Genomic DNA, 237,633 nt, shown 5'->3' with positions numbered 1-237,633 from the left:
AAATAGTACGATGATTTACGTGTTTATTAAGCCTGGCCACATTCCTACGAAGTCTTCTGATCTGCAAGACTATAAAAAATAATTTTCCATCCATAGCCCATGCTCATAATACAGAACTTATATGGTACAAAAGGTGTATCACAAGGAAAAGTTGGGCTCCTTCCTGCACCCAAGCTCCACCCCCAAACCCCCTCTTTTGCCAGAGGCACTCGACTGTTAGCACTTTTTAGTATGGCCTTTCCCAGATAGTCTGTGCACAGCCACCTATCTTTGTCTTATGAGAGACTTTTTCTAGAGGATTTTATTTTATTTTTAATTTTTTCCCCCTTTAAGTAGGCTCCATGCCCAGCATGGAGCCCAACAGGGGCTTGAACTCACAACCCTGAAATCAAGACCTGAGATCAAGAGTTGGATGCTTAACCAACTGAGTCACCCACATGCCCTTAAATACTTGATTTCATCCTTTTTACGAATTATTTCTTTCAGAGAGAAGGAGAGAGAGAATCTCGAGCAGACTCCCCGCTGAGTGTAGAGCCCAACATGGGGCTCGATCCCATGCCCCTGAGATCACGACCCTAGCTGAAATCAAGAGCTGGGCGCCTAACCAACTGTGCTACCCGATTGGGTCCCTAAAGATTTTATTTCTTATTTTTAATTTTTTTAATTTAAAATTTTTTTTTATTTGTTTTTATTTGACAGAGAGAGAGATCACAAGTAGGCAGAGAGGCAGGCAGAGAGAGAGGCAGAAGCAGGCTCCCTGCTGAGCAGAGAGCCCGATGTGGGGCTCGATCCCAGGACCCTGAGATCATGACCTGAGCCGAAGGCAGTGGCTTAACCCACTGAGCCACCCAGGCGCCCCTAAAGCTTTTATTTGTAAGTAATCTGTACACCTCATGTGGGGCTCAAACTCATAACCCACAGATCAGGAGTCACACACACTACTGACTGAGCCGGCCAAACGCTCCTGTCTTGTGAGAAATGTCATCGCATTGTCATCCCCACAAGTCCTCGGCATTTTTTTCTTGCCCTCTCTGTGTTGTGGTTTCTCTCTGATCAGTAACCTAATGTGAAAGGGAGTCCTTTCTTTGAGCTGGTTCCCACCCCAGTCCACCCCCGGACTCCCCAAAAATCTTAGTCCGGTCCTCACTGTGATCAGTGTAGGAGATGAACCGCCCTACATCTCTGGAGCCTTGCTGTCGCTGATACCAAACGTTCAGGCCCACAGAGCCCCAAGTGAAATGGAAAGGACAAAACTGAGTTTGATCTGGGGCCCTTCTGCTGCTCCGCTCCCAAATTAGAGACCCTTCAGTGAGCCCATGTGAGAGCCGTGACTCACAGGCAGAGACGCCAAGAAAAGGCCTCCCCTGATGCTCCCTGCTCCCGCCTTTCACCTCGCAGGCCCCGGAGAGAATCCTGGAGATGGCATTTCTTTCTCCATTGTTCACTTGGGTTTATGAGAATCAGGCTCTGAACCTGACACCCTCCTAAACCAGAACATTGCACTGGGCTCCACCTCCCAGAGCGAACCCTCATCGCTGCAATCTGCGACTTCAGATGGCTTGCTTTCTTTAACAAATTAGGGGGTATTTATAAAAAGAAACATTATTTTTTTTTCCTCCCCTCGTCATGTTCCAGATGGATAGGGAGAGAGTTTGTCTTGCTTCAGCCCTGAACAGTATGTTAGGTGAGAGGGGTTTCGTTTGAACCAGAGGGTCTCCTGCATGAGTCACTCTAGTGAGCTACAGGCCTCCCAGGCCAGCCGGAAGACAGAGGGAAAGCAGGACTGTCTTTGGAGTATTGCTTGTGGAGAGGGCTTCCTAACGGAGGGCTCCGCCTCCTGTACCAGGCCTCTGCGCCCAGAGCTTTGTCAATGTCACGATTTCATAAACAATGCAGGAAACAAAGCAAACTGGAAACATAGATCGTGGGGTCTCTGCTTCGTTCCCACTGCTTTTCCAGGCTTTTCTGCAGGCTCTCCTGGTGGGCTAATTGTTCGTTGAGAGAAGGACCACAGCCAGACCACATCAGCTGTTTGAAGACTCTTCTTTTTAGGGGGTCTTTTTAGTCTGTGTCACGAACCCCTTTGGCATCTGGTGAAGCCTGTGGATCCCTCTCAGAATGCTGTTTTTTAAAACCCATTAAATGGGGTGCCTGGGTGGTTCAGTCAGTTAGGCGTCTGCCTTCGGCTCAGGTCATGATCCCAGGGTCCTGGGATCGAGTACCGCATCGGGCTTCTTGCGCAGTGGGGAGTTTGCTTCTCCCGTTCCCCCTGCTTATGCGCGCTCTCTCTCTACTAAATAAATAAATTAATTAAATGTTTTTTAAAATCTCATTAAATAAAATACGTAGGGGGCACCTGGGTGGCTCAGTTGGTCAAGTGTCTGACTCTTAATCTCAGCTAAGGTCATGATCTCAGGGTGGTGAAATTGAGCCCCCTCCCCCCCAGTCCTGGGCATGCAAACTGCTTAAGATTCTCTCTCTCTCCTCTGCCCCTCCCCTTCCCCACGGCTCATGTGTTCGTGATCTCGCTCTCTAAATAAATAAGTAAAATACACAGGATTACAAAAGACACGAATTATATTGACTTGAGATAATTATCAAAATATTTTTTAAATTTGTAATTTAATAATATATGCTTTTTTTTCTTTTTTAACCCACTAAAGAAATAAATAGTGGCAGGTCTATAAGTGTCTTGATGTCCCAGGTGTCTTAGGTGTCTACAGTACCTCAAGACCTTGGCGCAGCAGGGACACGGCACAGGCATAGCTGTGGTTTCTGTCGCTGACGAAGTCCTGTTGCTGCTAATAGGCCTCTGGTCTTTTGCAGGCGTGAAACGCAAGGTGCTGCATTGTAGTCAGAGGCTGGTGAATATGCAGATGTGATTTTGTTTCTGTACAAGTTTCCTGGAACTGGGGCTCATGGAGGAGATTCAGAACTTTGCTTGAGAGTGACTGTCCCAGCCTGACTACATGGCAGGTGTCCTTTACCAAGCCCTGAGGACGGGAATAAGAAATATACTGGCTGGGGGCACCTGGGTGGCTCAATCGTTGGGTGTCTGTCTTTAGCTCAGGTGATGATCCTGGGGTCCTGGGATCGAGTCCCACATTGGGCTCCCTGCTCAGCGCGAAGCCTGCTTCTCCCTCTCCCACTCTCCTGCTTGTGTTCCCTCTCTCGCTGTGTCTCTCCCTGTCAAATAAATAAATAAATATACTGGCTAATGTTGGCCTGGTCCTTACTAAGTACCAAGTACCTAGTGACACTGGACGCTAAGACTCAACAATGAAGGGGCCAGGTCCTGCCCACCAGAAGCTTACAGTCTAGGGAGGGAAGGCTGGCACAAAGTTAATCATTTTGGAGGGCAGCAGGTGCTAGAAGTCAGAAGCACAGGGCAGTGTCATAGAATGACCTGGAAGGGGAGAACAAAAAGGGTCTTATTTTCCAGGGAAGGCCTGAGACCCATGATGAGCAGGGAGCCATGCAAAGATCCAGAGGAAGGGTGTTCCCAGCACAGGATCTGCAAAGTGTGCAGAGGAGGGAACCAGCTGAAAGCATTCCATGGCCTGGCAGGAAGCCCGCGAGGCTGGGACAGAGCACAGGGCGGGGGTGTGCTGGAGTGCCGGGCATGGAGGCTGAGAAGCAGGCAGGCCTAGCAGGCGGGTGTTGTAGGCCAGACTAAGTGGTTTGGGTTTCCTTCTAAGTGTTATTTATGGGCAGCCTTTGGCAGGTTTCAGCTGGGGAGTGATATGATGTGATTTAACTCTTAGGAAGATTCTTTTCGCAACACGTGGAGAAGAGTGTAGGCAGCCAGGTCAGCAGTGAGGAAGGCACGCGGGGGTCTGGGGGAGAGACTATGGTGGTCTGACCAAGGGTGGGCCTGTGAGGTGGAGAGAAGTGGGCACATATGGGGTGTAATTTGGAGAGACTCTGTGACCCAGGGCTGTGGGGGGTGAGAAAGAGGGGTATAGCGAATGACCCCCATGTTCCCCCTCCTTAGGCCCTGCCCCCCAACCTGAGAAAGGGAAGCCCTGACCTTGCCCCCCCCTGCTTCTTCAGCCCCCTGCAGGCCTGGGGCCCCTGGCATGCGGGCTTCCCAGCTGGCCCCAATTGTTATTACTCCCCAGGGAGTCATGGGAACACACTCCCCCTGCCCCCTCCAGCCCCCTCTTCCCAGACAGGGCCAGGCCCTAACAATGCCCCCTCAGCCAGCCAGTGGCTTGGACACAATGCCCCTGATTCGGTTCATTGCCAGCTCCAGGAGGCCTGCTGGGTTTCCTGGCCTGTTTGGCATACACAGAACTCTGGCTTCCAGCAGGGATTTTTTTTTTAACAAAAAAAATCCCTGGCTCCTCCTCTCTGAATATCTTAATATATTATGAAAAGCCTTTCTCTTCCTATCCTGAGCCCTCCCTACGGCCCTCCCTAACCGCATTTGCCATGTGCCTGTCAACCCCGGGACCAAATGCAGGTCAGCAGGTGTCAGCGAGAAAACGAGAAAAAGGAAGAAAAGCCGCTTGTTCCGCTGTGGCCAGCCTCGAATGTGCTGGTGATGCTGAAGACAGCGAGAGTAATCTGAGAGCTTGTGCCCAGCGCGTTTTGTACATTAGATCTCATTACCCCGAAGGCGCCATGGAAGAAGAGCTCCGACATTGTTGGGACCCCCTGAGAAAGAAAAGAGCTACCAACTACAATTCAGGACATGCTATTGATTGTACCTCGATTTCAGAGATATTAAAATAGGGGATCGCCTCATCTATACACTCCATCGCCCTTTGACTGTATTTTTCTCCTTATCTTTGTGCCCACCTGTGCCTCCTGGGGAGGGGGAGGGGGAGGGTATGCCTAGATTGCTTCACGAAAATTCTCCGATTCTGCATCCTCTCTAGAACAGTTTTCTTTGCCTCCTTGCCACCTCGAGAGGAGATGTAAGCAAGCAGCTTTTGTGATTCCTCTTGGATTCCTAACAGCAGCTGACATTTGCTGAGCACGCTCCGTGCGCCAGCTACTGTCCTAAGCACTTCAATGTCCCAACAACCCTATCCAGTAAACACGCTCTTTTTATCATTCTCCTTTTACAGAGCCCCTCTGTTCTAAGGCTCCCTTGCTGGCTCTGCCGCCGTGCTCTGGGTGAGCACGGTTACTATCTCTGGTGCTCCTCCTCTCCTTGGAAAAGCAGAATCCCTCCTCAGAGGTTGGGTGATGCAGAGAATGGAAGTGGCACTGGGTGAGCCTTGGAGAAAAGAGAGGCCCCCAGAGCACGAGTTCAGTGGGTAATGGGGTTTGGGGGAAGGGAGGATGGCTTGTGGATCCGAGACCTGTCACTGAGGCCATACCCTGCACCCTCCGGCCCATACCTTACTAACCACGTGGACTGATTGATGGCCAAGGACTTAGCCAAGGCCACACAGCTAGGCAGTTGTTAGCTGGCACCAAGCCCCATGTCTCCTGTTTCACCACGAAAGCCCCACTTTTTCTACTCTTCCTTGCTCACGTCCTCTCTTTAGTTGCCTGCAAAACAGAGGAGCTGCACAGGTGCTGGTTGGTTCCTCAGCAGTAAGAATATCACTAGTAATAGTTAACATTTAAAGGGTGCTTACTCTGTGCCAGGCGCAGCATCAGGGATCACAAACTTGAATCCCCGGAGTAGCAGGACAAGGAAGGCCACTGGGGGCCAAGGCTCTGGCTCAGTGGGGGACAGCAACCACTCAGCACCACGATGGTCTGGCTAGTGCTGTTTTTTTTTTTTTTTTTTTTTTTTAAAGATTTTATTTATTTATTTGACAGAGGGAGATCACAAGTAGGCAGAGAGGCAGGCAGAGAGAGAGAGGAGGAAGCAGGCTCCCCACTGAGCAGAGAGCCCGACGCGGGACTCGATCCCAGGACCCTGAGATCATGACCTGAGCCGAAGGCAGCAGCTTAACCCACTGAGCCACCCAGGCGCCCGGCTAGTGCTGTTTTAAAGGAAAGCCGAATATTCAAATTTTTATATAATGTTTCCCAATTTAAGAAAAAAAAATTTTTTTAAAGATTTTATTTATTTATTTGACAGAGAGAGATCACAAGTAGGCAGAGAGGCAGGCAGAGAGAGAGGAGGAAGCAGGCTCCCTGCTGAGCAGAGAGCCCAATGCTGGACTCTATCCCAGGACCCCGAGATCATGACCTTGACCTGAGCCGAAGGCAGTGGCTTAACCCACTGAGCCACCCAGGTGCCCCCAATTTAAGAAAATTTTAAGCTAATTCACAATTCAGGAAGAAAAAAAAACCTTCATGGGCAAATGAAATCATATCTGTGGGACAGTTTGCAAATCTTCTTGTTTTCTCATTTTAGCCTGACACACATCCTATAAAGGAGACTTTGACCTTTGTACAGATGGGGTAAGCCAAGCCCTTCAAGAGTGTGAATCACCTACTCAAGGTCATCTAGCCAAGGCACAGAGTTGGGGTCAGCCCAATTCCCAAGCTTGCTCCTATGTTTGATGGCCTCTCAGATGGGTAAGAGACCAATGTGCAGACATAGCCAGAACTGGCACAGTGACAGGACATCTCCAAGGGCAGCAAAGTGTCAGTCAGAGAATTCAGTGAGGCAATGCGGACCATTTGAGACCAATGTCATGTTGCAGAGATAAAGCTCCCCGCCTCCCCCGGCCAGAATGCAACGGTGGGTGTTGCTGTGCCCCTTAATAAAATTAAGTCGCCACAGAATCATTTCTTCCAATGATGCAGTCTTTATAATGATGGGATGTTCATGTTTGGAGATTTTTTTTTAATTTTTTTTTTTTTTTTAGATGTAAGAATGTATCCTTCATCGAGGTGGTGTATGTGGAAAAAATAAGCTTGAATTATTTGTGTCGTCTGTCAAACTTTTTTAAAGGGGGATTGTCAAACTTTTTTTTTAAGATTTTATTTATTTGACAGAAAGAGACACGATGAGAGAGGAAACACAAGCAAGGGGAGTGGGAGAGGGAGAAGCAGGCTTCCCACTGAGCAGGGAGCCTGATGTGAGGCTCAATCCCAGGACCCCAGGATCATGACCTGAACTGAAAGCAGATGCTCCCAGGACCCTGGGATTATGACCTGAGTCAAAGGCAGATGCTTAATGGCTGAGCCACCCAGGCGCCCCTTGGTCAAAATTCTTAATGAGCCTATTGTGCAGGTTCATGTAAATAATTCTGACTCTCCCGCTGGACTGTGAGCTCCAGGTATGAGAGAGGGGGTCTGTTTTCCATCCAGCTGTCTCCCCAGCACCCAGCACAATGTCTGACATAATTAATAAATATCTGTGGATTGAATGAGATTCAAGAAATGAATTGACTTGTCCAAGGTCACACAGACCAAAGTTCCCATTTAGAGCCACCTAATTCAGAAGTTCTTCTTCCTATCAGTTCCACACAATCCTGCTTCTGGGAAAAATTCAAGGGAAAGATACCTCCACACTGAGGATGGTCGTGGCCCCAGGAGCTTCCACCCCTTCAGACTCCTCTAGCGTTAGATGTTGGTGGAGGTGGTGATGGGGTGAACACCTACCAATTAAGCCGCTATCCATCATATTAGCTTTCGGGAACCACACATTATAATCTTGACAGCCCTGAGCCTGGCTCTTGGGGTATTTACAGGGAGTGATGAGGTATGAAGGGCAGACACTAGGGCTTGGCAGTGGAACCGGCTAAGTTCCCATCTCCTTTCCGCCCTCTGACCTTAAGCTGCAAGTGCCCCCCCTTCTTCCTGCACCATGTGGATAAACAATCTTCACCTAGGGGATTATTGGTTGAAAAGAGATCATCCCTGGAAGTGGCTGCCCAGGAACTGTGGAGTTTTTGGAAACCTACCAGCCTGAAGAGCACTGTTGATGTTGAGAACAGCCTTATCAGTATCTCCCAGGCTTGAGGCCAAGGGGCCCCATCTTTCAGGCCTTTGCTGCTTTCAAGTGGGTATTAATAGATACAGAAGGCTCTTATCTCTTTCTTGATTTCACACTGGGAATTCTGGTCTTCACTCCTTTCTGCTGCAGCAGGACAGGAGGGATTGTGGGAAGAAAGGCACCTGCTTCTACCTGGGAGGTTGGATACCTGAATATTTTGAAGGGAGGCCAGGGCTTTGGTAAACCCCTAGCTCTGACTTCCAGCAAGCATGAATAACAGTCTTTTCATCTGCTAGGTAAGCTCATGCCCTTGGGGCCTCAGCTTTCTCATCAATGGGGCAATAACAGCCATATCTGTCTTCCTTCTCCAGCAACCAGTACCGTGCTTGGCAGAAGACAGGTGCTCAATAACTTGTTTGTTGAATGACTGTGGGGTCTGAGAGTACTTTACGAAGCAAATGTTAGCATTATTGAGACCCTTTGGGAAGATACAGAGAAAGGAAGCTCCACCTGGAATGGGAATGTTGCTGACTTCTCTATTCTCCTTCAGAGTCTGGCTTGATTATTTCAAATGAGACCTACCATTCTAATAATGGTGGCTTCTCTATCTGGGGAGAAGAGGGACAGGCTAGCCCCATGCCTGGGTATCCAGTGTAGGCCAAATTCCATCACTGGTTAACCTCACAGGTCCCTATTTTTGAATGGGCCTCAATTTTCCCATCTCTACAGCAAGAGGCTTACAGTCTCTCTGGTCCCTTCTAGTGCTCACAACCTAGGATTTACAACGAGAAATTTCTTTCTTTCTTTTCTTGAGAGCGATAGCAGGATGGGGAGGGGCAGAGGGAGAGGGAGAGAGAGAATCCCAAGCAGGCTCCACGCCCAGTGCAGAGCCCGACACAGGGCTAGATCTCACGTAGGACCCTGAGATCATGACCTAAAGTGAAATCAAGAGTCAGATGTCTAACCAACTGAGCCACCCAGGTGCCCCCTATCATGAGTAATTTCAAAAACTGCTTTGGAAACTCCTGCTGCTGTCCTAAATCACCTCATAGTTTAGGGAACACTTACAGTAGATCCCCTATTTTTTTTTTTAATCCTGATGGCAACCCAGGAATAGCTAGGGCAATGTGCCCATTTTACAGATGAGGAAACTGGCGCTGAGAATTGTCCTCAAGGGGCTATAATTCAAGGCTACACTACACATTTTGGTTATACTGGTATACTGTTTGTTCTCAAATGTGAACCTGCATAAAAATCATCTAGCATTGCGGGGTGGGGTGGGTAGGGGACTGATGGTGAAAACAGAGATTCCTGAGCACTTAGAAATTCTAAATTGGCAAGGATGGGTGGACCCAAAGTTAATGAGTGCCCAGGTGATTCTGAAGCTGGTTGCTGAGGCCTCCTTTTAAAGACCTAGGGCCTCCATGCTGTACTCTGGGTAGCCTCAGCCACTAGTCTGTTCCTTTCCTAACCTTTCTCAGCACCTGTTCTGGGTGAGACCAGTGTTGGGAGGAGGCCCTGTTGGAGTTCCCAGTCTGGTAGGAGAGGCAGATGGAGCAATTGAATGTGTGGTCAGTGTTGGAACAGAGGCAGCCTTGAGCAATGGAGGAAGTGAGTAATTACGACCCCCTGGAGGGCTTTCTGGAGGAAGTCATGTTTATTCTTGCCCTAGGGATATGATCCTTGTTTGTGTATTAGCTTCTTTTTCCTTATTTATTTTTTTATTTTTTTCCCTGTGGATCATCCCCACCAGATGGCAGGCAAGTTCATAGAAATGATCAAGTCTCACATCTCTGCCCTCAGAGCTGGCACAAGGTCTGGCACAGAGAGGACAATATTGGTCAAATCAGCTGACCTGAGCAATGAGAAATGGCTGACGGAGAGGTCCCAGGGCCTCGGGATTAAATGCATTTTCATGCTCAGCACCCTCACCTCCTCCCTTTGTGAGTTCTAACATGGAGTTAATGGTGGAAATTCCAAACATTTGTTATCTCTGTTCCTCTTTTCACTAAACCGAGCTCTTCAAAGTCTGAACTAAGAATGGGGCACAGAGCAGGCTCTCAAAACGTTTGCTGAATAAATGGGTGAATGAATGAGTTCAAGCAGATGCTGTGCATTGACTATTGAAGAGATTCCAGCTAAAAGGAGGCTTACAGGAAAGCCCCACGCTGTATTGGGCCAGATGTCCCTCCCCACTTCCTAGCAGTCCCCTTCTGCTCAGGCTCGGGGGCAGAGGGACAAGGCAGGTGCAGGATTTGAAAGTAAACGGTATAGGTGGGGCAAGTTGAGGATGGGAGCGGCAGCTGGGGCTTTGGAGGTGGGGCTGAACTTAGAAAAGAGGAAGGGCAGTTTCTAACGATCCGAACTGAGGTTGTTGGGGCTACAGGTGGCGGAGTCTAGGGGTGAGGTCTGCGTATGGTGTGAAGTGCAGAACGGACCCTCTGCCCTAAAGGTCTCCACATATCAGCAGGATGCGGTGCGTCGGGGTGGGAGCGGGGCCACCACGCCTCGGGTAGGGACAGTCCCGGCTGGGGGCGGGGAGTGCGAAATCGCTTGGCACCGCCCCGACAAAGCCTGCGCGCGCCCGGTGCAGCGATTGGCCGCGCCTCCTCGCGCCGACGCCCCGACCCGCCCACTGCCGCCGGTTCGGCGCGCTGCAGCCAATGGGCCCCGTCGCCGTCGCCTACGTCACAGCCCGGACAGCCAATGGTGAGAGCGTTCGGCGGCTCGTGGCTCTTTCGCGGCAAAAAGGATTTGGCGCGTAAAAGTGGCCGGGACTTTGCAGGCAGCGGCGGCCGGGGGCGGAGCGGGATCGAGCCCTCGCCGCGGCCTGCCGCCATGGGCCCGCGCCGCCGCCGCCGCCTGCCACCCGGGCCGCGCGGGCCGTGAGCGCCATGGCCGTGGCCGGGGCCCCCGCAGGCGGCCCATGCGCGCCGGCGCTGGAGGCCCTGCTCGGGGCCGGCGCGCTGCGGCTGCTCGACTCCTCGCAGATCGTCATCATCTCCACCGCGCAGGACGCCAGCGCCCCGCCGGCCCCCGCCGCGCCAGCTGCCGGCCCCCGCGACCCCGACCTGCTGCTCTTCGCCACGCCGCAGGCGCCCCGGCCCACACCCAGCGCGCCGCGCCCTGCGCTCGGCCGCCCGCCGGTACGGACAGCAGGGACCTCGGGCCGAGTGCGCGTCGGGACCCCTTTGCAGACCCAGGCGGGGCGCGGTTTTGGGCCCGGAGACAACGGGGGCGCGGGAGGGGGGGTTGGCCGAAGCTCCCGGGCTGGGCGGGACCGAGCCTGGGTGGGGCCTCCAGGCCCCGCCCCGGGGTGCGGGGTGACCTCGGGCCAGTCCCTGTTTGCTCCTCTGCGGCGGGCCTCAGCTTCCCAGAGCCGCTTGAGGGTCAGAATCAGTGGTAATAATGGCCCACGTGTATTCAGTTGGCGTTGCATGCATGCCAGGTCTCTGGCAGACTTGGAGCCAGCTAAAACTCACAACCATGCTGTGAGCTCAGTGTTGTCACTGTGCCCATCTGAACTGAGGCCCAGAGGGGAAGTGACTTGCCCCCGGTCATACGGCTGCAAGTGGTGGGGCTGGGATTTGAACTGAGGCCTGCTAGCTCCAGACCAGAACTCGTGGCAGGGTAGTGGGGATGGCTCCTTGGGGAGGTGAAGAGGGGGTGTCCTGGTGCCAGACTGTTGAAGAGTCATTGAGGAGACCCTCGTTCCTCCCTAGAGCCTCCACTGCCAGGTGCAGGCCTGGGCCTCTGGGCCTCTGGGGACAGGCCTCCTGGCTGGGAGGCCTTCTCTGCAGGGGCGGGGTGGCTGGGCCAGCTGCTGATCCCCTCCCTCTGCCTGTCCTTCCATCTGCCACCCTCCACCCTCACAGGCCCTGGTTGCCATGGAGCCTCATTAATCAGGCAGGCAGACCCCTAGGCCCCCAGGGAAGTACTGGGTGGGCTGGGCCTCTGGGAGCTGGAGTGGAGGCCCCCAGTGCCAGGAGAGTAAACATCCCAGGGAGATGGCTTGATAAAGTGTTCCCTGAGCAGCAAGAGGCTCAAGAGCAATTGGGACTGGGGAGCGGGGGAGCCCAAAAAGAGGTTGCTGAATTACAGGGGAGAAGGGTGCAGAGGCCTGAAGCTTGGACCCGTGGGCTGCAGGACTGGGTGTGGAGACCAGTTTGACTGGCAGAGCCTGTGGGTGAAGGTGGGGCATGGAAGGCTGGCAGGGGGCAGGGGGCCAGGCCAGCCAGGCAGGATGGGGTCTCAGCAGGGGGCTTGGAGCGAGTGGGAGGGGTGAGGCAGAGCCAGGGCAAGGAGGTGGAAGCTGTCCAACTGCTTATGGGGGCCTGGGTGGCAGCTGGTCCCTGAGGCATCCCGGCAAGTCTCTCCTAACTCCCTTGGCCCCTCGCCCAGTGCTGCCTTCCTTCCGGAATCACCAAGATGTTAATAACAATAGGAGCCACCATTGTTTTGAGCCTGTTTTGTGTGTCAGGCTGTGTGCCAAGCACTTCATCCAGTTAACTCTCAACATCCATCCCCTTTTACAGAGAGGGAAGCTGAGACCCAGGGATGGTAGGTCGTTCAGCTAGTGAAATGGAGGGACCAATCCAGACTTCCTGAGTGGTTAACCAATTAGCCATGGGGATGCTTTGCCCCCTGGAGATGCTAATAGAGGTTGAAGGAAGTTCAGGGACCCTTCTGATGGGTGAAGGGAAGAGGATTGTACCAAGGGGCAGGTCACCTATATTCCGGTGGCCTTTCTGTGCAGGTGCCAGCCTGGGGCCTGGACCTGCAAACTGAGTACTTAGCAGACCCCCAGGGCTGTAGAGGCTGAGCTCCAGGCTCTGAGGGACTGCCAGAGACTGGGCTGAGGACACGTGCTCCACCCCACCCTCAGCGGATTTAGGGGCTGCCCTGTAGGCCCGAGCATTCCATTCATTCAATTGTTGAGTTAGTGAACGCCCAAGAGGTACTAGACAGGCACTTAAGGAGCCTGTGCCCTCACAGCACTGAAGCACTAGTAGCCATTTTCTCCCAAGGTGGGGGGATGTGTGGGGAGGGTGGTGAGGGTGGCACCATGCTGGAGCTGAAGTCGCAGAAACATGGGCCTAGCACTGGCGCCCTCCACCACTGTCCCCTCTTGTACCTCTGGGTAGCCACTGGCCAATGCAGCTGTGACCTCTGACCTTCTGCACTGGCATTGGTTTGGGGCAGTCTTTGAAGCCAGCCACGGGTTCAGCTTCAGCATCAGTGAGCATTCATTGAGCACCTCTTGCATACACAAGTTTCTGAACAATTCAGCTGTTTCTTCTGGCCCTTCCCATCCACTTCTTTCCTGTTGTCATGGCTGTTAAAAAACAAGTTAAATAGGGGCGCCTGGGTGGCTCAGTGGGTTAAAGCCTCTGCCTTCTGCTCAGGTCAGGATCCCAGGGTGCTGGGATTGAGCCCTGCATCGGGCTCTCTGCTCAGCAGGGAGCCTCCTTCCCTTCTTCTCTCTCTGGCTGCCTCTCTGCCTACTTGTGATCTGTCTGTCAAATAAATAAAAAATCTTAAAAGAAAAATAAGTTAAATATAATAGACATTTACTATACAAAAAGAGTTAAGAGACTAAGTTAGATGCCAACCCATCCATTTTTCCTTCTGCTTTCTTTTCCTAAGCCTGTTTTTTTTTTAAGGTGGTTGTGACCATTTTCTTTTTCTTAAGTTTTAGAAATTGTAGTTTTCCCTTTATTTCTATGTTTAAACAGTGGGTCATCCACCCTTGATAAGATACCATAACAGTCCCCATGGTGGTCCCCACCCACACACCCTCCGGAGTTTACTCCTAGAATGGATTCTAAAATACGGAAAACTAAACCAGAGAAGATGTTTCATGAGATTTTTTTAATCCCAAAAAGGGATCCAATCAATGCATGGCCCTCTAACAATGTTTTTCTTGTCATTGTCTTTGAGTGGATTCTGTGTCACTCTCCCTCGAGCCTTGACAGCTACATGGTATTCCAGGGGCCAGACAAGCCACACTTTTTTGGGGCTCCCCTTCCACAGATGGTTGGTGGAGTGGTCCAGATTTTTTCGCCAGCATTCTGTGTGTCTTCAGCTTTGCCTTTCTTTCTTTCTTTTTTTCTTTTTCTTTCTTTTTTTTTTTTTTTAAAGATTTTATTTATTTGACAGACAGAGATCACGAGAAGGCAGTTCAGCTCTGCCTTTTTAGGCTTCTGTGCCAAGCTGTCTGGAGAGCAGTGGCAGAAATGGACATCTGCTTGAGCCCTTGCTTCAGGGTGTGGCACTGACCTGGCTTCAGGGTGGGCAGGGGTCTGAGGAACGGGGAGAAGAGGAGGGGTGCTGTTGGCAGGTGCACATTAGGTTCTGGCCCAAGGGACAAGGCTGGCGTCGGGGGCTGGCTTCTGGACTAGGCAGCAGGAAGGCAGGGCACGTGGCAGATAGGAACATGGGCTCTGTGCCAGCCTGTTAGGGCTCACCTCCTGGCCCTTGCTCTCACCAAACGATCTTTCTGAGGTGCAGGCCCCTGGGGAAGGGAAGGTCATCACGGCATCTGTTGCAAGGTCTGGACAGAGGGTTTGATGACTGAATGCGGGGAACGCTCAGTGCACAAAAGGCACTCGGCCTGTGTGAGTGCTTCTACCCCCCGGGATGCCTGAGGGCACCCATGAGCCTGCAAACATGCTAGTTAGCGCCTGGCCCCACAGCGGACGGTGAGGATTCAGGCCCGGCGCCTGCCTCTGAGGGGTCACTGTCTTCTGGGTGAGACAGACGCGTCTCCGGAAATTTGTAGGAAGAGATAATGTGGGCAAAGCTTGGTTTTGATGCACTTTGGCAGGAGAAGAGGCCCGGTCATTGCGGCATCAGAAGGACCAAAGTAATGGCTGAGGTGCCTGCCCACAGAGGTGGGTAGAATCCGTGTGAAGAGGAGGGAGGGGGGTGAGGGTTCTTCTGGGAGGGAAGCCCCGTGGGCTGAAGCTTGGAGGCAGAGGTTTGTGGGAAAACCCCTCTCAGCAGAAGTTGACGCGGAGAAGTGGCAGGAGGGTCCTAGGCTGGAGAGGGACAGATGGAGGTGGGGAGGAGACTGACTGGTGATGGGATTTCTTGGCAACCAGATGTGATGAGGGCATGGCTGCCTTAAAGAGGTTCGAGCTCAGGAAACCCTGTGGGTGAGGGAGGGGCAGGTTTGGCTGGTGTGAGTCAGGATGGGCCTGAGATCCCTGTGGGACTCTGGGGGCAATCTCTGTCCTCCAGTGTATGTGACTAAATCTGAGAGCGTTCTGGATGGGAATCTTGGTTCAGCCGCTTCCTGGCCATCTGACCTTGGGCCTTTCTGGACTTCAGTTACTTTATTTGTAAAATGGAATCATGATTATTATTATCTTTAAAGATTTTATGTATTTATTTGACAGAGAGCACCAGAGCTCAGAAGCAGGGGGAGCAGCAGAGGGAGAGGGAGAAGCAGACGCCCCCTGAGCAGGGAGCCCTATGCGGGGCTCGATCCCAGGACCTAAGCTGAAGGCAAATGCCCAACCGACTGAGGCACCCAGGCGCCTCGAAACAGAGCCATTATTGTGCTGCTAACCCATAGGACAGAATGAATTAACACGTGCAAATCATTTGGTGAGCACTAACGGCCACCATGTTCACAGAAACCAGAGAGGAGGTGGCTTGCCCAAGGGACCTGGAGCCAGATGACTTAAAACAACAAGCACTTAACTAATACAACACTGTGTGTTAATGATACTACAATTGAAATTAAAAACTTAATTAAAATAACACCCCAGTAACAAACGTTCATTATCGTACAGACTTGGTGGGGCAGGAATTCAGAGGAGGCTTAGCTTAGTCCTTCTGGCTCAGGATCTGAGGTTGGAGGACTTGTTTCTAAGACTCACACTGCTACTGGAGGAGGCCTCAGTGCCTTGCCACTTGGGCCTGTGGGACATGGCCGCGGCTCTCCCCAGGACAAGTGGTCCAGTGTAGGAAGGAAGAAGGAAGCTCCAGCGCGTCTCTGACCCAGTCCAAGAGGCGACTTGTCATCACCCCCATCACACTGCTCCTTGGAAGCAAGTTACCAGATCTGGCCCATACTTAAGGCGAAAAGAATTAGGCCCCATTTTTTTGAAAAGAAGAGTATCAAGAAATTTGTTGACCTCTTTTATTTTATTTTAAAATTGTTATTTATTTGACAGAGAGAGACAGTGAGAGAAAGAACACAACAGAGGGAGAGGGAGAAGCAGGCTTCCCGCTGAGCAGGGAGCTCCATCCCAGGACCGTGGGATCATGACCTAAACCCAAGGCAGACGCTTAACGCCTGAGCCACCCAGGCGCCCCTGCAAACCTCTTTTAAAACTACCGCCGGGGCCAACTGGGCTCAGTTGGCTGGGCAACTGCCTTCAGCTCAGGTCATGGTCCTGGAGTTCCCAGGATCGAGTCCCACATCCAGCTCCCTGCTCAGCGGGGAGTCTGCTTCTCCTTCTGACCCTCCCCTTCTCATGCCCTTTCTCTCTCATTCTCTCTCAAATAAATAAATAAAATCTTAAAAAAAAAAAAAAAATAAAACCACCACAGACACCAGGGAAGTAGTGGCAGAGCTAGAACTCCTGTTGAGTGACCTGTTCCTTGTGGTAGGACTGTGTCCCCTGGGAGCTCCCCGACCCTCACGGAGGCAGCCTACTACACAGAGTGGGGCACGGGTGGCCCAGGAGCACCAAGCTCTGAGCCAGGTCTCCTGAGGCCTCACTCCTAATTCTTGGGCATCTTCCCATTGTTTCTGCCGCAGGTAAAGCGGAGGTTGGACCTGGAAACAGACCATCAGTACCTGGCTGAGAGCAGCGGGCCGGCCCGGGGCAGAGGTCGCCACCCAGGAAAAGGTACCCACAGAGCTTGGGCTGCAGCAGGCCCTCTGACAGGGCCCAAGTTGGGGGTGTGGATGGACAAACACTCTGGCAAAGTAAGCTCCGGTCTGTGAGGCCTGGCCCTGAGCCAGACCTCTGGGGGCCCCCAAGGGGCAGCTGGAGTGGCTGCCTGGCATGGCTTCCGCAGGCCCTGGGGGGTGGGGAGTTCCCCAGCCAGAAGAGGAATGTCGTATGGTTGGCAGGCAGCAGCCCCAGGCCCTCCCTGTTGGCTTCGCCAAGGGGTAGGTGCCATCTGCCCATCCCCCGCATCTTCCTGCCCTGCCTGGAAGGCTTGCCTGGCTGGGTGTGGGGGTGGTGCTGAGGCGCCCTCCGTGCCTGGACCCCCAGGTGTGAAATCCCCAGGGGAGAAGTCACGCTATGAGACCTCGCTGAATCTGACCACGAAGCGCTTCCTGGAGCTGCTGAGCCGCTCAGCTGATGGCGTTGTTGATCTGAACTGGGCAGCCGAGGTGCTGAAGGTGCAGAAACGGCGCATCTATGACATCACCAATGTCCTCGAGGGCATCCAGCTCATTGCCAAGAAGTCCAAGAACCACATCCAGTGGCTGTAGGTACCAGCCACTCGGGAGGGCAGGCGGAGGCTGGGGCCCGGGGCCGGGCCAGCGTGCAGGAGCTGATGGTGATCACCACCGTGGCCGTCCGCATCCTGGCATCCTCCTGTCTAGCTGGGGAAACCACGGCTTGGGGGGGGAGGTGGCTTCCCTGAGGAAAGTCCGCAGATGCTACACCTGCAGCCCCGTGCGCCGTCCTGTATTTCTTCGCCTGGCGAGCCACCGTCCATATCAGGATGAAGAACATGTCCAGCACCACAGAAAGTTCCCTGGGCTCCTTCCCAGTTGCCCACCCCTCCTACCCTAGGTGATGGCCGTTCTGCCTTCTCTTGCCGTCAGTGGGATTGTCTAACACAACTGTTTGGTTCTTGTTAGTTCTTGTTTTGTTTTTCCCCTCTTAACCCCCTTCACTGGCCATGCTAGTCCCCTCTCTGGGACACCTCTTTTTTAGATTTTGGTGGATCATTCCCTTCTGCATCATTTTTCTTTTCTTTTTACTTGATGGCATGTCCTGGAAGTGCATCCGTGTCTGTACATCTGATACGTTCTCGTCCTTTTATATGATCTTACAGTTTTCCGTGGCATGCCTATGCCCTATGCCATCATCTACCTCTCATGCCCCCTGGAAGGGACATGTTGGTATTTACAGCCGTCCAGGCCCAAATTCAGACCCCTGCTAGGCTGACTTGGAGCCCAGCTTCCGCTCTCTGCTGTTTCTCAGCCGGGGCGCCAGACCCAGAGAGGGATGAAGGCTTGCTTGGGCCTCCCAGGATGGGCAGCAGCAGACTGGGTGCGGAGGGTTAGGGCTCCCGGGTTGGGAGCTGCAGACCCTCCCTTTGCTGCCTGCAGAGGCAGCCACGCGGCAGTGGGGATCGGCGGGCGGCTGGAAGGCCTGACCCAGGACCTGCGGCAGCTCCAGGAGAGTGAGCGACAGCTGGACCACCTGATCCATCTCTGCACCACCCAACTGAGGCTGCTCTCTGAGGACGCCGACAGCCAGCGATATCCTTGGACTGTCAGGGGCACTGGCCAGGGATGGGCAGGACCGTTGGGTGCGGCCCCATCCAAGTGGGACTAGGGAGGCGACCCCGGGCCCTGAATTCAGGACGGGGCTCTGGCTTTGGTTGCCAGTTCTGGGCTGAGCGCTTCCTTGGTGTTAGGCTGGACGAGTTACAGAGCCCCTCTGAGCCTCAGCTTCATCTGCAAGAGGGGAAAGTAGTCAGTGCCCAAACTGCACAGATTAAAATGAGAAAAATTAGTACCGGCAGCAGCAAACATTTATTTAGTAGTGATTTTGTCCATGGGGGTAGTAGCTTCAAGGTCAGAGATCTAAGTTCTTACTTATCTTTTTTTTTTTTTTTTTTAAGATTTTATTTATTTATTTGACAGAGAGAGATCACAAGTAGGCAGAGAGGAAGGCAGAGAGAGAGGAGGAAGCAGGCTCCCCGCTGAGCAGAGAGCCCGATGCGGGACTCCATCCCAGGACCCTGAGATCATGACCTGAGCCGAAGGCAGCGGCTTAACCCACTGAGCCACCCAGGCGCCCACTCATCTTTCATTCACAAAAATAGAAGCTTTTTTTAAAAAAAGATTTTATTTATTTACTTGATAGACAGAGATCACAAGTAGGCAGAGAGGAGGAAGCAGGCTCCCTGCTGAGCAGAGAGCCCGATGTGGGGCTCGATCCCAGGACCCTGGGATCATGACCTGAGCCGAAGGCAGAGGCTTTAACCCACTAAGCCACCCAGGTGCCCCCAAAATAGAAGCTTTTTATTTAAGATTTTATTTTTAGGTAATGCTACACCCAACATGAGGCTTGAACTCACAACTCCGGGACCAAGAGACTCATGTTCCACTGACTAAGCCAACCAGGCACCCCCTAGAAACACTATTTTAAAATAAGTGTTCTTCTCTTTGCTTTTATTTTTTTTTAGTAAATAGCCAAATCACGTGGGGGGTTTTTTTGTTTTTTGTTTTTTAAGATTTTATTTCCGAGGAGGGGAGAGAGAGCACGCATGCGCATGAGAGGGTATAAGAGCAGGGGGAGGGAAAAGCAGACTCCCCGCTGAGCAGGGAGTCCCATATGGGGCTCAATCCCAGGACCCAGAGATCATGACCTGAGCCGAAGGCAGATGCTTAACTGACTGAGCCATCTAGGCACTCCGCAAATTCTGTTTATCAGTTTTAAAGACAACCACCAAGTGACACCAAGATCATGGGTCAGAATAAATGCTCAGCAGCAGGCGTGGAGTTGTGTTAAGTAACCTACATCAAATTACTACAGGAAGCCAACATTACCTTGGGATTAGGTGGGTGGAATGATGTCATTGTACAGATGTGGAAACTGAGGCTCAAGGTGTGAGACTCAAGCACCAACTGTGTGCCAGGCCCTGGGGTGGGGTATGAAGAGGACAGGACAGACTAAGTAGGTATGAGGTATGGATTCTTATGAACTCTCTGGGTGGGTGAGCCCAGAGGTCAAAGGTCATATGGTCCTTGACTCCACCAACCCTGGCCTACGTGACCTGCCAGGACCTTCGTAGTATTGCAGACCCTGCAGAGCAGATGGTCATGGTGATCAAGGCCCCTCCCGAGACCCAGCTCCAAGCCGTAGACTCCTCAGAGGTGAGACCTAGGGCTCCAGACCTGCCCAGGACAGGCTGGGTGGGGTTGGCGGTCCGCTGAGCCTCCATTGACCCTGCCCGCTGCCTCCACCCAGACCTTTCAGATCTCCCTTAAGAGCAAACAAGGCCCCATTGACGTTTTCCTGTGCCCTGAGGAGAGTGCAGGCGGGATCAGCCCTGGGAAGACCCCATCCCAGGGGACAGCTTCTGGGGAGGAGGACAGGGCAGTTGACCCTGCCACCACAGTGCCACCGCCATCATCTCCCCCCTCGTCCCCTGCTGCGGATCCCAGCCAGTCCCTGCTCAGCCTGGAGCAAGGTGGGTGAAGGGTGGGTGGGTGCGGTGGGTCAGTGTCCCTCTCCCAGTGGGGTGGGCAGGCACGAGAGCCCCCTCTGCCCTCCCCGCCCTCCCTGCGGGCCGTCCCTGGCCTGTGATGCTCCCCCATCTCCCCAGAGCCTCTGCTTTCCCGGATGGGTGGCCTGCGGGCCCCTGTGGACGAGGACCGCCTGTCCCCGCTGGTGGCGGCCGACTCGCTCCTGGAACATGTACGGGAGGACTTCTCCGGCCTCCTCCCTGAGGAGTTCATCAGCCTGTCCCCCCCCCATGAGGCCCTCGACTACCACTTTGGCCTTGAGGAGGGTGAGGGCATCAGAGACCTCTTCGACTGTGACTTTGGGGACCTTACCCCTCTGGATTTCTGACGGGGCTCGGGGGGACCAGGGCCTCCGGAGATGCCCACCCTGTCTTTGCAGTCCTGGAGCCCCCTGCCCCTGGCCGTCCTCCCAGCCTGATTGGAAACGTTTAATTTATACCCCTCTCCCCTATCTCCAGAAGCTTCTAGCTCTGGAGTCTGGCTACTGCCAGGAGGCTGAGCAAGCCAGGAAGGGAAGGATTCTGTTTGTGGTGTGTATGTGCATGCACCTGGCACCCAACATGTGTGTCCGCGGGGTGAGTGGTGTGTGAGCATGTGTGTGTGCATGTACCGGGGAATGAAGGTGAACACATCTGTGCGTGCACTGAAAACACGCCCCAGTGTGTCCACGTGTGTGTGCATGAGTCCATGTGTGCGCGTGGTGGGGGCTCTAACTGCACTTTTGGTCTCCTTGCTCCAGGGGCCCCACGAGGCCCAGGGTGGCCACCTGCCCCCAGAAACCTGCGTGCTGACCAGGCCAGGTGGCGAGGCCTTGGCTTGCTTGTTTGCAGGACAGCGAGAGCACTTCTGTCGTCTTAAAGGTTTTTCTGATTGAAGCTTTAATGGAGCGTTATTTATTTATCAAGGCCTCTTTGGCAAGCTTGGGGCACCAGCAAAGGGTAGGAGGGATGTGGGACCGATGCCCCAACCCCTTATACCCCTGAGCGGGGCAGGGGTCCCTGAGCTGTTCTTTGCCCTACTCCGAAGGAGCTGAGGCCCGAGCGGTTTATTTATTGGGAAAGTGAGGGAGGGAGACAGACTGACTGACTGACAGCCATGGGTGGATCAAGGGGGTGGTCCCTCCCCAGGGGGGTCACTGCAGGGCCCCAACTTCCCCCCAGGATGGATGTGAGATGGGAAAGGTGAGTGGGGGACCTTCACTGACAGGGTGGGCAGAAGCGGTGGGTGAAGGGTGCCACTAGCCCAGACCACGGGGCCCCTCTGCCCCACTTGTTGCTCTGCCCCCTCCTCCAATCTGCACTTTGATTTGCCTTCCTAACCGCTCTGTTCCCTCCTGCTTTGGTTTTAATAAATATTTTGATGGTGTTTGGGCTGGGTTTTGGGACTATGTGCTGGGAGCAGACCTGGGGGTGGGAGAGGTCTGGGTTGCTGAGGAAATGCCCCTTGTCTACTTCTCTCCCAGCCCCTGCTTGGTGTCATTTAATTTGAGCTTCGTAGCCACAAGAAAGGCTTCCTCACTATTTTTGTCCTAACTTAAAAACTGATTCAGTGAGGTAGTAAGTGAACTCCTCTCCTCTCCCAAAGTGGCCAGAGAGGCCACTCTGAATGCTGTGTTCCTTCCAGATGTTTCTGGGCATTTGTAAACCTGCAACAAACAATTACAACAGGATGATTCTGTGTCAGGTTCTTTTAGGTTCTGAGTACACATGTCCTCTCCTGGGGCTCTCAGCCGAAGGAGACTTATTAGACAAATGAGTAAATCAGAGGGCTTCCTCTAAGGGGTGGTGCTTGAGCTGAGAGCTGTGGGATAGAGTTAATGGAGGAGGAAAATATGAACACACCTAGCAAGACAGTGTGGGCAAAGGCCCTGGGGCAGGAGGGAGCAGGGCACAGAGGACCTGAAAGAAGCCTGTTTGGAGTCCTGGGGCCAGAGTGGAGAGAAGTTTAGACTCACTGGTGAGTCAGAGATAGCAGTGACATATCCTGTTTTTTATTTTGAAAGTTCCCTTTGGGGGCTGTGTGGAAGATGAATTGAAGAAGGGCCAGGATGGCAGAGGGGAGGGGAAAGAGGGCTGAACTGAGTTTGAAAGCGGAGGGGAAGGGTTGGGAGCCAGTCCACACTGACCTGTTCAGCCCCTCGGTGAGCTTTCTCTGAGCCAGTTCCTATTTTAAGCCCTTAACAGTCAGTAGGTGAGTCCCCACAATAATCCCTTATGGCCTCAGGTCTCACCCACAGGGTGTCATTCCATTGTACCGCAGTTTGCTCTGCTGACCCGACAGTGGCTGGGATCTGCCCTTAGTGGGCATATGGTGCGACCCCCATCCTTCTGTTCCCGGCTGTGTAGTCCTCCCAAGCCGCCAGGCGCACCCATGACCAGTCCGAGCTGGGAATAACCCCTTGGGTGGTTCCGGACTCCGCAGTTGCCCACCCTCCTGGAGGCTCTGGTAACAACCGCCGAGGGAAGCGGTGTTGGGAGTTTGGGAGTTACACTACTACCTGCGGCTCTTGCCCTCCTGAAGACGAGTTGGCTTTCCAGTAGGGAAAGCGGGGGCGGGGGTGGGGGGGGGAGGTGTGGAGCTGCGGGGGGCGGGGCCCTCGGCGTCCGCGCCGGCGCCAATGGGCAGGCGGCCCCCCAAGTCCAAGGCGGCGGCGGCGGCGGCGGCGGCGTCCAGAAGCCGGAGCCGCAGTCGAGCCCGAGCCGGAGCCGAGTGGGTGGCGGCGCCATGGCGTGCGCGGGGCTGCTCACCGTGTGCCTGATCCGGCCGCCCGCGCCCGAGCCCCGGCGGCCCCCTGCGCCCACCGCCGCCGCGGGGCCCACCGGACACGCGCTCTTCCAGGATGTGAGTGGGGTCGCGGGCCCTCCGGCCCTGGGCTTGTCATCGTCTCTCCAGCTCTGTCCCCTCTCCCCCCGTGTCTTGCTGGCTCTCGCTGTCGTCCCCCCCACACACACACCGCCGGGCTCTGCGTCTCTGTGTGCGTTTCTCTCCCTCCCTGCTGTTTGGTTCCCTTCTGTCTCTGCTTCTCGCTGTCTCTCTGACCCCGCTGTCTCCGTTCTCGTAGTTTCCATCGTGTCGGTTCTGTTTCTCTCCTCATCTCTCCTTGTCTCCTGGTTCAGTGTCACAGCCCCTGCTGCCCCCCACCACACACACCCAAGTCCACCCTACCCGTGTGTCTGATGCAGTGGGGACGGTCAACACTTGATCACAGGAGCAGTCCCCTCTGTGGCAACCCTGGGCTGGGCTGACCCAGGAAGGGAAGCTTGGTAGAATAAACAGCGTCCCGACTTCTGACCTAGTGCTGATCCGGAGTCCCTCAGATCTGACCCCAGGGGCTGTGGGGTCCCACGGTGGGTCAGGATTTCCCACAGCAGCTTTACATCCCTCCTGTGGGTGGCAGGTGGGTCTGCAGCCCCCTGGGGGCACCAACATGGAGGAGCCCCACCAGCCGGGGTCCCTGCTCTGAGCCCCATATCCCTCTTTCACCCTGGTGCTCAGCCCGGTCCGGGCCCACTCATGCCCTGACTTTCAGAGGTCTCTGCCTGTGGGGAAGACTACTCGTGTCCCTTCCCTGCTGTCCCTAGTGACTCAGCACCATGACCACAGTCTTCCTGGGTGGAAGGGACCTGTCTGTCCCGCTTCCCAGATGGAAAAACTAAGGCCGGAAGAGTTAGGAATATGTCCACGATCACACATGGAGGCAGAGGCATGCTAGGGCGTGGCCCCAGATGTCCTTACTCCCAGTGTCGCACTCCTCCCCACCATCTCCGTCTGCCCCAGTCAGGCCACCCTGTGCTGCTGTGTGACCCTGAGCCAGTGGCAGGCTTTGTGTGAGTCAGGTTTCTGGCCGGGGGGTTAGAGTCATGCCAGTCCTTCACTGACCCAGAGAAAACAGCTGGAGAGGACTGGCATTCAGGACCTGGACTTGGCAGGGGTTCTCCATCCAGACTTTGCCCTGCCCCTTCTTGCCAGGTGTGCTAGTCTATTTGCTGGGCTGCTTTGGGTGACTTGGAGTCTCTGGTCCCTGAACATGTCTTGACTCTGCTCCTGTTTGCGTCTGTTGCCCTTCATCTCTGCTTCTCTGTAAATACAATCTGTCTACCCTTGCTTTCTGCCACTCACTCCCCCCTGCACATGTGCGTACGCACACACGCACGCCTGCACATATACGCATGCCTACCCAAGGCCTTCACACTGAGTCAGACTCCTAGGAAGCCCCAGCCCTGGAAGGGTTAGCCCCAGGCACCCACAAAGAAAGGACTAGCCACTGCCCACATATCAGGGTCTTAAACAGGCACCCAGGGAAACAGCCTTGAGTAGGCAGAGTCTGGGATGGACCGTGGCCATGCTGCAGAGTTGGGGGAGGAGGTTCAGATCAGGGACAAGGGCCCAGGAACTTGGCCCCTTGCAAGCTGGGACCGTGCCAAGGGCTGGTGCATCAGACAATCCAGCATAGACTCTAGGTGTGGGAGGTGGGGGTGCAGGAAACTCGCCTGGAGCACCCGCCATGAGGCCAGCCCCCGAAGGAGAAGTGAGCAAGTGGTGGGTCCTGCTGTGTGATCTTCCTGTGCCCCGCCTGTTGAAAAACCTCCTGCAGGGCTCATCTGGGCAGGAGGAAAGGCAAGGTGGGGGCAGCCTGGCCAGCTGGGGCTCTGATGAGTTGGGTGGGGGCCTCTCGCCTCCCTGGCAGCCCTTATAGTTCCCTTCCCTGCCCCTTTGTCCTCTAGGTTTTCCGCAGAGCAGATAAGAATGGTGAGTGTGGCTTCCCCTGGGGTGGGAGACATCAGGGGGGCTCAGGGAAATGTGGGGCTTGGGGGAACAGTCTGGAATGGAGAACAATCTTGGGGAGACCCAAATTAGGAAAACCACTCAAGGCATCCTTCCCAGAAGGACGGCTGTTTGGAGTTGAGCTTGGCAGTGTGGAGAGTGGAGGGAATGCGGTTTCCTCAGAGGCTGGAGGTGGGGGGCGTACTCTCACACACCGCCCTGGCACAATTATGGGTAACTCTTCCGTTTGACTTCATGTTGTCCTCACAACTGCCAGCTAGCTGGGCGTTGTTCACCCCACTTCACAGACGAAGGAACAGAAGCCCAGAGAGGTGAAGCGGGTTGCCTAAAGTCACACAGCCTTTTAAGTGGTGGGCCTTGAACCCGGGTCTGTGTGATGCTTCATCCCAGGGGCTTGGAAAGGTGGGGTGATGGAGAGGAGGCCCTACATCTTTAGAGGGCTCAGGAACTTTCTGTGTGACCAACTACCTGGACCCAGGGAGGGCTGGCACAGGATGGTGCTGGGTCCAGGGAATCAGGTTCCCCTGCCCTGGGTCTCGGGTTGTCTCAGACCCTTACCTGGGAAAACCTTGAAAGCTAAAACAGGAGCCCTCAAGGGAACCCGCAAGCAAGTCGCTGCCCACAGGTGGCTTGGAGCAGCCCGCTGTGCCCTGACTGGCCAGCTGAGTGTCTGAGCCGAGGCAGCCAGTCAGCCTCAGCCTCACTTCCGTCTGGGGGCATCAGACCCTTTTGTGTTTATGCCTCCTAGAGAGAGGATCGTGTCCCAACTTACTGATCAGGATGCTTGGTCTCATTTGGCTCACAGCAATCCTTCTGGGGATGCTCAGACTGTCCCCCCCACTCTGCTCCCCCAGCCCCATCTGCTTACAGACCTTACAGGCCAGATCCCAGGGTCTCTGGCCATCCCCCTGGTGCACTTAGACTTGACTTGGCCCCTGCAGAGAGGGGTTTCGGCTTCCCTTCTAAGCTGCGGCTGCCACCGGCAGGGGCTCCCACTCTCAGGAAGATCTCATCTGCCTCCCAGTGGCTTCTCTGTGAAGGGCGTGGGTCCAGAGCAGACTCAGCCCCGAAATCCTCCCAGTGATGTCCAGGTCCTGCCCCCATGATCTGGCTGTTCGTTTCTTCATTTGGCAAACACGTATTGAGTCCCTTTGTAATGCCACATGTGTGCTGCCCCGTCCCTTGGGTGCTTGCAGCATGGGCCCTATTGCCTTGAGTGGGCACCTCCGAGGACCTTTTTGTCTCCAACAGCCGGGTCCCCTGGCCAAGCTCAGAATTCCATTCCACCTGGCTGAGTAGTCCTTGGGCAGGGGGGTCTGAATCTGGTGGCAGGGGTCAGGGATACCAGCTCTGCTCCCTGCCACCCTCCCTCCCAGATGATGGTAAGCTCTCATTTGAGGAATTCCAGAATTACTTTGCTGATGGGGTTCTCAGCCCTGGGGAGCTGCGGGAGCTGTTCAACGGCATCGACGGGCACTCCACCAAGTATGTACCCGAGCAGGGGTGGGTGAGCCGTGGGTAGATGTGAGGCTAGGTTATCCCAGCCCCACTGTGTCCCCTGCTGCCTTCATTCCTTATGGAGGATGGGGGGTTGCGTAGGGAGAGAGGTGCCAGGGCCCGATGCCAACTTTGCCCGCCCACTCACCCCCCTCCCTGGCTCCAGTCTTGTCCATCACACTCTTTCCAGCTGGGACCCCAAAATAGCCAGGTCTGAGTCACCACCCGTGGTTCAGCCCACAGGTGTCCCCCCGCACCCCATTCCCTCTTCCTACAGGGATCGGAGGGTGCCTGAGGCTAGCCGGGCCCTGCCAGCTTCCACCCATGGATGCAAGGGCACGAGCCCGCACTTACCTCCCCATCTTCCCCCATCTGCAGGCCTTAGCAGCAGTGGCACGCTGTCCTCCCTGTGCTGCCTCACATGCAAGCACCTGGATGCACAGCTGTCCCTCCCTCTCCCACAACATCTCCTTAGAATAAATTCTAGACTCTGGGTCAGGCTTCAAGGCTGCCACGCCCTTCCCTAGCCTGAAGCCTGAGCTGGGCCTTTTGTCTGCAGTGCTGCTACCTCCCCACCACCAGAAGCTTCAGTCAAATTCCTTGTCCTTCAAGGCCTAACTAAAGTAGCTTCCTCCTGGAAGCCCTCCCTGACCTACCAAGTGATACCCCGTTGTTTTCTCCGGACTTCCTCAGACTTGGCTTCCCCTTCCCAGCTCTGACCCTTCCTCTCTGGCCTGTGTCCACATTTCTCTCCCTGGGCCTGAATGCCCCTTGGAAGCCAAGAGTGGGTCTGAGTTTTTGTCCTGCTGCCCCTCTCGGTGCGCTGAGGCAGTTTCACCTGCGGTAGAGGCAGAAGTCCCTTCCCCATCAGGCTGAGCTGGGCGGGCAGTGGGAGGAACGTTGGCTTCCAAGTCCCAGGTCACAGGCTTACGTCTGCGGGACTGAAGTGTACCTTCTCTTTTTCCCACAGCAATTTGGAAACAGAGAGACTGTGTGGTGAGTAGGCCCATGGGAGCTCCGGTCTCCTGGGACCCCTGGGCAGGTGGGCATGAGGAGAGGCCGCCTCCTCTCCTAATGGAACAGGATGGGCTTGGCTCAGGATACGAGGCCTGGTTGGCTGCGGAGGAATTCCAGGCTGGGTAAATGAGGTCACGGAGCAGGTGGGGGGGTGGTCCGGGAACCCTTGAGCACCTCCTCTGCCCGCAGATTATTTCTCAGAACACCTGGGGGTCTACCGGCCCGTGCTTGCTGCCCTGGAGTCGCTGAACTGTGCGGTCCTCACTGCCATGGACAGCACCAAGCTGGTGAGTGGAGGGCTTGACGCTGGAAGGCTGGGAATGAGGGCAGGCATGTCTGCTGTGCTGGGCCAGTCTCCACTGTCACGGCTCTGCGCTGTGAAGCTAGAGGCTTGGGTTCAAATCGTGCCTCTCTCACTCTCTAGCTGTGTATCTGTATCTCTCTGGGCCCGAGTTCTCTCATCTATAGATTGGGGATCATAAGAGAGCTTACCTCCATGCATTTGGTGGGACAATTAAATGAGAGGGAAGGCAGGGATTTTTGTCTTTCTCATTGTCTACTCTATTGCCAGCACCCAGAACTGTGCCTGGCACACAGCAACCACCTAATACCTAGAGCTGCTGCTGCTGTTTTGGTCATAAGCGAGACCCACCTGCTGTGGGGTATTGAGCCCAGGACCCAGCAGGGATGGGGTGGGAAGTGGGGCATGTGCGCATATGGTCATGGGCCGTGCTGGTGTGGAACCTGGGGAGGGGGGCAGGGCCTGGCCCAAGGACATGGGTAAGACTGGCATGTGTGCACCCAGGTGTGCATGTGTGTCTGTTTGCATGTGTGGCCACATGTGCATATAAGCACTAACAGTGCTCACAGCCGGGGCTCTAGGCTCTTGGGTAGTGACTTTGAAAACACAAGCCACCCCTCCCTTTGTGTGTTTCCTTTAAGAAATGTCTCCACCCCCTTTGTCCTGTGGCTCTTAATTACAAGGCAAGGGGGGAAGAAGGAGAAGATCTAGGATTGTGCCTGACCCCACTTTTTACAGAAGGGGAAACTGAGGCCCTCAGTGAGTCAATGATCAGCTGAAGACAGAGCTTCCTTTTCTGGTTGCTTCCACATGGGATTTTGTCAGTTTTCAAAGGGTCACTCCTTGAGGCTTGGCATAGGATGGGAATCCAAATTATACAGGGTGAGGGGTTGACTTGTAATAATTTCCATATCTGTGGCCTGGACACAGGTGGGAGTGTTGCCTTCCTGTTGCCATGGAAACCGGGCCCCGGGAGTAGGCACTTGGACAGGTATTCTCTGAACTGGCACTGGTTAGGGTAGACTGAAACTGCAGATTGAAGTGAGGGTCCTAGGGGTCCGGACCACCTCCTGCTGGCTCAGTAGGGATTAGGGGCGACCCGTCAGCACATGATGACACTGCCAGCTCCAATCACTTGAGACTTTAATCTGGAACTCAATGCCTCTGATAGCTCAGCCCGCTAAGCCTCTGCCCCTGCTGCCCCTCGTGTGACACCTCCCCTCCAGTGACTCAGTTGAACACTTCGTGCACCAGTCTGGAGCCACACTCCTGGTACATGGCCCGGGTTATCCAGCGACATTGGAAGGAGTGCAAGGAGGCTACCATGGAGCCACCTGTCCATACTGCTGTGCCACGCCCAGGCTTGGCCACCAAGCAAGGCCTCAGGGCCCCATAGCCGTGCCTCCGGCACTGCGCCTCCAGCTCCATTTCCAGGCGCTCAGTGAAGCCAGGGAAAAGTGTGGAGCCACCGGCCAGCACCACGGTATCAGCCAGTCGCTTCCGTAGTGTTATGGGAACCTTCTGCAGTGCCCGGAAGACCAGTGCAGGCAGTCCTGGCCTGGCCTGGCCTAGTAGACTTGGCTGGAAAATGGGTTCTGGGCAGCAGAAGCGCTCGCTGCTGAGACAGACACGGGAACCATTGCCTAAGCAGACACTGACAGGATGCTGGCGGTCCTGGTTATGAAGGTCACCCTCAAAGTCCAGGGACACATAACAGCAGCGTTTCTTGAGCTGCGTGATGGCCTTTCGGGGCAGGGACTGCAGCTGTAGGTGGGGGCATGCTGCCTCCAGCAGGTCCCGCAAGTAGCGAGACAGGGTGCTGCCTGCCACGTCCAGCCGGAACGTGGCCTCGTGCCATGAGTGTCCTGCATAGATGGGTGTGGCGTGGCACACGCCCGCGCCTGCCTCCACGGCCAGCCCGCTGAAGGCGCCGGTGGAGCAGAGCGCCAGCAATGCTGTGCTGGCCATGTGGCACGCGGGCACTGCCAAGGCCTCGAACAGCAGCTCGGCTATCCTCTCGCGGCCCACGGGCGGCGCTGACGGCGAATCACTCACTAGCACGGGCCACTGCTCTGGGCACACCCGCAGGCCGCCCACCAGCAGGCGCTCCCACAGTCCCTCCAGCGCCTCCCAGTCCACTACCAAGCCGTGCTTGATGGGGTGCGCTCGCGTCACACCACCCATCCGCTCGCAGCCCAGCACAGCGGGCAACAAGGGCCGGTCCCAGCTGGAGCTCTTCAACACCAGGCGCGGCTGGTGCTCACCTGCGAAGCCCGCCTTGATGAAGCCCGAGCCCGGGTCTATCACCACCGCCACGCGGCCCAGCGAGGGCGGCCGGCGGACCCGCCTGCTTCCGGACGCCGATGCCACCGACGCCACCGTGGCTTTCCGAGCTCGGCCCCACCCTTGGCCAGAGGCCCCGTCCCTGGAGGCTCAGTCCCGCCCCCTGTCTGAGGCTCCGCCTCTGCCGGCCTCACTGGACGCTGGTCTTTCAGCTCCTCGCTCCGGCCACAGGCCTAAGTTCCCACTGTTCTGGCTGCAGAAACGGCTCTCAGTTCCCGGCTGCAGCTTCTGGTCCTGAGCTTCCACTCTTCCGCCTAGACTGGACGTCCCTTTTCAGCTCTTGGCTCCACCCACAGGCCCAAGGCCCAGCCTCTGGTTCGAATGTCAGTCTCCGCTCTCGCCCGGCTTCGGCCCCCTTCCGACCACCTTTGCCCTCCTGTGGCTCCAGGCTCCAGCTTGCACCAGACCCACCTCTCTGAGGACTCACCTCTGCTACGCGGACAGCTCACTCAGCCCTGGCAGAGGATGATGATGAGAGGGAAACATCGAATCCTAAATAAGAAGCCACGGGGAGCCACAGAACTCTAACAGTGAAGGGGCCTTGTGTCAGTGTTCCCCGGACATATAATCCTGCCTTGGGGACCCAGGAGACCAGCCCAGTCCTTGAGCCCCAGGCCGTCTCCTGGCGCGCCTCTCTCGGCCTTAAGTCTTTCCTGGTTGTGGAGGTGGGAGGGGGTTGTCAGAGGAGGGCGGAAAAGAACTTGGACTCATTGTGACCTCAGTCCTCAGCACCTGCTGTGCTTCCCCAACCCTCCACCCATGACAACTGCCTGGACATGTCCACTCTCCTGGGACAAGGCGAAGAGCAGTGATTTTGGCATTGGGGGATCTGGCCTCAGCTGCCCAGCACAACCAATCTGATGAGAAAGTTCTTAATCACAGATGTACAGTCACTCTGAGGACCTTGGTGTGCTCAGCTCTGGGGGGTCCAGGCAGCCCACAAGGGGACCCTACCTTCAGAGGCTTCCATGTGTGGACTCTTGTGCACCCGAGTTTGTGATTCAGTTCTGATGACTCATTGTGTGCCCCTGAGCAAGTCCTCATCTCCCTCTGGGCTCAATTTATTCCACCAAATGGTAGTTCTAATTCTCCCGCAGGAAAAGGCCACATCTTATCTCTGCAGTGTCTTTTCTCTTTAGGGCCATTTTGATGGCAAGTAGAAGACCTACTCAGGAGAACTTAAGCTAAAATAGGGATTTTATTACAAGGATCCCGTATGTCTTATGGGTACTGCAAAGATGAAATCAGGTTTCAGGAACAGACTGGAAGTAGGGCCTGACTGCAGGATGTGTATCGTCTCTGCATTGTTTTTTTTTTATTCTTAAGACTGGCTTAAGCCCATGCATGTTGATATACGAACATCTCTCACAGTTCCTGAGTTACAGTCCCAGGGAAGAGGCGGATAGGACTAGCCTGAGCCAATCATATATGGCCCAGGGTGTGTGGCCACATTGAGGAACGTGGTTACCGTGATTTAACCACATGGGTGGTAGGAAAGGGTCTGTTTTAACAAGACTTTGGAGAGATGCTATGGTCATGCAACCTCCAGCCTGATGGAGGGGATAAGAAAGGTATGTTGATTGGGTTGACACTAATGAAAGTGCATCTTCAGCAGAAGCTGGGCCTATGTCTTCAATAAGCTGGGACCTGTGTCACCCCTGCTGCCTTTGCCCCCTTTGGGACCTCCTGAGGTGGTCCTGAGTGGAAGACTGTCTACAGGTTTGATAGAGCTGGGGCAGCACTCAGGTCTGGAGCTGGGTTTCGGACCCAGAAGAATGAGAACAAACAGCTGGGTGTTTCTCACAGAAAGCATGCTAGGCCTCTCCGGAGTGAATGGGGAGGTAACCTTGCATTGGAGACCACAGTGGCAATATGGCCAGAGCAGTGGTGAGGATAGGAGTCACTGAGAAGCTCTAGCAGGAGAGACTAAGGCTGTGGAGGTTGGGCCTGCATGTGACATCAGTAAGTTTGGACATTTCCCCGTGGGCCCTGGAGAATCAGTGGGAGTTTATGAGGAGCGTGAACTGTGCTACAGCTAGCTAAGTGGTTTGGAATAAGTCCCTGGCGGCAGGGTGGGCCAAGGGATGGCACAGGATAGGCTGGGAGACAAGTGACTGAGGTGACTTGAGGGTTACTACCAAGTAAAGTGGGGCAGGATTGAGGATTAGAGGCCCACAGACCCCAGCCTCTCCTCCTGAGTGCTCTCACAGGCAGACTGTGAGTCCCAGGCCCCAGCCCTGCTGATCATGGGGCCTTCACTGTGCTTTTCAGGGTGGTGGCTGTTCGCCTGGACCCATCCCCGTGCTTAAGGAGGACTCGTGAAGGTTGGGGATGGAGATGTTAGGCCCTCTGTGGGAAGCAGGTCCTTCCTCCTAGCTTGGCCAAGCCGGGGTTTGCCCACACTCCCCTCCCTTGGGCCTCAGACCTGGAAGGGTCTGACCAGGGCCTGGAGTTGGGGGAAGAGGGAAATAGCTTCCCTCCACTGTGGTTGCAGGCCCCTCCCCAGCTCCGGGTGCGTCTGACGCTTGGGTCACAAGGAGAAGGCAGAGTTTGGCTCCAGGCCGTGGCCTTTGCTCAGCCATCAGTACTTCTGTTTCATCCCTGTCTAACTCTGAGCCTCAGTTTCCCAGCTCTGTGTCGCGCCACCTCGGACAGAGCTAGCTGGCGTCAGGGTTGCTATGCGCTCTTTATTGGGCCGGGGGCCGGGGGCCGGTCCGGACACTCAGGGTCGCGGGCGAGGGCAGCGGTGCCGCTTGCGCGGCTGCTCCTCGGCGGGCTTGGCCTCGCGGTCCACCTCGCTCTCGGTCAGTAGACGCGCATACAGCCGCTGCCAGCCCTGTTCCGCGTTGGCTCCGCCCCCTGCTCCGGCCCCGCCCCCGGGCGCGCCCGCCGCGCAGCGCCCCTCCTCCTGCAGCCGCGCGTCCAGCAGCAGCAGCAGGACCAAGATCTTCTTCATCTCTCTCCCTCGTGCGCCCTCGCGCCGATCAACACCGTCGCCCGCTCCTCGCAGCATGGGAGCCGCCGCCGCCGCGGGGGAGCCCTCCGGGGCGCCCGTCGCATCCTCGCCTGGCCGTCGAGGCCGCGCGCCCGGGCCCGCCGCCACCTCGGCTAGCTGCTGCCGCTTGTCCAAGGGGAAAAGCAGCACAATCTTGGCCTGGGGGGTGGGGTGAGAGCGTGAGGGGAAAGCGCCCACAGCTTCGGCTTGCTCAGGATCCTCACCCACCAGGTCCTGTCTCGCAGGACTCTGTTCCCTTTACGTTTCCAGGACTCCCGTCCCGGGTCTCACCCTTGTCCCATCGCCTACGACCTCCACCTTCCCTCTGGAAACCCTTACCCACCCGAGGGTGACCTCCCGAGACCTTGCATCATCGACGTTTACTCTAACCCACCTCAGAAAAACAGCACGTTTTGAGGCTGGGAGCTGGAAAGAGGGCATAAGAGACACCCTGTGCCCATAGCCTCTGCGGTACCAACTAGGGCTGATGCCCCATGCCGAGCCCTCCACCCATCTGTTGGGGTTGGGAGAATCCCTTCCAGACAACCCTCCCGGACTCCCAAGTCTCCTGGTTTCTTGAATCCTTTACCGTCCCTTCTGGGCTTTTAGGATCCAACCACACCCATGTCTATCCTCAGGAGGGGTTATCCAAGCCCTTGGACTTATGCCCCCAAGGCCTAGACTCCCAACATTCCCACCAGTTCAAGTACCCCTGACTCCCACCTACCCCTGGCACCCTGGCACTCACACTTGGCTTCTTCTGCTTGAGGTGGCTGAAGAGCTGCTGTTTCCGCCCAGCCTTGTCCATGTCGGGCGGCCTCTCTTTACGGGCCTGCTTGGGCACTTTGGTCCTCTTGTGAGAACTGTTGTTTCCCATGGCAGGGCTGGTCACCACTGGGGGCCACAGCCCATGCTGCTTCTGCCCTGCCTTCTGGCTGAGAGGGGGACCCCGCCCCTGCTCTGTTCCATGGAGACCACATTGTGACCTCATGGGTCAACCTCACCAGCTCTGGACTCTAAGCTCCTCCTCCCAGAACCCACATCTTGGCTCTGTTCACTCTGTGATTTGTGGCTTTGGTTTCTCAGCTGTAAAACTGGGCTAATAATCACAAATGAGGCAATGCTTGTGAGGTGCTTGGTGTTGAGTAGAGAGGAATTTTCGTGGCCTGGGTCTCCCACTATCAGTTGTCTGATGTTGGCTAATGTAATCAACTGTTCTAGGCCTTAGTCTTCTCATCTGCAAAATGGGGTCAATTATGGTTCCTGTTAAGTTACTATGAGGATTAAATGAAATTCTGCTTGGAACGGGACCTGGAGAGAGTGGGTACTGTTATGGTAGCCGGGCTTTATGGCTGCAAGTAACAGAGACTATCAATCATCTTAAGTGCTTAAAAGGGAATTTACTGGAAGGACTTAAGGGAGCTCAGAGCATGTCTGAAGTCTACAGACCAGGCTTGGAGAGACAAGATAGAAGCCATTGGCCTAAGAGTGAGAGGCCTCAGCCCCCATTCTGTTCCTGCCTCCTAGCTCATAAGCCTGACCCAGCAGGGCTCATCTGATGGCTGAACTAAAGCTGGTCCTGGATAGAAGCAGCCCCCCATGGATGGTGCCTCTGGAGCCCCTCCTGGATGGGTGGGCATGCCCCTGCCTGGCCAGACCATGTCTCCTCAGGACTCCCATCCTGTGTCTGTGTCCTTTGTAGGAATTAACTCATTGAAGTTTTTCAACAGCTCAGTGAGATGGCTGTTATCATCCCTGTTTTTTTTTAGGTGGGGAAACAGGCACAAGGAGGAGAAGGTAGTTGGAGAGTCTCTGAGCATCCCACATGAGCAGCATAGGGCTTGGCACATGTTGGCCTTATCTTTCTTTTTCTTTCTTTCTTTTTTTTTTTTTTATTAAAGTTTTATTATTTTGACAGACAGAGATCAGAAGCAGGCAGAGAGAGAGGGAGGAAGCAGGCTCCCCACTGAGCAGAGAGCCCGATCCGGGGCTCAATCCCAGGTCCCTGAGATCATGACCCGAGCCGAAGGCAGAGGCTTAACCCACTGAGCCACCCAGGTGTCCCTGGCCTTATCTTTCTGCCCATGTTGGGAGGGGCTGAGTGGAGGCTAGTGATGTAGGAATCAGTGCTGGTGTGTGTGTAAGGACAGTGACCTGGCTGGCGGTCTTGTATCTGCAGCTCCTAGGAAAGGTCAATGTTTGTTGCGGGGATGAGTGAATGGCTACACGCATAGATTATGAGTGTTGGGCCAGCTGCTGAGTATGGGGCCACATCACACCATCATTTCGCCTCATGTGTCAAAACTGGCCTTAGGTTGCCCTGGGACCTGCCATACCCCCGACCCGCCTAGCTGTGCCTGGGGCCACACTGACTGAAGGTGGTGGTTCCAACGGGGAAGGGGCCTATAGCCCAGAAAACGGCAGATGCTTCCCTGTAAGTTGGCCTTTCACCTCGCAGGAAGGCAGGCCAGGCCCAGCCGAGGAGGATCCAGGCCCTGCTCCCGGTCCCAGCACTGTCCTGCTTGGGGTGCTTGCTCTCTGCTCTTCATGCTGCCTCTGTTGCTTTGAAGGACGAGGGGTAGGGGAGGAGGGCAGCGGCTCTCTGTTTAGAAATATATGCTTGAAACCAGGAAATGTTGACATGTCTCCTCTGCCCCCAGGAGTATGAGCGGGCCTCCAAGATGGACCAGTTCGTGACCCGCTTCCTCCTGCGGGAGACAGTGAGCCAGCTGCAAGCCCTGCAGAGCTCTCTAGAAGGGGCATCAGACACCCTGGAGGCCCAGGCCCGGGGCCCACGGTATGTGAGGTGCCCTGCTGTTCATTGTGACCCGTTCCAGAGCCCTTGGCTTCCATCACATTCCATAGCTCTAGGATCCCAGAGCCCACATTCTCGTGCTTGGGCAGGGAGGCCGAGAAGGGGTGAGAAGGGGTGGCGGGCTTTGAGGCTGGGTCTCAATGTCCAGGAAGCCTGTTTTGCCCCAGCCAGGCTTAGCCCTGTTCTGGGGCTCCAGTCCTTCGCCTGTGGGTCTGGGAGCAGCGGGTCGACCTTCCACTTCCCTAGGTCAGACGAACACAGCGTGGAGGTGCAGAGCAGGTCCCATGGCAGCCGGCGGGCAGGACGCAGGGCCCTGCGGAGTGTTGGGCGCTCACCCACCTGGTCTCCCAGCTCCTCCTCCTCGGACACAGGTGGGCCTGCAGCAGGGTGGGAGGCCTGGCCGAGGAGGGTCCAGGGTGGATGCAGTGCCCATTCCTCCACTGCCCCTTGGTTCATCCTGAGAGGTTTCCCCCACATGCGGGGCCCCGTGCCGGACTTCCCCTCCATGGGTACCCCCTATCCTGCCCCAGGGCAGAGCTCAGAAGCCGAGATGCAGTGGCGGCTCCAAGTCAACCGTCTCCAGGAGCTCATAGACCAGCTCGAGTGTAAGGTGAGCGATCACAAGGCCAGTGCCCCAAGGGGGAGGACCTTCCTGGAATCCATCTGAGCCAGGCACATGCCGGGAACCCTGCCCACACTCTGTCCCCCTCACAGGCCCCCAGGCTAGAACCTCTGCATGAAGAAGAGCCTACCCAGGGGCCTGAATCGGTGAGTCCAGGAAAGAGACAGGCAACTGGGTGCTGTGCCAGGAGGAGGTGCTCATTAAGTGAGGGGGTTGTGGGGCCTGCTGCCCGCTTGGCCTCTGTGTTATGCAGACGCCCTTTCCCCAGGTTTGACCCAGCCCTCGTCCCCCAAGCCTGGGAGGCAGATGCTGGCTTTGGGCCCTTGCTGTATGACCCTGTAGAAATCATGGTCCCTCTCTGGGCATTAGTTTCCCTCATCTGCATTCCTGAAAGCTGGGTCTGGGCAGTGTTGATGGGGTTGGATGGGGAAATGGTGGCATATTGCAGGAGAGAGAGAGAGAGAGAGAGAGAGACAGTTGCTGGATCGAGGCAGTGACCTTGGCCATGGGAGGATGGAGTCAGGGATGTCAGCAGCTGGGTTGGGCAGGAGTTAGACTGCACGGCAGGCCGGGGCTGGTGCAGGTCAGGAAGGACAAAGGGTCCTCCTGAAGACCACATCCAGTCTCTCGCCCGTGCACTGCCTTACTCTGGCTAACCAGGTAGCCTCTCTTGCCAGCACATCCTCGTGGCCCAGAGGCAGGTGCAGGTGGCAGAGGAAGCCCTGCAGGATTTCCACCGTGCCCTGTGCTGCTATGTGGACTTCACAGGGGCCCAGAGCCATTGCCTGCAGTGAGTCCCCAGCTGGCTAGTGGGCTGGCCAAGGCCCGGGGTGGGGGGAGGGCGGTGAACAGGGCCCAAGGGGGCTGGGCATCCTGGGCCATGGCTCTCATTAGGCACTGGGGCTGGGTGGGCAGTGGTGGTGGTAGTCTGGGCCTGGCCTGGCCATCTCTTTGGCCCCACAGTGTGTCTGCCCAGAAGATGCTGGACAATGCTTCTTTCACCCTATATGAGTTCTGGCAGGATGAGGCCTCCTGGAGAAGGTATGGTGTCTGAAAGTCGTCATTTATTGAGCATGAGCCTGGGTTCAAATCATCTGCTATTATGCCCTGGCTGTGTGACTTCGGGAGGGTTCCTTATCTCCTCTGAGCCCAAGCAGTGTCCTGTCCAGAATGGGAGTGGTAAGAGGTCCACCCTCCCATGAGCCAAATGAGATGGCGGATGAAGAGCTGAACAGGCCGTCAGAGGCATGGCAGACAGCAGGTGCCCAGGGCACTGCGCCACGCTCTAGGCCAGGCCTTGCTTAACATAACCCTCCCAGTGCCCTACAGTAGGCACTGCTGTCCCCACTTCACTGAGGGAACCGTGGCTCAGAGCCAGTGTGAGGCAGGACTGGGATCTGAATCCAGACAGCAGGACCGGTGGGAGTGGGGAGCTCTCAGCCAGGTGGTCTTGCTCTTTGGGGGGACCAGCTCCAGCCTCCGGTCCCTTCGTGACCCTCCCCAGGCACCAGCATTCTGCCTGTAGTAAGGCCTTCCAGCGCATCCTCATTGACCACCTTCGGGCTCCGGACACTCTCACCACTGTGTTCTTCCCAGGTATGCTATGGCCCCCCAACCCTCCCTACAGCCCTGTGCAGGGGCAGTGGGCCCCTGGTGGCCTCTGACCCTCAACCTCTGACCCCTAGCCTCCTGGTGGATTATGAATAATAACTGAGACTGACCTGCATAAGCCAAGGCCCGGGGCCCCACCTGCCTCATCCTGGAACTTCTGGACTGGTCAACTCAGCACCGAGACCAAGGACGCGGCCTCTCTTAGAGCTGGGGATGGGCCCTCAGAGGCGTACCCCCAGACCCAGCTGGTGGAGAGTCTCTCAGCCCAGGGATCAGGGACTAGGCTGCTTGCTTTCTGTTTATTTAATCAGTGTATTTTATTGTTTGTAGCTTTGGCCTCTGAGGCACTCTGGCCTCTGCCTGGCTCAGGAGGCTTGGATTCTGGTCCCCTCTGTCCCAGCCTTGTGTGACACAGAGCAGGTCGCTTCCCTCTCAGGGTGGGCCTTGGGCTGTCTGGCTGCCTAGTGGGTCCCCTGCTTTCTTCCTGCTGTCTTGGGGCCAGGCTTCTGCTCTTCCTCAACCAGCAGCAGAACCAGGGCTGATGCTCAGGGACACCACCCCCCCCAACCAAACCTCGAGCCCTGAGGCTGGGCTGGATCCGTCTGCATTGTGGGGTAAGGACCTGGGTGTCCCCATCACCCTCCCGGGCTGGTAGGCTCCCAACTCTTCCAGCATCCTCTGCTGAACCAGAGCCCTCTGCAGGATCCTGGGTTGGTTTGCATGTCATCTGCATATCATTTGCATGCTCATGCCCACCCATACTCAGGGCACTATGGGAAGTCCCAAGCTGACCTTGCCAAGTAGCAATAATTTGGGCCCAGTGTCACCTGTTCCCCCACCACCCCAAGATACCTCTGAATCCCAGTCCAGGACCCCAGCCCAGAGGCAATAAAGGAAGTGGTCACCTCTGGCGTTGCGTCCTCTCTCTCCGTCAGCAAGAAGGCCAGGCTCTTAGGTTGGTTTGTATCTCAGTCACTCAGGGCAGGTAATCTTTCTTTCTTCCCATTTTGGGCTCCTGTGCCTACAGATGGTGGGAACTTCCTCACAGCTGACCTGTTTCCTGTACTCAAGGCCACAAACCGTGGTTCTGGGGCCTTGCCTGGGAAAGGAATCGAACTGGGTCAGGTCTCTGCTCTCAGCTCCCTGAAAGCTGGCTGGTTCTTCTAGCTTCATCCTCCTTGCCGACAAGCTGTGACCTGGAGTTGGGGGCCCAGAGCCTACTCAGGGTTCTGGATAGTGTGGCTGGATGCCTCTGATCCTGTCCCCTGACAAACACCCGCCTTCCCCAGTCCCTTGCAGACTGGCTTTGTCACCATTTGTCACCACCAATGGGTGACAGAACAAGGTGCAGAATGGCCAGTGTTGCGCATCCAGGCACTGGGGGGGCCCTACCTTTGAGCCATCTGGAGGGAAGGAACTGGGGGACATGGAGAGAGAGGAATGACCTACGTGGCTCTAACGGGGAGGCACATGGTACCACAAGGGCACAGGATGGCCTCTGTCCTGGTCTGGAAGGTGTCAGGGTTGGGAGTTTTTAAGGCAGGAAAACACACGCTCAGCTTCTGAAGGGGAGGAAAGCTTGCCTTGTGGAACTGAAGGGAGCCTAGCAGTGGGCTGGGGCGAGGCCGGGGAGGCAGCAGGGCCTTGAAGGTGCTTCATCCTGAGGAGGCTATGATGGGTTTTAAGCCAGGAGTGACTAGCCAGTGGGCTAAGTGACAGTTCACCAATGTTCCTGAATGCCCTGCTGGTGCCAAGACGACGACCCAGATGGTACCAGCTCAGGGTGGACGTCCTGGTCTGGGACTCTGGGCAGGGTCCTCTCTGCGGTTTCTCCCTAGTGACCCCCACCAGAGTTCAGACTTGGGGAGGAGGTCACAGAGCTGCTCCCAGTGGCCTGGCCACCGGCCAGGCAATCAGCACAGGGCTCCCTGGTGACTTGCTGGCCAGCACGGTGCTGGGCTGTCTTCCTGCCACCCCTCTCCCCAGGCTGCTGGTAGCTGCCACACAGCTCTGGGCAGCAGCAAGGGGAGTTCAGTGTCCTGGTTAGAGACCAAGCCCCGGCGCCTGGGTGGCTCAGTGGGTTAAGCCGCTGCCTTCGGCTCAGGTCATGATCTCAGGGTTCTGGGATCGAGTCCCGCATCGGGCTCTCTGCTCAGCAGGGAGCCTGCTTCCTCCTCTCTCTCTTTCTCTGCCTGTCTCTCCATCTACTTGTGATTTCTCTCTGTCAAATAAATAAAATCTTAAAAACAAAACAAAACAAGAGACCAAGCCCTTCCAGGAGAAAATAATCCTGCTTTCTGTCCTAGGTTCTGATTGCTTCTGTTTCCTCCATAAAGTGACAGCAAACCCTCAAAACTAAAAAATTTCCCATTGGTATCTTGAGCAAAGATGCCGAAATACCCAAGCTGACACCTCATAAGGGAGAGCCTCTTGAGTATTTGTTCCCTTGCCTGCCTCACTGTACTGCCCACCACCCTATCCCTATCTACCACCCAGCCCTACTGCCCACTGCCCTACCGCCCTAGCACCTGCCGGCTGCCGCACCACCCACTGCCCTACCTACCACCCAGCCTACCATAGAGTTGCAAAGTTAAGGGCTTTTTTTTTTTCCTGGAGTGTAAGGGATTGGAAGTGAGCCAGGAGGCCAGGCTGGAGGGAATTTGCATGATGTGTTCAGGTAATGGGGAGCCATGAAGCTGTCTGGTGAGCGCTGGGGGTGGGGGTGGACTACAGACCTGGTGGCCGGAGCTACAGCTAGGGTTAGGGTTTAAGCGAAGTTTTCAGTGGGGCTGTGAGGCCAAAGAGGAGGCAGCCAGGCCTCTACATTGTCTTCACTCAACTCTACCCTCATCTCCATCTTTTGGTCACCCTAACCCCCATCTTGTGGCCACCATCACTTCTGGCCTCGGAGACTGTGGCAGCCTCTTCATTGGTCTCTAGTCCACACCCCGCCCCCCACATTCCATTCCCCATAAGGGAACAGACAAAGGGCTTTCAAAACACTGCCATGGGGACCACAGGGGTCTGCTAAAACCCTTCACCTGGGTGGCTCAGTGGGTTGAGCCTCTGCCTTCAGCTCAGGTCATGATCTTGGGGTCCTGGGATCGAGCCCCGCATTGGACTGTCTGCTCAGTGGCGAGCCTGCTTCCCCATCTCTCTCTGCCTGCTTTTCTGCCTACTTGTGATCTCTGTCAGGTAAACAAATAAAATCTTAAAAAAAAAAAAAGTAAAACCCTTCAGGGGCACCTGGGTGGCTCAGTGGGTTAAAGCCTCTGCCTTCAGCTCGGATCATGATCCCAGGGTCGTGGGATCGAGCCCCACATCGGGCTCTCTGCTCAGTGGGGAGCCTGCTTCCTCCCCCCCCCTCTACTTGTAATCTCTGTCAAATAAATAAAATCTTTAAAATAGTTAAAAAAAAAATAAAACCCTTCAATGGCACCACACTGCCTTTAAAAGGCATCAAGATCAAGTCTGAGTTCTTGAATTGGCATTCAAGGCCCTTAGCAATCAGCCCCACTTCCAGTATGTGCAGCCGCCTCATCCTAAAACACACACCAGCTGAGCTGGGCTATGGGCAGCCTCAGTTACTCCCTCTTGACCTCCCTCATGCCTCCCACCCCCCACCACCCCAGTCACTGCAGAATGCCTCCTTGGAGACTTTGAAGATTTTTTTTTTTTTTTTTGACAGAGATCACAAGTAGGCAGAGAGGCAGGCAGAGAGAGAGAGGAAGCAGGCTCCCTGCTGAGTAGAGAGCCTGACTCGGGTCTCGATCCCAAGACCCTGAGATCACAACCTGAGCCAAAGGCAGAGGCTTCAACCCACTGAGCCACCCAGGCGCCCCCCTCCTTAGCCTTTAAATAGCAGCTCAAAGCCATCGCGTCTAGGTCACCTTCCCAGGCCTTGCCCTCCATGCCCTACTTTTGGTGGCTCTTCAGCTCATTTCAGGAGCCATTGGGCACCTGCTTGATGGCAGGTGCTGGGGATGGTGAAATGTCCTGAGCTGGTAACAGCACCCAGGTCAAGGGCAGAGTATGGATGCTGAAAGAGCTCATAGGTCCTGCCTATAGGCTGGCAGCTACCAGCCCCCACTCTCTTACCCACTCCCTGCACCTGCCTTTTCACTTCCTTCCCACCTGTGCCAATGACTCACCTGCACACATTTAAACCTGTTCTGGGGACTGGCCCAGTGCCAGGCCAGGTGCACACCATCTAAATGCTGCCATTGCGCTCTAATTCTTGAAGGGCAACACAGACACAAAATCCCTTTTTTTTTTTTTTTTTAAAGATTTTATTTGACAGAGAGAAATCACAAGTAGACGGAGAGGCAGGCAGAGAGAGAGAGAGAGAGAGAGAGAAGCAGGCTCCCCGCTGAGCAGAGAGCCCGATGCGGGACTCGATCCCAGGACCCCGAGATCATGACCTGAGCCGAAGGCAGCGGCCTAACCCACTGAGCCACCCAGGCGCCCCGACACAAAATCCCCTTAACACAGCTTCTGATGGGTCAAAACAAAGGGACAGAATTAGGTGGGCCTTCACCAAGTTATTCTCTCTCTATGTATACACTTTTATTTTTTTTTTTTTAAGATTTTATTTATTTATTTGACAGAGAGAGATCACAAGTAGGTAGAGATGCAGACAGAGAGAGAGAGAGGAGGAAGCAGGCTCCCTGCTGAGCAGAGAGCCCGATGCGGGACTCGATCCCAGGACCCTGAGATCATGACCTGAGCCGAAGGCAGTGGCTTAACCCACTGAGCCACCCAGGCGCCCCTCTATGTATACACTTTAAAAAAAAAATTCTGTGTCACGAGCAGCAGGGAGGGGCAGAGGGAGAGGGAGAAGCAGACTCACTGCCGAGCAGGGAACCCAACGCGGGACTCGATTCCAAGACCTTGAGATCATGACCTGATCCAAAGGCAGACCCTAAACTGAGCCACTCAGGCGCCCCTATATATACTTTCTTAAAGCCCTCCACCCAACATGGGGCTTGATCTCATAACCCCGTGAACAAGAGTCACAGGTCTACCAAGTGAGCCAGCCAGGTGCCCTGGGAACTTAATTCTCAAAACAAATGTAAGACACCATGGTCCAGGCAAGATAGGAGACCAAAGATGAATCTGCAAGGAAATCACATATTGGCAGAGGGAGAAGCAGGTCATTTACAAAGGCTTCCTGAGCACCAGGCCTTGTGTTGGGACAAGTCCCATATGATCAAATTTCACCTCACAACAACCCAATGGTGTAGGCATTATTAGCACCCCCAATTTACAGATGAAGAAACAAGCTCAGCAAGCAAGTACCTTGCTCCAGGTCACAAAGCTGCATCAACTCCCTGGCACCAATAGCTGCTTGCTGTCAAGCATGAACAATGCTGAGGGAAATCTTGGGCGTCCTCTAGCAATGGAAGCCAAACCTTGGGGCTGCGGGATGGTGGCTGGGGCAGCAAGAAAGAGCCATGGTAGAAGGTAGGCGGCGGTGGGGCCGAGTCCTTTTCATTTCTGGAAGTCCCCAGGACGGACCCAGATGTTAGTTGAACTCAGGGGGCAGAAAGGCAGCACTGGAAAAGGTTGGTGCAAAGGGGAAAGGGAAAGTTGCTGGGGTGTGCAGCCTGGATAGGAAACTGGCTTGTGGGCTGGAGGCACCAGAGGGAGCAAGTCTGGCTCCTTCCACAAGAGGGCGCCCGACACAAGGCAATGAAGCTTTCCTGGGGAATTGGGGGAGGGGTGGGTGGGTGGTTGTGGGTTCCCCCAACCTTCTAGGGAGGGACAGCTGAGGAGGGCGTACACCCAACTCAAGACCCTGAAATTTCAACAGTAAGAAACAAGCAGAGACAGTCAAGATTTCAGACCGAGGGCTTTCGAAGCGTTTGCTCATTTTGAGACTATACGGTCATCCCAGGCCAATTATTGTACCTTTATACTGAGAAACAAGTCAGTAGGCTCCTTGTTTCCATACTTGGAAAAATTTGAAAGGGCTCTTCACTTCAACCTACCTTCCAGAAGGAACAACTCTTCCCTATTTTCCACCTCCCTGTCTATGCATACAGTCTACGCATCACTCGTTTTCAGATGCAGTCTGCTATGCTGGTCAGCAGTGCACGGAGCAGAATTCAATTTTCCAATCTGCCTGGTTAGTCTGTGTTTGCTTACCCTTTTCCAGCACCATCTTTAGAGGTTTCACAGTTACACTGTGTACCTGATATTAGCATCAATCAATCTAAATCAATTGTTCCCTCTTTCTGCTGACTCTTGCTCATAGTGGCTCATTTCCTTGGATCTTTAGTTAATTTGGGGGGACACTTTATAATTTATCAATATTTTTGAAGTTTTGATTTTTCTTTATAAGATTTGCATTTTTGTTTCTGTCAGACACCAGGAGATACTGCATGCAAGCCTAGAGTCATCTTAATTCCTCAGCCCCAGGAGAAGGCAGGTGTGAGGAGAGTCTCCAGACTCTTGTTCTTCAGAGGGGCAGGGTTTTCTGCTCAGTCCCCTTTGCGCACAGATTTTACCCTGCTTGCCTTTTCACTGAGGTCAAAGCAAGTGACCTGGTTTCATGGAAAGGTCCCAGATTTGCTTCTCTATTTTGTAGAGGCTTACGCTGCCCCCAAATCACGGTAAATCCCTCACACTCCAACTTCTTGAAATTTTTCCTGGATCCCAGGCAGCACGGTTTCCTCCTTTGTCGTGTTGGTTTACTGTACTCCTAATTTTTTCCTGGCCTTTGGGGATTTCCTATACTTTCTCATCTGTGACTTCAGCAATGCAGTTAAAAGTACATTCATTAGAATTTATCTAGCATTTTTAAAAAATTATTTTATAATACACACACACACACACACACGATTTTATTTACTTCACAGAGACAGCTAGAAAGGGAACACAAGCAGGGGGAGGGAGAGAGTAAGCAGCAGGCCTCCCGCTGAGCAGGGATCCCAGGACTTTGGGATCATGACCTGAGTGGAAGAGACTCTTAGCGACTGAGCCACCCAGGTGCCCCAATTTAATACTGTATTATCGCTTGAGTCCCCAGTATCTTCTTTTCAGAGCTAAGGCAGACTGGATTGCTGACTTGTCTACCAAATGGCTGATGGTCACAGGGCTGAGATCCTGCTATTATTCTAGGTGGTGGATTGCGGCGCTGGGCAGCTGCCAAGAGCCTGGCATTTGGCACCATCTGCATGGAAGATCATACAGCAAAGCCCGACCTTGCCTTCTGGGGCCGTGGCCACATACCAACCCTCCCTCCCTTCCCTGAGATCACCCCCTTGCATTCTGGAAGGCTGTGAAGCTGGTGGTGCCAAGGGTAAGGCTGCTTAGAAGTAGGTCTAGGGCTGGGGCACTGGGTGGCTCAGTTGGTTTTTTTTTTTTAAGATTTTATTTATCTGACAGAGATCACAAGTAGGCAGAGAGGCAGGCAGAGAGAGAGGAGAAAGCAGGCTCCCCGCCAAGCAGAGAGCCCCATGCAAGGCTCGATCTCAGGATCCCGCAGTCACAACCTGAGAAGGCAGAGGCCTTAACCCACTGAGCAACCCAGGCACCCAAAAGCGTCTCTTGATTTTGGCTCAGGTCATGGTCTCAGGGTTGTGGATGGAGCCCTGCATTGGCCTCCATACTCAGTCACCATGGAGTCCTCTTGTCCCTCTCCCTCTGCTCCTCCCCAACTCACTCTATGTAAATAAAATCTTAAAAAAGTAGGTCTAGGGCAGAGGCCAGAGATGGGTGTTCAGGTGACAGGAGTGAGGATGGGGCCAGGGCCTTGGGAAATGAGTCCTCAGGTCACTGACCCAGAAACTGGACTGAAAGACTAGGGCTCCATACATACAGGCGTACCTGGGTGTGCCCACAGGAGTCTGGGTCATCACAGCCGGTTAGGACCACCTCAGAGCCATGTTCGGTACTACACAGGGTCTGCTGGAGTCCCCGCAAGCTGGTGGGTGTTCAGGGAAAGCAGAACACATGCTCCACGGATCCAAGAAATACTCAATTCTAGAACTCCCACCTTGGAAAATTATCCCCAAGATAGATATTCATTTCAGTATGTTGGACAGGGAAAACTTGAAAGCAATCCAACTGCCTGACAGGAGGTGAAGAGTTAAAATTAAAGCCTCAATTAAACCATACAACCACTAAGTAAGTAAACGTGCAGGCCACAGTGAACTCATGTGCCTTAACAGCCATGTAAAAGAACAGGAATGAATAATCCCAAGTCCAGGTATGTTAAAAATTTCTAAGAAAATACGTTAAGGGACGCCTGGGTGGCTCAGTTGGTTGAGACGACTGCTTTCGGCCTAGGTCATGATCCCGGAGTCCCGGGATTGAGTCCCACATTGGGCTCCCAGCTCCATGGAGTCTGCTTCTCCCTCTTTCTCCTCATTCATGCTCTCAAATAAATAAAAATCCTTAAAAAAAAAGAAAAAAGAAAAAAGAAAAAGCAAATACGTTAAGAGCTACAAGAAAAAAAGTATCTACAAGTCCACTACCCTATTTGCACTTTCTGTAGTTTATTTTCTGTATTGGAAGATCACTTAACAGTGAAGAGAAGTAGGAGTGTCTGGAAGCTGCTGCTGCCCTTGACCACAGGCACAGAGGGCTCCCGCTGGCTTCCCAGAGGCCTAGCAGCTGGAACCAGGTCCTCAGCAGCACCTCCAGCTTCCACTCGCCTGGGTGCTCTTTAGGCCGCGGCACAAACTCCTGGAGGTACCACCCCAAAAGGAGGGGCGGGCGCGGAAGCAGGCCGGCACAGTGATACCCCGTGTGCATAACCCCTTCCCTCCCCACCCCGGTGCAGCCCGAGTCAGAAAAGGAATATAGCCTTTTTATTGACTACTTTTAAGTAGAACAAACTAAATACATATTTAACAGTTTTGGTTCATTTATACAGTACATTAAATAAGTTATGCACAGAGTTAAGTAACAAAAATTCCTATCTGAGTAAAATGACAAAGCACAGAGAAACCAGACTACCGCATCCTGTGGGTGCTTTCACATTCATCATCCCCCCTTAAAACCATGCTCGGAGGCATAGTTTTCTATTTATTTACATTACTGGCTTTCTTTTATGGATGGAGCTTTTGTAGCTTCATCAGGAACTTGGAAAGCCGTGAAAGTGGACGGAAGGCTGCTGAGCCAAAGAGCACTTTCAATCATTCACCTAATGCTTATTGCTGCTTCTCTCCGCCAACTCCAATGGAGGGACGGGGCTGCCTCTGCCAGCCGCCAGCCACACACGCCCTATTTGGTATAAGCATCAATGAGTGTACACTGGGCAGCTGTGGGCCGGACCAGATGGGATCTCCAGGGCAAGTGCCATTTCTGGGGCCGTGAGGGCAAGGGGGATGCAGGGTCCACCCTCAGGCCTCCTAACCTCCTCCTGGCTCGCGATGGAAAAGGTCACCTGCACCATCATCTTTGGAAATGAGCATGTCGACGCACATGGGCAGAGGCAGGTCATCAATGTTTTGGTTTCACAAGAACTAGACACTCAGAGCTGGAAGGACCCCATTCAGCAGCTCACCCAGCCCCCCACCCCCACCCTACACAAACCGGCCCTCTGGTCCATGCTGGAACAGTCCAGGTCCCTCTGGCTTTTCTTACATTTGGTTCAAACATGCCACCACCCAGTTCTCTGCAAATAGCTTTAAAAAACCCCCAAAACCAAAAACCGAAAACCAAACCAACCCCCCCCCCCCCAGATCTAAGTTGGCTTGGTCTACTGACCTGGTTCTGACACCAGTTCTGAAGGCGGCTTTGAAGATGTATTCTATTTTCAGTGATTTATTTAATCTGTAATCCCTTCTACAGTTTCCAGGACAAGTAGCTACCTGGTCATTATTTATACTTTCATTCTGAAGAACTCACTAATTTCAATAGTGCTGCTGAACCTTCATTTTCACTTGCTTCGACTACCAGAACAAGGTCGACACCCTCTGCAAGCAGATGGCAGCCCTAGGGATCAATCTGACTTTGGAACAAGGCCACATGGAGTACAGTGTAGATTTTCTGTCTAGAGGCTGAAGCAGCACATGCTGACACCAGGAAGCAAGGAGCTCCTGGTGAACGAACAGGCCCAGACTGGGCAAAGGATGTCCGCACTGCAGCCAGCACGGCACTGACCTGCGCTGGGTAGATGCGTCTGGTTTCCAGACTCAGATCCACTAAGATATGTAGGACTCAGCACTGTCCAAGATTCATGGGCTCTGTGACCTCAGGGTCACAGGACTGTACCTGAGCACAGCTGCTAGATGTCCACCCCCGGAGCTACAAGCACCCTCCAAAGTGCAAGTCCCACGTACACAACTCATAGGATGGGCTGCCTATTCCTGAGCGGGTGTAATTAACCAACTTCTTCCAGAGTCCATTTTCACCACTGAACAGAGTCAGGCGTGATGGCGGTGGTGGGGACCCAAAGGAGGATGGAGGGTATGAGGTTCCAGACCTCAAGTATCCCTCAGAACATTTAAAGATGGCTCCCAGTTTGGCCACCTCAACCTTCTCTGGTTTCTGCAACCATTCCTTGCACACAGAGGACAGTCAAGTCCCATCACTCCTCAGTGTCCCTCAGTGGGCAGTGCTGAGCACTGGCCTCGATCTCCAGATGTGCTCTGATGGGTGGGCAGGCACGTGTCACATTTGCTTTTCATTTTTACAGTAATATAAAAGAGCCTGGGGCTGCCCTGACGAGACCTTCAGTCTTTTATCTTCTTGGTCTTTTGCCCCCCACCCAAATATTACCTATCAAAGTTGGTCCTCTAAGCAGCCTGATTATATCAAGACATTTGAAGTCTAACGACATGGAAGTGCGAAGCCTGAACCTGTACTCCGAACCTGGGAGCTGGGATGAACAGTGTAAACCAAGTGGGAAGCTAGACTCACTGCCACCCCTTCAACCCTCTCCCTGCTCCGCCCCAAGACAATGCCCCTCCTCTTCCCAACCAGAGAACAGGAAAACTTCAGAGAGGAGGATGATGAAGAACGGGATTCCTTACATCTATAGAAATGCCCTAACAACCTACATGGGAAAGTGACCAAAAATTAATAGCAAGAAGTCTGAGAACTGCACTACAGTGTGAGCTACTACTTAGCTATTCAGCTTGGCCTCTGGGCAGCGCATGAGCAAAGGAGTCCAGAACAGCACCACAGGAACCCTGCGACCTAGCGGTCAGCGGTCAGCCTAGTGGCTGCCTAGCTGCAGCCCCCGACAGTCAGCTAGGAGCTGCACACCGAAGTGAAACCCTGGCTAGAGACACTGACACTGAGCCCTCATGAAAAGGCTATTGGTTTTGGCTCTTTATTCCATCCAGGAAAAATGTGAGCTAGCCCAGGTAGTCTTGTGGCCACGGACGATGTAAAGGACCTGCCCAGGTGTGCATCTTGCCATTGAAGACAGAGAACTGGGGGCAGATCCAGCGGGCGCCACGAGATGACCTCCTGCTCTGATTTACAGGCTCCGTCACCTTCTCATGGGACATCCCAGGTCTTAATGGAAAGAAATGCAGACAAGTCCTGCCTGGGGTCCTCATTTCATTCCTGTTGGAAGTCAGGAGGCCCCACCCACTGCTGCAGTTTAAGGAATTCCACAATAAAGTAGCATCATTCATTCTCTGGGTATAGCTTACTTTATGCAATAGAAATCCAGGTATTTTAAAGGTGCCTTGCGTGAGTTTCTCTGTAAGACTCTCTGTAATTTCTCTAGGTAAATTAAATTAGGGACTTAAACGTTCTCACAGTAAGCTACAGGTGTATGTGAGGACAACGCTACTATGCCGATCCCTTTTCCTTGATGAGACGGAGACGTTTGATTTCACTCTGGTCAGCACACAGAAGGGAGCCACCTAAAGCCAAGCTTCATGGGCCAGCCGGAGTAGGGCCAACCAACTCACCCCAACTGATTCCTTGGGGCAAGAGGGTGCTGGAGGCCTGGATGTGAACAGAGAGAGCATCAGGCTCACTGGGCTGCCAATAAAACGCAAATGGCAGGGAAAAATATGTGTGGCGGTTCCTAGTATTTTAGGAGGGGTACAGGTGGTAAACATCTGGGAAACTCCCTGATGATGGGAAGAAAAATTGGTGAGCCTCTCTCAAAATGGCTGTCACCTTTCACAGAACTTTTCTTAGCTCAAAGAGGGAAGTTATTAAATAGATAACTGAGATTGTATGCCTGATAATAAGTTGACGTAATATGCATTATGGATGAGGTTTGAAAAATTCTTTCAGGTCCAGGAAGGCTGCTGAGATGTGACCAGGCCTTGACTGCTGAGGCAAGCCCTAGCCACAACAAATCATATCCTATGGGACAACCATAGCTTCAAAGGGGCCACCCACAGACCAGGAGAAGAAAATCCACACAGTGATCTGGACACGCATGGCCTCAGATAAAGGGACACAGAACAAGACGACTGCGCAAACAGCCAAGCGGTGACAAAGGGTTCTGCATTTCCAACAGATCATCCATTCAATGATTTGACGATACTAGTTTGGCCAACATGCTCAGAGAGAACAGACTATCCACAATTGAGTCTCATTCTCCCGCAGACCAATCCATGCGCTGGAAACTATTTTCTGCATAAGCAAAATCAGGTGAGAGAGGAAACAAACAGGTCCCAAACTAAAGTAGCAAGCCAGGTTGGAAAATCTTGTCCAAAATGATCTGTGATGCTTGAAGGAAGTTTTATTTGTTTTTCATTATTATGGGTGCTTTTAGTGAAATGGTGACTTTTTTTCCTGTGATTTCTGATCATCTTAACAAGTCTGAACAGCAGGGTCGAGGAGAGAGTCCTGAGTGCTGCTTTTGCTGGCCCAAGTCCTAGTGGGGCTCATCAGTGGCATCTGCGGAGGGTGGAGACGGGGCTAAAGGAGCTACCCCGACAGAGGGGATCTCCTCCACTGCCTGCTGTCAGCCTCCAGGCCTCTGCTGCAGGGTGGTGGGCAGGGAGGCAGTGCATGGGGCGAGCTGCCTCCAGCCTGGTGGGGCACATTTGACAGTCTCTGCTGCCTCAAGAGGCAGGCAAGGGAGCTGGTGGTCTACACTGAAAAGGGGCCGGCCATGCCAGTTTCAGCTGGGACAGGAACCAACCCGGAAGCCCAGGAAGGAGGCAGCAGCTCTGGCCAGCTGCCTGTGTGCAGAGAGAACGGCACGTTAGCTTCCCCGAGGACGCAGACAGGAAACTGGGCTAAGTGTCTGGAGAGGCCGTGGAGCAGTGTCTGCTGGGCTTGCACTCTTCCTGCCTCTGCTTCGCTTTTTGCTGATGACCCGACAGCTAATTGCACTGGTTCAAACAGCCAGGCCCCCTGTGCCATGTTCTGCTGTGCCGTGAGGTCATCAGAGGGAGGAAGTCTGGGCTCAGAGTCCGTTGGTGTCGATGGCTGTCACAGAGGCGGGCGTTGAGGAGCGGGAGGTGGTGGCCGAGGTCTTGTCCAGAGCCGGGCTGGGCACGCTGCAGTCGGCGGACCGGGCTGACGAGCCCCTCCCTCCAGGAAGCAGTGACCGGCCCTGGCTGTGGGGACTCTGGCCGTGCAGGTTCTGGCCACAGAGGCGGTGGTGCCGCTCCCAGTCCTTGTGCTGGCAGAAAGAGCCGCAGTAGCGCGCGATGTTGCAGCCGCTGCAGGTCTCACTGGCTTTGCGGCCACAGTTCCAGCAGTTCTGCAAGACACAGGCAAGGGTTAGGTGCTTGGATCCTGTGTGGGGAGAGCGTGGCATTTGGAACTACATACACTTGGGCTTGTCCTACTTCAACTGCTCTTTGCTGACGCGTGGCAGACACACATGCCTCTCTGAATTTCCTTCGTCAGTAAAAAGAGGCGAACCGCCCGCCATGGGTTGGCAGGACGGCGAGACGAAGGGTGCCAGGGAAGGGTGGTGGTAGGTCTCCCCTCCTGCCAAAGGCAACTACTCGTTGTTTTGACTCTTATTTAACCCTCAGTGACCAAATAAACTCTGTCCCAGGGGCCCTGACACAACACATGCACACGTGTGTTTGATCACGTTTTCTCTCTTGATTTCAACAGAGGAATGATCTTGACTGCTTCCACCGACAACACTGAGCCTTTAAAAAGGTCACCCGTCAGGGCACAGGGGTGCAGGCAGTTGTGCAACTTCTGTACCCGTTCTCCTTTCAGTCCCGTCTCATCACAGGTGGACTGGGAGTCAGAGGACCGCCCCAGGCTTGTGTAAGGGAGCCCCCCAGCACTCGGAACTCAGTGCCCTGGAAGTTCTGCTGCTACTCTTTGCACTCGCCAAGGAAGGGGTAGGTACTGCTGGGCTTTAGCAGAAACTTGGGGGGCCAGTGGGTGAGGCAGGGAGAGCATCGGAAGGAAAAGCACTGACTGTGACAGGAGGTGGGCGCCAGTGAGACTGGGGTGAGCAGGGAGGAGCAGTCCTGTGAAAGCAGCAGCAGGCCGGTGGTAAACAGAGAGCCCTGCGCTTCTCCCAGTCAACCAGCATGAAGGAGGCTGCCACTCGGCGCAGCTCCCAGCACCTGCCCCGTTAGTCTCCTTCCATAGGCTCCCGAGGACTCCACGAGAGCCTGCACCTGAGGTCCCCAGGAGCCACTCAGTAGAGAAAAAGCCTCTGGTACTGGCCAAATGACTACCAGGAAGAGACGGGGTTGCCTGAGGTGTCAGGAAGGACCGGAGCACCAGCTGGCCTCTTGTCCCCCCCCACAGCATCTCCAGAATGGCAGAAGCCCATCAGAAGCCTGGCCCGACCACTCCATAATCCCCTCAGGGAAGAAAGACACTGTCCCCGATGAAATCTGGAAACTTGCTCAAGTATAAAACAAGAGACAGGTGCTTGGGGCCATCTAGCCCACCTTTTGCAGATGGGATACTAAGAGCCAGCAGGCAGAGATATAGCTAATGCTGTAAAAGTGACTGCAAGGTTATGCAAAGCCGGGCAGCTGAACCCCCTGACTCTACTCCACTCAAGGTACACATTCAGCTCTGAAGAGTTTACAAAGGATCGCAGACTCCCTTCCAACACAACAGAGTTCACAGGAAATATAGCCTAGGGACTGCCCAAACTTGCCCAGCACCAACACCAGTGGACCAGAATGTAGAGCAGACAACTTTCCCAGGATGCATTTACGGATCCTCAAGCAAACTATACTCCAGAGAATGTCATACCTTTCAGTCTGACAGGCTGAATCCAAATGATGCTTTGGCAGAACATTGTGGGGAAGAAATCAGGTGGTTACTGCCTACATGCGGCCGCCGTGGAAACACAGGCCAATGTGTCACCCTGTGGTCAGCCCCAGCTGAATGGGAGAGCCTCCGCTCCCTCTGACCAAGCCTGCAAGAGCATCTCAAACCAGGACAGAGTAGTAAACCACAAGTGCTCTCACCTTGGCTGCCATTATATATTTATGATTATTATTTTTTCTGTTGTCTTTTTTTCCCGACAGCCATGAGGTTTTTGCCAAGATACAAGGCAAAAGGTTTATTATTGTTGTGGTCATGCTTCAGACCAGCACTTTGCAAGGCTGGAACAACACGTATGGTCGAACAGTCCTCTGTAGCTAGCAGGAGAAGGTTATAAACCTTCTGAGTTTACTGGCTAGGAAAGTCAGGATGGGAATTCTAGAATTTCCTCTGTTAAGCACAGATCATCAGTCCCTGCCATTATTACAGGTTCCCCTGAACCTTCCTTTTTTTTTTTTTTTTTTAAAGATTTTATTTATTCCTTTGACAGAGCCAGATCAGAAGTAGGCAGAGAGGAAGGCAGAGAGAGGAGGAAGCAGGCTCCCTGCCAAGCAGAGAGCCCGATGCGGGACTCGATCCCAGGACCCTGAGATCATGACCTGAGCTGAAGGCAGAGGCTTTAACCCACTGAGCCACCCATGCGCCCCAGAAGTGGAACCTTCCTATGAAACCTTTCATAAGCTGAAACGGTGTGAAGTGGAGAAACAATTAGCATTAATTTATATGGAAAAATTTTGAGCATTCCCAGACCCAAAAAATAACTTCTCTTAGGCTCTTACTTAAGACACATTTTGCTAATGGGTGCATAAAATAAATTGAGATAGAACACAGATGCTCACAGACCCAGTTCAAAGCTCTCACAGCCGGCTGCGGAGAGTGGAGTTCCTGGGGAAGGAGCTTGGCAGGGCCAGTCTTGCTGATCAGGGCATGTGCTGGGCTCTCTGCATAACGAATGCTGAACGCTATTTTTGCTTTTTGTCTTTTCTCATTAAAGTGAAAAGCCTCTTCAGATTTCTTTCAGCAAGTGAGAATAGGTACTAACATAGGCCTCTTGTAAAAGCAAAGGCATAATGTGAACTTTCAAAAAGTGAGGGATGAGGCGCCTGGGTGGCTCAGTCGGTTGAGCAGTTGCCTTCTGGCTCAGGTCATGATGCCGGGATCCTGGGATTGAGTCCCGCATCAGGCTCCCTACTCCCGGGAAGTCTGTTTCTCCCTCTCCCTGCCACTCTGCCTATCTGTCAAATAAATTAATAAAATCTTAAAAAAAAAAAAAAAAAGTGAGGGATACCTGTACTCTGTAAGTGTACCTTGGGGATTACCTATATCAAAATGGCCTGGGACTTGTCAAAACCCCTGGGACCCTTCCCAGGCCCCCTTGACCTTACTGCGAAGCTGGCCCAAAGGAGCAATGACTCTCCATCTTATAATCAACTGTTAGCCCATTAGGCTGGCAAGGAAATCCAGGCTTAGAGCATCAGGTGCCCCGCGGCAGACACGATGGGACCCCGCACTCTATCCCTCTGCCTGAGGCACTACAGGGGAGACTCGTGGAGTCTGGCCTCAGAGGAGGTCACTGTTTGGTAAGAGCAGGAGATGCCCCAGCTTATATACATATGGTTTTACACCGTAGCAAAATCCTTTGTCTACACAGTACAATGCCATTTAAAAACACTTCCACAACCACAATCTCGATCTTATTATATTTTGTAAAAACAGTGAGACCAGGACAGGGGCTGCTACACACTCGCTATATAGTGAAGGAAACAGGAGTCCATAGGGAATGCTGCCAGTGTGGGGGGGAAGCAGGACTAGAACTCAGGGCTCCTAAACTCCCATTCTAGGCTCCGTCCGTTATACCCCACCACTTCTCAGAAGAAACCCCAGAAATGCCTGCTGGACTTCATACAGTATTTTCTGGATGAAAATAAAGCGAATTCGTCCTTTCTGGCCCAATGCAAACTAACCCACAGCTTCTATCCCGCCCCCATTGTGGAAAGAGTTTGCTGGGATGGGTGCCGGTGTGTGCCTCACCGGCAGGTCACTTTGTGCACTGTTTAAAATGATAGGACCTTCACAGAACAATGCTATAAATGGAGAGCTGGGATTTAAACTGCACAGTCTAGATCCAGAACTCATGCTTTTAGCCAAAACGTTCCCCTCCTTTTTTGGAGGCAGATGCAGTTGAAGATAAACAGACGTAAAAACAGGTAAATATGAATGGATACTGATGTAGACGCGGATGGCTACAGACAGACAATTAAATACGAACAGAAACACAGAGGTCACTGCTCAAAAACAAGAGGGTCAATGGAACTATTTCCCCACAATTCAGAGCCTTGTTGGGGCGCTACAATGAGGAACTTTCCCATATCCTCTTCACCGGGCCTGTTCCTCTTCACCTGCCAGGTCTGGCACTACTATACCACAGGGTGTCATTTACACAAAGTGAGACAGCAACATTTCTGCTGTTTAAACAGAACCAACAAAAAACCCCAAGTTCTTTATGTCTTAACTGGTACATGGATCTGCCTCCTTTCAGAAATAGGCTTGTTTCAGGACATAAAGTTTATCTCAAAGCTGAAAAAATAACAGAAAGGAAAATTACAGTAAAACTTTTTTATATTCCAAAGGACGGTTAACGATGTTTTTGTCATCTGCTTTTTTCTTTTCAGTTTTACTTTCGTCCTCACTGGTACAAGTGTCCTGCGTAGAAACAAACTGTGTGCTGGGCCCTGGGTCTTGGAGAGGTGGGCATGTCTGCCTGATCTGTCAGTTCAATCCCTAAAAGACCTATAAACAGACCAAATGCTATAGGGCCCTGCATCTCCTTACCCCTACCCTGGCTTCAGCACTAGGGGATTCCATCAGTGAAATTCCTTAAGCCACAGTTTCCTCTTTGTAAAGTTGGAACCCAACAATACCTACCTCACAGGATCACTGTGAAGATCAAAGAGGCAACATGCACTTAACTCTGTGTCTCCTGCTCATGGAGAGCCCACTAGTCAAAGGTGGTCATCATAATTATGTAAATCCACAAACTCTGTCGTTAGGGTGAGTTTTCAAAATTGAAACTGACACAATGAGCTACTTTATGTAAGGATATTAACAACTAAGAAACAAAATTCTTCTGGTACTTGATAGATAAAATGATTATCTCGTTCAAGAGCTGCCCTTTTTGTCTGCCTGCCCTTAAGGAAACAGTGGGCTCGGTGACTGCAGCTGCCTCAGCCCTGGCCACCACCTCAGCACCCTCTTGCCCAATTCCCCGGCCCCCAGGGGTAACAGAACTCTGACCTCTGTTGACTCTTCTTGCTCATTTATGACGAGGAAGGCATCTTCCGCAGCCTGTCGTTTTACGTCTGCTATGGTTTGCTCCATCCGAGCTCTCTCCGTTGCAATCACTTCAAAGGCTTTTTGCTCTGCCTCAGCAACGGCTTTCTGTACTTCTGACATGGCCTGAATTTTCACCTTATTCACAGCTTCTTCTAGAAGAAAGTGACAGTAAAATCAACTGGCCGAGAAATCTTTTCCCTCCCACTCCCTACCACTTGCAAGAAGGCACAGAGCTGAAACAAGAGGACTTTTCCAAAAATACAGAAGGTTTAACATATGACATACACATTCACTTTTGTTCTTATACTCACTTGTCTGTTTATGTACTCATTTGTTGGGTGTGGAGATGGTGGGAGGCACTATGCTAAGGGCTGGGGATACCGAGGGGACTAGGACGTCGTCCTTTTCACCTAACTGCTTGTGATCAAAGTACACAGGTGGCTTGGGATCCATAATAGATGTCAGTACAAGAGATAGGAGTTCCAAAGAGAAAAGTGGTCAGCTCTACAAGTGGCAGGGAGATCAAGAAAATGCGTCTTGGTTGAGACGGTAGGTGGAAATGGTATCTGCAAAGTCCTGCAACCCATGCTAGGGACTTTGGCTTTTCTTCTAAAGAAAACATGAACTCTTGAAGGGTTCTATGTACAGAGGAAGGCCTGAAGGCAGAGACGGCCTGCAAGATGCTGGGGTAGTAGAAATCCAGCTGACAGAAACGACTCTGAAATCAGGTAGGTCCAAGTGGCATAGAGGAAAGGATGAGACAGGATGAGGCTGGCAGCACCTAAGGGTCTGGAGGTGAAGGTAAAGAGATAGTGCTATGAAACGGAACAGGTAGGTACTAAGCAAAATGCCATGTGGACAAGTGAGAAGACTTAAGTGCCTCTGGGACATCCAGGTACAAATGGCCAGGAGGCAGTTAGGTATAGAAGACTGAACAACAGAGCAACATGGGGTACAGATTTGGGCATACCAGGAGCCTGGGCTTCCAAAGCCCTGTCTACAATTGATATTACCCCACTTTGTTCCTGATCACTTCCTCCCATCACCACCATCCTGCTTGGTTTCCAAAGAATGGACACTCCAAATGGCATACACCATGTGTTGAGTCTCATCTCCAAGACCTAATGTGAGTGACCACCTTTTTGGGCCCACAAGACTAGAAAACCCGAAAACCTAAGCCTCCTTTATGGCTTGGTTCTTTCACATGGCCTAGGCTCAAAGAAGATCTAAATAATGTATTCTAGGATGCCATCCTACATCTTTTCATCTTATCACTCCAGCCTTTAAGAAAAGCTGTTTTCACTCCAAAGGACAAGGATGCTGCTGAGCTGACTTGACAGTGAACTCCATGCTTCCTTTACTCTTGGTACCTACACAGGTTCACTGTGACCCACCATTGCTACCCTTCATAAGTCTCTTACTATTTTCCAGAGAGGTGTCCTGATCAACACAGTAACTCCCTGACATATATTTTATCCTTTCAAATTAAGGGTCAATCAGCAAGAGTGACAGTTTGAATAACTACCTTGCTAAAGTCACTGAAGGCTGCAGACAACACCACAGCAGAGGAAGGACTCAAATCCAGCCATTTCAACACCAAAGTTTGGCTCTTAACCATAGTTAACCAATGTTACCTCCCAAGCAGGAAATCACTAGTTATCAACGAGATCTTATGCATGGTAGTATTTCCCTCTACCTTAACAACTGCTTTCTTCATTTCCTGTAATCCTATTCCACTTCTTGGTAATAAAGCTTTCCCCATTTCCAACTACAAAGATTTTCCCAAGCTGCTATAGAGTTTCCCAAATTATTATTTTTTTAAGGCTTATTTGAGAGAGACAGCGTGAAGAGGGAGAGGGGCAGAGGGAGAGAATCTTCAAGCAGGCTCCCCACTGAGTTGTGTACTTGTCTCAGGGCTTGATCCCACAACCCATGAGATCATGACCTGAGCCAAAGGCAGAGGCTTTTTAACCCACTGAGCCACCCAGGCGCCCCTCCAAATTATTTTTAATGGTAAAATAATACTTTGTGGTGTCACCCTATAAATTCACACAGAATATACTAAAAATGGTTATCTTTGTACATATTTTTGTTTTTTAAACAATCTGTGTGGCTAAGTCTGGATTATATGCTTTTGAGAGGAAGAATTCAAAGGCACAAACAGGAAAGATTGTAAGAATTTGCATCTACTCTGGCTCAGTCAATAGGCCGTCAACTCTTGACCTTAGGGTTGTGAATTCAAGCCCCACGCTAAAAATAAAATCCTGGAGCGCCTAGGTGGCTCAGGTCATGGTCCCAGGGTTCTGGAACTGAGCCCCATGTCAGGTTTCCAGCATAGTGGGGAGCCTGCTTCTCCCTCTACCCTCTGGCACATGCTCTCTCTCGTACCCTAATGAATGAATAAAATCTTTAATAAAAAGTAAAATAAAATCTTAAAAGCTCTGCACATACTCAAGGTTGGTCATACCTAATACTTTCATATATAAACCACTAATGAATTATTCAGAGTCATTAGCAAGGTCCCCTAAAAACAGGTCAACAAATACACATCAATAAAGACACTCGGGGCTAATCGATCAGGGCTGCTTTATCTTACATTTTCCTACACTGCCAGTCGAATAAACATTCTGCAGTATGCTTATTTGTATTTCTCATAATTTGTTCACACCTTTTGTCCATTTGTTTTTAATGATGATCTTGATGCTCCCTAAAGAATCTTTATGAAGGACAAGCATTAACTTTTGCAGAAGTAAATTTTATCTTAAGAAAAAAACTATACTGGACTACAAAAAAAAGATCCTGGAAAAGGGAGTCTAGAAAGAAGAGAAGTCATGTCTGGACAAGGATAGAATTAGGAACGTGAGGTTAGTTTCACCCACTATCTTACCACAAGAGGCAGACCCACCCTCCTTTCAGTCTTCTAGAAAATGAGGCCCATGCAGAACAGTCTTGACAAATCTGGGAACAATGAGGGTGAAAGGAAGAGTGGAGGCCTGTTTCAAGGCCCGAATGAACCAAATGTGATCGTGTGTGAACAGAATGTGTGTAGATTCGAGTGAAGATAACAGGCAGAAATGAACCGAGCTACATGCTCAGAAATAAGGCATATAAATAGGGAAGGAAAAGTTGGTTATTTAATGCCTAAGGATGACCCAGCAGAAGGGTATGCAAGGGACTTAAGTGGACTATAGGAAGTCATTCCTAACTCTTGACCTGCCAAGTGACATGAGACACAGTCTAGGTGTATGTGAAAGTTGGAAAGGGAAAGGCAGGAGCCGAGAGTTCTGAGGAGAAAGTTATGAGCCAACCACGTTTCCCCGGAACATGCACTCCAAGCTCACACAAATTAGTGAGTATGTGTGACCTAGCAGCAGACAAATACGTACCAGTTTTTTTCCAAAACTCCACAGGCACGTATCCTGTTCCTGGCCTACTGTTGAATTCTCGCTGCGAATCTACAGAAGGAATAAATAGGACAGGGTTAGAAGTGGTCTATAACCAACATGCTTTATTTTTATGGAAAATTTTAATGAAAAATTCACTAGGAGTTAAAACCCCTCTCTCGTCTCTTAGAAAGACTCAAAGATGTATCTTCATTTAGTGCAACGAACATTCTGGTAAGGAATAAAATCAAGATTATACAAAGTACAGTTAATGTTTAGTTCTAAAACACACACACACGCGCGCACCTCAGAGAGTAACAGTATTTCAATTCAAAAAAGTGAGATTAAAAGTGATCTTCACTTTCTTCTTTTATCTGTATGTCCTTATTGTTTCCCTATAATCATTATGTATTTTAAGATACTCCCTAAAATGTAAATACAGCTATCGACAGGTACTTAAGTGAACAGATGTGTGTGGGTATCCCTATCCAATTTAACCATCCCATCATGTACAGGTCTCCATCAACTGTTCTGAAGACATGTCAGAGAACGTAGCTTTTGCTTCTTAGCAACTCTGGATTTTTTTAGGCAGGGCAACTCTGAGCTTTACATGTGATTTAAGGAGGCTTCTTTTAAAACTTCCTAAAATGCTTATAAACAAATAAAAAGCAAAGCAGTAAAGAAACTACTCTGATCTGTAACAGTGCATTTCAAATATACCCCAAAGAAGCACCCCTGAGGGTTGCTTGGAAGGGCATAAGGGTGAAGGGTTTTACAGGCGCGCGCGCGGACAAACACACACAAACTATGTTTATTGTGATTTTAAGATACAATACTTTGTAAGAAGTGGGTCTATTGAGTTTTTTTTTAATTAGTCAATCCCAATAGACTTCCTCATTTCCTTATGAATTACACTGAGGCTGATCTGAAAAGCAGATTTTATGCTCTCAATACTCACCATCCATGGAGCAAAAAGGAATCAGGGAACAGTCAGTATGGGAGGAGGGGGCAGCATGGCATGAAATGTTTGCCAGCTTTATAAAATGGCTACTTCTGAGAATGCCTGGCAACTGGATTTAAACTGGTCTGGGAAAGGGAGGGAATCTCTCGTATTCCAGGAGCTATCAGCACAAAGAACCTTCTTCTATATTCCCTGGAGAGCTAGGAGGGGAAAATGAGGCTTTTAAAAATCATGTAAAATACAAATAAAATTACCATTTTATTATTTTTTAATTTTTAAAAGATTTTATTTATTTGACAGAGAGAGATCACAAGTAGGCAGAGGCAGGCAGAGAGAGAAGGAAGCAGGCTCCCCGCTGAGCAGAGCGCCCGATGCGGGACTCGATCCCAGGACCCTGAGATCATGACCTGAGCCGAAGGCAGCGGCTTAACCCACTGAGACACCCAGGCACCCCTAAAATTACCATTTTAAAGTGTGTAACTCATTGACATTTAGTACATACATAATATTGTACAACCATCCTCACCATCTAGTTCTCGGAACATTTTCATCAACCCAACCAAGGACCACATAGGTTTAAAATACTGATAATACTAATACTTTCTGTGACACTGGACTCTCTAGGAAGCGCTAGTACTGTCAATAAAAAGCAAAGAGAAGGGCTCTCTTTAACGAGGGTGAGGTTCCTGATTCACGGAGACATTTGTCTAATACCTAGAGACTCAAGGATGAGACTCATGAAATAAATATAGGGAAAAATCTAGAATCAGAAGAATCAATGTGACAGAAGCTAAAGAAGGTAGTGGATCAATTTCAGTGGAATCTTAAGTAAGGAAAACCAGTGAGAAAAAAGGTTTGAGCATGTAGAGAAGCTACTATTGGTATTAAATGATAGAAGAAACACTTGTTTACTTGTGGGGATGTGGGGGAAGTCATGTCTGACCAACCAAGAAAAAACCACTTCGTTTCAGTTATCATATGCCTTGGTCGTATCTTTTGCATCTGCGCAGTCCCCAGTATTTTATTTCACTGACAGATGTAAAAGGTAAGAGGCATTTGACCCCAAAGGAATTTCTCCACTTACTCAGAACACAGCTGGAAACTAGAGACATTTTCATGGTACTTCCAGAAGCCAGAGTAACTGTTTTTATACCTTTAATCCAGAAAGGAACAGAAATTAGGATTTTTAGCTGGTTCAATAAGAAAAATAGAGTCTCGGGATGCCTGGGTGGCTCAGTTGGTTAAGCAGCTTCCTTCAGCTCAGGTCATAATCCCAGCATCCTGGGATCGAGTCCCACATCGGGCTCCTTGCTCAGCAGGGAGCCTGCTTCTCCCTCTGCCTGCCATTCTGTCTGCCTGTGCTTGCTCTCCCCCCTCCTCCCGATAAATAAATAAAATCTTAAAAAAAAAAAAAAAAAGAAAGAAAAATAGAGTCTCAGAGGCTACTGTAATCAAAGGCAAGACAGATAATGCAAATAACTGGTTAGAAATGGGCTATGAATTGGTACAGTGGTTATATAGGAGAATGCTCTGGTTCTTAGGAGAAATAGAACGAAACATTTACAGATGACTGTCATAATGGTTTGGGGGAGAGTGTACCCACCTAGCTACCCACCCATAATGGGATAAAGCCAATAGGGCAAAATGTGAAAAACAAGGTGAATCTAGGTACAGTACAAATGTGTGCTCTTTTAACATTTTTATGTGCTTGATAATCTTCAAAATAAAAAATTGGGAAAATGTTCTTTAAGTATATGTATAGAAAATTCTGTAAGAATAGACTAATTTGCTAATAAGTGAACCTAGGGGAGCAGGAAAGAAAAAGTGCAGTGACAGCAGGATTTTCACTATTTATAGGTTTCCATATTGCTCGCCGTTTTTACACTGTAATCCATTTAAAATAATCTTATTTTAGAGAACAAATTAAAATACCCAAGGAAAAAAAGTGTGTCTAACATGACCAGATATTAAAACACATATTAAAGCCGTAATAATTGAAAGTTTGATATTGCACTGGGAAGTGGCAGAACTTAATGGCTTAAAGAGTGTGTGCTGGTTCTGGAACACCATACTTAACAATCCTGGTTTACTAATAATGAGACCACTTTTGGCCAAATTTTTAATTTATTTAAGCCTCAGTTTTGCCATCTATCAAAGAATGTAATAGCAGTTCTTGTAACTCAACAGCTTTGAAAGCACATGTGAAAGGTTTAACACTGGCTAGAACACAGTAAGAGCCCAGATAAACTACTGTTACTAAACTTATTAACTAATATAGAAAGATCAATGAAGAAAACTGAAGTATTTAACAAAATGGAGTATCAGATAATTACATCATTTCAGTATCTAAAGGATGAGTACTCATTATTTGTTGGTAGGAAACTTTAAACAACTTGGGAAATTTTAAGTTAGATAGCTAATACCCAAACACACAGTCTTGAATACAATACAGATGTATTTGTTGTACACTAGATGGGGATCAAGGTCAAGGAACAAACTATAAAACGAAGAGATAAATTTAATTCCATAAATATTAGCTATCTCATCCATCAAAACAAACCTAGGTGGGATGGGGGAAAAAACAAAAAAACAAAACCCAAGATCAAATGAACAAAAATGATTATATTCACAACCTATTAATTGTATAGCTAAGAATATATATCCTAAGGGAAAGATGCAAGACGTTTGAAAAATTGTTACCTATAAAGATTTTAAATACTGCTTTACTCGCTGAAGAACAAAAATATAACAAGCAAAAAAAAAAAAAAAAAAAGATAATGTTCAACAGCAAAAATGGAATAAAGAAGTTATATTTACAAGGTAGAATGTTGTACAGTTATTGAAATTATATTTGTAAAATCTTTAATGATGTGAGAACAGGCTTAATATGAACTTACATTTACAATACAAAGCTATAATACAAAGCTAATACAAAGCTATAACATGATTCTCAGATATATTTCAAAATTCTTCAGAGTGAGATGAGGAGCTAATAATTTTTTTTCTAAGTTTCTGTATTTTCTACAATGAGCCATGTAATTTCAATTAAAAAATGATGATGACCCCATGAGACTATTTTGGGATATATAAAGCAATGGTCTCAACTCTGGAAGCCCAGGTCCCATCTCAGTTCAATTAAATCAGAATCCTGACATGGGGCCAGAGCATGGAATCTAATGGGCACCTAGGACTAACCACTCAAGAAAAGTGCCTGATTTAGAATCTAGGGTTCTTAAGTGAAGTCTTCAAAACCATACTGGGAGGACCGCCTCTCTGTCGATCTTATATATTCTCTACTGTAACACTGGTAAACTTTCTTCTGGTATTGCTACATCCTGATTTTTCCACTGTGGGCATTACTGACTGACCAGCCATTTCACTCTCTTTTAACCGCCACCCCCATGTCACCCCAGATGCATTCACAATTTCTTCCCCTTCCATTCCCTCAGAAAGAGATACTCAAATTGTGTTACACTAGTAGTCAACATTCACAGTACTGAATGTAAATGCTTATCACAGCTGAGTCATGTGTTTCAGATTCTGTGAATCTCTGTATCTTCCTGATCCCATTTCTATTTTTTTTAGATTTTATGTATTTGAGAGAGAGAGAGAGCACGTTCACGCATGAGAAGGGAGAAGGTCAGAGGAAGAAGGAGACTCCCCATGGAGCTGGGAGCCCAATGTGGGACTCGATCCTGGGACTCACGGATGATGACCTGAGCTGAAGGCAGTCGCTTAACCAACTGAGCCACCCAGGCGCCTAGCCTTTTTTTAAGGGTTAATAACTGCCTTGTTTAGTCAGGTGCTAAATTTCTCATGTAATTATTTCTCATTCAACCTCAACTTCTCTTTCTATTGTATAAATATTTTAAAATTTCATGTTCTTGAAATCTCCAGCAAGTTTTCAGGCTATTCCAACCTTCTAAGGTTTGCTTTCTAGGTTTGCTAAACCCTGAGGGATTACGACCCTCCCTCACCAGGTTAGGGATTTCCTTCCGTTCTCTCTCTCTCTTTTTTTTTAAAATGATTTTTTATTTATTTGAAAGAGAGAGCAAGAGATCACAGTGGGAGAGGGAGAAGCAGACTAACCACTGAGCAGGGAGCCAGACTTGGGATTCCATCCCAGGACCCTGAGATCATGACCTCAGCTGGAGGCAGCTGCTTAACCAAATGAGCCAGGCAGGTAGCCCTCCTTCCGATTTAAGATGGGTCCTGTTTAATAAATTCCATGTCTTTCACTCTGATTTACTTCCCTCCTTTAGGGCATATCCTACTCAACTGTGGTAGATACCATGAGAAAGGGCAATACAGAGGTACATTTTAAAAAAACATTTATTTATAAAGAGAGAGCAAGTGCACACGAGTGGGAAGAGGGGCAGAGGGAGAGAACCATCAAGCAGACCCTCCATTGAGCACAAAGCCTGACATGAAGCTCAATCTCAGGGCCCATGAGATCATGACCTGAGATTAAACCAAGAACCCGACGCCTAACAAACTGAGTCATCATTTTGATGACGGAGTACATTTTTTGAAAAACTGCAGTTTGTTAATCAAACATTTAATGGTTTTGGTCTAGTACAGAATTTTTGAAAAGATCTATTGAGTTATTTTAGAGACAGAAAGAGAGTGTGTCCTTGAAACTGGGAAGGAGTGGCAGAGGGAGAAGGAGAATCTCAAGATTCCATGCCCAGTGCAGAGCCCCACAGTGGGGCTTGATACCATGACTGAGACCCAGCCCAGCCGAACCGAGTCAGATGTTCAACTGACTGCCAACATCCAGGAGCCCCAAGTCTAACACAGAATTCTAAGTTAAAATGACTTTCCTTCAGAGTTGTCTTCTTACTTTCATGATACTGATATTTGCTTCTTCCACAGTGTTGTTTTAATTCGTAGACTGGTTCAAATTGGAATACTGCCTTTCAGTTCTGGATAATTTTTTTTTTTTTTAACTTTTTCAGTAACTACACTATCTTCACTGTCTGCTCATGGTTTCTGAAACTCATCTGATTTGGATTATATGACTAGCAAGTTCTTAAAAATACTAATGCACGGTTTGCTGAAAAAACTATAAAGTGAACATCCATAAACCTTCTGGTCAAGACAGACACTTCCAGCAACCCCAAATCCCCAAGAGATGAGTAATAGTTAAGCCACAGTGCTGTTCAAATGCTAGTCAGACCTACAATCCTGTCCTCAGAAGAGCTGGTAGAGACAATGAGCGCTCACTCTGTACTCTCCATCACTCACAGCCTCCACCCCAAACCCCCAGAGAAAACCATTCTCTTGATCTCTATGATCACTTTCTTCTGTTTCCTTATGCTTTTCCTACTTATTTATGCAACCTTAAATAAAATTCCAAAATATATCCCTTGTTGTCTGAACCAAATTTAACCCTGAAAATATCCTAAATCACCAATGTTCAGATAGAGGGAACCTTTATTTCATTATTTTAAATGGGGAAAGTAGTAATGCTATCCAGTCTCTAGTCCATTTCTCTGAGAATCACCAAAATACTTAAATACTAAACACTTAAATAATCCACAAGTGGTTTCTGCATAACCCAAACATTTAAAACATGAATTACCAAAAAAAGCTAAAAACACCCACAAACCACGAATTATCTAATTATTTAGAAGTCACTGGTACGTCTGTGTGCTATGCCAAGAACACTGCCAAGTGTAGAACAGTGCTGTTCCAAATGCTACTCTGCAAACCACAAAGTCCCATAAAGAGACAGTGAACTTAGGCCAGACTGCACAACCACCATGTCTCTAAGCACACTGCTTAAGGTAGAGGGCTCTTGCCAAAGTAAGTAAACAGCACCCAGTACACGCTGTGGCAGGCCCCTTGTAGGACCATGGTCCAGTAACAAACTGTTTTTGGAATGGCTCTAGTCCACATTTTGAATTGCATGATTATTGAGGACATGAATGATGTCTTCTGTCTATACTGCAATGAACACGATAGAAGAGAAATAAACAGTAACATAAAAATACAAAATATGGGGCGCCTGGGTGGCTCAGTGGGTTGGGCTTCTGCCTTCAGCTCAGGTCATGATCTCAGGGTCCTGGGATCAAGCCCTGAATCGGGCTCTTTGGTCAGCAGGGAGCCTGCTTCTCTTCCTCTCTCTCTGCCTGCCTCTGTGCCTACTTGTGATCTCGGTCTGTCAAATAAATAAATAAAATCTTAAAAAAATAAATACAAAATATGTATACTATTTATTAATGAAGATACTGAAACGGATGAACAGAGGGTAACACAGAACCCCCAGGAAGACCTGCCATGGGGGCTAGAGAAGAGCTAGCTCAGGACCACAGCTCACCCTGTACTCTATGCTGCTCACCTAAACACAAGCAGACTGCCTGGGGCAAGGTTTGGATTTGGATGATAAATTATAGATGCTTCTGTAAGTTGTGATGGGGACTATTTCTGAGGGTTCAGATGGAGAGGGTTTCTCTCTCTTTTTTTTTTAAAAGATTGGTGGGAGGGTTGGGGAGTGTGGTCCTTGGGTTATCAAAGTCTTCGTCTTTTAAATTTTTTTTTAGACTAACAGCTGTTGTCTGTGGAACATGCTAGACCTGTCATAATAAGAGATTCATTCTTCCCTGTGAAAAAAGGGAGCTTATAGTGGGTGGGTGGAAAAAAGTCTAATCATAGATGGCCCCTCATATAGCTGTCTTTAGAGAGTGCAACGTTTTCAGTTATTAGATGAATGTGATAGAGCACTTTTGAGGAAAAAGCTGCGGCATCCTGCATGTACCCTGGATTAAGAGAAGAGCTTTATCTCTGCTGCTTCAGGCTGAGAAGAGGCAAGATAGGACAACCTACCTTGGTATAGTAAAACTTTTGATAAAGGCCTCCAGGGGCACCGGGGTGACTCAGACAGTTAAGTAACTGTCTTTGGCTCAGTTCGTGATCCCAGGGTCCTTGGGATTGAGGCCTAGGCCAGGCTCTCTGCTCAGTGGGGAGCCTGCTTCTCCCTCTCCCTCTGTCCCTCCCCGCACTGTACTTGGGCTCTCTCAAATAAATAGAATCTTAAAAACAAAACAAACTAAAGGCCTCCAGACAGAGGTCAATAAATGGTATTTTCTAGGATGGGGAGTTGGAGGGAAAGGAGGTGAGGAGAACATTTTTAGATTTTCAGGGTTACCACTGAAAATAAATGTGATGTACATGAGAGTACCTAGGTCATCAGCCAGGGTGACTTTTAACTACCTTTCTTTTGATCATCATTTAGCACATAGACAGAGGGAGAGTTAAAAATAACAAAATCACAGATATTCTCATCATCCATGCGTTAGACAGTATTTTTTGAACATGCCAGGTACTGAATCCTTGACATATTTTATTATTTACTCTTCATCATCACCTGGGTCCTTTCTAACTCTATAATGTAGCACCATCTTCCTTTAAAGGAAAATACAAAAAGACTTCCCTGCCGCCTTTTTTTTTTTTTTTTAATAAAGATTTTATTTATTTGTCAGAGAGCGCAAGCGAGCACAAGCAGGGGAAGCAGCAGACAGAGCAGGCAAGGGAGAAGTAGGCTCCCCCCACTGAGCAAGGAGCCCAATGTGGGACTTGATCCCAGGAGCCTGGGATCATGACCTGAGCCAAAGACAGGCACTTAACCACTGAGCTTCCTGGGCATCCCACGTTCCCTACCGTCTTAAGTGAGACTCTCCCCACTTACCATTGCTGAGAGAATCTGCGCTCCCAGGACTGTGCTGCCTGGAGACCAACTCGCTCCCTGTCTTCCTCATCTCTGTGTTTTCATTACATCGTCTTTTCCAGTAGTTGAGTTCTTCGCGATCAGATTCCTGACAGCGCCGGAGAACTGCCATGGAGCGCCTTGTCTTCTCTACCATTTCCATAATGCAATTCAGAGCCTAAGCCAGAGAGGAAATCAAGTAGAAGTAACATTAGGACTTTCAAATAACCAATACTGAAAATTAAGGATTGGTAATCTATAAAGAATGAAGGCTTCAGTATCTTACAGATTTAGCAATATCAAGCCTACATATGAAAGCCATGCTTAACAGCTTCTTTTTACTTATTTATTTAATCGGGGAGTGTGTGTGTGGGGGGGGGATCCTAAGCAGGCTCCATGCCCAGCACAGCCCCAGCATGAGGCTCGGTATCACAACCCTGATATCATGACCAGAGCCAAAATCAAAATCAAGAGAGGGACACTTAACTGAGTCACCCCTGCACCCCTTAACAGCTTTTAAACACCTTGTGTTTCCTTTCTGTCTATCTCTGTCAAATAAATAAAAATCTTGAAAAAAAACCAAAGTAACACTTTTTGGATTCTTCCAGTTGAAGGAACCAGAGTCTTTCACCACAATATAGTCCTTTCAACACTATGGGGAAACCACCTTCTCATCTGTTTTTGGAGAAGCACCATTTATTTGTATACATACTAGATCCTGTGATAAGCACCTTACATATTATAACCATCCTGCTGTGAATTTATTATTATTTTTTTAAGATTATATTTATTTGACAGAGAGGGACAGTGAGAGAGGGAACACAAGCAGGGGACACAGGAGAGAGAGACCGACATGGGGCTCAATCCCATAACTCTGGGATCATGACCCGAGCTAAAGCAGATGCTTAACAGCTAGGCCATCCAGATGTCCTTGTTGTGAATTTAAATAATACAGTATTCTTTTTTTAAGATATAAAAATTAAGGCAAGACTGTAAAAACAACTTGCCCATCACGCAAGGGTAGGAGTGGCAATGCTGGGACCTGAACTCACAAACCTGTTTTTAATCATTATCCTTTATGATTTTGCTTGGTCATATCCTGAAGTGATTACCCCACTACAAAGGTTTAGGAGTTACTCTTAGCTCTCTAGCTAGGGGAGTACCAGATAAATCAAATTTATTTTATTTTATTATTATTATTCTTTTTTTAAATAAGCTCTACACCCAACATAGGACTTGAGGGGCTTGAACTCACAACCCTGAAATCAAGTTGCATGCTCTACTGACTCAGCAAGCCAGGCACCCTGATAAATCAACTTTTTACTGCAGAGACACTGTGGTTCTGGTTAAGTTCACTTCAGGCTTATATACTCCATTATTATTGGTAATATTAAGAATTAAATGTTAATAGGAAATTATACACCGTTAAGAGTCGTACATGATCAAGATGTTTCCATTCATCAGCCCATTCTCTTTCTGTCAAACGGTGGTCTACCAACTCATCTTGATAGCCTCCATTTAGACCTGTTAGAAATTAGAGATTAAATTTGATGATAGAGGGAAGAATTCAATAAACAAAATTCTACCAAGTAAATACACACACATCCATACCAACTATGAGCACACTACTAGGGCAATGATTTACAGTGGTGTGTGGGACCCACAAAATGACATAAAACCACCATTAACAACAAAAAAATCATATTTAGAATATATAAAAAACCTGACAATCAATTATGAAAGACAAACAGCCCAAAAGAAAAACAGGCAAAAGAAACAAACACGTAAACCAGACAGAAAAGCACAGATGGCCCATAAACACATGAAGACATTCAAAGTTATAAGCAGTTACAGTGCAAATAAAATCGTCACTAAGATAGCATTCCATATCCATACACTGAAAAAAATTAAATTGTCAGGTAATACTAAATGTTGGCAAGGATGCAGCACAATGCAAATAAATAATTAGAATGGGTACAGTACAAACACTTGGAAACAACTTTGTATTACCAAAAAATATGTGTATTTTTAAGTAAGCTCTATGCTCAGCACGGGGCTTGAATTCACAACCCTCAGGATTAAGAGCTGCATGTTCTACTGACTAAGCCAGCCAGGCACCTCCCACAAAATATTTTTTGTATGGTTTTAATTTATAATGAAATTTGCAAGAATTGCAATGACTGTGTGGATCAAGGGTATACTCAATTAAGAGCTGTCCACTATTTTGAAAAATCCTGTCACATATGACATCACTGCTCAAAGTCTTAAAATCATTAGTATAACACAGCTGTTACCAGTCTTATTAATAGTGATCCAGTATCTCTGTAAGCACCTGCTTATTTTATCTTTTTGTGAACTCATGCCTAAGCACTAACATATTTTAATAATTTCTTATATATTATCCTCATGGGTCTAAGGATACAGTATCTCTAACTTTCATTTCAGGAGAGCAAAGGGAATGGGCTGCAATGTATTTGTTTAAAAAGGGGAGGGAGTAATTGGCTTGGTAAGAATTGAGAACTAGGGCATATGAGTTGAAGAGGACTAAGGAAAGTGAAGGAATCTGTAACCAGCCCAGAAGACAAATGGGTAAACCTAAAACAAATCACGAAGAAAGAGTACTGAAGATCTTTCACATAAAACATTTCAAGATTTAAAAAAAAAAAAAAAAAGTTCTTCTAGAATTGTTAGAAATTAAAGGAAAATCTGACCACAATGCAGTTACAGCTAGATTTCAGCACATTTCTTTCTCAAAAAGTAATGGATCAAACTAGGTAAAAAGTATGTATGAATACAGAAGAATTCAACAGCAAGCCCTGTTTTTAACAGAAAAAGAGGGACATAGGAGAAAAGGGATTGGACAACCTAGAACAGCTGCAAAGGGAGGCGCCAAAGCGTATCAGCAATGTTGCCAAGCTTTGGGCATCAGATAGCTGGGTCAGAATCTTGTCTCTAGCACTCACTCTAGCTATGAGATTTTGGCCACAGTTCCTTTACCTCTCATCTCTAAAAAAGGGCTAACAACTGCATGGGACTATGAGGACTGCACGAGATAAGGTCCATATGATGGGCATATATTGCAATCTAAGCCATACTTATAAATGCTGGCAGCTGAGACTATGGTCATGGCCCTCGCCATTCAGCTACCACTGCATGAAGCCAGAGTCCTACTACGATATGATACAGAGGATACATGCCTCTGAAAGGTGCTAGCGAGCTGAGCTGAGCCTAAGTCCAAATGGGGACAAGCAAATGTGCTGCAATTTTTTTACTCCATGGGGTACCCCACAAATGAAATGCAGGGAAAACTCCAGAAGTTAGTAGCCCTTTGGTTCTCTGCTCTGACACCTGTTCAGCAGTTACTACAAGGAAACCTTCTATAGTAAACTTATATGAGGACATGACAGTAAGCTTTGTTCAAAACTGATCTTGGGTAATGTTTGTTTTTTGCTTCTTCCTAAATTTAATGGTTGCTGAGAATGCATATGCCAGGCATTCCAAATGTAACAATGACCCAGCACAAGCAGCAGTATCATCTCTATTTTAGAAACTAATAACCCGAGGTTCAGAGAACCTACGCAACTTGCATAAGATCACACAGCCAACCAGGATGCAGACCCAAGATTTAAATTGAGATATGGCTCACCTCCTGACCTAACCATCCATGCACTCTCACTTTCAAGACCACATATTTTGTATCTTTGTTTAATTTTAAGAACACTTTACTCTGAAATAAATCCAGATTTACAAATTGCAAAAACAGCATAACAAATTCTCATATATCCTTCATCCAGATTTCCAAAACCCTAATATTTTAGCTCATTTGTTTCAACATTCTCTAGTTTTTTGCACCCTGAGTATAAATGATACCTTTTCATTCTTAAATATTTCATTATGTATTTCCTAAAATGCATTTAATCCCAGGTCTACCGTAAAGGATAATAGCAACAAGGTCACAACAACTCTAATATTTCTTTTTTATGTACAATACTGTTTTATCTTTTCAGTGGAAAAAAGCAACGATTGTATCATTTTGCTTTATAACTGTGAGGAGGACAGAAACCCAAAGATTCAACATGAATTTAAAGCATTACCACACTGCTCAAGTCACTTACTAAGACTGTGGTGTCTCTCACGAACTTCGCGGTGTTCTAGCATCTTGTTGGGCTCACGATACAGGTGTGAAGTTGCAATATCTTCTAAGGTATAGTGCTGGAGAGGTGGAGGAGTAGGATGGAACTGGCCCCCAGGATTCATGAGGGGCACAGGGAGGGCAGGACTGTGCCGGGGAGCAGGGCTAATGGTGCACACTCTCTTGGCGGGAGGCTCGGGAGGAATTGTGTCTCTTTCAAAACTGTTCTCTTCCCTCCTGTAAAGAACCGAAAGTATCTGAGCCCATCAACAACTGTTCATGCAAAAATGTCTTAAGCACCGTTTTGTGTTATGTATAGTCCTGTGCACTTTCACAAACAGGAAGATAATAAAGAAAGGTGTGACATAAGGCATGAATGGAAATTTCTCCAGGGTCCAGGCAGATAAACTGTGATTTATTCCAGCATGAAAAGAGAGGTTATCAGGCAGAAACACCTCAACCTCATGAAGCAAAGGAAAGATTATAGCATTTTCTTATGTGGCAGGATACAGAGGATTATGAGCTCAACTATGTTCAGAAACATTTCGAGGTCAAATTTGCTGCTCTGGACATCCATTTTTTGGAAAGAAACAATTCTTCACAGGGGAGGAAAATGGTTCACGTAATACACTTGGGAATCAGTACAGTTTCCAGTCATTTTCCTTCAATTTTCACAATGCATTACATTTTCCACTGTGTTAAAATATTACTTCCTTAAATAACACTTTCAGACACTCATAGTGGAATTTCCAGAATAAATTAATACAATTTCAATCATCAAAATAAAGGGGATTCATTAGCAAGCATCAATTATTAATTGTTATACTTTATTATTAGATTTCACACATCAGAAAAAAAATGCCTTGGTCTTTTTTTTCTTTCTTTTCTCTTAAAGATTTTATTTATTCATTTGACAGAGAGAGATAGCGAGAGAGAGAGAAGGAGCAGCAGGAGCAGCAGGCAGAGGGGGAGGGAGAAGCAGGCTCCCTGCTGGGCAAGAAGCCTGAGGTGGGGATGGATCCCAGGACCCTGGGATCATGATCTAAGCTGAAGGCATCTGCTCAACTGACTGAGCCCCCTTGGGGGACCCAGACTGTATTTCTTATGGTTCTGGAGCAGTGGACCCATAGAATGCCTTAGAGTGGAGTCTCGCAGCCAAGGTGTACATAGTCATCTGAAGTTTTTGAAAAATACTTGTGTCTGGAAGCTACACCTACAGATCTGAGAAACACTCTGCGATCAGACGTTGGGACAAAGCAAAACTAACCCTAGAAATTCTGCATCCATACCTACATATAATCGCAGTAATCAAATTCTCTTTCTTTTGCAAGCAAAGGGGAAGCTCAAGGTAATTCTAGAAAAGCAAGGACAACAAAGCACTTCTCTGCTCACCTTTCTGGACTGGGCCTCTTTCCGTTTCCATGCACTTCCATGAGCAGCTCAGAAGAATCAGCAGGCGACGCAATACTTGTGTTGAGCAGAAGGTGTTCATGCTGAGCCAGGTACTGGGATGGGGTCTGCTTGGCAGCTCGGGCGCAGTGCAGCAGTTCCCGCTGCAGCAGGGGCAGATTGGCCTTGAAAAGAAGAGGCAGGGGCTGGAAGGCAGTTTTCCAGGTGTTGGGCCCTACACCACAGGGCTCAGCACCTGAAAAGGCTTTAACAAATAAGATAAAACAAGACAAAACCCCTTCTTCTCTCCTTGACAGCGTGATTTTTATATACCTATGAGTAAAGTGACATCTCTAATACTGAACTTGAACTATTGGTTAACTTGTCTTTTTCCCCCACAAGATGTAAAGCCCCTAAAGGGGACAACGGGGCTTTGTTTACCTTTGTGACCTAGTACAGAATCAAAGCTCAATGAAGGTTTGTTGAACAGAGTAAGTTAAAAATTTATGTATCTGGGGGGCAACGGGCTGACTCGGTTGGCAGAGCATGCAACTCCTGATCTCAGGGTCAAGAGTTCAAGACTGATGTTGGATGTGGAACCAACTTAAAAGAAAAAAAAAAGTTTAAATATGTATTTCTGAAGAGGTCAGCTAGAGAATTAGTACTATCTACACAGGGGTAGGAGGAATTCTCTCTTTCCTCTATCACTAAGTCCTGGTCTCTCTCTTTCAAAGTCCAACCCAACACTGATAGCACCGGTCAACCTTCCTTTCATGTTCTCTATGACGGCGATCAGGGAACTCTGGAAGCAGTAATTACTCTGGCATGGTAGGAAATGGGGTTTTAAAGGAAGTATTGGGAGTGATGGAAATGGAGGCAATGAGCACCAGACGAGACCCTGAGTATGCACAGGTGACCCACGGGCAAAATCTGTTTCTTAGTGTGGCACCCTAGGTGGACAGGCTTTCTTATTTTGTAAAAGAATAATTAACTATATACTGATTATACTTTCTTCTCAAACTTAGAAAAGCTTTAATGGGGACAAATCATGTAAAAAAACCCTATACATCTATAAACTTCACTCTAAGTCCTTCATATGTAAAATGTACTTTTCCTATATTCCTTTTATTAAAAGAAAATTATATTATTATATATTATTATTATAATTTTCTTCCCAAATTTAATAATAATTCAGACTGAGCCCATAATAGAAGTCTTCATCTCAAGGAACAGATAACAAATAAAAGGAGAATTTTAATAGATGCAAGTAGTCACTCCTTCACCAAGGGTTAATTTAGCAGGCAACATAATTAGTCACTGTTTTAAAGCAGAAATAAATTGACAAAATCCAAATGTTAGCCAAAGAGCTGCCATAACAACCTACCTCATGCTGTTTTCCAAAATAAGAGTTAAGAATAGGGAATTTGACAATATAAAACACTTATTTTTAAGTCTGTTCTATAACCTCAATCTTGTAGCAACTATATAAAAAGAAAATAATAAAAATAAAATTAAAAAAAAAAAACACAACACCATTTCAGATCTTTGTATCGGTGACATGTGCCCTTTGATTAATTTTTTAAAATGTTAAATCCTTTTTTTAAAGATTTTTATTTTTTTGACAGAGAGAGAGAGAGATCATAAGTAGGCAGAGAGGGAAGCAGGCTCCCTGCTGAGCAGAGAGCCTGATGCAGGGCTCAATACTAGGACCCTGAGATCATGAGTGGAAGGCGAAGGCAAAGACTTAATCCACTGAGACACCCAGGCGCCCCTAATTATTTCCTATTAACAAAAATTTCACAAATCTTTCTTGGTTCTATAGTCTTAAGGGGGATAATGGTCTATTAGCTCTGACATAGAGCAAAGACACCAGACAGAACGAGCACAGCTGTTTTAGGGCGGCACTACAGACTGCTCGGAGAGGCAAGGCTTCAATCCTATCAGAACAGAGGCACACAATGCCTGGGCACCTGACACCTACGAATTTCCTGTTTATTTGCTACACTCTAATTTTAAATCGTTCTTTCTTTCTTTCCTTCTTTCTTTCTTTTTTTTTGGTGAGAGAGAGACAGTGTGCAAGCAGGGGGAGAAACAAAGGAAGATCAAGGATCAAGGATCAAGCCCTAAATTGGGTTAGGGCTTGATCTCAGGACCCCAACATCAAAACCTGAGCTGAAATCAAGAGTCCTTCAATTGACTGAGCCACCCAGGCACCCCTCATCTAATTTTGAAAGATTTAGGGATGCCTCGGTGGTTTAGTTGGTTGAGCGTCTGCCTTCAGCTCGGGTCAAGATCCCAGGGTCCTGGGAGCGTTGAGCACTTTGCTCAGCAGGGAGCCTGCTTCTCCCTCTGCCTGCAGCTCCCCTTGCTTGTACTCTTACTCTCTGGCAAATAAATAAAATATTTATAAAATAATAATTTTACAATACTTTAAAAAAAAGACTTAAGAAACTATCATACTTTAGTAACACGACATATCTTTTTCATGCATATGTACACACACACACACACACACACACAGTTTTTCTTTAAGATTTTTTGATTTGAGAGAGTGTGCATGAGTAGGGTAGAGGGTAGGAAGGAGAAGGAGAAGCAGACTCCCTGCTGAGCAGGGAGCCCAACGAAGGGCTCAACCCCGGCCCAAGATCACGACCTGATCCAAAGGGCAGATGCTTAACTGAATGAACCTCCCTCCCAAGCGCCCCACTGTTATGTATTTTTAAAAGATTTTATTTTTAAGTAATCTCTACACCCAAAACATGGGGCTTGAACCCACCACCTCAAGATCCAGAGCTGCATGCTCCCCCAACGGAACCAGCCAGGTGCCCCTACGCTATTATATTTTTTTAAGGAAGTGAAGGTAAAAGCAGGTAAAAGGGGTATATTTTATGGCCAGATGTTTTAGGTGTTGAGTCAAGATGCAAAACTGAAGATATTATGTGGTTAACTCATATATAAGAGAGAAAACAAAATTTCTACACTGTATTGACAAAAGCTGAACAACATAAACCACAGAATGTAATTTTTGTAACATTAGTCTACTGCTACTAAAAAGAATGGAATTCATTTTGTTGGGGGGTTGAAGATAAAACATTTACGTTAATTGGGGCTTAGAGTTGTGTTCCCTATCACAAACTGATTATAAGTGTTCATTCATTAAAACTATTCTCTTTTAAAGATTTTATTTATTTATTTGACAGAAAGACAAAGACCACAAGTAGGCAGAAGGTCAGGCAGAAAGAGAGGGGGAAGCAGGCTACCCACTGGGCAGAAAGCCCAATGCAGAGTTCAATCCCAGGACCCTGAGATCATGACCTGAGCCGTGAAGACAGAGGCTTAACCCACTGAACCACCCAGGTGCCCTAATAAAACTATTCTTCTTAGGGTACATGGCTGGCTCAGTCAGGAGACCATCTGATCTTGATCTCAGGATGGTGAGTTTAAGTTCTACCTTGGGCATAGAATTTAAAAACATTCTCCTTTCCGGAGCTATATGCAGTGAGCTGGATTTGGGTCACAGGTTTCCAAACTATGCTTGGTCTAGAGCACACTGGTATCTGACTCTTGTCTTTCACTGCCTTTTAGTTACTTTGTATCTTGGTAAATTATTGATAGGAGTGCAAAATACTTGTTATCTATGGATATGCATATTATGTCCAGTAGAGATTAAACTGACTTCCTCTGCCCACTCTATAGAAGCCAGTTTTACTTCTGTTTGCCCATTCATATTAATAATACTGACCTGGAGGGAACCTGGGTGGCTCAGCTGGTTCAGTTCAGGTCATGATCTCAGAGTCCTAGGACTGAGCCCTGCAATGGGCTCCCTGCTCAACAGGGAGTCTGCTTCTCCCTTTCCCTTCTGCAGCCACCCCTACCCCCTGCTTGACCCCTCTGCTGCTTTCTCTAATAAATAAACAAACATTAAAAATAAACAGATTTTTTTAAAAAAAGATTTTATTTATTTGTTTGACAGAGAGAGATTACAAGTAGGCAGAGAGGCAGGCAGAGAGAGAGGAGGAAGCAGGCTCCCTGCTGAGCAGAGAGCCCGATGCGGGACTCGATCCCAGGACCCTGAGATCATGACCTGAGCCGAAGGCAGCGGCTTAACCCACTGAGCCACCCAGGCGCCCCAAAAATAAACAGATTTTTAAAATTTTCCTTTTTAAAGATTTTATTTATTTGACAGATCGAGATCACAAGTAGGTGGAGAGAGAGAAGGGAAGCAGGCTCCCCGCCGAACAGAGCGCCCAATGTGGGACTTGATCCTGGGACCGTGGGATCATGACCTGAGCTGAAGGCAGAGGCTTTAACCCACTGAGCCACCCAGGTGCCCCTAGATATAAATTTAATACTGCCTTATTTGTCAGAGAGCTGTAACAAGTCTGAACAATGTCTCCCAAAACTTATGTTCTAGGGAACACAAATTTCAGAGGATGTGATCAGAAGCTAGTCTGCTGTTGAGGAGACAGCAACACTGCCTTCCCACACACTTTCTGTACTCAGGTCGAGTGGGAATTCTAAGTCCTCTCCTTTGTCTGATAGCCTCCTCTCAGAAAATACACACGCTTCAACCTCTGGCCACGAACAGAAGATTTAGTGTCCAGTTATTTTCCCTGCTAAGAGCCCAGTTTCCACAGCATCCCCACACTCACCTCCAGCCCAATCATTTACTACCCCCACCTATTCCTGTGTTACCAGCAGTGGCCACATAAGGACCATGAAAAGCTAAAGGCTTTTGCAATTCTCATCTCACCACATTTAAGTAAGGCTTACTATCTATGGACCACTCACATTTCTCCAGCAGACTGAAATAAAATAAAGATATGAAAATACAGTAAGCCACCCTGGGATCACAGAACAGGGATCAGCAGCAGATTTTGAGGAAAAGCTAAACATAAATTACATTCAGTAATTATCTTGTTAACAATTACCTTGAGGAATGGAATCACAAAAGGACGAAGAGGAAAGTTTGTCGCCTCTTGGAGCTTGCAATGGAATTCTTCAATTGTTACTGTTGAATTCTGAAAAGATAAATCACACTGTCAACTTGTAAAACTGGATACTGTCCCACCAGTATAAATCTAATTATGCTAAACCATTTTAAATCAAGGAAATGGGTTATTCCAAGAACACTACTGTAAACTCAGATCCTTCCCAAAGGTTAATCAAATTCTGTCTCCTTTATGAAGAAATCTGGTCTCATTAATTTTCTTTTCTCCAGTAACCCAAAACTAAATTCTCTTCTGCATTCAGCAGCAGCCCAGGGGGCAGAATAGGCTATTCCCTTCCTCTCTATTCCTGCATGAAGAGAGGCACTCAGGTCCCTTGTATTAAGGAGTTCAGGGCAAGTTACTTCAGGTCCAAAAAACTAACCCTACAAAGATCCCAGATCGAACAATCCTGAATGAGTCTAGGGTATCAACTTCTTATGAAGTTCACTTCTTCATTGGTTCTGCCCTCCTGCTAGCATCAGTTTCCTAAATTCCCTAAATAGAAGTTTAAAAGACCAAACAAAGAACAATAGGTACCTTCTACCTTCAAACGATCTGCTTGCATATTAGAGTACCCCAAAACAGACAAACTCCATACTGGGAAGATTTTAGTTTCCAGTAAAGTCATTAGCACTTCCCTTGTATTTTTTCAAAAGTGTAGTTTTTTTTTTTTTTTTTAAGTAGGGTCCATGCCCAGTGTGGCGGCTGAACTCACAACATGGAGATCAAGACTTAAATGCAGAGATCAAGAGCTGGACACTTAACTAAACCACCCCTACACCCCAACAAAAGCCTAGCTTTAAATAAGATTCTCAGGGGCACCTGGGTGACTCAGTCGTTGGGCATCTGCCTTTGACTCAGGTCATGATCCCAGGGTCCTGGGATGGGCCCCCATGTTGGCTCCCTGCTCAGTGGGAAGCCTGCCTCCCCCTCCCCGGCTTCCCCTGCTTGTGTTCCCTCTCTTCCTGCCTCTCTCTGTGTCAAATAAATAAATAAAATTAAAAAAAAAAAAAAAAGGAAGAAAGAAAGAAAGAAAAAGATTCTCAGCTCCTTTGCTACGGGGAATGTATGAATAAAAAGACTTTTATCGAAGTTCACTAAATATTTTAATCTGAATTCCTTAAAATACAGTATAATAACAAGTTAAAAAGAAAACTGAGCATTGGGGCACCTGGGTGCGCAGTGGGTTAAAGCCTCTGCCTTCAGCTCAGGTCATGATCCCAGGGTCCTGTGATCGAGCCCTGCATCGGGCTCTCTGCTCAGCAGGGAGCTTGTTTCTCCCTCTCTCTCTCTCTGCCTGCCTCTCTGCCTGCTTGTGATCTCTGTCAAATGAATAAATAAATTCTTTAAAAAAAAAAAAAACCCTATGTTAAAAAAAAAAAAAAGAACAAAAACAAAACAAAACAAAACACCTGAGCATTAATCTGAATTCTTGCTTCCCCGAAAAAACAACAAGCAACTCTAGGGACTTATTTATCTTTTTAAGACTTTTATTTATTTATTTGACAGCGAGAGGTCACAAGTAGGCAGAGAGGCAGGCAGAAAGAGAGGGGAAGCAGGCTCCCTGTTGAGCAAAGCCCAATGTGGGGCTCGATCCCAGGACCTTGAGATCATGACCTGAGCCGAAGGCAGCGGCTTTAACCCACTGAGCCACCCAGGCACCCTCTAGGGATTTATTAAAATTATCGAAAGTTCAAAGATGCAGTAAGAACAACATAAATTGGGCGCCTGGGTGGCTCAGTGGGTTAAGCCGCTGCCTTCGGCTCAGGTCATGATCTCAGGGTCCTGGGATCGAGTCCCGCATCGGGCTCTCTGCTCAGCAGGGAGCCTGTTTCCTCCTCTCTCTCTCTGCCTGCCTCTCTGCCTACTTGTGATCTCTCTCTGTCAAATAAATAAATAAAATCTTTAAAAAAAAAAAAAAAAGAACAACATAAATTATTTATCAGTACAATACTGCCTTTTTTTTTTTTTTTAAGATTTTATTTATTTGAGAGAGAGAGAGAGAGAGAGAGAGAGACATCACAAGTAGGCAGAGAGGCAGGCAGAGAGAGAGAAGCAGGCTCCCCGCAAAGCAGAGAGCCCGATGCGGACTCGATCCCAGGACCCTGGGACCATGACCTGAGCTGAAGGCAGAGGCTTTAACCCACTGAGCTACCCAGGAGCCCTACAATACTGCTTCTTAACAATAAGAAGTAGAAAGCATATAGGTCGACTACCAGTAAACTGCATTTAAAAATTATGGTAGAGGAGTGCCTGGGTGGTATAGTCAGTTAAGCATCTGACTCTTGGTTTCGGCTGGGTCATGATCTTGGGAGTCATGGCATCAAGCCATGTGTTGCATGAAGTCTGCTTAAGACTCTCCTTTTAAAATAAATCAATCTTACAAAAAAAAAAATTATGGTACAGTCATGTATCAGTACATTAAGGAAGGGGGGACAGATTTGTATGCATTAATAAGGAAAGGCGTCCATAACATACTGTTAAATGAAAAACCAGAAAAAGAACAATATGCTTTTCTATAAGCCATTTATGAAAATAACACACACACATTTATATGTTGTTGGTTTTTTTTAAAAGACTCTTTAATTTACTCTGGTTTCTCTTCAGATCGCATAAATCTTTCGCCTTTTACTAAAAGACTCTTTAATTTTATTTGACAAGACAGAGTACAAGCAGGAGGAGTGGCAGGGAGAGGGAGAGGGAGATGCAGGCTCCCCACTGAGCAGGGAGCCCAACGTGGGGCTCGATCCCAGGACCCTAGGATCATGACCTTGCTGAAGGCAGATATGCAACTGACTGTGCCACCCAGGCGCCCCTATATGGGCTTTAAAGTGCCTGGAAAGAAAATTATAATAGCAATTATTTCTGGATATGAAATTATGTTGGATTACCCAAATATATCATATTAATATTCAGTAAAAAATAAAAATATTTCCTTTTAGGGAGAAAGTATATCAATTTAACCATGCTAAATGAAAATATTTGAAGTGTACGTCATTCGACACTAAGAGAATTTATTTTTTAGAAGACTTATTTATGAGAGAGAGAGAAAGAGTGTGTGAGCTGGGGGGCAGTGGGGCAGAGGGAGAGGGGAAGCAGACTCCCCACTGAATGCAGAGCACCGTGCAGATGGATTTCGCAACCCTGACATCATGACCTGAGCACAAAGGGTCGGAAGCTTAACAGACTGAGCCACTCAGGTGCCTGCCACACACCAAGATTCTTTTAGAATTTAACTCATTTTGTTTTAAGTACATGACATTTCTACAATGCAACCAAAGGTATGGCTAATCAGATATAAGAAGAACATTCTTTTCCTACTGCATTGAGTGCAATCAGGCCACTAAAAGTAGACACAAATAGAGTAAATATATGAAAAAGATTGTATGACTGATTTTTAAAATTTCTTGTGGATGGGAAAGGGAAAGAATGAGCTGTGTGGTGAGATGAACAGTGACTAAGGCCACAGAAACAGACTCAGGATTATATATACAGTAGATGCAGGACAATCCTCTACGAAGAATGGTAAGCCACTGTTCCATTATCTTTCCCTCGCCTTCAGTCATTTATAAGAGCATGGTTTTTTGTTTTTTTTTTTTTTAAATTTTGTTTGACAGAGAAAGAGAGCACAAGTAGGCAGAGTGGCAGGTAGAGGGAGAGGGACTGAGCAAGGTGCCCAGTGGAGGACTCAATCCCAGGACGTTGGGATCATGACCTGAGTCAAAGGCTGATGCTTAACCAACTGAGTCATCCAGGCATCCCAGCATGGTTTTTTTTTTTTAACTCCTGGTGTAGCAGGAAAACAGACAAGCAAGCTATTCATTACAGATTCATTGATACATATGTGAGCAGGAGACTACTGGCACACAGAGAAGACATGCCTGAATCAGACATAGGGGAACAAGAAGTGTCCACCCTAAGAAGTGAAAATGTAGCCCTGGAAAAGATGCTTCTCACAGAGCAAAGAATGTAAAATGTCAGGGAATCTGGTCTCTGGATCACAAGGGCAAGACCTAAGGTGGTCTTAGAAGACAACGGGTATACATAGGCCACTAAGTAACATTTATCTTTTAAAATTCTGAGATAAATACCACCACAGGAAGTTGTAAAAACAATAGAGAGGTTCCCCACTGGTTACATTTTCTGTACCTGAAATGGATTATCACTGAGGGAAAAACACTGGTGGAATGTGTATATAATTCTCTGTTACTTTAGTGTACATTGTGTATTCCATGTAATCACCATGGCAGTCAAGATACGAAGTGGAGAGGCGCCTGAGTGGCTCAACTGGCTAAGTGTCCGCCTTCGGCTCAGGTTGTGAGCTCGGCATCCGGCTCTCTGCTTAGCAGGTAGTCTGCTTCTCCCTCTCCCTCTGCTACTCCTCCTGCTCCCCTGCTTATGCTCTCACTTTCTCTCAAATAAATAAATAATTACTTAAAAAGATACGGAAGTGTAGAAACCTGGTCTGCCTTTATGCTGTCTGGTTTAGAATATAATTGTCTTAAATATTTCCTTTACACACACACACACACACACACACACACACACACAGCCCACATCACAGACAATGTCGTAAATTTGCTTCAACCACCACAGTTCAGCAAACTCAAGAAGGAAAATCTACCGTACTGACTTTTATTTTTGGTCTTTCCACTTATCCTTCATCTACTGTGATATTTCAAGATTGCTTCTTTTTGGGAGCCTGGGTGGCTCGGTCAGTTAAGCTGCTGCCTTCTGCTCAGGTCATAACCCCAGGGTCCTGCATTCGAGTGCCACATTGGACTCCTTGCTCAGCACTGAGCCTGCTTCTCCCTCTGCCTCTGCCTGCCACTCCCCTTACTTGTGCTCTCTCAAAAATTTGAAAAACTTAAAAAAAAAAAAAAAAAAGATCGCTTCTTTTCTCATTTTCTTTCTACTTCAGGATCTTCTTTAAGCCACTCTTTTAGGGGAGGTCTGCTTAGACACAATTTCTCTTAGTTTCACTTCAACTAAGAATATTTTGATCACTCCAGAAGTGTATTTTTGATGTATTAGTATTGTGCGTTGACAGTTCTTTTCTTTCAGCATTTAAAAAATGCCACTGTCACTAGAACTTTTCTTTTATAGGTTAAGAGTTTCCTTCTTGCTGCTTTCAAGATTTTGTCCTTGGGGAGGGGGGGGATCTTATTTGAGATTTGTGTTGCTTTTTTCAATCTATAGATTTAGGTTTTTGTCAAATTCCAGCAAATTCAGTCATTATTTCAGCCCTCTACTTTCTTCTGTCCTACTGTGACTCAGATCTTGTTTTATTCTTTTAGGTCCCTGAGGTTGTGTTCATTTTATTTTAAGCTCTTTTCACTCTACTGCAAAGAATATTAATTATTTTCCATTGTTTTTCCTCTCCATTTTACTGTTGAGTCCACTGCTGTTTTTAATTTATCTTATTTTTGTTCTAAAATTTCCACTTACTTTTTTCTGTCTTTTTATTTTTTAATCTGCAGAGTCTTTGTATTTTTTCATTTGTGTTCATAATTCTCACTGGAGCATTTTATGATGCTGTGCAAACATCTGTGTCAGCTTAGTTGATTTCTGTGGATTGGCTGTTTTTCTTTGTTGTTGTTGTTTTATTCCAGTTGAGATGGTCTTGGTACTTTGTATGGTAAGTCATTTTCTACTGTATCCTGAACATTTTGGGTTCTATGTTATAAGACTCTGGATCTTATCTCTGACTTCTGTCTTGGAATCCTCCTCTGATACTTGCACCACTGGAAAAAGGAGAATCCTTTTTAGGGTATAATCCCAGGTTCTCCACTCAGCCTCTATTGATTTGGAGAGGTGAAGAAAGATACATTATTGCTGGCAAGGGGTAGGAGTTTGGGTTCCCCAATGGGCCTCTGATGGGAAAGGGAAGGCTATATCCATTACTGCAGTTCTTCCTAAGGTATTAGCTGCCATAATGCACATATTGTCTGTAAGATTTTTATCTTATCTGGTTGCTTCTTTCTTGATCCTCTGGCAGGAAAAAGGGTTTTCGTTATTGTTGTATAGTTTGTGCTCTTAAGTGTTTCTGGGTTACTAGCTTTTACAGACCACAGTTGTGGATGTATGATGAAAACGGGGAACTTAGAGAACTCACTGCTAAGTACTACCTTGGGTCACAAGGTCACTAGCGCATCTGTTACCTTTCAGAGTCTTCATTATTTTTTGTTTTCTATATACTGTTCAAGATTTCTTGCTCTATTTGTCAGGAGGAATATGAAGAACTATACCTTCAAATTGTGCCTTGATATTTCATGACCATGTCATATCCAACTGAAATGATGTACTGCAATTTACATAGGATTTTACAGAACATTTAGCTGGTTTCAATTTTTTTTGGGGGGGGGGTCATTATAAATACTGTTGAACCAATGATCTTCGTGTACAATGATTATTTTCTTTCTTTTTTTTTCAAAGATTTTATTTATTTATTTGACAGAGAAAGAGAGATCACAAGTAGGCGGGGGTTGGGGGGTGGGAGGGGAGCAGGCTCCCTGCTGAGCAGAGAGCCTGACACAGGGCTCCATCCCAGGACCCTGAGATCATGACCTGAGCAGAAGGCAGAGGCTTAACCAACTGAGCCACCCAGGTGCCCCTACAATGATATTTTCTTAGGATGAATTTCATAGTGAGGAAATATTTAGTCAGAGAACTACCTAGTTTAAGGTACATGGAATTTGCCGAACTGCCATCCAGAATGTGTAGTCTTCGTGGAATACGGAACATTCTCCTTTACTTTGCATTAGAAATTGAGCATGTTTGCCTGCTGGTACAGTTAGGGACTATCAGCACTCTACTTGTTACATACCAGAAATATAAAATTCACACAGGTGAACTATACTCCAGGTACTTAACAGTAGTCTTTTCTTACTTGCCTAATAAAGTCTCCTCCACATGGAACAACTGTTCCATTTACATCTGCCTGCCTAAATCTTAACCATACTTTTTAAAGATTTTTATTTATTTATTTGACAGACAGAGAACACAAGTAGGCAAAGAGGCAGGCAGAGAGAGAAGGGGGATGGGGAAGCAGGCTCCCTGCCGAGCAGAGAGCCCAATGTGGGGCTCGATCCCAGTACCCTGGGATGACGAGCCGAGCCGAAGGCAGAGTCTTTAACCCGCTGAGCTACTAAGGCGCCCCAAATGGGTATTATTTTAACGAACATTTCTTTTTCTGCATCTTCTCCAAATAAATTTATAGTTTCAGTAACAATTGCTCTAGACATTCTGAATATTTGTGACCCCTCAAAATCTGTAGGTTGAAACCTACAATTCTCCAATGTGTTCATATTTAGAGGTGGAGCCTTTGGAAGATGATTAGGTCACAAGGGCAGGGCTCATAGGAATGGCATTTGTGCCCTCACAAAAGAGACCCTGAAGGGCACCTGGGTGGCTTAGTTGATTAAGCATCTGCCTTTGGCTCATGATCCCAAGGTCCTGGGATCAAGCCTGCATCAGGCTCCCTGCTCAGCGGGAAACCTGCATCTCCCTCTCCCACTCCCCCTGCTTGTACTCACTCTGTCATAAATAAAAGAATTTTTTTTTTTTTTTTTAATAAGAGATGGAGCTTGAGAGATCTCCCTTGCTCCTTTGGCCCTGTGAGGACAAGACTGCCCTAAGAGTCAGGAGTAGGCTCTCACTGAATACAAAATCTATGGCACCACTTACCGACCTCCAGAACTATAAGGTAAATGACTATTGTTTATAACTCACCCCGTGTTTGGTATCTAACAGCCTGACTGGGTCACTAATCTTTATAAAAATGCCAGTATATGAGAGTATAAATTAGTATAACACACAGGAAAACCAATGGCCTTATATACTGAATTGGTATATAGGCATACCTTAAGAAATCCCAATTCCATTGTTCAGTGCGATGCTCGCACTGCAATTTAAGAATGCTTATAGCAGGGGCGCCTGGGTGGCTCAGTGGGTTAAAGCCTCTGCCTTCGGCTCAGGTCATGATCCCAGGGTCCTGGGATTGAGCCCCGCATCGGGCTCTCTGCTCAGCAGGGAGCCTGCTTCCTCCTCTCTCTCTGCCCGCCTCTCTGTCTACTTGTGATCTCTGTCCGTCAAATAAATAAATAAAATCCTTAAAAAAAAAAAAAAGAAAAGAAAAAAAGAATGCTTATAGCAACAATATTTACAATGGTGCTGTACAGAAAAGAGTTAATACAGCGGGTTTAAAACTGATAACCTAAGAAAAGGGTGCTTATAAGACTGGGCCACTGGCTGGCACCTATGAACTCAGCTGACCAACAGTTTCCCATATGGATATAAAAGCAATCCCTAACCAAAAAGTTAGAAGCATCCTAGGGATACAACAGAAGACGAATGGACAAGCAAAGTATCGACATGCACGCAATGGAGTATTTTCAGCCATAAGAAAGTAGAAACATCTGACAAACACTACAACATGGATGAAACTTTTTTTTTAAAACATTTATTTTATTTATTTGTCGGAGAGAAAGAGACAGCACAAGCACGGAGAAAACAGACAGAGGGAGAAGCAGACTCCCCTAACAGACTCCTTGATGAGTAGAAAGGTCGATTCGGGACTCTATCCCAGGACTCTGGGATCAGGACCTAGGCCAAAGGCAGCTGCTTAAATGACTGAGCCACCCAGGTGCCCCAACAAGGATGAACCCTGAGGACACTATGCTTGGTGAATAAGTCAGCTATAAAAAGACAAATACTGTATGATTCTACTTAAATGAGGTATCTACAGTAGTCAAGTATAATCTTGGTTCATGGGAACTAAGGATGTAAGAAAAGGGAGTTATTACTTAATGGCATGAAGTTTCAGTTTTGTCTGATTAGGAATTCTTGAGGTGGATAGTAGTGATGGTTGCACAAACATGGATACACTCATATCACTGAATTGCACTACTTAAAAATGGGTAATTTGGTAAAAAAAATTTTTTTTGAAGATTTTTATTTATTTATTTGAGAGAGAGAGCGAGAGAGGCGAGAAGGTCAGAGGGAGAAGCAGACTCCCCATGGAGCTGGGAGCCTGATGCGGGACTCGATCCCAGAACTCTGGGACCGTGACCTGAGCCAAAGGTGGTTGCTTAACCAACTGAGCCACCCAACACCCCGGTAAAATTTTTTACATGGATTTTTACCACCTACTAATGACACCATGAGAAAAATAACCCAAGCATGGCCACTTAAAGTAGATAATTGGCTATACCTACATATAAATACTTCTGTACTAATTTTTTTTATTTTTGAAAATGAGGTCCATCTTTTTTGTTTTTTAAAGATTTATTTATTTGAGAGAGTGAAAATGAGAGAGATCACAGAAGGAGCAGGAGAAGCTCTCCAATGAGCGGAGGGCCCAATGCAACACTCGAACCCAGAACCCTAGGATTATGACCTGAGCTGAACGCAGCTGCTTAACCAACTGAGCCACACAGGCGTCCTTATCATATTTTTATTATACTCTTACATTACCTTCAACCATAGGCTCACTTAAAGTAATCTGTTGCTAGAATGGTATGACATTCTGATGTGCAAGACCTTGCTTCCAATTAAACATTCAAACTCACTTTGATAGTTAAGTCCAATTTTGTTACTCTAGATGCATTAGTGTAAAATTGGACCAGAACAATTTTTCCCCCAAAACAAAACAAAAAACCACCCCCCGCAGCCCCTGGCCAAAATAAATCTTTCCTAACTGATAAAGGTGGCTGACTGTGCAGAGACTGTTTTTGCAAACAATGTGGGTTCTGCTGAATACTGATTTTCCTTCTGGAAATCTGAAATTTCAGTAGGTCCTGGCAAACAGTGCCTATGTACCCTAAGTCTCTAATAGGTTTCCCTAGGCAAAAACATCACACATATGTTGCTACATTTTCATTGCTGGGGAAGAGTGAGCTGTGTGATCACAGGACTCTGGGATCAGGACCTAGGCCAAAGGCAGCTGCTTAAATGACTGAGCCACCCAGGTGCCCCAACATGGACGAACCCTGCAGTTAGGAAGCCTGCAGATAGATTTCTCCAGATTCCATCAGTATGGAATCTCCTTTATGGATTCCTGGATCTCCTTTATAATCCAGCTGTGTAACTTTATGCTTACATAATGTAATAAATATTAGTTGTGAGTACAACTATATGCTAAATCCTATGAATTCATTTAACACATCTCAGAACCTGAGTGGTTCTGAGGTCCTGACACTGTATCAAAACTCAAATGCCAAGAGCGCCTGGGTGGCTCAGTGGGTTAAGCTGCTGCCTTCGGCTCACTCAGGTCATGATCTCAGGGTCCTGGGATCGAGTCCCACATTGGGCTCTCTGCTCAGTGGGGGAGCCTGCTTCCCTCTCTCTCTCTGTCAAATAGATAAATAAAATCTTTAAAAAAAAAAAAAAGAACTCAAACGCCAATGTGCATCAAGAGCAAAAAGTACAAACTGTGGCATATTCCTGTAATAAAATACCTATGAAAATGATACACCTCAGCTCTAAAATACAAAAGGGATTGAATCTGAAATTATGAAAAAGTAGTATTATGCCTTGTATGAAAGTTGACTCTTCTAAACTAAGACTGAGAAATCTTTTAAGGTGACAGTTCTCTTTATTAAGGTTTTTTTTTTTTTTTTTTAAAGATCTTATTTATTTATTTGACACAGAGAGAGCACAAGCAGGGGGAGTGGAAGCAAGAGAGGGAAAAGCAGGCCCCCCTCAGAGCAGGGAGCCCAATCCCAGGACACTGGGATCATGACCTGAGCCAAAGGCATACGCTTAACTGACTCAGACACCCAGGTGCCCAAAGGTTAGCAGTTCTTCAACTTCTAAACCTCAGACTCCCTCTAATTCATGTGGGTCATATATATCAATAATCCCAGTATTAAAAATTTAAAGTTGAGTACTTGAAAACTATCTTTTACTAATCCATTTCAAAATAATTTTATTTTCCCAAAAATGTAGTAAGAATGGCACTGTCATTACAGTTTTGCAAGTCTTTTTAATACCTAGGTTATGAAAAGACCCCTGCGAGAAGTTCTCCTATTTACTTCTGCATTTAATCCACTGTAACAACCTATATTATGCAGCTTCTAGAAAATTCCATGATATGCTTTACAGGATAAAGAAAGAATGAAAAGGTAAGTAACATCTTAGTACTATTATTTTTAATTTTTTTAGGTAGGCTGCATGCACAGTGAGGAGCCCAATGCAGGGCGAGATCAAGAATCAGATGCTTGGTTGAGCATCTGACTCTCAGTTTTGGCTCAGGTCCTGATCTCAAGGTTGTGAGATTGAGCCCTACACTGGGTTTTGAGATCAGTAGAGTCTTCTTCAGATTCTCTCTCCCTCTGTCCCTCCCATCAGGCTCTCTCTCTAAAATAAATAAATAAATAAATCTTAAAGAGTTGGGGGAAGAAAATAATTTTGACCTCCTGGACTTCCTGGAGAGGTCTGGGGAAATCCCAGGAGTCCCTGATTACAATGCAGCTACAACGTTAAGTACAATGTTAGTACTGTGACTTGTAAAGGTCAACATGCACGACCACAGGGTACTTTTTCAAGAAGTTATCTTGAAGAATTCAATTTACAAAAATACTTAACTGTCAGTACTTTCCTTATATACACTAAGAGTCAAACCCCACCCAAATATCTTATGTTAGAACATCATTACCTCACTCACTATAGTACACTGAAAATTCTAAAGAAAAGTCCATTTGCATGAGGAGCTGAAGAATGTAATCCTTTGATACTATTCAGACTATGAGACTTAAAATTTTATAAATTACTGTTCTGAAAATTAAACTCCCTGCTTTTCTTTTCTCTTAGGTTTGGAAACAATATGCTGGACCCTGAATAATATGCCAAATATATTGTTACAAAACCTTATATTAACTTGGTTGAACCTCAACAGCCTGTTGAAACTCAGTCTTTAGACAAATTCAAAGCTGCTTATTGGAATTAAATCAACACCCTAAGAAATAAGGTAAACATTCTAGATTTGTTTCTTGAATAAACACTGTTATCCATAATTGAAACCCACAGTTCTACACTTCCATACAAGTTACATAACTGTATTAGTCTGTAGATTTTGCCACGTTGCTACAGGTTTGCTGGCTGGGGCTCAGAGCCACATGCTTAAGTAGCTGTGGACAGCAACACTATACTTACCACCAGTGCTAGAACAAGAGTCCGCACCTTCTCCCCAATCTCAGGTGAGATGTCATTGCCAAACTGTTGCAGAGTGGTAAGGAAGCGTTTCAATTTGCTGAGCTGCCGAGCACCACAAGTGGCTGGCAATTGTTGATTTGTTAGTGCAGATGATGTGGAAGAGGCAGGACCATTGCTGAATCTCTGTGGTGGTGATGGGGCACCATTCAGGGTAGGAGGAGAATGGTTGATGCCATTGCTTACTATAAAAGAAAGCCAAAATGAAAGACTGTGTAAGTGCAAATCACATGGACCTTAGTTAATTTCGTCTTGTTTGCATTAACTGTCGTTTATTCATCTGAATTTTATAAAGCATATATTAAGATTATGTAAGAAACTGTTTCTGGGGGTGCCTGGGTGGCTCAGTGGGTTAAACCTCTGCCTTTGGCTCAGGTTATGATCCCAGTGTCCTAGGATCGAGCCCCGCATCGGGCTCTGCTCAGCGGAGAGCCTGCGTCTCCCTCTTTTCTCTGCCTGCCTCTCTGCCTACCTGTGATCTGTTTGTCAAATAAATAAATAAAATCTTTAAAAAAAAAGAAACTTTCTGCCTTCAATGAGACTACTACATCGTGAGACAGACTACCAGGCAAAAAATGGTAATAGGATAACAAAACATGTTAAAATAGAAGAGTATGAAGTGTTTTAAGAATACAGAGAATGGTTATCCAACTACAGTTGCTACGGGCAGGGGTAGGTAGCGTTAAGATTTCCTGCAACGGGTATTACATGAGATGAATCTGGTAGAACACGTATTTCCATTGACTGGACCCATGCACACATCTTTTATGTTCCATCTCCTTCCTTCCTACATGTTACAATATAGCAAGTGAAGAGAAAACAGAGTTCTGTTTAAGTGAAAAATGTGGTGTTTTTTTGTTTGTTTGTTTTTGGAGAAACTGTTTTCTAGGCTATAGATTTAATGACCTATTCCTGCACTAAGATATGTATTTCATGGACCATTCAGAACATTCATGCCCAGCAGTTTCTCTGTGCCTCAACAGTGCTATATAAATGCTGCCAAACTCTTGGTCACTCAATGAAGCATGTTACAGACACTTCACAGGACACCGACAATCCATTTTCCCATTGTTCTTAGTCATTTGTTGCTAAATTTTAATTTGGAATACCACCTTAAAGCTAAGTTCTTGGAGGTATTAAGTAAATTTCTCCTTCACTGAACAGTGAAATAAAATTACCTGGTGCCTAAGTGTCAGTAGATTTTCACTTAATCATCGACAGGCTTGAAAGTCTAAAAGGTAAAACTAAAACATATGTATAAAAACAAAAACAATTTAAGTCAAGACTTAAGCCAAATTAAAGAGCCCAATTATTTAATCTTTACCTAACTTAGAACTGACATTTACACTTATATTGGGCTCAATGCCAAGTCTTTAATCATGAAAAATCTTCCACTTCCCTTCTTCCTCCATGCCAGTCATAGCTGGTCAGCCAGCCCTACTGCTCCTACTTTTTGACTGACCCTGATTCAAATTTGATCTGGCAAACTCTTCCTCATCTTATGTATGCTCAGAGATCACCTGTATTAAGAAATATTCTTGGGCACCTGGGTTGTTCAGTTGCTTAATTAAGGGTATGCCTTCAGCTCAGGTCATAATCCCAAGGTCCTGGGATTATCATCATTATCCTTATCTGAGGGTCCCACATCAGACTCCCTGTTCTGCAGGGGAGTCTGCTTCTCCCTCTCCTTCCCCACCCCCTACCCTGCTCATGCTCTCTCTTAAAAAAATAAATAAAATCTTAAAAAAAAAGAGAGAGAGAGAGAGAAGAGAGAAAGAGAGAGAAAGAAACATTCTTTATTAGCTTCTGTTGATGCACATTAAGGTAAACCCTGGTAAATTTTGTTAACTCTTCTCTGTGTTACCTACAGATGCTTCCACTATGTTACTTACTTCTCTCTATATTTGCACTGTCTTAACAGACTGTGTACTTCTTGATGAATACTGTGTTATAAATCTGTATACAGTGTAATTAGTCAGGTTTTGTAAACTGCCTATGCCATATATATATGGGTTTTGTTCATTAGCTAGCGAAGTCTAAATGTTGAGGGAAAAACTGCTGAAGGATCCACTTCATGAAACACTAACAGCTAAGAAAGCGAGGTTGCATTTTTCTTCTTTACCTTCCATTAAAAGAGATCACTAGAACTATTGAAAGGGACAGCTTAACACTTAACCTCAGCAATCCAGAAAATTAGTTGCAATGATCTGCTATTTCTCTGTGTTCACAGAAAGGTCAAGTGCCATTGAAGAACTGCCCCCTTGGAAGAAACCCAAAAAAATAATACATGACTGTGCTTTTTAGCCACTCTGACAACCAGACAGGCTTTTTCGGTCTCTTTTGTTCAAGTGTATGAGCACATTTTCCAAAATAAAACAGATCTACCACCAAGCAGTCAGATATGGAGGTAAAAAAGGGCTGGCTTTACATATACATATTCCTACTGTCTGTTATTTTGAAATGTGAATGGCAGTCTAGGTTTAACTGTTCATTTCAAGACAATACCTTTATCTAAGGATGTATAACTTAAAAATATAAATAGAATTTTTAAAAGGATATAAAACTTTATTTCATTCACTCTGGCTCAGACTGCTGCAGTTGCCACTCACTCAATTTCAAATGTTTTGAAAATATAATAATCAAAGCTTCTGTTAAAGCTGTACTTCCTAGATTCTTCTCTGGTCTTTTAAAATAACAAAAGCAAACCCCACAAATGTGTGAGCAAAAATAATTGTGTAAACTTATGTAACGGCATTTAAAAAAGAAAATGCATACAGCACCTAGCACAGTACTCTGACGCACTGTGGGCACTCCACAAATAGCAAGTGTCTTCTGCTTTATGAGGCAAAATATCTGTAAGAGAGTCATGAGGTACTGGAGGTATGGGCATGGAAAGGCAGAAAAACTCAGATTAAAATCGAGACATGTATGTATGTATGTTTAGATTCTACACTGGGTTTTCTTCTGATATTTGTTTAAGTATACACACGTGTAGGACTAACTGCGGAGTTAAAGGGTTTCTGAAGATTCAACTTTGGTAAATACTACAAAATAATTTTCTCATACTCAAACAATGTATGAAGTTTTCAGGTAATGCCACATATGCTCACCAAAACTTGGTATTCTTTTCTACTTTGAACATTCTTTCAGAAGTAGACAGTATTACATTGGGTTTTAGTTTGCATTTCCTTGATGACTAGTAAAGCTGAACATCTATTATGTATTTACTGGTTAATATAATTCTTATGGACCAAATTATGTCCCCCACAAATTCCTATGTTGTAGTTCTAATCTCCAGGACCTCAGAGTATGACTGTATTTGGAGGCAAGAGTTTTTAAAGGTTAAATGAGGTCATGTGCATGATCCCTAAACCAGTATGACTATTGTCCTTATAAGATGAGGAAAGGATAGCTGGTATACATGTGCAGAGACAAGGTCATGGGAACATACAGTAGAAGTGTAGCAATCTGCAAGCCAAGGAGAGAGGCCTCAGAAGACATCAAGCCTACTGACACCTTGATCTTGGACTTCTTTACTCCAGAACTGTGAAAAAAATAAATTTCTCTTGTTTAAGCCATCCAGTCTATGGTATTTTGTTATGGCAACCCTGGCAAACTTAACACAATACTCAATCTCTTTTGTAAAGAGCCTTACCAGGGCACCTGGGTGGCTCAGTTGGTTAAGCCTCTGACTCTTGATTTTGGCAAAGGTCATGTTCTCAGGGTTGTGAGGTCTAGCCCTATGCTGGGCACGGAGCCGTCTTAAGATTCTCTCTCTCCCTCTCCCTCTGTCCCTCCCCTCCTTACCCCTCCTTTAAAAAAAAAAAAAAAAAAGCCTTACCATGATAGCCCAAGCATACTTTTAGAAGTTGTTTGGTAATTATATGAAAGTTACTTTGACTCCTATAAGTCAATGTAATAATTTGTTTGTTTTTTCAAGTAAGCTAATGGGGCCTGAACTCACCAATGTGAGATAAAGACCTGAGTGGAAATCAAGAGTCAGAAACTTAACCAACTGAGCCACACAGGCACCTCTCAATGTAATAATTTAAAATCATTTTAGAGCCAAGAAATTAAAATAGCTACATACCAGCCAAAGCATGAAAACAATATTTAGATCACTAAATTTCTAAATGCCTAAATTAGCTCAGCACTGTTCTCAGAGGGCAAAGCAAATTTATAAAGTAAAGAAATAACCGGGGTGCCTGGGTGGCTCAGTGGGTTAAAGCCTCTGCCTTTGGCTCGGGTCATGATCTCAGGGTCCTGGGATCGAGTCCCGCATCGGGCTCTCTGCTCAGCGGGGAGACTGCTTTCTCCTCTCTCTCTGCCTAGCCTCTCTGCCTATTTGTGATTTCTGTCCAAAAAAAAAAAACGAACCATGTGTGTATATGTATGTCTATGTACATGTGTGTTAAGTAACTTATTTTTTTAAAAATGATTTTATTTGAGAGAGAGAGAAAAAGAGTAAGAAAGAGCACAAGAGGGGAGAAGGTCAGAGCGAGAAGCAGACTCCCCGCGGAGCTGAGAGCCTGATGCAGGACTCAATCCTGGGACGCTGGTATCATGACCTGAGCTGAAGGTAGCGGCTTAACCAAGTGAGCCACCCAGGTGCCCTATATAAAGTATATTAACATTTATTTTGAAATTGTTGAACAGTATACACAGAAGGCTTAACAGCAAACAGTCACTTAGATCTAAATGTCAGTCTGAACCACAAACCCAAGTACATGAAGAAATCTCACATGCTGTAGGAGTAAATGACACTGGCCTGGGTCCTCCAGGATTTACTGGTGGCAGGGGTGGCATGGTGGGAGGTGAGGATCTTGATTGTATCTTCACTTCCACAGGAGATCCAGGCATTGCTGGCACTCTTTTCTCAGGACCAACTACAGAGAATAAAAGTAATGGAGGTCAGAGTCTTCTATAAGATAATAAAAATCGTGATAATAATTTCAAATATAAACATTTTTCTAGAGACTGAGAAATGAAGAAGAGGCTTATTTTAACAGGCTGAATGGTAGCCCCCACAAGGTATCAACTGCAGTTCCCTCTTAGCCAAGTTTCACTTTCCACACTTCCAGTTATCTGCAGTCACGGCAACCATGGTCTGGAAACAGACGAGTCTCCTTCTGATGTATAGTCAGAAGGTCAATGGCAGCCTAACACTAGGCCATAATACCTATGTTATTCACCTCATCACACAGGCATTTTATTATCTCTCACTATCACAAAAAGAAGGTTAAGTATGGTACAATAAGACAATGTGATAGAGGGAGAGAAACAATGAAAAGAGAAATAAGATTCACATAACTTTTATTATACTGCATTGTTACAGCTGTCCTATTTTATTATTACTTATTGTTGTTAACCTTAACCTCTTACTGTGCCTAATTTATAAATTAAGCTTTATTACAAGTATATAGGAAAAATATTATATATATGTATGTATATGTATATGTTTTGCTACTATCTGCAGTTTCAGCTATCCCCTGGGATCTCAGAATGTATCCCCTATGGATAAGGGATGGGGGTGGGAGTCTACTATACCTCTTAATCCTTTTAACTGGGAACATTTGCTTATTTGGAAAAAGGGTCTTTGAAGATGTACTTAAGGAACTTGAGAGGAAAAGTTCATGTAGGTGGGCTCTAAATCCATTATGAACAATATGCTCACAAAAAGAGTTGAAAAAAAACATTCATGGGGGAAGACTACCCAAAGAAGACATGGCTGCACAATGAGAATGCAATGGGACAATGATGGCAGAGACCAGAGCGGTGCCATCTATAAAGCCAAGAAATGTCAAGGACTATTAGCAACCACCAGAAGCTCAGGGACAGGTATGGACTAGATTTTTCCTCAGAGGTCCCAAAGAGGAATCAACTCTACTTACACCCTGACTATGGCCTTCTGGCCTCCTGAAAAGTGAGAGATTGTTGTCGTTTTAAGCTACCGAATTTGTGGAACTTTATTATGGCAATCAAAGGAAACTAAAACAAGCCAGCAAGGTCAAGGGGTAACATGACCTAAAAGTTAATATTGAGGATAGTAGCTGAGAAAGGAAGAAACCAGGTTATAAGTTCAGCTAATGTCGGCTGCATTCTTTACTTCTCTTTATAAATCAATCAAATTAATGGGGATGAGGGTTGGGGCCAGTAGGATTCAATGGCATGGCATGGAAATAGAATCATAATCAGTTATATATAAATAAGTGATAAAGTACTAATTTTTACATATATCAACTACAATAAGTAGGGAAAAAAAGATGGAGTCAACATCCTTAACAATAGCAATGTAAATATCATTTATGATATATAGTTATCCCAAAAGATGAAAAGTAGAGCTGAATCCAAACTAGGCACAAGCTATTTCACCATGGGGACAACTGATAAGCAGCTATTTGATTAACAGTGGACAACAAATTTAAGAAAGAGAAATCACACAGATTAGACTTAATGACATTATAAATAGGTTTGGGCTGGAGTACCTGGGTGGTTCAGTTAGTTAAGCATCCAACTTCTGATCTCAGCTCAGGTCTTGATCTCAGGGTTGGGGATTTAAGTACTGCCCTGAGCTTTTTAAAACAAAACAACAACAACAAAAAGGTCTCTGGGGTGCCTGGGTGGCTCAGGGGTTAAGCCTCTGTCTTGATCTCAGGGTCCTGGGATGGAGCCCTGCATCAGACTCTCTGCTCAGCAGGAAGCCTTCCCCCTCTCTCTGCCTACTTGTGATCTCTCTCTCTCCCTTTTTCTGTCAAATAAATAAATAAATAAAATCTTAAAAAAAAAAAAAAAAAGTCTGAGCTAATATCAATAGGACCTGGTACTGAGGTGTAATATTCTAATACCTTCACGGTTGTTTTTTCCCCACTAAAGAGAACATGTTACATATGTGGTTAATAACTGGGCCAGGGTCACCATCATCACCTTTAAATTGAACTATGTTCCCAACAGTTAACGCCAACCCTTTCACTTAAGTACTATGAATTTATTCTCTAATAACGGTGAATTCAAAGCACAAGAAATGGACATACCAAAGGTTCAAATGAGAATGTTAAATCAAAGATTTCTTTATTTCTGTGAGATCATAGCTATAGACAAAATACATTCATGACACTGGCAACAAGGCATATCTTCACACATTCATAAGCATGTTCTAATGAGGAAAATACCACTAAATATTATTTTTATGTTTCAGCTTGCAGTGGCATATTTTGGGAAGAGATATAATGAATCCATAAAGTCCATCAAGGAAGTAATGCCCTCAAGTTACAAAACCCCTAACAAAATGTGCAACTGTCTGAAAGCCATGTGGGCAACACTCTGCCAGCTCTTCCCATCTCTCCGTCCAGGACATTTTCTTTGTGAAAATTGATGGTCGTCCTGTCTGATTAGTGGACTAATGAGCTGTTGCGTTTGCCTTTTTCTTCTTGACAGTATTTTTCTCAATGCCCTTCAAAGAATGGTTGACACGTTTCCAGCTCTTCCATCTGGGGCCCAGCTTTCTGGAGGGTGGGGGAAAAGGGAAGGAAGGAACTGACAGTTGTCTCGCACTATAATGTGTTGTGTACAGTGTGCAACAACCTAGAGGGAGCCTTTCTTCAGACCACCTGCCTTTACAGCAAGGGCGCCAAAGGCCTGAGGAGGACTTAACAACAAGATGTGTTTTAACATTCAGCACTTGGCAGAATGAAAAACAGAGAGGAGCTTGAGCCCAACTGCAGAACACTGAATTATATACCAACTGAAAGCTTGGATACTGGGCAAAACCCAGCTCCCGGAGTACTGTTTACAGATGAAAACTACCCATATCTCCTGTTCACATCACTACTCACAAACCTGCAACACTAGTGTAATTCCTCATGTTTTAGTAACATCGTCTAATATAAAAAGCATGGTTCTGGAGACTGAAGACAGTGTGAATTCTTATTTATAAACAACATGGCTTTATCAAATCATTTCACATTTCTGGGTCATTTTCAACAAATGTAAAGTAAGAGATAGTAAATCCGACCTGGTAGGAAAGATGTAAGGGTAAGAGATAATGCCTAGACTAGTGCTGAGTTAAAGAGAAGGTACGCAGAAAAGAAAATGATTAGAAAATAGGGGGCCTGGTGTCAAGTTCTGCATTTCACACCTAACTAGCCATCTGACCATGTCTAAGTTAATATTAACAGTTGATTTCCATGGAAAAAGGGTATACTATTAACAGTTAATCTACCTAACCTCAGCAATATTACAGGGAATGAAACAGCTGCAGAAGCATCAAGTACAACATTAGGGGGTATTTTGTTGGAGGCTGGGTGGCACGAAGCCCTTCATGATGCAAGAGATATATCCAAGTGGTTTATAAACCTGACAAAGTCAACAGCTGCTCAGAAGGTGGGTAAGGGGTATGTTACAAAGTAGGCATTTTCACCCTGTGCTTGGTGACTGTGTCATGCCTGTATGTTATCACTGTTACAGTGACTTCATTTCTACATTTTTATGGAATGGATACTAGTATTTTATATTCTAACTGAATTCCTTAAATGAACCAACCATCCCCTGAGCTTTTTTCAATTCCAGAGAACCTTAGATACTCTTCAAAGACAAGAAATCCCTTTCTCTCAAGGGGGTCTTTGAGTCCATAAATACCACTACTTGGATTATCAAAGAGAAATAAGGTCTTCAAAACTAGAACCTCATAATAATCCTTAGTTCTGTCATAAAGGTTCAACTTGATTCTAAACATAGATTTGGGGGTGCCTGGGTGGCTCAGTGGTTAAGTGTCTGCCTTTGACTCGGGTCATGATTCTGGGGTCTTGGGATCAGGCCCCACATCAGGCTCCCTGCTTAGTGGGGAGCCTACTTCTCCCTCTCTTGCTCCCACTGTTTATGCTCTTTCACTCTCTCTGTCAAATAAACAAATAAAATCTTAAAAAAAAAAAACCCGCAGATTTTAAGATTTAAAGTAACTAGTAATTTAGTCACTTATGAGTTTGTGCTTTATTTTGATGATTTGCATATATATGGCCTCAAAAAATAAAATCCAAACATATGACCACATGCATACCCAAGATCACTGATGCTTTCACACCTAACCCTGTAGAGACAAACAGTTTAAGCTAGAGAGGAGGAGCAAACATGGAAAAGTATGTCTGAATAATGTTTACTTCTCCATCATGCAATATGCTATGCAGATCATGAAAACACAAAACCAATGAAAAACAGAACACAGTAATAAACAGCTGTGTGACAGCAGTGCTTTTCTCCTCCCCACACAGGAATGTGAACAATCAGACATGAAACTATGAAGTGGAAGTCTTCTGTAGCTCTAAGATACTGAACATAAACATAAATCCCAGACAAACATTATTAGAAGAATCCCACATGCTAAAATAGCCCACAGATGAGAGCATTTACAAATCTTTATAAACTGCCTTTAAAGTTTTAAAAAATTACTTTGAGGCTGACAATGGAACTATAAATAGAAAAGACATAAATATGAGATAAGTAAGATGCAATTATGTTAGGAGGACTCTCCACACAACTAGAAAGAGCAACTCCCAGGACTGCAAAGAGAAAGCGTGTTTAGGTAAAAAAATGACCCTGATGTGAAAAATGCTTTATCACTTACTAGTCTTCTATGATAATGGTTTTCCTCATCTGTCCCTAGGACACTTCCAACACGAGGTTACTATGTGTGGTACCATAATATATGTAATAATGGCCAGTACACAGTAGACACTCTTCCATGTCTGCTTGAATTAGATTAAAAATCTATTAAAATTAAGAATTTAATCTGGCTATTGAGATGTTTATCTATGCTATGCTTTAGGAGGAAAAAGATATGGTCAGCGCTCCTGATTATCATCACTTAGAAAAAATGAGATGAATACAGATCTTTCACATGTACACAACAGAATTACTGATCATTCCAAACATGCTGACTAAGGAAGCCATCACACCTATTTCTTAAAAAAAATATATATATATCAGGGGCGCCTGGGTGACTCAGTCCGTTAAAGGTCTGCCTCCAGCTCAGGTCATGATCCCAGGGTCCTGAGACTGAATCCCACATTCTCTTTTCTCCCTCTACCTCTACTGCTAAGCCTGCTTCTACTCTCTCTCTCTCTGTCAAACAAATAAAAATCTTTAATTAATTAAAACAAAGTAAAATAAAAATCAGACTCCTAACTAAGAAAAAGTTGAGAAGGTTTAGACGTAATTATCTTTGAGGGCAGAGGCAAAAACAGATGATTTTCTTTTCGGCATGTGTAAGTATGTATTTATATGGTTCAGAAATCAATATAATACAAAAAGAAACATTCCTTGCTCCTGTCCCCCCCAACCCCACCTCACAGGTTGCCATTTTAACTGGTTTCTTATGTATCCTTCCATTCTTCCTCTGTGTACAAAGAACAAGCACAAATGTTAAATCCTATCCCACCCCCATTTATACAAAGAAAGTATAATGATATTAAGCTGAATGTCCCCAATAATGGCCTCTATGCAGCCACACCTTTTGCAATACATCAGAAGTGGGATCCATTTCCCTATCCCCTTAATCTGGCCAGGCCCTCTGACTTGCTTTGACCAATGTAATGTGACAGAAGTAACAGAGTGCCAGTTCTGAGCCTCTCTTGGAACCCTGACCCTGCTATGAAAGCATCCAGACTCATCTGCTGCAGGATGAGACCACATGGGGAAGAGATGAGTTGTAACAGCTAAGGCCAGCTGATCCCTAAACCCGTGAGAGCCTAGCCTAGTCAGTCTGGTCTGCAGCTAGCTGACTGCAGACATATGAATACGAACAACCAAGAGAAGAACAACTGTCTGACTCACAGGTATAAGCAACAAAAATAAAAAATAAAAAACTTAAAATGTTTTAGGCCACCAAGTTTTAATGTGGTTTGTTATACAGCAAGAGACTGCTAGGCAATGAAGAGATCAGTATCACAAACTGTACTCCTCAGTTTTTTCAGTTGTTCTTTTGTTTTGTTTGTATGTCCTGGAAGTTTAATTCCATAACCCTTTTTCGTTAACAGATGTGTGATATTCCACACCATGTGGACATACCATAGTTTATTTAAACAATCCCCTACTGACAAATAATGGGATTATCTGTAATCATTTGCAGCTAATTTTGAGGCTCTCTAGATCCCTTGTTAGTGACTGCACTGTTATTTGCCAAGCTTTGGGGAAGAGATCAAAGAAGACAGGACCCTCGGGGCACCTGGGTGACCCAATCAGTTAAGCAGCTGCCATCGGCTCAGGTCATGATCCCAGAGTCCTGGGATCAAGCCCCACATTAGGCTCCCTGCTCAGTGGAGAGTCTGCTTCTCCCTCTCCCTCTGCCTGCTGCTTTGCCTACTTGTGCTCTCTGTCAAATCAATCAATCAATCAATCTTAAAAGAAGAAGAAGAGGAGGACAGGGCCCTGAGTTATGGGAAACACATATATTGAAATGTCTTCAAAGTACTAAGAAAATAAAGTAGTAGAGACATTACCATGTATGAAGGCCAAAGACATCTTTATGGAGCATTAAGTACTTCAGTGGAAAGGCTACGTGAATTTGCCAGGTAGCAGATAAGGACAAAAACATGAAACATATAACAGTGTATATGTATAAACAGTGTCCCTAAAGTTGGGATCAGAACCAAGGTAAAAATCAAAAAGGACTTCTTTGCCCACCATCTCTCTTCAACCATTGCCAAGGATAAGGAAATGCTCTGAATGTGTTACTGTCAGATGAGAAACATTTCCAGAATTGACAATTCTAATCTGCTAAAGTTAGAGGAAAGCACATCGAAATTACTGTTGCACTTGCAGGCTTGTAAGGCTGGCTAAGCTGAGTGTGGGCATAGCACCTGCTTAAGGATGAGCATTTCCCGTCCATGTATCTCTACCATGAGCCCAGCAACACATCCAATTTTCTAATAACATGCAGGCTTCATATGCAGAGACAGCCAGGAGTAACTGTTTACGATGACAGATAATTTATCATTCAACAAAAATCGAGGCATAAGGACTCAAGTAGAGAAACTACCAGAAAATGTTTTCGAAGGCACCTTGAAGACATAGCTGCATTAAAACAACATCAATGCTTTACTTTATACCAACAATAGGGATTGCAGAAACAAATTTTTTCATTCTACATTTATAAAGACATAAAGAAAATTAATTTATCGAATATATTCAGCAGACTTTTTCTACTAAGAGCAAGAGTAAATATTTTTGGCTTTGTGGACCATATGGTCTCTGTCACAACTATTCAACTCTACTGTTATAGCATATTCTAGACAATCCACAAAGGAATGGCTTGGCTGTGTTCCAATAAAACTTTATTTACAAAATAGGCAGTGGGCCATAGTTTACTGACCCCTGCAATGGCTGATTAAAAAACTGGGGAAATTAAATTTCTAATTCTTAGTTTATTTACATGCCTATAAAGTCTATTTTACAGCACCCATTGAAGTGGTTCATCTGAATAACATTTTTATTCTCTTAAGACTAGATATAGAGACGCCTAAATGGCTCAGCTGGTTAAATGTCTGCTTTCAGCTCAGGTCATGATCCTGGGGTCAGTGACTCGAGCCCTGTGTCGGGCTCTCTACTCAGTGGGGAAGTAGAATCCCTACTCAGTGGAATCCCTCTGTCTCCCACGTGTGCTCTCTCTCAAATATAAAATCTTCACACACACACAAAAAAGACTAGATTTAAGAAAATTTACTTATGACCTCCAAGGAAAATGACAAACAAAATTATTTTTTTAAAAAAACATTATATAAAGGTAGAACACTAACATGGAGTCACAGCTAGCTGAGGAGTGGCAAAGATTTAAGGCTAGTTATCTGGTGTTCTTCCAAAAATCAGAGAGACCTAAAAGAAGAACCTCAAAGATGACTAGCAAACTGTGAAGGATCACTTGTTTCATATGATGCTAATTTCCTCCCTAGGCATCTCTCTATTCTCTATCTTCTACCAGTGCCATCTGATCCCAGACACAGACATGCAGAGTATATAAATAACTCTAATAACTTGGTAACAACAAACACAGAATGAGCAAGGGACATTTAAAGAGACAATTCCCAAAAGAAAATTCACAAGTGGCTGATAAGGACATAAAAAGATGCTTAGTGTACTTGTTACCAAAGAAACACAAATTATAATACCACAATGAGAAGGAACATACTACTGGTAACTTATATCCAACAATGTGGATGAATGTCAATTAGGCTAAGTGAAAGATGCCAGACACACAACAAAACTACATACCATATTATCCTATTTATATAAAACTTGAGACAAAATTAGTAACAAAAAGCAGATGAGTGGGGATGCCTGAGTGGCTCAGTTGTTTGGAGTCTGTCTTCGGCTCACACCATGATTCCAGAATCCTGGGATAGAGCCCCGCATCCGCATCAGCATCAGCATTGAGCTCTTTGCTCCCTGCTTAGCAGGAAGCCTGTTTCTTCCTCTCCCACTCCCCCTACCTTGTGTTCCTCTCTCACTGTGTCTCTCTGTCAAATAAATAAATAAAATCTTTAAAAAACAACAACAACAAAAAAAACAGAGTAGCTGACTGGGACCGATGGAACGAAATGGACTACACAGGGGCATGTTAGGGGGCACAATAAATCTTTTTATAGTGATGGAAATGGTCTATATCCTGACTGTAATGATGCTAACACAATTATATACAATAGTTAAAACTCAAACTATAAACATGAAATGAGTAAATTTTATTCTATCTGAATTATACCACAGTAAAGGTGAGAAAAAATTAGCAAACCAAAACAGCAATTTTTTTTAATATAATCACAATCAAGGTCAGTTTATCCAAGAAATCAAGGATAATTTTAAGTATTTAAAATCCAATATAATCCAACATACTAAAAGATTAAAAGAAACCCCTTAAAATCACCTCAATAATTACAGAAAAAGCATTTGGTTAAGACCCAATTTCTACTCATGAACAAAACTAGAAATAGAAGATCAATTCCTTAACTTGATAAAGGTTATCTTCCAAAAACCCATACAAAATGTCATACATATTGGTGAAATATTACATAAGCAATGCCTTTCAGCTCAGAATGGAGATAAATCAGTAATTCTATTCAACAAGAGTCAAGCCAAAGCAGCAGGACAGTTAAGACGAAGTTAAGAAAGAATGGGTATTAAAGATCTGAAAGGAAGAAATGAAACTGTCCTTCTATACACACCAGATGATTTTCTGTACAGAAAACCAAAAGAATTTACCACCTATGTATTATCAGATTATGCAGGTTCAGCAAGACTGTTAGACAGAAGTTCAATATTTTAAAAATTAACTGTATTTCTATATCCTGGCAAGCAAACACTAATTTCAAAAAGGTATGAATTACAACAAAAATGATAAACCATCACAAATAAGCTTAACACAAAATATATAAGACCTTTACGAAGAATGTAAGTAGACTGAAAAGACATAAAAGAGATTTAAATAGAAAGAGCTATCATGTTTATGGATGGGAAAATTGTCACCAATATTTTTCTCTTCATTTTAATATATAAACTCAGTGCAATTCTTATTACATGCCAGCAAGATTTTTAGTGTAACCTGATGAGCAAATACTAAAATTAAGGTTCAAAAGTTAACATGTTAAATGTCCAGCAACAAAGAACACACAATTAAGCTGTAGCATATTCACAAATGAAATAGTACTACTGAAATATGTCAACAAGAGCTCTCTATATTGGAAGGATAAATCCCAAAACAAAGTAGTAATACTGGGTAAAAACAAAAACAAAATACATGTTGCAAGATGGACAGTGCAGTAACTTTTAAAAAAGTCTAAAACCACAAAAATCTACATATAGTAAGGGATCAATCTACATATGGTATACTTACTATGCATACGTAGTAGAATCTTCTTTAAAACATGGGAACAATAAACATCAAATTTAGGATAATGAGTACTGCAAAGGGAACAAAACTAACTGAATCAGGTAGTTACAAATTATAGTTCTAATGTTTACTTCTTGGACATATCTGAAGCAAAATAAAAGACAAACCACTAAATTTTCATAGAGCTAAGGGTGGGTGCTTAAGTATTTGCTATGCTGTGTTTTTTTTCTCATTTTGTACGCTTAAAATATTTCGTAAGAAAATAAAAATCACTGGCTGCAATGGGGAAAATGGTAAGATCACAATAAAAGAGGAGACTATTCCCAGGGTTGTTTCAATGAGAGAGGATTGTGGCCTGAGGCTGGAGCAGCACAGAAATGTGAAAGAAGGGGGGTGGATTTCAAAGATATTTCGAGTTAGAATAAATAGGATTTGTTGGTTGACTAGATGTTGAAGTTAAGACAAGTGACCAAGACAGAGACCAGCAGGAGAGTATACTGGAAGGGAGAGATGATGAGTTGATTAGTTTTGTACACAACTGCTTTTATGATGCCTCAGATGGAGAGGAAAGACGAGTGGAGTAAAAGATACAACTTTGAATCCTGATTGTACTCCCAATTTTTCAGTGTGGAACCTTGGACAAGTCACTCTAGAGTCCTGCTTTCCTCCTCTATGACATGGAAGAAAGATGTGGAAAAGCCATAAAGTAACCAGTGAGAAAGTGCTCTATTACACTACTGAAAAAGGAGATATTATTAGACACTATCCATCAGTAATGTATTAACGATCATTATGCCACTATATGTTGAAAGTAACTAACGGGTCTCCTCCAGTGCTAATGACTTTAATATTTAAAGATATGTTGTAATTGCCTGCCAACATCAAGACCTTGTTGATAACCTTAATGCAAGTTAAAAGCAGCAGCAACACAGCTGACTTGATAATGTAAATAGGGAAAAGTGAAATATGGATTTCTGCTTCCCAGCTCCAGCAAATGTTTATTTGGAATAATACAGTTATCTACTCCAACTGCACACCATCTGTTTCAAGTCTCCACGAAGTTAATATTTCTCACATGAACAGAAATGACTTAAAACTACATTTGATTAGCATCTTGTCTTCTCATGGAGGTTACCCCTACCACAACCTTAATCTACTGAGTATCAGCCTCTGAATATTGTGCAGTGTTATTGTTCTGGCCAAATACATATAGCCCAAGTCGGTAACTCAGAGATCGGAGACTGTCAGAGGATAAGCTAACTGTAGTTCTGGTCAAATAAAATCGTTCTTACGTGTTTTACTGGAGACAAGGAAAAACAGTAACATTTCTCACACAGCTAGTTAATGGCTTTCCTAAGAATCAAACCCTGGTCTCTCTGGTTCAATCTACCAATGCATCTGTGGTACAATTTCTCTGGAGCACAGAACCTTCTAGAATAATCCATCAGTAAATCCTGACAGGTCAGCTCTAAAATATATCATTTTATATCAGTCATCCCATCTCCACTGTTTCACTTTAGCTCAAGCCACTGTCATCTCACCTATACTACTGCAACTGCCTAACTATTCTTCCTGCTTTTGCTCTTGTCCTTTCTAAGCCATTCTGCATGTAGCAGCCAAAGTGTTGAATTAAAAACCTCAACTGGGGTGCCTGGTTGGCTCACTTGACAAGCATGGACTCTTGATTTCAGAGTCCTGAGTTTAAGCCCCATGTTGGGCACAAAACTTACCTAAAAATTTAAAAAATATTAAATAAAAGATTTTTTTTTTTTAATTTAAAAATCCTCAAGTAGTTCTTTTTACAGATCTATTTAAACTGCTGTAATGGCTTCCAAATGCTCTTACAATAAAACACAAACTCTACTTTGGCTTAAAAGCAATGGTTTGTTCAGCAGTTCTCAAAATGTGGTCTGGGAACTCTTGGGGATTCAAGAACCTTTGGGGTGTGTTTGGGTGTGTGTGTGGGGGGGACAATTTTCATAATAGGTTGTCTGATTTCTTTACTCTTACTCTTTCATGAGTGTACAGTAGTCTTTTCCAGTAACTACACAATGAATGACCGCATAAGAGAACTCCATGCAGAAGCAAATGAGAATCCAGTTATCTTCTATTAAGCCAGTCAAAGAAGGGATGATGCCTGAGTGGCTTAGTCAGTTATGTATCTGCCTTCCCCTCAGGTCATGATCCCCAGGGTCCCGGGATGGAGTCCCACACCCGGCTCCTTGCTCAATGGGGAGCTTGCTTTTCTCTCTGCTTGCTGCTCCCCCTGCTGGTGCTCTCTCTCAAATAAATAAATTCTTAAAAATCTTAAAAAAAAAAAAAGATTTGCAAAACGTGTAAAACAGTGCCACCCATATTAACAGTACCACTTGTATTAACCGTTTTTTTGAAAATCATTTTTCATAAAAACGTTATTCATAACAACATGTAATAGATTTTAAAGGAATATTTTTAGAATCTATTTTAATTTCTGATGGGAGTATGTGTGGGTCTCCCATGAAAAATGTTCTTTGGGGTCCTTAATAATTCTTAAGTGTGGAGGATTCCTGGGTGTCTGCCTTGGGCTAAGGTCATGGTCCCAGGGTTGAGTCCCACATCTGGCTGCTGCTCAGCAGGGATCCTGCTTCTCCCTCTGTCTCTGCTCCTCCCCCTGCTTGTGCTCGCTCTCTCTCTCTTAAGAATAAACAAATAAAAACCTCAAAAGAAAATTCTAAAGTGCGGGGCACCTGGGTGGCTCAGTGGGTTGACCTGCTGCCTTCGGCTCAGGTCATGATCTCAGGGTCCTGGGATTGAGTCCCGCATCGGGCTCTCTGCTCAGCAGGGAGCCTGCTTCCCTCTCACTCTCTCTGCCTGCCTCTCTCTGCCTACTTGTGATCTCTGTCAAATAAATAAATAAATAAATAAAAATTCTAGAGTGTGCAAAGAAATTCTGAAACAAAAGAACTTGAGAACTGGTGACCAAGCCCATGGGTATCTTTCCAATCTCATATCCTAGCTGTCCTACCTTGAATCTGCATTAGGTATCCTGGCCTCCTTTCTACTTCTCAAACACACCAAGAGAACTTCCACTTCAGGACCTTAACTCAGGCTACTCCTCTGGCCTAGAACTGGCTTCCCCAAGTTGTTGCATGGCTGAGTCCTTATCACTCAGATGTCAAGACAAACATCACTTTCTCAGGGGCAGCTTCCCTAACTGAAGCTTCTCTCCATTCTCCCTACCAGACTATCCCATATCCTTGTTTATTCTCTTTATTGCATTCATTATCATTGTACCAGTCAAGCAAGCACTTGTTTGTTTGACTGATGCCCATCTTTGGGGAAATAAAGGGTTTTGTCTGCTTCTTTACAATACCCTCAGCACTTATATTAGGCAACACTGAATTACAATGATTGAAAGTGGCATATCCCCAAAGTTTGGCCGGACATCAATTACCTTTTCTCTCACCCCCATTTTCTCTTTCTTTCTTTCTTTCTTTTTTTTTTTTTTTAAAGAGTTGGGGCACAGGAGAGAGAGAGAAAGAGAGGGAGAATCTTAGAATCTTAAGCAGGCTCCATGGACAGCACTGACCACGATGTGAGGCTCAATCTCACAACCCTGAGATCATGACCTGAACTGAAAGCAAGAGTTGGACATGTAACTGACTGAGCCACCCAGGCACTCATTTTCTATGAATCAGTACAGACTACTCATTTCTACCTCCTAAGAATCATCCTCAAACCCCCCCCTTTTTTTTCTCAGAGCCACTGCCTTAGATTAGTCCCTCATCTATCTAATTGAACTCTCTCTGGGATTTAAACTATTATGCACTACCGTACCAGAAGCCATTTCATGAAGAATCCCTCTTATCTTTTGTTCCTCAGACTGGCCTTCATGGTTCTCAGTTCCTAAACTCCAATTCTGGCCACAACTGTCCTTACGAACAGTTCCACATTCTGATTAGGTGGGTCTCCTATAAGTCATGGTCATTCTCCGGTCATACCATCTCCACTTCCCAGTACTTCTTCCTACTCTTTTATCTAGATATATTCAAATCTTCCCCAACACTGTTGTTCCAATTTGTTGGTCCTACTTTCATCTTCTGTCATTATGCCTAGGACATTACAAGCTCAAAAATAGTAGTCTGATAACAACTGCTAGATGATGAACAAGGTAAAAAAAAAGACATAAAAGGTAATTACGCTATGTAGAAGCATGATGTTAATATCCACAGCACAATATAAACAAGTTACGCTTACTTTAATTCTAGGCCACAGACTGTCCCATTAATCTCAAAACCTCATACAATTTTACTTGACAATAGGCAAAGTATGAAGATAAAATTATATAGTTCCATTAGTACCACTTAAAAATCACCCCTCAAAAATACATGGACTACTACACTGTGAATGTACTTAATGCTTCCAAACTGAACACTTAGAAATTTTGAATTTTATGTTATGTGTATTTTTGCCACAATGTTAAAAATGTATTTTCCTTGATCCTGAATTTTAAAATACCTCCAGTTAACTCATTCACCTGGATGGACACTCCAGAGCAATAAAAACCCACCTTAACACATTAAAAAAATAATACACGCATTTCTAATACATCAACACACATACAATAAAGAGTATAATGCCATCTAAATCATGAAGCAATTAATCCTGTTAACTATATAAAGAATCTGAATACCTATGTTTTTAAAATGCTGGGGAATATCACAGACACCAAATTTTTTTGTTCATATTAAGTCTCTGAATAGGCTTTTCCATCCCAAAGATGCTATATTTACCTAGATCCATCCTCCTTTATGTATAAACACACACACACACACACACACACACACACAGCTGTTACTCTTTTAGACTGAAAATATTATTAAAGGCTGTTAACTTTTGCTGTTTTTATTTATTTATTTATTTATTTATTTTTTGCTACTTTACCTGTATTTAAGTAAAAATGTTTGTCCAATGCAAAGGCATATGTGCCCAGCCCTATCTATCTAATACTGGTAAGGTAACCATCAAATTAATTCTGGCTTAAAAAACCTGTTTTTCTAAAACACATTACACCATGCTAACTTAACTTGCAAATTACAAATGTTTGTCTTCTCTGTACATATTCTTCAAACTTTAAAAAAAGCTTGCCGATGCTATGATTCCAACTTGGTTCCACATCCCCTTAGTATTTGAAGAACTGGTTCAAATGTTCCTCCACTCTGAAGAACCACCACCAAGCCTGTTAGTTTTGGCCTTAGGGTATATAACCACAAAAACAGAACTACAGACTCCGGACTATCAGAGACCAAAGATCAAATTGGAAGCTCCTGGACATCGTCCCAGAATGGCTGATACCCAGCTTCTGTTAAGGAATTCTGGGCACTGATGGGTTTGCCTTAGTGCAGACAGCACATGCCACTGCTGGATAACTAGAAGTGGTTCTGGCCAATGGTCACTAATAGTTCTGTCTTGCAGGGTCTTAACACTCATTGTCAAGTATTTGACGAGAACTATCTTACCATGAGTGATAAAAAGACAAGTGATTGTGCAAACCCACCAAACTACATACTCCTGCTGCACACAGCCACAGGATGAAAGGGTGCGGGGGGGGGGGGGTGTCTATGTGTTTGATTCAATCCAGTTTCTAACATTTACTTAGTAAACCCTCTTTCTGGGGAAACGTGGACTTTTTTTTTTTTTTAAAGATTTTATTTATTTGCCAGAGAGAGAGAAAGAGCACACGCAAGCGAGCACAGGCAGACAGAGTGGCAGCAGAGGGAGAAGCAGGCTCCTGGCTGAGCAAGGAGCCCGATGTGGGACGCGATCCCAGGATGCTGGGATCATGACCTGAGCTGAAGGCAGCTGCTCAACCAACTGAGCCACCCAGGCATCCCGGAAACGTGGACTTTAAGTAACAACAAAATCTAGCTGAGGGTTTGATGGTTTCTTTTAACTACTTTCTGGAAGCTCTCTGTGGGTAGGACAGTGAGATTATAGACATTTTTGAGTTTATGAGTAGATGTGCTCCTGAGTCCTATCAACAAATATTCTCTAAATTCTGGTTATTCAGAGAAAAGGTTCTCACAAATCCATGTGATACAAAGATTCTTTCTATAACATTACATAAATTAACATGAATTCACATTTTTAAAAAGATTTTTTTATTTACTTGAGAGAGAGAGAGAGAGAGAGAATGGGAGAAAGAGCATGAGAGTGGAGAGGGTCAGAGGCAGAAGCAGACTCCCTGCTGAGCAGGGAGCCAGATGCGGGACTCGATCCCAGGACTCCAGGATCATGACCTGAGCTGAGGGCATGTGCTTAGCCAACTGAGCCACACAGGCACCCTAAATTTACATTTTCTAAATATAGATTTTTGCACAGGATTTCATAATACAGCGCTTCACTGCTCCATATGGTGGCCATTAGCCACAGGAGGCTAATGAGCACCTGAAATGTGGCTAATCTAGACTGAGATATGCCTTGGGCAAAATAATAGTGTCAAGATTTAGTACGAAAAAAAAAAAGAAACATAAAATCTCTCAGTAGTTTAAATAATAATTATGTTGAAAATATATTTTGTTTTTAAAAAGATTTTATTTATTTGAGAGAAAACACAAGCAGAGGAGAGGGAGAGAGAATCAGACTCCCTTGCTGAGCAGGGAGCCTGAAATGGGGCTCCATCCCAAGACCCTGGGATCATGACCAGAGTCAAGCCAGACACCCAACCGAATGTTCCACCCAGGTGCCTCTGAAATTATATTTTATTATTTTTTAAAAATATTTTATTCAAAATATTATTTTATTTATTCATCTGAGAGAGAGACAGAGAGACAGAGCACCAACAAGGTGATGGGCAGAGGGAGGAGGAGAAGCAGACTCCTTGCTGAAGTGGGAGACTGACATGTGGCTCAATCCCAGAACCCAGAGATCATGACTGAGCTGAAGGCAGACTGAACCATCTAAGCCACCCAGGAGCCCCTGAAATGAGATTTTAGGCATATAATAATATGTGTTATTTAAAGACTTTTATACCTTTTAAATTACGTACTGTTTAAATTATTAAAGACATTTGTACCTTCTAAATAGAGCTACTAGAAAAATTTATGTATGCAGCCCCTTCTTGTGGTTTGCATTATATTTCAGCTGGACAGCTCTTACAAAGGAGTAGGATACAGTGATAGAAAAAAACATGGTCTCTGAATTCAGACAGATAGCTGAAACTGAGGCTCTACTACTTTTCTGGCTCTATGACAGTAGGAATAGCTCCTCAAAGTCTCGGTTTCTTGCGTATAATATGCAGTCAATACAATCAAATCAAATCAAAAACAGAATAACCTAGAACAAAGTGCAAGCCACAGGAACAAATTCATCTTTATGTCATTTCAAGGGAAATTTGGACAATGATGACCTCACACAATTAAGACTGGACAATTAAAAGTAGGATAGTTTGGATTTTATTCTTCCTGTTCAGACTGAAAGCTAAAAAGAGAATTCAATTAATGCATCATCATTTTATGGGTCTCAATCTTTGAGGAATGTAAAGATGCATTATGTTACATAACTGAGGTGTTTATTACAATGACTCTGGGAGAAGCGGTATCAGATATTATCTCTGCAAAAGAGGAGATGTCTCCTCAGCTTCCTTGTGTTCTTTGTGCTTGGCAAGACTTCCAACCCAAAGCTCTAGGTCAGATTCACTCATCTGTGCATCTCCCATAGCACCAAACCAACCTCTACTAAGCTTTACCATCTTCAAGTTTCAACTCTAATTTAAACCATATGTTTTGTATTTATACCCTTGAATTTTCCATCTACCAGAAACTTGCTTTTTACCTGTTTTTATTAAAAATAGGTCTTCAGGGGCGCTTCGGTGGCTCAGTGGGTTAAAGCCTCTGCCTTCAGCTCAGGTCATGATCTCAGGGTCCTGGGATGGAGGCCTGCATCAGGCTCTCTGCTCAGCAGGGAGCCTGCTTCTCTCTCTCCCTCTGCCTGCCTCTCTGCCTACTTGAGATCTCTGTCAAATAAATAAATAAAATCTTAAAAAAGGTCTTCGGTTTTGTTTTATTTTTTAAAAGATTTTATTTATTAATTTATTTGACAGACAGAGATCACAAGTAGGCAGAGAGGCAGGCAGAGAGAGAGACACGGAGGAAGCAGGCTCCCTGTTGAGCAGACAGCCTGACACGGGGCTCGATCCCAGGACCCTGGGATCATGACCTGAGCCAAAGGCAGAGCTTTAACCCACTGAGACACCCAGGCACCCCAGGTCTTCAGTTTAATCAAAAACTTTTTTATGAGGGGAAGGGATCTACTTACAAAAATGATCAGTTTTTTCCTCCTTTCAGCTCCTTAATGTTGAACCATTCCTGCATTACGGGATCATCTTATTTAGGTTGTGCTACTCTTAAATACAGTATTGTTCTTTGTAACAAACCAAGGAATCAAGGAATAGATAATGCCACTTAAGCCTTTCAAACAGGCCAAAATGAAAGAACAAGAAAGAAGTATCATGATAAACTGAACAGCAATGGTACTTTCTTGGTTTAAAAATATATACATTTATGTGCACCAGCTGTGTTTTTTTTTTCTTTTTTTTTTTTTTAAAGTAGGTTCCACACCCAGCACAGAGCCCAACATGGGGCCTGAACTCATGACCCTGAGATCAACACCTGAGCTGAGATCAAGTGCTGGACGCTTGGCCAAATGAGCCACCCAGGCACCCCATTTGTACCTAATTTTCCATTCTGATTACAGAAAATACTTCAAAATATATTCACTTTTTCTTCTAAAAGTTCACCATTTTAATTAACACTTGAGCAAAGTTAAACACAGACTAACAATGCATATTTTAAGTTAAAACATATTTTAAATATTAAAAATATTATATAATATTAAAAATATTTTAAGTTAAAAAACAAAATAATATTTAACTCTATATGTCTACATTAAGTTGGAAGTTTCAATCTTCCCATTTCAATGGGAAGACCCAATGATTCATTCTAAATTCTTGATTTCGTCACTATCAAAATTTCTACTGCAATTAAAACTATGTGACTGAAACAATGTTTAGAACAAATGGTCCAGATGTGAGCATCTGCCTCTCCCATTTGCCTTGGGAAAGAAATCATGAGTTAAGATTAATGGCTTTAAATGCACAAAAGAGCCCAGACATAAGTTAAAATGAAGTACATGTAAAATGATTCAACTTTTAGTCTTGGAAACAAACATCCAGGATATTTTCCATTCAGGTCTACCTAAGGCAACATAATCAAAACTAAATTTCAATTAACAAAGGCAAAGAATACCCCATATTTAAGCAGCAAAGTTTAGATTTAGGTAAAGACAATTCTTGGAGACTCTCCTATGTAACTCTTAAAAAGCTAGCAACCCAGTTCCCAGTTTTCAATTGGGACCATCCCGAATTTTTATGCCCTAATTTATGAATCTTTTTTTCTTTTTTAAAAGACTTTATTGGGCGCCTGGGTGGCTCAGTGGGTTAAGCCGCTGCCTTCGGCTCAGGTCATGATCTCAGGGTCCTGGGATCGAGTCCCGCATCGGGCTCTCTGCTCGGCAGGGAGCCTGCTTCTCTCTCTCTCTCTGCCTGCCTCTGCCTCTCCATCTACTTGTGATTTCTCTCTGTCAAATAAATAAATAAAATCTTTAAAAAAAAAAAAAATAAAAAAAAAAAAAATAAAAGACTTTATTTATTTATTTGACAGAGACACAGCAAGAGAGGGAACGCAAGCAGGGGAAATGGGAGAGGGAGGCGCAGACTCTCCTGCTGGGCAGGAACCCCAACTCGGGGCTCCATCCCAGGACTCTGGGATCATGACCTGAGCCGAAGGCAGATGCTTAACAATTATGAGTCTTCTAAGGAAAAAAAATTAACAGTCAAAATATATACCTCTGTAGGATAAGAGGACTTTTTCCTGATTCAGAGCTGCCTTTTAGTCTTTACTTCTCTCAGGGAGGATAGGATAAGCAAGTTCCCCTGTTCTGGGTAAAGAAACAACATTAACAGCAATCTCTGTTTACTCATCTTTAAAATAAGGGGGAAGGACGCCTGGGTGGCTCAGTTGGTTGGGCAGCTGCCTTCGGCTCAGGTCATGATCCCGGCGTCCTGGGATCGAGTCCCACATCGGGCTCCTTGCTCAGCAGGGAGCCTGCTTCTCCCTCTGCCTCTGCCTGCCATTCTGTCTGCCTGTGCTTGCTCTCTCCCACTCTCTCTCTTTGATAAATAAATAAAATCTTAAAAAATAAATAAATAAAATAAGGGGGAAGGACGCCTGGTGTGGCTCAGCCGGTTAAGCCTCTGCCTTCAGCTCAGGTCATGATCCCAGAGTCCTAAGATTGGATCCCACATCAGGCTCCTTACTCATCAGGGAGCCTGCTGCTCTGTCTGCCTCTGCCTGCCACTCTGCCTGACTTTGCATGCTCGCTCTCTCTAACAAATAAGTAAATAAAAATCTTAAAAAAAAAAAATAAATAGGGGCACCTGGGTGGCTTAATGGGTTAAAGCCTCTGCCTTCAGCTCAGGTCATGATCTCAGGGTCCTAGGATCGAGCCCCGAGCCCCGTGTCAGGCTCTCTGTTCCACGAGGAGTCTGCCTGCCCCTCTCTCTCTGCCTGCCTCTCTGCCTACTTGTGATTTTTCTGTCAAATAAATAAATAAAACCTTAAAAATTTTTTAAAAATTAAAAATTAAAAATAAATAAAATAAGGGGGAAAAGGATATTAAACTTTCAATTTACCATGGCCAAGGTTTTAATATTAATTTCTCCACATTCCCTAAGCCAGTCCTACATCACTCTGCCACTCGCATAACAAAATGGGATAGTGAATTTTTGGAGAAAATAATGATGTACTTTCAACTCAAACTGTAAGGCTTTATGTATATGCTTGTTACTTTCCATTAGTTACAGTATCCAATTACTAATGTACTAGGAAAAAAAGGCACAGAAATAAATGTATGTTGAAGTACTGGCATTCAATTAATGTGGTTAAAAAATGATTCCTCTGCCAGAAAAATGTTTCATACAGTTTGACTGTGTGACCTCACTCCTGGGAATCTGTCCTTAGAAAACAACTCAAGGGAAAAAGCAATTTATACCACAGAGAAATGGTTAATTAATTGGTGTAACTGCATGTCAATGTGAACTGTAAATGCATTAAAAATTCTAATTATGAAAATCATTCAACACTTGGGGAAATGCATAGAGTACAAAACAGTGAGGGGAGACCTCCTACTAAAATGATCTATACCATATAATTACAATTATTTATTAAAGAACAGGTACATATGGTCATAGTATGGAAAGGAACACAAAAATGGAATTGAAGACCTGTGGGAGTAATAGGTGAACATCAATTTCCTCAAATCCTTTTGGAGCACTGCTTATAAAATATTCTCATTTGCTCTCTCACTAAACTTCCTTTTCTACAGGAGAATTTAAGATATCCACTGGGCTGCCAAGCATTCCTAACATGTTAAGTCTTTGTTCACATAGAAGCAGTATGATCTAATAATAGTGACCTCATTGAAACCAAAATTTTGACAAGTAGTTAGGATCAGGGACAATGGCACAGATTATTTGCAATAGGACGCGTGACAGAAAAACCAAAATTTGAAAGTCCGAAGCCCTACAATGCCAGTCCTACCCCACCTGAGAGGAACAGTAAGTAAAAACATGCTTTTAATTTAGACCAACTGCCCTAGGATACAACCCCAGGAACTTGGTTGCATGACCAAAGGCATGTCAGTTAACCTGTCAAAATCTCACTGTGAGTTTAAAAGATACCATTTTTTGGTATACAGTGTATGTTTACACAAATAAAAACATCTAAGATGATGGTTCACTATCTCTGTAAAATAGGCAGCTAAGTCGGCCTCTCTGTCCAACTTGTTCTGTTATCAGGAAATAAAGTTAATAATCCTGTTCTACTGCAAACCATTTCATGAAACATACCACCACCACTATCGCCCACTATTATTATTACCTCTGCTGCATCTACTAAGTCAGCTCTAGAAGCTAGCTAGAGTTTACTGAACAGGCTGAGGGAAAAATCTAAACCAAAATGTCACTTAAACCTAAAGACAAAGATGAGAGTACGCAATCAGGAAGGAAAATAGAGAGCAAGCCCACAACTAAATACATGGTACAGCTGGTAGAAGACCGGGTACAGGAAAACACTTCTAGCATTTTCAAACACTTGTCGTCTGGTAGCGAAAGTACTGAAAAATGAATGCACACTACAACAGCGCTCCCTGCAGAAGAGAAACAACTGAGGAAATGGTCACCACCTAAATCCAAAGAGGGTGACTTAGGACTTAAGTATATTTAATCAACATCCCACTATAATTTATTATCTGAATTCAACAAATAATTCATTCTGAATTGTGTGTAATTTTATCCTTTTCAGAATGATTTTAAAATATTTCCTAATACAATTTACTTAATATAAAATGCTAAGACCTTTCATATAAACATACTGAACTCAGAAAGACACATCTGTAAACCCAATCAAACATTATATTCACAGGATTGGTTCAGAAAAATAATTTTATCTCTCCAACCAATTGAAGAAAACTATATAGTTAGTCTGTCCAGACAAAGAAAATGAGACCAGAAAAGGGTAAGGGGCTTGGGCTATGGCCCTGGGAAAAGTCCCATTACCATATGACTGGAACAACTTTACAGTAACAGCTAAACTGAAACAACAGATTCCTTGAATTAATGTAACAGTGCTCTTGTATAAAGGATTGGTAGATGACAACACAATCTAATTAATCTGCACTCTAATTACAAATTATAAAAAAAATTACAATCTAATTGTAAATGTTACATGATTAAAACAATGCACATTCTGGGTGTCCTTCTCCACTGAAATAATGACAGATAAATAGACAGCAACACAGAAAAGCTTTGATAAAATATACAGGGGAAAAGGAGGAGATACTAACTTCACCAAAATAACATGTTTAAAAAAAAAAAAAAGGCATACACATTCATAGGCAAATCTGAAAGGGAACGTGGAAAAAACTACGAAGTTGGTTCTTTGGTTTTGTTTTGTTTTGCTTGTTTTTCAAGTAGGCTCCACACCCAGCATGGAGCCCCACACGGAGCCCAACACAAGCCAAAATCAAGAATTGGACCCTTAACCTACTGAGTGACCTTGGCGCCACAGGAAGCTGGTTTTAATAAAAGGTAGTGCAATGAAAGTTAAAGCAAGAAGTTGTCATGATGACTCATTTTATCAATCATTACTGGAAAACTAACATGACCCAAGCACTGCACTAAGTGCATGGAATACAAACTCATATGAAGCTATAATTCCAGCCCTCAAGCAGTTCATGGTATAGCTAGATGGTAAGAATTAAAAGATGGGGGTACCTGGGTGGCTCAGTGGGTTAAGCCTCTGCCTTTAGTTCAGGTCATGTCAGGGTCCTGGGATCAAGCCCTGCATCAGGCCCTCTGCTCAGCAGAGAGCCTGCTTCTTCCTCTCTGCCTACTTGTGGTCTCTCTCTGTGTCAAATAAATTAAATCTTTAAAAAAAGAAAAAAGAAGTAAAAGAGGAGACCTCAAGTAGACTGAAGTGGAGACACAGAAAAAAGGCAAGATTTAGCTGAATCTTATAAAAACAATCAAAATGTATCATATTAGATGATTAAAAACAGATTGATGGCCACTGTGGAGAAGCACCTGAAAACAAAGACTCCTGTCCATCAGATAAAGAGTATGTCCACATACACTATACCGCTTCTGCAACCAAATCCAGGGGTGTCTCCTCTAAACACTTGCCCACTTTCTTAACATACATCTTAGTTCACTGGCTTACAAATTTTAAGGCTAACTTTTCATTCTGTTCGGGCACAGGGAACAGATGGCCTACACAGCATAAACTCTCCCAAGAACTAATTTTTAACAACCACATCTGGTTAAAAGCCCAGATTTATACCTAAAGAATAGTGAGCAACGGAAACCCTCGTAATGACTTGACAATTATTCCGTGTGACAGCTGTTTGTATCACTATCAAATGTGAGTTTTAAAACATAGACTAACACCTCTGGTTCCTCTGGATTAAAACAAAACAACTCCCCCTTATCTGAGGGAGGGGGGAAGAACCTGAGTTACAATACCAAATACAGGCACAAAACTGATCTTTACAAAGAGGATTTTAGAAAGTAATACACAGAAAATTAAGTAACTGACAAAACCAAACCATACTCACTCATCCCAATGTTCATACTGTACACTTTGGTTTCACAACATATTTTCATTAAAAAACAAAACCCCAAAATAGCAGTGTTATCTGTATGCTGCAGAGGACTCCTAACCAAATGGTAAGATACATCACTTTCTTGGGTGGTAATTTTTTTGTAACGATTTTATTTATTTATTTTGAGAGAGAGTATGAGCAGGGGGAGGGGCAGAGGAAGAGAAAGAATCTCAAGCAGACTCCATGCTGAACACAGAGCTAGATGCAGGTCTAGATCTCACAACCTGAGCCAAAATCAAGAGTCAGATGCATAACTGACTGAGCCCCCCAGGCGTGCCATTCGGTTGTACTTCTGACATGTCTATCACCTACTGCATAATGAAGAATATATTAAAAAAAATGTTCATTCACATCACATGACCACAAATGCATAACTGTTCATTTCTGTTTCAGAAGAGGCTGGCCTCTGCCTCTCACGTCATAAGCTCTTTGAGATTCGGAACCATGTCAGTCCTGATCACTGCTATATTCCAGTGCAAGTCTGGTGGCCCGAACACAGTATACACTTGTTTTCCTTTTTTTGAAGATTTTATTTATTTGACAGACAGAGACCACAAGCAGGCAGAAGAGCAAGCAGGGAGAGAGGAGGAAGTAGGCTCCCTGCCAAGCTAAGAGCCCAGTAAGGCGCTCGATCCCACAACCCTGGGATCATGACATGAGCCAAAGGCAGAGGCTTTAACTCACTGAGCTACCCAGGCACTCCCACACTTGGTTTTATTTAATTTTTTTCAAGGTTTTAAAATATATATTTTTTAGTATTTTATTTATTTATTATGACAGTGAGAGAGGGAACACAAGCAGGGAGAGTGGAAGGGGGAGAAGCAGGCTTCCCTCTGAGCAGGGAGTCCGATATGGGGCTTGACCCCAGGATCCTGGGATCATGATATGAGCTGATGCTCAGATCAGCTGACCATGACCTGGCAGACCCTTAACAACTGAGCCACCCAGGTGCCCAAGTTTATTTAATTTTTTAAAATTTGTTCAAGTCAACTCTTAGATATTTCTTAATGGGCTATACATGTTTTCTTAATAATAAGACTATTAGGTTAAAAAACAATCAGGATAAAATAAACAAACAATCTGGATGGGAAATTAGGACCAAAACTTCAATCTTTATTTAAATCCTAATAAAAACAAAGTAAATGGCTTTGCTTCCGATAGGGGATAATCCAAAGCATTCTTTTAATAATTTCTTCCATGCTTTTATATAAATATATGCTTTATTTTAAATGGAATAGAGAAATTATACTGTGTACTAATATTACTCTGCAACTTTTAACTAAAATTATGTAAAATTTCCAAATTTGTAAAAGTTTCAGAAACTCGAGACTATCTCTGCATTAAAAAGCAATAAAGACAAGAGGGATGAACACACCAAGAAATTTGTGTGATAATATTAAGGATACAGAATAGTCAAAACAACCTCAAAAAAGCACAAAGTTAGAGGACAAACTACTCAACAAGTGATTTTTAAAGGTGCCAAATCAATTCAATGAGGAAAAGAAAATTAACAAATATTGCTAAAGCTGGATAGTCAAGTAGAAAAAAAAATTAACCTCAATCCTGTCATTTCATCTACCAAAAACTATTTCAGCATGGATTATCGACTAACACCCAGAAAGCTTCTAGAGAAAGAACAGAAGGGTGTCTTCACGACCTTATGGTAAGCAAAGAATTCCTGGCCAGGTCGCAAAAGAAGCACAAACCATAAATTTTTCTTCAACTGATAAAACAGACTTCATGAAAATTAAGGCTTTCTGCTCATCAACAGATACCATCAAGAACATGGACAGATGGAGCATAGATTTTTAAAAAATTACTCACAGCTCATATATCTAACAAATGACTCTTATCTAGAATGTATATAGAATTCTGACAATCAACAATAGAAACATAAATAACCTAATTTCTGAAAGTGAGATTGAACAGACAATGTATAGATGGAACAGATCAATATATCTTCAGAAAGGAAGACACGGCAATGTCCAATACACAGAGGTAGCCAACATCACTAATCATCAAGGAAATGCACATTAAAATCATAACGAAATGAGCTATGACCACATACTCACTAAAATACTAAAATAAAATATGTCAAGGGATGCCTAGATGGATCAGTTGGTTAAGCATCTACCTTTGGATTGGGTCATGATCCAGGGGTCCTGGGACAGAGTCCCACACTGGCTCCTTGCTCAGTGGGGAGCCTGCTTCTCCCTCAACCTGCCACTCCCCCTTGTTTGTACTCTCTCTCTCTGACAAATAAAATCTTTAAAAAAAAAATTGTTAAGTAGGATACAGACCATATGGAATTCTCATACATTAACTGTTGGGAGTGTAAAAGGTACAACTATTTTGGACTGTTGCAGAACTGCTCAGCAGTCTTCTATAAAGTTAAACATACAACTATCCAATGATGAGTAATTCTACCCCAAGAGAAATTAACCTTACATTCACAAACATTCACAAAAACTACAAAAATGTTTATAGCAGTCTTATTCATAACAGCAAAAAACTGGGAACAACCAAATGTCTACCAACAGGTAAATGGATAAACTGATGTATATCCATACAATGGAATACTACAATCTGAAAAAGGAACAAGCCTGCAATGCCTGGGTGACTCAGTCAGTTAAGTACCTGCCCTCAGCTCAGGTCATGATCCCAGTGATTCTGGGATCAAGTCTCACATAGGGCTCCTTGCTCAGTGGGGAGCCTGTTTCTCCCTCTGCCTGCTCTGCCTGTTCTGCCAGCAGCTCGCCCTGCTTCTGCTCTCTCTGACAAATACATAAAATCTTTTAAAGGGGTGGGGGAAGCCATTCATTCACATAATTATGTCGAAGAACACAAAGCCAGACACAAAAGAATACACACTATATGACTCCATTTACATGAAATGGAAATACAGGGGGAGAAATGAGATATTGGTTACAGGAGGTAAGCAGGGTTTTTCTAGTAAATTTAAGTGTTCTAAATTTTATTTAAGACTATGGTTATACAAGAGTAGACAACTATAAAAAAATATTAGACTGAACTCAGTATCTGTGCATTTTATCTGAATTACATATTTTTTTAAAAAACAGCTTGAAAAGACTCCATCTATTCTGCTGGCCTGCTCTACGGGAAGTTTCTCGTGGTGTAACATCTTTTGGGCATGTAGAAATCACTCAGGCTATCTGTACATCAGATCTCTGTACAACAGCTATGAAAGGATCTTCTTTCAGCTCTTCTGTACTGCAAGCTAATGCCATCCTTCCAATTTCCTGCAGCTTTTCATCCTTGAAGGGTAAGCTTGATAATCAGACCCACACTCTTGCATCCTAACTGACCAGCATTCACTTCTAATCAATAACAGATGTGGGAATGGTGCCAGGGTGGGCCTTATGCCAAAGTAACAATTTTCCTCCTATTCTAAAGCAAACACCCTTCTTAAGCTCTAAGTCATCCAAACAGAGTGACATCTGGAAATACACAACAAAGCCATGTGTTTGGCCCCTCTGGATGCTTTGCTGTAGGCACTGCAAGCAGAAGGTTGCTGTGCCAGCTTCATGGGACACTGAAGAGTATAGTAACTCCACAACCTGGTAATATGGACAAACTGCAAAGACCTGATTGACGTGAAAATAGTAGCAAATGGGTGCAAGCACAAGTTCATTTAAAAAAATTCTCTTGGTTAGGATTCTTTTCCCAAGCTAACAGGAATTGCTCAGCTCATTTCAATATGCAGCTCAGGCCCCAATTCTCTACTTATTCATACTCTTGACTTTTTGACTCTACCATTTTCCAAGGATCTATTAAAAAAAAAAAAAAAAAGTGTTAGGTGGGGGAGCCTGGGAGGCAGAGACTTAAGTGGTTCAGTGAGTTAAGCCTCTGCCTTTGGCTCAGGTCATGATCTCAGGGTCCTGGGATCAAGCCCCACATCGGGCTCTCTGCTCAGCGGGGAGCTTGCTTCCCCCTCTCTCTCTGCCTGACTCTCTGCCTACTTGTGATCTCAGCGTCAAATAAATAAATAAAATCTTTAAATAAACAAACTAATACTCCCAAGGCAACTAACACCCAATGTAAATCAATTCAATCCTATAAACTGCATTAGAAAGCACTACAAAATTTGAGAGATGTGGAAAAATTTTGAAATTTACAAAATCTGAATTCATGTACAAACACCAAGGTAGTCAGCTATAAAGGAAAAAAAGGTGTGTGTGTGTGTGTGTGTGTGTGTGTGTGTGTGTGTTGGCAGGAGGCCATTAATTTTTGGTCTTCCATTGTTCCTGAAACAGTTTATAAAATACTTATGTTAGGTTGTGACATCCTGATGTTATTTGTATCATGTAGCCATTTATTCTAGAGCATTAAAAAGTGAACAACTAGGATGCCTGCTTTTCCCTCCCCCTCTGCCTGCCTCTTTGCCTGCTTCTCTGCCTACTTGGGACATCTCTCTCTCTGTCAAATAAATGAAAAAACAAAAATCCTTTAAAAATAAAAAAGTGAACTGGTAACAAAGAAAAACTGATTTAAAAGCCTTTCTTCAGGGGAACCTAGATGGCTCAGTCATTAAGTATCTGCCTTTGGCTTGGGACCCCAGGATCCTGGGGTCAAGCCCTGCAACAGGCTCCCTGCTTCTCCCTCTCCCATTCCTCCTGCTTGTGTTCCCTCTCTTGCTGTGTCTCTGTCAAATAAATAAAATCTTATTATCTTATTTTTTTTAAAAAGCCTTTCTTCAGATACTGAACACAACAGACCTTTCCTTAATCCATACTGATAATAAAGCAAGTTTCCAATTTACTTAAGATCCGAGTAGAGCAACTTTCTTGCACAGAAGGATAAACGAAGTCAAGAAGCAACTACAGTAATAGTAATCGCTAATATTACTCCCACTTCCATTCATTCATTTGCAAATAACATAACATTTATTTATTACGTGCAAGGGAAGATGCTAAGCACTCTATCAATATTTTATTTATACAACACCAAAATAATGGGAAGTACCATCGTGATTAACATTTTACTCAGCCAGAAAATAAGGCTCAGGTAAGTTAAATTGCATTCAAGGTCATATAGTTAAGAAGGTGGGACAGCTCTGTTGGGCTTCAGAGCCTTTAATTATATAGCAAAATAAATTACACTGAATGATGCTGAAAGAGCAAATTACTACAGGATTAGGACTCAGTCATGTTTGTATGTTGTGACCAAGGATTTAATAAAAGAAAAGAAATGGACATTGATCTTAGTGCAGAGACTTCATTATTTCTCTACAGTTTCTTTCTTCACAAATATGTGAAGGTAAATGTAGAGTCTGCAGGTGAAGAGAGCCCAAGGGAAGTTAGAACACCGAAAAGTAGAAGCTATGACCTAGGAACCCATTACGTCCTCAACTGACAATCAGAGAGGCTTCTGACAAAGCAGGCCCACTCCATCAAATGAAAGGCCTTGAAGAGTAAGAAAAATTAAACCATCATTTTTAAAATGTTGACTTCATATCAAGATCATCCTTTTCTTCCCAGTACACATTCTCAAAATTAATTACCTAGGGGCGCCGGGGTGGCTCAGTGGGTTAAAGCTTCTGCCTTTGATTCAGGTCATGATCCCAGAGGCCTGGGATCAGGCCTCGAGTCAGGCTCTCTGCTAGGTGGGGAGCCTGCTTCCCCACCCCCTCTCTCTGCCTGCCTCTCTGCCTACTTATGATCTGTCTATCAAATAAATACATAAAATCTTAAAAAAAAAATTAATTATCTAAGGAATGTTCTTTCCTTCAGTATTTCCAAAATCCCTATTTCCGAAAGAAAAGGGGATAAATACGACGTACAGGCACAAATACAAAGGTTCAATAGCCATCACTGCTCATAAAAACTACTATTTTAACAATGCCACCCTAAAACAGAACCAGGTATTTCTACTGTGTTTTCCAAGGGAGGCTGCAGGATGGAAACAGGTCAAAACCAGCTAGAAAATAAGATCTCTTTGGCAAACATTTTAGTGACGCAATTAGCACCTACTCAATTCATCTGTTAAGATAGCTGAATCTTATTTTGGCATTAAACTAAAATTGATATGGGGGAAGACGCAATCAACATGGCCATAAGTGAACCGGGAAAAGTACCAACTCTGGGATCTTATGAACAACTTCACCCAATACAGAATGTAAGTCCTAGAGGTTGGGAATGATTTATCTTGCGTTCTTCTTCCAAACCCTGTGCTTCCTCAGCAAGTTAGGACCAGAAATGCGAATATGCTGCAGCAAAAGGCTACAGCTGCACCTTGCAGATGTCAGGCTGTTAGCTCTGTGATCAGCAAGCATACTGCCTGCGTTGCGGACTCCCTCCTGGTCACTGTCCCATCAGTCAGCACTATGGCTGTGCCCAGAGAACTGGGAGAGGTTCTTCCTATTAGCACCATTTGGAATCAAGCAAAGGAAAAATAAATTATCTGGGAACTGATAGCCATCGCAGAAATTTCTCTTCAAGATTTTACATTCTTGTCTCTTAAAGACCAAGCCTGGGAAGAAAAAATGCTGATATGATGACAACGTCTCAGTTTTCTCCTCCGCAGAAATAAAAATACTACCACCTGGTTTTTATTTCCCCATCCCTGGAGGGCTATAATGAAGATAAAAAGCTTTGAAAATTAAAAGCACAATGCAAATATAAGGCTATTAATATAGTGCGGACTGAATCCAAACAACATAAATGGAAGGTAGATGGGCGCTTTGGCAGGGCAAACAACCACATCTGCCATCACAGCAAATTTCTAAGTTCCAATATCTACTTATATATTAAAGAGAACTCCAATAGAAATTAAACAGGCACAGAGCCCACAGAACAGACTGCTTCCTCTCCACAATCTGCCTGACTTCCTTGACTCAGTCACTTTGGAAACTTTTACTTTAAGGCCCAACTCAAACCTCACCTCATTAGCCGACCCAGAGACTCCTCAATTGCACTGACAGAATTAAACTTTCCCACATCTGCCCTGTAACCACCTGCACAATGTCATTGGTCATACTGTACCGCCATTTGTTTGTGCCTCTTTCCACTAACTCATGGAGTTCCTAGAGCTCTTCCCTTTTATAACCATAGGAACTACCTAGCATATGAGATACACAGTGCAGCCTGTAACATTTTTTCCAATTCCAGTTAACTAAAATGCAATACAGAAAGGTTTCTATACCTTTTCTATTAAAGCAGAACTTCCCACGCTGTATGCCAAGAACCAATGAAGAGGTATGAGTGACAGGGTGTACTGACATACTGAGTTCCTCAACCTGGGATGACCAATCAGAACTTAACCCATTTCCGTGTGCTACAATGCGAAAACGTTGGAAAGCACTATATAAATGTACAGTAAAGATTTATTTATTTATTTTTAATATTAAACTAATAGAGAAGTAGGGTTAAACACTACACAATTGGTGACATCAATTGAGGCATTCAGAAATAATGTGACTAGAGTCTCTTCAACAAATGGTGCTGGGAAAACTGGATAGCAAAATGCAAAGAATGAAACTGAACCACTTTTTCACCATACACAAAAATAAACTCAAAATGGATTAAAGACCTAAATGTGAGTCCTAGAAGAAAGCACAGGCAGTAACTTTTCTTTTCCTTCTTTTTTTTTTTTTTAAGATTTTATTTATTTATTTGACAGACAGAGACCACAAGTAGGCAGAGAGGCAGGCAAAGAGAGGAGGGTAGGGAGAAGCAGGCTCCCCACTGAGCAGAGAGCCCAATGTGGGGCTCAATCCCAGGACCCTGAGATGATGACCTGAGCCAAATGCAGAGGCTTCAACTCACTGAGCCACCCAGGCGCCCCAGCAGTAACTTTTCTTTTTTTTTTTTTAAAGATTTTATTTATTTATTTGACAGACAGAGATCACAAGTAGGCAGAGAGGCAGGCAGAGAGAGAGACACGGAGGAAGCAGGCTCCCTGTTGAGCAGACAGCCTGACACGGGGCTCGATCCCAGGACCCTGGGATCATGACCTGAGCCCAAGGCAGCGGCTTTAACCCACTGAGCCACCCAGGTGCCGCCCCAGCAGTAACTTTTCTGACACTGGCCATAACATCTTTCTAGGTAAGTCTCCTGAGGTAAAGGAAACAACAGCAAAGTAACATATTGGGACTACATCAAAATAAAAAGCTAACAACCAACAAAACTAAAATACAACCTAAGGAATGGAAGAAGATGTTGGTAAATGACGTTTCGATAAAAGGTTAATATCCAAAATATGTAAAGATGGGGCACCTGGCTGGTCAGTTGGTAGAATATGAGACTGCTGATCTTGGGGCAGTGAGTTCAAGCCTCATGATGAATATAGAGAGTACTTAAAAACAAAACAAAATAAAAATGGGTGCCTGGGTGGCTCAGTCAGTTAAGTGTCTGGCTCCGGCTCAGATCATGATCTTAAGAGTGCTGGGATGGGGCACCTGGGTGGCTCAGTGGGATAAAGCCTCTGCCTTTGGCTCAGGTCATGATCCCAGGGTCCTGGGATCAAGCCCCACATTGGGCTCTCTGCTCAGTGGGGAGCCTGCTTCCTCCTGTCTCTCTGGCTGCCTCTCTGCCTACTTGTGGTCTCTGTCTGTCAAATAAATAAAATCTATTTAAAAAAAAAAGGGGGTGGTCCTGGGATCGAGTCCACATTGGCTCAGCAGGGAGCCTGCTTCTCCCCCCACCCTATCCCTCTCTCAAATAAATAAAATCTTTCCAAAAAAACAAAATGAAAATTTATTAAAGGACTCAACATAAAAAGCCCCAAATAGGGGCGCCTGGGTGGCTCAGTGGGTTAAGCCACTGCCTTCGGCTCAGGTCATGATCTCAGGGTCCTGGGATCGAGTCCCGTATCGGGCTCCCTGCTCAGCGGGGAGCCTGCTTCCTCCTCTCTCTCTCTGCCTGCCTCTCCGTCTACTTGTGATCTCTGTCAAATAAATAAATAAAATCTTTTTTTTTTTAAGATTTTATTTATTTATATTTGACAGAGAGAGAGATCACAAGCATGCAGGGAGGAAGGCAGAGAGAGGAGAAAGCAGGCAATACGCAGAGCAGAGAGCCCGACACGGGGCTCGATCCCAGGACGCTGGGAGGCTTTAACCCACTGAGCCAACCAGGCGCCCCAATCAATAAAATCTTAAAAAAAAAAAAAAAAAAGAAAAGAAAAGAAAAGAAAAAAAGCCCCAAATAATCCAATTCAAAATGGGCAGAAGACATGAAGAGACATCTCTCCAACGAAGACATACAAATAGCCAACAGATACATGAAAAGATGCTCATCATCCGGGAAATGCAAATCAAAACTGCATGTGGTATCACCTCACGCAGCTCAGAATGGCTAAAATTAAAAACAGGGGAAACAATAAATGTTCATGATGATGTCGAGAAATAACAATCCTCATGCACTGTTGGTATGAATGCCAACTGGTGCAGCCACTGTGGAAGACAGTATAGCAGTTCCTCAAAAAATTAAAAAATAGAACTACCCTATAATCCAGTAATCACATTACTGGGTATTTACCCAAAGAATATGAAAACACTAAGGGAATGTAGCGATGAAAGGGATATATGCACCTCTGTGTTTATTGCAGCATCATTTACAATACCCAAATTGTGGAAGCAGTCCAAGTGTCCATCAACAGATTAACAGATAAAGAAGACATGTGCACACATGCGTGCAGGTGATGGAATATTATTTGGCCATAAAAAAAGGAATGACATCTTGCCATTTGCAACATGGACGATCTACGGAGTGTCATGCTAAGTGAAATAAGCCAGTCAGAGAAAGACAAATACCATATGATTTCACTCACATGTGGAATTTAAGAAACAAAACAAATGAACAAAGCGGGGGGGGGGGGGGGAGCAAACCCTAAAACAGACTTTAGCTATAGAGAACAAACAGATGGTTACCAGAGAGGAGATGGGGGAGTGGTGGTGAAATAGGTAAAGGGTATTAAGGTACACTTATCTTGAGAAACACTGAGTAATATATGGAGTTATAGAATCACTATACTGCACACCTGAAACAAACATAACACTGTATGTTAACTACACAGAAATTAGAATTTTTTAAATACCTGAAATAAAGAATATGATTAGAATAATTGTTTCACATACTGTTCACTAGAAAAATAAATGCTTCAGAACACTGGCATCAGGTAAAGCATCATATCCTGAAAGAGAAAAATAACACAGACGCCTTGCATAGCAGTCTGTGTAAACACCATATGGTTTGCTAATTTAATCAAAAAGAACCCCAGAATTTACTTTTTCATCCTGCAGATTAAAAACATGAAAATAAAGTTGCTAGAAATATTTCAGAAATTATTTTGCCACCCCCAATTGTCTAATAAAATACATATAGCACCCCAGCTTGTTCATCCTTTTTAAACACCCCCCCCCCAAGCACAAAAACCCTTTAGAGGACACATTAAAACCAACAACTCATCAGCTCAGTCTTTTCATTTTCTTTTTTTTTTTTTTTTAAAGATTTTATTTATTTATTTGACAGAGAGAAATCACAAGTAGATGGAGAGGCAGGCAGAGAGAGAGAGGGAAGCAGGCTCTCCGCTGAGCAGAGAGCCCGATGCGGGACTCGATCCCAGGACTCTGAGATCATGACCTGAGCTGAAGGCAGAGGCTTAACCCACTGAGCCACCCAGGCGCCCATCAGTCTTTTCATTTTCATTTGTATTTTAAAGCCAATTGTAACTTTGCATCACACCCTCCTCCCAATCCAGTTCAAACCCTCTGGCCCTCTTGATTCAACCTACAACAAGACAAAATTCTGACTGTCACTATATCTTGCCTAGATTATTCATCTCAAAATGGTCTCCCTGACTCTTAAGACTGCCCCTACAAAAATTCACCTTTTGCCCAGAAGCCTCCATCCCCAAAATACCAATAAAGTCATATCTCTCTGATTAAAAAAACAAAAACAAAGATAACAAATTCTGAGTTGTCAATGCTCCTGAGTATAGCATAGAATATGCTGTATAACCAAGACACCAACTACCTTTCTAAGCTTATGATCCTCTACTCTGACCTCGTATTTTATAGGAACTCTTCTCTTAATCTTTGCCAGGCTAACTTTTATTCATACCTGAACAGCTGACCCGGCTAGCACTTCTTCAGTGCATACCCTTTCCCAATTCTCTAGGCTAGGATAAAAGACTCTTCTAAGTAGGTGTTCTCTAACCAGATGATGAGAACAAAGTAAAAACACAGGTTTTACTTCTTGGTTTAGCTAAAAAGTTAGCATAAGACTGAGTGGCAATAGCTTCATTTCACTTAGGATCCTTCTTCAAATTCCTTGGCTCTTGATCCTCTGCTGGTTTTAAGGGCTTTTTAAACCTTTTATCATATGTCACCTCAAAATCTATCTGATACAAGTAAAAAAAAAACAAAACAAAAAAAAAACCTTGCAAATTATTTGTAGAGAAGAACAGATTTTCATTATTAAAGTCCTCTACTACATATGAATGTTTCAAATGTACCTTTCCATGCCTCACTGAGAGCTATTCTTTAAACCTTACTCCAAATTCTTTAGCCATTCATTTGTTATTTCCTGCCTATGCTCAAAAAGATATAAGCAACATCACAGGTAGAGTCAAGATTGTACCCCACAAGGAACTATCATCCCCAACCTTCATCATAATATGTACTCAAAAGGTGTGTCAGATGAAGTGCTGAAGGTTTTAAACCCATTCTCTTTTGCATGCTCAAAATCACCACCTTTTTTATTTTTATAAATTTTTGTTCTTTTTTTAAGATTTTATTCATTTATTTGAGAGAGAGAATGAGAGAATGAGAAGAGGGAGGGTCAGAGGGAGAAGATGCCAAACTCGATCCCAGGACTCCAGGATCATTATCTGAGCCGAAGGCAGTCGCTTCACCAACTGAACCACCCAGGCGCCCAACCACCTTTTTAGGTGAGACCATCCTCACCCTTTCTATACTTTCCTCAACTTAACCTGGATTTAAGCCCTTCCTTCTCTCGTTAGCATTCCTCATTTTTAAAAAAGATTTTATTTATTTGAGAGAGAGAGAATGTACATGCAGGGGAGAGAAAGAGGGAGAAGCAGACTCCCCAATGAGCAGGGTGCCCGACTTGGGGCTCGATCCCAGGACCCTTGGATCATGAACTAAGCCCAAGGCAGACACCCAACCAACTGAGCCACCCAGGTGCCCCAGCATTTCTCTTTTTTTTTTTTTTTTTTTTTTTAAGAGAGATCACAGGTCAGCAGACAGGCAGGCAGAGAGAGAGGAAGGGAAGCATGCTCCCTGCTAAGCAGAGAGCCCCTTCGATCCCAGGACCCTGGGATCATGTCCTGAGCAAAAGGCAGAGGCTTTAACCCACTGGGCCATCCAGGTGCCCCACATTTCTCATTTTTGTAAACATACCAAGCATTTAAAAAATATATAAAACATATATATTGTAGACTTCTTATATATCACTTATTAATCATCTACTGTCTGTCTCCCCCAAAGTGAGCACTTAGTAGTATTTAAGTAAATGGATGAATAACAATGATGGCAGATGTGCTCTAATTATTTAAAAGTACTCCCTCCCTCAAATATTCAATTCATCAGCATGTTCTGAAAACTCAACCTACCACCAAAACATACCAAAATCATCTATCTTCCACTACCAAAAACCTAAACCAAACTTACCATTTCTTACTTCTGGTTTTTTTGTTTTAAGCCATGCCACTTATAATTCTTTCTCTATACCAAAGAAGAGTGATCTTCATAAAATATAACTGAGGTCATGTTACTTCCCCTTCAATGGATACCCAAGACTCTAATAGAATAAAATCCAAATTCCTCATGCTGGCTTACAAATGTCTACAGGAGCGGTCTCCAGTTTTCTTCTCTGTCCTCTTTTCTTCACGCTCTACACTGTAGCTCAACTGGCCATTATTCTAGGCACTGATACCAAGCTCATTACCACCGTAAGACCTCTGCATGGCTTTTCTCTGTCTGGAATATTCTTTCATCTGCTATCCCCAAGCTAACTTGTTTACTGTCATTCAGACAACAGGTCAGTTTACTTCTTCCAGCAGGCCTAAACTCATCATTCACTATCAGTACTCTCTTTTTTTGTTAATGGTATTTATTGCTCAGTACTCATTTCCTTTATCTCAAATTCAGAAATATTCCTAAAAACAAAAACAAAAAAACTCAAACTTTCACTAACAGTATGAAGAACTCCCTTGATACCAGTTGCCTAAATTCAGCTAATTCACCTAAATTCACTAATCACCTGACCTATTTGTTTTCACTATCTAGCTACTATCTAACCATCCGCTCATTCTACCAACCTACCTACCTACCTACCTATTTTTTTGTGTGTTAAACTGCTTGAGAGTAGGCACTAACAACATCATCATACCCTCTACCCTTAAAATATTTCAGGGTATAATTGCTAAGAGCTAGAATACTCACTTGTAAAGCCACAGTATAATACCAAAATAACTGACATTAACAACACAGCACTATCTAATCTGCAGACCTTACTCTAAAATCGAAATGGAAAAACAAAAACTGAGGGGTGTCTGAGGATCAGGACAAGGTGGAATAGTTGGTCACTTTATTACATAAAGAAATACTACTCAGCCATAAAAACAAACTATTGATACAAGAAGTAACATGGACGAATCTTAAATGCATTATGCTAAGTGAAAGAAACCAGATATAGAAGGCCACATACAATTCCATTTATACAACATTCTGGTAAAGGCAAAACATACAAGGACAGAGAACAGATTAAGTGTCTGCCAGAGGTTACAGGGGAGTTACTGGAAGGGACTGAGAACAAAGGGGCACAAGTGATTTTTTTTTTAATATTTTATTTATTTATTTGACAGAGAGAGATCACAGTTAGGCAGGGGTGGGGAGGGTGTGTGTAGAGGGGAAGCAGGCTCCCTGCTGAGCAGGGAGCCCCATGCTGGGCTTGATCCCAGGACCCTGGGATCATGACCTGAGCTGAAGGCAGAGGCTTTAACCCACTGAGCCACCTAGGCGCCCCACAAGTGAATTTTCTGAGGGTGATGTAAACATTCTTTACCTTGACTTTGGTAATGGCTAAGTTATTATCCACACTGTCAGAATTCATAAAGCGATACACTTTTTAAAAGAATGAATTTTACTGCATGTAAGTAACATCTCAATTAACCCTTTAAAAAGTCACTAAGGAGATCAAGAATATAATGAGAGAACTGGACATGGGTTTCTTTAAAGCATATTTGTAAAAGAGTTAAAGACACAATGAACATTTTGAAGCACCTATCAGACAGAGTTTAAAAGCAGAGCACTAGAAGATAGAGCTGGAAAAAAAAAAAATCACCTAGAATGCAGTACACAGAGACATAAGGTAAGAAATACTGAAGACAGGAAACAGAACAATATAAAAAGATCCAACAGGGACGCCTGGGTGGCTCAGTTGGTTGGATGACTGCCTTCGGCTCAGGTCATGATCCCGGAGTCCCGGGATCGAGTCCCGCATTGGGCTCCCAGCTCCATGGGGAGTCTGCTTCTCCCTCTGACCTTCTCCTCGCTCATGCTCTCTCTCACTGTCTCTCTCTCTCAAATAAATAAATAAAATCTTAAAAATAAATAAATGAAAATAAAATTAAAAGATCCAACATTTAGGGTCCCTGGGTGGCTCAGTGGGTTAAGCCACTGCCTTCGGCTCAGGTCATGATCTCAGGGTCCTGGGATCGAGTCCCGCATTGGGCTCTCTGCTCGGCAGAGGTCCTGCTTCCTCCTCTCCCTCTGCCTGCCTCTCTGCCTACTTGTGATCTCTCTCTCTGTCAAGTAAATAAAATCTTTAAAAAAAATAAAAAATAAAAAAGATCCAACATTTAACTAGCAAAATTCTAGAAGGAGATAAAAGAGCAAATGAGAGTAGAGAAGGACAACACTATTCAAAGAGATCACAGATAAGAATTTTCCAGAATGAAGACCTGAATCCTCAGATTAAAGGAGTACACTAAGTTCTGAGTACCACAAATAAATCCACAACTTACCTCACCATAGTACAACTGCAGAATACCAAAGCCAAAGAAGACAATCTTACAAATAACTACAGAGAGGGGCACCTGGGTGGCTCAGTGGGTTAAAGCCTCTGCCTTTGGCTCAGGTCATGATCTCAGGGTTCTGGGATTGAGCCCCGCATGGGGCTCTCTGCTCAGCATGGAGCCTGCTTCCTCCTCTCTCTGCCTGCCTCTCTGCCTACTTGTGATCTCTGTCTGTCAAACAAATAAATAAAATCTTAAAAAAAAAAAAAAAACCAAAGAGAAAAAATATAACCCAACAAAGGAACAAAAACCAACCTGACTGGAAGCAGACTTTACATCTCCAGAACAACACAAATCACCACTAAAGTGCTGATGGAAAATAACTGTCAGTGTTTACCCTTTAACCTCCACTAACCATCATTCAAATGAAAGTGAAATATATTTTCAGACCAAAAAAAAAAAAAAAAAAAAAAAAAAAAAAAAAAAAAAGAGAGAGAGAGAGGGAGAGAGAACTGACCATTCCAATCTGTTTCTCTAAGATTAAAGCAGTCTGGCAATAAAGAAAATTAACCTAAAAGAAAAATTATAATAAACATGGAATAATATGAGGAGATAATTTGATAATAAACCTAAATTAATGTTAGCTATAAAAATAATAACAATAATTATTCTCTTAACTAGGGTTGAGTATAAAAGAAAGTGAAAATCAAATCCTAGACAGTGTTAATATGCTAAGAAGCTGATGAATCATGAAGTGTTCTAAGATCGCTGTAAAAAAAATGAGTATGTTAACTAACATTTTAGACTTTAAGTACTCTATATATATTAAAATTTTAGAATAACCATCAAAATAATGGAAACAGAATAGCCAAACAAAAAGAAATATAGAAAACATTTTTCAATTAAAAGGAAAATAAAAACCCTAAAGTGATGCCAATGAGTCTAAATATAGCAGTAACCCACTGAACATAAACAAACTACTTATCAAGTAAAAGAATATTTCTAGGGGCGCCTGGGTGGCTCAGTGGGTTGAGCCGCTGCCTTCGGCTCGGGTCATGATCTCAGGGTCCTGGGATCGAGTCCCGCATCGGGCTCTCTGCTCAGCAGGGAGCCTGCTTCCTCCTCTCTCTCTGCCTGCCTCTCTGCCTACTTGTGATCTCTCTCTGTCAAATAAATAAATAAAATCTTTAAAAAAAAGAATATTTCTAGACTGAATTCAAGCAAAATCCAAGTATTTGATATTCATAAGACTCATGTCTAAACCCTAGCAATGCTGAAAGGTTACAAAAGAATGATGAAAAAAGGCAAATGGAGTAGCAAGTATTAGTATCAAAATATATTGAAGCTTATTGAAAATAAGCTTCAGGTGCCTGGATGGTTAGTCTTAAGAGTCTACCTTCGGCTTAGGTCGTGATCCTGGTATCAAGTCCCACATCAGGCTCCCCTCTATGCAGGAAGCCCACTTCTCCCTCTCCCATTCCCCCTGCTTGTGTTCCCTCTTCCACTGTGTCTCTGTCAAATACATAAAATCCTTTAAAAAAAAAAAAAGTTTTAAAAAACCTCATCCACTATTCATTTGTCCAGTTAAGTGTATATACTGATTTGTATAGGCAAAATGTGAGAAAATAGAATAAAGTGGCACAGTAAAAAGAAACAAACTGAAAAGCTGAAGGACCTTCAAATACTTGTATTGAAGTGTTTGAAATGGACTCCAGAAAACAAAATTCCCAAGATAAGTCAATGGTTCTCCTACCCCTCCTCCAGACACACTGTTCAAAGAAACAGTTTCCTGGGTTAGTAAGACAGAGTAAATACTTTAATTTTATTCACTTTCCAAAAGATATAAAACATTTTTTTTTAATATTTTATTTATTTATTTGACAGAGATCACAAGTAGGCAGAGAGAGGCAGGCAGAGAGAGGAGGAAGCAGGCCCCCTGCTGAGCAGAGAGCCTGATTTGGGGCTCGATCCTAGGACCCTGGGTTCATGCCTGAGCTGAAGGCAGAGGCTTTAACCCACTGAGCCACCCAGGCGCCCAGAAAACAACATTTCTGTATCATTTACCAAATCTGCCATCTTCCTCCTATTTTAGACATTACCGAAGAGCAGGGCCAGGATGGGAAGATGGAAATGAGGTACCTACCACCCAAAATTTAAGTGCAGAGCCAACTTGTGGGTGAGGCCACAAATTTTTTGCTGAGGTACCTCATTTGCGTCACTCCAGTTCCAGCTCTGTTGAAGAATCTCTACTATTAATGTTCTTTGGGCAATCGAAGCACACATGACTATTTGCCATGCTTATTTGGGGCAACAGAAGTGTTTCACTTTTGAAAACGCAGTTCCCATTCAAAAACTAAAAGAGCTACTGTTGGCTTCTTCATGGCTTTAGACCCAGGAATGGTATGCACAACTCATCACATTAAAAGCATGAAAAGAAAATCAGTCTCATACTGGACTTCACACTCCTTTTCCTTTAAAAGAATAAAAGAACCATACTTCTCTTCAGTCAGGCCACTAAAGGAAAACCCCATTCTTCATACACAATAAAGACAAAAACTTTTAAGAACACCTGCACATAGGGCGCATGGGTGGCTCAGTGGGTTAAAGCCTCTGCCTTCGGCTCAGGTCATGATCCCAGGGTCCTGGGATCTGGGATCGAGCTCCAAATCAGGCTCTCTGCTCAGCAGGGAGCCTGCTTCCTCCCCTCCTCTCTCTCTCTGCCTACCTCTCTGCCTACTTGTGATCTCTGTCTGTCAAATAAACAGGTATCTTTAAAAAAAAAAACAACACATGCACACACCTCAAGACAATAATATCTGGTGCATTATCATGCGCACAATCAGTCCAGGCATTTACTAGCTCCAAACTTCCAAAAGAAGGTACTTACTCTGGTGACAGGAGACTTTCAAATCTCAACTCTCCCCTCTCCTGACCTCTTTAAATATCCATCATTTCCACCGCTTAAATGAAGCAGCAAATTTAAAAGCTCATAGAAGACTGTACACATCCTAACCTGTTCTAAATGCAATCACAGCACTTTAATTGGAGGCTTGCCTTCATAGGAGCTGTCAGGTTAAATGCTGGCTGCCAGGGTCTCTTTAAATTCTAAGACCTTTTAAAACTCCAAATTCCAGAAGATAGAGAAAAAGAAAAAAGAAAGAAGAAAAAAGGAAGGAAGGGAAGGGAGGGAGCAAAGAAGCAAGGAAGGAAAGAGAAAGAGGAGGAGGAGAAGGAACAAAAAGGCATTTTCCCAAGGGAAATGGCCTTAAATTCTGTAATTACTTATGATGTAAGTACCACATAGCTAAGTTAAAACACTGAAGCTGTTGCTTTAAATTCCAGAATTGTTAAAAACCTTAATTTGAAAAGTTATAAACTCAAGATGTTACTTAAAGACTATGTTGCACAGTTTAACACTGAGCAGTCAAAAGATCTTAGTCAATTACCTCCCCCGTGATTTTCTGGGCTATTTACTTGTAAAGGCTACCAGTAACAGATTCCATCCATTGATGGGAGTAGTGACTTTGTCAAGGTCACAAGCAGGAGCCAAGAATTTTGAATTAGGATTTTAAGCCTGGTAACCTGGTTGAGATTACAGTCTTGATCTAGACCAATAACCAAAAGAGAACACTTAAATCTGTTTATGGATGAAGGAAGAAAGAAGTCTAGGACACCCAATTCCTCACTACGGTATGGTATTTACCCTAATAAATAAACGGGGACAACCATTTGTGCAAACACACAAGTCAAAGAACAAAATGCAAAATTAAAGGATTTAACTAATTCTAATTGCTTGCAGTTTTCCCACAAAACATATTATAATTTTCAACTAGGTCCCTTTCCTAACATACTGCCCACCCCAATTAAATTCAACAAACTGAAAAGCAAATGGCCAGTATTTCTGTGTCCCCACCCCCACCTTAGGAGCTTACTGGGCATGGTCTGCTTGAATGTTATGGGTGTGGTATGAAATATTTAAACCTACGACTAAAATTTTCCATAGAAGCCCATCCAAAGTCTAAAAAGCTTTACCACTCAGAAACAGATTCATCTCCAGACATTTAAAAAGATCTACTATTCCACTTATGACACTCTGGTCTTTTTACATTTAATATTTAGGTAGGAGGTGATAAAGGGGGGAGAGGGTGTAATTAGTTTTGCTTGTAAAACGTTCATCACAGTTGTAGTGCCAACTGAGCTATACAGCCTATTGGGGGTCTAATAGATTTCAGAGTATTATAGTTTGAGTAATAGAGGTGGGGGTTGTGGTGGAAATCAATAAATGGCTACTACTTCTTTGCACAGACCCATATGGAAGTAATCAAGCGCAAGGGTGGCAGCTGGGGCCAATAACAGTCACCTGCAGTTGAGGGACATGGGGGTTTCAGATGGGTTTTTAATGCTAATTTCCTACAGAAACAATGAGCTAGAAAGAGCAGAGTAACAGACGAGGCCGGATGAAGAGAGACCAGCCAGAACAATGGCTGCACCTGGTGCTGGGAGCAGAGGGACAGAGCCGGCACGCGCCCGCCGGCAGCAGAGGGCACATCTGTCACCCTCCAAGTGGCCCATCCCCCAGCTCTTCCAGCAGGGTAAGTAATGCAAGGTCCCTAAACATTAACAGCTTGCCACACAGCAACAGGTTTGAGTTTTTAAGGCTGCTGCATTCTCTACACGCACCCTTCTCCCATGACTAAGAATTAGTTAAGGAAACGGGGTTGGTTCCCTGTCAGTTTGGAGACTTCCTGAAAATACACAAGAAACACATTTTAACTAAGTCTGTTGGCTTACTGGACTTTGATGTTTAAGGAGGACTAAGAAAAATCATATGGTAAGATAAATCTTATTTAGTATTCGTGCAGGTAGCATCATGCTTGTTACTTTCTAATTTAATTCTTAGAACCCACAATAACATCTATTTTTACTCCCATTTTACAAGTGAGCAAACTGGGGCTTAGAGGCGAAGGTTAAGTCAGCTCAAGGTTACTAATGCCAAAGTCTATACATAATCTTTTCACTGCCTTTCCTCCACGAGTCCTAACTATCACAGCCAAATGAAAATACATATTCTATTTACTTGAGAACTCCAGCTATGAGAAGCAACTACACACACACATACATATACATTCTATACAGAATTGTACCTTGCTAGGTATCCCTAACAAGCTGCTGAGGATTGAATGGTAACAGGATTTCCACTAGCTGTTGCTTTAAACAAAGCACAAAGAGTTTCTTTTGCAGGTTTAGGCATGCTTTAGGAAAGTAAATCCATATGCGTTTTAAGTTTCCCAGCGTAAATGTGACGACACCTAAGTCTTAAAAGTTAAACACTGTTTGGAAAGCCCATCAACCAGAGAGATTATAAAAGCCATGGTGGGTTATTTTTTTCCTAAATAGAGTCATCACTAATTCCTGTACTTACTGACTTGAACTTGGAGGGAAAATTAACCTACAGAGACCATAGTAGAAACCTTTTAAATAAGATCTTGATGCTTAAAGAAGGGGTGGGGGAATCAATCACTCTCTCTCTATCTCGGAAGCACACAGTTACTCTTGGATTTGGAAAGATAACAGCAGCCAGGCATAATCGAAAGCACTGTAGAAATTAACACTGTGTAGCTATGCATTTGACAAAGACTGGTTTAAGGCACTGCAGTCTAATGAAAACTGAACCTTTCCATCCACCCAACCATGCTTCTTTGGACAAGGAGTCTAAATCCTTCTGTCCTAAGTTCTGCTCAAAGACTGTGCCTCATAAAGGTGCAATCATAATTGCCTGAGTTGGCAGTAATTTCCAGGACCTACCCACTTTTGTGCATTCATTTACATTTTATCTCCTCTTTGTGACTTTTGTATACCTTACTATATCATCACAAACAACCAGCCATCAAAAATGTTTGCAAAATGAAATGTCCTGAAAGTGCAGAAGATAATTCCAGTCTAAGTTCAATCACCAACTAGGAAAATTAAACTCTAGGCCAAGCAGACCTTTTTACCACTCCACTACCCTTCCCTCAATTTTCCTTATCTATAAAATAATTTATTTCATTAGGTTGTCCTTAAGATCTTGTTCAATCCTAACATCTTTCATAGGTCTCCAATGGGGTCTTATGAGCATTTCTAGCACACGTGGACTTAAAATAACCTTCAATGAACTGATCCAACCAATCTTTCAGATTCACTTGAATTCTTCGAGCTATATATACAAGATGTTTATTCAAACTCATCGTCCTTCCCCGATATTCCAAAGACGTAATTTAAGTATCATTATCCTCATCTCCAGTTTACTGACATTGTTGTATTATGTAATTTCAGTCCAAAATGGCCCCTTGATATGAAAAAATCCTTGGTTGGGTCACTCCTGGAAACCAGTTTAGGTTTCCGGGGCACGGGGCTGGCTCAGTCAGTAGAGCATGAGACTCTTGATCGCAGAGTTGTGAATTTGAGCCCCACACTGGGAGTGGAGCCTACTTAGAAAGAAAGGAAGGAAAAAAGAAAGAAAGATTCTTCTTTGCATAGCAGTAAAACTCACAATGCTTTCAGTCTTCAGGAAATACTATGATTTTCTTTTGTATTCAACTCAAAGATTACATTGTTTAATATCTTAGTAACAAACTAGTCTCCTGAACTGTGTGGTTCTACTACGACTTCTAATCAACCACCTTTACTTGCAGTCAGTGGATCGATCTTCACATATTAAAACAGTATCATTTACTATTTTTTAATGCTTCTTGAAACTCTTGCATCAAAAGTGTTCCTAGTATGGACATACAGTATATGCAAATCTCTAAGGCCTTCACAGTGGACACAGTCTACCCTATACTCTAACTCAACCTAGGAACTTATCTCCCAGGGTGCAATTAGTGCTTGTTCACTGAAGGAGTATCATGTAAATTCCATACCCCTTCTCAAATATTCAGACAAGTCCCTAAGGATGCTAGCTAACTGTTCCCCTACCAAAACAGAAACTCAAAGGAAAACCTCCCCAACCCCCCCAAACAAACAAATAAACAAAACCCCAGAAACTCCAAAGTTCACACTGCATCATTTAGCCAATCTGGTAAAATAGAATTCTTTTAAAATGTCTTCCCCCTCCTTAAGAAATCTGACTGCAACATTGAAAGAAAAACTGAATTACCCAACTGATGTAAGTGAAGGTTGAAGAACTTTAAGAAACAAATATATTTTAAATTCCTATTTGAAAACTAGTAGTTTTCAAAAACAACAAAAAAATTTAAACAATGTAACAAAGTAGTATAATTCAGTATCTCACTCCTGTTGACTTTTTCAGAAGTTCTACTCTGCTATACCAGGCTCATTTACATTACAATACTTAAAATGCTTTCCAAATCATTTATAATCATAGCAAGGCTTAACAAAGAAAGCATGTAACATTTATAATAGATACAGATATCTGGGAGGTAGGTACAGTGAGAGGAAGGTTCTAGAAAAGATCCATTTTTAGCTTGAGAGTTAAGAATGCAAACAGTTTATGGGGCACCTGGCTGGCTCAGTAGGTGGACTGTCCAACTTTTGATCTGGGGTTTTGAGTTCAACCACACGTTGTATGTGGAGATTACTTAAAAAATAAGATCTTTTTAAAAATGCAAAGGGTTTCAGAACCAATTACAACAAAATAATAAACATCCAGAAACTTCTGAAACTAACTTGAATGCCTTCTACGTCCCAGACAAATTTTCCCAATAATGACAACAGGCAGGAATTGCACAAAATAAAAACTCAAGAAGTAGCTTGCTTGAAATCAGAAAACCAGTGAAAAATGGCTGTATAACATGCATAACTCCCAAACCCATGCTTCTCCCTTAGGTATCTGGATTTGGAGGCCTGAAGATATGAATACAATGAACAGGAATAGCAAAGAAGCTAAATTATACTCCACAAATAACAAGGACTATAATACAGTAGCTATGTACCCACAAATTTATTTTATGACAAAACTACTACAAACTCACAATTCAAGTCATGTTTGTAATGTTATTTGTTTACTTTGTATATAGGAAGTAAACAGAAGAAGGGGTAAAATGTAATGAAGAAAAAAAGAGCTGACTATATTAAAATTAAAAGATAGTGTTAGTTTTACTGTAATTCACTTTTGGTTTTAATTTACCTGAATACACTGAAATAAAATCTGACAATAAGGAAGAGTATTCTATGAGCCATCTTTTTAACACTGCCTATTTGTAGCATGCATACTAAGGGAGAAAAAAATTTCCCTCAAAATATCATCGACTCTATGCGGAATACCTTACAACAGTATTTGTGAGACTACTTCCCTAGCCACAGAATTCATGTTAAATCTCATTCAAGTTTCTATTCAAAAAAGCATGGCATTCAAATATAAAGGTGGCAACTAAAAAATGATACAGAAATATGAACAAAATGAAGCATCAAATCAACAAAGAGTAGCTAAGGCTAAACTCACATCAAATGTAAAGAAATTCATATGACCATAATCTGAAATAAAAAGCTTTGAAAGGCAGACAACTGCCCACTTTAGCCTCAAAACTAAATTAAAATGTACTTACCTCAAATGCCCAGATTATAACAATCCAGATACTTAATATACCAAATTTATTCAAAATAAATATAAAAAGGCTCCTCTTTTCCTCCTCCTAATCTTCAAAGCCCAATCTGAGACCAGCCTTCCTCCTTCTTTCATTAGCTGGACATGTGTCAGCTCTCTCACATCTGCGATTTCTCACTGACTAGAGCTGCCTGTCCCATTCCAGGGAAACACAGATGGATCCCAGATGGGAAGGTCCTGCCAAACAGACCAGCTCTTCACCTTGCCAGAATCCCCAGATACAGTCAGTCTCTCTGTCTCTCTCTTTTTCTTCCTCCCTACTGCTCCCTCTCCCTCCACTACCCTTCCAACCCTCCCTGTTACTAGGGCTCTTTGCCAGCTGATGTCACTAAGTACACACCTCCCAGTGGCTCCTGGCCAATCTGACATTAACTTGTTAAATACGTGTAATTTGTTTATGGCTGACAATAACAGCAAGGATATTGTGCAAAACCTATCTGTGCAAGTCCCTAGTGAAATAACATGTAGAGACACACATAGATACACAGACTCATATTTTTGGGAACATTCAAATGCTTAACAATTACTATTTAAAGTCCTACATATTGTCTGGTTTCTGCTATTGTTTAATAGCTTCTGCTCTCTGAGCCCATTTTAAATCCTACTTATGACAAATTCCTTAAAATGAATTATTAAAACTCTGCTTTAAACATGCAATTGGATAAAAAATGTAAAGTTGCAAATTAATCTGGGGAATATAAACAGGAATGTATGTAAATGATTCACACAAGCTGCCTCTCAGATCCAGACTTGGTAGCACTGCAAAACTGGCACGTGATTAAAATAAGACAATGCAGGCAACATGGTTCTGATGCTGTAAAGATTATAAATGAAAGATGGGGACACAATGCAAAAATTATAAAACAAGGCAAATATGAATGTGAGAAATAACAATATTTCACATTAAAGAAACTGCTAATGCAAGTTTCAACAATGAAGAGGCAAAACTTAAAAAAAAAACATTTTTAAAAAATATAACAATGAGAACCCAGAGAGAAGGACTGAACTGTTCAAGGTCAGTTTTAATTACTTATGCCTTCAAAAACCTAGCATTTAAGAGCTGCTCAATTTCTAGTGAATGAAAATTCATCAGTGAAAACTGGTACTATACTAGTTACAACAATAGTTGCCATTGGGGTATAAACTGGGTGAAGGGTCCACTGGGGTGTGTGTGTGTGTGTGTGTGTGTGTGTGTGTGTAAGTAAGTAACTTCCTAGGGATCCACACTTTAAAATAAAAAGGTTTGGGGATGGGGGGAACTTGGTTGATTCCTGGTGTCACATTATATGGACACATATCCTGCACTAAAAATCTCCATGAACACAGATAGGAATGAAAGATCCTCCATATACATGATCAAACAGGTGTGGCTATAATTCTCTAATCCTCAATCTCCTATCATACTCTGGGGATCTAGAATCTGTAAACAATTTTTCTGTCATGGCAATTTTTGGTAAACAGAAGAAAAAGTGTTTCTGTCAAGAACAACTTATTGGCTAGGTTTTGGGTCTTGGGTCTTTAGTTCATCCCAGTGGTCGTGGGAGTAACAGTAACAGCAGTGGGCTGAATGGTTACCAATAGTGCTAAGTGTCAGAAACTGTTCTGTCAGACTCTTCACAAAGACTCTGTATTACAGGGCCTTTAAGGTAGTAAGTATCATTATCTTAAAATGTCAGCTAAAGAGGGACGCCTGAGTGGCTCAGTTGGTTAAGCAGCTGCCTTTGGCTCGGGTCATGATCCCAGCGTTCCTGGGATTGAGTCCCACATCAGGCTCTTTGCTCCGCAGGGAGCCTGCTTCTCCCTCTGACTCTGCCTTCCACTCTGTCTGCCTATGCTCGCTCTCGCTCACTCTCTCTCTCTGACAAATAAATAAAATCTTTAAAAAAAAAAAAAATGTCATCTAAAGAAACTTTAACAAAGAGTTAAATAACTTAGTTAACCCCCCAAACTAGGAAGTGTTAGCCAGGTAGTCTGGATCCAAAGCCAGAGCAATATACTCTATTGTCTAGTAGGAAAATGAATCAAAGGATGGTACTGGCTATCCTGGATCACTGGTTCTGGGAGAAACCAGCCATCAGGTCATAAAGACACTTATGCAGCCCCAAGAAGAGGTCTGTATGATAAGTAACTGAAATCTCTTGCCAATGCCAGCATCAACTTGCTCATGTACCTAGCCACTACCACCCAGCTAAATTGCCTCAGAATTCTGACCCACAGTAACTGCATGAGAGCAAGCATTTATTGTTGTTTTAAAAAAGCGGTGTGTGTGTGGGGGGGGGGCGCCTCAGATGGTTGGGCATCTGCCTTCAGCTTGGGTCATTATCTCCAGGTCCTGGGATCGAGCCCCACGTTAGTCTCCTGGCTCAGTGGAGAGTCTGCTTCTCCCTCTGCCTCTCCCCCTGCTTGTGCTTTCTCTCTCACAAAGAAGAAATAAAATCTTAAAAAAATTAAAAATTTAAAATGGCTCTTTCGGGGCGCCTGGGTGGCTCAGTGGGTTAAAGCCTCTGCTTTCGGCTCAGGTCATGATCCCAGGGTCCTGGGATCGAGCCCCACATCGGGCTCTCTGCTCAGCAGGGAGCCTGCTTCCACTTCTCTCTCTGCCTGCCTCTCTGCCTACTTGTGATCTCTGTCTGTCAAATAAATAAATAAAATAAATAAATAAATAAATAAAATGGCTCTTTCACTTTTGCTTCTGTTTCCCAGATTATGGATCTTAAATACCATTTTCCTCTACAAGGAAGCTGGGCTCTTGAGAAAAATAGTTGACTCCAGGTATGACGGGCAGAAAATGCATGAAATTTGTCATGTCAGAAAGCAATTAAGCTATGAAAGACTTCTGGAGTTGTGTCCATGGGACTCAGGAGCCAACCTGAAAAGGCTCCCACTAAAGTGGGATAATCTGAGCATCAAAAAACAAAAACAAAAACAAAAACCCAGTATTTGCAATGGATTAGAACACAGCAAAATGGGGGTGCCTAGAGGTACACATGGTTAAGCATCCAGCTCTCAGTTTTAGCTCAGGTTGTAACCTCAGGGCTGTGAAATCAATCCCTGAGTCAGGCTCTACACTCAGCATGGAGTTGCTTGAGATTCCCTCTCCTGCTTCCTTAGCACCCCCCCACTCATGCTCTCTCTAAAATAAATCAATCTTTAAAAAAAAAAAAAAAAGCAAAATGTTTGAATTCATGAATTCATAATGGTTCTTATAAAATATGAATTGATCGGGGCACCTGGGTGGCTCAGTGGGTTAAAGCCTCTGCCTTCGGCCCAGGTCATGATCCCGGAGTCCTGGGACCAAGCCCCGCGTGGGGCTCTCTGCTCAGCAGGGAGCCTGCTTCCCTTCCTCGCTCTCTCTGCCTGCCTCTCTGCCTACTTGTGATCTGTCAAATAAATAAAATCTTTAAAAAAAAAATGAATTGATCACTTTTTGGAGGATACTACAGAATCAATTCATTATTCTGAAACTAGTGAACTGAGTATTTTACTTATCTTTCTATATGAACTATACCTCTAAGTAAATCTAGAGTTGGTAAAAACCGACCCCCTACTGAAAAAATTTAAAAAACTAAAATGAAAAAATCATGTATTTGCAAAATCATTAAAAACATTAATCTAGGTCAAGATCAATTGCCACAAATATGAGATGGGAATACATGGACGTTAATGTGCCTAATGGAAGTATAAAACTGGTGAAGCATTCTTTACAAAACAGGTGATTCTGATTCAGCCTCTAGATCACAGAAGCAGTTTACAGAACATTGAGGGGAAACAGGAACATGCTAATGACAGCATGGGAATGCAATCAGGAAAACTCCAGAATGAGAGAAAATCTATACTGCAAACAACCCAGATTTGTAGAAAAAAAAAAACGAGAGAGTGGGGGAAGGAAGTAGAATAGAAGCTACACATTAGAAGAGAAAGAAAAGACTTACACACAAATGGACCATTATTTGGATTCTGATTTGAACCAACTGTAAAAAATAACCTGGGATAACTGGGAAACATTTAAAACTCATTACATATTTAATTATACTAAGGAATCATTTATTAAAACTTTTCTTAGCTACATTAATAGATTTGTGATTGTTTTTAAGAAAAGTCCTTATCTTTAAGAGTTACATTCAGAAATGTTTACTGATTAAGTTTATATGCCATCTAGGATTTCCTTCAAGAAAAGCTGAGTTGGTGATTATTATAGCTGGGTGCTTAAGTCCATATTTAGAGCTGTTTGATATCAACACAATATAAAGTTTAAAAAGACTGGATTTCTTTAAGCAGTATGCCAAATTATGGGTGAGGTTGGCAGATGGACAGGGACAATTTTTTTAAAGTAACTCCGATAAAAAGAATTAAGTCTGACATGAGGTTTAATCTGGTACCAACATATTCATTTACCTCACTAACCACATATCCTGAGTTGATACACTGACAACTTTTTCTTCTGATACACTGACAACTTTTTTATACATTGTCAACTGTTAAAAATAAAAGATGAGAAAAAAAAAAAAAAAAGATGAGAAGCCAACGGTGCAATATATCCGGAATAGTGAATCCAACTACTAAATTGGTTGCTATACAACATAATTTGTAAAGTAGTTTTGTATTATTTTGATGTCCTCCTATTGGGAAACTGTGATATATCTAGAATGTTGGATTTGCACTAGAGGTTATCAATATGAACTCGTGATTTTTATGTTATATTTACATTTGAACATTAAAAATACACATAGAAACACAAGCACATTCATATACTTCCTAGTTGTTTGCTGAGTGGGTCTAGAAGCAATTGCACCTTGGGAAGCCTGGGTGGCTCAGTCAGTTAAGCATTTGCCTTTGATCAGGTCATGATCCTGGGGTCCCGGGACACAGCCCCATGTCGGGCTCCCTACCCAGCAGAGAGCCTGCTTCTCCCTCTCTCCTCTCTCTGCCCCCCACCCCACTTATTTACAAATAAGTAAGAAAAATCTTTAAAAAAAAAAAAAAAGGCAGCAGCACCAGCAATGACACCTTTTAACAGAACAAAACAAAACAAAAAAGCCCAGCAGCAGTAATGACACCTTTTAAAAATAAACACATCTTACACCCAGATCTTCATTTCTAAACTACATTTTCTACTAAACCCTGGCTCCTTAGAGAAATGGCTGATACCAGGTGGGGCAGAGAGAGTGCAAGTTAAGTATGCGGTATTTTGTACAAGAAAGTAAAGGACTACTCAGAAGTTGGGGGGTATGTCAAAAGGGCAGTGAAGCCAGTTAGGAGGAGCTGCCATGGCCAACTATGGGACAATTTGAGCATCACAAAAATGACAGTACTGGATTGAAGCACGACATGTAAAATAAAAAGTGAATTTTTATTTTTTTATTTTTTATTTTTTTTTTAAAGATTTTATTTATTTGACAGAGACAGATCACAATTAGGCAGAGAGGCAGGCAGAGAGAGAGAGGAGGAAGCAGGCTCCCTGCTGAGCAGAGAGCCTGACGCGGGACTCGATCCCAGGACCCTGAGATCATGACCCCAGCCGAAGGCAGCGGCCCAACCCACTGAGCCACCCAGGCGCCCAAAAGTGAATTTTTAAAAAATTAATCACTCAGGGCATCTACCTGGCTTAAGTCAGTAGAAAATGAAACCTTTTTTATTTTTTCAGTATTCCAAGACTGTTTATGTGAGCATGAACTCCTGATCTCAGAGTCTTGAGTTCAACCCTCACATGGGCAAGGATCCTACTTAAAAATAATATTAATAGGGGCGCCTGGGTGGCTCTGTGGGTTAAAGCCTCTGCCTTCGGCTCAGGTCATGGTCCCGAGGTCCTGGGATCGAGCCCCACATTGGGCTCTCTGCTCAGCGGGAAGTCTGCTTCCCTTCCTCTCTCTGACTGCCTTTCAGCCTACTTATGATCTCTGTCTGTCAAATAAAATAGGAATAATAATAATGATAATAATCATCAAGGAAGGAAGGAAAGCTTATTTCTTCTTAGACGATGCCAACTTGCAAATACAATAGGAATACTGAAGTAGAAAACCACCACTCACTGACTAATTTAGGGGCAGCTGGGTGGCTCAGTGGGTTAAAGCCTCTGCCTTCAGCTCTGGTCAGGATCCCAGGGTCCTGGGATCGAGCCCGGCATCGGGCTCGCTGCTTGGCGGGGAGCCTACTTCCCCACCCACTGCCTGCCTCTCTGCCTACTTGTGATCTCTGTATGTAAAATAAATAAATAAACTCTTTAAAAAAATTATTTAAAAACAGGATTATCTACATTGTCTCAAAATATACAAATTACTTACTTATTGATCACAGAAAGGAAAAAAATTACTTTGCAGTAGAGTAACCTGGCAGACCACCCTTAAATAAGAACAAGGCTAATATTTAACATCATGAATCACCAATATTGGGACAAACTGACATCATGTGCCTCCCTAAATAAAGCATTAAGAATACAGTATTATTGGGGCGCCTGGGTGGCTCAGTTGGTTAAGCAGCTGCCTTCGGCTCAGGTCATGATCCCGGCGTCCTGGGATCGAGTCCCGCATCGGCCTTCTTGCTCAGCAGGGAGCCTGCTTCTCCCTCTGCCTCTGCCTGCAACTCTGTCTGCCTGTACTCGCTCTCTTTCCCTCTCTCTCTCTGATAAATAAAAAATCTTTAAAAAAAAAAAAAAAAAAAAAAAAGAATACAGTATTATTGGGGCGCCTGGGTGGCTCAGTGGGTTAATGCCTCTCCTTCGGCTCGGGTCATGATCCCGGGGTCCTGGGATCAAGCCCCACGTCAGGATCTCTGCTCCGCGGGGAGCCTGCTTCCTCCCCAGTCTCTCTCTGCCTGCCTCTCTGCCTACTTGTTGTGATTTCTCTCTCTCTCTCAGTCAAATAAATAAAATCTTAAAAAAAAAAAAAAAGAAAAAGAATACAGTATTACTTAAATAGCAGTTGTGCCCAAAGTCCATAATACAAATCTAATCACAAGGAAACATCAGACAACTGAGGGAAATTCCGTACATTCTGTACTCTGAAACTGCCAAGGTCAAGTAAGACTGAAAAGATAGGGAGCGGGGAGAGGAGGATATAAAAAAAAAAGAAAGAAAGAAAGGAACTGTTTCAGAGTAAGAATTAAACAGAGATGACAAATGCTGTGCAGTCCTAGATTAGACTGGATTGTACTAGGGTACACAGGCTATAAAAGACATTACTGGGATGACTAACTGATGGAATGTGAATACAGTTGTGATTAGGCAATAGTATTGTTATCAATATTAAATTTCATGATTTTGATAATGTGGCTAAATAGAGGATGCATTTATTTTTAGGAAACGTACATTTAAGTATTTAGGGGCAAAAAGGGGCACACTTCCACTTATTCTCAGAGTGACTACTCGGAAAAAATTATATATACATAACGCACAGTGATAAAGCAAATGCGTAAAGTGTTAACAGTGAACAAGGGTTCCTTTATGATTTATTTGTGTAAACAACTGGTGAATAAGAGTTCCTTTCAAGATTCTTGCAATTTTAAGTTTTCAATTACATAAAATAAATACTTATCAAAAAGGAAAAAAGTCCCCAGGGCACCTGGGGGGGGGTCAAGTAGCTTAAGTGTCTGCCTTCTACTTGGGTCGTAAACTCAGCATCCTGGGATTGAGTCCCACATCAGGCTCCCTGCATAGGGGGGTACTCTGCCTCTTCCTCTACCCCTCCTCCCTGCTTGTGCTCTCTCTCTCTCTCTCTCTCTCAAATAAATAATAAAATCTTTTTTCTAAAAAGGGAGGGAAGTCCCCATTCACAACAAAATACTTTGAAAACTTCCCTGATGAGTATCAAGAGAACATGTGCAGTATGTAGTTCATGCAGTTCTAACAAAGATGCTTATAACCATCTCTCCTTTGGTTTCTTTGAAAATCACTACTGCGAAGTGCCTAGGTGGCTCAGTTGTTGAGCGTCTGCCTTCTGCTCAGATCATTATCCCAGGGTCCTGGGGTCGAGAACCACACTGGGCTCCCCGCTCAGCAGGAAGCCAAGTTCTCCCTCTCCTACTCCCCCTGCTTATGTTCCCTCTCTCTCTCTGTCAAATAAATAAATAAAATCTTTAAAAAAAGAAGATCACTTCTTAAAAAAAAAAAAAAATTACCTAAAAAAAGATCACTACTGCCACGATGATTATAGACACGGAGTCATTTTACATGGTTATTTGTAGTCATGTAGTGTTCATTTTATACCTATTAATATGCCACTGCTAAAAAACAAAGCATAAGAAATTTAAATATAGAATGCAAATTAAATTTTAATAAATATTAATTAACAAAAACAATTTTACAAATACACTTTATATCCAGACCTGAGTTGGGAGTCATCGAATCAAATCTCTATCTAGCACATAAAGATGATTCTAGATCTTCAGTGATGTCAAAAGAAAAAGAAAAATAGGGCACCTGGGTGGCTCAGTCTGTTAAGCCTCTCCCTTTTGCTCAGGTCATGATCCCAGGGTTCTGGGACTGAGTCTCACATCACGCTCCCTGCTCAGAAGGAAGTGGCTTCTCCCTCTCCCTGGGCTCCTCCCCTCTGCTCGTGCTCTCTCTTTCTGTCTCAAATAAATAAAATCTTTTTGAAAAAAGAAAAAGAACTCAAAAAAGAAGAAGAAGAAACACTGATGCTTATAGTCAATTTGCTTTTCACTGGGGATAGTTTTTTTTTTTTTTAAAGATTTTATTTATTTATTACATGGAAAGAGAGAGATCACAAGTAGGCAGAGAGGCGGGGGGGGGGGGGGCAGGCTGATGAGAGCCTGATGCAGGGCTTGAGCTGAGAGCCTGATGCAGGGCTTGATCCCAGGACCCCGGGATCATGATCTGAGCCAAAAGCAGAGGCTTGACCCCCTGAGCCACCCAGGCACGCCTGTGGATAGTCTTTACAAGCATACCTGGAATCCTTCTTAATTTGTCATTTAAAAACAAAACAATATTGGGGCACGGAGGTGGCTCATCTCGACTATCTCCTGGTTTCAGGTCAGGTCATGATCTCATGGATCGTGGGCCCAACACCTTCATGGGACTCTGTACCAGCCAATGGGGAGTTTGCTTGAGAAAGTCTCTCCCTCTGTCCCTCTCCCCACTTTCTCATGCAAGCTCTTTCCTCTTTTTTTTTTTTTTTTAAAGAATTTATTTATTTATTTGTGTATCAGAGAGTGAGTATGTGCACAAGCAGGGGGAGCGGCAGGCAAAGGGAGAAGCAGACTCACTGTGGAGCCAGGAGCCCGATGCAGGACTCAATCCCAGAACCCTGGGATCATGAACTGAGCCAAAGACAGATGCTTAACCAACTGAGGCACACAGGCACCCTAAAATAAATATTAATATATATATGTATCACATACACATATATATTATTTCAATTATCAGATTACAAAAAGCTTGGTTTTTTGAAAACATAAACACTATAAAATTTAATCTATACTTTACCCAAAAACCAAAGCAATCTTTTTATTTTTATAAAGAATCATGTTTTGGGAACCTGGCTGGCTCAGTCAGTGAAGCACCCAACTCTTGATTTTGGGGGTTATGAGTTCAAGCCCCACACTGGTGTAGGTATTACTTAAAAATAAGATCCTTCTGGGGACCCAAAAAAAAAAAAAAAAGAATCATGTTTTAATAGAAATGTAAAATTAACAAAAGTGTAAGTGTAGCAGGTTAAATTAGGGAAAGTAAAAAATTTAATATTATTAAATAAGAAAATAATTATAAAAATCTTAAAGACTGTATTTTAAATGAAAAATCACTTTCACTGGATAAAAATCACTTTTTAAAAAATCACCTTTTGGGGCGCCTGTGTGGACTAGTCGGTTAAATATCTGCCTTTGACTGGGGTCATGATCTCAGGGTCTTGGGATCCTGCCCTACATCAGGCTCCCTGTTCAGTAGGGAGTCTGCCTCTCCCTCTCCACCTGCCCTACCCCTCACTTGCACATTCTCTCGCTCCCTCTCAAACAAATAAATAAAATCTTTATAAATAAAATTTTTTAAGGTTTTATTTATTTGTTTGACAGAGAGACATCACAAGTAGGCAGAGAGGCAGGCAGAGAGAGAGAGAGGAGGAAGCAGGCTCCCTGCTGAGCAGAGAGCTGGATGCAGGACTCGATCCCAGAACCCTGAGATCATGACCCGAGCCGAAGGCAGCGGCTTAACCCACTGAGCCACCCAGGCGCCCTTTAAATAAATTTTTAAAAATCACCTCTTGGGGCACCTCAGTGGCTCAGGTGGTTAAGTGTCCGACTTTGTTTTTTGTTTTTGTTTTTAAAATGTTATTTATTTATTTGTGGGGGGTAGTACAGGCATGAGAGAGGGAGCACAGGCTGGGAGAGGCAGCAGATAGAGAAGGAGAAGCAGATTTCCCTGCTGAGCAGGGAGCCCCATGCAGTGCTCAGTCCAAGGATGCTGGGACTATGACCGGAGATGAAGACAGTCATTTAACTGATGAGCAACCTAGGTGCCCCATGGGTCTGACTCTTGATTATAACTCAGGTCACAATATCTCAGGTCACAGTATCTCTGCTTAAGATTCTCTCTCTCCCTCTGTCCCTCTCCCCACTTTAAAATCTACAATACAAAAATTAAATCATCTTGGGACACCTGGTTAAGCATCTGCTTTTGGATCAGGTCACGATCTCAGGGTCCTGGAAATCAAGCCCCCTGTCAGGCTCTCAGCTCAGCATGAAGCCTACTTCTCCCCCTCTCTCTGCCTGCCGCCCCTCTCCTTGTGCTCCCCCTGCTTGTGTGCTCTGTCAAATAAATAAAATCTTTAAAAGAAAAAATATGAAATCATCTTTAAAAAGCCCTTTGAGAGAGTTGCAAGACTGCATAATGAGAGTTTTCAAGTCTAACAAAATGATTACTTACAACATTTAGAGATGATTATTTACAACAGAGATCAGCAAAATATAGCCCGCTCACGGTTTTGGTAAATTAAGCTTAACTGGAATAAAACTATGCCCATCGCGGGCGCCTAAGAGGCTCAGATGGTTAAGCATCTGACTTCAGCTCAGGTTATGATCCCGGGGTCCTGGGATCAAGTCTTGCATCGGGCTATCTGCTCCTTGGGGAGCCTGCTTCTCCCTATGCCTCTGCCTCTCTCTAAATAAATAAAATCTCTTGGGGAGGGGCGCCTGGGTGGCTCAGTGGGTTAAAGCCTCTGCTTTTGCTTTTGGCTCAGGTCATATTCTCAGGGTCCTGGGACTGAGCCCCATATCGGACTCTCTGCTCAGCAGGAAACCTGCTTCCCCCACAACCACCCCCGCCTGCCTCTCTGCCTACTTGTGATCTCTGTCAAATAAACAAATAAAATCTATAAATAAATAAATAAATAAAATCTCTTGGGGCAGGGGGAAGACTATGCCCATTACTTTACACTGTCTTTCTGTAGCTGTTTTCCCATGACAAGAGCAGTTGGGACAGATATTATGTAGCCCACAAAACCAAAAATGTTAACTATCTGGCCTTTACAAAAACCTGTGTTGAACTTTAATTTATACCAACAGGGTAACTTTGGACCAACTCCAACATTTATTAGGGCATTATGTTAGGCACTGAAGACAGCACAATGAATAAAAATATAGTCCTTGCCCACAGGCAGCCTGCAGTCTGTTAGAAAAGACTCTAATTATCATACAAGTAAGTGTGTAATAAACAGTAAAGGCTAGAAAAGAAAAAAAAAAAAACCCTCAAGAAAATAATTAAGAGAACTATGGCCTCACATTAGGGGACAGAGGGAGGGTTAATGAGGGTGTATTATATAGGAGTATATTTTGATGAAGTCAAACTCAGAGGAGTAATAAGCCAGGCCTTTAAAAAAAAAAAAAAAAAAAAGGAGAATATTTCAGTCAGAGAGAACAGAAGAGATGGGAAGCTGCATGGCTAGACTAAGGAACTGGAAGGAGGTCACCATGACTAGGTAGCATTAAACCTGTAGAAAGAAAATGGAGGAGAATGAAAAATAAGGAGACAGACCACACAGAACACCACTGAGCGTGAGTAGGCAGACAAGATATACCAATCTGTCTCAGTTTCTATACGTCGGATAATCTTGCAAACTCCTACGAAGTCAAAGGCTATCTTACTCATCTTTCAGTTCCACAGGCTTTTACAATGAATGCTTAAAGTTTGAAATATACAACTGATCAGAAAATGGAGTGTCTTCCTTTTTAGATCATCTACAGCAAACAGTTTAAGAGACACTGATTTTCTCTCATCATTCAATGGAAAGAGCCTGGGTAACTGTTCAGATTCAGCTATAAATGAGTTATCTAAATCATTAGCCCACTGATCTGTCAAATTAGAGGACAGGACTAGGTATTACAAGAAGTCCCCTACAGCTTTCTTTCTTGCTTAAGCTTCTTTGTTTCTTTGTCTTATTTTAAACTGACCATGTGCTATAGTAAGATTATCATTAAATTAAGTAATCCAAAATAAAAAAGAGGTTTGAGGCTCTCCAGAAGTGAGATATTCTAATTTTCCAATTTACATGACAACATATATTGTTTTATTAGCTATCAAGTACTTCATAAATTGCTGAGTAAATTTTGCTTTACATACTTAATATTACAAAGCCTGGAGGAATTTTATGTCAACTTAAAAACAAAGTTAACTTTTTTTAAACTTTTTTTTAAGTCAACTTAAAAAAAAAAAACAGAAAAGCAATCAAATTCACAAGTGATCTTGAAAACAAAACTAAGAAACAATTCTCTCGATGTTTGAGTCATCAACCCTTATGGGACACAAGTCAGACAGCAGCAGCTGTGGATCATCATTTAAAATCAAGAATTCAATTTAATTGTGATAGCAGATTTTTAAAAGTTGATGAATCAGAAGCACAGAAAATAAATGAAGCAGAAACTTTCATTTGCTGGAATAAATCAACATATAATCCTATATTCTAAGGCATAAGGAACTGTATCGTTACTCTTCCCGAACCAGACTACCAACCAATTTCCTTCACTATGAGTACTTCTATCAAATAAGCTCTTCTCTGTACACCTGGAAAATTATTCATCTTTAAAGACTTATCTCAAGGGTTTTCCTTTTGGGAGAAACCATTTCCACAGCAAGCAGGGAGAGGTCATAGTGGGCCCACCTAATACTATCCTTGAGGCCTGACAGTATATAATACCACACTGGAACTTAACATTTTCAGTTATTTGTTGACCTATTCCTCCATTAATATTCTGAGGGCAGGGGTACGTCTTGATCAACATATTTAATGTTTATTTCTTAAATAAACTAAAATATCCTATTTGTTTGAAACAAATTCAGTAAGAACAAAACACAGATATTAGCTTTAGAAAGAACTGAATCTCAGGGCACCTGGGTGACTCAGCCGGTTAAGCGTCAGACTTTTTTTAAGTTGACAGAGAGAGAGAGATCACAAAACGTAGGCAGAGAGGCAGGCGGGGGTGGGGGGGTAGCAGGCTCCCCGTTGAGCAGAGAGCTCGACATGGAGCTTGATCCCAGGACCCTGAGATCATGACCTGAACCAAAGGCAGAGGTTTAACCCACTGAGCCACCCAGGCACCCCAAGCATCAGACTCTTGGATTTCAGCTCAGGTCATGATCTCAGTAGGGATCGGCACTATGCGTGGCTGTGGTCTAGGGCTCCTTGCTCAGTGGGGAGTCTCCTTCTCCCTCCACCCCAACCCCGCTTGTGTGCTCACTTGCTCTATCTCCCTCAAAAAATAAAATCTTTAAAACAAAAAGAGAAAGAACCGAATCTAGCTCCTTCATTAATTAAGATAGGACAGGGAAGGATAAGGTCTGAAAAAGCTGAATAAAATTTCTATTAGTTATAATGTAGTCAAATCAAATCATGTTCTCTTCAAGAATTTTTGTAAGACCGGGACACCTGGGTGGCTCAGCTCGTTAAGCGGCTGCCTTCGGCCTGGGTCATGGTCCCAGGGTCCTGGGATTGCATCCCATATCCAGCTCCTGGCTCAGCAGAGAGCTTACTTCTCCCTCCCACTTTGCCTGCTGCTCTCCCTTTCTGTTTAATGAATAAATAAAACCTTTTAAAATTTTCTTTAAAAAAAAAAAAAGAATTTTTATAAGACCTGCTATTTTTGAAACAGCAGAAACTTTTAATAATTTCAAGACTACTTTGCTAACAATAATTAAAAACTACTAGCCCAGAGCTGGTTTTCCCAAACATTGTGACCATTTTTGCTATTCCTGCTCTGTCCCAAGTAAGACACCATTCACCCTAGGAGTATATTACCTATTTGCAAGGACTATATAAAGCACTGAACTTGTCAAGTTATTAGCAGCTACAGCTCTTACTAGATTTCAGAAAGCTTTATGTGAAGAACAAAAGTGGATGTTCAAGTTCTTCTAAGATTTTAAGTCAGATACTTTCTTTTTTTTTAAGATTTTTATTTATTTATTTGACAGAGATCACAAGTAGGTAGAGAGGCAGGCAGAGAGAGAAGGGGGAAGCAGGCTCCCTACTGAGCAGAGAGCCCAATGCGGGGCTCGATCCCAGGACTCTGGGATCATGACCCGAGCCGAAGGCTGAGGCTTTAACCCACTGAGCCACCCAGGGGCCCCTAAGTCAGATACTTCTTGAACTCTATTTTATAAACTTAAAACCAATGACAAGATTTCCTTTTTGATAGCTAAGTAGTATTCCTGTGTGTGTGTGTGAGTGAGAGAGAGAGAGAGAGAGAGAGAGTCTGTGTGTGTGTGTGTGTGTGTGTGTGTGTGTGAACACACCGTATCTTCTTTATCCATTCATCTGTCAATGGACATCTGGGCTCTTTCCATAGTTTGGCTATTACAGAAATTGCTGCTATAAACATTGGGGTGTAAGTGTCCCTTCAGATCACTACATTTATATCTTTGGGGTACATACCCAGTATTGTAATTGCTGGGTCATGGTGTAGCTCTATTTTCAACTTTTTGATGAACCTCCACACTGCTTTCCAGAATGGCTATACCAACTTGCATTCCCATAGCCAAGCTGATTTAAATGGTAATTTCTCCTGATATTTTGCGATTATGCTTTTACCAGGAATTCGTCTGTTTAGAAAGATTATAAAAACACATTCCTACATATGTTCTTCTATGTTCTCATGATTTGATTCTTCTAATTGATTAAGTCAAAACAGAATTTGATGTATCAAGTTTGCGATTAAAATACCTGAAGTACCTTATTAAGAGTAGTTTACCTACTGCTGAAGCCTGTTACCCAGAAGAAACTGAAGTCTAAACACCATGACTCACCAAACTGCCAGTTCTCAAGGTATAGCAAATCTACAGGTAAAGATTAAAACACACAACAGGCCTAGCACTTATACAACAGATAGAATAATCCAGAGATACTATCTTCCTTATAAATTTCCCACTTTATATATTGGGATTATTTCCTCTTTTTACTCTTCAGTAAAGTGTTTCTGGTTTTATAACAAACGTTAGTAGGAAAATATTCACTCCAGAGTTTCTGCAACTAGCTTTGTCGGAGTTCCTTCATTCAAATAGTGGGAGTGTCTACATGGAGTGCTTTATGCACCTAAATTAACATTCTGCCAAGCAGACTACTTCCTGTAGGAAAAATGAGACATGAGAAAATTTAAACCATTCAGTATTTTAAGCACACAGTCAACATCTCTGTTGGAGAAACCAAATATTAAGGTTAAAACTTTTCTACTTTTATAAAATAACTTCAGAACCTACAGATAAATATAATTCATAAATCCTGCTGGAAAATCCCTATAAATTCTTTAGTTCACTGTAATTATTCCTCTGCATTTTCTTTTTCTTTTTTTTTTTTTTTTAGAGGAGGCTGGACGGGCAGAGGGAGAGAGAATCTTAAACAGGTTCCACACCAGTGTGAAGCCCCTACAAGGGGTTTCTCTCACAACCCTGAGGGCATGACTTGAGCTGGAATCACAAGTCAGAGCTTAACCAACTGAGCCACACAGGAGCCCTTACTCTACATTTTCATAGAAAATTTCACTTTTACCACATTCCCCAAAAATTATCTTAATAAATGAGGCCTGATATTTCAAACTTTCAACAAATTCTCTGAAACAGAGAGGGAATATTAATTTATTTTCCTTTGCTATTACAAGCAGTAAAATTTAGCTGCAAAGAACATATATCCAAACAAGTCTTGGTAAGCTAAAGTAATTTTCTGGAGTAAAAAAACTCAAAATCACATCAAGAGAAAATTTCTTTTCCTTTAGTTTTTAAAGCATGACCACTAAGGCCAAATTTTATAACCTGCACTAATTATTCTCATTTTTTAAATATAAAAATCATTACAGAAATGTCTGTTCTGTTGGGGCGCCGGGGTAGCTCAGTGGGTTAAGCCTCTGCTTCCAGCTCAGGTCATGATCTCAGGGTCCTGGGATTGAGCCTCGCGTTGGGCTCTCTACTCAGCAGTGAGCCTGCTTCCCCCCTTGCTCTCTGCCTGCCTCTCTGCCTGCTTGTGATCTCTGTCAAATAAATAAATAAAATCTTTTTTTTTTTTTAAAGATTTTATTCATTCATTTGACAGACAGAGACCACAAGCAGGCAGAGAGAGAGAGAGAGGAGGAAGCAGGCTCCCTGCTGAGCAGAGAGCCCAACACGGGGCTCAATCCCAGGACCCTGAGATCATGATCCAAGCTGAAGGCAGAGGCTTTAACCCACTGAGCCACCCAGGTGCTCCAATAAATAAAATCTTAAAAAAAAAAAAAAAGTTTGTTCTATTATATCACTGCAAATATTCAAAAAAAGGAAAGAAAGTGTCTGTAATATAGACTATAAAGATGTATTTAGCCATCCCATTAAAGGTTTATGTATGAGTAACTATCTCCTCCCTCAGATAAACAATTTAAGAGGAAGAAAGTTCTCTTATCATTTTCCAATTATTATTAAGAGTCTGTCACATGGTAGGTATGCACAGAAGACTCAGGCCTTGTGGGACATTTAACAAAACATCCTCCTACAGTAATGCTTTCATTATTTAAATTGGCACATGGCAGATTATGTTAACAGATTTATTTATTGACTAACTCTAATCATATTTCCTCAGTTGGCATCAATATGATATCTACTATTTATGTTTCCTTCAACACTGGATATTTGTTCAAAATTCTTCCATATTTGATTTCCACCACAGAATTTGGGGTTTAAATGAAATTTAGGTTTTATGGTAAACTACAAAAGATAAAGAAATAAAACAACCCTAATGAGAGCTAAAATCACTTGGTTTGTGAATCTGACTTATAAATCAAAACATTTCGGGACGCCTGGGTGGCTCAGTTGGTTGGGCGGCTGCCTTTGGCTCAGGTCATGATCCCAGCATCGGGCTCCTTGCTGGGCTGGGAGCCTGCTTCTCCCTCTGCCTCTGCCTGCCATTCTGTCTGCCTGTGCTCGCTCTCCCCTCCCCCTCTCTCTGATAAATTAAAAAAAAAAAATCTTTAAAAAATAAAAAAAATAAATAAATCAAAACATTTCTTTTTATTTCAAGGAAACAGAACATTTCTGTAATTAAACTGTTCCACAGCAAGGAATGAAGATCCAAAGTGACCTAATAATATTTTTCAAAGATTATTCATGTCATCACCTTTTCTGGCACATGGCTTTTCTATTTCAATGTTTTATGTAAGTTTTATTTGGTTCAAAGCACAACACAAGATAGCGTTCTTTTTAATAATGTTTCCCAAAATTTAAATGTCTACTACACAAAGATTTTGAATTACATGTATTAAAACCAAACAAAAAATATGGAAAATATGGTTAACTTCATTTGTTTGTAGAAAGCAAACCACAAACTGTACACTTCATGAGACCAGAGATAATATGTCTTTACCTTGCTTCCTATTCTATTCATTTATTCATTCATTAAACAAATATTTATTAAGTATCTACCATGTCCAACGTTCTGGGCAATGGAGATCTATCACTAAACAAAACAGACAAAAATCTGTCCCCTTTGGAACATCATTCCAACAAGGGGAGACAGAAAATAAGCAAAGTAAGTACCTGAAAGGTGCGCCCAGGTGGCTCAGTGGGTTGAGCCTTTGCCTTGGGCTCAGGTCATGGTCTCAGGGTCCTGGGATTGAGCCTTGCACTGGGCTCTCTGCTCAGCAGGGAGCCTGCTTCCCCCCTCGCCCTCTGCCTGCCTCTCTGCCTACCTGTGATTTCTGTCAAATAAATAAATAAAATCTTAAAAAAAAAAAAATGTACCTGAAATATGGTATGTATCAAGAAGTGGACTGATAAAGGGGGATGGAGAAGGCAGGGTGCCATTTTACTTCTTTATTTATTTATAAAAGACTATTTTTAAGTGATCTCTATACCCAATGTGGGGCTTGAACTTACAACCCCAAGATCAAGAGTCTAATCTTCTTCTAACTAAGCCAACCAGGCACCCCAGGGTGCCATTTTAAATTATGTAGCTGGGTTGGGCTCACTAAGAAGGGAAGAAATGATTGAGATAAGGAGAGAAAAGAGAAGTCTAGGTCAAGTCCTGACACAAAACAAGGACTGGAGTACTCAAGGAACTGGGAGATCCATGTGGCTAGAGCTGGAAAAGTAATAGGGTATGATTTGGGAAGGGATGGGGGAGGGTGGAAGACCATAGAAACCTTGAAGGTCACTGGGAAAAAAAAAAATACAACACAACATTCGGCATTATTTTAAGTAAAATGGGAGTCATTAACTAGGATCTACGTAGAGAATTTACAATACCTAACTAAACTGGATCACTCTGAGAATAAAATTAAACAAAATGAAATCACATAAAGTAAAAAAACAATGGACCACTCTGGCAACTATGGTCAAAACAGACGGTGGGGTAAATCAAAGGAGGGACACAACTAGCATGCAGCTCCAATAAGCCAGGTCAGAGGTATTTGATCACAATGGGAGGAGAGAAGTTCAGATGTTATTCAGATTCTGAATATATTCTAAGATGGAACAAACAGCATCTCCTGACTAATTAGAAGTGGGTAATGAAGAAAAAAAAAAAAAGTCAAGGTTAATTCTAAGATTTCTGACTAGGTAACAAAAAGAAAAAATAGGGCGCCTGGGTGGTTCAGTGGGTTAAGCCTCTGCCTTCGGCTCAGGTCATGATCCCAGGGTCCTGGGATCCAGTCCCACATCAGGCTCTCTGCTCAGCAGGGAGCCTGCTTCCTCCTCGTTCTCTGCCTATTTTTGATCTGTCAAATGAATAAATTAAATCTTAAAAAAAAAAAAAAAAGAAAGAAAGAAAAAGAAAAAAGAACAGACAGGGGCGCCTGGGTGGCTCAGTGGGTTAGAGCCTGTCTTCAGCTCAGGTCATGATCGCAGGGTCCTGGGATGGAGCCTGGCATTGGGCTCTCTGCTCAGCAGGAAGCCTGCTTCCCTCCACCCCTGCCTGCCTCTCTGCCAAATAAATAAATAATCTTTTTAAAAAAATAGTTTGAAAGTATTTTTATTTTTCTAATTTAAAAATTAATATTTTCATATAGATACTGTGTCAGTCAAATAAATAAAAATTTTAAAAGAAAAAAAAAAGACAAACTGGACTTAATGAAAAATTTTAAACTTTGTAAATCAAAAGAAACCATCCAGAGTTAAAAAGGCAACCCAGAGAATGGAATACTTGCAGATCATGTATCTGATAAAGGATTAACATCCAGAATATACAGTGAACTCCTAAAATGCAACAACAACAAAACAATCAGATTTAAAAATGGGCCAAGGACATCAATAGACATTTCTCCTAAGAAGATATACAAAATTCTGGTGCATTATTGATAAGAATGTAAATGGTATAATCACTGTGGAATATAGTATGAAGGTTCTTCAAAAAATTAAAAATAAAATCACCATATATCCCAGCAATTAACTGCACCTCTGGTTATATATTAAAAAGTATTCAAAGCAGGGTCTTGATGAGGTATTTGTACACCCATGTTCATGAAAGCATTATTTACAACAGTTAAATGTGGAAGTCAGCTAAGTGTCCAATGATGGATGAATGAATAAATAAAATGTGCTATTTATGTACGATGTATTATTCAGCCTTAAAATGTAAGGCGATTCTGTAATATGCTACACAACATGATGAACCTTGAGGACATCCTAAGTAAAATATGTCAGGAACAAAATGACAAAATACTGTATGATTCCACTGTTACACTTATCCAGGGTACTTAGAGTTGTCAAAATCATTGAGATCTAAAGTTGCCAGGGGCTGGGAGGAGGAAGGGAAGAATGGGGAATTACTGTTTTAAAAGTTAAGGAGGGGTGCTGCGTGGCTCAATTGGTTAAGCTTCTGCCTTCAGCTCAGGTCATGATCCAGGGCATCAAACCCCATACCAGGCTCCTTGCTCAGCAGGGAGCCTGCCTCTCCCTCTCCCTCTGCCTGCCTGCCTGCTGCTCCCCTTGCTTGTGCGCGCGCTCGCGCGCTCTCTCTCTCTGTGTCAAAGAAATAAATAAAATCTTAACAAAAAAAAAAAAAAAAAAAAAAGGAATGCCCTGTTCCTCTGATCAAATTCAGCTTCAGATTCAGCTCCTACTACCTTCTCCTTGAGAACTTCCCAGGTTCTCTAGTCTCTGTTCATCTCTCTTCTCTGAACTCCAATAATCGTCTGCTTTTACCATATACAAACCTTTTGTTCGGTCCTACATCACATACTGTCTTGAATGTTCTCTTAGTTGTTTTATGAATTTTTTTCTTTTTTAATGTAGTAAAAGTTTTTATGTTTTTTTTTTTTAATTTATTTGACTGATAGACACACAATGAGGGAGGGAACACAAGCAGGAGGAACAGGAGAGGGAGAAGCAGGCTTCCCGTTGAGCAGGGAGCAGAATCGTGGGATGGAGCCCCATTTTGGGCTCTGTGCTGAGTGTGGAAACTGCTTGGGATTCTTTCTCCCTCTCTCTCTCCTTCTGCCCTTCCCCCTGTTCACATGCACAATCTCTAAAAATTAAATAAGTAAATAGATAAATCAGGGCTTTAAACCATGTGGGCCCAGAGCTCACATGATGAAACTCTCCTGAGGAACTTGTTAAAATGCACATTCCCAGGTCCTTATCAGACCCCACAAATCAGAATATCGAGGACGGGATCCAGAAATCTAAACTTTAACAAGTTCTTCAGATTTTATTTCATACACTAAAATCTGAGAAATCATGGCACAAAGAGATGCAAAGATAATTAAGACAAATTCCCTTTGATATGATTGTTAATATAGTAGGAGATAAATGTACACATATTCAGATTATTCAGATACAATAATTTAAGATAGAAAGTACAAAGTTCCAAAAAGACAGGGTTAAGTCTCTTCCAGCTAAGCAAATAACAAGAAAGAAAGACTTTGTGGAGAAGACAGGTGGGTTCTGAGTTCAGGTGAGTTAGGAGAAATGTACCTACTATAACCAAGGAAAATGGAAAGAACTAAGACAAGAAAAAAACACAAACCCAATTTCATACAGAGAACATATCAAAGTGGCAGAGCATCAGCCTAGGCTAGAATGTATAAGCCATGTTGTCCACCATCATTAAGCCACGACTTCGCATTGGACAGGAGCAGAAACACATCTTCAGCCCTAGAAAGGCCTCCACCTAAGGAACTGAACTGTTTCTCTTCTTTCTTTGCTCAGCTACATGAATCATGGTACCAGTATAACGTTAAGAATGATGACCAGCCAATCTCCAGCCAATGGAGATAGGGCAGGTGTACAGATTTCCATTCCTATTCTAAACCAAAATCATGACTCTAACTTGGGCCTAAACTGCTTCTAATCACTTGACCTCTCAACAACCTGATGACTGTCACCTTTAGTATCCTCAGTACTGGACCACATTCTTGACTTAACCTATAACCTAAATTCAAAAAAATAGTAGCCATTAAAGAAATATCTTATCACAGTTCCTCATGGTTCCATGGGGAAGGCTGGGTATCAGACGGTATTGGTTTCAGAACACAGCTCTCTTTCCAGTGTCCCACAGGGCATCTGAAACTCTCCTCTCAGGAATTTTCAAAATGCTTTACTGACTTATTAGGGCTTAAGGCATGAAGTCAGTACCTCCTACTTGCACAACTTTAGGGTTACTTTTCGCATTATATTCTATGTGAATGGCACCCCCTAGAGCACAGCTCCAGAATACCAGGCCAGCAAGCCATATGCCAGTTAAGTGTTTCACAAGTACCCTGTTTGTCAAGATTTTATTAACATACTTTATATTCCAAGCACTAAGGAAAGTTCAAACAGCTCTGAATGACTGCTACAGATATTTAACATGACAAGCAAAATTAACCTGTATCCATCTGGTTTTAAAACCCATTATGTTGGGTCACCTGGGTGGTTCAGTGGGTTAAGCCTCTGCTCAGCAGGGAACCTGTCTCTCTACCCCGATTCCCGCCTCTCTGCCTACTTGTGATCTCTCTCTCACTCTGTCAAATAAATAAATAAATAATCTTTAAAAACAAAAAGTAAAACTCATTATCTTACAATGCTAAAAGCCGAGTAAATCTTCTAGAATAAGCATGGCCTTACCATGGAACTTGAAGTCTTGTTTTTTTTTTTTTTTTTTAAGATTTTTATTTGACAGAGAGAGAGAGATTACAAGTAGGTAGGAGGGGCAGAGAGGGAGGGAAAGCAGACTCCCTGCTGAGCAGAGAGCCCAATGCGGGACTCAATCCCAGGACCCTGAGATCATGACCTGAGCCAAAGGCAAAGGCTTAACCCACTGAGCCACCCAGGCTCCCCTATAAGGGCTGTTTCTTCATGCATATTAATCAGATTACCATTTTTATTTATTTATTTTTTTTTTAAAGATTTTATTTGTTTATTTGACAGACAGAGATCACAAGTAGGCAGAGAGGCAGGCAGAGAGAAAGAGAGGAGGAAGCAGACTCCCTGCTGAGCAGAGAGCCCGATGTGGGACTCGATCCCAGGACCCTGAGATCATGACCTGAGCCAAAGGCAGCGGCTTAACCCACTGAGCCACCCAGGCGCCCCAGATTACCATTTTTAACCTGTATATAAGGATAGCTGCATATATGTATGTGTGTGTATGTACCCTTAAAGAAGTACTGAGCAGGGTGGCGCCTGGGTGGCTCAGTGTGTTAAAGCCTCTGCCTTGGGCTCAGGTCATGATCTCAGGGTCCTGGGATCAAGCCCCAAGTCAGGCTCTCTGCTCAGCAGGGAGCCTGCTTCCCTTCCCCTCTCTCTGCCTGCCTCTCAGCCTACTTGTGATCTCTGTCAAATGAATAAATAAAATCTTAAAAAAAAAAAAAAAAGAAGAAGAAGAAGTACTGAGCAGGGGTGCCTGAGTGGCTCATTTGGTTAAGCATCTGCCTTAGCTCAGTTAATGATTTCAGGCACCTGGAATCGAGTCCCACATCCAGCTCTCTGCTCTACAGCAAGTCTGCTTCGTCCTCTGCCCCACCGCCCACTCATATTCTCTCTCTCTCAAATAAATAAAATCTTTAAATAAGTAAACAAATAAATAAAAATATTTATAAAGTAGCACAGAGAGAAGAAATTATTTAGCTAAGCCGACCTCCATCCTGTTACATGAATGACCCTGATAGCTAAAATCACAATCTTTAATTTTAATTTCTTTTTTTTTTTTTTTAAAGATTTATTTATTTGACAGAGATCACAGGTAGGCAGAGAGGCAGGTTGGGGGTAGGGATGCAGGCTTCCTGCTGAGCAAAGAGCCCAATATGGGATTCAATCCCAGGACCCTGAGAACATGAACTGAGCCAAAGAGACAAGAGGCCTAACCCACTGAACCACCCAGGTGCCCTAATTACTATTCTTTCAAAGCTACCTTTTCTTTATAAATTTTTATCTTCCAATTTATTGTTATGGAATTTTTCTTTTTAGGTAAGCTTTAGGCCCCATGTGGGCCCTGAACTCACAGCTCAAATCAAGTGTCACATGCTGAACCAACTGAGCCAGCCGGGGCCCCTAAAGCTACCTTTAATCAGATAGAAATTTCCATTATGTCATATAAAATTCAACTTATTTGCCTCTAAAATTTTAATTTCATCTAAAAAAATCCAAGACACTTTACAAAGTATTTTGTTGTGCTCCTTGTAAATTAACTGGAGAATCAATTAACTATTTTAGTACCTATGACACATCTGTTAGGCTTTTTGATTAATGCAAAGATGTTCAAAAAGTCCCAGTCCTTAAGTTTAGTAAGATATCAACTCAACAGGGATATAAAGAATGCAGAGAAAGAAGAAAAAAAGAAAAACCAAAAACTAGAATGCAGGAAAATGAGAAACTGAAGTAGACTCCACTGATCCTGGAATATGAGTAAGGACGCCGAGGACCTGAAAAGCAAAGAGGGTACATCAAGATGGAGTAACAGCTTCAATGACATTACAGAACTAAGAAAAGCAAGCATTCATTCATTCAGTCAGTGTGTGCACAGTGCCGGGCTGCTAAGTATTTACTGACTACTCACACAGCATTCCAGGCACAGAGCTAGCTAGGATTACTATGTTCTTTCTTTTAACCCTCATAACATATTATGAGGAATTTCTCCCATTTTATTCTCTTCCTACAGATGAGCAAGAGTAGCCAGAATTTAAAAAGACTTTGCCCAAGATTACAAGAATATTAAGTGGCAAAACAGGAATTCAAACCCAATCTCTCAATCCCACACTGATGATCTCCCCCCTCCAATGTTTTTTGGGTGGGGAGCAGACTGGAATAAGTTGGACTGGAGAAGACAGATATCAATTATTAGCAGGAAGGAAAAGATCCCAGTGGGAAGGGATAAATATGTTAGGACTTCATGTAAGTGACACCTGGGAACCATGATATGGCCTTGAACAGAATGAAAGCAGTGTTTTCTAAAGGCAACTTACTTTCCACAGCTGCTAGTGAGAGAGATACGAGAAAAGAATGTCTGGTATTAGAGAGACTTTGCCATTAAGTGACTGAAAACAAACAAACAAAAAGATTTGATATGATATGATATGATAATGCCTAGGAAGTAGAAGGTAACAAGAAAGGATGGAAAAGGACAGAATCTCTGAAGCAGTGGAAAAGGACAGAATCTCTGAAGCAGTGACAACACAGAGGACACTGTGAGAAGTTAAGTAAGTAAGGGGCACCTCGGTGGCTCAGGTGGTTGAGCGACCAATTCCTGACTGGCTCAGGTCATGATCTCAGGGTTGTGGGGTCAAGCCCCACATAAGGTTCCATGCTCAGTGCTGAGTCTCCTTGTCTCTGTCCTTTGCTTCTCCCCCTGCTCACTCAGTCTCTCAAATAAATAAATTTAAAAAAAAAAAAAGTGAAAATTTAAAGGAGGTAAAACTGTCTGTACTTACAGATGGTGTAGATAATCCAATGGAAGCTACAAAAAAGCTATTTCAATGAATTTAGCCAAGTTGCAGGATGCAAGATCAATATGCAAAAAACTGTATTTAAAAAAAAAAAACACTAAAACTGTATTTCTGCATAGTAGCAATGAGCAAACAAGTTTAAATTAAAAATAAAAATAATTACAGTGGTATCAAAAATTGTGAAATAATTTAAGAGATAAATTTGGCAAAAATGTGTAAGACCTGTACTCCAAAACTTTGCTAGGAAATACTGGTGAAGAACTAAACAAATGGAGAGACATGTTAAGTTCAAAGATGGGAAGATTCAATATTGTTAAGATGTCAATTCTACCCCCCAAAGGATTCAATGCTTTTGAAAATCAAAATCAAAATCCCAATATGCGTTTTCTGTAGGAATCAGCAAGCTGATTCTAAAATTTATCTGAAAATGCAAAGAACCTAAAATAGGCAAAACAACTTTGAAAAAAAAAATAGAGTTGGAGGGCTAACACTACCTGATTTTAAGTTATAGTAAATCAAACTGCAGTACAGGCATAAAAATAAGACAAACGTATCAAAAGATGTAGAAACAGACCCACACATATATGGACAACCAATTTTTGACAAAAGTCTAAAATAAAGGCAATCTACTGGAGAAAGGACAGTCTTCAAAAACTGATGCTGGGCGCCTGGGTGGCTCAACTAGTTAAGTATCCGACTCGATTACAGCTCAGGTCATGATCTCAGGACTTTGAGACCAAGCGTCTAGTAGGGCTCTGTAATGGAGTGGAGCCGACTAAAGATTCTCTCGCTCTTTAAAAAAAAAAAAGATATTCAAAAACTGCTGCTATGGGGCACCTGGGTGGCTCAGTTCTTAGCATCTGTCTTTTACTTGGGTCATGGTCCCAGGGTTCATCAGGCTCCCTGCTCAGTGGGATGCCTGCTTTTCCCTCTCCCTCTGTTCCTGCTTTTGTCTCTGTTAAATAAATAAATAAATAAAATCTTGTAAATTAAAGAAAAAAAGAATTCTGATGAATACCTGACACCATGGTATGTAAAATGAGCTTATAATGGCAATAGTCATGAATGTAAAACCAAAAACTATACAACTGCTAGAAGAGAGCGTAAAAGAAAATCTTTGTAACCTTGGGTTAGACAAGTATTTCTTAGATACAAAAACAAAAGCAAAGCCCAGCACATAAAGGGAAAAAAAAAAAAAACTGATAAATTGTACTCTGAAAGACTTTTTTTTAAAAGATTGTTTATTTAGTTATTTGTCAGAGAGAAAGAGCAGGCACAACAAGCAGGGTGAGTGGCAGGCAGAGGGAGAAGCAGGCATCCTGCTGAGCAAGGAGCCTGATGCCCACCTTGATTCCAGGATCATGATCTCTGAGATCATGACCTGAGTGGAAGGCAGTGCTTAACTGACTGAGCCACCCAGGTGTCCCACTTCAAAAGACTTTTACAAGCTTCTACTCTTCAAAAAACACTACTAAGAGAATATAAAGACAAAGTACAAACTGGGAGAAAATCTCTGCAAACCATGTCCCAACAGAAGATTTATACCCAGGACTCCTGGGTAGCTCAGTCAGTTAAGCATCTGCCTTTGGCTCGGATCATGATTCCAGGGTCCTGGGATCAAGCCCGGAATTGGGCTCTGCTCAACAAGGATGCTGCTTCTTCCTCTCCGTCTGCCTACCACTCCCATGCCTGTGCTCTTTTTGTCAAAAATAAAATCAATCTTTAAAAAACAAGAAAAATTTATACCCAGAGTATATAAAGAACTCTCAAAACTCTTAAATAAGAAAGTAAACAACTCAATTTGTTTTAATGGGTAAAAGATTTAAATAGACATTTCAACAGAGAAGATGGATGGTAACTAAGCACTTGGAAATATTTTGGAAAAATAGTTTCCAACTGCTGAAATAATTCTGCCTCTATAAAACGATTCAGTGATGCCACTCCTATGCATTGGCAAATATTATTTGTAGTAACCAAAAAATGGAAAGAATTTAAGCATCTATCAACAGGTAAATAAAAAAATAAACAAATGTAATATACTCAAACAATGGAATACTACAATAATAAGATGAAATGAACAACTAATACATGTAACATCTTAGGATAGTTATATGGAAAGAAATGAACTTAGAAAGAAGAAAAAGAAGACCACGGAGGAGGGAATACAGTCAGTATGACTTCATTTATATAAACTATAAATATGTATATATCAAATTCTAGGAAATGCCAACTAATCTATAGTAACTAAAAGGAGATCAGTGTTGGAGCACTTGGGTGGGCTCAGTTGGTTAAGAATATGCCTTCAGGAGCTAGTATCCAACACCTATAAAGAATTTACCAAACTCAACACCCAAGGAACAAATACCCCAATCAAGAAACAAGCAGAAGGGGCTCCTGGGTGGCTCAGTGGGTTGAAGCTTCTGCCTTTGGCTTGGGTCATGATCTCAGGTTTCTGGGATCGGGCCCCACATGGGGCTCCCTGCTCAGCAGTGAGTCTGCTTCCCCCCGCCCCCGCCTGCCTCTCTGCCTACTTGTGATCTGTCAAATGAATAAATCTTAAAAAAAAAAAAAAAAGAAAGAAAGAAAGAAAGAAACAAGCAGGAGACATGAAAGACATCTCTGCAAAGACATCATGCAAATGGCCAACAGACACATGAAAAAGTGCTCAGTGTCACATGACATCAGAGAAATACAATCAAAACCACATGTAGTACCACCTCACATCAGTCAGAATGGCTAAAATTTAAGTCAGGAAATTACAGATGTTGGCAAGGATGTGAAGAAAGGAGAACCCTTCTACACTATGGGTGGTAATGCAAGTTGGTGCAGTACAGAGATTCCTCAAAAAAAGTTGAAAACAGAGCTACCCTATGACCCACCTATTGCACTACTGGGTATTTACCCCAAGGATACAAATGTAGTGATCCAAATGGACACCTGAACCCCGGTGTTTACAGCAGCAATGTCCACAATAGTCAAACTATGGAAAAAGCCCAGATGTCCACTGACACATGAAAGATAAAAAAGATGTGGTATATATATATGTATGTGTGTACACACACACACACACGAATATTATGCAGCCACCAAAAAACGAAATCTTACATTTGCAATGACGGAACTACAGGGTGTTAATGCTAAGTGAAGTTCCACGATCAGAATGACTGGAGAGCCTGCCTGGGTGGCTCAGTCATTTAAGTGTCTGCCTTCTTTCACTTTTTAAGAAAGTGAAACAGAGGGGTGCCTGGGTGGCTCGGTGGGTTAAAGCCTCTGCCTTCGGCTCAGATCATGATCCCAGGGTCTTTTGATCAAGCCCCACATTGGGCTCTCTGCTCGCCAGGGAACCTGTTTCCTCCCCCCTCTCTGCCTACTTGTGATCTCCGTCAAACAAATAAATAAAAATCTTTAAAAAAAAAAAAACTTGTCAAACTGTGCATTTTCTTTATTTATTTGATAGAGACACACCGAGAAGGGAACACAAGTGGGAGTGGGAGAGGGAGAAGCAGATTCACCATCCAGTAGGGAGCCTGATGCAGGGCTCGATTCCAGGATCCTGAGATCATGACCTGAGCCTAAGGCAGACGTTCAACCAACTGAGCCACCCAGGCACCCCCAAACTGTGCATTTTAAATCTATGTATTATGTGTCCATTATATTTCAATTTCAATTTCTTAAAAAGTTGAAGAATAAAACAAAGTATACAGCTAGAAAAAAAGTAATAAAGGTTTAAGAGGAGTCAAGAAGAAGCACTGTTTGTCCAGGAGGAAGTGGAGAGATCCCTGAGGATTCCATGCAGTCTGAAACAGCTGGATATGAGAAAATAGTGAAATAAGCCAAACATCAACTGTAGGCAGTGAGAAACATGGCTATGAAACACAAAGAAGAATCATTCCTTGAGAAAGAGCAGAGGACGGGGCGCCTGGGTGGCTCAGTGGGTTAAGCCGCTGCCTTCGGCTCAGGTCATGATCTCAGGGTCCTGGGATCGAGTCCCGCATCAGGCTCTCTGCTCAGCAGGGAGCTTGCTTCCTCCTCTCTCTCTCTGCCTGCCTCTCTGCCTACTTGTAATCTCTCTGTCAAATAAATAAATAAAATCTTTAAAAAAAAAAAAAAAAAAAAAGAAAAAAAAGAAAGAGCAGAGGACAGAGCACAAGGAAGAGGAAGGTACCAGGTTAGCTCAATACCTCATTAATCTGTAACACACTATTTATGGTGCATTCCCCCTTGGCCAGTCAGCTTTTCAAAATGCAAAAGTCAGATAGTTCTTCTGGCTTATTTCACTGATAAAGAGAACTGAAACAAGAGATCCAGACAAAACCCATGTTCTCTCATGGGTCCTGTCCAGACAATCAAACTTGGCTCAGCTTGCTCTGAAATGGTATTTCTCAAAAAAGAGTCTTACACACCTTATATAATTCATCTTGCTAATATGCATTTCAAGAAGACATAGTTTAGTGGAAAATACTGAAACTAACTTATATTTTGAAATTGCTTAAAGCAAGGAGATACAGCTTATCCAAAGTACTCTTGTGTCATAAAATAACAAAAATGTCATGTTCTAAATAAACAGCCCAGTGAAAAGAGCTAAGAGAACTCTTACACTGCTGTCTGGATCAAGGATCCAGTCCCTACCCCCTTGCCCTACCCTTCTGCAATAAACTCAAATGCCACCTTCTCAGTAAAGGCTTCCTAACTCCCCTCTCTTACCATGCTCCCGTGATAGAATAATTACACTTTTCTGCTCCTTGAACAACAGCACTTAATTCCTTAAGCTATTAGAGGTTAATAGATGTCCTATTCATCACAAACCCTAAACACACTATTCTGTACGTATCAGGTGCTACAACAAAAACAAAAACAAAACAAAAAAAAAGGAGGAGAGTTTGGGGAGGCCTGGGTGGCTCAATAAGGATCTGCTGTCAGCTCAGGTCATGATCTCAGGGCCCTGAGATAGAGCCCCATGTCTCCCTGCTCAGCAGGCATTTCGCTTCTCCCTCTCCCTTTGCTCCTCTCCCTATGCCCCCACTGCCACTCATGCTCTCTCACTCTCTGTAATAAACAAAATCTAAAAAAAAAGAGAAGAGTTTGACGGCATAAAGCCAAAGGTGACAAGAAACAAAGAGACTGAGAGCAAACCCAAGGCTCACCAGAGTTCTGGTTTCCCTTGATTAAGTGTGGAACTGCAGCTTACTGGATCTTAGAGGATGGGTACTTGGGGGTTCATAACATTCTGTCTACTTTGTGTATATTCACAATTCTCCACATAAATTGTTAAAAAAGCAATAAAAGGTAGATGAAGATATGATCAAACTCTTTTGGTTCTTACTTTCCTACCTTTGAACTTTTCTTTCCTTTTTCCTTTAAACTTGATCTTTGCCAGCCTCCCGCTTTTGTTGTCAACAGGTCCACTGGGTCATTAGCCATTTAACAAATGGTGGTTTGGAGGATAAAAGACAGACCCTTTGCACAACCAGTGGAATTCCAAATGCTAGACTCTTGGCTCCACAATGTCTGATTCAGAAGAACTGCTGGGAGCTATTAGTTTAGCTCGCCCACCCAGGCATATGAAGACTCCGAGAGTTCTTTTTACACCACTCCCATATGCCTCTCATTTATGCCTACACAATTTTGGGATTGTGAGCTTTCATTGAGCACAGGGACAGATCAGATCCAGTGTAGCCACAGAAATTATTAGGAAGATCTAAGGATATGGAATCCAAAAGAAAGCAGTTTCAAATGTGGAACTGCAACAGATCAGAATTTTTCTAGTGGGCCAATAATAAAACAAAAATGCATTTTCAAAATCCCCAGACACAAGATGAAAAATACACAGTAACAGTATGTGAGATATACTCTAGCCTAAATGACAGTATCTGCTATTTTTGTAAACTATCTCCTGCTTTCCCACTGGGTCTTTGCTAACATTCTCCTCTATACCTACCTGTAACAGAGGCCTAAGTGATATTTCTCTATTTTTATTTAAAAAAAAAAAAAAACTTGTTAAAGTGTTACTGCTTTCTTCTTTCTTGATACAAAGATAGTAGGAGTAATCTTATGCCTCATTTTTTCTTCTCCACCACTCACAAGGAGAACAAAGTAAAGAGGCAAGAGATGGGAAGATGTCCTACACTAGCTACACTAGAGCTGAATGAGGAACAGAAGGCTATTAAAAAGAACAAAAAATGTCAAAACATGAAAATAACAGCTGTGAGCAGTACAAGGGGAAAGAGTTAAAACACTTCCTCACACCGGCCAACTGATGGCACCATGAGCCCAGGACCTGGAATGTGGTGGAACAGATTAAGTTGATTCTTGGGCAGATAAGCTTGATTCTTGCTCCCCCAAAATGGACATATTAAAGAAGGTCGAAAATAATCATATATACACTCTGGAAAAAGGTGTAGAGTAGATTAAGAAACCACTTATAACTCATATCCTTGATTCCATATCCAAGAACTGGGGGGAGAAATATAACTTACAGTGAGTCAAAGGTGAATAAAGGCCTCACAGACTCTGATCCAAGGGAGAAAATGTAGCCAATCAAACAAGTGAAGCCAAACTAGAGTCAGGATTCCAGTCACGATCTGCTATTTTTTTTTTTTAAAGATTTTTTTAAATTTATTTATTTGACAAAGAGAGATCAGAAGTAGGCAGAGAGACAGGCAGAGAGAGAGGAGGAAGCAGGCTCCCTGCTGAGCAGAAAGCCCGATGTGGGACTCGATCCCAGGACCCTGAGATCATGACCTGAGCCGAAGGCAGCGGCTTAACCCACTGAGCCACCCAGGTGCCCACGATCTGCTATTCTTTACATCACTTTAAAGTTACCCTTCAAGGCATTGAACTCTTGATCTTGGGGTCCTGAGTTTGAGTCCCAAATAAATAAAAGCCTTTAAAAAATAAATAGTCATAAAACAAACTTATTATAAAATACATACAAATTAAATGGTGTATAATAATTGTACCTAGGAGATTGGAGAGAATAACAATTTTTAGTTAAGGATTTAGCAAACTTTACCAAATATATACGGAGAGAGGTAATGCAAAAAAAATCTTGTAACATAGCTGAGTACGTGAACAAAAGCAGTGTACTGCCAACTTATCCTGTAAAATTAGGAAACACCGGAATGATTACACACTCAGATAATGACAGGTGTGGAGATCTGCTTAGAACATCATTCAAATGCACACCTGCACAAACTTGAGTATGTGACTTTGTGCCCCAACTCTTACCCTAAATATTGCAATGCAAGCCTGATGAGTAAGATGCAGAAACAGGGGCGCCTGGGTGGCTCAGTGGGTTAAGCCGCTGCCTTCGGCTCAGGTCATGATCTCAGGGTCCTGGGATCGAGGCCCGCGTCGGGCTCTCTGCTCAGCGGGGAGCCTGCTTCCCTCTCTCTCTCTCTCTCTGTCTGCCTCTCTGTCTACTTGTGATCTCTCTCTGTCAAATAAATAAATAAAATCTTTAAAAAAAAAAAAAAGATTCAGAAACAGGAGACCTTTCAAAGCCTTCTGACCAAAAAGCAGCAGACTGGGATATATTCCTCACAAAGTGGTATTCTGAGAACAGTCCACCCCACATGGAAATAGGCCTTACACACATACTTCCTTTATTAAAATCAATTTAAATGGGACGCCTGGGTGGCTCAGTTGGTTAAGCAGCTGCCTTCGGCTCAGGTCATGATCCCGGCGTCCTGGGATCGAGTCCCACATCGGGCTCCTTGCTCGGCAGGGAGCCTGCTTCTCCCTCTGCCTCTGCCTCTGCCTCTGCCTGCCACTCTGTCTGCCTGTGCTTGCTCTCTCCCCCTCTCTCTCTCTCTGATAAATAAATAAAATCTTTAAAAAAAAAAAATTCAATTTAAAATTCTTATGTGGCCTTACTGAAAAAAAATAGGAGGCCCCACAATGTATCAGTATCCTATAAGAAGATAATTTATGGGCCTTTAGCAAGCAGGCAAACCTGCAATACAGAATCTATCAACTGATTCTGAGTATAACGATAAACAATTGTGTATCATACAATGAATATTCTTCAGCCACAAAAAGTCATGAAGTACTGAGTACTACGACATGGATAAACCTCAAAACAATGAAATAAGTAAGGCACAGAAGGCCACATATTGTATTTTCCCCCCAATTTTAAACGACAATTACGGGCACCTATGTGTCTCAGTTGGTTAAGCATCTGCCTTCAGCTTAGGTGATGTTCCTGGGGTCCTAGGATGGAGCCCCATGTTGGGCTTCTTGCTCAGAAGGGAGTCTGTTTTCCCTCTCCCTCTACCCCTCCCGTACCCACTCTCTCTCTCTCAAATAAATAAAAGATTTTTTTTAATGACAATTAATTCAGGAGAGTTTAAATATAATTCAAGCAAAGAATGTTTCTAATACTTTATATGATGTGTCAAGAACAGAGAAATTCAGAGACAGAAGTAGACCAGGGGCTGGGAAAGGAGAAGATAGGGATTGATTATTAATGTGTATCGGGTTTCTTTCAGGGATGATGAAAATATTCTGGTATATAGTGGTGATGGTTGCACAACCACACATATATACTAAAACCCATTAAACTGTACACTTTATTAGCAGATGGTGTGTGAATTGTATCTCTATAAAGCTGTTTATGAAAAAAACTTCTATCTTATTTCCTGACTTATGCAAAGTAATCATAGGACTTTTTCAAATTAATACCCCCCGAAATATATACTTGACCATACTCCTATGTGGGTGTAACTTAACCAGCTCATTTCTAGCAGAGAAAGCATAAAGTTAACCCCTCCTCCAAGCTCACAGTTCTCTCTTGGGACTGATCCTGGTTTTTCAAATAATGTAACTGAGGGACACCTGGGTAGCACAGTCAGTTGGGTGTCTGACTCTTGGTTTCAGCTCATGTTGTTATCTCAGGGTCATGGGAATGACCCCCTCACCAGGCTCCACACTCAGCGAAGAGTCGCTTGAGTTTCTCTCTCCTTCACACTCTGCCACTCCCTCTCTCAAATAAATAAATCTTAAAAAAAAAAAAAAAAAAGAATGTAACTGAACATCTGATGAGGAAAAAAATTAACTTGTAACAAAGTTATTTTATTTGAATATAAGAACATTTGCAGGTTTGCAGCATATCCATCTAGGCAACTTCCACAAGAAAACAACCACAGTAACAAAAAGGGAGAGAAATGTTACCAATCACTCAAGAACACACAGTCTGAAAACCCTTTAGTTATTCTCAAGTCATACCATCTAAGAGCTGGTTACATAAGCACTTCTCTATTACAACTCTCAGATTCTGAATTCCAGCAACTTTTTCAAAGATCCAAAACTCACAACAATAAAAAAGAGAAAAGAGGGGCGCCTGGGTGGCTCAGTGGGTTAAGCCGCTGCCTTTGGCTCAGGTCATGATCTCAGGGTCCTGGGATCGAGTTCCACATCGGGCTCTCTGCTCAGCAGGGAGCCTGCTTCCCTCTCTCTCTCTCTGCCTGCCTCTCCATCTACTTGTGATTTCTCTCTGTCAAATAAATAAATAAAATCTTTTAAAAATATACATATATATTTTTTAAAAAGAGAAAAGAAAAAAATTTTAAAGGTCATGTAAAGGTCACATAGTCTATCTAAGCTGCATATCCTTCTATCCTACCCAAATAAGAATTCAGCCAGTGTGATTCATGGCAAGATAGTTTGGGGCGCCTGGGTGGCTCAGTGGGTTAAGCCGCTGCCTTCGGCTCAGGTCGTGATCTCAGGATCCTGGGATCGAGTCCCGCATCGGGCTCTCTGCTCAGCAGGGAGCCTGCTTCCCTCTCTCTCTCTCTGCCTGCCTCTATGCCTACTTGTGATCTCTCTCTGTCAAATAAATAAATAAAATCTTTAAAAAAAAAAAAAAAAAAAAAAAAAAAAAAAAAAGATAGTTTGGATTTTTTTTTTTTTTAATAAATCTTGGGGTTTGTCTGTTTTTTTTAATTTTAAATTTTTTAAATTTCATTCTTTTATTTGAGAGAACAGTGGAGGGGAGAGACAGATGCAGGGGCCTGATGCAGGGCTCCATCCCAGGGATCCAGGATCATGACCTGAGACCAAGGCAGACACTCACCTGACTGAGCCACCCAAGAGCCCCTAGTTTTCTTAATAAAGGATCTTATTTGAGATTTATTAGGAAATATTCCGATTTTTATTAAATGCCACCTATGTACAAGCACTGAGTTACACCTAATTCCCTGAATCAAAAAGTATAAATACCTATATATTAATTTTTGTGGCCTTAAAACTGAAGTCTGTTCCAGAACCTGACAGGCAATAACATGGGGGTGAGGGGGAGAAAGACTAGTGAAATAAATCAGCTCTTAAACCAGAAGATTCTCTAAGTATCAACTCCATGTACCATATGTATTTGTTTGCATGTTACAAGCTATCTCCTCATTAGACTGAACACCCTACAGGAGCAAGGAGTTCGTTTCGATCACTGCTCTAAGGTCTCTAAAATTTAAAACTATACCTGGCACATAGGAGGCACTCAATAAGTATTTGAGTTCTGTGAATAAATCATATTTAAGTCAAATAATAAGGTGTTTTTCTCTGGCCTCCCTGTATTAGAATTTTTATAAAACTTCATTTTAAACTTGCATATAAGAGGGAGGAATAAACAACCATGCACTTATTTTTCCTCCATTTTCTTTAAAATTCCTAATAACCCATAGTTGTTCAAAGTCTAAAGGCCAATGTAATGGATTTATTTTAGAATTCATGGCCAGGGAGATGAGCCGGTGTGGGGTCATCACTCAAAAAAGAGAAGCTATACATATGGTATAACCCATAGCTTTCATAGTGTTTCCCACTTTACCTCCAACTAGTAGACTGCTACAAAATGCCTCTTGAAGGCTCATCATTCCTCTACGCTTTCTGTTCATGAGGCATGGCCGCCTGAACCTTTCAACTGTGGGGTTTTTTTTCCTTTTTTTTTTTTTTTTTTTTTTTAAGATTTACTTATTTATTTTAGAGAGTGAATGTATGAATAGAGCCTGAGTCAGGGGGAGGGACAGAGGAAGAGAAAGAATTTCAAGCAGAATCTGCATTAAGCATGGAGCAGCTTTGGGCCTCACTCCCATGACCCTGAGATAAAACCTAGAGTTGGACACTCAAATTGACTGAACCACCCAGGTGCCCCTAAACTGGCTTTTTTCTTATCGTAACTGGGGACCTTCCTTGAGCCCTCTCAAATGCTGGCCACATATATCTCTTAAACTGAAGTACATAAATATGAAGTTAAACCTTAAGTTTTCCCTGCACACAGTCCAAAGATACAACTGTTTCTGAAACAATGTAATACAAGCTCATTTGCCTTTGTCGTCCCAGATGAGATGAAATTATGTACATAACCAGTTGTTCCCCGATATAATATGGCTTACTCATTTTGCTATTTCTCTGTTAAATATCAATGGATTTGAAAATTAAACTTAGCTTGAATCTTAACCCCTCTAAGGCTACTGCTAAGTATTTTCTCTAGATCTTAGTTTTTCTCATCTGTAAATAGAGACAAAGGTCATGACTGCTTTCTACTCTCACTTCCAAGAATTGATGACTCCAAAGTCTGTATTTCTCTCTTCTTCCTTTTATTCTATATAGGATCTATGACTTTTTATTGTGCTCTTTTTTGCCTGAAAATCCCTTTTGCTTACTTCCCTTTGCTTACTTCAAAGAGCCTGCCATAAAGTATATATACATTACTATATATATTTTTTAAGAGTTTATTTATTTGAGAAAGAGAGAGAGAAAGCATGAGAAGGGGGGAGGGAGAGGGATAAGCAGACTCCCCACAGAGCAGGGAACCCAATGTGGGACTCAATCCCAAGATCGTGGGATCATGACCTGAGCTGAAGGCAGATGCTTAAACCACTGAGCCACCCAGGTGCCCCAACATTACTATGTATTTATCTTTAGAAGGAACTCTCAGTGAAGTTCATATAATGAGCTGGAAATATCCTGAAGTAACTAGAGTCAAAAATTAAAACTAAGTTTTAAAACAACCCAGGGCGGGGCACCTGGGTGGCTCAGTGGGTTAAAGCCTCTTCCTTCCGCTCAGGTCATGATCCCAGGGTCCTGGGATGGAGCCCCAGGTTGGGCTCTCTGCTCAGCAGGGAGCCTGCTTCCTCCTCTCTCTCTCTCTCTCTGCCTACTTATGATCTCTGTCTGTCAAATAAATAAATAAAATCTTTAAAACAAAAACAAAAAACAAAACAAAACAACCCAGGGCAAGGGTCACCTGAGTGGCTCAGTTGGTTGAACAATTGTTTTTGGCTCAGGTCATGATCCCAGCATCCTGGGCTCAGCAGGGAGCCTTTTTCCCCCCTCTCCCTCTGCAGCTCCCCCTGCTTGTGTGGTCCTGCTCGCTCCCTATCAAATAAATTAAATTAAATTAAATTAAAAATTAATTAATTAAAATAATCTTAAAAAACAACAACAACAACCCAGGGCACCTAGTGGCTCAGTTGGAAGAGCACATGACTCTCAAACTTGAGGTCCTGAGTTCAAGCCCCATACCTGGTGTATAGATTACTTAAAATAAATAAAAATTTTCAAAAAACCTTTAAATCATCTTCTCAATGCTAACCCAATAAAAACACAGCCAACTTTATACCTTTTTTGTTCACTTTTGCTGTTAACCTGACCAGAGTCAACACCAGTAAGAAAGTTAAAAAGAAAAAAAAAAAAAGGTGTGCTTTGGTGTATGTGACTGGAGAGCTGTAGCTGAGGAAAAGCAATCAATTAGCTCTTCTCCTAAGTCTCACCAGCTGTGTTTTTCTGATGACACAGAATCTGCCCACCTGCTCCCACAGATGGTACAGCTGCAGCTTAAGTAAAACACCTGGTTCTGCACATCCATTCCATGCAGTTTGCTAGGAACAATGCTAGCAGATCAGGGAAGCCCGGGTCAGTGTTTTCATTTACTGCCCAGATTATGGCCAACTATAGATAGGATGCTAAATATGCATTTCATTCCCAAACACAAATACAACAACGTTTAAGTTACAATAATAATGCTGAAGAACTAAAAAAGGAATAAATAAATAATAATGTCAAAGAATTGTTACAAAGATTGTGACAATCCTAGATTACAAATTTGGTTGTCATTAACCACTTTCCAAACTCCTTAATTTAGAACATGTATAGTTAAGATAATCCTTCTTTTTAAAGATTTTATTTATCTATTTGACAGAGAGAGAAAGAGATCACAAGTAGGCAGAGAGGTAGGCAAAGAGAAGGGGGAAGCAGGCTCCCCACTGAGCCAAGAGCCCAATTCGGGGCTCGATCCCAGGACCCTGGGATCATGACCTGAGCCGAAGGCACATGCTAAACAACTGAGACACCCAGGCACCCCTATAGTAAGATAATCCTAGTGAAATAAGTTCAACCAGCAGCAGCCAGTACTTCTTATTAAGAATGGTAGTGTCGGGGGTGCCTGCAGTGGGTTCAAGCCGCTGCCTTCAGCTTGGGTCATGATCTCGGGGTCCTGGGATCAAGCCCCGTGTCGGGTTCTCTGCTCAGTGGGGGGCCTGCTTCCTCCCCCATCTCTGCCTGCCTCTCTGCCTACTTGTGGTCTCTGTCAAATAAATCCATAGAAATCTTTAAAAAAAGAAAAAAAAAAGAATGGTAGTGTCAGTAGAGTAAATATGCTGAACGAACAGATATTGCTAAATAAAAATCATGTGAAAAATGAGACTTTCTTCCTAATTTTACAACTGAGAAATTTTTTATTCTCCCCATGTGACCTTCAATTAACTTAACTTCTAATTTCTCCCCACTGAAGAAGATTCATCAATATTGGTAAACTAAAAATAGTGATAATTTCCTGTATTAAAAAAAGAACAAAAATACTCATGAGGTGATACATGATTTCCTGCCGTAAGCCATGAGTTAGTTTGAACATTGCCAAGTTACACTTTTTAGAGTATTTGATGGCTTCTGGAGAAAATGGTGTAAAATACTAGAAATCAGGGATAGCCCAGGAATACAGTAACCTACAGACAATGAGAGGTTGGCTAGCGAAAGGCAACACAGCAGTATCTGGTATATAAAAAAAAGCAATCAAATTCAAGTTACATGCCCTGGGTAGAAAACTAAAATCAATCAGTCCCTCCTCCCTACCACAGTCAGCATGATAGTCTCTCTCCCTAAAACTTTCTCAAACATCTCCATTTATCACTTTTGGCATAGTGTCCCCTAAGTTTTTCTTCTCTGTAATGCTTCCTCTATCAAGATTTAGATGGTCTTTCTGTCAGATTTACACCCTCTAAGGCAATGGTTCTCAAAACTGTTTTAGACCACCTTTAAGAGAACTACTTAGGAAGCCTGCGGAAAATGCAGATTCCTGGGCCCTACCCCAATCTCCAATATTTAAGGAGGTGAAATCCCAGGAACTACATTTAACAAGCTTCCCCAATGCTTGAGGTGCACACCAAACTATGAAATGCATATAGTAATTTCCCTCATTAATCATTATTTTAATATAAGCCTACATTTAACAGTTACTTGACATTATTCAGCTTCATTACTCTGGAATTCTGAAACAAATACAAATTCATTTCTGTTTGGTCCGTCCTGTCTCCAGCCAACAGTCTACTTCATTAGCTCCCTCATTTGTCTCCTCCATCCCCTGATTGGCTCAAAGCAGATCTCATACAAATGTTGAAACTTACCCCACAAAGGCAGCTTGATTTCCTTTTTCCTTCTGAGAAAAATATTAACAGCAGGGGATTTGGTTGTAATTTGATGAATGCATCAGGAAGTTAGATATCAAAAACAAAATGCATGATCTGTCATATGTATCAGTTTTTACAATGGTGGGGGGGGGGTCCACCAAAATATCTTTGTGGCATTAATGAGCTGAAAACTGGCAAGGCTTCTACAATTTAAGCCTAGAGAGTCTGAGCCACCTGAAACTTTTATTCCTCTATGTCAGCAATAGAGTAAGGGACCTATTTTCATTTCCAGTACAGTTCTGCCCAGTTATGGGCTCATTAATTCCTCTTTCTACTATCAGACAGATGGAGAAATACCATCTCCTACTACCACAGGTAACAGGTGGATCTGCAAGAGCCAACTGCACTTTCTGAGAAAGGGAAGATTTGAAAGGTGCCTGGCAGCCTCATGAGGCAGTCTATCATATATCTGCCTTTTTATAGAGCATTTGGAAAGTTCTCTGAAATGAAGGGTGTGATCACTTTAAAGGCATCTCACTACTAACGTCGAACAAATCAATACTGAATGTTGCTGTCATTAATAAAATCTGTTCCAAGGTAATTAAAACAACTGTAGAGATAAATGTCTTCGGTCTTGTTTAAAGCAAAGATCTGGCAGAACAGTTTTTGTGGACTTCCCATCTGACCAGAAATTATAAAGACTCTGTAAAATACTATGCATAGTATGACTCCACTTAAAAAAACACTATAGGGCCGGGCGCGGTGGCGCGCGCCTGTAGTCCCAGCTACTCGGGAGGCTGAGGCAGGAGGATCGCTTGAGCCCAGGAGTTCTGGGCTGTAGTGCGCTATGCCGATCGGGTGTCCGCACTAAGTTCGGCATCAATATGGTGACCTCCCGGGAGCGGGGGACCACCAGGTTGCCTAAGGAGGGGTGAACCGGCCCAGGTCGGAAACGGAGCAGGTCAAAACTCCCGTGCTTAGTGGGATCGCGCCTGTGAATAGCCACTGCACTCCAGCCTGGGCAACATAGCGAGACCCTGTCTCTTATTAAAAAAAAACAAAAAACAACAACAACAACAAAAAAACACTATAGGGGCGCCTGGGTAGCTCAGTGGGTTAAGGCCTCTGCCTTCGGCTCAGGTCATGATCCCAAGGGTCCTGGGATCGGGCTCTCTGCTCAGCCGGGAGCCTGCTTTCTCCCCTCTCTCTCTGCCTGCCTCTCTGCCTACTTGTGATCTCTATCTGTCAAATAAGTAATAAAAATAAAATCTTTAAAAAATACAAAACAAAACTATACATTTGTGCACTACAGATGTATGTAAAGGTATCCAAAAAGTCATGAGGGGAAAGGGAAAATTGACTTTTTACTCTATTACAGTTTTTTGGTAAGAATGTCTTAAATTACTTTAAAAAAAAAGTTTTCAAAAATTTTACTGTCGGGACGCCTGGGTGGCTCAGTTGGTTGGACGTCTGCCTTCAGCTCAGATCATGATCCTGGAGTCCCGGGATCGAGTCCCACATCGGACTCCCAGCTCCATGGGGAGTCTGCTTCTCTCTCTGACCCTCTCCTCATTCATGCTCTCTCTCACTGTCTCTCTCTCAAGTAAATAAATAAAATCTTTAAAAAAAAAAAAAAATTTACTGTCAAAGCAGAATGCTATAAAATAAATGATCATTCAACGTGGCTGAGAAATGGAACATGGTAGCTAACACAGTCTATATATTGCTTTGGAGTTAGGACTTCTGTTCAGGTCTTGTCTCGTCTGCCTAAATCAGAGAAGAAACCTGAGTGAGTCAATTCATCATCCATGCAACTGATTTCCTCAACTGTAGAGTATAGGGGGTAATACTATTCATTTCCCAGACTGTTTTGAGCACTAAATAATATATGTGAAATCCCCAAATAAGCTATTATTTTTCTTTTCTTTTCTTTTTTTAAAGATTTTATTTATTTATTTGACAGAGATCACAAGTAGGCAGAGAGGCAGGCAGAGAGAGAGAGAGAGAGAGAGAGAAGCAGGCTTCCTGCGGAGCAGAGAGCCTGATGCAGGGCTCGATCCCAGGACCCTGAGATCACGACCCGAGCCGAAGGCAGCAGCCCAAACCACTGAGCCACCCAGGTGCCCCTAAACTATTATTTTTCAAACTATGTATGTATTACAAATATGCATTAAAATACAATGCAAAACACTAGATGGTTAAAGCTCTTTTCAGATAGTCACAAGGTACTTTGTACATAGTTTATGTATAAAATACTGTAAGTCATAATAAATGCCTAAGGTCATTATAGCAATTATCATTTTATGCAGAGTAACAGACACAGAAACTAGGGTAGACTAGACTCAATCTTTACAAAGTCTAGATCTTTGTATTTCTGTGTATTTCAGTCACAGATCTTTCAAAGAAGTACCCAAGAACTAACCTTTATTTTTTTCCTTAAGATTTTACTTAAATTTATTTGGCAGAGAGACAGTGAGAGAGGGAACACACGCAGGGAGTGCCGCAGAAGGAGAGGGAGAGTAGGCTCTCCTCTCAGCAAGGAGCCTGATGCAGGGCTTGATCCCCAGGACCCGGAGATCAGGACCTGAGCCAAAGGCAGATCCTTAATTGTTGAGCTACTCAGGCACCTGGCCCCAAGAACTTTCTCAATAAGTAAATTCCTAATATTTTACTTCCTTGTCAAATAGCTCTCACAAAAAAAAAAAAAAAAAAAAAAAAAAAAAAAAAAAAAACAGAAGAAAAGTCTGTATGATCTAATTTCTAAATGAGGAACTTTACAAGTATTCAAATGATGAAGCGAATTCATCTATATTCCCCCTACTTCACTCCAAAGGCCATGTTGGGTCCAACCTCCACTTTCATTCACCTTGTCATCTGTATATTCTATTTCCTACTCAACATCTCTAGTTGGATATTTTTGATAGACATCTCACACACAAAAAGTCCTCTGTCAAATTCCTGGTTCACCCTCCTCCTATCCCAAACCTATCTGGGGTTCCTAATGTCTCCCAAAGTCTTCTCTAAAATCCATAAATTAGCAACTTAAGCCAATATTCTTAGAGTCCTCCTTGGCACACAACCTCCCTCTCATATCAAATCCACTAAGGCAAATCCTATCAACTATACCTTCAAAATATTCTGAATCCAACTATTTCTCCTTGCCTCTACTGTTAACACTCTAGTCCAAACCACCAACCCCCTTTCTCTTGTCCCACAGGAGTAATTTCTTAATTCACATTCCTGCTTCTACTCTTGCCCCATGAAGAATGTTTTCCCCAAGAGCACAGTGATCTCTTTAAAAGGTAAAGGAGGGGGCGCCTGGGTGGCTCGGTGAGTTAAAGCCTCTGCCTTCGGCTCAGGTCATGATCTCAGGGTCCTGGGATTGAGCCCCACATTGGGCTCTCTGCTCAGCCGGGAGCCTGCTTCCTCCTCTCTTTCTCTGCCTGTCTCTGCCTACTTGTGATCTGTCTGTCAAATAAATAAATAAAATCTTAAAAAAAAAAAGGTAAAGGAGGGGCGCTTAGGTGGCTCAGCCCCTCCCCCACCACTTGTGTTCACATACACTCTTGCTCTGAATTAAGTTAAAAAAAAACACAACTTTTTTTTTTAAGATTTTATTTATTGGGGGCACCTGGGTGGCTAAATGGGTTAAGCCTCTGCCTTCGGCTCAGGTCATGATCCCAGGGTCCTAGGATCGAGTCCCGAATGGGGCTCTCTGCTCAGCAGGGAGCCTGCTTCCTCTTCTCTCTCTCTCTCTCTCTCTCGCTCTGCCTACTTGTGATCTCTGTATATCAAATAAATAAATAAAATACTTTTATTATTTATTAAATAAATTCTTATTTATTAAATAAAATACTTTTCTTTTTAAAAAATTATAAATATAAATATCAAATCAAATCAAATCAAGTCCGTGGGGGTGCCTGGGTGGCTCGGTGCGTTATGCTTCTGCCTTCGGCTCAGGTCATGATCTTGGGGTCCTAGAATTGAGCCCCACGTCAGGGTCTCTGCTCACCGGGGAGACAGCTTCACCCTCTCTCTCTGCCTGCCTACTTGTGATCTGTCAAATAAATAAATAAAATCTTTAAAAAAATAAAATGAAATACATGACTGGACAGCCTGAGTGGCTCAGTCAGTTAAGCCTCTACCTTCAGCTCAGGTTATGATCTCGATCTCAGAGTCTTGAGATCTTTAAGGAAAACAAAAAACAAAAAAAGAATAATAAAGAATAAAATAAAATCCATGATTAAGTGAATTATAAAGCCATACCTTCACACACCTGTAAACTAGAATCCAAGTGTTGAAGAAAACCAATCCAAAGATGCTTTCTCACTACGCCATACTACCCAGATACAAGAACCTATTTAAACAAGAAAAAATTTACTCAACTGTTACTAACAGATCTTTTCACATAAGTTTTTTTTTTTTTTAAGATTTTATTTGTTTATTTTGACAGAGAGAGATCACAAGTAGGCACAGACGCAGGCAGAGAGAAAAGGGGAAGCAGGCTCCCCACTGAGCAGGGGGCCAATCCCAGGACCCTGAGACCATGACCTTAGCCAAAGGCAGAGGCCCCAATACACTCAGCCACCCAGGCACTCCCATAAGTTTCTTTTTTTTTTTCTTTTTGAAGATTTTATTTATTTATTTATTTATTTGACAGATAGAGGTCACAAGTAGGCAAAGAAGCAAGTGGAAAGAGGGGAGGAAGCAGGCTCCCCACTGAGCAGAAAGCCCAATGTGGGGTTCAATCCCAGGACCCTGGGATCATGACCCGAGCCAAAGGCAGAGGCCCTGACCCACTGAGCCACCCAGGCGCCCCAAGTTTCTTTCTTAAAATATCATCAACCAGGGTGCCTGGGTGGCTCGGTCGGTTGAGCTACTGCCTTCGGCTCAGGTCATGATCTCAGGGTCCTGGGATAGAGTCCCAAGTCGGGCTCTCTGCTCAGCAGGGGGCCTGCTTCCCTCCCTCTCTGTCTCTCTCTGCCCGCCTCTCCATCTACTTGTGATCTCTCTGTCAAATAAATAAATAAAATCTTTAAAAAAAAAATCATCAACCAGGGTAAATTTAATAAAACCTGAACCCCTCTTTTCCCTCTTAATCTGTGGGATCAAAATCAATCTGTCATGTTCTAATATTTAATTGGCATGGATTGTCTGCTTGTTTTCCTTGGAATCAAGAAAAGGGTTCACATGTAAACAGGAATGATTTGGCAAATGAATAAATATCTGAAGAGATCCTTTTCCTAAAACAAGTCCGTCCTCCACACTGACCTAATTAAATGCTCACACAATAAATTAACTCTTCACCAGCCTCCAAGCTCAAAAGCTGAAGTCAACCAATTAAGGCTTAATGGGATACCAATCTCTTATTTTTCTTTTTTTAAGATTTTATTTATTTATCTGACAGAGAAAGACACAGTGAGAGAGGGAACATAGGCAGGGGGAGAGGGAAAAGCAGGAAGCCTGCTGAGCAGAGAGCTCCATCCCAGCACTCCAGGATCACGACCTGAGCCGAAGGCAGATGCCCAACGACTGAGCCACCCAGGAGCCCCCTAATCTCCTATTTTTGACACAAGTTTAAATAAACCCCTCTTGGTTTATACAAATCCCTATCAACCATCCAGACAATCTCGTCACGCACTGAGTTCCAAATTGGCATTTATGAACATGTGCTACAATCAAAAAAGCTTTGATTACTGCATATTAGAGCTCTCACTGCCACAACCAACATGTGCTTTTAAAAATTGGGGAATTTGGGGCGCCTGGCTATATCAGTTGGAAGAGCATGCAACTCCTGATCTCATCAAGGTTATGAGTTAAGAGCCTCACGCTGGGTGTAGAGATTACTTACAATAAAAAAATAAATAAATACATCTCAAAAATAAAACAAAATTGGAGAATTTCAATTGCTTTGAAAATGAAAATGGCAGCCTTAATTAGAAAAGATGACTGATGGGAGTCCTAATGGTTAAGCATCTACCTTGGGCTCAGGTCATGATCCCTGGGTGCTAGCATCAAGTCCCACACTGGGCCCCTTGCTCAGCAGGGAAGCCTGCTTCTTCCTCTGCCTGCCACTCCCCCTACTTGTGCTCCTTCTCTCTCTCAAATAAATAAAATCTTAAAAAAAAAAAATGACTAATAAACTAAATTTTATCTAACTGCTATCTCCAAACTTTGCATGTCCTAACAATCTGCAATTCTCCTATTTATTTGCAGGCACCAAACCAACAAATAAGCAATTGCTAAGGTTGTTAGATACCATGTACTGTGTTATCTGGTCTGAGGATTTTCTTAGAGGAGTCCTTTAGGATTTATTGTCTTTTAATTCACGGAACCAGAGACTGTGCAATGAGAAGGACTTCAAAGATCCTTTATCTTTTGCCTTTCCTGTATTTAGAGGATTCCTTCTCAAAAAAATCTGTTTATCTACTACATGGACATAACAGATGTTCAAAGTGAGTTCAAGGACACAGATAGCTAAAGCAGAGCATTCAATCACTGTTTTAGTACTGATTAAAGGCAGTTTCATACAAATGAGAAGATGACTTCTATTAATACACCACAAAGTTGGGGGCACCTGGGTGGCTCAGTGGATTAAAGCCTCTGCCTTCAGCTCAGGTCATGATCCCAGGGTCCGGGGACTCGCATTGGGTTCTCTGCTCAAAAGGGAGCCTGCTTCCTCCCACCCCCCACCTGCCTCTCTGCCTACTTGTGATCTCTGTCAAGAAAAAAAAAAAAAAACACTTCATTAAAAAAATACACCACGGGGGCGCCTGGGTGGCTCAGTGGGTTGGGCCTCTGCCTTCGGCTCGGGTCATGGTCTCAGGGTCCTGGGATCGGACCGGCCCCGCATTGGGCTCTCTGCTCTGCGGGAAGCCTGCTTCCTCCTCTCTCAGCCTGCCTCTCTGCCTACTTGTGATCTGTCTGTCAAATAAATAAATAAAGTCTTAAAAAATAAAAAAAATAGAAAAGGGCATTGCCTTAAAAAAAAATTAAAAATACACCACGAAGTTTATAATCAACAATAATCGAAAATAACGTAAGATCAGAGTTCCTCAGGAAAAGTTGATCAGCAAGTTGACAATATGAGTTACACATGTTTGCTGTCAAGATGCACTGTACGTTCGTTAGAAGTCTTTACAGGATACCAAGTTCCATCTCAACTTTTCCTTCACACTAGCAGACAGACAAAGGAGTGTAATTTTATCAGCATCCCTGAATATAAAGTGATGGCAGGAGGGAAAGGACAGAAATTATTTCGAACAATGGCTGTTCACCAGGAAGACATGGTAGAGAATCACCCGGGAGCTATTTCCAAAAACATACCAGACATCCTCTCACACAATGTATCATAATATGGGTGGTCACACTAATATTCTAGTAACTCCCCAAGGTAATTCTGATCACACACCAATGATCTGCCCATCCTCTCACCTCAGAAGAAAACCAGTTTTCCAGTCATCTAGAATCAGAGGCTTAAAACAAAGGAAAGCTGGGCGCCTGGGTGGCTCAGTGGGTTAAGCCGCTGCCTTCGGCTCAGGTCATGATCTCAGGGTCCTGGGATCGAGTCCCGCATCGGGCTCTCTGCTCAGCAGGGAGCCTGCTTCCCTCTCTCTCTCTGCCTGCCTCTCCATCTACTTGTGATTTCTCTCTGTCAAATAAATAAATAAAAATCTTAAAAAAAAAAAAAAAAAAAAAACAAAGGAAAGCTTACTAGTAGTATAGAGTTGAGGAAGCCGTTTAATAAAACAATCAGCTGAACTGTTGTATACCTTCTTTCCTATTCTTCAAAATTAGGTGAAAAAAGATGTAAGCAATACCTACAGAATTCCCAAGATTTTGAGCTATACTATTCTTCTACTTCTTTGATTCTTTTTTTTTTTTTTTAATGTATTTCTACCCCCATGTGGGACTCCAACTCAGGACCCTGAGATGAAGCTATCACCTACCGACTGAACAAGCCAGGCATCCCTCCTTAACTTGATTCTTTGAGTTAAACCACTCACTAAAACCCTCGATGGCCTAGCAAATAGGTTAGACCTCAGTATTTCATGCTAATGGCAATCGGTCAGGGGTACTAATGTGCCATACAACCATCTACACAAGGCAATTCCATCAGCCAGAATTTTTATAGCTGTTCATATAGTAAGTTTACAGTACCAGGCAAGATGTCACTACTATCAATAGGCCCCCATCTTCGTAACCTTTAAGGGTTGAATTATGTAAATACACTGCCAGTCCACAGGTGCCTGGGTGGCTCAGTGGGTTAAAGCCTCTGCCTTAGGCTCAGGTCATAATCCCAGGGTCCTGGGATCAAGCCCCACATCTGGCGCTCTGCTCTGCAGGGAGCCTGCTTCCCTTTCTTTATCTCTGCCTGCCTCTCTGCTTACTTGTGATCTCTGTCAAATAAATAAATAAAAACTTTAAAAAAATAAAAATAAAAATAAATTAAGTAATTTAAAAAAAAAGTCTGCCTTCGGCTCAGGTCATAATCCTAGGGTCCTATGACTGAGTCCTGCATCGGGTTCCCTGCTTCTTCCTCTGCCTATTCCCCGCAATGCTCAGGGGCACACTCTCTTGCTCTCAAAATAAATTAAAAAATCTTAAAAAAAAAAATTCACTGCCAGTCCAGAAATTAATTTTTTAAAAAGCTGGAAAAGGAAAACCAGATTTGGTTCAAAACAAGCTTCATATTTTTTTAAATATATCCACAAATGCTTCCATATATTAGGTCAGATGCCTAACTTTGGTGGTCCTTGTCATGCTACTATCACTATTTACCATTTGATACTGAGATTATCAGTCTCTCCCCTCTACGGACTACATCTAAATTCAGGACCTTAGAACTCTCTTCATATCCCCCAGCATCAGGTACTAGGGGTTTAATAAATGTCTGTAAAAGTAAATAAATATCTTAAATCAAGAGTATCCAAGAGGGGTGCCTGGGTGGCTCAGTCCATTAAGTGTCTCCCTTCGGCTCAGGTCATGATCCTGGGGTCCTGGGACTGAGTCCACATTGGGCGCCCTGCTCAGCAGGGAGTCTGCTTCTCCCTCTCCTTCTGCCCTTCCCCCAGCTCATTTTTGCATTCTCTCTCTCTCTCTCTCTCAAAATAAATAAAATCTTCAAAAAAAGAGAGAGTACTGGAATGCCTGGGTGGCTCAGTCGCCACCTTCGGGCTCAGGTCGTGATCACAGGGTCCTGTGATAAGTCCTGCATTGGGCTCAATGCTCTCCAGAAGTCTGGTCTGCCTCTGCCTGCTGTTCCTCCTGCCTCTGCGTGCTCTGTCTGTCTCTGACAAATAAATAAAATTAAAAAAATTTTTAAAAATTAAAAAAAAATACTTTTCCACAAAAACAGATTATATCCCACTGACTAAAATTAAGAACCCATTATTTATATAAATAAATATGGTTAAGAAAATGTTCTATAAAGTTATCATTAAAAAGTAAGAAAAGGGCGCCTGGGTGGCTCAGTGGGTTAAGCCGCTGCCTTTGGCTCAGGTCATGATCTCAGGGTCCTGGGATTGAGTCCCACATCTGAGACTCTGCTCAGCAGGGAGCCTGCTTGCTCCTCTCTCTCTGCCTGCCTCTCTGCCTACTTGTGATCTCTAAATAAATAAATAAAATCTTAAAAAAAAAAAAAACAAGTAAATGAAAAACTAATAGAAACAGAAAATCAGGGGTGTCTGGGTGGCTGAGTCATTAAGCATCTGCTTTCAGCTCAGATCATGATCCCAGGTTCCTGGGATCAAGCCCCGATTTAGGATCCCTGCTCCGCAGGAAGCCTACTTTTCCCTCTCCCACTTCCCCTGCTTGTCTTCCCCTGTCTCCGTCAAATGAATAAATAAATTCTTTAAAAAGAAAGAAAGAAATAGCAAATCATAGTCCAAATATCATAGTAGCAACTGACTCAGGCAAACATTATCAAGAGATGCTTAATCTAGGAGGCAAAAGTTTTGGTAACAAGACATTTAAATAAACTCAGTATCTCCTCCCATGATTCCTACTCATTAAAAAGTAAAAGATAATAACTTTACAGTGGAGAGAACTAGCCGACAACACCTTAAGTGATCGAAGTTAACATCAATAATCCTGGACAAATGGACATCACGTGCCTCCTGATACGATGCACTGAAAAACACATAACTACACATAACTTCACTATGTGACACTCCTGCCAATATGTAAAATCTGAATTAATTCATAAGGAAAAAAATTCAAAGTGAGGGACATTCTACAAGATAAATAGCCTATGTTATTAAAAAAGAAAAAAAAAGTCGAAGTCACAAAAGATTCTTCCAAACTGAAGGAGACAAGAAAACTAAATATGATAATATATCCTGGGACTGGATCCTAGACTAGGAAAAAATATTTTTCCAATAAAGAACATTACTGGAACAAATGGCAAAATTTGAATGAAGTCTGCATATTAAATAATACTACTATATCAAGACTATTTCTGGATTTTGATAGGTATATTGTTGTTCTACAAGACAATATCCTAAGAGTAAAGAGGTATCACAGCTGTAACTTAGACTTAGAAAGTTCAGAAAAGGAATATGCAATATAAACAGCAACAGAAAAATAGTCAAGTGTTGACATCTGGAGAATCAAGATGAAGAGAAACAGGAATTACTACTCTTGCGACTTTTTCTTAAGTTTAAAATTATGGTAAAATACAAACTTAAAAGTACAAAAACTTTTTATAACGCAAATCCCCATATTTGAGTTTGTGTTTTTCTAGAATAACTTACATATCTTGTATCATATTTAAGAAAAGATAAAGAGTATAGTTAAAACCACTTAGCCAGGGGCGCCTGGGTGGCTCAGTGGGTTAAGCCGCTGCCTTCAGCTCAGGTCATGATCTCAGAGTCCTGGGATCGAGTCCCGCGTCGGGCTCTCTGCTCAGCAGAGAGCCTGCTTCCCTCTCTCTCTCTCTCTGCCTGCCTCTCCATCTACTTGTGATTTCTCTCTGTCAAATAAATAAATAAAATCTTTAAAAAAAAAAATTAAAAAAAAAAAAAAAACCACTTAGCCAGAGGCACCTAGCTGGCTCAGCTGGTGGAGCATGAGACTTTTTTTTTTTCCCCCCTTAACATTGATATATTTTACTTATTTGACAGAGAGCTAGCGTGCACAAGCAGGGGGAGCAGTAGGCAGAGTTAGGGAGAAGCAGGCTTCCCATTGAGCAGAAGGCAGGACAAAGTGGGGGTCCATCTGAGGACTCTGGGATCATGACCTGAGCCAAAGTCAGATGCTTAACTGACTGAGCCACCCAAGCACCCCCAGTAAGAGATTCTTGAACTCAAGGTCGTTCAGTTCAAGCCCTGTATAGGGCACAGAGTTTACTTAAACAGAGGCGCCTGGGTGACTTAGTTGAGTATCCAACTCTTGATTTCGGCTCAGGTCATGATTTCATGGATCGTGAGACTGAGCCCCACGTGAGGCATGGAGTCTGAAAATTCTCTCTCTGCCATTCCCCACTCCTGCACACATGTGCTCTGTCTCTCTCAAATAAATAAATCTCAAAATAAATTAATGAAATTTCATTAATTTAAAACAAAAACACTTAGGGATGCCTGGGTGGCTGCTCAGTCAGTTAAGCATCTGCCTTTGGTTTAGATCATGATCTCAGGGTCCTGGGATAAGTCTGGCATTGTGCTCCCCTGCTCAGAGGGAAGTCTGCTTTTTTTCCTCTGCCCCTCCCATTGCTCATGCTCTCTCTTTGACCAATAAATAAATAAAATCTTAAAAAAAAAAAAACCAGGGGCGCCTGGGTGGCTCAGTGGGTTAAGCCGCTGCCTTCGGCTCAGGTCATGATCTCAGGGTCCTGGGATCGAGTCCCGCATCGGGCTCTCTGCTCAGCAGGGAGCCTGCTTCCCTCTCTCTCTCTGCCTGCCTCTCCATCTACTTGTGATTTCTCTCTGTCAAATAAATAAATAAAAATCTTAAAAAAAAAAAAAAAAAAAAACAAAGGAAAGCTTACTAGTAGTATAGAGTTGAGGAAGCCGTTTAATAAAACAATCAGCTGAACTGTTGTATACCTTCTTTCCTATTCTTCAAAATTAGGTGAAAAAAGATGTAAGCAATACCTACAGAATTCCCAAGATTTTGAGCTATACTATTCTTCTACTTCTTTGATTCTTTTTTTTTTTTTTTAATGTATTTCTACCCCCATGTGGGACTCCAACTCAGGACCCTGAGATGAAGCTATCACATGCCCTACCGACTGAACAAGCCAGGCATCCCTCCTTAACTTGATTCTTTGAGTTAAACCACTCACTAAAACCCTCGATGGCCTAGCAAATAGGTTAGACCTCAGTATTTCATGCTAATGGCAATCGGTCAGGGGTACTAATGTGCCATACAACCATCTACACAAGGCAATTCCATCAGCCAGAATTTTTATAGCTGTTCATATAGTAAGTTTACAGTACCAGGCAAGATGTCACTACTATCAATAGGCCCCCATCTTCGTAACCTTTAAGGGTTGAATTATGTAAATACACTGCCAGTCCACAGGTGCCTGGGTGGCTCAGTGGGTTAAAGCCTCTGCCTTAGGCTCAGGTCATAATCCCAGGGTCCTGGGATCAAGCCCCACATCTGGCGCTCTGCTCTGCAGGGAGCCTGCTTCCCTTTCTTTATCTCTGCCTGCCTCTCTGCTTACTTGTGATCTCTGTCAAATAAATAAATAAAAACTTTAAAAAAATAAAAATAAAAATAAATTAAGTAATTTAAAAAAAAAGTCTGCCTTCGGCTCAGGTCATAATCCTAGGGTCCTATGACTGAGTCCTGCATCGGGTTCCCTGCTTCTTCCTCTGCCTATTCCCCGCAATGCTCAGGGGCACACTCTCTTGCTCTCAAAATAAATTAAAAAATCTTAAAAAAAAAAATTCACTGCCAGTCCAGAAATTAATTTTTTAAAAAGCTGGAAAAGGAAAACCAGATTTGGTTCAAAACAAGCTTCATATTTTTTTAAATATATCCACAAATGCTTCCATATATTAGGTCAGATGCCTAACTTTGGTGGTCCTTGTCATGCTACTATCACTATTTACCATTTGATACTGAGATTATCAGTCTCTCCCCTCTACCGGACTACATCTAAATTCAGGACCTTAGAACTCTCTTCATATCCCCCAGCATCAGGTACTAGGGGTTTAATAAATGTCTGTAAAAGTAAATAAATATCTTAAATCAAGAGTATCCAAGAGGGGTGCCTGGGTGGCTCAGTCCATTAAGTGTCTCCCTTCGGCTCAGGTCATGATCCTGGGGTCCTGGGACTGAGTCCACATTGGGCGCCCTGCTCAGCAGGGAGTCTGCTTCTCCCTCTCCTTCTGCCCTTCCCCCAGCTCATTTTTGCATTCTCTCTCTCTCTCTCAAAATAAATAAAATCTTCAAAAAAAGAGAGAGTACTGGAATGCCTGGGTGGCTCAGTCGCCACCTTCGGCTCAGGTCGTGATCACAGGGTCCTGTGATAAGTCCTGCATTGGGCTCAATGCTCTCCAGAAGTCTGGTCTGCCTCTGCCTGCTGTTCCTCCTGCCTCTGCGTGCTCTGTCTGTCTCTGACAAATAAATAAAATTAAAAAAATTTTTAAAAATTAAAAAAAAATACTTTTCCACAAAAACAGATTATATCCCACTGACTAAAATTAAGAACCCATTATTTATATAAATAAATATGGTTAAGAAAATGTTCTATAAAGTTATCATTAAAAAGTAAGAAAAGGGCGCCTGGGTGGCTCAGTGGGTTAAGCCGCTGCCTTTGGCTCAGGTCATGATCTCAGGGTCCTGGGATTGAGTCCCACATCTGAGACTCTGCTCAGCAGGGAGCCTGCTTGCTCCTCTCTCTCTGCCTGCCTCTCTGCCTACTTGTGATCTCTAAATAAATAAATAAAATCTTAAAAAAAAAAAAACAAGTAAATGAAAAACTAATAGAAACCAGAAAATCAGGGGTGTCTGGGTGGCTGAGTCATTAAGCATCTGCTTTCAGCTCAGATCATGATCCCAGGTTCCTGGGATCAAGCCCCGATTTAGGATCCCTGCTCCGCAGGAAGCTACTACTTTTCCCTCTCCCACTTCCCCCTGCTTGTCTTCCCCTGTCTCCGTCAAATGAATAAATAAATTCTTTAAAAAGAAAGAAAGAAATAGCAAATCATAGTCCAAATATCATAGTAGCAACTGACTCAGGCAAACATTATCAAGAGATGCTTAATCTAGGAGGCAAAAGTTTGGTAACAAGACATTTAAATAAACTCAGTATCTCCTCCCATGATTCCTACTCATTAAAAAGTAAAAGATAATAACTTTACAGTGGAGAGAACTAGCCGACAACACCTTAAGTGATCGAAGTTAACATCAATAATCCTGGACAAATGGACATCACGTGCCTCCTGATACGATGCACTGAAAAACACATAACTACACATAACTTCACTATGTGACACTCCTGCCAATATGTAAAATCTGAATTAATTCATAAGGAAAAAAATTCAAAGTGAGGGACATTCTACAAGATAAATAGCCTATGTTATTAAAAAAGAAAAAAAAAGTCGAAGTCACAAAAGATTCTTCCAAACTGAAGGAGACAAGAAAACTAAATATGATAATATATCCTGGGACTGGATCCTAGACTAGGAAAAAATATTTTTCCAATAAAGAACATTACTGGAACAAATGGCAAAATTTGAATGAAGTCTGCATATTAAATAATACTACTATATCAAGACTATTTCTGGATTTTGATAGGTATATTGTTGTTCTACAAGACAATATCCTAAGAGTAAAGAGGTATCACAGCTGTAACTTAGACTTAGAAAGTTCAGAAAAGGAATATGCAATATAAACAGCAACAGAAAAATAGTCAAGTGTTGACATCTGGAGAATCAAGATGAAGAGAAACAGGAATTACTACTCTTGCGACTTTTTCTTAAGTTTAAAATTATGGTAAAATACAAACTTAAAAGTACAAAAACTTTTTATAACGCAAATCCCCATATTTGAGTTTGTGTTTTTCTAGAATAACTTACATATCTTGTATCATATTTAAGAAAAGATAAAGAGTATAGTTAAAACCACTTAGCCAGGGGCGCCTGGGTGGCTCAGTGGGTTAAGCCGCTGCCTTCAGCTCAGGTCATGATCTCAGAGTCCTGGGATCGAGTCCCGCGTCGGGCTCTCTGCTCAGCAGAGAGCCTGCTTCCCTCTCTCTCTCTCTCTGCCTGCCTCTCCATCTACTTGTGATTTCTCTCTGTCAAATAAATAAATAAAATCTTTAAAAAAAAAAAATTAAAAAAAAAAAAAAAAACCACTTAGCCAGAGGCACCTAGCTGGCTCAGCTGGTGGAGCATGAGACTTTTTTTTTCCTCCCCCTTAACATTGATATATTTACTTATTTGACAGAGAGCTAGCGTGCACAAGCAGGGGGAGCAGTAGGCAGAGTTAGGGAGAAGCAGGCTTCCCATTGAGCAGAAGGCAGGACAAAGTGGGGGTCCATCTGAGGACTCTGGGATCATGACCTGAGCCAAAGTCAGATGCTTAACTGACTGAGCCACCCAAGCACCCCCAGTAAGAGATTCTTGAACTCAAGGTCGTTCAGTTCAAGCCCTGTATAGGGCACAGAGTTTACTTAAACAGAGGCGCCTGGGTGACTTAGTTGAGTATCCAACTCTTGATTTCGGCTCAGGTCATGATTTCATGGATCGTGAGACTGAGCCCCACGTGAGGCATGGAGTCTGAAAATTCTCTCTCTGCCATTCCCCACTCCTGCACACATGTGCTCTGTCTCTCTCAAATAAATAAATCTCAAAATAAATTAATGAAATTTCATTAATTTAAAACAAAAACACTTAGGGATGCCTGGGTGGCTGCTCAGTCAGTTAAGCATCTGCCTTTGGTTTAGATCATGATCTCAGGGTCCTGGGATAAGTCTGGCATTGTGCTCCCCTGCTCAGAGGGAAGTCTGCTTTTTTTCCTCTGCCCCTCCCATTGCTCATGCTCTCTCTTTGACCAATAAATAAATAAAATCTTAAAAAAAAAAAAACCAGGGGCGCCTGGGTGGCTCAGTGGGTTAAGCCGCTGCCTTCGGCTCAGGTCATGATCTCAGGGTCCTGGGATCGAGTCCCGCATCGGGCTCTCTGCTCAGCAGGGAGCCTGCTTCCCTCTCTCTCTCTGCCTGCCTCTCCATCTACTTGTGATTTCTCTCTGTCAAATAAATAAATAAAAATCTTAAAAAAAAAAAAAAAAAAAAAACAAAACAAGGAAAGCTTACTAGTAGTATAGAGTTGAGGAAGCCGTTTAATAAAACAATCAGCTGAACTGTTGTATACCTTCTTTCCTATTCTTCAAAATTAGGTGAAAAAAGATGTAAGCAATACCTACAGAATTCCCAAGATTTTGAGCTATACTATTCTTCTACTTCTTTGATTCTTTTTTTTTTTTTTAATGTATTTCTACCCCCCATGTGGGACTCCAACTCAGGACCCTGAGATGAAGCTATCACATGCCCTACCGACTGAACAAAATCAAGCCAGGCATCCCTCCTTAACTTGATTCTTTGAGTTAAACCACTCACTAAAACCCTCGATGGCCTAGCAAATAGGTTAGACCTCAGTATTTCATGCTAATGGCAATCGGTCAGGGGTACTAATGTGCCATACAACCATCTACACAAGGCAATTCCATCAGCCAGAATTTTATAGCTGTTCATATAGTAAGTTTACAGTACCAGGCAAGATGTCACTACTATCAATAGGCCCCCATCTTCGTAACCTTTAAGGGTTGAATTATGTAAATACACTGCCAGTCCACAGGTGCCTGGGTGGCTCAGTGGGTTAAAGCCTCTGCCTTAGGCTCAGGTCATAATCCCAGGGTCCTGGGATCAAGCCCCACATCTGGCGCTCTGCTCTGCAGGGAGCCTGCTTCCCTTTCTTTATCTCTGCCTGCCTCTCTGCTTACTTGTGATCTCTGTCAAATAAATAAATAAAAAACTTTAAAAAATAAAAATAAAAAATAAATTAAGTAATTTAAAAAAAAAGTCTGCCTTCGGCTCAGGTCATAATCCTAGGGTCCTATGACTGAGTCCTGCATCGGGTTCCCTGCTTCTTCCTCTGCCTATTCCCCGCAATGCTCAGGGGCACACTCTCTTGCTCTCAAAATAAATTAAAAAATCTTAAAAAAAAAAATTCACTGCCAGTCCAGAAATTAATTTTTTAAAAAGCTGGAAAAGGAAAACCAGATTTGGTTCAAAACAAGCTTCATATTTTTTTAAATATATCCACAAATGCTTCCATATATTAGGTCAGATGCCTAACTTTGGTGGTCCTTGTCATGCTACTATCACTATTTACCATTTGATACTGAGATTATCAGTCTCTCCCCTCTACCGGACTACATCTAAATTCAGGACCTTAGAACTCTCTTCATATCCCCCAGCATCAGGTACTAGGGGTTAATAAATGTCTGTAAAAGTAAATAAATATCTTAAATCAAGAGTATCCAAGAGGGGTGCCTGGGTGGCTCAGTCCATTAAGTGTCTCCCTTCGGCTCAGGTCATGATCCTGGGGTCCTGGGACTGAGTCCACATTGGGCGCCCTGCTCAGCAGGGAGTCTGCTTCTTTCCCCTCTCCTTCTGCCCTTCCCCCAGCTCATTTTTTGCATTCTCTCTCTCTCTCTCAAAATAAATAAAATCTTCAAAAAAAGAGGAGAGTACTGGAATGCCCTGGGTGGCTCAGTCGCCACCTTCGGCTCAGGTCGTGATCACAGGGTCCTGTGATAAGTCCTGCATTGGGCTCAATGCTCTCCAGAAGTCTGGTCTGCCTCTGCCTGCTGTTCCTCCTGCCTCTGCGTGCTCTGTCTGTCTCTGACAAATAAATAAAATTAAAAAAATTTTTAAAAATTAAAAAAAAAAAATACTTTTCCACACAAAAAAGATTATATCCCACTGACTAAAATTAAGAACCCATTATTTATATAAATAAATATGGTTAAGAAAATGTTCTATAAAGTTATCATTAAAAAGTAAGAAAAGGGCGCCTGGGTGGCTCAGTGGGTTAAGCCGCTGCCTTTGGCTCAGGTCATGATCTCAGGGTCCTGGGATTGAGTCCCACATCTGAGACTCTGCTCAGCAGGGAGCCTGCTTGCTCCTCTCTCTCTGCCTGCCTCTCTGCCTACTTGTGATCTCTAAATAAATAAATAAAATCTTAAAAAAAAAAAAAACAAGTAAATGAAAAACTAATAGAAACAGAAAATCAGGGGTGTCTGGGTGGCTGAGTCATTAAGCATCTGCTTTCAGCTCAGATCATGATCCCAGGTTCCTGGGATCAAGCCCCGATTTAGGATCCCTGCTCCGCAGGAAGCCTACTTTTCCCTCTCCCACTTCCCCTGCTTGTCTTCCCCTGTCTCCGTCAAATGAATAAATAAATTCTTTAAAAAGAAAGAAAGAAATAGCAAATCATAGTCCAAATATCATAGTAGCAACTGACTCAGGCAAACATTATCAAGAGATGCTTAATCTAGGAGGCAAAAGTTTGGTAACAAGACATTTAAATAAACTCAGTATCTCCTCCCATGATTCCTACTCATTAAAAAGTAAAAGATAATAACTTTACAGTGGAGAGAACTAGCCGACAACACCTTAAGTGATCGAAGTTAACATCAATAATCCTGGACAAATGGACATCACGTGCCTCCTGATACGATGCACTGAAAAACACATAACTACACATAACTTCACTATGTGACACTCCTGCCAATATGTAAAATCTGAATTAATTCATAAGGAAAAAAATTCAAAGTGAGGGACATTCTACAAGATAAATAGCCTATGTTATTAAAAAAGAAAAAAAAAAGTCGAAGTCACAAAAGATTCTTCCAAACTGAAGGAGACAAGAAAACTAAATATGATAATATATCCTGGGACTGGATCCTAGACTAGGAAAAAAATATTTTTCCAATAAAGAACATTACTGGAACAAATGGCAAAATTTGAATGAAGTCTGCATATTAAATAATACTACTATATCAAGACTATTTCTGGATTTTGATAGGTATATTGTTGTTCTACAAGACAATATCCTAAGAGTAAAGAGGTATCACAGCTGTAACTTAGACTTAGAAAGTTCAGAAAAGGAATATGCAATATAAACAGCAACAGAAAAATAGTCAAGTGTTGACATCTGGAGAATCAAGATGAAGAGAAACAGGAATTACTACTCTTGCGACTTTTTCTTAAGTTTAAAATTATGGTAAAATACAAACTTAAAAGTACAAAAACTTTTTATAACGCAAATCCCCATATTTGAGTTTGTGTTTTTCTAGAATAACTTACATATCTTGTATCATATTTAGAAAAGATAAAGAGTATAGTTAAAACCCACTTAGCCAGGGGCGCCTGGGTGGCTCAGTGGGTTAAGCCGCTGCCTTCAGCTCAGGTCATGATCTCAGAGTCCTGGGATCGAGTCCCGCGTCGGGCTCTCTGCTCAGCAGAGAGCCTGCTTCCCTCTCTCTCTCTCTCTGCCTGCCTCTCCATCTACTTGTGATTTCTCTCTGTCAAATAAATAAATAAAATCTTTAAAAAAAAAAAATTAAAAAAAAAAAAAAAAAACCACTTAGCCAGAGGCACCTAGCTGGCTCAGCTGGTGGAGCATGAGACTTTTTTTTTCCTCCCCCTTAACATTGATATATTTACTTATTTGACAGAGAGCTAGCGTGCACAAGCAGGGGGAGCAGTAGGCAGAGTTAGGGAGAAGCAGGCTTCCCATTGAGCAGAAGGCAGGACAAAGTGGGGGTCCATCTGAGGACTCTGGGATCATGACCTGAGCCAAAGTCAGATGCTTAACTGACTGAGCCACCCAAGCACCCCCAGTAAGAGATTCTTGAACTCAAGGTCGTTCAGTTCAAGCCCTGTATAGGGCACAGAGTTTACTTAAACAGAGGCGCCTGGGTGACTTAGTTGAGTATCCAACTCTTGATTTCGGCTCAGGTCATGATTTCATGGATCGTGAGACTGAGCCCCACGTGAGGCATGGAGTCTGAAAATTCTCTCTCTGCCATTCCCCACTCCTGCACACATGTGCTCTGTCTCTCTCAAATAAATAAATCTCAAAATAAATTAATGAAATTTCATTAATTTAAAACAAAAACACTTAGGGATGCCTGGGTGGCTGCTCAGTCAGTTAAGCATCTGCCTTTGGTTTAGATCATGATCTCAGGGTCCTGGGATAAGTCTGGCATTGTGCTCCCCTGCTCAGAGGGAAGTCTGCTTTTTTTCCTCTGCCCCTCCCATTGCTCATGCTCTCTCTTTGACCAATAAATAAATAAAATCTTAAAAAAAAAAAAACCAGGGGCGCCTGGGTGGCTCAGTGGGTTAAGCCGCTGCCTTCGGCTCAGGTCATGATCTCAGGGTCCTGGGATCGAGTCCCGCATCGAGCTCTCTGCTCTGCAGGGAGCCTGCTTCCTCCTCTCCCTCTCTCTGCCTGTCTGCCTGCTTATGATCTCTGTCTGTCAAATAAATAAATAAAATCTTTAAAAAAAAAAAAAAACAAAAAAACAAAAAAACACTTAGCCAGACCAACCCACCAAGGGAAATTTAATTTGAAACTTAAAAGACTGGAGCTGCTGACCTAAGCTGCTCTAGACAGCTGGAGAATGAATGCTGAAGGAACTAAAACCAGCATCACCTCTTCTACATCTCCCTCACCACTCAAAAAAATTCCCTCTCCTAAACCATCTCTACCTTTATTCTCAATGACAAAGAAGACTTGCTTTATGCCTGCCTTTTAACCCTGCAAGGTTGGTTCCACTTCTCTAGAGGGAAACAAAATCAAAGACATAATCACTTTCTCAATATTAAGGACCAAAAACCTGGGCACATTTCTGGTGGACAAAAATGTCACTTAGTATTTAAGATTTTATGGAAAGGAGAGGCAAAGGGCAGGTAGTGATTAGGATATAAACTATCAAAAAAATACATGGGAGGGATGCCTGGGTAGCTCAATCAGTTAAGTGTCTGTGGCTCAGGTCACAACCCCAGGGCCCTGGGATCAAGTCCTGCATTGGGCTCCTTGCTCAGCAGGAAGCCTGCTTCTCCCTCTGCCTGCTGCACGCCAACCCCCACCCAGCTTGTGCTCTCTCTCGCTCTATCTCTGGCAAATAAATAGAATCTTTTAAAAAAGAAAAATTAAAAAAATACATGGGAATTAGAGGTAACTGTATGATTACTGTAGTCCTATGGATATAAGGTAAAAATGAATAAATCTGTGCCGTTCAATGTCTGTTGTCACACGGCTTCAAAAAATTAAAAGCAGGCATGACCTCTGCATGGAGATGGCTAAGTTAACAAAGGAGTAAGGGAAACATTTGTAAGAGAGGAAAAGGTCAAGGTAGTGTGTCAAGGGAGCTGTGCTATGCCTGGTACTAACATTTCACTTGAGCTGCTGAAGAGGTCAAATTACATATTTGTCGCCATCCGCTCATTTAATTGAAAGGTCTAGCCAACTCCAGAGCTATAAATGCAGACAGAAGGATACCTGGCTCTGGGTTTTTCTAAATTTTACTTTTTTCTGCATTTAATTATGGCAACACAAAATAGAAAAGTAGAATCAAATCTTCTAGAGCCACATTTCAAACTAAAGGTTCACTTTGTAAATCTATATACTATATTGGATGATCCGTATTTGACAGCTCCTCATGCGGCCAAGCAAAATTAATATGGACATTTCATGGGCTTTTGATGTTCACTGCCATCATCTGTTTCACTGCTAAAATCAGGAAACATATGGGATGAATTGGTAAAGGATGCTGAGAGTTTCTGTTGCCTTTTTTTTTTTTTAATTCATCTCTAATTCAGGATACCTCTGAACAAGACCAAGATCTAGCACAGTAGTGTACTCTAAATCATATTCCAATTCCTAGGACTTTTTTTTTAAATATGAGCTAGAAATAAGAGAAAGAAATAAGAGAAAAGAAAGTTCCTGAAGAAAGATGATAGGAAATCAAGTATCTTCAGGAACACCAAGGTCCAAGGAACACACCTCTAAAACCTCCAGTTTAGTTAGTAAAAAGTAGTCTTGTAGATAGTAAAAACAGTAGGTTTTGGACTCAGGTCTCAACGTAAAATGAATGAATTCAACACCAGGACTGAACCAAGTTTGAATAGTACATCTGCTACTGATTAACTGTGTGACCTTGGGTAATTTACTTAAGTTCTCTGATCCTTACTTCCTCATCAGTAAAACAGAGATACTAACTCCCTCCCAAGGCTGTTCCAAGAATTACATGAAATGACATACATGAACAACACCCAGCACAAAACCTAGCAAAGAACCCCTTTTTAAAGAATTCAACTGGGGTACCAGGGAGGCTCAGTCGTTATGCACCTGCCTTCAGCTCAGGTCGTGATCCCAGGGTCGAGCCCTGCATCAGGCTCCCTGCTCAGCAGGAATCCTGCTTCTGCCTCACCCACTCCCTGCCCACTCCTACCCCTGTGTTCCCCCTCTTGCTATGTCTCTCTCTGTCAAATAAATAAAATCCTTTTTAAAAAATGAGTTTAACTTGTTTAAAAAAAAAAAGAAAGAATTCAACTGGACTTAAAAGTCTGATTCAGTTGACACATCTGCAATGCACTCATTTCACAAGTTTAATTTATGGTACCCCAACTCCTATAATTTCAGATAGCCTCAAGGCCTTCAAGGGGCCAGAAGACAGAAACCAGAGACTAAGGCAAAAAACTACTTAACCAGCCATAATAAAACCCAGAGACAGGATCTGTCACATGTACATACACTAGCTCAGACTGCACATGGGGCCAGTCAGTAGAGTAACACTGAGGCCCAATTTGGTAATCTTACCAAAGCAGAAACAATAACCAGGAAGAAACTGTCCCTCATTAAGCCTTCCAGGTTTCACAAATTTGAAGTAAATCTTTATAATTCAGTGACTGCTTTCTATAACATGAGATTCAAAACAATACTCTAAAACTAAGGAGTGAGGATAAAACTGGCAGGTAAGGAATCTTTTTTTCCCACACCGCTTTCCTCCCATTTTTTCCTTATCCTGGAAGAGGTATGAACTTAGTGAATTAACTCATCTTATCCTAGTGCTGCATTCATTTATTGTACACTATCTTTTAAATGACCTTTCCTGCCTAAAAGCATTCACTGAATTCAAATAACTAATCATAAAGTCTCGATCTGCATGTCCCGCACAGGCTTAATACTCAAGAATAAGGTTAAAGTCAATCTGTATAGAGGAAAGCCAATAGGTTCCAAACCAGCACAAAAGCACTCAATAGTTGATAGTCAAAGATAAGACAAAAATCAATACAAATACCTAAAACATGATTCAATTTAATAAGTCAGTTCCAACTCACAAAATAACAAGTCAATAACCCTCCAAACAACTGAAAAATCAAAGGATAACTTCGTTTTGGTTTATTTTAAAGTAGGCTCCATGCCCAAAGTGGGGCTTAAAATCAGGACCCTGGGGCGCCTGGGTGGCTCAGCGGGTTAAAAGCCTCTGCCTTATGCTCAGGTCATGAACCCAGGGTCCTGGGATCGAGCCCCACATTGGGTTCTCTGCTCAGCAGGGAGCCTGCTTCTCCTTCTCTCTCTGCCTGCCTCTCTGCCCATTGTGATCTCTGTCTGTCAAATGAATAATAAAAATCTTTAAAAAAAAAAAATCAGGACCCTGAGATTAAGGGTCACACACTCTAGTGACTGAGCCAGCCAGGTACCCCCATAACTTTGTTACTAGTAGGAAAATGTATGCCCAATTCTACACAAAGACTCACTGAAGTAACAACTCTAAATCTACATGCAGACAGCAAGTGACTATTAAGTAAGTAAAGTTCTATAGCAGTATTATTACTCTCAAAGCCTTCAGCTCATTTCACACTACTCTGCCATGGGGTAGAGGTGGGAAACGCGGTGGGGTGCATACAACATGAGGCAACAAAGGTTTTGAGCATCTCCCTCAAAAAGGGAAGAAATAATCAGAAAAAGTTCTGTAGTACAGTAATATTTAGATATCTACAAGCACTGCTTCCCTTCCCTTAGAAATGCTGTATTCTGAGAACTTGGATGACCTTTAAAGTATAGGAAATTCAGTGTCAGAGTATAGAAATTAGGGTGTGATTTTCCCATTCATTGATGGTCAAGACAGTTGTTTTTTTTTTTAAGATTTTATTTTTTTGTTAGAGATAGCAGGAGTACAAACAGAAGAAGCGGTAGGCAGAAAGAAAAGCAAGGAGCCCGATGCAGAACTTGATCCCAAAACCCTGGGATCTAGATTTTAATCTGGGCTTTGTCATTTATTAGTTCTATTAACATCTAAGTCAATTTCACAAGTTGTAAAATCGGGATACCTACCCACCTAAAAGATTGGAGGATTAAAAGGCAAAAGGTAAATGCATGACCCAGAATAAACATTCACTATTAGTTATTATTAGGCAGGAATTATCCTCATTTATATAAAGAAACGGAGTCTCAGAAGTTGAAAAACTTCCCAGAACTGGGCCTCAAACCCAAAGTTTGCAAATTCTTTTTCCATTATGATCAACAACCTGCCTCATCTATACCTCTGCCTTTTTAAATAGGCTACTAACCGCAATTTATCTGATCTGGACTGCGTGGTCACAGATTACTGTGTTTCTAGGAGTTAAAGTTTTTTTCTTTTTTCCCTCTTATCCAATAGTTTGGTGAAAAATGACTAAATGCATTAGTGTGGCATAGTAGGTAAGGGCTAAAGAGAGACCCTACCTCTCATTGTCAGTATGCTTACCTGGGGTAAGTTTCCTCTTCTCCATCTGATTTGTTGCTTCTAAAATCTGCTAAGGGAGTGCCTGGCTGGCTCAGTCAGAACTCATGAGTCTGAGCCCCATGTTGGATGTAGAGATTACTTAAAATAAAAAAATAAACTTATAAATCTGCTTTAAGCTGGGTTTAGATGAGTATCTTGGAAGAATGGGCAGTATATGAGTGAGCCCGGAGTAGAAGTTTGAGGTGTTACGCTATTACCAAGATACACAAGCTTCAATCAAGTCATGGTCCCAGCAGGAAAGATGCCATACTCCAGAGTAAGGATAAATCAAGAAGGGTTTAATAACAGGCCTATAAAGGTGATAATTGCAAGGGAGAGTAGTATCCTGGGATTAGAGAGCACACTTGTAAGCTGGAGGAACAAAGGAAATAAAAACTCCAAATCTAGGAGTAGAGTTGTAGAGAGAACCTCCTTTAGAGGAATGGCAAATCTTCATCAAGGGACATAACCAGCCCGAGGCAGTATCAATAGGAAGGAAACAGGGAAATTAAAACTTCCTAACCTTAGATGGCAAGGAAGCTCTCAATAAGCCAGCCTCCGAGGGCAGAGAACAAGCAACAGATGGGAGAGTAGACCTCGAGGAGAAAATGGAAGGTACCTAATTCAACCCTCCAGGAAGTCTTTCAGGCACACTTTAACAACTCTTCTTTCATACTAATAGACAAATGTCAGGTTAAAAAAAAAAAAGAAAAAGAAAAGTTACTGGGGGTGCCTGGGTGGCTCAGTGGGTTAATAAGCCTCTGCCTTCAGCTCAGGTCATGATCCCAGGGTTTTGGGAGTCTGCTTCCCCCTCTCTCTCTGTCTGACTCTCTGCCTACTTGTGATCTCTCACTACCCCAAATAAATAAATAAAAGCTTTTTCTTTATTATTTTTAATGCAGATACTGTAACTCTTATGAAGCTTACATTTAGGAGTTTATATTCTTAGATTACTAAGAAGGCTGAATGAGGTAAGTGTCATCAGAGAGAAAAGAGCTGTGGTGCTGTGAAAAGTTCTGGAATAGGCTTCCTTGCCATCTGGCCCCTGACAGGAACAACTCCAGCCAGAACGCACTGTTTGTTATCCTATTAACAAGGTATACAAGCTTAATCAGGTTCCCTGAAGGTCCAGATCTCCCGAACTGCTCACGAAGCCCTCAAGAGTAGCCAAGTATCTGCTCATTGCCTAAAGAGGTCCACCATTCCTCCTGCCGGAAAAAGCCCCTCTCCTTCTTAGGCCTGGTTCAAATGTCACCTCCTTTCCTAAACCTTACTTGGACCCTCAAAGAACAATCAGTTAGTCCTACCCTGTATTCCCAAGAGACTATGCTTCGCGCACTTAAAGCACTTTATTACCTATACACAGGTGCAGGGCCCCTACTACACTCTGAGATCCTAAGTCTTCCTTGTATCCTCAGGCACAAGCAGCACCCAAAATGGTGGGTTGAGCCCAGTTTAAGTACTCTACATATACTACTATATACATTACCATATTTATTTATTTTTTTAATATTTTATTTATTTATTTGAGAGAGAGACAGTGAGAGAGAACATGAGCGAGGAGAAGGTCAGAGGGAGCAGCAGACTCCCTACGGAGCTGGGAGCCTGATGTGGGACTCAATCCCGGTACTCCAGGATCATGACCAGAGCCGAAGGCAGTCATCCAACCAACTGAGCCACCCAGGCGCCCCTACATTACCATATTTAGATTATCAATCATCACAAAACTGTAAATGGGGCAGGAACTCTCATCAACTCAATTTTTTTTTAAAGATTTTATTTATTGACAGAGAAAAGAGCACTTGTAGGCAGAGGCAGGGGGGGCAGCCAGAAGGGCAGGCAGAGGGAGAGGGAGAAGCAGGCTCCCACTGAACAGGGAGCCCAACTTGGTGCTCAATCCCAAGACACTGGGATCATGACCTGAGCTGAAGGCAGCCACCCAACCAACCAAGCCATCCAGGCGCCCCTCATCAACTCAATTTTAACAGATGAAGAAAATGAAGTGCACAGAAAGGTTAAATAATGTGCCCCAAGTCTCAAAGTTAATAGGACTGGACCCCAAAATTTCCACCTAGGCACAACTCCAGAAGTAAATTTCAACAGATCTCATGGGTTGAAAAGGTCCCTCTACAAGACCAATGGTCCCCACCCCCAAGATGCATAGTTATTATTCACAACAGGATATGAAAAAATGATACTGGAACTTCTACTTTTGTCTTAGTTCATCCTTTACAAAATGTCTATTTTTGCACATGTTATAAAATGTACATAATACACACTACAGTTAGCACTGTAATTGTAACTTAAAACATTCACATGTGTGCACACTTAACCCTATCTACTGAAAGAACACTGAAAACATCTGAAGCCAATGCTCTAGATTACTTCCCCCAAGGACTCTCTGGAGCTCCTACATTCTCTGCCCAGCACTTCAGTTAAACACATTAGCCAAGCAAGACCATAGGTAAGCTCCAAGAGGCAAGAATCTGCTTTATTCGTCTTTGTAAGCCCTACAATAGCACAGGGCCTGGTGCATAGCAGATGGTCAATGCTGAATCTAACTGAATCTAACAGTGGAGAAACATCACTGAAAAAATCCTCAGTATTTTAGTGAAACTTATGCTTCCCGATTAAAAGAAAAAGTGCACTAAGCATGCTAAGAATGAAATATAGAATTCTATTAAGAACTACATTCATTATATAATAGAACCAAAAACTGTACTTTGGGGGTATATTTTAAACCAAAAATTGCATGGAACAGGTGTGGAGGTAAAAAACTGGAGTTTGGATTACAAGTCCTTTCCTTTACAGAGATGGTGCATCTTAGACCTAAAAAGAGTCACCTCAGCCTCTCTTTTGTTATAACCTCCAAGAGGAAAGGATCAAACTATGAAAAGCAGCCAACTGCAGACTTGATACGAAGAGGCAATGCTGGATGCACCTACTTTGCATTTCTTCAACTTTTAATGAGTGTCAAAGAAGAGAGGCGGTGTAAAGCCTCCCTTTTATATGGACTGAGGGTCCTGCAGCTAGATCACAATTCCGACAATTTCATCTGCTGCAAAATGGACATATTCAAATACTTAACTCCTTTCTTTAAAGATTGCATTTTATATTTATTTGACAGAGCCAGAGAGAGAAAACAAACGGGGAGTAGGAGAGGGAGAAGCACGGCTCCCCCGCAGCAGGGAACCCCACGCCAGGTTCCATCCCAGAACCACCTGAGTCAAAGGCGGACCCTTAACGACTGAGCCAACCAGGCGCCCCCAAATACTTAACTCTTATTTACACTATCACCAGGATTAAATAAAGAGAAAACAAGCAAAACAATCTTATGTTTCCTCATTTACCTTGTGTCCCCCCGCTCCCCAAACCAAACTCAAAGACTGAATTTGGTCTATCCATTTTTTTTTTTTGCTGTATTCCCAGGGCCGAGAATGGCATTTTACCTAATAAATGATATAATAAATACTGAATGAAGAGAATGCAAAATGCCTACTGCTCAAAAAATGTTGACGACGACTGCTATTGTAACAAGAAACAATTAAAATGTTACTCTTGTTATTGAGATAACACCCCTCCCCCAAGGATCTCAAAATTCTAGGAGGAACACTAGACAAATGGGGGAATAGAGAAACGGAGGTAAGAAAAACAAGTGGCTCATAAAGCAGGACTATCCTAAGACATTTTAAACGAATATACAGCCAGAGCCCAATTTTGGGCTTTTCCGAAGGAGGTTCACCTTCGATGCGGTTTATTAGCGACTACAGTGTAACAGTTTTCACGCCTGTGTATGTTCCAGTCTGTGCCAAGCATTCTACTGGCCCCACCAAACCCAAAATCCTGGCGGCGGGTATGGGGGTTGAAATGCTCTTCACACTCCCATTTTGCAGAAGGAGGAACTGAGGCTCGGGCAGATCCAAGGTCACATCCCCTAAGCGGTAGAGCCAGAATGTGAACCCAGGCAATCTGACCCGAGCCTGCACTCAACAGGCCCCCTTCAAAGAGGCCATCCTCGCCTCCTCCACCATCCGCCACACACCCCTTGAGACTGGGCGTGTGTAATATTTCCCTAGGAGCCGGACTTAGGGGCCCCACCGCCGGGAGAACAAAACAATCCTTGTCCGCCGTTAAGTCGGATGGACGCCGGCAGGGCCTGGGATCCGAGGCCGCGATCCCCACAGCTTCACTCACATCCCGAGCCACGAGCCCTCCGGGGGCGCAGGAAGCGCCCGGACGGTCTCGAGAACCCGGGAAGGCCCGGCCTTCCGCGTGACCTTGGATCCAGGGCCCTGCTTCGGGCCTCAGTTTCCCCAACCCCGCCTCGAGCCGGGGGCCTCTCCGGAGCTCAAGCCTGTGGAGCAGCAGGCCCCTCACACGCCCCCCTCAACCTCCCGCCTTCCCGCCCTGCTTACGCTGGAAGGCGGCCGCTCCAGGGACGCCCACCATCGCCAATCGCCTCCGCCGCTCGCCTCCCGCCTCCACCCGCGGCCCGGGTCGCTCGCCGGAGCCGCCGCGGAACCAGAAGCCGCGACGCCCGCCAGCCACAGCACCGCCGCTCCTGCCGCCGCCAACGCCGCCGTTAGGCCGCGCGCCGCCCCGCCCCCCAGTTGGCTCCGCCCCGGCCGCTGAGCACGCCCCCACCGCTCACCCTCGCCCGCCGGACAAACGCACGCGGAAGCCCGGCCCCAAGGCCCGTTCCATCTAAGCCCCGCCCCCTGACCTGCCCCGCCCCTTCCGCGCGAACCTGACGCCCTATCCCTACGCATCCAGCTTCTCAGACCCGCCCCTCCTGTGTCACGCGCGCTCATCACGCGCCAGGCCCACTCGTCTAGCACTGGGCTTCCGGCTGTGGCCATGGCAGAGGAGGAGGAGGCGAGGCCGTAGGGGGCGGGGCTTAGGGAGGAGGGGACAGCGCCGCACCTGAGTTATCCAGGTTAAAGCTTGGTCGCGCGAAGCATGTCCCTGGGTAAGTCACTTCCTTGTTTTGGCCTTCTCTGTGCCAAATGTCTAAAATGTCGCCATCATGATATTAATAACTTGTTAGATATCATTTCTGTTACTGAGCCCTTTATCATCTTCTGGTGCTGTTTTCCATACACTCATCCATTTAATCCTCACAATGAGGGAGAGAGGAATTACTTTCCCTTTTCTATACGTGAAAAAAGGCCTTTTTCACCAACCAGCTTGCCCACGGCTTATTGTTAGCAGAAAGCAGAAATGGGACTAGAACCTAAAACCTAAGGAGTTCTGACCCGGTGTTTTTAAATGTAGGTTTTTTATTTTTCGTTTTTAAGATTTTATTTGTTTATTAAACAGAGAGAGAGAGATCACAAGTAGGCAGAGAGGCAGGCAGAGAGAAAGAGTGGAAGCAGACTCCCCGCTGAGCAGACAGTCCGATGGCGGGGCTCGATCTCAGGACCCTGAGATCATGACCTGAGCCGAAGGGAGAGGATTAACCCACTGAGCCCCCCAGACGCCCCTGACCCGGTATTTTGAGCTACTCTGAACAGATTTCCAAAAACTCGACTCAAAAACGGGAATTAAAATTAAAACAAGAGGGGCGCCTGGGTGGCTCAGGGGGTTAAGTCTTTGCCTTAGGCTCAGGTCATGATCTCAGGGTCCTGGGTGGAGCCCCTCCTTAGGCTCTCTGCTCAGCGGGGAGCCTGCTTCCCACTCTCTCTCTGCCTGCCTCTCCGCCTACTTGTGATCTCTGTCCCTCTGTCAAATAAATGAATACAATATTTAAAAAAAAAAAAAAAAGAATAGCAACTCTTAAAAAAAAAAAAAAAAGAGGGGCGCCTGGGTGGCTCAGATGGTTAGGCGTCTGCCTTTGGCTGGGATCATCATGATCCCAGTGTCCTGGGATGGAGCAACATATCAGGCTCCCCAGTTGGTGGGGAATCGGTTTGTCCCTCTTTCTCTCCCCACTGTTCCCCCTATTTGTGTTCTCTCACTCTCTCTGTCAAATAAATAATATCTTTTTTAAAAATTTTTAAACAAATTAAAAATTACAAATTCCAGGGCATTTGCATGGCTCAGTTGGTAGAACATGCGCCCTTGATCTCATGGTAAGGACTCCCAAGCCCCACATTGAGTATGGAGCCTACTTTTTTTTTTTTTTTAAGATTTTATTTATTTATTTGACAGAGAGAGATCACAAGTAGGCAGAGAGGCAGGCAGAGAGAGAGAGAGGAGGAAGCCGACTCCCTGCTGAGCAGAGAGCCCGATGTGGGACTCGATCCCAGGACCCTGAGATCATGACCTGAACCGAAGGCAGCGGCTTAACCCACTGAGCCACCCAGGCGCCCCTAGTATGGAGCCTACTTTAAATAAATAAATACATAAATAAAAATAAATTTTAAAAAAAATTCCAAACTCCTCTATATACAAAACACCATAAACAAAGTTCTTTTAACTTTGCTTCCTTTTACAAGCAGAAGACAGAGATAAAATGTCTGCAATAGGGGCGCCTGGGTGGCTCAGTGGGTTAAGCCGCTGCCTTCGGCTCAGGTCATGATCCCAGGTCCTGGGATCGAGTCCCACATCGGGCTCTCTGCTCAGCAGGGAGCCTGCTTCCTCCTCTCTCTCTGCCTGCCTCTCTGCCTACTTGTGATCTCTCTCTGTCAAATAAATAAATAAAATCTTTAAAAAAAAAAAAAAAATGTCTGCAATATATTCAACAAAGGATCAATATTTGAAATAAACAACTCCTATACGCCAAGAAGAAAAAGATAATTTAATAGAAAATGAATGGAGGCACATGGCTGGCTCAGTCAGTATAGCATGCAAGTCTTGATCTCAGGGTCCTGAGTTTGAACCCCACATTGGGCATAGAGATTACTTTAAATTAAATTAAAAAGAAAAATAGACAAGGGCGCCTTGGTGACACAGTCAGTTAAGCATCTATTATCAGCTCAGATCGTGATCCCAGGGTCCTGGGATTGAGCCCACATTGGGCTCCCTGCTCAGTGAGAAGCCTGGTTCTCCCTCTTCTGCTGCTTGCTTCTCCCTCTTCCTCTGCCTGCCAACCCCTCCGCTTGTGCTCTTTCTCCTGATAAATAAGAAAATAAAAATCTTAAAAAAAAATAAAAAAGAAAGTAAAAGATGAACAAAGAGGATGAGGAGACAATGCATAGAAAAGAAAATCTGTATGGCTAATAAACATTAAAAAATAGATGCTCAACCTCGGGGTGCCTGCATGACTCAGTTGTTGGGCATCTGCCTTCAGCTCAGGTCCTGATCTCAGGATCCTGGATCAAGCCCCACATCTCGCTCCCTGCTCAGTGGGAGTCCTGGCTTCTCCCTCTCCCTGTTCCCCTGCTTGTCTTCGTTCTCTCGCTGTGTCTCTCTGTCAAATTAAAAAATAAACCTTTAAAATAAATTAAAAATAAAAATAAATAAAAATAGATGCTCAACCTCTCTCATAATCAAGAAAACAAGCAATGAGTTGCCATGTTTCATGCATTCGATTGGAAATTCCACTTGGGGGGCACCTGGGTGTCTCAGTCATTAAGCATCTGCCTTCTGCTCAGCGGGGAGCCTGATTCTCCCTCTCCTATTCTCCAGGCTTGTGTTTCCTCTCTCTGTCTCTTTTTTTTAAGATTTTATTTATTTATTTGACAGTCAGAGATCACAAGTAGGCAGAGAGAGAGGGGGAAGCAGGCTCCCCACAGAGCAGAGAGCCCAACGCGGGGCTCTATCCCAGGACCCGGGGACCATGACCCAAACCAAAGGCAGAGGCCCCAACCCATTTAGCCACCCAGACGCCCCTTGTGTTCCCTCTCTTGCTTTGTCTCTGTCAAATAAATAAAAATCTTAAAAAGAAAAAAAAAAAAAGGGAAATCCCACCAGTGAGTCTCCATCCCAAAGAAATATTTGCTTATGTGTACAAAAAGATGCATAGGAAGGAAGGAAGTTTACATAAGAATTGTAAAAGAAAAAATCAAAATTGGCTTGAATGCCCTAAATGGAGAACTAGTGAAATAAACTGTAGAAAATAATATACAATTTTTGAAAAGTAGGCAGATCTACTTGTGGTAATTAGAGAAGTTTGCCAAGGGGCGCCTGGGTGGTTTAGTGGGTTAAAGCCTCTGCCTTCAGCTCAGGTCATGATCCCAGGGTCCTGGGACCAAGCCCCACATCTGGCTCTCTGCTCAGCGGGGAGCCTGCTACCTCCTCTCTCTCTGCCTCCCTCTCTGTCTACTTGTGATCTCTCTCTGTAAAATAAATAAATAAAATCTTAAAAAAAAAAAAAAAGATAAAGACAAGGTTGCCAATGCATATTGTGAACTGGAAAAGCAAATTGGAGTTCCATGAAGCTATTCTTTTGCTTTACTTCCAAGTTTTGGATAATTGGATATTTTTCAACACCTACATACTATGTACACTCTAAAATGGTGTTAAATCCGGGGCCCCTGGGTGGCTCAGTGGGTTGAGCCGCTGCCTTCGGCTCAGGTCATGATCTCGGGGTCCTGGGATCGAGTCCCGCATCGGGCTCTCTGTTCAGCGGGGAGCCTGCTTCCTCCTCTCTCTCTCTCTGCCTGCCTCTCTGCCTACTTGTGATCTCCCTCTGTCAAATAAATAAATAAATAATCTTAAAAAAATAATAATAAATAAATAAATAAAAATAAAATGGTGTTAAATCCAAGAGCCCACACACCAGAGCCAGACAGGCTGGGTATACACCATGGCTTCACATTTACCAGCTATATAGCCTCAGACAAGTCATTTATATCATCTTTCTGAGGCTCAGCAAATGGCTCATAATAGGACCCAGCACACAAGACCGTTGCATGAAAAATACAGCACCTGCTAGATTCTTTTTAAGGTTTATTTATTGATTAGAGAGAGCGTAGGGTGGAGGGTGTAGACTATCTGCTGAGTGCGAGTGGGAGCCCAATGTGGGGGCTTGATCTCAGGACCCTGAGATCATAACCTGAGCCAAAACCAAGAGTCGGTAGCACAACCGACTGAGCCACCCAGGTGCCCCCCTGCTATGTTTTTAAAATGTTGCAATTATTATATGCACTTCCTTTATTTTTTCCTTCTAATTTCTATTCCTATTCACTATCCCCTTTAGCCTCTACCCTTTCTGCCTAGAAGTTGCTAGTACATAGTAGGTGCTCAAAAAAATTCCATTGTTGGGGAGCCTGGGGGGCTCAGTGGGTTAAAGCCTCTGCCTTCGGCTCGGGTCATGATCCTGGGGTCCTGGGATCAAACCCCGCATCGGGCTCTCTGCTCAGCAGGGAGCCTGCTTCCCACCCCCCACCTCTGCCTGTCTCTCTGCCTACTTGTGGTATCTCTCTGTCAAATAAATAAATAAAAATCTTTAAAAAAAATTTTTTTTAAAAGTTCCATTGTTGGGGTGCCTGACTGACTCAGTCAGTGGAGCATGTGACTCTTAATCTTTGGGTCCTGAGTTCAAGCCCCACATTGCACGTGGAACCTACTTTAAAAAAAATTTTTTTTTAATTTATAGAAATTCCATTACCATTTGAATCCTGCTCTGTACTGCCTTGCCTTCTCTTAGCACTTGGCTGTCTGGGATATAATGACTGCAGCATCTTATTTTATTTTTTTAAAGATTTATTTATTTATTTATTTGACAGACAGATCCCAAATAGGCAGAGAGGCAGGCAGAGAGAGAGGAGGAAGCAGGCTCTCTGCTCCTGCTCATGATCCCAGGAGCCTGAGAGCATGACCTGAGCCGAAGGTAGAGGCTTTAACCCACTGAGCCACCAGGCGTCCCTTATTTTATTTTTTTAAAGATTTTATTTATTTATTACAGAGAGCAGGTGAGAGAGAGAGAGAGAAGGAGCAAGGGCAGAGGCAAAGCTGACTTCCTTCTGAGCTGAGCCTGAGCCTAGGATCAGGAGTGGAGCCTAAGGCAGATGCTTATTTTTAAAGGCAGATGCTTAACCAGCTGAGCCACCCAGGTGCCCCAGCTGCAGCATTTTAAATATTTTTATGATACAGATGTTTAAGTAATGCTTGCTTAGGAGCACCTGACTGGCTTAGTCAATTCTTGATCATTGGGTCATGAGTTCGAGCCCCACGTTGGACATAGATATTCCTTAAAAATAAAAAGTCTTTTTAAAAAGGAGGGTGGTACCTGGGTGGCTTGGTCCATTAAGCATTCTACTCTTGATTTTGTCTCAGATCCTGATCTTGGGGTTGTGGGTTTAAGTCCAGAGTTTGGCTCTGCACACTGTCTGTGGAGCCCTGCTTGGAATTATCTCCCTCTCCTGTGCCCCTCCCACCCTCTAAAAAAAAGTCTTGGGGCACATGGCTGGCTCAGTCATAAGAGCATGCAGCTCTTGATGTCAGGATTGTGAGTTCAAGCCCCATGTTGGGTGTAGAGATTACTTTGAAAAAAAAAATAAACTTAAGGGGTGCCTGGATGCCTCAGGTGATTAAGCGTCCTACTCTTGATTTCAGCTCAGGTCATGATCTCAGGGTCCTGGGATCGAGCCCCGAATCAGGCTCTCTGCTCAGCGGGTAGCCTGCTTCCTCCTATCTCTCTCTGCCTGCCTCTCTGCCTACTTGTGATCTCTGTCTGTCAAATAAATAAATAAAATCTTTAAAAAAAAAAGAGTGTCTCTCTCTCTTTCTCTCTCTCTTCCCCTTCCCCTCTGCCCCTCTCCCTGCTTGGACCTGCTCACTTGCTTGCTCACTCTCTCTAAAGGAATAGATAAAATCGGGGTGCCTGGGTGGCTCAGTGGGTTAAGCCTCTGCCTTCAGCTCAGGTCATGATCCCAGGGTCTTGGGATCAAGTCCTGCATCGGGTTTTCTGCTCCTTGGGGAGCCTGCTTCCTCCTCTCTCTCTCTCTGCCGGCCTCTCTCCCTACTTGTGACTTCTGTCTGTCAGATAAATAAATAAAATCTTTTTTTAAAAAAAGGAATAGATAAAATCTTGGGAACTCCTGGGTGTTTCAGTCAGTAAAGCAGCTGCCTTCAACTCAGGTCATGATCCTAGAGTCCTGGGATTAAGTCCCCCATGTAACTCCTTGCTCAGCAGAGAGCTGGCTTCACCTCTGCCTGCTGCTCCCCCTGCTTGTGTTGTCTCTCCCTCTCTCTCTGTCTCTCAATCCCTCTCTCTCTCTCTCTGACAAATAAAAGAATAAAATCTTTAAAAATAAATAAATTGAGGGGCGCCTGGGTGGCTCAGTAGGTTAAGCCTCTGCCTTCCACTCAGGTCGTGATCTCAGGGTCCTGGGATCGAGCCCCGCATGGGGCTCTCTGCTCAGCAGGGAGCCTGTTTCCTCCTCTCTCTCTGCCTGCCTCTTGGCCTACTTGTGATCTCTCTCTCGCTCTCGCTCTCTCTCTGTCAAATAAATAAATAAAATCTTTTAAAAAATAAATAAATAAATAAATAAATAAATTGAAAAAGAATAAGAATAAAAAAATTAAAAATCTAAAAAAGAGAGAGAAAGGAATGCTTGCTGATTTAAGTCTGGGAGAAAGCAAGGAAGAAGGGAAGATAGTTAAGGGCCTAAGATCATATGCCATAAATCAGTTGCCCAGTCAGAGGCTGCAGAGAAGTGTTTTGCCACCCTGTTCAGCCCAACAAGCATGAGTTAATCTGTCAAACATTTAGTGAGAAACTGGCCCCTAATTCGGTGGTTCTCAAAATCTTTGAAGCAAGAAACTGATTTAGAAACTCCTACTCGGGGCGCCTGGGTGGCTCAGTGGGTTAAGCCGCTGCCTTCGGCTCAGGTCATGATCTCAGGGTCCTGGGATCGAGTCCCGCATCGGGCTCTCTGCTCAGCGGGGAGCCTGCTTCCTCCCCTCTCTCTCTCTGCCTGCCTCTCTGCCTACCTGTGATCTCTCTCTGTCAAATAAATAAATAAAATCTTTAAAAAAAAAAAAAAAAAAAAAAAAAAGAAACTCCTACTCACAGACCCTGATGATCAGAAACATTGTGGTTGGGGCGCCTGGGTGGCTCAGTGAGTTAAAGCCTCTGCTTCCGCTCGGGTCATGATCCCAGGATCCTGGGATTGAGTCCCGCATGGGGCTCTCTGCTTGGTGGGGAGCCTGCTTTTCCTCTCTCTGCCAGTCTTTCTGCCTACTTGTGATCTCTCTCTCTCTCTCTCTCTCTGTCAAATAAATAAATAAAATCTTTAAGAAAGCAAGCAAGCAAGCAAGCAAGAAAGAAAGAGGGACGCCTGGGTGGCTCAGTTGGTTGAGCAGCTGCCTTCGGCTCAGGTCATGATCCCAGCGTCCACAGGGAGCCTGCTTCTCCCTCTGACTCTGCCTTCCACTCTGTCTGCCTGTGCTCGCTCTCGCTCGCTCTCTCTGACAAATAAATAAAATCTTTAAAAAAAAAAAAAGAAAGAAAGAAAAAGAAAGGAAGGTTGTGGTTCCCAGCCTGGAGCCACAAATGGACTGCCCTCTGGAGGTGGAGGACAAGAAAAATGCCTTCCCCTTATCCTGTCTTGCCTAATCAGATCTGGCGTACTTCTATGGCCACATCTCCATCACCCTCATGCTGGCCAGGCAGGCCTCTGGAGTCCCAGTGCATGCAGAGCTCTGGCCTCAAACTAGGAGCCATAGTCCTCCTTCCACACAATTACCCCCCACTTCACTCCTACATACTCTTAAGGCATCAGTTTATCTGGTACTTCTTCAGGGAAGCCCTCTCGAACCCTCCAGACTTACCAGAACTCCTGACATCTGCTCCTACTATACCATGCACCTCTTCTTCATGGCATATGACCTATTTATCATTTGGCATTTATTTTCCCCATTTCTGGATTACCATTCATCTTTCTCTGTAGGCCAGGAGCTCCATAAAAGCATTCTGGTTTTCACCATTGTATCTCCAGTGCCTGGGACAGAGCTGGTACTCCATAAATATCTGTTAAACAAATAAGGGAACTATTAGAGTAGAGGGAGACACAAGGGGCTATGGGAGTGCAAATAACAGTATTTCGAGTCTCCCTTTGACCCCTCCCATCCATAACCCTGGAAGTCATAGAAGTAAATTTAGGAAAGGAGAGAATTCATTCATTCATTGAACAATTTTTTTTTTTTTTTTTTTGACAGACAGAGACCACAAGTAGGCAGAGGCAGGCAGAGAGAGAGGAGGAAGCAGGCTCCCCGCCGAGCAGAGAGCCCGATGCGGGGCTCGATCCTAGGACCCCGGGATCATGACCTGAGCCGAAGGCAGAGGCTTTAACCCACTGAGCCACCCAGGCGCCCCTCATTGAACAAATATTTATTTAGCACCTATCTTGTGCCAAGCCTTGTGCTAGGATAAAGTAGTCAGTAAGATAGTGTTGCTACCCACGTGTAGCTTAGTCTGTGGAAATAGACAAGTGGAAGTAGAACTTAATTTAAGAACCAAACAGAGTAATGGAGAGAGAAATGGTTCAAGAGGAATGAGGATTGTCATTTTACAGTGATAGCCAGGAAGTCGGCTCTGAAATGATATGTAAACTGAGACCATTAGTGAAATGAGGTATCAGACCATGGGAATATCTGAGGGCATTGTGCTATGGGCAGGAAGAACAGCAAGTGCAAAGGCACTGAGTAGGAAATAAACTTCCTGAACATAAGGCACAAGGTGATCAGTATGCCTGGAGATTTGTGGTTGAGGGGAAGAATGGTAGAAAATGAGGCCAGGAAGGGAGGAGAACCAGATACTGCAGGGCTTTGGGACCCATTAAAAAGTATGTGAATTTTGGGCGCCTGGGTGGCTCAGTGGGTTAAGCCTCTGCCTTCAGCTGGGGTCATGATCTCAGGGTGCTGGGATCGAGTCCCACATTGGGCTCTCTGCTCAGCAGGGAGCCTGCTTCCTCCTCTCTCTCTGCCTGCCTCTCTGCTTACTTGTGATCTCTCTCTGTCAAATAAATAAATAAAATCTTAAAAAAAAAAAAGTATGTGAATTTTATTTAAAATATCCTTCTTTGGGGGGCCTGGGTGGCTCAGTTGTTAAGAGTCTGCTTTCAGCTCAGGTCATGATCCCAGGGTCCTGGGATTGAGCCCAGGGTGGGGCTCCCTGCTCTGTGGGTTGCCTGCTTCTCCCACTCCTACTCTCCCTGTTTGTGTTCCCTCTCTCACTGTGTCTCTGTCAAATAAATAAATAAAATCTTAAAAAAAAAGAAAAGGAAGAAAGGGAATAAGAAGGGAATAAGGAAGAAAGGAAGAAAGAGAAAGAAAAGAAAGAAAGAAAGAAAGAGAAAGAAAATATCCTTATGCCTGCTGTGCGGAGAATAGATGATAGGATTAGGAGGCTCAAGGTTAAGATGTCCAATGGTAGGGTGCCTGGCTGATTCAGTTGGTAGAGCATGCAACTCTTGATCTCAGGGTCATAAATTCGAGTCCCAAGTCGTAAATTAGAGTCTCACATTGGGTGTAGAGATTACTTAAAAAAATAAAATCTTAAAAACAAGGGGCTCCTGGGTGGCTCGTTTTGGTTAAGTGCTTGCCTTCTGCTCCAGTCAAGATCGCAGAATCCTGGGATCGAGTCCAGCATTGGGCTTCTTGGTCAGCAGGGAGCCTGCTTCTCCCTTTGCCAGCACCTCCCCCTTGCTTGTGCTCTGTCTGTCAAATAAATAAATAAAATCCTTAGGGGAAAAAAAAAGGAATAAAGGGGGGGGATGAAAAAGAATGAAAGAGGGAACATTACTGTAGGCTTTACCAATAGTGAAAGTGTAATAAATAACAATTTTATGAATATAAATTTGATAACTCAGATGAGATTCACCAATTTCTTAAAAGATACAACCTATTGAAACTCATTCAGAATGTTGATAATCTGAGGGGTGCCTGGGTGGTATAGTCAGTTAAACATTTGACTCTTGGTTTCAGCTCAGGTCTGTTCTCAAGAGTCCTGAGATTGAGCCCCCTGTCAGGCTCCATGCAGCTCAGAGCCCACTCGAGTTTTTCTCTCCCTCTTCCTCTACCCCTCCCCACCATGTACACACACCCTCACTCCCTCCCTCTCTCTAAATAAGTAAATCTTTAAAAAACAAAGTTGATAATCTAAATATTCCAGTATTGTGGCACCTGGGTGGCTCAGTGGATTAAAGCCTCTGCCTTCAGCTCAGGTCATGATCCTGGGGTCCTGGGATCGAGCCCCGTATCGGGCTCCCTGCTCAGCGGGGAGCTGCTTCCTCCTCTCTCCTCCCTTTGCCTGCCTCTCTGCCTACTTGTGATCTCTGTCTGTCAAATAAATAAAATCTTAAAAAAAAGAAAGAAGGAAAGAAAAATAAACAAATAAATAAATATTCCAGTATTTATTTTCTTTTTTCTTTTTTTCTCTTTTTGGGTGGGATGGGTGGGGGTACCCAGATCCAATATTTATTAAAGAAATTAAATTTGTAGTTAAAAAATCTTTTTTTTTTTAAGATTTTATTTATTTATTTGACAGATAGAGATCACAAGTAGGCAGAGAGGCAGGCAGAGAGAGAGGGGAGGAAGCAGGCTTCCTGCCCAGCAGAGAGCCCGATGCAGGATTCGATCCCAGGACCCTGAGATCATGACCCGAGCTGAAGGCAGAGGCTTAACCCACTGAGCCACCAGGCACCCCTGTGGTTAAAAAATCTTTTAACCACAGGGGTGCCTTGGTAGCTCAAACTGTTAAGCTCCCAGCTCTTGATTTTGGCTCAGGTCATGATCTCAGTGTCCTTAGGTAGAACCTTATACTGGGCTCCTCGCTCAGTGGGAAGTCTGTTGGAGATTCTCTCTCTCTCTCTCCCCCTCCACCTTTCTATCCTCCCCTCACTCACTCACTCTCTCTCTCTTTCAAATAAATAAATAAATCTTTTTTTTTTTAAGATTTTATTTATTCATTTGACAGAGAGATCACAAGTAGGCTGAGAGGCAGACAGAGAGAGAGGAGGAAGCAGGCTCCCCACTGAGCAGGGAGCCGGATCTTGGGCTCGATCCCAGGACCCTGGAATCATGACCCTGAGCCAAAGGCAGAGGCCCTAACCCACTGAGCCACCCAGGCGCCCCAATCTTTATTTTTTTACTGAATAAATCTTTTAAAAAAATCTTTTAGCCAAGAGAACCCCAGAACCAAAAGGCTTCAATTGCTAATTCTACCGAATATTTAAGGAGAAGTATTATCAATTTTATAGTTGCTTCCAGATAATAAAAGAGGAGGAAACATTTCCAACTCATTTTATGAAGCCAAGATTACTCCAATGGCAACACCACCCTAAGATATTATAAGAAAAGAAAACTTGTGGACGCCTGGGTGGCTCAGTGGGTTAAAGCTTCTGTCTTCCGCTCAAGTCATGATCCCAGGGTCCTGGAACCAAGCCCCACATCGGGCTCTCTGCTCAGCAGCGAGCCTGCTTCCCTCTCTCTCTCTGCCTGCCTCTCTGCCTACTTGTATCTCTGTCAAATAAATAAATAAAATCTTTAAGAAAACAAAACAAAACTTGAGACCAATATGTCTCATGAAGACATACACAAGTAAAAATCTTCAACAAAATGTTACCAAAATGAATTAAACAATATGTAAAAATCATAGTGCATCACGGTCAAACTGGGATGACTCTGGGAATGCAAAGCTGGTTTTAAAACTTGAATTTATTTGTTTGTTTTAAATACTTTCTTTTTAAGTAATCTCTATACCCAACATGGGGCTTGAATTTACAACTCTGAGATCAAGAATTGCATGCTCTATGGACTGAACCCAGGCTAGTGCCCCTTACATTTACATTTACTTACGTTTACACAAAAACCTACATGTGACTTTTACAACAGCTTTATTCAAAATTACCAAAAACTGGCAATAATCTAAATATCCCCCAACTAGTGAATGGATAAACTGTGGTATGTTCATCATACAAATGAACACTGTTTAGTGATAAAAAGGAACAAATTTGGGTCACCTGGGTGGTTCAGTTGGTTGAGCATCTGCCTTCAGCTCAGGTCATGATCCTGGAGTCCTGGGATCGAGTTCAGCATCGGGTTCACTGATCAATGGGGAGTCTGCTTCTCCCTCTGCTTCTCCCCCCATTCCCTGGCTCCTGTTGATACTCTCAAATAAATAAATAGAAAAAAATTTTTTAAGATTTTATTTATTTACTTGAGAGAGAGCAAGTACCAGAGCTAGAGAGAGAGAGAAAGAGAAAGTACAGAGGGAGAGGGAGAAGCAGACTCCCTACAGAGCAAGGAGCCTCATGTGGGACTCAATCATGGAGCCGAGCCAAAGGCAGCTGCTTAACTGACTGAGCCACCCAGGCGCCCCAAGAAATAGGAATCTTAAAAAAAAAAAAAAAAAAAGCAACATCTTTCTTTCTTTCTTTCTTTCTTTCTTTCTTTCTTTCTTAAAAAGATTTATTTATTTATTTTAGAGAGAGTGTGTGCTGCATGTGAGCCTGGAGAGGGCTGGAGAGGGACAGGGGAGAAGGAGAGAAGCATACTCCCTGCTAAGGTAGACTTGGGGCTCAGATCTCATGACCCTGAAATCATGACCTGAGTGGAAATCAAGAATTGGACTCTTAACCAACTGAGCCACCCAGGCGCCCCTAAGAAACAAATTTATTATTTATTTATTATTTTTTTTTTCTTTCTCTCTCTCTCTCTCCCTTCCTTCCTTTATTTTTTTTTTTAATTTTATTTATTTATTTGACAAAGAGAGACACAGCAAGAGAGGGAACACAAGCCCGTGCAGAGGGAGAGGGAGAAGCAGGCTTCCCATCAAGCAGGGAGCCCGATGTGGGCCTTAATCCCAGAACCCTGGGATCATGACCTGAGCCAAAGGCAGACACATAATGATTGAGCCGCCCGGGCCCCAGGAACAAATTTCTGATACTCAAAATACTATGAATGAATTTTGAAGAAGCAGACCTGGGGCACCTGACTGGCTCAGTTGTTGGAACATGTGATTGTTGATCTTGGGGTTTGAGTTTGAGCCTCATGTTGGGTGTAGATCTTATTTAAAAAAAAAAAAAAAGATAAAATAAAATAAAACAAAGAAGCCAGACTCAAAGGGTTATGTATTCTGTGACTCAATTTATGGGATTTTTAAAAAAAGATTCATTTATTGGGGCGCCTGGGTGGCTCAGTCAATTCAGCATCTGCCCTCAGCTCAGGTCATGATCCCAGCATCCTGGGATCAAGCCCCATGTCAGGCTCCCTGCTCCATGGGGAGCCTGATTCTCCCTTTTCCTCAGCCGCTCCCTCTGCTTGTGCTTTCTCTATGGTTCTCTCCTTTTCTCCCTCAAATAAATAAATAAAATCTTAAAAAAAATAAAGATTAATTTATTTATTTCAGAGGGGGAGAGAGAGAGCACAAGAGAGCAGGGGGATAGACAGAGGGAGAGAGAAATCTCAAGCAGACTCCCCACTGAGTACAGAGCCCAACCTGTGGTTCTATCTCAGGACATCTGAGGTCATGACCTGAGTCCAAATCAAGAGTCAGACACTTGGGGCACCTGGGTGGCTCAGTTGGTTAAGCATCTCCCTTTGGCTCAGGTCATGATCCTGGAGTCCCGGAATCCAGTCACACATTGACTCCCTGCTTAGCAGGGAATCTGCTTCTCCCTCTGACCTCTCTCCTCTCATTCTCTCTCTCTTTCTCAAATAAATAAATAAAATCTTCAAAAAAACAAAACCAAGATATACAAATCTGAAACATAGAATTCAAAGAATAGTTTCAGGCTTAACACCACTTCCATCATTCTCCATCATGCTAGAAGTCTTCCTAGGATCCCTTTCTGGTCAGTACCCCATCCAAAGATTACCTACTACTATTCTGACTTCTATCGCTATACGATTGGTTTTGTTTAACAGCTTTATTGAGATATGACTCGTATACCACACATATACCTATTGAAAGTGTACAATTCTGTGGTTTTCAGCATAGTCACAGAGTTGGGCAATCAGCAGCAGAATCTAACTTTAGAACATTTCTTTATCATCCCAAAAAGAAACCCCATGCTCATTGGTAGTCATTCCCCATCCTGTCCCATCCCCAGCTCTTATAATTGCTTCTTAAATTTTTTCCAAGCTTATTTATTTATTTATTTATAGTAATCTCTATACCCAACGTGGGAACTTGAAGCCACAACCCCCAGATCAAGCCTCCTATGCTCTACCCATTGAGCAGCCAGCCAGGTGCACATGCGTACACGTGTGCGCACACACACACACACACACACACACAGATTGCTTTTTTAAAAACTTTATTGATGGGGCACCTGGGTGGCTCAGTGGGTTAAGCCGCTGCCTTCGGCTCAGGTCATGATCTCAGGGTCCTAGGATCGAATCCTGCATCGGGCTCTCTGCTGGGCAGGGAGCCTGCTTCCCTCCCTCTCTCTCTGCCTGCCTCTCTGCCTACTTGTGATCTATCTCTGTCAAATGAATAAATAAAATCTTTAATAAATAAATAAATAAAAACTTTACTGAGGGGGCGCCTGGGTGGCTCAGTGGGCTGGGCCTCTGCCTTCAGCTCGGGTCATGATCTCAGGGTCCTGCGATGGAGCCCTGCATCAGGCTCCCTGCTCTGTGGGGAGCCTGCTTCCTCCTCTCTCTCTGTCTGCCTCTCTGCCTATTTGTGATCTCTGTCTGCCAAATAAATAAATAAAATCGTAAAAAAAAAAAAAAAAAAAACTTTACTGAGGAAAAAAGAAAAACTTTATTGAGGGGTGCTTGCCTGGCTCAGTCCATAGAGCATGTGACCCATGATCTCAGGGTCGTGAATTCCAGTCCCAGGTGGTTGTGGAACCTACTTAAAAAAAAATAAAAAAGAAACTAAAAACTTTATTGAGGTGAGCCATATCAATTTAAAGGGCTCAATTTGATGAATTTTGACAATTGTATATACCTGTGACATAACGAGCACTATTAAGGGAAAGAACATTCCATTACCCCTGTAAAATTTCTCATGTTCCTTTGTAATCCATCCTTCCATCTGCACTTAGACCTAGGGAACCACTGACCTACTTCTTTCTTTCTTTCTTTTCTTTTTTTAAGATTTTATTTGTTTATTTGACAGAGAGAGAGAATACAAGTAGACAGAGTGGCAGGCAGAAAGAGAAGGAGAAGCATGCTCCTCACTGAGCAGGGAGCCCGATGCGAGGCTCGATTCCAGGACCCTGGGATCATGACCTGAGCTGAAGGCAGCTGCTCAACTGACTGAGCCACCCACCCTCTTTTCTATTTTTTAAAGATGTTATTTGTTTATTTCAGAGAGAGCTAGAGAAAGAGCATGAGCAGGGGGAAGGACAGAGGGAGAGAAAGAATTTCCAGCAGATTCTGTACTCAGCCTCGAGTCTGATTTGGGGCTTGATCTTATCACCCTGAGATCATGACCAGAGTGAAAATCAAAAGAGTTAGACACTTAACTTACTGAGCCACCCAGGCGCTCCCACTTTCTATCACTATGCATTGGCTTGCATTTTCTAGAATTGCATGTAAATGGACACATACAGCATGCATTCTTCTTTTTTTTTTAAGATTTTATTTATTTATTTGACAGAGATAGAGAGAAAGACAAAGAGCACAGGTGGTGGGGGAGTGTGGAATGGCAGAGGGAGAAGGAGAAGCAGGAACCCTGCTGAGCAGGGAGCCAGACATGGTGCTCCATCCCAAGACCCTGAGATCATCACCTGAGCTGAAGGCAGCCCAACCAACTGAGCCACCCAGGTGCCCCTCACAACCTTTTAAAGGAATTATAGATGTGGTAGACTTGAGGAAATTGCTCGTGGCCCTGGCTGTTTCTTGTCCAAACCAAGTGATTGTTTTTCTTTAACTAGTGACTAAGAGGATAAAGATGGGCGGCAGGGAGAAGCGCATGCTGCTTGCCATCTGCACTGGCCAAGCCCCTTCTGCTGATGTATAACAAACACAAGGCCTGGCCAGATGACAGGCAGTGAGGGGAAGCGATTTAAAGGTGTATGATGCTTGTTGGATAAACAGGAGCCTGAAATGTCCATGGCACTTTAGAAAGCCTATCTGCACCCTGGAGAACTATTTGGAATGGCTGGGGCTTTTCTTTTTCTTTTTTTTTTTAGATTTTATTTTTATTTATTTCTTTGACAGAGACAGATCACAAGTTGGCAGAGAGGCAGGCAGAGAGAGAGGGGGAAGCAGGCTCCCTGCCGAGCAGAGAGCCTAGAGAGCCCGATGCGGGGCTCAATCTCAGGACCCTGAGATCATGACCTGAGACGAAGGCAGAGGCTTTAACCCACTGAGCCACCCAGGCACCCCGGCTGGGCTTTTCTTTTTTTTTTTTAAGATTTTATTTATTTATTCGTCAGAGAGAAAGCGAGCGAGATCGAGCACAGGCAGACAGAGTGGAAGGCAGAGTCAGAGGGAGAAGCAGGCTCCCTGCAGAGCAAGGAGCCCGATGTGGGACTCGATCCCAGGCTGGGATCATGACCTGAGCCGAAGGCAGCTGCTCAACCAACTGAGCCACCCAGGCGTCCCGCGGCTGGGCTTTTCTAATAAGCAGGACATTTTCTCCATTGAAGGCTAAAGATCCCGAAGCCCCCAGAGGGAAAGATGAACAAGCTGAGTCATTGATTCAGTATTGTTTATGAACCCTAGAGGAATGTGAGGGTACTCGCAGTGAGGAGTTTGTGTACTATACAGTAAAATTAGGAAGAAAATGAAAATCTGGGGTGCTTGGGTGGCTCAGTCGGTTAAGCACCTGCATTCAGCTCAGAGGCCATGGGTACTGGGACAGAGCCCCAAGTCTGTGGGGCTCCCTGCTCAGCAGGAAGCCTGTTTCTCCCTCTCCCTCAGCCCCTCCCCCTCGCTCTTGCTCTTTCTGGCATTCTCTCTTTCTCAAATAAATATATATTTTTAAAGATTTTATTTATTTACTTGAGAGAGACAGAGATAGCAACAGAGATAGTGAGTAAGAGCACAAAGGAGTGGGGAAGAGAGGGAGAAGCAGGCTCCCGACTGAGCAGGGCCTGATGCAGGGTCCTGGGATTATGACCTGAGCTGAAGGCAGAAGCTTAACCGACTCTGCTACCCTGGTACCCTAAATAAAACCTTTTTAGAATTTTAAAGGCATGGGATGCCTGGGTGGCTCAGTGGGTTAAGCCTCTGCCTTTGGCTCAAGTCATGATTTCAGGGTCCTGGGATGGAGCCCCACATCGGGCTCTCTGCTCGGTGGGGAGCCTGCTTCCCCCTCTCCCTCTGCCTCTCTGCCTACTTGTGATCTCTAAAAAAAATTTTTTTTTAAGATTTTATTTATTTATTTGACAGAGATGACAAGCAGTCAGAGAAGCAGGCAGAGAGAGAGAGGGGGAAGCAGGCTCCCTGCTGAGGAGAGAGCCCGCTGTGGGGCTTAATCCCAGGACCCTGAGATCATGACCTGAGGTGAAGGCAGAGGCTTTAACCCACTGAGCCAACCAGGCGCCCCCCCCCCAAAATTTTTTTTAAAGGTGTCATGATCACAGAGTCCCAGGATCATGAGCCCCAGTCAGTCCCACATCAGTCTTCCGGCTCAGCGGGAGTCTGCCTCTCTCTCTGACCCTCCCCAGTCTTGTGCTTTCTCTCTCACTCGAATAAAGAAAATCTTTAAAAATATATTTTTAAAAATTTTTAAAAAAGAAAATGTAGGGGCGCCTGGGTGGCTCAGTGGGTTAAAGCCTCTGCCTTCGGCTCAGGTCATGATCTCAGGGTCCTGGGATTGAGCCCCACATCGGGTTCTCTGCTCAGCGGGGAGCCTGCTTCCTCCTCTCTCTCTCTGCCTGCCTCTCTGCCTACTTGTGATCTCTCTCTCTCTGTCAAATACAGAAATAAAATCTTAAAATTTACATTTTTTTTTAAGATTTTGTTTATATATTTGACAGAGAGACACAGGGAGAGAGGTAACTCAAGCAGGGGGAGTGGGAGAGGGAAAAGCAGGCTTCCTGGAGCAGGGAGCCCGATGTGATGCAGGGCTCAATCCCAGGACCCTGGAATCAGGACCTGGGCCAAAGGCAGACGCTTAACAACTGAGCCACCTGGCACCCTCACTCTTAGTTCTTAACACTGAGAAATAAATGGTCTCACCATTTTACTAGATAGCCTCAATTTCTTTCCAATTTTAGTATATGTGCTGCCGAAGCGAGCACAGCCTCAATTTCTTTCTATTCATGATTATTTGTACGTAATTGAGATCATGTTCTTAATGCATTTCACATCCTGACTTTTTTTGCTAATATATACACAGCATTTCTCCTTGTTGCTAAAAATTAGTCATCAATGTCACATCACTTTAATGGATGGTCACATAATCTACTTTTGGTGGAATCTGATTCGTATAATCATTAGGGCTGCTGCTTTTTAAATTATTTTTCTGTCATAAATAATGCCTTACTAAACACCTGTGTGCATCAGTCTTTACAATTTTCTGATTCTCAGAACAGAGTTCTCAAATGGAATCATTGGGTCAAATAATAGCAACATTTACAGTCTTACCCAACCCTGTTTCCATCAGTAGTGGTTGAGCCTGCTCATCTCGTTAACACCCTAAGAGCGGCTATTAAAATTATTGTAGAGGGGGGCCCGGGTGGCTCAATCGGTCAAGCATCTGCCTTCGGTGGAGGTTATGTTCCCAGGGTGCTGGGATTGAGTCCCATGTCCGGCTCCCTGCTCAGTAGGGAGCAGCTTTTCCCTCTGCCCCTACTTGTGTGCTTTCTCTCTCTCTCTCTCTCTCTCTCTCTTGCTTGTTCTCTCTCTCAAATACATAAATAATTAAAATCTTAAAAAAATTTTTGAAGAACATTTCCAAATTGATAGCTGAAAATGTGATACAGTGCAAATGGGCAGTATTGCTCCCTAATGGGTACATAAATTCCTGAGGCACAGAAGTGTCCAAGAGGAGAAGGGGATGCCACCCCAAAGCACGGCACCTCTTGTCCTGCAGGCAAGGATCCAGAGGCTTGCTTCAGTCCACTTCTGTACCGTTCTTCATCCCCTTGACTTTGCAGAATTCGTGTCTTTTTCATCTTCTGCTGTCCAGACTGACGTTCTGATCAGTTCATTTTTTCTGGTCTCCCTTTAGACATTTTATTACGAATATGTCACACCTGCAGACACGGACATGGTTTACTGCAGAGGTCTCCTGATTGTTTTTCCTGCCTCTAAGATTCTCCCTTCACTGTTCTCTGCAGCCGGAGGATCTAACCACAACTCCCCGTGGATTTTGTTTCCCTGCCCATTCTCCAGCCTCCTTTAAATCCTAACTGGCTCTTCTTGGCCTGAAGGGATCTATTCAAATGCATCACGATATTGGGATATTGGAGGCTGTACACACTCTAGTCTCACCTACCTCTGCCTTCTCCTCCAGCCACAAAGAGACGCTTCACAGTAGGTGCCTCGGTGGCTCAGTTGTTAAGCATCTGCCTTCGGCTCAGGTTATGATCCCAGGGTCCTGGGATTGAGTCCTGCATCAGGCTCCCTGCTCAGTGGAGAGCCTGCTTCTCCCTCTCTCTCTGCCTCCTCCCTCTGCTTGTGCTCTCTCTCTCTCCCTCTCTCAAATAAATAAATAAAATCTTAAAAAAAAAAAAATGTCCTGCCTAACTATTGTCCTGTCCCTCTGTATCCATTCATTTCTCCAGGTAGCATGGTCCTTCCAGACCATACAGGGTCCCTTGTACCGAACACAGACCCCATAAACTCCCCTGGAGCACAGTTTTAAACCCTCCATACAGGCTGTGAACTCCTCAGGGGCAGGGATTTTCTCTTGTTTATGGCTGGTCCTTGGGCCCCAGGATGGTGTCTGATGAGAAAGTGCCAAAGACAGGGTCATCTAGCCCATAGATGCTGGACTAGGACACGTGCTGTGTCACTCCCTACCTGAAATGCTCACGAGCTCTCCTACACGGGTGGCGGGAGTGTAAGTGGTACAACCACTTAGGAAAACCTCATCGACAAAAGCGGAACGTGTACCTGCCCTGTCGTGCCGCATTTTTCACTTGTAGGGAGCTGCCGGACAGGAATGCTTACGTGTGTGTGAGCACACCCAAGTTACAAGAGCAGTATTTACCGGAGCCCAGACAAGAAAGTTCCCAAGTGTTTGTCAACAGGAGCATAAACACATCGTGACACAGTTACACAACGGAATACTGCATAGCAATGGCAGTGAATAAACTATGGCTATACAGACAACAGAAATGAATCCCACCTAGTGTTGAGTTAAAGAAGCCAGACACAAGAAAGCATATACTGTATGATTCCATTTACGTATAAAATTTCAAAATGAAATAACTCTAATCTGTGCTTTTAGGAATCAGGATAGTTGGTGACCCTTAGAATGGGGGAAGGACAGTGACTCGGCTGGCTTGGCGGGGCTGGTGATAATTCTGATTCTTGATTTGGGGGCTCACTTCCATGGAGGTGAGTTCACCTGGAGAAAATTCACACTTAAGATCTGTGCTCTATATGTTTTTCTTCAATCAAAACTCAAAAACAAAACCGAAAGAAAACAAGTACTTCCAAGACTCCTCAATGTGCTTGAGATAAAATTCAAACAGCCCACCAGGGCCTAGGAAGTCTCATATTGCCTGGCCCTACCCATCTCTTAGACTGCCCCCAGGCCTCTCAGGGCTTCTTTACCTGCTACCTGCCCCTCACACAGAGTTCTTCAGACCTTCTGTCACGCTACTCTCTTGGCTAGGCCGGGAGGCTGGGCTGCCACTTGGAGACCCAGGGAAGGGATGTGACAGCCCAAGGCAAAGTACTCCCTAGGGGCGCCTGGGTGGCTCAGTGGGTTAAGCCTCTGCCTTCGGCTCAGGTCATGATCTTGGGATCCTGATATGGAGCCCCCATGGCATCAGGCTCTCTGCTCAGCGGGGAGCCTGCTTCCCCCTCTTTCTCTGCCTGCCACTGCCTACTTGTGATCTTTGTATGTCAAATAAATAAATAAAATCTTAGAAAAGAAAGTACTCCCTACAGGGCTCTGATTTGCCTTTTTTTTTTTTTCCCTTTAAACAATTGGCCACAAGCCACACTAAAAGAGAAGAGAAATCTAGAGATTTAGAGTTTCCTTTGAGAATGTGTAAGAGACTTGCCCACCCCTAGACCAGAGGGTCTCGACTGAACGCCCCGGGGCTCTCAGAATTCAGTCTCCTCCAGCTCCCTGTCAATTCTGATTGTATGTAGGGGAGTGGTACAAGAGGCACACTTTAAGTCTTGCTAATTTGAGGCCAGTCAGTGTTTTTGAGCCTCATTTCCCCATCTGCCAAGTCAGATAATAGCAGCCTGCCTTAGCGGCCATGGGGATTCAATGAGATAACCATAATAGGTGTTAAGTGTGGTTCCTGGGACAAGGCTTGTGGTTCCTTCCTTTACTGAGCACCTACTATGTGCAGAGTACTGGGGATAGAGCAGTGAACAAGATGGCCAAAAACCCTGCGCTATGGAGCCACTATTCTTGTGAGGGGACACAGACAATGGACTGACAGCAAATAAATAAATACTGTGATAGGTGCCCTGAGGAGAAATAAGCCAAAGGCAAGGGGGCTCAGGGAGAGTTTTTTTTTTTTTTTTTAAAGATTTGTACTTATTTGGGGCGCCTGGGTGGCTCAGTGGGTTGGGCCTCTGCTTTCGGCTCAGGTCATGATCTTGGGGTCCTGGGATCCAGTCCCGCATCGGGCTCTCTGCTTGGAGGGGAGCCTGCTTCCTCCTCTCTCTCTCTCTGCCTATTTGTAATCTCTCTCTCTGTCAGATAAACAAAATCTTAAAAAAAAAAAAAAAGATTTTTATTTATTTGACAGAGAGAGATAGTGAGAGAGGGAATACAAGCAGGGGGAGTGGGAGAGGGAGAAGCAGGCTTCCAACTAAGCAGGGAGCCCAAGGGGCTAGATCCCAAGGCCCCAGGATCACTACCCTGAGCCAATCGAAGGCATTTAAGGACTGAGCTGCCCATGCACCACGGGGAGTCCTGTTTTATGTAAGGTGGAAAAGAAAGCCTTCTCTGAAAAGGGTATTTCCATTCCTAAGACCTTAGTAAGAAGAAGGGAAAAAATAAAAGTTGTTATGAAATAAAGGCTGTGTGAGTTAGGAGTGGCTCTTGGTGGAGGGTTACAGGAGCAAAGGCCCTGAGGCAGGTGTGTGCACGCACGGAAAGGATGTATGTCCTGGGCAAGGAGTCCAGAGCCAGATAAATGGGGCTCAGTAGACCGAAGTAAGGAAATTGACTTTGTTCTGAGTGAATTTCAGAGTGATTAAACAGTTTGGAGTAAAGGAGTGACATGATCTTCATGCCTCCAGGGTGAAGAGTATACTGGTGGAGGCAATGGTGGAAAGCTGCCACAGTGATCCTGGAGGGAGACAGTGGTGGCTCCAACCAAAGTGACAGCAGACCCATGATGAGGAGGGACTAGATTCAAGACTGATTGATTGATTGATTGATTTTAAGAATTTTAAAAAAAAAGTCTTTAACAAAGATTTTATGTATTTATTTGAGAGAGTGCGCTCGTGCATACAAGCAGGGGTGGGCCAAAGGAAGAGAGACAAACAGACCCCTTGCTGAGCAAGGAGACCAATGTGGGGCTTAATCCCTGGACCCTGAGATCATGACCTGAACTGAAGGCAGACATTTCACTGATTGAGCCACCCAGGCGTGCTTCCCCACCCCTCGTGCCAGTTTTTTTAAGTAATCTCTATACCCAACTTGGGGCTCGAATTCACACCCCTGAAATCAAGAGATCAAGAGTTAATGCCCTCCACCAACTGACCCAGTCAGGCGCCCCTCAAGAGAGATTTAGGATGGAGCCAGTAGGATTTGCCAATGGCTTCTTTGTAGGGTGTGGGAAAGAGAAGGGTAAAGGATATGCTAAGATTTGGGGCCAGACCATTGGAACGATGGGGCAGCCATCCCATGAGGTGGAGACAGCTGTGGGACGAACAGGCACATCCTGGAAGCAAAAGTAAAGATTCTGGTTCCAGGATGTTAACTTTGGGATGCCAGTAGACAGTCACGTGGAGGGTGTACATGGCTTGCTGTGGTTGTTCAATTCTGTTACTGAGGTGGGACCACAGCGGATGCATATCGTTTGAAATAGCCTGCATGTGACCTATTTACGCCTTTCAGCCTCTGGTGCAGCTGAGCCTTGGCATTGAGAGGTTGCTAATCCTCTCCTCCCCTCCACTCTGGGCCTCCCATCTGGTGCACCTTCCCCAGGTGTCAGCTGTGCTGGAAACTGCTCATCTCAGGCTCAGACATGTTGTGTGACCTTAAACCGCCTATGGGAGGCGGTGGGGACAGGGCCCGAAACTCCCAGTGTATCCCCTCCCTCATCCGCATCCGGGCCCAAGGAGGCTCCCGCTGGTGGCGAGGGCAGAATTGGGTGCAGCTGTTTGCTTTACAACGTGGATGATTGCGCCCACCCCCTCGGTGCTTCAGGGCACAGCTCCACACCTGTTCTCCACCCTCCTGCCCAGGTGCAGAGAACAAAAGAACACCCACTCACCAAGGTCATTGCCTTGAGGGGGGCGGGGAGAAAGACTGCAATAGGAAGAGCCCTCTCTGGGAAAGGGAGAAAAGCTTTGGGGAATGAGAGGGTTTGCATCAGCCCCGTTTAACACAACTTTCTAAGGTAAGGAGAATGTTCTGTATCTG

The 237,633-nt window shown here is 44.0% G+C and overlaps 5 protein-coding genes across 12 annotated transcripts; 2 read left to right on the top strand and 3 right to left on the bottom strand.

Annotated features, from left to right (window-relative positions):
* The first annotated feature begins 10,614 nt into the window (after positions 1-10,614).
* On the top strand, positions 10,615-21,677 carry E2F1 (E2F transcription factor 1). 2 transcript variants are annotated; one of them, XM_045084083.1, is made up of 8 exons: positions 10,615-11,001; positions 16,629-16,719; positions 17,092-17,311; positions 18,165-18,317; positions 19,826-19,940; positions 20,035-20,257; positions 20,393-20,578; positions 21,052-21,677. In XM_045084083.1, the coding sequence occupies exons 1-8, from the start codon at positions 10,750-10,752 to the stop codon at positions 21,168-21,170; spliced, it is 1,359 nt and encodes a 452-aa protein (XP_044940018.1). In that variant the 5' UTR covers positions 10,615-10,749; the 3' UTR covers positions 21,171-21,677. The 2 variants fall into 2 exon arrangements, with proteins under 2 accessions (XP_044940018.1, XP_044940019.1); XM_045084084.1 differs by having other exon boundaries at positions 10,616-11,001; positions 20,393-21,677.
* Positions 21,678-22,908: 1,231 nt separating this feature from the next.
* On the top strand, positions 22,909-39,208 carry NECAB3 (N-terminal EF-hand calcium binding protein 3). 3 transcript variants are annotated; one of them, XM_045084085.1, is made up of 13 exons: positions 22,909-23,153; positions 25,037-25,061; positions 26,474-26,582; positions 27,565-27,590; positions 27,801-27,898; positions 35,911-36,047; positions 36,312-36,436; positions 36,596-36,675; positions 36,780-36,833; positions 37,365-37,477; positions 37,603-37,728; positions 38,192-38,283; positions 38,373-39,208. In XM_045084085.1, the coding sequence occupies exons 1-13, from the start codon at positions 23,037-23,039 to the stop codon at positions 38,399-38,401; spliced, it is 1,131 nt and encodes a 376-aa protein (XP_044940020.1). In that variant the 5' UTR covers positions 22,909-23,036; the 3' UTR covers positions 38,402-39,208. The 3 variants fall into 3 exon arrangements, with proteins under 3 accessions (XP_044940020.1, XP_044940022.1, XP_044940021.1); XM_045084086.1 differs by having other exon boundaries at positions 22,910-23,153; positions 37,651-37,728; XM_045084087.1 differs by lacking the exon at positions 37,603-37,728.
* On the bottom strand, positions 28,937-30,345 carry ACTL10 (actin like 10; the record flags this gene model as incomplete). Its single annotated transcript, XM_045084088.1, has 1 exon — positions 28,937-30,345. A coding segment is annotated over one exon (1,203 nt), but the record flags the coding sequence as incomplete, so codon positions are not given.
* Positions 32,902-34,299, bottom strand: CUNH20orf144 (chromosome unknown C20orf144 homolog). Its single transcript, XM_004746617.3, has 2 exons — positions 33,999-34,299; positions 32,902-33,409 (listed from the first exon to the last, which is right to left on the bottom strand). The coding sequence occupies exons 1-2, from the start codon at positions 34,239-34,241 to the stop codon at positions 32,978-32,980; spliced, it is 675 nt and encodes a 224-aa protein (XP_004746674.1). The 5' UTR covers positions 34,242-34,299; the 3' UTR covers positions 32,902-32,977.
* Positions 39,209-47,099: 7,891 nt separating the features above from the next.
* CBFA2T2 (CBFA2/RUNX1 partner transcriptional co-repressor 2) lies at positions 47,100-213,689 on the bottom strand. Of its 5 annotated transcripts, none has more exons than XM_013053399.2 (12): positions 213,521-213,689; positions 96,343-96,486; positions 91,544-91,785; positions 79,331-79,420; positions 74,403-74,584; positions 72,994-73,247; positions 70,317-70,402; positions 68,861-69,056; positions 62,255-62,323; positions 60,213-60,281; positions 56,788-56,978; positions 47,100-51,937 (listed from the first exon to the last, which is right to left on the bottom strand). In XM_013053399.2, the coding sequence occupies exons 1-12, from the start codon at positions 213,552-213,554 to the stop codon at positions 51,638-51,640; spliced, it is 1,857 nt and encodes a 618-aa protein (XP_012908853.1). In that variant the 5' UTR covers positions 213,555-213,689; the 3' UTR covers positions 47,100-51,637. The 5 variants fall into 5 exon arrangements, with proteins under 5 accessions (XP_012908853.1, XP_012908854.1, XP_012908855.1 ...); XM_013053400.2 differs by having other exon boundaries at positions 56,788-56,975; XM_013053401.2 differs by lacking the exon at positions 213,521-213,689 and adding an exon at positions 144,272-145,257.
* Between the last annotated feature and the right edge of the window lie 23,944 nt (positions 213,690-237,633).

Source organism: Mustela putorius, unplaced genomic scaffold (assembly GCF_011764305.1).
Source record: "Mustela putorius furo isolate JIRA1106 unplaced genomic scaffold, ASM1176430v1.1 tig00000743_pilon_pilon_pilon, whole genome shotgun sequence".
Lineage (NCBI taxonomy): Eukaryota > Metazoa > Chordata > Mammalia > Carnivora > Mustelidae > Mustela > Mustela putorius.
This window is presented reverse-complemented; position numbering and strand designations above follow the sequence as displayed.

Coding starts and splice junctions, on each gene's coding strand:
- E2F1 (XM_045084083.1), top strand. CDS start 10,750: ATGGCCGTGGCCGGGGCCCCCGCAGGCGGCCCATGCGCGCCGGCGCTG. Junction 16,720..17,091: donor AGGTCGCCACCCAGGAAAAG/GTACCCACAGAG, acceptor CTGGACCCCCAG/GTGTGAAATCCCCAGGGGAG. Junction 20,579..21,051: donor CCACTTTGGCCTTGAGGAGG/GTGAGGGCATCA, acceptor TCCTTGCTCCAG/GGGCCCCACGAGGCCCAGGG.
- NECAB3 (XM_045084085.1), top strand. CDS start 23,037: ATGGCGTGCGCGGGGCTGCTCACCGTGTGCCTGATCCGGCCGCCCGCG. Junction 23,154..25,036: donor GACACGCGCTCTTCCAGGAT/GTGAGTGGGGTC, acceptor TTTGTCCTCTAG/GTTTTCCGCAGAGCAGATAA. Junction 37,729..38,191: donor GATGAGGCCTCCTGGAGAAG/GTATGGTGTCTG, acceptor GACCCTCCCCAG/GCACCAGCATTCTGCCTGTA.
- CUNH20orf144 (XM_004746617.3), bottom strand. CDS start 34,241: ATGAGGTCACAATGTGGTCTCCATGGAACAGAGCAGGGGCGGGGTCCC. Junction 33,410..33,998: donor TCAAGCAGAAGAAGCCAAGT/GTGAGTGCCAGG, acceptor CCCACCCCCCAG/GCCAAGATTGTGCTGCTTTT.
- CBFA2T2 (XM_013053399.2), bottom strand. CDS start 213,554: ATGGTGGGCGTCCCTGGAGCGGCCGCCTTCCAGC. Junction 60,282..62,254: donor AGTTTCCAGCTGTGTTCTGA/GTAAGTGGAGAA, acceptor TTCCTTCTGTAG/ATTCGCAGCGAGAATTCAAC. Junction 51,938..56,787: donor AGCAAGAAGAGTCAACAGAG/GTCAGAGTTCTG, acceptor TGTGTCTTGCAG/AACTGCTGGAACTGTGGCCG.